This window comes from Lutjanus erythropterus, chromosome 8, assembly GCF_056507025.1.
Source record: "Lutjanus erythropterus isolate fLutEry1 chromosome 8, fLutEry1.hap2, whole genome shotgun sequence".
Classification (NCBI taxonomy): domain Eukaryota; kingdom Metazoa; phylum Chordata; class Actinopteri; order Lutjaniformes; family Lutjanidae; genus Lutjanus; species Lutjanus erythropterus.
The window spans coordinates 9,978,424-10,252,540 of NC_139324.1; the positions used below are offsets into that span (position 1 = coordinate 9,978,424).

Consider the following 274,117-nt stretch of genomic DNA (forward strand, 5'->3'; position numbering starts at 1 on the left):
TCTATACGAACACCAGAATTAATGTGTTTCATCACAGTACACTAATACAGTTTAGTTTACAGTTCAAAAAACATGTTTACATGTGCAGTACCTCTTAAATGCTAAACGTTAGCATGCTAACAGACTAAACTATGATGGCAAACACGTGGATGTATTAGCAGACTGTTTAATACAGTCTCTAAATACATCCACGCATTAAGAGACAGTTAAATATGTGAGTGAACACATCTGCTAAATATCAGTACGTTAGCATTGTCATTGTGAGCATGTTAGCATGGTGACATTTGTATGAAACTCAAAGCACCTCTGTGCCTCAGGGCAGCCTCAAAGAGAGGCTAGCATGGCTCCAGACCGTTTGGCTTTGTCTCCTTTGTTCAGATTCTTATTATTCTGTATATAATGGACACTATATTATCACTATATTGAGACTTCAGACATTTACTCACGGCGCACCTCTATTCACTTGTGGGAATGTTAGCTGATTTTTTTTTTTTTCATTCATTCATTCATTTTCTGTAACCGCTTATTCCGTGAGGGTCGTGGGCTGCTGGAGCCTATCCCAGCTGACATTGGGTGAGAGGTGGGGTTCACCCTGGACAAGTCGCCAGTTCATCGCAGGGCTGACACATAGACAGACAACCACTCACACTCACACCTACGGGCAATTTAGAGTCACCAATTAACCTAGCATGCATGTCTTTGGACTGTGGGAGGAAGCCGGAGAACCCGGAGAGAACCCATGCAGACACGGGGAGAACATGCAAACTTCGCACAGTAAGGCCCTACCCAAGCAAGCTGGCGATCGAACTCAGGACCTTCTTGCTGTGAGGCAGCAGTGCTAACCACTGCACCACTGTGCCGCCCTTTTTTTTCAGTTGTGGAATTTTTAGAGCATTACATAGTGGACAAATGTACACATTAAGAATTTGGACCCTTAACTAAAATGTTGGATGCAAACACCCCGTTTACACCTGGCATTAAAATGCGATTTGTATCCAGATGTTTATGCAAGGTGTAAACTCTATGTGATCTGATCTGCTAGACCACATCTGAAGACAGTCTGGCTTGTATTGTGGGGTGTTAATGTTGTGCATTCTGTTGTAAATTGGGAGTGATTTTGGACACAGCACTAGTTTTTCCTATAAGGTTCATTTATTTATCATTTTACAACAAAGGGTTGTAAAGGATGAGGTTGGTTTTGTGAAGCTTTGTTAAGAAATACAGCCGTTTCTGAGCCCTCTATATCAGGATGGAGATGTGGTCTCTGTTATGTTGATTCCCAGGAACGTAAAACTGTGCACCTGCTCCACCTCAGCTCCACAGCTGTAGACAGGAGTGTGCATCTTTGCCCCCTTTTTATGAAAATCAATAGCTGATGATGGTGTCATCAAAGAACTTCAAAGTAGAGTTTTCTCCATGCCGGATACTGCAGTCGTAGGTGTATGGCGTGAACAGGAGGGGGCGGAGCACATAGCCCTGGGGGGCTCCTGTACTGAGCACCAGAAAAGGGTGGTTTTCTTCTTGAAATGGTTGTTTTCAAATTTCAAATTATTTTTCTTCATGATAAGACAAATTATATTTGATTATAGTTGTCTATCAAAGTCAGAAAAGATAAGAAAAGTTCACTATGAAAAGCATAAACATAGAGAAGGGCTTGCAACGGTATTCAATTACAGGTTGTGCTGAAAGAATTCACACACATTCATGTCTTCAGGGCCATTCATCTTCTGTTTGCCAGAGAATATTCTCTTTTATATTGTTGTATGAAAACATTACTCAGTTTGCTAAAGACAGCTTTCATATTCCTTTCACTGTATAGTGCTGTGTGATGGTTATGAAATCAGATAATGGAAGCAAAAAAAGAGGCTGAATGCCTGCTGAGAGTGCATGGCCTGTTGCAACCATGTACATCAACTTCAACACAGACTAGTTGCCAAAATGTTGAGTAAAATCTACTCTTACAGAAAGCAGTAGACACTTTACGTCCTGTAGAGTGTGGAATATAATTTCCCTGAGGCAATTCAAGTCAAACTAGTGTTTCCCTTTTCATCTTTTCAATGTCAAGTGGAGACTCAAGTGAATTAGTCTTTTTTTACTTTCATTTCCTCCATTTTTTATACTGTACACTCTTACAAAGAAAGGTGCTATCTAGAACCATAAAGGGTTCTTTGGCTTTTCCCCATAGAACTCTTTTGGTTCCTGGTGGAACCATTTTATATAAGTTCTACTTGGAACCCTTTCAGAGAGGTCTACCTAGAACCCATAAAGGGTTATATCTAACGCCATCTAAAGCCCTACAAGATGTTCTACAGAGAACCTTTCTACCCAAAACTCTTGCCAAGGGGTTCTATTGAAAACCTTTCCACCGTCTAAGGGTACAAACAAGAACTCACCCACAAACTTTTTTATATTCTAGGGGGTCCAACCAAAACCCTCATTGGGGCTTCTGCCAAGAACCTTTATATTTTCCAAGGTTGTTCTGCCATGAACTTTTTCATATTCCATGGGTTTTATCTAGAATCCATCAAGGTGGTTCTATCGTGAACCCTTTTATAATATGGGACAAAGAACCTTTGAGAAACGCTTGATGAAACAGGTTCTTAAAGGATTTCAGCAGTCCTTGAAGAATTCTTTCTTCTAAAAAGGATTCTTTGAATGAAAAGGGTTCTTACTTGAACCAGTACACTTTCAACAAACCCTTGACAAACCATTCAAACCCTTCAAAAAGGGTTCTTCAGAGGGCAAGTGGTTCCAGGTGGAACCTTTTGGAACTCTTATTTCTAAGAGTGTAGCAGACTAAAAGTCGTCCTTATCGGTCCGATGCCTGACTGAGTTTGTAATGTAAATAATTAGCCTTTGTTAAGCTTCTCATGTTTGTCAACCATTTTATGTTGGCTCATTTCCTTTAACATCTAACAGCTGTCAGTGATTTCTTGCATGCAGCACAATACTGCACATGATATGTTTATCTCAAAGTCACAAAGACAATTTCATGCAATCTCTTACACATGAGCATGTCATTTATTGAGGTGTAAGAAATGTATCGTCAAGCTGTGTGCTATCACACACTGACGTGTGAACGCGTGATTCAAATGAGATCTGAGACACAAATTAAGAGGCTTTGGTGTCACACTGAGCAATCAACCTTGATTTTACTTTCTGCACTTTTTGACAGTTAACATCTGGCTGACAGTGTGATGCCATGCAGAGCATGATGGTTTAATTGACACTACCTGACAATAGTCAATCACAGCGAGTGGGCACTCAAAGCTTTTATCTAATCAGGTTCAAGCCGTAGACATCATTTCAGCTTTGTCTGAACAGAGATGCAGAAGCAGCTCAGTGCCTGGAGAAGTCTTGTTTTGTAAGAATGACAAACTGATGGTTTTAAGGCACAGTTCACTCAAAAGTCAAAATGGCATATTTTTCCTCTGTAGTGCTCGGGCTGTGGTGCTCCAAGCATAAAAAAGAAAAAAAAAATGCTTTTGAAAAACTCAACACAAATGTCTGTTTCCAGAAATCGTTACCCGGTTACTCAAGATAATCAACAGACCTTGTTGTGAGCAGTTTCATGTAGGAACTATTTTGTTCACCTGCTGTCCGTATCACCAGAAAGACCAGAAAGAAGTGTGCATCTAGTCATGAAAGAAGGGCTTGTCCTTGTGACAATGAAAGATGTACACATTAACAGAGTGTCTATTTGCACCCAGGGGAGAATAGTCATGTGGCAGCTGTACAGCTATTCACACCTGACCCCCCTTAGTTTAGCTATAAAGAGCAACAAATTACCTGTAATTTCAGGACTGGAGATCGAGTCCTGCCCTGGGAGCCTAGAATAAGAGTCTACAGCAAAATCAGTAGTTAGTATTAACTTAATTTTTGGGCTTGTTGATTTAGTTTTTTTTTTTTTTTTTTTTTTTTTAACATTTTTTATTATTATTTTCACTTTTAGTCGCAGTGTGGTTAGATTAGCCAACAAAAGTATTTGGTTAGTTTTTAGACAAGTTCATGGTTTGTCTCTGCCATGCAGGTGTAAATAGCAAATGCGGCTATTTACACCTAGGTGCAAAGAGCATCGTTGGTTCAGCACACCTCTGCCATGCTAGGCTATTTTCACCCAGGTGTAAAAAGCCACACTGGCTATTCCAGCCCAGGTGCAAATACCATCAGCCAAACATGAATGGCATCCTCCCTGGCTGAGCTGTGACCTCTCATCCATGAGTAGATCCATGGTGCATTGCGTGGTGATGCAGTTGGAAGAAGAAAGTAGTTCCTATATAAAACTGCTCACAACAAAGTCTGTGGATTATCTTGAGTCCAACCAAGTCATGATTTGTGGAAAGAGACATCTTTTTTTTTAGTCCCATTATATTGGAAAGAAGGACGATATTTTCAAAACTCTGCAACTCACACCAAAACTATCTAGGTAGATAACAGCACTACAGGTGACAGAAAAAAAATATGTGTTTTGATTTTTGGAAACTGCCCCTAAAATGCAGCCAATGTTCTTTTCTGTGTTTTAAGGAAAAAATACCCTAACAACCATTCAATTCTATCAAACATGCAAATCTTATTATGTCTGGATCGAAATTCTGTTTCTGTAGGACTTGCATACATGCAGCATGCAGCATTTTAATATTTTAATACTTAATATGACCGCTATCTCTGTCAGGCCTTGTTGATGTGAACTAAGAGTAAAATATGTTCACCCCAGCTACGCATGCCTGGATTTTTTCAGCCTGGTTCCTGTTTGAACTTTTCAACTTCCCTGTAAATCCAGTTTTGACTTCTCTGTCTTCTTAAATGGTTCTTCTCTTTTGTCTTCATTCTCATCCAAAAAATCATTACTGCCTTTCAGAGGCTGTAGTGGGCTCAGTTTTAAACCTGGAGTGAAGATACTGGTATCATATAAAACCAGATGAACTGAGGCATCCACTGGCACCGACCATACAGCAGGGGGGGGTAAATAACCCTTAAAAGTTAAAGCCTAAATGTGACAGGGAAAAACTGGCGTGGACATTTTCAAAGGGTCCCTTGACCTTTCTTGAATGAAAATGAAAAGGGGATTAAAGGGATAGTTCACCCAAAAATGAAAATTCAGTCATTTTCTACTCATCCTCATGCCAGTTGAAGGTCGGATTTACTTTTTTAGTCCACAAAACACTGCTGGAGTTTTGTAGGAAAACAGTGTTGCAGAATCAAAAAACAAACAAAAAAACATTAAAATGCCTTCATATTGCTCGCCTGGTGTAACCCAAGTCTCTTCAAGCACTGACATGCCATTCAATTGCATGTGCACCTTGTCATACCACTCATTCCCAGTTCAGACAGTGTGCATGTGCACATGAACTTGGTTCCAAGCTGAGGATGACCAGTGAAGATTTCCGCTTAAAACATGGTGGAAATGATCTTTCAAGTCAACTTGGCTTGATGGGACTTTGGGAGAAACTCCAGCGGTGTTTTGTAGACTAAAAAACCTAAACCTGACCTTCAGTCAGCATGAGGGTGAGTAGATAATGACTGAATTGTCCTTTTTAGTTGAACTATTCCTTTGAGGGGGTTTGCAAGCAATCCCTACAACTCACATTCCCTCATCCACTAGTTGAAAAAATGCAGTTCTTACAGAAATCTCCAAATATCAAAGGTTTAAATCACAGCATAAATATTCTATGATGTTCTTTGAGGTCTTCTTGCTTTAATGTAGTTTTCTGGGGGGATTTTTGGCCATTTTCAATCAATTCTCAAGTGGCCTAAAGTGTTTAAACTGTGCTCTAAATCTGTGTATATAAATTCTATCAACCAGAAAACTGCCACAACAACTTATTAGACATAATAAAGCATGAAAATGGCCATCAAATACTTCCATCATGTTCCAAAACCCTTGTAATCTCAGATAATGAGAAAAGGTGCTGAAAGAAAACATGTTTATTACAGTTTTAAGGCTCGAAAAACCATTCCACATTCCTAAAATATTTTTCAAGCTCCAGCTTTACCTCCAAACCAAACTACTGGATTGTTAGTCTCAACCCATTTTATTCATCTGGTCAAAGTCAGACATGTTTTTCTCACCTGTTTTTTTTTTATCAGTTGCGAAGTTGCAGCCCTTTTAATGTGTACTTACCTACATGTCTAATCTCAACTATAACTTGGAGTAAAACAAAGTGTGTCTGTGAAAGGGAGGCACATTATGATAAGAAATGAAACCAAAGCACTGCCTGTTGTGCTGTTTAATGTTTAACTGCCCTGCCCTCGTAGGTGGGAGGAGGAAATTTGTGAGTTGAGTGTTGTGTTGGCCAACACTTTGCTCAGACTGAGGTGAAACCACCCGACTGTGTACTGGGACCTACGAGCACTCTTGGGGATCTGAGATGATCATGAAGAATGGGAGGAGATGGGCCACACGACGTAAGACTTGGATAAGACAGTGAATATTTAGAACCAAGTAGAAAGTACTGAAGAGTCCTCATATTTTCTAAGCTGCTGTGTCCTGAAATGATACACCTCTTGTGATCTGCAGTTTCCCACTGGAATACTCGAAGAATCAGAAATTATTCCAGACGAAGACAAAAGTCCTCAGTGTAAGTTCATATCTTGGAAAACTTCTCACCTCTGCTCTGATCACAGGGACTGCGCCCAGGAGAGCTGATAAGCTAAAAGGAGAAAATCAATACCTGAAAAATCTGAGCTTGCCACTCTGCAACCATGAGTGAGGAAATTGAGATAGCAGACAAGAAAGACTGGACTGAGCTTGAGCCCAACTATCCCATCAAAATCTTCCTGACAGTCCTTTACAGCCTCATCCTGGTGACAGGTATCGTGGGTAATTCAGTCACTATCAGAGTGACACAGGTGCTCAAGCGTAATGGCTACCTGCAGAAGAATGTGACCGACCACATGGTCAGCCTGGCATGCTCCGACTTGCTGGTGCTGCTGATCGGCATGCCGGTGGAGCTCTATAGTGCAATCTGGTTCCCGTTCACGTCTGCATCGGGCGACGCCTCCTGTAAGATCTATAACTTTCTGTTTGAGGCTTGCAGCTATGCCACCATCCTCAACGTAGCCACGCTTAGCTTTGAGCGCTACGTGGCTATCTGCCACCCGTTTCGCTTCAAAGCCCTGGGTGGGAAACGAACTTCTGGCCTCATCACCTTCGCCTGGTTGGTGTCCGTGCTCGTGGCCCTGCCGTTGCTGATCGCCACGGGAACACAGGGACACATTCCATTCCTCCAAGATACGCCCGTCCAGAATCTGACTTTCTGTACAAATCTGAGGGAGCACTGGGTGATGTACAGGAGCAGCATCTTTGTGTCTTTTGTCATCTACATTATCATTCTGATCTGCGTGGCCTTCATGTGCCGGGCCATGATCCTCGTCCTTCGGAAGCCTCTGGGATCTGTGGATGGCGGCATCAACGGAAGTCAAAGAGACCCCAAGCATGAAAGTCCAAAGGTCAAGGCAGCCAGGAAGCAGACCATCATTTTTCTTGGTAAGTTGTTGGTTTAACACACTTTGTTCCATCAACTGTGCCTGATCAATGATTTTAGAGCTCCTCTGTATTTGTATTGTGTGTATACCACCAGTGTTTTAGTACCTGTTGGGATCTATGTGTCCACATGAAGGTGGAAATCTCTGAAAAGTGTTCAGAGACATGCTACCAAGTGTTATTTTTGGCCTACCGTGTTTGCTGGTGTGTGTGTTTGTGTGATGTTGTTATATTACCACTGCTGCCCAGGATGTTGAGACGTGACAGACAGCCTCTTCATCTGTTTACAGCAGCAGTTAAGACACCACTTTGACTCTGTGCCACATGTGGAAGTAAGAAAGACAAGTCCAAGCTCGTTTCCGATGTTATGACCATTCAAATGATTGATTTTACACACAGACGTACATGCTGCTTTTGTTTAGGGCGTGCTCTTAAACTGAAAGAAACAGTGCACTTAAAGCAGCTTGTGATAGTAACTATTGCTTGTTTAAGTTTGCTTATGTGATGATACAACCTTAAAGACTGCTGTGTACACAGAGACATGTATGGTCCTCCAATGCTGTCCAGTCATAATGTGTTGATTCAGGACTGAAGTTACAGAAAATACGACAGTATGGGTGACACAAGTTTGTTAAGGGATAGTTTGGATTATTTGAAGCGGGGTTGTGTGGCAGTAGATGGTGGTTGGCACATCCCCAGTTTGGAGAAGCAGCAGAAGCACCAGTGTAGGAAGCTAAAAATGTACTGCTGTGGACAGGGTCAGCAGCTGAACATATTTTAGCCACTGAAAAATAAATATCAATTTACTGTGTGCTATATTTAGAATATTTTTGTTTACCTTGCTGACAGACAGAGAATCCAAAGTAACCAGACTCCCTTGAAAAATACGTAATTTTACCTCACAGAACACAGGATTTGCTGGTTTAAATCTAACTCAATCAGTTACTGTGTATGTGTCTAACATTTTATTACACCCAGTCACACAATTTAGTCAGTTTTACAAGTCACCTAGCATGGTGTTTTAACCATCTTAAAAAGCTAACTAGCTGACTAATTTTCATCATGTTAGCTAGTGAGTTTGTTCACATTTTTCTTCTCTGTAGCAAAATGCTGGCTAACTCGCAAGCTAATCATCACTGGCTAGTTGTTAGCTAGCTAGTTAGCTAGCCTTAGATAACTTAAGATGTAATAATACCACTTTTACAGGTCTCCCAGTTTTTTCATCTTCAAAATTGTGTTTTCTTTTCTATATAAATGAATTATAGCATATAATAAACTTTTTGCCAATGGAGTCAGGTTGTGTTGGGGACAACATTATTTAGCTTATGTCATGGCAGTTTCTTGTCAGAAAAGGCTGTCTGACTGCAAGGTTAAGTGGTGAAAATATTCTAAATATAATGTGCATTTAAACTGATTTTTTCTAGGTGGCTGAAATATGTTTTGCTGCTGACTCTGTCCATAGCAGTACATTGCTTAGCTTCCTACCCCGGTACTGGTGCTGCTTCTCAAAACTGGGAGTTTTTTCATCGCCATCTACTGTAGGTAATACAATGACTATTGATAAGTACCTCAAACAACCCCACTTAAAATAACCTGAACTATCCTTTTAAGGTTGCCACATTTACGTCAAAGGGCTCCATGTTTTAACTCAGAAAACTCCCACAAATTATAGTCTCAAATAGAACAGCAACGACTGCCTTAAAAAGACAAAAAGGAGAGAAACCTCAAATGGCCTCTCAGAAAATGACTCTTCTCAGTCACTCAGGTGTGCAGCAGATGCCAAAACTGCCAATAGTTGGCCAAGCCAGATAAAATTTTTAATAACAGAATTTTCAGAGTAAACAGAAGGTGAGCACGTCCTGAGGACATCACCACCGTCTTGGTCCAGTGGACGTCAGCTAGCACTGGACAGGAGAAGGTTTTAACAGATGTGGACGTGCCATGCTACAGACAGACTGAAATGAAAAGAGATAGGAGACACATACAGCAGACAAACTCCCCATATCCCTTAGTCATACAGCAGAGCGGTCACAGAGAGAGACCACATGAATAAACACAAGACTGACAAGAAGCAGGACACACAGGAACTCAATTCCAGACGCTGGAGGAGGACGCTGTTACACATAAACTCACTGTTATTCCCTGTATAATGTAAAAAAACGTCTGAGTCAAAACAGTTCCTTACTAAAGGATTTATTTTCCTGTTTACAACAAAATATACAACCTTCAGTGCAGATCCTGGTAAGGTGGGGTCATCCTCCTTAACATCTGAAAAACATGAAGTTATTATTTCTAAACAAATTATGTAATTGGAAATATATATTTAATATAAGATGACTCCACTTTTGAAATAATTCACACATAAATTAGAACCACTGCATATAACTGAAAGTGAAAATATGTCATCCTGATATCTTGATATCTTTGAGGGTAATTCCAATATTTTTAAACCATGGCCTTATATTTGCTTTCTCAATGACTAATCAGTACAAAAGGGTTTGGAATCGACCTTTCCTAAGTCCCGCCCATTTTTGATATGTGCTCTAATAACAGTTAAGAATTCACTCACCCCACTGAGTGTCTGTGGAGTCCTAGATGAGTGCACAGTTGATTACATCATTGCTGTTGTTTCTCATTCAGTGCAATGCATGATGATATAAAGCTCTCGGTTATTGACCATCGGTGTACACTGCTTTTAACAATGCATTGTGGGATACTTTGAGTTCACTATATAGGGTATAATAGTTCTCACTACACATTATGTAATGGACTACAATGAGTAATGAGTCGTTTTGCGTGCGGGCATGATACCTGGCAGAACCTTTTCTGTTTCCTGTAGGCCTAACAGATTTATCTATGTTGAAAAGAAAAAGAAACATTTTGAAGATGGTTAAAGGATGTTGGTGGGACCTCTAAAAGTGACATATACAGTACAGTTACATTGTAAACTTAACTAATGTTAAAAAAAAACAAAAAACAACTCTATCCAGCCAGCTAATTTTCTTTATTGTTAGCTGGCTAGTTTGCTAGCAAGCATTTTCCTCTGTAGCAAAATTCTGGTTAACTTGTGAGCTAATCTATATCAATTATTAGCTAGTCAGTCAGCTAACATTTGCTAACAAAAGATGTGATTATGTATGTATTGCTTTTACAGACCCCCCAGCAACATCTTTTAACCATCTTCAAAAGCTAGCTATTAGCTTCTGTTTTTTTATATTTATCCACAAATAGTTGTTCAATCAGGCTCCTCAAAGCCACCAAACTTCACTTAAAAGAAACAGTAATTTTAGTTGTTGGTCTGCTGCTGTTGTGATTGCTAGTTTGTTTGTGTTACTGTGAGACTTTGGTGTTTTAAAGTAGTCATTCTAAAAGACTGGATCATGACCCACAGCTGGGTCACAGGAGATTTTATTTGGGTCGCCAAATAAATAAAAGACTATGAAAGACATTCATAAAATTAAGATTAAAATTTAAGATTTATATCTGCAGTACATCTTTTATAAAGCATTTAAAATATGTATATTGCTTTACTAATGAGGAAAAACTGAGAGCCTTTAATTTTGCCTAAATGCACTTATTTAGTCTCATTTATCAAGTAGGCTAAAATGTCCTACATTGTTTTCCTGATGAAAGGAAATGTAAATGATGAGATGGCCTGTCAACACAGCCTAAATATATTTATTTTTCATTTATTATGTATTGTGTATCTATGTACAACAGAGATGCTAATCAACCAGAATGCTCTATGTTCGGCACAGCAGTGTAAAATGGACAGACAGTTTAATAGCATTTGAAAATCTGTCTCTGTAACTCCAAATGGGAAACTTTTAAAGAAATGGAGCTTGCTGAGAAAAGCCGCTGCTGCCTGCAGCTCTGTGATACCTGTCATCTACATCCCAGCTGCTGCCTGCAGCTGATGACCAGCCACCATTTTTCAAATTGGGGGCACATGGCAGCAAGCATGATGCACAGAGGTCTGCTAAATAGGGGGGCACAAGCGAAAAGGATGTGGCATGAATTACAAGCATGCATAGTGAGAGCTGCATATAATAGTCAAATTTTCCAGTTTTGGTACAAAAGTACTGACCTCCCTGAACACACGACTCTGATTTTGATTTTGAACATGCTCTCAGGGTGATTATCAAATATTCTCACAGAACGAAAACAGTGTTTTCATGTTGGAAACAGATGTTGTCTGTTGTAACATTTCTGCTACTTATCTGCATCCCAGAGCCGTCATCATCACCCCACATCCTGAGTGTTTTCTGACACACACACACAACCGCTTTTTGTCTGAAATACAGTCACCCATGATGTCATGTTGGATCAGTCTGATATTAAACAGACACCGATTACAAATACAACTTTGATCACCTGGAAGTGAATCACAGCTTTGGCATTCATTGTGTACTTTTACAGCTCAATCCCACACTTTCCACCTATTGATTTTGTAATCTGGTTGGTTGCTGACAGAGCTGCAAGGTCAATGAAACACTTACTGTTTGTTCATAATACGTCCATTTTGCCTTGTACGTAGAATTTCTATCTGCAAATACTCAAGGTTTTCATGGCTGAGTGATCAGTGGAGCGCAAATTATGTACTTAATTATGTTTAATTGAAACACAATGTATCTTGACAATAAGCTCTAAAATACACTACTAAAAGCCTTTTCTTTAATTAACACATTTCACAACCAGTAAAATGTGTCCCTGTTTACCAGAAAGTGTCATTAAAGCCTTTGTTTTCATCTACACATTTCACAGGCAGAGGCAGAGCATTTCTGCCTGCTATTTTTCATTTTGTAAAACATCTTAATTAACGTTACGTCCCATCAGTGTGATGTTTCCAGCTTTGCAGATATGGCTCATAGGATCTGCAATTATTACAAATGACAGAAATCCACCGATCAACGTTTGTTAGTGTTTTCTGTGAAGACACCTGAAATTTGACGGAGGCGGCCGCCTCATTATTCCCTATATAGGAGAACTGTGGATCCTGCATGAGGTGCAGAGACGTGTGTAGGCTGGTGTTTCAGTTTTTGTAGTTAACGCTTAGCGACTGGTTTCCACAATTTGCATCAAAAATCCACTCACACTCCTGCTTTGAGTCACAACTCAATGGCTGTCCATACCTGGTATGGGATGAAATTTTCTCATATTCTGAATGTTCTTTCAGAAACAAACACAATTTCAAAGTGGTCCCGACCTGTCGTAGAGTCATGTACAGTCAGTCTGCTGTTATCCAAATCAAAATGTTTTCACTAATGACGGTATATTTCATTAGTTTGAAGACATTTTAAGTTTGAAAAATAAATGACACTTCATAATTATGTTGACATTATCCTGTTTGATTACATTTCAAATTATAATATAATTGTAAATTTACATATAAAGCCCATCATCCTTTGTTCAATGATCTATTATAACCTGCTGTCAGGTGTATTGGTTGTATAGTCTCTGTCCAGGTGAACGTCCTCACTTATTCTGTCCTCTGACTCCGTGATGAAAGCTTCCTCTTAACCCTCTCCTATCACTGCTGTCATCAATCACCCCTTGCTGTGGCTGTGGCAAGTCGTTTTTTTTCTTCTCCAAAGTCATTTTCATATCGAGACGTTTTCTTCTCTATTTCAGTAAACTGCTGATGCTGTTAAAATGACAGACTTTCCTTCACAGATCCCTGAAAGCAGGACGTCAAACTCCAAACTTGTCAAGTTCGTCTTTTGTCTCTGATGCTATTTTCATGAATGAACACATCAAGCGCAGCCATATATGGTGTTATTGGGGTATTAATTATGCTAATTTACAAGTCTTGTACACATGCACTCAAATACGCACAGGTGGATAATTTAATGGTTTTTTGAAGTTACCAGTGTTTATTGAATCTGACGTGGTGTGTTTATATGAGCCCTTCATACGAAAAAAAGGAGAAATTTAAGACAAGAATACAAAATGATTTTATCTGAGGGAGGCCCACAGTGTCAAACTCTGAAAACCCTGTCTTCACTAAAAGTATTGTGAATACCAAGTCTCTGCAATTAGAGCACACTGGGGGCAATTTGGGGGTCAGTATTTTGCCCAATCACAGTCCAAAGTCCTGACCCACAGCCGCCCTTTTCAGTGGCTAAAATACATTTTGTTGCTCACGCTGTCCACAGCAGTACATTGTTTAGCCTCCTACACCAGTACTCCTGCTGCATCTCCAAACCGAAATCGTGCTGACCGCCATACCTCATATAACCCCATTTAAAATAATCTGTACTATCCCTTTAACACAAAATGTTTCTTCATTTAAAAATCAACTTTATATTGTGTCTTCATCAGAGTACAGGACTATGGCTCCAGTTGTGCTCTGATTCAATTATCAGTCTGCCATACGTCCTCCTCAGTCCAATTATGCATTAAGTATTGGACAGTGTGTGAATCAAAATTAGTTTCTGTGCTTTGATGACCTCAGATAGATGGGGAAGGAGGGGTCAGCTGCATTTACAACCAATCCATAAAATGGTATTTTATCGCATTAGTCACGATCCCTGCGCAGCTTAATTGCCTGATAGGACATAATTGTTTCTGTAATGCTGTGTGTATGTATACATATTCACATCGACTGGTGTCAACTGGTGAGGACGGTGACGTGATGATTAAAATGATAATGATGATGGTCATGATGAGAATGAGGAGGAGGGTGACAGTGATGTGATGATTAGCAGGAGGAGGGAAGGAAAAGAAAGGATGACAGTGATAATAATGATGATGAAGATTGGCAAAGTCAGATGAAGAACTAGTGGCAGAAAATACATGCAACGACAGCGAGTGCAGGTTTTTATTTATAGCTATAACTATATGGAAGCTTTCAGCCCTATCCCTTGCTATTATTGTAATTATGAGTCTAATGAGAGATGAGGACAGGAAGGGAGACATCTGCCACTCTCTATTCCATTTGTGGCGCCGCAGTGTGAAAAGTCAACTTGACAAGCGAGTGAGCGTATCCAGCAATTGTGTGCACATGGGGCGCGTCAAGCCTGTGCTCGTCATAGCCCCGTGCTGGCAGGTCTGCATTTGTTCACGCTGAGCGCACGTGCCCCCATACGAGGATGTTTTTCCGCTCTCAGACATAGGTGGCAAAAGTGCACACATTCTTTACTCAAGCGGAGGTACAGACACTTTAAATAAAAGACTCCATTGAAAGTAGAAGCAGGCACAGCGCCAGGATTTCAATCTTGGATGAGCCACAATAACTTTGGCTGGGGACGTCTAACTACAAAAGTTAACACTGTTTCCAACTGGTAGTCTCACTTTATGACTGATATAATGCTGTGAAGGGCGACTAGCACGTCTAGTTGATTATGACACTTTTAAAACCTTTTAAAAAAAAACAGTTTCAATGCCAACATGGCTTTCACCATGGCAGGTTGTATTTATTACAGTTGGCACACACGGGTATCTCATTATCTATATTTTCGCTATGGATAAAGTAGATCAATACATCAGTTAAGAAAACTGACATTTTAATTCCTTTTAATGCATTTTCATTGATCTGGCTGGATTATTCTTGAAATTGATTGCAGGGAGAAACGGAGCGATCAGAATACTGGATGAGCTACAATGACTTTTAACAGGAGAGAGCGAGCTGCACTGCGCTGTTCATTCATAAACTTAACTATCTGTGCTGTGAAGGTAATCTGAAGACAATCAAGTCAGGCAGGAATATTCAGCTCTACCTCCTGTATTGTCTACATTTTCTACAAGTTCTAGTTTCAATAAGAAATGCATTTGCCGCCTTAGTGTGATGTGAGTGCACGAGCGTAACGACGAATTATGGCCCATTGTGATTGGTCCAGACCTCACATGTGATAATAGCCGCATAAATGTTGTCTTTTTTCAAACTGAAACTTTTTTTTGTCTATATTTTTGTGTATTAAACTGCTGATTTTAATATTAAAAATAAAAGTTAAAACAATATATGTTCTCCCAGCCATTTCAGGTGGGCCAGTTGTACAAGTGGGTGGGCACAGGCCCGTAAGGCTCACCCATAACACCGCGTGAGTAGAACTACTGATTCAATGTCTATACTCAAGTAAAAGTGATCTAAAATGGACTCAGAGTATAAAAGTAAAAAGTTGCTCTGCCTCTCTGTGCAGCTAACTGAACAACACCATTTCTCTGCAGACGAGTCTCCCTCTCTTGTCTGTTTTTTCTTGTTCCATCTTTTACGGTTTTTTTTTTTTGTCTTGTTACATCTTTTTCATCTTGTTACATATTTTTTTGTTTTTTTTCACCATTTTTGTCTTGTTACATAATTTTTGTCTCGTTAGATTATTTTGCATCTTGTTACATCTTTTTCTTCTCGTCACATCGTCTACATTGTTTTTCTTCATATTCAGTCTTTTTCGTGTTGTTCCATAATTTTTCCATCTTGTTGAAACAAAAGTAACAAGCCAGTTTTGAAAATGTAAGGAGTAGAAAATACACATCTTTGTGTTAAAATATAGGGAATGAAATTAAAAAGGTGTTAGAAAAATAAATACTCAAGTAAAGTACAGCTACCTGAAAATTCTGCTTAAGTACAGTAAGTAAGTATTTGTAATTCATTACATTTTGCATTTTTCTCTTAAAAACTAAAAAACAAACAAACAAAAAAAACCCAAGCAAAGCATATTTTAAAACAACAGCATATAATAAAACAAAATGAAGCACTGATTTGGAGATCAAAAACAGAGCTAAAATAAGAGTGAATATTTGACTTACATTAATCAGCTGGAGAGAAATAATGCAGTGCACATATAGTGGTAAAATATGCCACACCGATAAAAAAAAAAAAGAAACAGACAAAAATGGTAATAAAATACCTTATAGTGCCTATTTACACCCACGTCTTGAGTGATACAATCACAACTGACATCTCGAAGCATACCAGGCATTATAATGCGTCTCCAGATGTGTCTCGAGTGACCACTTGTGATCAGATCTCAATTCCCCCGCTCTATATGCAAATAAACACATAGCCACATCATTTCCATCTGCAAAGACCAAAGACAGAATTTACAAGGCCCAAACAATTAAGAATCTGTCATAGACAGTCGTTCCCGAAGTTTAGAAAGTTTCTCCTTTCTCAACAACTCTCAAAACTGGACATTTTTTTAAGAGAGTCTGGGAATTTTGTGGTTTCTATCTCAGTTAAAACACACGGTTTGTTCACAAACATCTGCTGCTTATCTTAGCAGGTAAGAGGCCCAAACACGTAATTTGCATCACAGTGGACCAAATGTAAATCAGACAGCTGTTTAATGTGGACTTATAGGATGATAGTTGAGTGGGTGGTCCATCAGTGTTGCCCAGGACACAGTGCACATATACTGCTAGAAGAAATTGGCCATATGTGGCCCAGACCACCTCCAAATGTGGTCTGAGCAATTAGATCTCACTGCATCCCTGATGCATCTTGGGTGCATTCACACTTGAACTTGGAGTTGTCCACTTGACCCAAGACGCATGTTAATGCCAGGTGTAAACAGGGCCATTAATAAAACATACATGTAGCACCTTTTCATTAACAAAGTAGAAATATTTTCATCCTGTTATGTTTCTTTCACTGTATTAAAAAGCAAGACCAGACGTCATACAACTTAATAAAAACTTTTAATCCTTGCGATTAAAGATTCTAGAAGCCATTAATTTTTAGAGACACTATTGACTTGCATCATGGGAAGAGTAGGATAAAGCTTTTTTTTTTTTTTTATCTGTATCTCCTAAGTCCTCCAACTTTTTGGTGATGCAGTACTAAATCTCTGGAGTATCCCTTTAACATGCTGGTGAAATACATAACTTTCAAGTTGCCAAAAGGCACTGAATATACTTCCAAACTTGGGGGAAGATTTGGACACTTTGCATGCCAGCTAGTTCTATTTTATTTTGGAATTATCTCTGGTGAATGTAGTTGGAATGCAAATTTGCTCCAAGACATTTAGAGCAAACACAGCATTTGCCAAATGAATGTTTACAGTGATTAATTCTAATGTGAGTTGTATTTTAGTCTGAGAATTCAGTAATCACAGTTATGAGGAAGAACAAACACCCCATTCCCCAAACAGAAAGCTGACAGTGCTGTAATGAAGCTGTGAATTGATGAAGATGTTCATGCAGGTGGTTTGATTGAAACGGGTAGATTCCCTCAGTAACAGAAGGTAATGTGTTTCTGAATTACACGTTGAACAGCACAAGCTGAGCTGAGCAAAACGCGACATCGTGGGGAATCTTCTGCGTGTGTCATCTGTGAGAAACAATCATTCAGATACTGGAAAAAAAATGACAGCAAAAATTGCTGTTTTGAATCCAAAATAGGCCATTTGTGGGATTTCCTTTAAAACTGTGGCACTGAATCTGCAAGGACAGAGTCATGGAGAATCAGATGAGTTGGCAAAAAAGTCACTGGCTTCTGTGCTTGGCAGCACACATGATACATACCTGAGTAAAGACTGAAGAGTGCAGTGTTTGACTGCCTGCATGCCACCTACAGTAGGTGATGTCAGGTACCCAGTTAGGAGAAGCAGAAAAGGCCACCAGTACAGATGGTAAGCAATGAACTGCTTTGGACAGGGTAAGCAACAAAACACACATCAGCCACCTAAAAAATTAAATATCAGTTTAAGTGTACACTGTATTTAGAATATTTTCACTGCTGTACTTAACCATCAGCCAGCCTTTTCTGATGGGAAGCTGCTGTTCTATGACCTGACTGACCTCTCTAAACCAACCAAACTCCATAGGCAAAATCAATATTTTTACCATGTACAACAGGGGAGTTCTGCTGGTCCACTGCTGAACTTGAATTGTTAGTTCGTCTGTGTTATTGTGTGACTTGTGAATCCAAACTATCATTTTAAAACACTGAAGTCACAAAATAACACAAACAAGCTAACCAGCTGAGGCAGCAACTCCCATGTTCGATGAGGTAAAATAACAGAGTTTGCCTATGGAGTTTGGTTGGTTTGGAAAGAGATATTTGGCTTATATAATGGTGACTTCCTGTCAGAACAGTCTGTAGGAATAATGTTCGGTCGTCACTGCTAGGGCTAGTAGCTGAAGTTAGATTTTGGTGGACAACTTGGGGGGGTAATGTGGAAGTAAGATGATAAAGCCACCATGGAAAAATTAGGGTTGAAGCGAAAACAACATTTAAGGAGAAATAGATCAACTCTTATTTTGCCAGATGTCAAGGGACACATAAAGCGATCTGTTTTATCCGCAACAAGGTGAATTTACTGCTCAAGTATTTAATGTTAAATGCCATTATGAGACCAATCATAACTTCTATGACATGTTCATGGGTTTTCCTGTGTGGCCCTGAATCATATGCTGGCATGATAGGCACTCATTCATCAACACTGGCGTAGAAATTTAGCTAAAACCAACCTAATGTCACTTATGATCTAGTTTAATGGAACACTTTTTACATTAGCTTTAATAGCTCATTGAAAATGTCAGAGGCTGAATTTTAATTGCCTTGTGACAGTTTCTCATTTAGTTGTAGTGGTTATGAAATCCATGTATAAGCATCGTATGTAAGCCCTGTCTTTTAATCAACATAATAGCAGCTACAATAGCTGTTAAAAGCACCTCTGGGACTGTCCTGCAGTTCAGCCTAAGCTGCTTGTTCATTTTTTTAAACGGGCACTTCTCAGCAAAGCCTTTAAGATTCTTTCTAATTTTTTATGAGATAATTCATGTGGCCTCAAATCATCATTGCAGATAGATGCTAGCTGAAGACGTGTACCAAATTTTAACAGCCTATTGTGGAAATACTGTGGAATAAAGCAGTTGTTACATGGTCCTCTGAGAGACACACGTCGGAGAGACACGCACCAGGCTTTTGACGTAGAATAAAGAGGGACATGTCCACGGATGGTGGAAGTGGGCTGGATAAGATGACATGCATCATGTGATTTTTGTCTGGCAACTCGTTTCAATGATTTTGTGTGACATATATAATAACGATAGCCACATATTGAAAAGGCATTCTTGCAGTATTTCATGCAGCCGCTTAAGGGTAAATTGTACATCAGTACAATTCTGGAGGACGACGACAAAGATCTTCAAAAAAGATCTCTGCACACCTGAAAATATGACAGGTGCGTCAGAAGAAGATTGAACTTGAAGAAAACTAGACAGACGTGTCATCGAAGTGAGGTTGCAAGAGAAAGAAAGTCTGTATGGGGGAGGTGGGGTGGACAGATGGGTCAAACACAGGACTTATAAAAGGACACCTAGACTCATTTAGGTACCCTGTGAAACCAATAGTTTCAAAAGTTGTGTCAACATATGTTGTAATGTAAAGTTACTTATTTTAACCCAAACCACGATCTTTTACTAAACTTACCCAAGTAATATAAATAATAGCATTATATATACTAATAATCTAACCAATTATTTTTCTTGCCTTTATTTTGAAAGTTTAGATGCATATGTATTATAGCCAACTTGATCACAAAGCCCTGAATGTGTAAAAGTGACACTAGAGGGGTACCTACAACTAAAAAAGCGCTGAATTTTCCCCTTTAACAGACCCCCTGCTTGAAATTTTGGAAGTCTTCAACTCAATGATGATAGCGAGAGAGAACGGAAAAAAATTCTAATCAGAAAAGCACAATTATATTTTATTATACTGTTTGAAGATCACTTTCTCATCCTCATGTTTTTTCCAGTCACACTCTCTGTAACGTGCATCAGTTCGACCTTGAATAATACTGAAAATAAATAAGCCTTTACAGCCTTTCCAAGTCATATATTCAGAAATACTGTAGTGATATTGCAGCATCAGAGAGAAGTAAAAAATATTAATATTTTTCAGGGCACAGAAGGAATTGACTGGATCTACCATCCTATATGCAATATTAATATGTATTAAAGCTTTTGGCTGTGATGTTTATTTTAAATTCCACAGTGCATAGATGAGATGTTGGAAAAGTAGAAAGTGGAAGTGTGAAAGTAAAAGCTCACAGCCTTGACTGGTTTTTAATCAGGCGACATGTAATGTCACCCCTCAGTGTGTGACAGTCATTTATGCAAACAGCTAGCTCGTACTTTCTCTCAGTAGGAATTGTGTGGGATGCTCGTAGTACACACTCCATCTCGACAGCACTTCACCCAGAGTTTATTGCTCTACTTCTAACCAACAGACCAGAATATTGATGTCAGTATAAATATTGATGAGGACAGGTACAGAGGACTGTGTTTCTATATATGAGTCAGGATGTTATGATATTTATACCTCTATTGCACAGTCCCCCAATTGTAAAATAATTTAGACATTTTTAGCATAACAGAGCTGCTATGTCACCAAGCAAATTAAAATAGCTAATTATAATTTTCAGTGGTGGAAGTACATTTATTCAAGTACTGTACTTAAGTACAAATTCAAGGTACTTAACTTGGCTATTTCCATGTTTTGAAACTTTATACTTCTACTCCACTGCATCTCAGAGGCAAATATTGCACTTTATACTCCACTAAATATGTCTGTCTGCTTTAGTTACCTGTCACTTTTTGGATTACATCTTTTCATTTTCAGATGTGTTGATTTTGAATGTTTGTGAGGGATGGAGTCTTCCCTGAGAGCTGAGCTGAGAAAATTCTCCTACTTTTTCAGCTAAATTAACTTTTTGGAAAAGAGGGCCATGATTTTTTAGAGATATGTGGCTCTTACAGGTCAGCCACGCTACAAAATATGATGATCTTATAGTACGTTGCATTGCTGTAGATCAAGGCTTCCCAATTTTTTTCAGCAAGTCCCAAACATACAAAAATACATCATGAGTTGTACTGTATAAATAAACTTTGTTCAAGGGCTGCCTTAAAATTTTAATTTGACAGAATTTCAAAAGACAAGTCAAGCCTCTGAACGGACTTGATTTTAATTCAGTTGTACTTGAGAAAACATGTTCAATAAGTCCATCATTTCAAACACTGACATATACGCTGTAGAAATGGACAACATGACATTCATTAGACATTACACTTATGTTTATTTTATGCTTAATCAGTGTTCCTGCCTTTCTTTAAACCAGGAAGTGAGACAGGGGTTCTTAGGGTATAGCTAATATTTTTTTTATGCCTGATTAAATCACGTATTTGTAAAAGTCTGATGAAGTTAACGGAAATCTGGGAGACAGCTTCCAAGAATCAACATTTTTCATTGAAAAATTTAAAAGAAATATGGTTATAATAGCACATTTTTATAACTCTATTATAACGAGGTGTTGTTACTTTTAGGTTTCAAAGGCTTTTTAGACATTTTTAATTTGTTTGAAGTTGTGAATTCTCGCCTGGGACTAGGATGTTTTGTGGCACAGAACGAGTTTAGAAATTGAAACAAAACAAAGCAGACTTTGAGAGAATACATTTTCACACAAAAAATGGAATTAGATTTAGTTTTTTTTGGTAAGACATGATTTGCCCCATTTTTCTAGAATGAGAGTTAAAGTAAAGAATCTGAATACTTGTTCCACCGCAGCTTGTTAGCCAGGTCATATTGTAATCACCTCACAACCACATTATCATGTCTATCATAACTACTCCTTATAAATTCATAACAGCTCAGTCCTCATAAACAACAACTCAAGCAGCAATACACTGGACTTCATCGCCCTCATAATGGAATATTAAATTTGACTGAATATTACCAGGAGGGTCATGACACAGTCTGCTGGCATCAACAGTATTCACTCTCCTCCTTATTGACTGCTGGCCTCCTCTGCTGCAAGAATGATGGGAGTTTGAATTTGAATATGAATTGTTATTGCAGTCGGCAGACAGAGAGGACCTGCTGCACATTGCATTGAGTTCCACTCCGATGCACACTCGAAAACAGTCGTTCCTGTTGTGAGCACCGATGTCAGTTATCTCTCAAGTGGCCGCGTTCCTGTCACCGCTCCACTTTACCTTGAAATAACTTTTAATCCTGGTTGGGCTCGGCGACTTTGGAGAGTAATTAAAAGCAGAGAACATCCTTGTTAAGTTGCCCACACATCACGTCCAGGACAAGAGGTTAATTGCTTTAGATAGGTTTTTTTTTCCATCACGGGGAGCCAGCATTTGGGAGATGAATATTAATTCTGTTTTTCTGCCTTCAGCCTTTGGACTGTGACCTTTGACTTTTGCAAGCCATTTGTGATGGGAGAACTCGGTGAGGCTGAATATATGTGATACGTGGAGACTTGAGAAAAATAAGAGCAGGGAGTGCTATTGTTATTCTTCCACGCTTGTTATTCAAGATGTGTGCAGTGATAATCCTGTGTCTTCACCTGCGTTATCACTGCTGGGTATCAAACAATACACAAAACGATCTAGTGAGCCGAAAATTGCTATACCCTTTGAAATAAAAGTCACATACATACCAATACATCACCTGAACCTTTGTAGTATGTGTGAGAATGTGACATTTACCTTCAGGCTAGAGCGAAATGCAGAACAACAGGTCTTTATCCTGCATGATCTCAAACAAACAAAAAGGCATTTAAATAATAGAAATGTTCAGGTCGCTGACATGAAAGATGTTGAGAATGGTCACCTCAGAGTGCAAAATATGAATGTACACAATAACCAAAACACTGCAGACAATTTCACTACAATTAAGAATCAATCAAGGAATCAGTCAAGGTCATTTATCCTCATTGCACGACACAGGGTTGTCCAACAAGAGCTGTAGTTCACTCATGCTACACACAAAAAATACAAAATATGTTCAAATATTTAATTAAATTCACAATAGAATAGGATAAAATGTTAAACTAAATTAAATAAAACAGTTATTTACATATACATGTGCACATCCAGGAAATTATTCTGTAGTGCATTTTTTTTTGTTACGTCAGGTTGAATGTAGAATCTTGAATGCAGCAACAAGATGTTGATGATAATATTCTCAGTCTCATAAAAAGTTTAATATCTAGGAAACACTGTCCATCAACTTTGACTGTATTTGTGCACTGAAGCATCATTGATGTCCTCTTCCTCTCGTCCTGCCCAGAGTCCTGTGAAGGGTTGGGTTCCCAAACCAATCGGTGCCAAATTTCGATACCTGAAACCAATACTTGTGAATATCACCATGGAAATATTAAACAGGAGGAAGCACTGCAGTGGGCATGACAACAGCAACATGTGCTTCCTCTGCAACATAACAAACAGCGTTGCCTGGGTGACAGGCTGCAGGTTGTAGGGACACATCTGGGAGGCGGAGATTTTGTTTGTTGTGGTGTTTAAAATGTTCTAAATAAATAAGAAAATATTCTAAATAAATAATATTACATACCATCCGTGACCGCTTGTCCTTGATGGGTTGCGGCGGGCTTTATAAGCCTTTTATTCAGCGTTTATTTACCGTTTACAAAGTTCTACAAACATCAGCTGCAACAATAACATAATATTTATAGAAACATGTTCTCATTCCCACCTTGTCAATACAATAGCTGCTTTGATGCTACAGGTAACCCTTTAGTGTCAGCTTTGTGTTATCCAGAGCTCTGCCCTGAAGTTACACTAATGATAAACTAAATGTTAACCAATAAAAAAAGTGGAAGTGTTAACAAATATCTGGCTCAAGGCTCTTTCTTTCTCTAGCAGGAGTGTTTCTAGAAAGGGGCAGGATGGGGACACTGGCCACCACAAAATCTGATTGGCCACCCCAACTGCCACCCCATTGTTCTCAAGCAGCTTAATGTTGGTAATCAAATGGGAAATGAATGCTGTCCTGACGTATGTATGTCTATGCATGCTTACACACATACTTCATGCCACCCCTGCACTGATAATCATTAACAAATGCTTAAAATGTTATGTGTTACTGTACTAATTTAATCTGATTGTAATTGTGATCTCTCATTCATTATCTATAAACAAATCATTTTATATTACATAAACTAATGATAAGATAAATTATAACATTACTAATAATTATTAAACATAATTATCAGTTCATTATTTGTCATCAGTGAAATATAACTATCGACTAAATGTAACCCAATCTCAGGGTGGAATATTCCTTGAAGAAGATTTGTAACTTTCTTGGCCTTGTATTGTCTCACCTGTTCCCATCAGCCACTTCCCACCGGCCTGCCAGAGCAGGGCCATAGCTCACGAACTGCAGCGACAGGCCAATTGCCTCCCATGAACCCCTCTTCTCCGGATCGATGGGACTTATTTATTGCGTTTGAACACAGATCCTGACTCCCCGTCGACCTGTTTGTGGTGCTTGGGTGGCCTCTATCAAACCCTTTTACTATCAAATATAAAATGAAGCTCGGGGAGGATTTGTTGAGCCTCTGTGGGCAGGTCGATGAATGCGCTTTACCATTCCTCCACCCCAACCCTCCCTCGTCTCCTGGCATCTGCTCTGTGCTGAGTGACAGCTACACAGTTTCGTAATAAGCTCCAGAGCCCTGTGGCCCCTCAGCAGCCAGCATAGCTAAAGGCAAAGCTCCCCGCGAGTGACAGCCTGCACTCACCAAACCGCCTGGGACACAATCCTGCATATGGCTGAGAGGGCGACTGTGTGGCTTCGTCTCCTGTCAGCACTCTGAGGGGAAATCACAGGTTACACTGCGTGGGTATCTGTTTTACAACATCATGCTGCACAGTACCACACACACTGAGATGCTGTAGCCTGCCAGCACTTGGCACTGACTCCTGGGATTGAGTGATGTTTGGGTGATGTGAGGTGATCAGTTTAAAATCATATGCTGGTACTTTTCTCTCCCAGTTTCCAACATTTTGGCTCAACATAAAGTAGTTGACATTTTAAAAAGTTAGTTTTGCAAAATGGCAACATTGACACATTTTGTAACAGGGAAAGCAGAAACATTTCTGTTCTTTTTATACAAAAATTCACTCTTGCTCTGTGTTTTTTTGGGGGAATAGTTGCTGACACAAATGCTTATTGTTTTCTTTCTATTTGGCTCTGTCTTGGTCTCCATCAACCCCTGAAGGAACTGGTACTTAATCACACTTTATTATCTTCTGGTATACATTTTGTTCAATTTTAAAGGTATAATCTACAAAATTTTCCTAATTTTCCTGATCTTGTTACATCTTTTTGTCCTGCTACATCTTTTCTATTCCTTTTCATCTTGTTTTATCTTGTTTTGTCTTGTTTCATCTTTTTTGCCTTCTTATGTAATTTTTAGTCTTGTTTTGTCTTTTTTGTCATCTTATACCATTTTTCATCCTATGTCTTTTTTGTCTGTTGACATCTTTCTTTGTCTTATGTTATTTCAATCTTGTTATGTCTCTTGTGTGTGATATACACTGATTGATACATTAAAAAAAAATTGTCTTTTTTATGGGTTATTGTCCCCTCACAAAGTCAATAAGGTCCAATTAGGTCAATAATTCCACTCAAATGCATTACAACTAAAGTAAGCCTGTTTTGAAAATGTAAGGAATAGCAAGAACAGCTATTTGTGTTGAAATGTAATGAATGAAAGTAAAAAAGAAAAAAAAACTTAAGTAAATAAAAAGTTGTCAGAAAAATAAATATGCAAGTACAGTACAGATACCCGAAAAATCTATTTAACGAAAGTAGTAGTAGTAGTATTTGTACTTACTTACTTTAATTCACTTCCATTCAGTTATTAAATTAGTGCACAGTGAAACCAGGATGTGATCTAAAAGGCATTTTTCATTTCATCTCAACTTTAAGTTATGGGATAAAAAAAATCATGCTAAGTCAGCTTTTTTACTGAAAACAGCTGCCTGCTGCTGCTGGAAATGAGACTGAAAAGTGGACAACAGAACAGTGAGGATAAAGAGGCTAAAATGCTTCATTGAGCTAAAGTAAACTAGTGATATTTCTCCTATGGCTATATGTGAGCCCTTTTACATTAAACATTATTTTACATGAACAACATTACATACAATACAAATAAGTGCCAAAAATTGCAGTTCCTTGAGTGGCCACTAGAGGCTCCAAAAGTGAGTCAATCCCTATAGACTCCCATTTTAAAATGCTCAACTTTACAGCAGAAATAAACATGTTTACAGCCAACAAAAAGGGTTTTGGTCTCTATAGCTAACTCATGACGACTGTACAGTGGCTAAATGTTTTTACAACTCAGCTGATAAAATTATATTAAGGCTTGCAAGTTGTGCATAATTAAGGGTGCTGCTCCTCTGAGTGACAGGTGGGTGCTGTAACAGGTGGTAAGCCGCTTCATTCAGCCTGGCTCACCTTCACACATGCCCATTTTTGGAGTTAGCTGAGTCAGGAACAACCAAAACAGCCAAAACCGCCACATGGAGCTTCACAGCGGCTCTTCAGAAACCTACGATTGACATCACAGAGACTACATGCATGTTTTATGTAGTCTATGCATTTGATCCATTGTTAAAATGAAGGTATTAAATGATGTGGTGCATTTTACAACAACTGAATAACCTTCAGATAATCACGGCTTCATTTGTTAAATAAACAGTTAATCCTGATATTCATGTGGTATCCTCCTCATTAAAACATTCACTCAGATATTAGGACATATTTTAAGTTGGTGTGATGAAGTCGAGACTGCAGCAACGCTCCCAGCCTCAACACAGCATGCAAACCTTGAAGAGAGATTAGATGGGTGACTTACTGTGTACTTGAACTCGCTTGCAGCGTATAACTCACACTGTGGGAGACTCGTCAGGCTTGTACTTTCTTCTGAGCTCTGTGATTAATATTTCACGATATACTGAAGCGCGTTATGACACATTCATAATATCCTTGTAACAGCCCTGTTCACGGAAATTACAGTCAAAGCAGTCACTTAATAAATAAATCAACAATTAATTCTCACATCAGCTGATGTAAAATTTATTCCAGCGCATGAGAGCAGCCATACGTCACACCGCTGTCTTGAGAATGACCCCGCCCCCTTTTCAGCGGAAACGTTCTGTATAAGTGCCCAGTCAGAATGTGTATCTGTGTCAAACACTTCATCAGAGGCGAATTAATGATGTTACTGAGTAAATGACATGTGTGCTGATTGTGTCTGTAGAAAGAAGCGAATCAGAAAAGAGTCTTAGTGATGGTGTAATTAAAATTTTTACTTTAAACAAATATGGCCCTGCCATAAAACAGCTGCTTTTAGAATGTAGTTTGGTTCAACAGATTGTCCACTTGACAACTTTAATTGTTTAGTGTTAATAATTCAATCACCAATCGTTGATCACCTAATGCATAACATAATTATTCACCTGACTGGCCGCAGGATTTGGGCTCCTCACAGCTAAAAAGTAGTCTGGTTTTCTTGTTTCATGTTTAAACTGACAAAGACCTCAGAATTTGAATTTACTGCCAGGCAAATTAGAGTGGTTGTTTTCATGGGCGGGGACATGACACAGGAGCGATGTACTCAGATGGACTGCTCTCACCCATTGGTATGAAATATGTAATACTAACCATCTTTACACCTGGTTGAATTTGAATGAAAATTGCCACAATTAATGACTGGGACCAAAGCAAAGTGAGTTTTCTATGTGGAGAAAAAAACAGGTTTTCAGCATCAGTACAGCTGTTTTATTATCTGATCTGAACACAGTAAAGAAACAGGAGAAAAAAAGGCCCGGCTGTGAATCAGGTGTGCAAAAGCTCCTCTGTTTAACCTCGGTTTAATTTTGAACCAGTTTTCAATTCCCATCTTTCTATCTAAAATGGATTAAGATGGCAGAATATTTGTCCAGCATTTGTTTTTTATTTAGGTTTTCTTAGTAAAAGAAAAAAAAAATCTGCTCAGCCTGCTTGCATGGTGCTAATGTTATTATAGAGCATAACTGATGTGCTGCTCAGTGGGGAGGCAGTGATATTTGTGTGTAGAGTGTCAAGTACATGGCATTCCTGGACATTAAAGCTACCTCAAGAAGCTTTTAACTGGTTATGAAACAGTCTCAATTTCTTACTGATGCTTCTTCACGACCTACATAAGTTAACAAGACCATCAGAGAGACGACTGGTTATTTCTGTGTAGCCTCTCCTTGAAATCAGATGAAACAAACATGTGTTTACATTTTCCCAGGCAAAGTTACAGTGTGTTGTACGTTAGCCAGTTAAAAAGAAGGAGGAGATTTTTATTAAGATAATTAGATTTTTGACATTTTATTTTGTTATCATTACAGAGGAAACAATAGCACTGATGTCCACGGGAGCCTCCAAAATCAAATATTAAAGTAGATTAAAGCTCACGGTGCATAGAAAGATGTTCCAATATATTGCTGGTGTTTACAACTAGAAATGATCATTTTACAGGCGTTACAACTAATGCTATCGTTGGCTTTTTACATGACTTTGACAACATTGTTTTGCTCTGTGCAACTGTCAGAAAAACATGTCGGTCTTAGTAAAAAGAATAAACAAGCTTGGAGGTATACAATCCTGGTGGATCGGACAATTTGGAACCGCTTCTCAACTGGAACTGGTTCTCAATTCCCATCCCTACTTTCCATGGGCCAAGCAGATGCTGGTCACTGCAGAAACACTTAGGCTACATCCACACTACTATGTTAATAATACTAAATTCAGGAATAATCTCCATCCACACTAATATCCCTGATAACCCACATTCATATTCAAGTACACTAAGCATGTGCAGGCTGGTGTAACCAGGTAGTAGTTAGATACAAGGGCCAAAAATGATGAGTCAAGGAAATGTGGCTGTTCTTCACATAATACTCTGTGCATAATGCTATTTTTTTCATCACAATACTATCAATGACATTGTGTTCTTTGCCTTTCTTTCCCATCAATGTATTCACAATGTCTGTTTGTGCCTAAAGACAGCAAGCTACCCAAAGCTAGCAGCTAATGTATAGTAGCAAACTTTCAAACTTTTAATGCATCAAATGGATCCATTATTTACACACACACACACACACACACACACACACACACACACACACACACACACACACACACACACACACACACACATGATGCTCACTAGCTGCCGTGGCGGTCGACTCGGCTGACAGCAAAGTCCAGTGTGGAGTGATCCAGGCACAGATTGAAAGGCAGATGAAGATCAGTTATGAAGGAAAAAGAGCAATAAAATGCATAAAACTGAAGCGATCAAGCCTTCCTCACAGCGTCTGTAAGCTCGTGGCCTGATGACTCAGGAAGTGAAACGTAGTGAATAGACCCAAACAGGAAGTGCAGTTGGGTGTCTGTGTCATTTCAAGGTTTTGTGCCTGTCCAGACTAAAATGCAATCAAACTGCAGTTGTCCTAAAATGCTGGGGTAGTGTGGATACTAGGTGGAAATGTAGCAAAACTTTTTCGTTTTAACATGAAAACGCAGCAGTGTGGATGAAGCCTCAGTGCACCACTAACAGCATTCATTCAATTAACAATGAAAACTCAAAGTGAGAAATGAAGAACTGATAAAGAGACGAGTTTTCAAGTCTTCAGGTCCACAGATCTGAAAACTGCAGGGCTGCCTCTCTTCAGGAATCTATCACAGCGCTACTAAGGTTGGAAAATTGCTTTCTTCCCTAATGAGGGGCCTTTGTCATGTTGGATGTTGCTGAGGGTGAGGCTGCAGGCACAAGAGTGAGCAGGTGGGGTTGGAGGAGCTCTTTAATGTCCTGTGGGACACAGTGCTTCAAGGAGCTTTACCTCAATCAAAGCAAACTGGCATGTTTTATCACGCTCACTCCTAAAAGCAATTAAAACGCAGAGGATGTGCCCTGTAGGGTGAATGATGAATCACAGTAACATGCTTTTATTGCTAAAGGACTGTTTTCCCCTATTTGTTGTAATGTGTCTTCTGTTGCATTAATATCTGCATGATGAATTAGTGTGCTGGTACCCCACAATTATGCATACAGTTAATACATTTATTTTTATCAGTGAAGATTAATTATTTCTAGGCATTCATTTTAATATAAAACAGAAACTTCTTCAATGACTTATTTCATAGTAGATAAGATGAGATACAATGTAATAATACAAGATAACAAGATTTTACAAGGCCATAAAGTGAATATTGGACTTGGATTCATCAGATAGCACAAAACAACACTTCAAATAAATGCTAATTTGTCTGTAGGTGTAAGTAAGCAAATGTTGGCTAACTTTTGTTTTTATATTTTGTGAACTTAACATTATCCTAAGAGACATCTCTAATTTTCTTCACGAGCTCCTACTTTCTATAACTTCCAGGAAAACCAAGGACATCTTAGTCAGGGAGTGAGGAAGAAAGTCAGTGAACTAAATAAAACGTAGGTGATTTCTGCTTGAGTCATGATTTTGGGTATTTAACAGCGAAGACAACAACTCCCATGATCCTACGGTAATTCACGATGCCATCAAATGATGTCTTTTGTCATGTTTTTGATTTGAGAGATCCATAGCCATAAACTTGAATGTCGTTTTTACATTTCTGATCCTAATACCTAACAGGTTTACAGCTGATGTTGCTGAGAGTAAGTTGATGCTTGTGAAATTCATCAGTACTTTCCTACTTCTCATCTGTTCAAGATCAAAATTTGAGTCAGTTCAATCAGAAAGTCACACCGAAGTCAAATAATAACACAAACTAACAAACTCAAACTCCTATAACTTCTGAGTCGTGTGAGATAAATGCTTCCTGACGACAAAGTAAAGCGGTGAACATGTTGCCTGCGTCTACCGTGATCCACAGCAGGACATTACTTAGCTTCTGTGTTGGGACTTCTGAGGCAGCTGTCAATCAAACGTGAGCTGACGAGCCCACACAGTCTTGAAAAATAGTCTACACATCAAAATAAGCTGTTTTTGAAACATTTTAACTATTTCAGTTCAAGTTTTCAGTGGCTTTAATTATTTGCACCCAACTTTTACTTGCTATTTGCTTAACTGCCAGTATCCTAATCCTCCATCAGTAGTCCATGTACGTTTTGGAAAAGGCTTCCCAAATCCTTTTTATTCTGTGAATATAAATTACAGCAGTAATCTTTTGTCATGATTACAGTGTTTGCAGCATAGAGAGATCTGTTACTTTCCTGTTGTGTGATGCCCTGATAGAACCAAAAGGCTGAAACATGTTGATTATTACTCCAAATCTGCCTCTTTACCATGAGCCTTGTTGCAATAGACATGTCAGATATAAACTCTACTCTTGATTGTTTCTTCATGTTGTCCTGCACCATAACATCGCTCTCATCAGAAACTGAACAACAATTCATTCCTTGTTTTTTTCCCCCACAACCAAATAGCCATAAAACTGAATCCATGAAGAGGATGTGACTGGTTGAAATTAACGGCTCAAAGCTGCTTGGATGGATTACTTCTACTTTTGATAACGCTAAAAGCTGTGAGAAGAAAAATGAGACCTTCAAAAGGAGGTTAAAAGGCACCATAACATTATTACTGCATAGAGATAACAGATGGCTGGCTGCACTTGTGCAGGAACAAACCCAACCTTTGTAAACCTCTGATGCACTTCATCATTAAATAGACTGGGGTATAATCAGTACCTGTGATTGTCCTTGTACTGTTAGCATGATAATTTGTTTCAGTGCATAAGGATGAACATGAATTTATTCAGATGAATGGACCACACTTACAGAAACTTCTCAGATGGGATTAATGCTCACGCTAAATGTAAACTACATTCTCAGTGTCATATGGAACTAATAAAACACACTTTCTTTTTCATACTGATCCTGTCAAGAGTCATGTAGTAGAAATTAACTCACTTTAGTGTTAAAGCTACTACAAGGAACTTGTGACCCTTGTGAACACAGGTGGTAGTGTTTCAACTGCAATAACCACAAAATCTAACATCCTAACTGGCTAAATAAAAAATTCTAAGGTGCTACAGTTCCTGACTGTCCAGACTGTTCAAACCACATCTGGAGGAGGTTTGAGATGCATTGTTGAAATGCATGTAAATGTTGAAAAGGTGTCTCTCCAAGACACACACGTAATCTGTACTCCTCCCATAGTGTAACCATGTCAGTAACCTGTCTGTGAACATGTTCACTCATTGTCTGATTTTCAGTATTGTTCTCTCATTCAGTAAGAAGTAGTTCCCAAACTCTGACATGCGCCCCTTCAGAATAATAAAAAAATTATAATTCAGGCCCCCATCCCACAATTACAGTGCCTATAATAAAAAATATTCACCTCTATAGGTGTTTTCGCTAATAATAATTTGGCTTTCCTGATACAAAAAAACAAAAACAAAACTCTTTAATGTCAAAGTAAAAACAGATTTCTACAAAGGAATATCATTGAAAATAAAATATGAAGTGACTGCATAAATATTCACCCCCTTTTAAGTGACTGACCTAATTCAACGCAATTCTGCGAAATGGAGATCACCTGAGTGCAGTGAATGTGTCCCAAGTGAAAGACACCTGTGTCTGGAAGGTCCAATCACTGATTCATCAGTATTCCTGGCTACAATTACACCATGAAGACAAAAGACCTCTTCAAGCAGCTCTGAGAAAAGGTTATTGAAAAGCTTAAGTCAGGGGATGGATCCGAAAAAATTTCCAAGTCACTGAACACCCCCTGGAGTTCAGTTAAATCCATCATTAAGAAATGGAAGGAATATGGCAAATGTGTAAATGTACCTAGAGCAGGCTGTCATCACAAACTGAGTGGCTGTGCAAGAAGGAGACTAGTGAGGGAGGACACCGAGACACCTATGATGACTGTTGCCCTGTTTCTTCACCAGTCAAAGCTTTATGTGAGAGTGGCAAAGAGGAAGCCAATGTTGAAGAAAGCTCATTAAATCTCGACTAGAGTTCACTCAAAGTCATGTGGGAGACTCTGTGGACAAGTGGAAGAAGGTTCTTTGGTCTGATGAGACCAAAATGGAGCTTTTGGGACATCAGAATAATACACCATCCCCACTGTGAAGCCTGGTGGTGGCAGCATCATGCTGTGGGGATGCTTCTCATCAGCAGGCCCTGGAAGGAGGGTAAAATGAATGCAGCAAAATATAGGGAAATCCTAGAGGACAATCTGATTCAGTTTGCAAGAGAACTACAATTTGGGAGAAGATTTGTTTTCCATTAAGACAATGACCCAAAGCACTCAGCAAAAACTACACAGAAATGGTTTAAAGACAACAAGGTGAATGTTCTGGAGAGGCTGAGTCAAAGCCCAGATCTCAATCCTAAAGAGAATTTGTGTCTGGACTTCAAAAGGACGGTTCACACCCGATCTCTAACAGAGCTTAAGCAGTTTCCGGATGTGCAAGCCTGATTGAGACCTATCCACAAAGACTCAGTGCTGTGATTGCAGTTCTGAGTTTCAAAGCTGTGAAATGCTGACTTGAAAGGGGTGAATATTTATGCAATCACTTATTCTACATTATATATTTTTATTTAATTGACATTACTTTGTAGAAATGTTTTCACTTTGACATTAAAGAGTTTTTTTTTTTTGTAAATTTGATTGTCAAAAAAGCCAAATTATATTGACCATGATTCTATTTATTAAAGCATTAATACATCCAAGGGGGTGAATACTTTTTATAGGTACTATATTTTCAATCATTAACAATAATTGGTGAAGCCATTGAAAAAAAAAAGAATCTTTTGTGTAGGTGCAAAGGACTACAAAGGACTAGCTAGGCGGCTAACACTAGCCAAACTGATACTGTTGTAAGCAAGTGCAGAAGTTATGCTTTTTTGGCATTCCTGGTAGTTACAAACATCTTCAGGTGCACAGAAATGCCGAGTTTGATTGTTTTTTTGCCTCTGATATGCACACATCTGTCCGTTCAAACTACATGTTGTTGACATGTCCAACATTCCACATTCCAGAACGTTCGCCTCACAGAACTCAATTTAATGTGATAAAAGGATGATAATAGAAACAGGCACAAATATAATGTGCATGTGTTCTCCACCTGCTGGTTTTAATCTGCCACTGGGCTGGGAGACCTGGCAACCCTGGGCTGTGGTCCAGTTTCAGCTGCTGAACCAAGCAGTGAAACTCATCAAGTTCTCCTCTCTCTCTCAAAATCGGGTGAACCCAGGAATGTCGTTCTTTCTTCTTTTAATTAAGGAACCCCAGGTCATGTTCACCTGATGTTGATTATATTGGTTTTTGCCATAGTGCAGTTTATTTTTTAGAAGCTTAAGAATTTATTCGCAAAATAAACAATCAGGCACGTTGAAATTTCACCTCCAAAATAGTTGGAGTTTTGTGCCGTTTAAGTCATATCAGCTAATTGAAAGCTCTGACTAATAAGTGGTGTCAGAAATATAGTGAATAACAAAGCACACATCTTGTTAATCTGGGTGCCTTGGTTATTCAGGGGGTACTGTAGTGATTTAGTATTTCACTGTAGTACAGTTAGGGGATTTAACAAGAGGCAAATTAAATAAAGAACTGTCAAAGTGTCTCATATGGAACACTGACTAATAATAAAAGTGGAGTTAAGGAGATGCATGTGATTCTCCGTTTTTCTTCTCACTTCTTCATCCCTGTAGGTCTAACACCTGATAAAAATGGCTTCATTCCCACACCAATTGTTTCTGTGCTGTAAAAAAACAACAAAAAAAACACAGGGAAGTAACACCAGTCTGAGCTGTAATGATGAACAGAGAATCACAGATTCTTCCATGAAGTCAGCTGGTGTTGGTTTTTTTTTCCACACTGGGTTGATGAATGGAAAGACACTGGGTCCAGCTTGCTCTTTGTAACTCTTCTCACACAATAAATTACGTATTGTTCTTATTCCTTCATTTAATCAGGGTAAAACCAACATCTGCTTCAGTCTGGAATCCTCTCCAGTATTAGTGTGATTGATGCAGGCTTGTGCGAGGTGTGGTGAATGGGGATGTGGTGTTAATGAGTACACTTGCTGCTGCACTCTTTTAATTGAATTCACTGAATGTAATCAAATTCAGTGAAGTACTATTCAGAGCTCAAGCGCTTCCTGCTGGTCCCGGTCTCGAATCTGGTCTCGAGAACACTTAGCTTAGTAGCCTTGGGTTTGTCTCAGCATCCAGCCTGTGGTATTTTCAGTCAGAAAATCTGCATTGTTGCACCAAACACAGTTTTATAAATCTCTAATGACCAACATATAAATGTGGAATAAAACTAAGGGTTAAATTTTTTTTGTCACAGCACAGAATGTCATATAGTTCTCAAAGACGGGAACAGAGGTGGCAAAAGTGCACACCTTTTCATCTACAAAACTGAGACCAACACGTCCCAGATACGAACGCTGCCGTCTTGCGCTGGTGTCATTTGGAGTCAGAGTCTGTGCAGTAGTGACCAGGGCTGTGCTTTCAAGTTTTGCCCACACAGCCAGCTGACTAATTGCAAACAGAGCTCAGCTGTCAATCAAGGCATGAAACCTTGTTTTTAACCTGTTAAACTGATTAGAAAAGTTAACACTTGAACAAACATTAGCATGATAAGGTGATGAATAAATGACAGAAGCCATCTTTGGGAAAAATTTGACATGTACTTTAGTACATAGTTAGGACCATGTCCTACCTATTAAGACTGGGGAGGCAGGATTTATGACCTATACTGCAGCCAGCCACCAGGGGGTGATTGAGATGCCTTGGCTTGTCTTTCGGTGCTCTCATGTTGTTCATGTCTATATACATCTGTGCAGTCTGCGCTTATTTGTCAGAAGAAGTAAATAAATCAACTGCACAGAAGACAGCTGTAATCGATGTAGCAACCAGCCATGTAGACTCACCATCTTCATGTCCTCTCATTTATGAACTAAAGCTTGATTTGTAAGGTCCCTTGATAGGTACTTTTTTCCCTCACATAGAAACATGTTTAACTTTTCTCACACAATTGGCTTCATGTTTTGTCTGAGCACACCTTGACAGCTCAGCCTGACTGATCTCAACTTTCACCTGAAATACGGTTCTCTCTCTTATTTCTCAGTCCATCTGCTACTCTCAATTTACTGTTTAATTTTATTTACACTTTCTGACACTACATTTATGCTGAAGAACTTACAATCAGCAGGACTATAATACCTGACACAAGTTCAGCACATTGGAGAGAACAAGTGCAAAGTGCAAGTGTATTACTATTACCATATCATTTATGACGTGGTTGATAAGATATTTGACCTCACTGCTCACTTGAAAAGGACCTCTACTTAAGTACACCTCTTGAAATACAGATCTTCTGTCCTCTTTACAGCTAATTATCATTGCATCACTTTGTTCAGCATTTAATGTAATGTCAGCTAGAGCCAGCACCATATTGAGAGCAGAGACACAACAGATGTTGCGGACCAGCTCTGCAGGCAGAAAATATAACCACATCATCTGCATACATAAAAAGATTAATTAGGAGATTATGAAACCGCCAACCACCAGATGTTTTGTAAGTATTTAGCTGCCCCAACAAACTGCAACATGACAGAACATAACATCACACTCTTCCTAAACCCATTAATGATATGAACAAGTTGTCTAACCTGCTAGGTCTGAAAGTCAAACAAAAACTGATTTAAATTTATATTTAGGGACTCCTACAGCACACATTTTGGCACAACTTTTGCATAGTTTGATCAAAAGCCTTTAAATGAACCCACAATAATGGGAAACTATTGCCAATAATGTAGTTTTGAGTAAATATGCACATATCTACAATATGCTTTCTGGTCACACTGATGGCTCATCCTGCACTCAAGGCTGTATGCTAAATTTATGCATAATGAAACACTTTTTTTCTTATGATAATTCCACAGCATGGGAGGAGACAACATCCATTTGATGATCCATGGAGTGTTTTAAAGGCCAGGCCTCACTCATAGTACAAATAGTCATTTTTTGCAAGTATTGTTTTACTGGAGAAGTTTCAATACTACTTGGTACTTGGTTATTTCAGTTGTCACCTTTATGGTATCAAGTATCAATATCAAGCCCTAGCACTGGTAGCTCTGTTGTATAGAGGAGAGCCAGTCAGAGCCACAGTTCTGGCTGACTGGAGGGTGGCTGCTTTGCACAGGTGTCCCCCAAACTGAGACTGCTGTAGATGTAACGCCAGTAGCTTCAGTCTCTAGCAGAGCAGCTGTCCTCCTCTCTCTCTTCCGAGGGTGCCAGATTCAACCTGTCAGCTCACCACAGGTCTTTTATAATGAAGCAATGTTGATGTCCTTTGGTAATGTGAATGTGTGGTGTGGTGTGTAGAGCTTGTATAGCACACACACAAAACACCTCTTAGTCACATCAAACAAGATTAAGGTTTTGTTGGACTGCATACAGTTACAGTAGTTAAACTAACCAGCTATGTATCATTCAAACATATTGGCCATTTAGCTGTATTACTATCTATAAATGTACAAACACTACTGTGAACCATCAATGATCATTTTTTAACTTTGTGAGCAAGAGACTCTGAAAAACCCACAAACATTGGTGACAGTGCAGAAGGTGAGGCTAACACTGCTAACATTAGCCATGCTGCTGATTTGGCAGCTACAGGTAAGTGCAAATGAGAGAAGATCTGAAAATGTTCTGTAGTATATGTAGTGGGGGGTCCCTGTTCCATCTCACTTATCAGCCAAATTGTTCCTGGCCTGAAAAAGGTTGAAGACCATTTGATTAAAGAATTACAATACTGATACCAGTAGAGTAGTATCTGATAGTTTTTTTCTCCACCATCATGTGAACTGAAGCACTACTGAAATAATCCTCCTGCACACCACAGGCGTGAAATATACTTTTGAATTGGCATTGGTGGCTTGTCAGCATGCTGAACTGCCAGCTCCATCAAATCAATAACCAGCCCTAGTCCACATCGATATGATATTTTCATTTTTCGTCTGCTTGGTGGGACAGAAGCTTTAACAGACATTTATTTATCATTGTCATGATTTATTCTGTAAGTCTGTTTCCATTGAACTTTCCGTGTTTTGCTTTTACTGAAAATGACTGTTCTGCCTCAACCAAACTTTTCTGCGATGTTTTGCAAGTTTTTTTTTCTGTTTTCATATACAAATTGACAACCCAACCCAACCCAACCCAACCTAACCCAAACCAAACCATAACCCCCCTCACTCCCTGATTGTCGCCAGAGAGCAGTGTTGTTTAATATTGTTTAAAAAATTACAGTTCTTAAAACTTTAATACACGTTTTAGTTTTGCAAGATTTTTTTCTTCAAATCAGCATTTTAATCCATCTTAAAAATGAATAAAAATAGGTAAAGGGAAACACACCTTACCCACCCACTACCACAGCTCAACCCAACCCAACCCAACCCAACCCATAAACCCCTCCCTCACTGACTGCTGCCAACAGTGTAGAGACGGTTAGGGCTGGGTGTTGTTTAAAAGATTATGATACCACTATCAATACTCATACCAATGGAGCGGTTTTTATATGGAAATTTACAGTGGACATACAAAATGGTGACAGGTAATGCAACTGACACACCCACCACTCCAACGCAACCCAACCCATAAACCACTTCCTCATTGATAGAGCAGCAGCTGATTAGGCCAAGGTATTGTTTCAAAAATTACAATAAAACTTTGTCATTTTGCAAGTTTCTTTTAAAATTAGCATTTCCACCTAACTGTTTTTATAGGCAGAATGAAAATGTGCATAAAAATAGTTGAACACAAATGTGCCTTGAACCACCCATCACCCCAACCCAACCCAACCCAACCTAACCCATAAATCCCCCCTACCCTGATTGGTTTCTGCAGAGCAGAGAGGGATAGGGCTGGGTATCATTTTAAAAAATTCAATACCACTACCAATACCAGTGGCAACAGAGCACATAAAAACAGGTGAATGAAAATGCACCGTCACTGAAGAAAATTATCTACTTAAGAATCAGACCACACCTTGACAAGAACATATGAGCATATTCTACAGCATCCTTTTTTTTAAGTTTACAAAATAACAAGCATGATTCTCCAGAGCTTGATTATCTATCAGCAGGCGTTCATGTCTCCATGAGAAAATCTCTTCTAAAATGAAACCATTATGAATAATACTCCTCTGTGACTAACTCAAGTTGTTCAAGTACTTTAATGACTGAGGACCTTATGTTAGCCTTCAAATTAATTTGTTCACACTCTTCCTGGATCTCAGCCCAACATTACAAACAGTCACTTGTTTCTCCATTTGCAGTGGGGGGAGGAAATCGCTCTATTTGTGCCTGACAGACTCATGAATGACTTTAGATTTTCTCAGTCTGAAAGGCTTTCTTGGATAAGATGTAATGAATCCAATGCAGTTGTTAGAGAGCAGGAAGAAACCTTAATTGACCTTTTGTCAAAAAAAAACAACCAATTTGCAATCACTCTTCATGCTTTAATTTAACCGTCTAGGTATCAGATTTGTATTTGCCAAGTGGGATCACACAAATCATGCCAGAAAATTAAAAGAATTATCAGACGAGGTTTGACTGTTTGAAATTAAGAAGATTGATGTCTACCTGGCACCCTCGGAGTTGGCCTACTAGTTAAACCCACCCATCTGGCAACTCAAAATCTCATTATTATGCAATTGATATGCCAAAATTCCAATCTACAAAAAGCTCCTTTATACTCTCTGTGGGTGTAAATCATCCACGGTGCTTCTGTCTACTCTGTTCTGACAGTGTGTGTGGGTTCAAGGGATATTTGTACTCGCTGTCATAGGCTTTGATAATGTTTGCCTTCACCACAGGTTGCTTATTATCCACAGGACAGACTTTTAGTAAAACTTCATCTAATGTCTGATGAGAAAATCTAATAGATCAATAAGGCGGCTGCTAAATTATTCTCTCATGCCAGTGGTCTGCATGGCATTGATTTCCTGTTTTATTTTAATTTCTTTCACCAGTACAGAGGTGATTTAAGTGATTAAACACACAGTTTATTGTGTAGTAGCCTGTGTGAGCCCAGAAACTTACAAAACATGTTGTAAAAGGTTAGTAGACAAGTCAAAAACACAACTGAATACCTCAATAAGTAATTAAAATGGAGTGTAAAAAGAAACACACTACAATCTTATATAATAAAATAAATTAAAACTTAATTTATTTTCTCTCCTTTTTATCTCTCACTGGTTCATTTTATCTTTTAACTTGTTGTTTATTAGTCTTGGAACACATTTAATCACTTGCATATTTACCTTAAGCAACATTTCCCATTATCTTCCTCCCTTTCCCAAATTTCCCAATATTTATATGATGATACCAGGGCGGCTATGGCTCAGGAGGTAGAGCAAAAGTTCAACCCCCACCTTCTGCTGTCAGCATTGCGCCAAAATCACTAAATCCATGCATGGTGGAATCCATGTTTTTGTGTGTTCCAGTGTAACTGAAACACTAATAGCTGGTAAGCTAATAGGAACAAACTTAGCTAACTATCACCAGTTTTTAGGAAGGACATTAAATCACACAAATGTACAGGATAACCAACACTTTTTCATGTTCCTTGAATACAGAGACATGCACTTAAAGAAAGAAGCATGGTGTCTGTCACATGGCGTTATAGCTAACTTTTTCAGCCTTAGCCAGTTACAGCAGACATGCTATAGCAGTATGATACAGTAAATGGATGATTCCAGCTGCCAACTCTCACTCATTGGCTGTGAGACTCACACATTTGGTTGGCTCCACCAAATCTCACTCTGAGGTTTTTTTTTTAAAAGTTGGCAGTGTAAGAGACACTGTAGTCAGTGGTAAGAGACAAATCATTTTTTGGTTTTGTTTCTGCTCTACTGCAAATTATACAAATGACGTTTGTCAATTTTTCAATACAAGATGGAGGCAGTTTGTTGTAGCTTTGTTGTAACTACATCCCACTACGAAAAACACACTGGTATCCTTGCTTCAGTTGCTAATGTTAGCTTGTGGAGAAGGAACCCAGGACTTGACGTATGACTCCTGGATGTGTAGTCATATCTTAACAGCAGTGGTGGACAGTAGTGAAGTACATTTACTTGAGTACTGTACTTAAGTACATTTTTTGAGTATCTGTACTTTACTTGATTATTTGTTTTTTTTGGAAACTTATTACTTTCACTCCACTACATTTCAAAGACAAATATTGTACTTTTGACTTCACTACAAAACTACGAAGGTTGTTGTTACTTTTCGACTGAGCTTTGAAGTCAGCTGTTGGTGTTTTTTCTTTTCTAAAATGAAATTGGTCACATGCTGTGTTCCTCACAAAAGGAAACCAATCACAGTAGCTCCTCTCAAATGAAACTGATGTAAAAGCAGAAATACGTCCAGGCGCTCTGTAACAAGAACAAGCAAGCTCTCCCTCTTTCATTCAAACAAAAAGCGGTAATGGTGACGGCAGGAGAAAGACACATTTAAATCTCAAGATGTTATTATAATTATTCATTATTCCAGGTAGCTTTTAAAGTTGGATTGTTTTATTAGGGTGAAAAATACAGCATAATTCATGTATATATACTGCCTCTGAGGACAGAAAGAAATCTCAGTTATTTAACAGACTTGGAGAACTCCTCGCAGTTATCTTCAATCTAATTTTATGATGTGATTTTAATACAGTTACATCAGAAAATGACAATAACTGTCCTTTTTGTTTTTGATTGTATTTCTATGCTGAAGTTTTTATAGGTGTTTCTATAAGCTTTGTGTAGCAGAGTGGTTCTACAAGCATCAGTGCATCACCAGGTGGTTTCAGAGAGTTACAAGGTTCTGTAAATACTTTGTGAAAACAATACAGCATGTATTGATATTAGAAAATGTACTTTTTAATTTGTACTTCTGAATACTTAAGTATTTATAAAAGCAAGAACTCTAGTACTTTAACTCAAGTAAAATTTTGACTGAGCAACTTTCACTTGTAGTTGAGTAATATTTGACCAGGAGTATCTATGCTTTGACTCAAGTACTGGGGTTGAGTACTTTGTCCACCACTGGTTAACTTAACAGTATGATACCTCAATAGCTCAACAGACAAACTGCGAATTTGTGCAAAGATAATGTTACAGCAATGTTGGTGTTGGTGATGCGTGTTGTGCGAGTTGAGAGACAATCACAGAGACCACAACAAATCGACCACAAATTGCAACATTCTTGACCTGTTACATTATGGTTTAAACTGACAAAAACAGTATATATGTGATTCGTGACACAATTTAAAAGGGAAAAAATTTTAAAGCAAAAAAAAAGCAAAAAATAATTTGTCTTGCGTCATAGACTACTGTTCTTTATTTGTTATTGCACACCAGCAAGAGCGCAACTTTGGCTCTTTATAAGAAGACATTACAGAATAAACAGCTGGAGGTTATTTACTGATGTATTCAAGGTATGAGGGTATGAAAAGTTAAATATTTGGGAAACATATAATATTAATTTGTCTAACAACTTCTCTAATTAAAGTCTGTGAAAAGGAAAATTTAGGTTTTCTTCTAAACACATTATACATGTTAGAAAATAGTTGCTGAAAACATGGCTCGGTGATGTGTCAGAGCCATGGTCCCCCCACTCGATATAAGCCCTACAAACTGACACACGAACGACACCGCCACCGCCACTGTGACTCTCTCAGTCCAGATCAGTTCAGTTCACTAAAGTTCCAACAACCCAAAACAGAAGAAACTGAAAATACCTTCCTGTCAACGTCTCTGGCTGTGGTGGATCAAACTTGCCTGGACATGTCCAATAAAGCTGTTTTTCATGTTGTTCATGTTTCAGGTCGTTTTCAGGTCATAGTGGTGTTTGACACTGAGGCAGCAGAGCAGACACACCCCTGGTGTTTCAGAGCAGAGAAAACTGCTCTTTTTTCATAATTGTATGGTTAATAACACGTTTCTGTGGTGTGACAAACTCAGAACACACATTTATTGTTAAATTATCATTACAGTGATCTTTTCAGGTAGCATCTTCCATTCAGTGATGGAAATTACACATAAACATATTTTGCTTTGTACCAAGAGAGACAACAAGACTATTTTGTTGCCTCATAGTGCAGTAAATCCAGTACTGATGCAGATGGAAATGAACAGCTTGAGATGGAAATCTGTTGTCTAATCATGCAGTAAAAATTCCTTGACTTTCTCCTCAACATACAAATCTGAATGATTTGATCACATGCTCATTTTCTCCTTCATTAACACTTTTCCTTTTGCTAATTGTATAGATTTGACATATCATATACTGTAAATCAATATGCAATCAAGGAAGCTATACATCAGTTTTGGCTACAGATGAGATTCAGTCTTCAGTCAAGCGGGATCCATAAATACTGGGGGAAATATTTCACTTCTCCTGATTATTCAGTTTGAATCTACGGAGCCGTTTCCAATCATGGAAATGAAGGGCATCAATGATGTGGTGATGCCCTCTATTTGAAGTTCCTCCCTGAGTTATGAAAGAAACTTTGCATTCACAAAAGCCCCCGCTGAACATTCATGTGCAGGTTTATGCAGCCTATAGCACTGCAGGTGTGTCGTATTTCTGGAGCCGACAGCCTGCTTCTATAAGAGTCAAGCAAGGGAGTCAAATCAGCTGCAACAGCTGCAAAGTTTTCAGAGGGATCATTGTGGAGTCTCTTCTTGTGCTGATGAATATTCATTCCATTACAGGGTACTTAGTGTCATAATCAGGTTTGGACCCAGACTCCTCAGTGGGAGACATTTACCTGTGGTCAACCAGACTCTCTGTCTGGACTCCATGTGGATTATACAGAAACAACATATTTTAGAAGAGTTTATAATTTATTAAAGGCAGTAAATGCAGGATTTCTCAGTTGCTGATTTTAAATGCACCAAAAACATAGTTGATTGTTGAATTTCATTCTAAGGATGTCAAATACAGATGTTTTAGGTTGGTGAAATGTTTTTTGTGCTTATATAGATGAATCCAACAAAGTAGAAAAAGTTAACAGGCTGCCATTGCTGTGGTTGTGTCTCCCTACAGTTTGAGCACAAATTAATGTAAGCCATCATACGAAGTTTACCATTTTCAACTTTTACACTTACTTTTTATGTGATAGTACTTTTGTTTACTATGTCCAGGAAGTCAGGAAAACTGTAGTTCAGCTGCTCAAATTTCAACTTTGGACAAAATACACAAACTTCTAAGAGTGCTGCTGTCTGAGACCAGAGACTTTAACCTACAGAGATTCACTGAGTGTACAGAGGACCATGATGTGTCATAGTAGATCAATAATAGTAACAAAAAGGAACTTAGCTAAAGGAAATAGCTAATGAAAAAGATTAATTCAAATATATTTTTTAATATGACACAGTACTGTCCATGTATTCTCTTCTCTATTATTTGTCTCTGGCTGTTGTCACAACCAATGTCTAACTACTGTGTAAAATTTTCAGTTCACAGATACACAAGATCTTGCAAGAGTGAAAATTTTGACCAAAACCATGAAAATTCTCATGAGAGTCTCACAAATTTGGGGTTCCCTTCTAGATCCAACCAGCAGATGCCAAGAGTGATGGACACAACGTGCCACCACAGCAGTGGCAGCACCACTATGTATGCTATATGCTAGGCTTGTCTAAGTTTAAAAGAAAACAAATTTTGAAGATGGTTATAAGATGTTGACCTGTATATTCCCATCTCAAATCATCTAATGTTAGCAACTAGCCAGTTAGCTAGCTAATCTACATCAACCATTACCTAACTAGTTAGCTAGAGTTTTGAAAAGACCCTATATGTTGGTTTTACTATCTGAATATTCTTTTCAGAGAAAATGTATATATCGAGATATATAATGTATTATTTTCAAGCCGTATCACCCAGCCCTCCCTGGATGTTGTCTTTGATGTGTCATAAGAGTCATTAGTCTAATTAAACAGTGACTTCTGTTGTAGTGCAGTGTTGAACAATGCAAAGACACAAAGAAACTTGTACATTTGTTTAAGGAGCTCCTGGAGCAATTACAGTCACTATGTAAGCCAACTGCTAACCTCAGGGACAAATACGTCTTGTGAAGAAGTTACTATCACAGGTTTAATACTTTTGCTATAAAGCTCAGTCTTATAAACCTCAATTTATTATTGAGATAATAAATGTTCAATTTGCATTAGCAGCGGCTTAATACAGCACATTCACACATACCAAAGAGTGGTGTGAACACACACACTTTCATAACTTCTGCTGCATACTTGCCTCTTTGCGAGGATGTTACTGATCTGTGCTGAGTCAGTGGCAATTTTCCAGATGAACGCCTAGATTGTGATCAATGAGCTGATGTGACAGGTAGAACCAAACAACAAAAAAAAAATCCATCTTAAAGAAAGATACAGCCTTTTCATACACAATCTGTTGCCTTGATCAGAGTAAAACCACAAATAATGAAGACAGCCTTGTTGGCTAATCAGTAACAAGCTGCACCATTGCGCTAAGTGACATTTAGTGGCCTGATAAAATATTTGCACCTTTTTCAGTGCCAGAATTAACTGCCAAAATGCATCATTCCTCCAAGTTTTATTGAAGCTGGATCAGTGGTGTGTGTAATATTGATAATATCTTCATTTGGACAGTTTATCAATGTATAGGGATGGCAGGATAAAGGATGACAACTTTTAGCCTAAAGCTCATACAGTGCAGAAAACTGGACTTTTTAAAAGCCCTTTAGAACCAAAGTGACCAGCTAGAGCGGGTCTGGACCAAAAATAAACCACAGGGCTGATTGTTGTGCATATAACCGACCATATTTTCAATTATTCAAATTAATCAATCAGCAGATAATGAATCTGCAACATTTTTGATAATCAGTTAGCTTTTAAATCACCTGTCAAGTAAAAATTCCTTTCTGAAGCACAAATTCACATTTAGATAAATTGCAGTAATTATATACATTTATATGTACTTTGTTGAGTGGCTATTCACACTTCAATCTTGTCCTGGTCACCAGCATCACCACTAGACAACAACAGTAGTAGCTTTAGTATTGACAGGTTAGCTTGGTAACTGGATTTCTGTGTAGGTAATGTTAGCGGTTGTTCAGCTAATGTTTGTGGTTGTTCTGTGTACCTAACATTAGCAGTTGGTGTTTGTAGCTAAAGTTAGTGCTTGGTTCTTGTAAAAAGTTTCTTTAAATTTGATGTTGAGTTCTTGGATGATGACAGTATTTTCACAGCTGAAGGCAGAACTGTCACTGTTCTGTGATGTTGTTCCTCTTTTCTGTTTTAAAGTTAAAATAATGATGAAATCATCACCCAGTGAAGCATTTTTTCACTAGCAGCCACGGTAACGAATTGGCAACTGTAACTACAACTGTGCATTGTATATATATCCTTGTTTATTTTAAAATGTATAAAATTGTAATCCTGCTAATAATCACCATTTTTACATTTTTATCAAATATATCTGAAATCTGATTACATCTTTTTTTCCTGTAACTTAAATGGAATAGTGTTGCCAATTTTTGTATTGTAATCACATAATCCTGTTAAATGTAATCCATTACTCCCCATGCCTGTCTACATGTCATTACAAATCCAATATCTTGGGTTTTAGCGTTTGGAGGAAACCATGTTGCGGTCTAGGAAATTCAAATTAGCACAAAATAATTGCCACACAGTGAACCCTGAGGCCTTTGTGGCCCCGAAAGGTTTGTGGTCCTGGGGCAATTACAGCACCTGCTTGGTTGGTAATTCAGCTTTGCTAGAGGGCAGAAAGTCTCCAAAACAAACCCAGGCGACACACTGTCAGCTAATCAAGATATTACAGCAAAAATTACACCCAGCAGACACAGAGCAAAACTGGAGTTGTGTCTCTGGCTGCCTGACACATACGACTCAAACACTGACTCTCCATTTAGGTCTGGTTTGGTCTCCTCTAACTTCTGTGAAAAACATTTGAAAAATTACATTTTACTATGGCAGCTCTTCTGGTTGAATGGTCAGTTGGTTGGTCAATAAGCTCTTTTTCGACCAAATTTTCACTGGTCAGACAGTTGCTGGTGTTACTTTAATAAGGATAATTATAACCGTGAGAGGGACATATGCAGACCTGATGTGTTTTATTTTTGAGTGAGTGGCTATTTACCGAACATTTACTCTGTCCAAACTAATTGACACCACATCAGAAAAGCAGCACAAATCGCTCCATCAGCAACCAGCCTCAGAGGACAGAAGAGCTGAGTGGATAAAAAGTTTACTTTTGATGACAACGTGTGTGTGGATTTTATCTGCCTGGCTGCTTTTCAACTAGAAGAGGCCGCTCAGTAGAGTGCAGATCTCCACCAGGCAAAAGAATATTTGAATGTAGCCCCTTTGTAATCACCAACATTTTGAACTTTAACTTTATTACATTACATTTGTGTGACATTTTGTCTTCATTAGCATATGAATTCTTGAGTTATGGCCAAAAACATGTCTTGTGAGGTCACAGTGACCTTTGACCTTTGACAACAAAAATCTAATCAGTTCATCCTTGAACGTTTGCACCAAATTTGAAGAAACTCACCTGTAGCATTAGATAGCGTGAGATACCATGTTCAGAAGAATGGGATGGACGTGAGGTCATAGTGACCTTTTCAAGGTTTTGCAAAAATCACAGCAGTCCTTCAGCATACAGTCATGAATGTGCACAAAAAGACTGATCAGTTCAGTAGTATGTGAGATTAGCTGCAGAAAAGCTCCAGGACCACTGGTCATGCATCCATGCATGCACACTCCAGGCTAATGCCTAGCGTGGATAATGAGAATTGGTAACAAGATTGATCAATACTGGCTGCCTGTGACCCAACTTCAAACTTCAAACGGTAAGTTTTGCCATTTTATTATGTTGCTTTAGTGGAGTGTAGAATTTGGTGTTAGCATTTTGTTGCTAGTGTGGCTATAACGACAGGCTTGGGCAATGTTGCAATACTGAGGGACAGTCAGGAGAAACAGTGTGAACGTTAAACCTCATTTCAAGCCAATTACATAACGAGAGCAAAACATCAACGTCAAAACATGACGCTAGAAATGAGGCTATGGTTGCACCAGCAGCGTCATGTTTGAAGCACAGGATGCTGATCTAGCTGCCGTAATTGACACGTTGGAATGAGAACAGGCTTTTATGGGATGAATCCAATAGGACTTGATGTCTTTGACTGCGCATTCTTGAATTTTCATAAAATATTCAATTAAAAACTTTATATTGATTTTCCATTGCTGCAGGCTTTTTTTTTTTTTTTTAGATGTAAATGTCCTTTAAACACGGTGAAAACAGAGAGCACTTTTGATGAAAAGCATCACAAAGTTTAATATCAAACAGCCTGTCATTCTCCATTAAATTCTCAACAGAACACAGTGGCATTGTGGTTCTTGGCAGAGTGTTTTTGTCCAAACTGCAGGATTTGTTTACATTGTATGCTATACTGAGCATAACCTCATTCACTTACCATTGTGCCTTAAATGACCTATCAAATCTTACAGAAAAAAATGAATCATGGCAACATTGATTACAGTAGTTTTTCATCTTGAACACAGCCAGTGTTTGTCTCTGCTCATTCAACTGTCTCTCTTCACGTCTTATATACTGCATTTGTATTCCTGGCTCATTCAGTTTCCCATTTTTCTCCTCCTCATAACTCGTTTTCATCTCAATTCTCACACTCTTTCTGTCATCTCTGTACTTTCACTCTAAATATCTCTTTCTCCCTCTTTATTGAACTCGTAAACTTTGATTTGACTGTCATTAACAGTGATGAATATCCTTCAACTCTAAACTGCCGTAATCATCATGACATTTTATTTTATCCATTTGGAGTCGGCATGGAGAGTATCGCTTTTTTTCTTCTGTTAGACTTATATTAATTATGTGCTTAGTAGGTTTAATGACACATTTTCTGAAGAGACTGTGGTATATTGTCAATGAGTAAACTGATGTGACAGGTTTCTTTCTATAAATTGTATGTAATCTGCAGTCTGTTTTGGGAGTAAGCTATAAAGAACAGTTCGCCTCAAAATCAAAAATATATATTTTTCCTCTGGCCTGTAGTGCTGTTTATCAATCCAGATAGTTTTGCTGTGAGTTGCAGAGTTTTGGAGATATCAGCTGTAGAGATGTCTGTCTTCTCTCCAGTATAATGGGACAAAATAGCTCTCAGCTTGTGGTGCTCCAAGTGCCAAAAAAAATACATCTGAAAAATTACTCAAGATAATCCACAGACCTTTTTGTGAGCAGTTACATGGAGGAATTACTTTTTGCAGTCGAAACTACTAATTTCTATTCTACTCGAAAGAAAGTAGGTCTGTGGACTGTCTTGAGTATCCAGGTCATAGTTTTTAGAAAGAGACACTGCTTTTGAATTTTTCGGATGTTTTTTTTTGTTTGCTTTGAGCACCACAAACGAAGTGCCATTTAGTCCCATTATATTAGAGGGAAGACACACATCTGTACAGCTGATATCTCCAAAACTCTGCACCTCACACCAAAATCATTTAGATGGATAACAAGCACTGCAGGCCAGGGGGAAAATATGCATTTTTGATTTAGGGGTGAGCTATCCCAATAAGGTCTATACCTGGGCTTGCATACAATTCATTAGCCCTATATTTGGCTGATTTTCACACTTGTCACATACTTTATAATGAAGCCTGTCACATCAGTCAGTAGAACAACTCTGTATATGCTTCTTGACCTTCAGCAGGAGACGTTACTGAATGTCAATGCCAGAGGTACTAGTGCAGTGTTTATGGGATCATATTAGTAATTACTGAAAAGTGGAAATAAAGGCAATGTTGCAACAACTGCATATACTCAATTGATAATTAATAATTAGTTGTTGTTTTATTGTCAAAGAACAGAAAGGTCAAGGTTTATTTTTGTCAGAACAATAATACGTTGGAGCAAAGCAGATGATCTTGCTGTCCTTACCCCTTGTTTCCATTGTTAAAATGTGCCAGAAACCAAATGTGTAATGGTGAGGCGTGTGACCCTGCTAAGCAACAACATGCATCGCTCTGGTAACGACTGATCTTTCCTAACAAGCTATAGCAGGCTTACGTCACACTGGCAGGCTGATGGACTGGCCTCTGGCTCCACTCTGCAGCTGTGTTTATGTTGTCATGTGGCCACATCGCAGTGTGAAAAATATATGGCAAGTCCCTTTTACATTTCATCATTTGGACTGAATAGGAGCAGTTTAGTATTCACTAGTGGAAATGACCTGAAAAACCATTTCAGATATGTCGTCCTATAGCATATTTTATATACACTGAATATATTTACAATAACATTTTAATTAGTGGAAATTCCTTTTTAATACTTAAAATTCAGTCCTGACTAATCATAAAAGGAACTATAGACATCTCAAATATAATTATTACTTGTCTGATTATAGTTACAATGCTATTATAGAAATCTCTCCACAGATATCTGAATTACATTCTTACTAGTTACAATTTAAAGCCGACATCAATAATTTAATTTTGATTAGTCAGACTTGAACTTTAGATATCTCGAACTCAGAAATAATAGCATCGTTGATATGAACAATTAATATTTTGGCTAGTGAGAATTGAACTCTGTCATTAATTAGAATAGCCACTAGTCAGTATTACATTATGGATATGTCAATTTAGAATTGTATCACATCAAAAGTGAATTGTAGATATCTCTAAATTCACCCTTTGCAAAGCCCCTCCTGCAACTGTCCAATCATAGATTAGCAACTGTAACCAGGGTCTGTCAAGCTTTTCTTTTATCTACACGTTGAAGCGACGTGTATGGGGCTCTAAGAAGAGCCTTTATCAGTGTTTCATGAGTCTGGACGATGGCGTCTTTTATGTAGTCTTTGAAAATGTAAAACACAAGAGCAGACTTCTGAATCAACTCAATGAGTTTAACCATTGGCATTATCTTAGATTAGCCAGTTATAGTTATGAAATCTGAAAGCAAGAGTCATCTTTTTAGAGAAAATCCACAGTCATCAGCTACAATATGAATAAAGGCTTTTATTTGCTTCTCTGTGGAATCAAAGACCTCATGTTCTAACAGTTACTCCCAAATTTGATGTTAAATCTGCAACTGTTGTCACCGTGAATGGCATGTATGCACTGAGAATGAAACAGTAACTAAAGAGGGCGGGGCTTAGCAATGGGGTGATCGCCTGTCAGCGAGAGCTGAATCACTGGTTGTACTTTTTGGGCTTATTTGTTATTTTATTTTGCTAATGTAGTGGTCTGCAGAGCGACAGGCGCCGCTCTGCAACACGCTCTCATCCAGCAGCACAGCACACCCACACATCAAGAGCCGAGAGCTCTGAGCTGAGTGAGGAATGAGACAAAAACAGCCTGTAGAGCCAGGCTTTAAACTTAGATCACTATTACTTTGATACTGAAGAAAACTTTAAAATGTGATCCTTCTCAGGCAAGTTTTGGAGTTATAGTTTTATGGATGTATATTGACAATGGACACATAAGATAATGATATCAAGGAACACTGAATCTAAAAATATGAGTATTGAGCGTGTGTTGACACCAAAGTACCAATTTTGGCACAAATTGGGTCAGTGAGATTTTAAAGTACCACAATTGCCTCCATGAGCTGTGTGTCACAGCCACTGCTGCAGCTCCAAGAGCAGACGGTGTTGATAAATTGGCCAGTTGGTTTTAGAAGGGCAGCATGCGCCTTGCAGTCTTCACCTCACGTCTGCTGAAAACCTCTGCTGTAGTGGAAAAGTCACGAGTCACTGGGAGACGTCCTCTACAGATCACGAATGTCTCCACAAACCTTTACAGCAATCCATCAAATAAGTGACGAGATATTTCAGTCTGGACCAAAGGAGAGGACTGATTGATCAGGAGCACTGATCAGGAGGACTGACTTCACTGCGTGAAGTGGCAAACAGAGTGTCTGAAATTGCCATGGCGACATGACAGATTGTAACTAGGTAGCTGTCATTTTGGCTGTCTGTAGCTCAATCCATGATCTTTCTCTAATTCTAAACAAGTGTTTTTTATGACAGATCTTAAAGAAAGTGTTATCATATTACAAAACATAATTAGTTTGTACAATGCGTGTAGTAAACAAACAACGTGTAGAAATTCTGCGAGAGTTTAAAAATTGACATGACTGTTTGCAATGGGGAATCCTGAAACTCAGATCAGACGGTCAACCAGGCCGTGTTGATCAGAAATGGCTCAGTTACTGCATCACCTATTTCTTCCCCAAATTGTTGTCAGAGACATGAATTAGTAACCGTTTAGCAGTAATATGATAAAGTTACTCACCAGGCTGCCATCTTGAAAACGCAGGAAACAGGGAGGACGAAGAGGCACTTGCACATGTGCACAAACATGCACACGAACATGCATGGATGTTCATGCATTTGCACACATTTTGAATCCTTCTTTTTAATCATCTGCTTCTCCAATTACTGTTAATAATTTGGAGAGGTGGCAAAAGTATGCACATTCTTTACTCAAGTAGTAGTACAGATACTTGCTTTTAGAAAGGTAAAAATAGAAGCACTGATTCAACTTCTTTACTCAGGTAAAGCTTATATTTTTTTGTCATTTTCATTTTAAATGATCGTTTTTGTCTTGTTATGTCTTGCACCTTTTATGTTATTTTTGTTTTGTTGCAGCTTTTACATTGTGTGAAGGTGTCGTTATACCTTCTTGTGTCATTTTTGTCTTTTTATGTTGTTTTCGTCTTGCATTAAAACTAAAGTAACAAGCCTGTTTTGAAAGTGTAAGTAGAAAGTAGAGATATTTGTGTTAAAATGTAGGAAGTAAAAGTAAAAAGTTGTCAGAAAAAGAAATAAGCTAGTAAATCACAGATACATGAAAACTCTGTGTGGTGGAGGGTGTGAACTTTTTTTGGCTTCTGAAGGGAGGTATGCCAAAAAAAAAAAAAAAAAAAAGACTGAGAACCACTACACTAAACAAACATTAAAAGGGATTTTACATCTGCATTTGTCTCTTTGTGCAGTGTTTTTCCACAAGCAACACTGGGATAAATCATCCCCTCAGTGTTCTTGGACGGCGTAGTCTAAATAAATGCGTTGGTATCTGTGTTCCACAGCAGGAAATGATGTCTCAAGCCAGATAATTTTGTGAATTTGAAAGGCTGTTTGGTCACTGCGCAATTCCCATTAAAAACACTGCAGGGCAATTGGATAAACAGCAGATTAGAGAATGAGGATATGTTAGTCCTCCCAAAGAGTAAGCACATGACTCAGACATGACAGATGAGATAAATCAGCGGGCTGGATTAGTAGTCAGAGACAACGCCCGGTGTCCTGAGGGTCAGTGCACCGGGATTCACATTTGTGAATCAGTGGAAAATCATGTACTCAAAAGTGCACATGCAGGCAGGCACTGTGGGTCGTTTTGGGAGCACTTACACACTTAGAGATAGGAACAGATTGGGAAGAATAAAACATCAGCAGGTATGATGAGCCTGATTTCAATCATGTCTGTTTAAATCAGCCCGTCTTCTTCCCTCCAAAGGGGAAGAGGGATGCTGTCTGCAGCGCCGGGCTGTGACAGTTTGGTGATAGAAGACGACAGTCTGGAGGAAACTGATGTCAGGACTTCAAGAACAGACGGGCGTCATTGTGCAGAGGGTTCAGAATTGCAGGGAGTTAATACAGCACCTTATCACAGATGACATTTGAGAGGAGAAAAAAACTCTGGTAAACTGATGCCTGGTGTAAGAAGTGATAATTAATTAAGTTCAGTGATAGAAGGAGAAGAGCCAAACAGACCTTGGCAGCCAACCTGATGCCAACAATCACTGAAAAATTGCACTGATTGTGCCGCTGTTCAGCCCTCAACTTCAGCTCTACTCCCACAAGTTGAGTTCACACTGACTCACAAAACACTAAACAGACTGCAGATGGGGCAGAAAACTGGACTTTCATTGATAAGTGCTGTATGCAGAGGCCAGTGTGACCATTATGGGTCATGACTTCTAGTGCTTGCTCATTATACAAACTAACTGCAGCACAACTGTAACCCTCCCTTGGTGTTCTTGTATTATTTCCCTACAGGAATAGCTTGACATTTCAAGAAATACAGCTCTATTCTGTTACTTGCTGACACGGACACTTAATATGAGACAACAGCCAGAAGACTTTAGCTTAGCTGAGCATAAAGACTAGACACAGAGAGAAACAGCTATGCTGGCTGTTTCTCAAACTCACTAATTGACATGTTTGCTTAATCTATACAAAAAACAAATCATGTTTTATGGCTAGCATGCATTTTATCCTAGCTCTGTTCAAAACTGCAGGAAGTCACTGCCCCCAGCTAAGAAACAGTCTCACACATATGTGCATTTACATATTAATCAAATGGGATATCCATTTGTTAATTAGCCAGCTAAGCTAGTTGTTTTCTCTTGTTTCTGGTCTTTAGACTAAGCTAAGCTAACCCCATCTCGTGCTCTAGCTTATATGGATCAAAAAGTTTGGGACAGAATCATTCCTATACAAGTGCTGTAATTTTAAAACAGTAATTCTTCTTCTTCAGCTTTGTTTTTTTTTTTTTCAACTTTACTCCCATGAGACTGTTGATAACCCATGATAACCCACCTGCTTCCAGCTGGTGCAGCATGCCAGTTGAAATCATGACGCAAAAAAGAAAGTCATCAAGGCAGAAACTGCTATAAATCACTGCAGGGTTGATTTAGCATTTTAGATGTTGAAAATGGATTTAATAATCAAACCGAGACATGGCATTAACACTCAGCCTTACTGCCAGTTTTTCTAACAGCTTCTCATGGCATTGCAGCAAAAAACAGAACATCCTTCCTTCCAAATCATTTTCCCTGCAGATATACTAAAAGGAACTAGATGTTTGCAAGGAGCTCACTGAGACCTGCTCATCTGGCACATAAGCCAAAACAGGTTTCTAGCTTCCAGGTTTATTTCCTGGTTATACAGCTCACTGAATATGCGCAGTTGTGTTTCCTGCTTAGCACAAAGACTTTACATTGTGATGACATCACAGATTTTAAATGGGGTTTTTTTTTGGCCCGAGAAAAGTTTTACAAATATAAACACTCCATAGATCAAAAATCCATAACAGAAAGAGTCACAACTGACCATGTTTACAGTTTGAGGTGTCAAGGCAACAGTTTTACACACGTCTCTTTTATAATGGTGTCCTGTGGGGGAAAATGCATTTGGGTCGATGGGGAAGTTTTTAATGCAGTACCGCAAGAAATTGATGGAAAGGTGGAGCGGCAAAGCCCTATTGAGTCTATGATTTTTCTTACATAAGCCACCATTATTAAAGAGACGTATGTAAAACTGTTGACAGGACGCCTCAAACTGCAAACAAGTTCAGTTATGATTCTTCTATTTATTTTTGATCCAAGGAGGTTTTGTATTTGTAAAACTTATCTGGAGCTGAAAAAAAGCAATTAAAAAATTTGTGATGTCATCACAGTGGGATACTAAATCACACAACTGGCAAGGAGCTTAAATGTCTTTTTTAGGGGGTTCATTTTTAGTGCCCCCCATCGTTCAGAGCACAGAAGCTTTTCATCAGGTTTTACTGCCACCCACTGGACTGGAGGAGCAGAGAGATATACTGTGTAGGAAATTTTAAAAAAGAGAGAAAAATTGGTTATATTAATCATCTGCTTATACTGATTAATTCGACCCAGACAGATGTGATCAGTATAAGTGGTTTCTGCTGTATTTAGTATACAAATGTAAGAGTAGTAGCGGTCTTCTCTGAAAGAAAGCAGTAAGAGGATTTCTACAAAATATCAATCTCTTCCTGTAATAACGTATTTTCTCTCAGCTGTCCCTCTCTCTAAGTGTTCCCTTCTCTCTTTTCATCTTTTGTGTTTCTGATTTTTCCTCAGGTCTCATTGTGGGATCCTTGATGGTGTGCTGGCTTCCCAACCAGATTCGTCGTCTCATGATGGCCGCCGTGCCCAAGTCCCGCTGGACGACTTCCTACTTCCGGAGCTACGTCACCCTCCACCCTGTGGCAGACACCTTCTTTTACCTCAGCTCCGTCATCAACCCGTTCCTCTACAATCTCTCCTCCAGACAGTTCCGGGAGGTTTTCATCCAGGTGCTGCGGTGCCACCTCACCATCGAGCACGTTAACAAACGCAACGTGCGGAGCTCACGCGCTGTTTCTGCACGCTCCCTCCAGCCTCTGCTTATAAAGTCTTTCCGTCGAAACAAGGCCAGCCGCTCCACCCTTGCACAAGAGAAAACCCCTCCAACCTTTACAACATTTCAGCAGCAAAGTGACTCGGGAGTGGCCTCAGATAATCTAACGTCCCTCAGCCTGACTGAACAGTCTGACTCAATTCACACAACAAAGACAACTGTAGCATCAGAGACTGAAGTATAATGTGCTGTACAATTTAATGCAACACAGTGAACAGTAAAAACAAACCAAGGATACTTGTGCTGTGCCATCAGAAACAAATATATCCCTTATACACAGTAAACACAGTACAAAGTGTTAAGTCAGGACAGATCAAGCTCAGCTGACAATTTGGCACAATAGCAAGTTGATAAGACTCCCCAAAGAGACATTTAATTTAAAGTTTCTGAAAATTGTTCAGAAAATTATCATACAAAGCTCAAATATTCAGTTAAGCATGAAGACCCCACAGCTCAAGTTAAAGTTAAAGGTACCCAGTGGAGTTTCTGACCACTAGTGGAGCACTGTTTTAATGTGCACCTCATGCTTTAGGACATATGTGTACAGTCATAAGGACACGAATGACACGTTATAGACTGCAAAGAGAAGAGCTGCAAATGTGTATTGCATACAGTAAGCACCCAGGAACAGCACTGAGCTGCAAGGCGATTTTGGCAGGGTGGCCACAGTTGGAATAGCATGTCAGCTGATGTGCACTGGCCCGAAAAGACTTTTCCCCCCAATACACACTCATTACAAAAGGGATGACTGCAAAATTATGAATAACATTTCAAGTATCACAAACTGAAATGACTCTTTGTATGTTCAGAATTTGACCCTTTCGGTCCATCAAATTTGTAAGCAAGCCTATCACACTGTTACAGTGTGTGTACCCAGTAAGAAACTTTCATGAACTGTGGCCTTCAGTGAATAACCAGATGTCCTGATGATGGCTGACATGTTAACTGACCTTACATGTTGTTGTTAAAGAAAGTTCATTTATTGCACACTTAAGGATGACAGTAAGTGCCTTCCAAAACTGTTCCAAGTCATTTTTAAAACTGTTCCAAGTCATTTTTAAAAAATAAATCCATTTAATGGTGTCAGTGTGTCATTGGTCAACAAAGACAGAAAAGATGACTTTTATAGTGATAATAAGTACTTACTAAAGAGACAAGATGGTTCGGTGTCGCTAACGTTAGTGAGCTGTCTTCATCATGGTTATAGTTATAAACATGTAGTTAAGGTTGGGAAATGATCATGGTCTTGGTATAAACTGGGAAACAAACAGCGATCTCATGTGTTAAAGTCAACTAGGGCTGTCCCCTAATAGTCAATGCAGTGTCTTTCGGCATTTTCACACCTACCTTGTTCAAAATGAACAATGGTTCGGTTTGTTTCTAGTGTGAAAAAATTTTGTGGTTTTATGGTTCAGACCGTCGGACAAAGGTATGAAGGTTGAAGGTATGACATTTAAAGTTCTTTAGTCCACTTGGATAATTGCAATGCAATGCAATTATTTAAATAATTAAATTAATATAATAAATGTGTGACGACTGGTCGACTGTTGGCTTGAATTAACGACTACTAGTCATTGTGGAAAACCATTAGTCAGGGGCAGCCCTAATAACAACATCACCTGACTTTCTTGTTCACTAGCGTCATAATAACTACGGCTGCTGTCGTAATATGAACATGGGGCCATGTTAGAATAATTAGGTATTCAGTTTCCTTAATGCTTTTGTGACATGCAAGCTATGTGGTGTGGGTTCATGGTGTTCCAGAGTATATCAAAATGTAAGTTCTTTTTCAATATTTTTTTTTTATTAAAAATGGTCCAGTATTAGAATTTCCCAACATTCTGCACTCAACGTTCTTTTTGTGGGTCAATATTAGTGTGAAAACGAAGTGAATTTTCACCAAGTGTGTCTGTTCAGTTCAGCCTCTGACTGACCTGTGCACTCAAGAGACTCTGCTTTTTCTATTATTCCCTCCCCCTTGCTGTCTCTACATTTGTGTATTCATGAAATAAAGTACATTGGATCAGAGCAGAATCTGATATGACTCTGGGTGGTTTTGTCTTTGCCCCTGGCTCTCTCCTCCGAAGCTCCCCAGTGCTCAGCAGCTGTCTGTTGGTGAGCAGCGGCTCTGTTCATCTGCTCAGCCCAATCCGAACCCTGCAATACACGCAAATACTTTTCTAAGTTCTAAGAAGTTTAATATTTTTAACTTGCACTTCATAAATATCACCGGTGACAACTTAAGCTACAGTTGTTTTGGGGTCTCGTTTTGGTGCCTTTAAAAATAGCTAAATAGCCGAGTGCTAATAGCACTTGCCATGTGTCACTTGTAAACAGTAACATGTAAACTCCGTGGGTCTCCTTGTTTTGCAGCATCACATCCAGGGTTAATGTACCTAGTGAAAGTTCTATTTCTGATCTGTTAGGTATTGAGTATCAAACAAGTATTGTTCCAGTCTCAAGTATCGTTTTGGTATTGATGTCAAAGTCAAAATTTTGGTATTGTGACAACACTAATTCCACTGCAGGTGGCACTAAATCCACAAAATTCATAGAGAAGAGGACCGCTTGCTAGAGTAAACATGGATAAGGGAAAGCATTCGCCACATTAAACATCAAGGACAAACAAACTAAATGTAAACATTATTGTGTTTGCTCACAAGAAAACTCCACAGGGCACCTTTAAGTTTCAGGTCACCTCAAAACCAACCACAGCAAAAGCAGCAGAATGTTACATTTTGATGGACACCAACTTCTCGCAAGTTTACCACCTCACATTATCTCATGTCATAATTGATTTGACAAGAAAATAATCTCTGTCAATGTATGCATACTGATGTCTTACCATACAGTGATCGCTAACAACTGGATACTAGCATTACAAAAATAACTTCAATTTAAAAAAAACAAAACTTTAGCAGTACTTTCAGCTCCATAAAGTCTCTTTCTAAAGTAACTGAGAGGCAAAACCCACAAAAAGTTGGCATAGTCCAGTAGAGGTGTCACAATTTCAACATCAACTCAAAAATCGATTAAAATAAGCTTTCAATTTTGATAATGGAACTGAAAAGGTAGAATCAGTGATTATCCTTGTGTGTTTTTTCTCTCCACCCCCACCTGCTTGCAGCTTAACGGCCATAATATCACACTTCATACCATATAGATCTTTTTAAAGAACAAATATGAAGAATTTGAAAATGTAAATGATGCTTGTGAAGGCTTCAAACCAATGATCTGTTGATCTTAACAAATCAAATATAGATAGCCAATCAACAGCACAGCCATCTGCACGAAAATCAGTCTGTGGTAATGCTTCAATATCCAGCTCCCATAATTTCATGGTAAATAGGTGGCAATTACCAAGTAATATATTTGAAATTTCTTAGAAATTACCCACAAATTACCTCCAAATTACCTCCAAATTGCACGGTAAATATGTTATAATTATGTCATAATTAGCAAGTATCCCAACTGAAATTTATCAGAAACACCAATGAGCCAATTATCACGTTCTTACCATGAAATCTGGGGATAATTTGTGGGTAAATTCAGAGAAATTTCAAGTATGTTGCTTTGTAATAACCACCAACTATATGAAAATGGTACTTACTAATTATCACATACTTAACCATGAAATCTGTGGGTAATTTCCAAGAAATTTCAACTACGTTACTTGGTAATTACCACCCACTACATGAAAAAGGTATTTGGTTATTATCACATAATTAACCATGAAATTTGTCGGTAATTTGGGGGCAATCTGGGGGTAATTTTTAAGAAAAATTAAATTTATTACTTGGTAATTACCACCTATTTACCATGAAATTATGGGACCTGGAAAGTGAAGCTTTACCGAATCTTTTTAAAATAGAAAAATCGAATTGTGACCTTGAAATTGAAAGTCAAATTGAAACGTGACACCCCTATAGTCCAGCATCCTGGACAGTCAGCAACATTAAACCACTCTAGATGCCCCTCATTGCACCACATGATTCTCCATCTCAATGCAAACGGTTCTCATTTCAGTCAGCAGGGATGCAATGAAGATGGGGTAAGTACTTTGAAACAGGTTTGTGTATTTCAACATGCTCTTGTAGCTCAATGTACAATATTTGTGAGCACACAGCGATGGTTTTTACAGAAGTAGTGGAGGAACACAAACTGAACTTTTTTATGTCTTTCACTGTGTATTACTGGCTGTAGCAGAGAGCTGTCACTGTGATGCCTGTAGGTGGCTTTAATCTTATCACTGGCAGATGTTTTTTCTTTTATACCTTTTTCCCTGACAGCACTTTTCTATCCAGAATCATTTAACAGTATCATTGTCACACACCACACATTGTCCATTTCTGTGTATAAATACAGCAAAACAATAATTTCAGATTGATTGAGACTAATTTTCATTATTGAGCGCTCTTCCTAACGCTCAGAAAATTAACGATGGATCTGGATTTACTATATTTCCTGCAACGCGCCTCATTTGACCTTGTAGTGTGAGTAAATAAAGACAGATGAGAATGTGCCGACTGGTGCCTGCTGCCCAACAAAATAGCCAGAAGCTGTTTTGTCCACGGCACTGTCCTCCACCTGACCTTACCCAGCTCCCCTTGTAGCTGCACCGTGTTCATGTTTGTGACACATGTGATGATAAAATCTTCCCAGCGGTGTGTATGCTTTTTTTTGGAGGCAAGCTGCGACACAAAGCCGAGGAGTAAAGAGAACAAATACTGTACAAAGCTTCCGCACTCCTCAAAGGATATACATTTAAGTCTTTGTCACTGTCTCGGTTAATAACAGTTCCAGTTCCTGTTGTTGTCCCCACTGTCAGTAGTAGAACATTTTCAATACTCAGTGTGTGAAGGTCTGTCAGCACAGAGAGGGGAACAGCAGGAGGATGGAGAGAGAAAACACAGGGAGCTGCGTTGTGGCCAGGGTAACGGCAGCCGACGGTTGGGGTCGTTTCTTCTGGCGGGGTCCATTACACAGCGGCGTGTTACAGCAGGTGATGCACACTGAGTTGAGCTTGCCGGTGCAGAACTGCTGGTAACCAGAAGAAGCGATGAGACAGGCTCCTGACGAGGCGCAGGATTTGCGGTAGTGTATCCCTGAAAGAAGGATAGAAATGAATGCATTAGGCTCGTAATGAGAGGATTAGAGGGTGTGAGTGTGTGTGAGAGAGAACAAAGACAGAAACAGTAAGATGAAGGCATGTAATTAAGGATAAAGAGGATCTATTCTTCTTTCTTTTTCTGTTCTCTGAAGGGAAACCCAACTTAAAGGGATAGTTTGCATTCTTGAGGTGGAGTTGTACAAGATATTTATCCATAGTCAGTGTATTACCTACAATAGATAATGGCTAACACGGCCAGGTGGAGGATTCTGCCAGATGTAATGGAATTTCATCAAGGGATATTGCATTCATGAGAACGTGATAGACGTGAGGTTCACAGTGACCTTGATGTCTGATGTCTGACTACCAAATTCTAATCAGTTCATCACAGAGTCCAAGAGCGGAGTTTGAAGAAATTCCGTCAAGGTGTTTTATATATAGATACTGTGTTGCCAAGAATGAGATAGACATATGGATGGACATGAGATCGCAGTTACGTTTGACCACCAAAACCCAAACGTTCATCCTTGAGTCAAAGTGGTAATTTGGGCCAAGATTGATGAACTTTCATCATGGTGTTCTTGAGATATCACGTTCACGAGAATGGGCCAGATGGACAACCCCAAAAAACCATGTCCAAGGCCATGTCTGTCACCAGCATGGAGGCATAAAAAGAGCATGTCGAAAAATATCTATATCAGTTTGTGTACACTATATTTAGCATATTTTCACTGCTTTACCTTGTCATCAGACAAACTTTTTCCAATGGGAAACCTCAAAATATTGCTCTCTTCAAAGCAACCAGATTCCTTTTGGCAAAAACAGAAATTTCACCTGGCAGAACTCTTGAGTTGCTGGTCCCCTGCTACCTTGATCGGTTAGTTTGTTTGTATTATTGTGTGACTTTGGTGTCCTTAATGGCTAGTTTAGATTGTGTTTTGACCGCCGTGCTACCATAAAAGTCGGCAATGGCAAACAAATTAAGCGACCAATGCGGCAGTAGATTACATTTTGCCTTTGGCTGGTTTGTCTGGTTGCTTTGAAGAGAGTTATATTTGACTTATGTAATGGCAGTTATCCATCACAAAAGGCAGCCTGATACCAAGGTTAAGTAGTGAGAATAATCTAAATATAGTGCACTTCAACAATCGATTTTGTTTCAGTGGTTAAAATATATTTTCCTGCTGACCCTGTCCACAGCAGCACATTGCTCAGCTTCATTTTCCGGTACGCTGCTTCTCCAAACTGGAGGGGTGTCAACCGCCATCTACAGTTGGTAACACACTGACTATGGATAAGTACCTCATACAACACCACTTAAAAAAATCTTAACATCTCAACATCTGTGTATAATTGGGCTAATGCTTACTTTGCTGCCAGAACACTTCTTGCTGTCCTAACAAGCAGCACAGTGAGTTTCATTACAGTTAGTTTTAGCTTGAACCTCAGTGTTCTGAATGGGAGTGAGAGTGGCACTTCAAAGACAGGCTGAAGGAGAACATACATTAGGTGGTCACTCATACAAATTAAGGAGCAGCAGGGAAACGCTGAGGTAGCATTGTGAGAGAAACCAGCAGTCAATCAACTAGCAGCAGAAGTGCTAAACTAAAACAGCCAGCTGTCAGCTGCACAGGTAGCAGGGTTTCTTTCCCTTTGAGCCACTGAAACATTACTCTTACACTTTAAAAATAACATGTAAAGAAATTAAGGTTATAAGATTAAAGGGTGACTTTTGTATTTTTGACCCGGATCATGTTTGTCCATGTTTTTGTGTCTAAGTGACTAATAGACAACAGATTTTGAAACTGGTTGAGTATTGAAAGAGGCTGCAGCCAGCAGAACCAAAACTGAGCTGGAATGTAATCCCTCTGGGCAACTCCACACCGTCAAAGTGCATCCACTAAAAGTGCTTTTGGCACTGACAGGCTCAGTTTGTTATTTTAAGTGTCTGACAAAATTCCAGAAAGGATCACAACAGAGATAAATCTTTTTTTTTTTTTTTAAAGAGAAGAAGCATTTTGTTTAATCAGAAACAGATGGTATAGTGTTCAAAGTGACTGGACTCCATTGACAAAAGTAATCATTTTATCTCTCTGGACTACTGCTGTCTCGATCAGTTTTTAAAACTCTTTAAAAAAAACAAAAGTCAGACAATAACACAAGGCAGAGGTAACATTACTGTTTTTGTCAGAGTCTGGTATATAGAGTCTGTTTCTTCAAAAAGTCTATCTTTGGACTACAATCCCCACAATGCACCAGGCACCTACAAAGACGGCTGCTCAACAAATTTAAGAAAAGAAGCATTTTTCAAAGCTGGCATTTTGACATGTTACTTCATATAGAGCAGGTGAAATAACATCCATGATGGCGGTTGGTCCATGAATTTTTTGGAAATTGGAACAGAAATGTTCAGAAACGGATATTAAAAAACAAAAAATGAGTGGTTATTTCATTTTCATTTTAAAATACAAAAATTGAAATTGAAATACAAGCGTTTTTTTTCCTTTTCATGGTCAAAAAGGGATAAGCGAAATATTAAAAATGCTTTGATTTTCATTTTCTATTTCGAATAACAAAAAATAAAGTCAGTAAGAGACAGAAACGACAAAAGGTCAGTTTTTTCATTTCCTAAGACTGGATGTGGTCATCAGCAAGAGCACCAGATATGTGTGTCGGTGTTGTATCCCTTCTGGTTTTCTGGTTTTATCTGGCTACCGTCAGTGAGTGTGTGTGTATGTTTTGTGTTCAGCAGCTTTGTGTGCTCCTGTCACCAGATTTGTCACACATTCACAAACATATATACTGGTGATTTTTTTTTTGCATCTCATATCTACTGTGGCAAAAATTATTGTATAAGCAGCACTACAAGACAGACACCTATGAGAACACCAATTTATGAGAATATAATATTTGCAAGATCACACTGAACTGGGCTCGATCTCACCAGAATAACAGGAATACTGGTTACAGATGCAGCTCTCTGCATCAAGAACCACTGGAGCACGACATTATTTAGTGGTAAACTTGTACTGATTAACTACACCAACATCCAGGTAACATTTTGTTTTAGCTCATCTAAAACAACTGGTTCTGCGCAATTTATCAACAAAATAACCAGAACATGTTAATTGATGGCGTTTTAAGCTCACTTAACAATTTAGATACTACTTTGCAGTGATGGAGTTTGATTTCAAAGCTTTGTATGACTTGAGTGCAGCTTGACCTTCACTGAGCCTGCATGCGAGCAGAAACGACAAGTTCAGCGTGTGATCTGTCGTTGTCTGACTGATTGTGACAGTGAACTGAATATATGAAGACGGCAGGACGTCTCCAAAGCAGCTTCATGTGGAAATTTATTTTACATGAATGCCTGCAGAAAGTAACACAATACATGAACCGCAAACGGTAGCTAGTTAAAAACCAGAAAACCAGAAGGGATACAACACTGGCACATGTTTGGCGCTCTTGCTGATGACCACATCCGGTCTTAGGCAAAGAAAAAACGGGACTTTTTTCGTTTCTGTCTCTTACTGATTTTATTTTTTTGTTATTCAAAATAGAAAATGAAAATCAAAGCATTTTTCCTTTTTGATCATGACAAAGAAAAATGCCCTGTATTTCAATTTCAATTTTTGTATTTTAAAACAAAAATCAAATAACCACTCGTTTTTTGTTTTTTAATATCCGTTTCTGAACGGAAAATCCAATTACTAAAAGATACACGGACCGCGGTTGTACTGTCTGATAAGGTTACCGTCATCAAATTTTATTTTGAAGGGTCATCCTCATGTTCAGATGAGCACTAATATGTCAATATGGCTGCAGTGAAAAAGGTCTATTATGTCATGTCAACATGCACTAAAATCAGATTAAAATCACAGAAAGGATAAGGATAGTGTTATTTATCATCACCTACATGTGTAAGTTATGTAAATAATACAGCTGCAGAGTATAAAGACGCAACTATGCTGAGACTCTGATAGTAATCCAATAATGTGATTCTCACAGAAGCAGGTGTCTTTATCCCACAGCAATGCCAGTTCCTAACATTGTACAGTTGCTGGTAATTAGCTAATGCGTTTGATGACTGGAGATACAGAAGTTTGGCCTCAGGTGTTTATACTATGGACAGAATGTCTCTTTTAGCTAGAATCATTTGCATTCCCTTCAGACACTGTATTAACTCAGCATCTAGCAGCCTGTTCTCAAGTAACCTATCATGATCTTTTGTATTGTCCTTGATTCAGAGCTATTCAGCTCCTGCTTATTAATTATCCATCAGTTTCTTACACATTCATTTGAACCTTTTGTCAGATCATTTGTTGTGCACCCATCTGTGCCCATCAAGAGCTCCAAAACCTCCAGGCTTAGTTTTTGTGAATAAAAAATTTATGATTGAAAGTTTTCCCCGCTGACACCAACCGAGCTCTGTCCTATTTACAGTCAGTCTGTGCACAAATGAATGTGAGGGTTCTGTGTAGTTTTGTGAAAGAAAAATCCCCAAACGCTCTAGATATTTAGAGCCATTTCCAATGCATCTCCACTGCATTGAATTTTTAAAGCCCCTGCGAGAAGCATCCGTCTCAGAAGAATGTACTTATCTGCACAACAATGAAGTTCGGCAAATAAGACCCTCAGCTCTATATATCTATATCCACATCCATCCATCGGCCTATCTATCCATCTATTCATTTATCTATCTATATCTGACAACAATGCTACAGCTGCAGTATCCTCCTTTGATTTTTTAATTTCACAATTAAGGCAATAATAAAATTAACTTGTGTTCTTGTTTGCATGTGTCACGTCATAGTTAAAATTAGGCAGGCAGTGAGGCAGGCAGTCACTGAACTCAAACTCCAGTGTGTGTATATTCAGCAGTGTTGCCAGATCGGTTTGATGTTTTCAAGCCCAATAATTGCTCAAAATCTGCCGAAATTAATAAAAAACAAACACCCAATATTATCTATGACAGACAATACGAATGAATGTATATACAATAGCAATAGCATTGTGGTTCAAAACAATTTTTCAGTATGACATACTATTAAAAAAAAGTGTTTACAAGTGGGCCAGAGTGTAGATGGGAGGTTTCATTGTACAATGCAGCTATAAAATATTTCTGCCCTCTGCCTTAAAAATAAAGAAACGATAATGGGACAGCTCAAATAACAAAAATAATAGCTTTGATTTAACTTGGTCAACTGCAACAGGCCCTGACAGTTTGGCAAGAAAAATGATCAAATTTAAGTAAAATGATGCCTATAAAAATGAATAAATAGATAAATAAAAACAATCTGCAGTATATACATGGCTATTGATACAGACCAACATACTGTAGCTTTGATGGGTGGATAATGGATAATCGTCCACAAAAATATTTGTGTGGTTCTACTTGGAACTTGCTAAAGTTGTTTGTGAGATTAGTGGAGGGAGGCTTTAACACTTGGCTGACATTTTACTTCAAATAAATTTAGAAATGAACGCATGAACTTCCAGTAACCCTTGTAATGTGTGACTCCCCTCTCCACCCGAGTGCAACAGAAACAGCCGAACAACTGCATGTTCATTTAAATTGTGCATCCTCCCATGTCTTACAGTACATACTGCAAATACCAGTGGAGGTCCCAGAAGGTGTTGAGTAATCCAGTGGAAACACAGTGTGAAATGTTGCAAAGCTCTGGAGAGAAATGTCCCGTTTCCTCACAAAGCCTTGAGATTAAAAGCTGACTCACACTGTGTTTATATCTCTAATTCTAGCTGTCAGACTCTTGAAGGATGGCACACACTTCTGAGCATCTCTGTCATCCAACCTTAAAGATGCCGTTGATATTATGGCGAAAAGAAATTTGTGTGACAAATATGTGAAATCACTCAAGGTAACAAAATCCTTTGGTCGTAAATGGCTATATAATCTGTTGGTTTTTATCTCGAGCAGTAATTGGAAAATAGCGAGAGCCGATAACACGCGCAGTCAGTAGAAAATGAGGTGTAGTAAAAGTGGGAAGTGTCACTGTCAGAGAATACAGATTTGATGGCTTTTCTCACCTCAAACAATCACTTACCAATCACATGGGCTATTTATTAGTGTGCTCACCCTCAGCCGTGCACACACACTTTTTCAACTCCTCCTCAGCTTCTTCATGCTAATTAAAGGATCAGTGAATGAGATTTAGAAGGATCTATTCAGTCCCTCTGGGAAGCTGCCATGTTGCCATCACAACAAGTTTTCTGCAAATTTGACCAATCATTATAGCTTCCAGTGAGTTTCACCAGTCAAACCAGTTCCCCTTTTAAATGTCATCCATGTGTGCCTCAATTAACCTACTCAATGTTTTATTTTTTATCATGCTTTTTTGTCGTTTGACATTTATCAGTGCTCTGTGTTCTTTTAAACTTGCTAATTTTGTGCCTTTGATTTTTAACAGACAAATAAATATTTTATGATATTTTGTTGTATTCAGTTTACCATCTTTTTATCTCACTGTTACAGTCTCTTTTTTCATAAAAGTCCTTCTAGGGATTCACTGTGGACACAATGACACTTGCATCGAATGGCTGTTTTCAGATTGTCTATGTATACTACATCTATTCCTATCAAATAAATCATAAATAGATAAATAAATAAACCAGAACATGTCACTCAGAACCCTGCCAGGCAACATATGGTTAAACACCTCCTGCAATGTCACCACAACTTCCAGGCGCTACCAGCGGATATTTGTAAAGTTCGCCAAGATTAACATGACCTCCCACATTCACTGTCCCTGGATGAAACAAGATTTCAAACTGAAGCAGTTGTTGATCACTTGAGAGGTGAGAAGTCAGCTGTCAATGGTCGTGTAAAACAGAGCAGTCAAAAAAAAACATGGAATTACTGTCAAGTCAACCAGTCAAGTTACACCTTACATCCATGTCTGTCCAGACTCAGAGGGAATCTAATAACTTACCACTATATTGACCTTTGACTCTGAAGGAATTGTGAGAAACATGCTGTCTTCATTTGGAGACAATTTTTACAGAAGAGGACAGAGGACTGACAGAGAGCTTTTGGATATAAAATGTCATCCCCTCATCTTTTGATCCTACTAGATATTTGAGTGTAACTTTGTCATAATTAGCATGTGAATTCTTGAATTATGGCCAAAAACCTTTAACTACCTTTAACTGCTAAAATCAGTTCATCCTTGAAGTGGACGTTTGAACCAAGTTTAAAGAAATTCCCTCCAAACATTCCTGAGATATCGACTTCAAGAGAATGGGACGGACATGAGGTCGTGGTGACGTTGACCTTTGAATCCCCAAATTTAATCAGCTCATCTTTGAGTCCAAGTGGATATTTTTTTTTCCAAGTTTGAAGAAATCCCCTCAAGGCGTTTCTGAGATATTGCATTCACAAGGGATGGCATGGGATGACCTAAAAACATAATGCCTGTGGCCACAGCTGTCACCAGCATGGAGCCATAGAAAAAGATTTTTTTTTTTTTCAAAACTCAAATTATGAATCACAGAGGTCCTTGAGCATACAGACATGAATGTGCACAAAAAAGGCTACTCAGTCTAGTAGTATGACATTAGCTTCGGAGAAGATACAGGTCTGTTGATCACTCACACACACATCAGTGATCATATGATCCCCTGGTGGGGATAATAACTAAATAAACCCTTTTTGATATGATGGGCTGCTTCCTTAGGTGTAAAATGTTTTAAAATATAATTTTCACCCTCCTCCAAATGTTGTACACTAGAAATAAGAATATATGACCAAAGTGAAATGTTACTTTCACAGCACATCCACAAATAGACTGTAGTTTGTCCCGGCAGATTAATGTGTCAAGACAGTGCAGCACTTTAAATACAATGTTAAAACTGAGAAAGGGAGCTCAGGCGCCGTCTCAGCCCCGCTGCTGTTCAAGCAGGAGAACACCTCAGCGGAGCTCCCTCTGTGCTCTGTCACAACATATTTATTTTGGTTATCACAGGTTTTTCTGACATGATAATTAATTGAAAAGTTGAAGAGATAAAGCCCATTATGGATCACTGAAGGTTCTTTTTCAACTGTAAAACATCTTAATTAGATTATGATGTTAATTGTCTAATATTTGATTCATTACCTTGAGATTATGCACTGCCAGGAGAAGTGTGCTAATTGAAATTCAGGACAAACACACACAAACAAGCACACGCTCTGATACATGGTGATTATATTCCATATGTTCCTATTATGAGCATAGAGAATATGCACAGCGCTTATTGAACAAGTATCACCAAAATGAATCTCAGACAGCAAAACAGGGAAACACTCACTTTATAATGTGTGAAGCGCTTCAGGGGGATTTAATTTCACTTGTGTGTGGGAATTCTGAGATTCAGCACTTCAATCTAAATTATGCTGTTGAGTTAATTTATGGGGACAAGGGCAAAAATTTCTTATCAACTTCCCAGCGCTGAACTCGCTCACTTTAGTGTAATGAGAATCATCACGGTCGGCTGCACAGAATAGACTGAGCAGTCCAATATGTCCAAGTGTCTGAAGAACCTCTGATTGCTCTTCTAAATTAGATTTTAACCAAATAAATCAAGCGGTCATTGACACTGGTAGTGCCTCTGTGGTTCAGAAACCACAGAGTGGTGTTGGCACAAGAATTTTGGTCCTAAAAGTTCAAAATAGTTTGTTCATGCCAGTTCAAACATAAACGACAGTAGCAAACATAATTTGTTTAACACACAGTTCCTTTATATCTTGCTTTTAAAGGGACAGCTCTCCCGAAAATCAAAAGTACATGTTTTCCCCTGGCCTGTAGTGGTATTTATCCATTTGGATAGTTTTGATGTGAATTGCAGAGTTTTAGAGATTTGGAGATATCGGTCTGCCTTCACTCCAATATAATGAAGATCTAAAGATACATTTGGAAAATTCAAAACCAACTTCTCTTTCCACAAATCATGACCTGGTTACTCAAGATAATCCACACAACTTGTTCTGAGCGGTTTCATATAGGAACTACTTCCGCAGTAGAATCTAAAAGAACTACTTTAGAATCTACAGGAACTACTTTCTTACTTCTAGAAACACAACATGGTCTGTGAATTATCTCGAGTAATCTGGTCAAAAGACACTGGTTTGGAATTTTTCAAATGTATTATTTGGGTGCTTTGAGCACCACAGGATTAGTGCCATTTATTTTGATTATGTTATTATATGGAGAGAAGGCTAGTCTGACTCATGGGATGCACACTGCTGGTATAAGTCCTGCCACTGGTTGTTTGCTCCAAGCAGCATTGTGGCGTCTGTGTCTTTACTTTCAAAGTCCCTGGGAAGCAACAAAAAACCACTGAGCTGCAACCTACATGCTGAAAATGACAAATTAGCGCCTGGGATACTAATGGTATGAATGTAAACAAGCTAACAGCTGTTACTGGTGGTGTAGTCATTTTATTGCCAGAATTCACTTCCTGATGTGCAAAAGTTCCACCTAAACAAGTATAGTACTATTTTGCAGCAGCACCACAGCAGCAGCTACATCCTGGGCTTAGAGCTAGCCAAGATGTTTGTGATTGGTTTTAAAAAATGCAAATGATTCAGGGTGCTTTTTTCCCTTATAGCAGAATGTGTATGTGTGGAGCCAGACCTTTCTCCAGTGCTGAGTGCTGTGGAGAGAGGTCTGGCTATGTGAGGCTAAGAGAAGGCAGACATCTCTACAGCTGATACCTCCAAAACTGCATCTTTCAAAAAAAAAATTCTAGATGGATAACTAGCACTACATGCCAGGAGAAAAATACTGTATGTATATTTGATTTAAGGGTGAACTGTCCCTTTAAGGTTATATGACATTGTTCATAGCACGACTGTCCTTGACACAAGAAAAAAATCAGCTGTTTCTTGGATGGATTGGTGTATCACTTATAGTATGTTAGACATGTAGCTCTGTGATCCGCAGGGTTCATTCATCTAAATCAAACCTGACTACGCAATGAAATTAGATGGCAGTTGGTTTATGAGCTGACATAAAGATGTCATCCAGATAAATGATCAGCGGGGACACTAAAATTGAGAGGTATTTTTGGTGATAAAAGCCTGAATTTCATCAAGAAATAGAAGTTAGCAAATTCTAATCACTTGTGAATGCACTAGTTCTACAGCCCAAAAGGGAAATTAAAACTTAGGAAGGAAATTAGTGCATCAAATTCTGCAAAATTAGATTTTGACTGGTTCAGCCTCTTCTTGCAGGAAATTCCTCAACTTATCTGGAATTAGAATTTTCAGTCTCTATTTAAGTTAAGGTACTGAAAAAAGTATTATCAGCAACATTTACTTACAGTATGAAAGATAAAAGTACTCACTGTGAAGTAAAATGGTCCCTGTCAGTGTTTTACTATTATATCTGATCTTTATGGATTCATATTACTGCTGCATTAATGTGCTCATATTGTAATTTACTGCTGTAGATGTTTAAGGTTGCGCTCATTGTAATTACTTAAGCAATTTACTGGTTTAATCCACAGCAATGCATCATATCATCAGCTTTTCATGGTGCAGCCCTGTTGTCAGTTTTGTGAAATTTTCCAGCTGGTCCAAAAGGGTATTTAAAGAGTTTGTTTAGCTTTAGAAATTCTGTCAACCCATAAGTTGACAAAATCATAAACATTCAAAATCGCCAAACCTGGGGATACATGGTTTTCACTCTCACAGGGAGGGTATGAAAAGTTGTAATTTGACAAGTAAATAGTAACTTAAACTGTCAGACAAATGTAGTGGAGTAAACATTCAAACCCTGGAAGTTACCTTAAGACAATGAAACAGAACAGAAATGCAAAAAGTTTAAATGAAACAGTAATAACGTATTTAGTTTTGGATTTTCCAAACCTCTGCTTTCAAAAGTCAACACCGTTGAAATTGGTGACCACAGTGATTCCATTAAAAGAAGGATTATCGCTGCAAAATTTCACCATTTTAAATGATGCATTGACTGCAGCTTTATTATAAATAAAGGCCTAACTCTACTGGCTGTTGTTGGATATCATGGGGGCGGGAGGAAAAAGTCAAAAACTTCTCTACTAAAAATAGCAATTAGCTAAGCATGTTAATTAGAATTTAAGTAGAAGAATATATAACATAACAGAAATTTCAGCAAATAAAGAAGTTATCTGTCATATATTGATTAATGATCTTGTGTAAATGTGTAGGCTATGTATATCGAGTGTAGTGGTTGTATAGTAACAAGACTAAGAGTTTGCAGTCATGCTAGTAGCAGTAGTAATAGCAGTGCTACAGGCACAAGACAGAGGCTAAAGCTAGCTTACATCTCAAGAAACATTAATGCAGCAGACCCTGAGACAGTCACCCAGCCAGACCAGCTGGGCTGCCATCACCTCAGGGAGAGAGCCTGGATAAGAACTAAGCCAACCCGGCTTAAGACAGCGAGCCAGAGAGAGATGCCTCGTCGTCGGCCCACGTTGATCCTTCATCAGCCTACATTCTCCTCTTCAAACCCCCCACATAACAAGTGCAAATCCAGTGGTATCTAAGAAGTTTGGCTGGAGGTAAAGGCACTACAGCTATTAAACTTGCATTAGTAAACCAGACATGCTAATGTGTGGAGATTATGCTGCAGACATAAAGACAGAGTTTAATCCATTCCCCACACGTGTGGTCTTGGGTCACATTTTTGAGAGATTATGTGGTGTGTAAGATTTAAGGGGATCTGTTGACAAAATGTGGCAAAAATGGAATATAATATTCATAAGTATGTTTTCATTAACATGTAATCAGTTTTGTACCTAGAAAGAGGCCTTAATGTCTAGGGAGGGTGCAGGTCTTCCATGGAGGCCACCATGTTGCACTTCTATGTTTCTACAGTAGCTCAGAATTGACAGACCAAATCAGGGCTATAGATACGTTTTTTTTTTTTTTTGTTTTTTTGTTTTTTTGTGGCCATCATAGTTTCTCAAGCACGCTTGGAAGGAGAGAGTGAGGTGAGGTATTGCAATCTGCACACTCACTGCTAGATGCCACTAAATTCTTCACACTGGTACATTAACTTTAGCTGAAAATCGTGTCTAACCTCCAGTGGTTGGTGGTTGGTACACTGTGACTTCAAACTTGTCAACAAGTGCAATACACTTGTCAGTGACACAAATCCTTTAAGCTTGGAATTAACTACACACTGTAATAAAGACAACTATGATTAAAAAAAAAACAGTTAAGCATCTAAAAGTCCATGACACACTCCTTTACATAAACGCAGCAATCACAATCACACAATCAGACAAACTTGAGTGGCCACGCTCAGTCCCTACCATATTTAATCAAATGAATTTAAACTACTGTGACTAAACACATTCTCATTTCCCCTTTACCTGACACAGTAAATTAATTTTTGTGAATTGAAAAAGCTAATATAGATAAGCCATGAAGTCAGGAAGAGATGATTCCAGCTGCCACCTGTCACCATCCTCTTCGACCGTTTAACGTGAGGAGCAGAGAGAGCAGCACAGTCAGTCTCGGGACAAAGTCACTTGTTGCCATCGCATCATCAGAACTGTGCATCCGTCTGCTATTACCATCTATGTAAGCGCCACTAAAAGGACGACTCCATTTCTGTTCTTTTCCAGGTTTTTCAGATGGAAACTCCCACTCAGCTATCAGTCAAAAGCGGTGACATTCTGTAGGTCAGAGAGGAAGGTAGTTGACTTTTGGTTAAGTCTCATTCCCAGGTTATCAAATACTGATGCTTTGGGTAGTAGTAATAGTTAGTGTATATTTGGAATGGTGATGTATACTAAGGTTATGTTTCTATTTACTATTATTCTGGTTTGAAGTGCTAGAATATAAGTGATAATGATGTAATGCAGTTTTTAGAGCGTTCAACTTTAATGGGTATTTTTTCATCTGCCCGGCTGAGCAAGTAGGTCAGAAATCATCTTGTCTGCAGTCAATTTTTGTTTGCCCCTTTACAAAGGGTATTAGCAGTTATTAAATAACAACAAAGAGTAGAGTTAGTTGTCATGTTTAAGCTTGGGCTGCAGGCCTGCAACATCTATAAAATGTCAGAAAATTGTGAAAAGTCTCCATCCCAGGTGATGTCTTTAAATGTTTAATATAATAAATGAAACAGGAAAACTCCATATTTGAAAGGCTGGTTTTCTGCAACTTTGCATGAAAATTTACTTGAACAATTAATCGATTATCATGGTAGTTTAATAGTTTAATTCTTTTTAGTCATTTGCCCAGCCAGGCAAGACAGTTGCCAGATTCACTTGCCCCACATGGTGTTTGACTTGCCCTGGGCAAGTGGTCAAGTCCTTATTGTGAAGCCCTGTTCTGTGCATGAATACAAAAAGGTTTGGCAACATGTTGCTAATAAGAAGCAGGGAAACCTGTGGAGGTTTGGATTAATAGGTTATGAGGAGAGTATGTAAGTTTGTAGTGAATCTGGCTGAAAAGCAAGTTTGGACAAGAATCACCTGCCGTCATGTTGTAATGAATATTCAAATAAACCCTACAAGTTTCCCTGCCTCTTTGAATTCTGAGTTTACTGGGTTTTCACAAAAAAGATTGCAGACAAAGTTGTCACTACAGTCCAGAAGATTTCTGATTTCTTTCTTGACATTAGACAGTGAATCAGTGTCCTCAGCACAGATGCCTAAACAACCTATGTGGAGATGAGATGCAGCAGTTTCAGGTGGTGCATTAAGCTTCAGGCCCACTCACCTTCATATGTGTATTAAACTATCTTAAGAGGAGACTTCACAACGAAAAACAATGTCATTTTCTGCTCAGTTAGTAAGATGCTATTTATCATCTTTGATGTATATCACTGGCAAAACGTGCTGCGCTGTGACACATCAGTCGCTGCTTGATTTTCAGATGACTGCCTTTCAGAGGAATCTGATGGGAATCATTACGCTTATTTGTCTTATCATCACTGCTCCACTTAGTGCGCTGCCTCTGTGGATGCTGTGATGATGATTTCACATTTTCAGACAAACTGTGGGAGAGACTAAGGCACAGCGCAGTGACAGACAACTGTGATATCCTCATCTATATGACATAAAACATTTATTTTAAGGCACTTTTTGTTGCGCAGATAGTTGGTTCTTTACAGGATCATGAAGATAGCAGTTGCCATTGCTCTTGCTGCTCGAGGAGGTCGAGTACTCTTGAATTCTTTGTCAACCTCACAAACTGCATGTTTTCATTTTTTTCCTAATGATGAAATTATGGGATACTGCTTGTTATGATGTAGCTGCTGTCACAGAATAAAAACTACCGAACCTGACATAACGTTTTTTGGTATCTTTACTCTACCTCATCAAGCTGCTGATGTAATTAGTACTAAACAGATATTACAGATTTAAACATTTCTAGCTTAGCTTAAAGCTGATCTAATCAATATATTTTTTATTTATGAATGATCAATCATGTGGCTCTGTAGCCTAATTTGAAAGGTCTATACTGTCGACTCTTTTAGTTCATTGTTCCAGCACAAACTTCACTATTAGCATTTTTGTGACTAGCTAGAAAAGCAAAACATGACTCCAACATGACAACATGAGCAAAACCCAAGTTCCACCCCTTTTGGTCAGTGCTCCAGTAACACTGTTATCTAGTTAATCTACATTAGTTGTTAGCTAACTAGGTAGCTAATCTAAATCCACCATTAGCTAACTAGTTACAGATTATTTAGGACTTAAGAGGGGCAGGCGACATTACCATTCATTCGGAGTCATGCATTTAGCCACCTGACAAATTTAAGTCCAATACTGATGCTCCTTTTATTTCTTTTTTGGGTTCAACCACCTGAGGAAAATATCACTCTCTTTAGCTGCCAAATGCTCCACTATTTTCACCAGCTAGTTGCTAACTGAAGCCGAAAACACCTGCATGAAAACGGTTGAGGACAGCTGTGACAAAAACCAAAAGAATGAGCTGAAAGACACTGGAACTGTGGCATTATATTTTTATTATCCCCAGTGACTGGGGCTGGAGGAGTAGCTATCTACCTCCATTTCACAGCTAATCTCACACAGTACTGGACTCATCAGCTCAGTATTTTTTGTGCTCTTTTATGACTGCCTGTACAAAGACTGCTTGTGGTGATCCACAATTTTTGAGACGCTTTGATTGACTGCTCTGTTTTATACAGATTGCTGACTTCTCACTCCTCTTAACTGGCTGGTAGGAGGTGCAAGTCGTAAACAACTGCTAGGCTAAAAGCAAGGTTTACCTAGTCTGTTGCAGGGCATATTTTGGCCTTTGTTGTGGCTCAAAAACTGACTTCCAAGTGTTTAGTTGCATTTTAAACTGGGGCATCTGCTGATTAACTCCATACCCAATATGTTATCATCCACTAAAGTTATGTCACTGCAATCGAGTATTCAAGGTCTGCCAGTATCAAATGAGCGACCCAGACTTCACTATAAAATCAGCTGTATCTCGCTTAAGTCTGAACCAATTGTCATGAAATTAGATTTTTTAGAAACATGAAAAATTTAAACATGATTGGTTACTTGTTGGAATGAAATTCAATTAAGGAGGCAATCTAGTCAGCCGTACGCCAAAACATTAACCTAAATCTGAATAGCTACAACTTCCAATAGGACATGCTCAAAGCTATGACCAATGAATAGGCAACATCAAGTGTAAATTATTTAGAATAATTTATTTGTAAATTATTTAGAATTTCAGCTTTTGTGAGTTTCTTAAAACATGTTGATTTTTATATCTATTATATTGTTATAAATAAATTGAAATTAAGAAGTTTGGACATATTGTAATGTTTCTTGTTTTCTTATTAAAGTCGGTGTAAGGCAACAATAAACATGTTCTGAGATTGTTACACCACAGAAACCAGTATTATAAACCACCAAACCAAATTTAGATGATTAAAAAATAAGTATATAAAACTAGGTCTTAAAATCTTGAAAAAATGAGGCATTTTCTCTGCTCTGAAATGCTGGGGGCGTGTCAGGTTGCTGGAACTGAAATGAGCTGAAGTGAACTGCTGGGCAGATTAGGACCGAAAGAGTCGCTGAAAGTATGTTTGTAACTGACTGGTGAAAAGGTTGGGGGATGGTGCTGTTCACATGTTGGATCATGGGGCTTATATAGTGTTGGGGGATAATGGCTCCACTGCATCATGTTTCAGATCCGCCCAAAAAATCGTGAACACAGAAAATGTGAACAACAGCTTAACAGACTAACTCCACAATTCAGTACAACGCAGTTCTCAGTGTTTTCACATGTTTACAGCGACTATTTTCTAACATGCATCACGTGTTTAGAAGAAAAACTCTAAAAACTAAATTTTCTTTACACAGACTTTAAGTTTACACAGTTAGGTGAACCCAGGAAGCTTGGGTATAATATCATTACACTAGCCTATGAATCCTAAAGAAAGCTGACACTATAATATGCAAAAATGACTTACTAAAAACTTTGCATACATCTAGATAAGAAAGCGTACACTGTACTATACAAAAACCTTTATTCAAACCTTTGCAGATTTCACCAGTTGCATCTGGCAGTTGTAGTGGCACTGCAGTAGATAACCATCTGTTGTATTCCGTCTTTGTTACACAAATCATTTATCCATTATAAACTGCAAAAGTATTCCGGCAAACTCTGCCATGCTTTGTTCGTGTCTGTTTGTGTGTGTTATTACTGTAATTTAGTCACTGTTCCTTGAAAATTGCCTCTGAGAAATTGAATGGCGGCCAATTTCATATCCCTCATCACAGTACATCTTACTCCCCCTCTTTTGAGAAGGGGGGGGGGGGGGGGGGGGGGGGGGGGTTGGGGGGCAGGAGGACATTGAAATGAAAGGTGGCCTGCTAGAGTGTGGCAATCATCCCCCCCCTTTAAAGACAGTGGGAGAGGAACGGTCCTCAGCAAGGCAAAAGCACACTCTTTTATCATTTCTCCAGACGTAATCAGAGGGGAATGATGATGATAGTAATAGAAGATGGGCTGGGATAAGATGCTATGCTTGTCTCCCGCTACCCAGCAGAAAAAATAGCCATCATCTGCGTAGAGGTTGTGCATGTGTGTCTTTCCACTTTTGGTGGTTTGACGGAGGAATTTCACTGTTGAGCGATACCTCAGAATTCTGCCTCTTTCTCAGCTGGAGAGCTCGGTTGTAGCTGATGGACTGTGTTACGCCCTATAGCTAAAGAAAGACTAATCTTTGGTCCAGGAGACAGAAAATAGACCAATTGAGGACGTATGTTAGTGCCTCTGTGTCCTTTACATCAAATTCATAGGCTTATAGAGCCAATCACAGGGCAAGTATACTTAGGAAGGCTCAAACAGCCCCACTGATTTTTATTCTTATCACTTAAGCACACTGCACAGAGGTGGCAGTGCAATTGTGAACATATCCGTTGCATTTCAAACAGCGATAAGGTGCGGTCAGTTGAATTTCTAAGCCCTCCTTTTCATGCAGAGCAGCAATAATGATAACACTGGGAGATAAAGGCTGGGATGTACAGGAGCATTCATGCAGAAATTTTCTTATTAAAGAACTGTCGTCTCTATAGTGCCGTGTGCCTGCCCTTTGTATCGGAAACCACATTTCCAAAGACAGGAGCTTATTGCTTTTGCTCATCAGCAGTAGAGAGAGGGGAAAAAATGGCTCCTAATTTTCGCTGGGTGTGAAAACAAAGCAGACCCGGGGCGTAACAGTGACCTTTAGTGTCTGGGTTCTAACCACCTGCAGCAAATAAACACAGCAGAGGCACATTATTTAACACTAAAAAGGCAGCAATGTGCTGCCACGCCGGCAGAGGCTCAATAACCTCTTCTTAAAAGTACTTAACATAAAGTTTCAGATGTGCACCGAATTGTTTTGGAAATATATACCAACCTGCAGGCACACAGGTTAGAACTGTTTTCTGAATTAAAGTACAAGAGAGGAGCTACAGAACATGTAAATCAAGCCTGAGAAAATCCAAGCAGACAGATGTTTACACATCCCTCAATACCACATCAGCTCAATAATACAGTAGGTGTTATACAGTAGGATCACATTTTTCAAATGCAGAATGTTTTTCATGGTTCTGAAAGCTGATTATTTCTCTATAGCAAAGCAATTACTATACCATACTGTATGTGTGCTAAGTTACCTTCTTTATACTTTGCATTAAAATGTGTTTCTGGGTGATCAGATTGCATTTGGATGGTGTTTGATCAAATAAGTAGAAGCATATGAGTGATCTGATCGGCCAAACCACAGCTGGAGGTGGTCAGGGAGGCATTGTAACCACAAGTGTAAACACAGTTGCGTTTTCAATCCAAATGTAACATCTATGTGGGCAGAAACTTTGTTTGCAGCAAAGTTGTTGCTACATTTAGCGACTTTTCCTACCCTCTAAGTGACTTTATTTCTAAAGGGCTACTAACAAAAAAAAAATTATGACTTATTTGCTAAATGTGGCGAGGAGTTGCTGCTCACTGCAGGAGAGGGAGTTCAGTGAGTTTCGATGGTCACATTGATGCTCTTGCTCTGAGACTTTCTCCTGGATTGGAACTTTTCAAGGTGCAAGTGAGATTTGTTCATTTATCTCTAGATTAGGACGTTTCTATAGCTTATACATATACACAAGGAAGAAAAGAAAGAATAGAAATTTACTTCAAATAGTGTGCTTTTGATTATTTGGCCAAAAATGTCTCCATCTACCTCTTGTATAGCTGGTGATCTCTCCCTCATTAGAACCAACACAACCACTGAGCTGAATGTATGATGATGTCATCATCATGCAAATTAGTGTATGACGTCATTTGCTGACTTTTGGAGCCAGTGCTTACTACTGTCATTGTAAAAGAGATGGCAACACTGATCCTGATTTTCTTTCAGTGTGTATACTGGAAACATATTAATTCCAGGCATAGCAGATACAATCTGGATAAACTACCCCTCTGCACTATACTGGAGAGAAAGCAAACATCTCTGTGGCCAATATCTCTAAAACTCACACCGTAACTATCTAGATGAGTAAATGGTGAATCATCCTTTGCAACTGAAGTTCAAAGACAATGAAACACAAGTCTTTCACTAAAAGATGCTAAATTGCACCACGGAGCTGATGGGAGATGTGGAGTTGAGGGGTAATTATCTGTTGGTTCATTGCTACTGTCATGGTTTGGGTTTTTTGCAGCCACTTCCTGTTTCCTGTTTTCCTTCCTGTATTTTGGTATGTCTTCCCTTGTGTGTTTCTGTTGTCTTGACTTCCTGCCATTTTTCTTTTTCCCTCCTTTTTTGGATCACCGATTATGTTCACCTGCTCTTGATTGCCCTCAGCGGTGTCTTGTTATCCTGCCCTCCTCCCTGGTGTATTTAGCTTCGTGTCTGTTCCTTCTTCAGTTGCTAGTTTGTCCTCGTCTGATCGTGAAGGTAACTCATGTTATCTTGTGGCTTTTACCCTTGTGTTTGTTACTGTCTGTGTTTTTTTTGGGGGGTGGGATTTTTGCTTTTTTTTTTTTTAACTTTAATTTCCTTCCTCACATTTTGTTTTTGTTGTTTGGTTACTTTTCTCTGGTTGTGGACTCTCCCTACCTACATTTACATAAGACTTTGTCTTGTAATTTTGAGTTTATTAATTCTTTCCCCACCATTAATGAGATGTCATTTAAGACACAACACATCCCCGCCAAAGATTTTCTGTCAATTGCAGCTGAATCATATGACAAAAACTTGTCACTTGAAGAAGAAGAAGAGAACTACTGGAATTCAGCAGCAGCAGCAGCAGAAGATGATGATGTTATGCAGCATGAAACACATCAGTGGTCAGCTGCAGATCTGTGGGGCAGAGAGCACTGCGACCTGGGCACAGAGCGAGGCTGCTCGTGCTGCAGACCGGGCCACAGGCCAGCCAGCCATGGCAGAGACCGCTCCAGCCCCCAGGCTTCTCAGACAGCGTGTTTTGGCTGGGGTTAATGTTAGCCATGCTGGTGACAGTGATGTCACACATGTAATATGAAGTGACAAAAAAGCAAAAACGTGAAGTCGATATTTTGCTTAAAAATGCATTTCACACAAATGCAGCTGTCTCAGTTTTGTTCTGTCCTCTGACATTTTCATAGAACTGAATATTCTGTGAGTATTGAAAGTGAGAGTGTTGGATGAAAAAAAAAAAAGACATTGGTGGGTAAGTGGGTGAGTTAAATAACTAAATAACTGCAGCAGTCTCCCTCCACTGTCTGGGTCCAAACGTGTGTTTTTTCATAAGTTCTCACGACGTTGGTTGATTCCTGTCACATAACATAGTCAAGGGATCCATTGAATATAACAATATTGATTTGTGTATATCATGAATCAGCAAGTGCAAGAGTTTAGATGTAATATTCTCCCCTCAGGTTATTAAAATCCCAGCATTCCCTGGAAAAATGCCAGGAACACGACCTTGCTGCAACCTTGATAATGATGACAGTTCGACAAATCTTTGACATTACTCAATTGTAATTTCTTGTTACTTATTGATCAATATATTCACTGGTGCTGATACATCTGCATCAAGCTGATATCAGCTGGAAACATACCTGCCGCTGAACAAACAACATGAGACGATCCATTTCCCCCTCAGACGGAAAGGAAACAGTTTATATCCATGACTACTGTTTCAAATACTGACCCGCAGCTAAAACTTTCATCCTCTAATAGAGAGCACTGAAGGGGCATGTCCCTGCTGACTTCAGATCAGCTCACAGCAGAGAGCTTGGCTTCTGGCTGAGTACGCAGGAGAGCTCTCCTTCTTTGTGTTAAAAGATACTTCAAACATGGCAGCAATGTAAACAGTTTCCTTGCTGACTTTTTGAGAAACATGAAGCCATTTCCATTGATTCAGAAAAATATAACTGCACACCCTGGCGCTCACAAACAACAAGATGGCACAAGGGGAACACGACACTGCACAGTTTTCCACTCCTATTACTTCAGTTTGAAGCTATATTGACTTCATGCCTATCCTTCAGATTCAGATTTGAAATTTCATATCACCACCAAAATCTAATTCGATTTTGTTGGATTGAGGCCAGCGCGTCTGTTCTGCTGTGAGACGTCCTGACAGAAAAAAATGAGCGGAGATGAAAACATATCTGTGACAGCAGAGAGGTGGAACAAGCCCTCCTTCCTTACCGTCATCCTTCACCAGAACCTCCTTCTGGCACATGTCCTGCACGTTCACGGTGCAGTTGACGATGAACTCTGGCGTGGAGCAGTCGTGTGTCATCTCCTCGCACTGGTAGCACTGAATCTGCAGAGCCAGCCCTGCAACACACACACACACACACACACACACACACACACACACACACACACACACACACACACACACACACACACGCAGTTTATTAAATCTACTTTCATTAGATCATTTTCAGCAGGTTACATGGCCTCCACCATCAGCTCATTTTTCATTTACATACTCCATTTATTTTTCTATCGTGAATAAAAAAAACATGAGTTTCATCTCAAGTTTCATTTTGGTGAAAATTCTGACTTCTGGTATCTTGTACTCTGACCGTTTCAAATTGATGTGACAGACACGCTCAATTATTTATTTGCATTTCAGTTGCTGGTGGTACATTTATTTTAGCAGCACGTTGTTGCAACATTTCATCACGTCTTGCCTCGATAGTGGACGTTTCGCTATTTCTGCTTTAAAACTGACTTTTGACCTTTAAAATATTAATTTCCTCAGGGAGGGAAATAGTTACCTAGTTACCTACCTACCTTGTTAAAATGGCTTACATATAGTTCTACACCTTATCTTCATTTAGTGTCCAAGGATTTCTGGATATGCAATTAGTCACCACCCTCTCTGCACACCCTACACCCCCCAACCCCCACCCCTACTCCTAAGTAGCTGTACCTGGCTTCTGTTTTGCTAGCTAATCACAGTAATCAGCTATATCCAGTTTCTCCTGTGAGATGGGCATCCCCGCTAATGATATGTATAGATTCTAGATTGGTTCATTAGGTTATGACATCATATACCCAGCCTGACTGAGTCAGTTTTTTAAGACTACCCTTGCTCACTGTAGTTTCAAAGTAAGAAATGCTCAGACCTGCTGTTTACTGCTTATTTTGCTCCTGATATGTATTGTAACACATGAAAAATACCATGTGGACATGTTAGCAAGGTTAAAATGGGATTTTTACTGGAGGGAGTCTTTAAAGCTATGATATGTAACATTTCCATATTAAAATGTCTAAAAATATTACATATTTTATTGAGTTGTGCACATTATCCCCAAAATTTCCAGCAATGGTCAGTAAAATCTGTAATTTATTCAAGATTAGCAAGCTGTTGCTAGCTAGTCGCTAGTTGCTAACATCCAGGAAAACACAGGATACATCATTTACGACAGAGAGTGAGGAAGGAAAGCATGACAACTATGGTGGGGGGTTTTTTTAACAGTGATGAAAACAACTCCCATGATCCCATGCTACTTCACAATGTCATCAAACTACATCTTTTGTTGTTTTAATGTTAGAGACACATAGGTCCATATCTGTATAAAATCATTAAAATATGACCACATAGAAATAATCTCGTGTTGAGATCAACCCATTGATCTATTCACATATCTATGGATCAGCACTGTCACACGCAAGTAAGGATGCCTCAGCCTCTGATTGGTAGACAGAATCAATACAAGGCATCTTTTGGGTGGCTAACAACACACTAACAACAACAACAACAACAACAACAACAACAACAACAACAACAACAACAACAACAACAACAACAACTGTTTTCAAAACAGAACAATGGATAAATAACTACAGAAGACATTTGGTGTCACATTCATCATTAATGATTTATTTTACCACATCTCCAAAAAAGATGCTGCAGTTCAAGGCTGGATCACAGAGCTAAAGAGGTACAATGCTAGCATTAGCATTAGCTTAACATTAGCCTGTCCTTCTCAGCTTACTTCAGTGCTAACTGCCTTCACTCTTCCAGCAGATGAGACTTTTCTTGCTCCTCAGAAGCTGCAGCATTTATTAACTAACAGACTGTAACCTGAACTGTACATTTACTGCCAGACTGACAGCTTTCTGCTAATGGCAATTAAGGCTAATAAAACATAAATATTAAGGCAGCAGTAGAAAACTGCCATCCCAAATGTTGCTGGAAAATGTTGCTTTGTCACCACAGTAAAAAAAAATCTTTCACAGCCTTAGTCTGTTACAAGTCAATAATATAGTAAATCCATGGTCTTTTTAATGTAGCAGTTAAAAGCTGCTACATTGAAAATATAAATATATCCATGAGCCACATTCATAATGAATGATTAAAACATAATTCAAAAAAGTTAAAATGTCACATGTTTACTAAAGGGTTAAAATGTTAAGAGTATTTATTTCATATAATGTCCTCATTGTTAAATAACCATCACAGATGAAAATCTATCTGGTGTGAGTCACGCAGGAATCGTGTTCACAGACGAGGTAATCTATTAAAGTTTTATTTACATGACACTTAGTCACGTTCACTGACTTCATTCTTGGACATATTTGACGTGTCACACACTCATACCTTGAATAAATTACCCATCTCTTTGGGTTTGACCATTGTTGGAAACATTTGGGATATAACATATGTCTTGCATTTTTAGACATTTTAATGAAGAAATGTCACATATTACAGCTTTTAGCTTTGTCGAGAGTAACAACACAACCCCCGTAGCTTCCCAGAGTGCAGCTGCCATCTTGTGTCAAAATATGCACATTCTGTAATATATTTTGCACTGTTATCTGTATAATACATTTCATGCACTTTAGTGAATTTTGTGAGACTTTTCTGAGTTTAAACTGCTGTGAGAGTGAGAGTTATCTCACATAAATACTGTTGATATTGTGGTAGCTTGAATAGGATGTGTACTCTACTCTCCTGTAAATTATGTATTTGTAAATTGTTGTATTTCCTTGAAAAATTGTTAAAGCTCTCACCGAGGAAACATCAACATACCACTCTTGTGAATGTAGTAACCCTAACCCATTTCTCCCTGTTTTTCAGGGACCAAACAGTTACGCTTGTCCATCTTGGGAGGTTGAGCAAGACTCTAAATGGATCATTAGATGTAAACTGAAGCTTTCTGATTTTTGCTTTACTGTAACTGCACCACAAGTGGGCTGTATAGAATGGAGCTCAGAAAGCTCTACAAAGGGCTGTTTTAACATCATCTGTACACATATGAAATGTGTATATCAGCATATTGGCTTATGCATACAGTTCACAACACTGGCACTGCACATCATCATCATCACATAGATCATCCCTGATGATGTGACCCACTATCTCACTTTGTTCACCACATATAGGGCTTGCTCTGCCATTAAACAATGAACAAAAGGTTTTAGAATCATGACAGCACTCTGTTTAAGGTTAAATTTAATGTCGTACTGCACTTCACAGCTTGAGCAGCCTCTGAGCAGTTGGTGTAAGCCAGCACTATGAGACAGGACGACCAAATCATCAGCGTACATCAGATGGTTAATGAGACTATCCACCACCATATATCCAGCCTTATACTCTTTTCAGTTTTCTGAGCGATCAACCATGCGGAGACTGAAGAGAACAGGAACAGAACAATGTAGCCTGACCTCATTACAGTACAGTTACTGTTTGTGTTCCCAATGACCATGCATCTTTCAATATTTTCAAAACTGACAGAGAAATAAGACTTAAGACGTCTAAGGGGGTCAGATGTCCCAAGTGTGAATTAATTATTGCTGCAACAAACACTAATTTTCATTGTCAATTATTTTCTCAATGAATTGAGTAGGTGTTTGGTCTATAAAATGTCAGAAAATGCTGAAAATGTCAATCAGTGTCTCCCAAAGCCTGAAGTGACGTCCTCTAATGTCTTGCTTTGCCCACAATCCAAATATATTCAGCATACTGTCATAGGAGAGTAAAGAGACCAGAAAATATTCACATTTAAGAAGCTGGAAACAGAATATTTTGCCTCTTTTTAAAATTACTTAAATTGATTAATGATCAGTTCACAACTGATTAATCAGCTCTGGAGGTCATGTTGTATTTGTTCCAGAATTAAACATGTTACAGATTAAAAACGGGCAGGAGGATGAGATTTTATGCACAAATGATCAAACATCATATTTTACTATTGGGCAACATTAGTAGAGAAAAAAACAGATATATCAGTCTGACGATTATTTCTGGCCAGTAATTGCCTGATACAGCTATACTGGTGTGTATTAATGTCGGTGCATTTATTGTCTGGTATGCATCGATATGAAAACTTTTTTTTTTCACAGAACATAATTACATTAAAAAAAATAAATATTCTTTAATTTTTTTCAGCATTTCATATGTGATCATTTTTCTTACATAGTTTATACATACATACAGTACATACATACAGAATATTGCTCTGTATATCAATGTCTTTTTTAAGCCCCTATCTGTATCAGCTCAAAAAATCCGGTACTGGTCTGTGTCTTAGTAAAACTTTGCGTTCGGATGTAGGCTACAGTGATGTATTTAACAGCAGCCAGTAAACATATAGACTTAATAGACTTGATAGTGGAAGTTATGGTAAATATTCTTTGTATGATGTACTCCATGACTTATATTTGTAATGGAGTATTTTTACACAGTTGAATTACTTTTGCTCGTCTCACATCTCTGCCCAGATTGATCGAATAAATGCCATCGGCAGCAGACTTGAAAAGCGCTCCTCTTCACTGTGACACTGCGATTACTGCGGTAGATTAGAGGAGATCCAGAGGAGGTCAAACTGCGGGAGACATCGCACAGTTGAAAGAGGAGTCAGACTGGGTTCTACAGTGCTGATCGGCAGTCTTTATCCAAACTTACCTGCAGGCGCACAGCCGGAGCGCAGTGCCACAGCGAGCTACGACGAGTCTCTTATGGATATCAAAATCCGGTACTTTAATCTACATCCAAACACACTGATCCTTCCATCATCATAATGACGAGCCAAAATCAGACACCTGCTAAACTTTACAGAAACACAAGGCTGGATCATCGCTGGTCGCTCCAAGCTGTGCGCGCTGCGTCTCCCAGTTTACCATTTAACCAAAATGACACCTTCAGTCACTGCGCTCCTTCTGCCCCAAAAACACAAGCCTGGTTGGAAGTTTTGGTGTAAAACGACAGCGTAAAAGTGGCGTTCCGTCCCGTCAAGTGTTGATAGAGAGAGAGAGAGAGAGAGAAACTGTGTGTCCATACCTGAGCTGCAGAAGAACAGGAGCAAAGTTGAGACGGTGAACAGCCGCATGGTCCGCTTACTGACGCTCTGAGCACACACATGAGAGACGGCTGTTCGCCGTGGCTGAGGCGCGGAGACAGAGCAGCTGGCAGCCGGGCATGGTGAGCCTGAGCCTGACACCTCCTGCGAAGCTTCACCTCTCTTCTTAACCGCCTCTGACGCACCCACACATGTGCGCACACACACACACACACACACACCTGCACGACTGGATCGTGCGGGCTGTCACGTGATCAGAAAGTCACTGTATTGACAGAGATGCTGAGGAGCCCTCAACCTGGGTGCTGTTCTACAGGATAATAATGATAAAAAAAAATGGGTATTTTGTGTTATATTTGTGCATTTCATGTTGAATCTCATTTTATTAGCTGCTTCTGCAACTAACATCTAATTTTGCTGTTGGGATCCATAAAGTTGCATTATGAATCAAAAAGAGTCAGGGAAAATTATAGTAACAACTTTGTTTATATACTCTGGAGGACATAGAGGGGGGAAAGGGAGGTGACCGCCTCCTCTGGTGCCCCCAAGTTTGAAGAAACACAGCAAAGTGCACCCCCTGAATGCCCCTGTGGTAGATAAAACATGAAAAATGGCAGTGGCCCAGTGTCTAAGACAATGTGATAAAGGGCCGTCTGCTGTGCCCTTCCAGTTCACAAAATGGACAAAAATGTGTGTTATGACTTTTTGTGCGCCGGTGCCCCGCTGTATACAGCTGGTGCCCTTTTTACTTTTTTGGCCCCTGCCCCTCGGACATCCTGAGTCCGCCACTGTTTATACAGAATCTTTCAAAACAATTTTACATGGTGCTTTGCAGTAAAAACAAATAGAATATGCAGTCAAAATCATAAGATGTAAAACAAGATGAGTGAATTTAAACTAGAAGAGGTAGACAGCAGATGGTGAAGCACCTACTGCAATGCCACCTCTGCTGCCAGATACAACCAGCAGATGTTTGCAAAATTTTGTATACTACAGTCTCAGTTTTCTGTAAAATGCATAGAACAGTGTGATGAGACTGTAACTATGGATCATGAATTCATCCTTAGTTTAATTATTTTTATTTCAGACATTCTGTTATTTATTAGGAAGGAAGCAACCAGATAATTTGACAATATCACAGATATAGAAATCTAAATTTTTGGATAAAAAAATCTTTAAATTATTTAAATTCTAAATAATTTATACTTGATGTTGCCTGTTCATAGGTCAGAAGTTGCATGTCCCAGTGGAAGTTGTGGATATTCAGAAGGTTAATGTTTTGGCATATAGCTGATTAGATTGACCTCAGTAACTGAATTTAATGCCAATTAGAAGAGGTCACTCAGCAGAGTGCAGATCCCCACCAGGCAACAAATCATGAAGCACCTAGTACACTGCCACCACAACTGCTGGTCACAACCAGCAGAGATTTGCACAGCTCTGCCAACATTAACATGACTGTATAAAACAGAGCAGTTAAAAAAAAGATAGAATTACTGCCTCACAGTTGTATGTGTCCACCAACCAGTTTATATCCATGTCTTTCGGTCATGTCCTGTCTTTCATGTCTTTCATAAAATGTATGTAGTGAAGACTCTGAAGGGCTTTAATAGGGAACTCACCACCAAATTCACCTGTAACTTTGAGGGAATTTTAAAAAGAGGTATCAAGAGTTTTTTTTTCTTTTGGCAAAATAGAAGTTCTCACTGCAATGAAATGAAGCATGTTGTCCTCACTTAGAGACTATAGAGACATAGGACTGATAGAGAGCTGAACATCATGATGTCACAGTGAAGCTGACCTTTGACCTTTTGGATATAAAGTGTCATCACCCTATCATTTTATCCTATTAGAGATTTGTGTCAATTTTGTCATAATTAGCGTATGAATTCTTGAGTTGTGTTTAGGGAGGTCACTGTGACCTCCAAAATACGATCAGAAAAAGTGTGAAGAATTTCCTTCAAGGTGTTCTTGTGATTCACAGGAAGGATGATGTGAAAACATAATGCCTCTGGTCACAGCTGTCACTGGCGTGGAGCCATGAAGAAAACATGTTTCCCAAGATTTTTCAAAAACTGTGAATCACAGAGGTCCTTCAGCACACAGTCAGGAACGTACCCCCCCCCCCCCCCAAAAAAAAAAACCCCAGATTTTTAGTATGCAAGATTAATTCCTGATAAGATGCAGGTCCATTGATCAAGCACACACTCACTGACGCACACAGGGGAGTGATCGCTTATGCCTGCAAGGGATATTAAGAAACCACTATCGTGTTCAATCTTTTAAAAAACGGCTTCACTACAATGAAATGGCTACTATGGGAACTAATATCATTACACATAAATACAGTTGAGCTCAATGAATCCACAAGTCTCAGCTTTCCAGTCAGACTCAATTTATGCAATTCAAATAGTGTTTAGGGACCACAGTATTAGGGATGCACCCGAATCCGAATAGATTACACTGAAAAGCACAAATAATGTGATGGAAAAAGATCTTTCCCTCATCCAAAGTTGTTGATAATAATTCAGAAAAAGTCAGCCCTATGATTACCTTGGCTGAGTTAAAAAAGGTTGCACCTACATCAATCACTGATTTAATGCATCAAGATTATTCTCTTCAACTGAAGGATATTTTATGTACTTGTATATCTTTACTCGGGGATTTCTGTTTCCGATGCAAAACAGAATCCTTTGATTTGTAAAACACTTTTTTCAGTTTCTGATTTTTCAATATCCCCCAGTTAAAGGGGAGGTGGTGGTGGGCTTCAGACAGTTAATAAAATTTAATTTAGTTAAGAAGAGTGAGAGAGACAGATGTAAAGTACAGTACGAGGATGTGGAAATATCAAATGACATGCTTGTATTGATATTTTGTTGGCAAAGCAATTGCATTGCCAATGAATATTAGGTTAGAAAATAAAACATTTCATTTTACATGACATTTGGTAGTAAAACACACCCACTTCTGGTCTTCTGTCCAAATACAGACAAAGGTAACATTGCTGTTTGAACAGATAAAGATTATGACATTTCTGTGCACCAGAACAGGCAAAAATGACACATTTATGCTGCATATAAAAAAACTCAGTTTGCTTGCCTGTAAAGAGGGGACTCTTGAGTCCCCTTAGAAACCATTTTGGTGAGACATCAAGGGACCTTTTTGAAAATGCCATGCCAGTGTTTCTCTCAACAAAATTTAGCCTAACTTTGGAGCTTTATTTGCCCCCCCACCCTACCCACACAAGCTGGCATGACTTTGGTTGGCATCCAGTGGTCCCAATGAATATGTGACAACAGTGTCTTCACCCTAACTGTAAAACTGAACCCACGAGCCTCTGAAAGATGAACAGATGCAAGTCACACACACGCAACCAAACTCATGATCCATACTAATACCTTTAGTCTGATGTCCAAGAGGTTTGTCAGAAGCATTAGTTTTCACTCTTCTGACCGCCCTAAATTTTTCTTATATAGCCAAATAACTCCAGAATCGTAATTCGCTTTATTTATAGTTCATAGTTGCGCAGAAATTAGACTATAAACTGACAGTACAGATTTAGTGCTTTGGCCTCCAAAGACTCCAATCAGAGTTATAATCTCAGTGCTGAAAATGACTTTATTACTATGCTTCAGTTTTATCTCTGTTCTCCCCTTTGACTCAATATATGAAGTCTATTAAAGATAACAGCATCTACCCACTTTAGTTTTGTTAAGAAAGTATATTTTAGATTGATTTTGTGAATCAGTAGTTAAGAGCAAAAAAACTTTGAGATGCTCCCAAGCATAGATATCAGAGCTCGTGTAACAATACGTTTTTGTTTTTTTTTAAGTAAAAGTAGTAGTAAGTACTATCGCACTGTAAAAATACCTTTTTAAGAGTATAAGTCCTGCATTGAAAATGTTACTTAAATATTAAAGTATAATAAGGGAAATATACTTTGTGTATTTAAAGTAAAAGTACCTGATACTGTAAAAAATTCCCCTCTGACTGTAATATCATTATATCTATCATTAGCTGATTCTGATTCATGAATTGATGTAAAAAACATGATTCTATTGTTGTTGTTGTGGCTTATTTTGAACTGTGTTGCATAGAACTACAACTAATCTGCTCATTACTTTCTCAATTATTTGATCGATTGTTTAGTTTGTAAAGATTCTGAAAATAGTGAGAAATGGCCTCTAGGTGACACCTTCACAGTGTTTGTTTAGTTCATCAGCCCAAACCTCAATATTAAATAAACAACATTAAATAATTAAAAGGAAAAGCAGCAAATCTGAGAAAAAATGTTTTGTATTTTGACAGAAATATGACTTGAAATCTAGAATGAAAGAAAAGACAATCAAATTTGACTGTGTTTGAGCACCAAGCACCAAGTTCTCCTCGCCTCCTGTTTCGTGTGTGTCATTTTCCTGATGGGACGTCATCCAGGAGCAGCCGTGAGTCCCAGCTGTGGCATGGTTCATGTCTGCTCTCCTCGCTGGCGCTGCATCCACTTGATCAGACTGCGTTTGTTGATCATCACAGGGTCCACTGCTCTTTAATCCAAACCCCGTGCTCCTTTTTTCAGTGCCTACAAGTTTATTTCTGTCACAGATAATGTGTTCCAGCCATAAAGTTGAAAAACATGACTGAATTAAAAAAGAAAAGTAGTGAAGTTTGAAGGAGCTACCACATCTACATACACAGCCATTGCCATAGCATTTAACACATATATTATATATTACTCCAATGTTTTATATTTAGGATTAAGTAACATGTAATAACTAGTAACTAAAGCAGTTACACAAAGGTAGTTAAGCAAAAAGTACAATATTTAAAAAGTAAAAGTATAAAGCAGCGTGAAATGGAAATATTAAAGTGAAGGAAAGATGATGATGAACCTGATTTGTAAATCAGAAGATGAATGGCAGAATGTGGAAGAAATTTAACATAATATTCATATGTTTTCATAATCATCTGAAAATAGAATCATTGTGTTTTTGTTCAACATAAAGACCTTTATTTCTACAGAGGAGTCCTCTTCCATGATCACAATTTTCTTTTACTTCTTTCTTTTTTGCTTTTGTGAAACCACAGCTAATCTTACAGTCATTTCACTATCATTTTTCCCCTGGTGAAAAATGCCTCAGTGGGTGGAAATGTCATCATTATTTTATCTTTAAATCAGAAAAGAGGAACAACATCATAGTATGGTGACAGTTCTGCCTTCAGCTGTGAAAATACTGTCATCATCCAAAGACTCAACATCTAATTTGAAGGAGCATTTATAGGTAAGACCAGCACTGTGGGTGGTGGTGACCAGGATGGTGTGTGGGTAAAAGCCCCAGATCCCTGAACATAAGTCATAGTTCAGAATCAGGAGTTTGTCTTTTCTCCAGTTAGGAGCCCACCAACCCAACGTTAAAGGATAAGGCTGGTGTGATTCTACTGTGTGAGTCTGACCTCTATTACTTGTCCACACCCTGTCTGCGACTCGGTGTCGGTTCAGACTGAAGATGAAAATCTTTAATAACACCTGAACAATATATAGTTTCATTTTTAATAGGCTAAATCTTTAAAAGAAAAAAACAAAAAAAAGAAAAACAGCAGGCCTTTGTTGTTTTTTATCCAAGTTTACTCAGACAGGAAGAAACAGTGCATTTGCTGGGGAATATTAGCAGCTGTGGATTAAGGCACATTGGGAGTTCCAGTGAGTTTTTACAGCAGGAGGATGGAGTATGTGGGATTAAGTAAAAATAAACTACAGAGTGAGTGTTCATGGTAATGAAGGAAAATGTCATCCGGTGCAACAGTGTGACTCATTGATGTGTTTTTAATTAGTTTTTGGAGCTCTGTGCCACAGCAGAATAAGATATATTAGGCTTTGAATGCACAGACAATACTTGTTGGGAAAACATTTTCATCGGTTTGGGTGTCAACATGGGATTTGTTGACAGTAAGATATTAAGATACATAATGTCATCAGCATCATCCAGTCCAGTCCCCTTTCTTTCTTTATGTAGCAGGGAGGAAAGTAAGGGTGTAGAGGTGGTGTATGGGCATGTAGTGAGATAGAGCCTGTTTACACCTGGTAATAAAATGAGTCTTGGGTGATCCAATCACTAGTTGATAGCTTTAAGTACTTCAGTTGATACCAGGCATTACAATGCATCTGGAGATGCAACCTCAAGTGACCACTTGTGATCGGATCTCATTTCCCTGCTCTATATGCAAATAAACACTTGGGCTATTTTGTCAGTTGTATATCCATTACTATCCACCTGACCAATGAATAATGTAATGGACATTTGGTTTAGGTGTCATAATGGGATTTGTTGACATAAGAAATACAGATACAAACTATATCTGGACACAAAGATCTGTCCATTCTCTTCTCTCAGCGCCGCATTAAACTCTATATCCGCTGTCATGAGGTTCACGTTTTACCTGCGGTCTCAGCAGCCTGGCAAGAGAGATGCTCCATCATGCGCTGGGATTTTATAACTAACTTATGAGCAGGATTCACACTTGTACTTTGTCTGACTGTGTGGAAATCTGATGTTTCCAAATCACAAGTGATCACAGATGAGAAAGAAATGCATTGCCACAAATTAAAAATTAGAAATTAAAAAGTGTGCATCCCAGCGCACCACAGAGCATCTCTCCTGTCTGAACTTCACAGCAATGCAATGCTTTTTTTGTAAGGAAAGGAACAACTAAATGGGATGCATTTAATGTCAAATTTATAAGAAGGCACAAATAATACAAAAAATGGCATAGTTGTTTCACAAAGTTTATTGAGTTTTTTTCTCACTCACGTCACATGTGATTTTATTCAGGGAGTCTTGGAGTCTTGCTGTTCTTATTGTTTTATTAATTTTGAAATCAATTGAAACAGACAGTATGTACACAAACATCTGCTGCTTATATTAGCAGGTAAGAGGGCCCAGACACATAATTTACATTACAGTGAATCAAATGGAAATCAAACAGCTGTCTCATGTACACACTCCTGAAAGAATATGCTCACATGTTGCCAAGACCACCGCAGAATGTGGTCTGAGCAATCAGATCTCAATGTGTCCTCAGTGTGTCTTAGATGCATTCACACCTATAGTCAGATCTGCCCACTTGTGATTGGATCATTCAAGACACATGTTAATACCAGGTGTAAACAGACTTTTAGATTTCAATGCATATCACTGTCCCGTCACCGACTTGCAATCAACCTTTACCCGTTACTCAACAGTAACCACAATCTTTCTTCAAATTTAACCAAGTGTTTTATTGCCTAACCTTAATGTAATTGCCATATCACTATCTTTAAGTAATTAAAACCATACCGTAGGCCAGGAGTTCCCAAACTTTTACAGTCTGAGGAGAAAACATGACCTCTTTCACTACAGTTTCAATGTCCATATCTGTCAAGTATGTCACACCTGAAAAAATGAAGTGATTGAGTGGCAGTATTTTGCCGGTGCGCTCTCTTTTTCATTCTCTTTTTTCTCTTTCTTCCTCTCTCTGTATCTCTCTCTGTCTCCTTCTTTTGGACACTTAAGAATTGATAATAATGGTGCCTTCAAATGCCTTCAAAATACCACCTGAAGAGACCAAGACCTTGAGGAGCACCATAAAAAATATAGAGCCCCTAAAGGAAAATGGGAAAATTCTGAAGTTTCTGGTGTGTGCAGGATAGTTTTTGGTGCGCATCAAAAACTATCCAGAGTGCATCAGAATCTACCCTGTACATGCAAGAGGGTTTTCCATGCTCACAAGACAGTTTTTCAGGTAGATTAATACAATATACCCTTTATTTAAAGCTACTGGATCACATGACATGGAATAGTGATGTGTGGGCACAGCGATTACTCTGCAGGTCAAAAAAATTAACATTTTGAAAGTGGATGAGTCGCAGGTGGGAAATAGGGTGCATCTCCCGAGAGAGAAAGAGAGGATGTATGTGAAAGCAGCCTCTCTAATCATTCAAAAACTGTTTAAGAAAACACTGATACATCAATACAACACACAATGAAGAAATCACCTGAAAAGTTCACACTGCTCAACATCACTTAAAAGGTAATATAGCCTACAGGGAGCCTAAATCATAGAGGCATCATCATCTGCCTTCATCAAAAAAGTTGAGCAGCTCTCCCTTATGTCTAAATGTTATTCAATGTCATCTGATCTAGTAACTCCAAATTGTATTAAGCTACCTGAAATACTTTTCTCGTGAGTACAGGAAGCTTCCTGGTGCACACAGGATAGTTTCTGGTGTCCCCTCTGGGGCTCCATTGAATTGGATGGCGAGCACTTCTGTCCTAGAGATTGCTGAGAAACTCCCATATTGTCAATACACTGAGGAAAGCCATCCATCCTCTGAATGCCCCAGGTCTCTAGTTTGCGGTTGTGAAGTTTCATTAGGCTGTGATTATTCTAGAGGTCACTATAGGTCATTTTATACAGTGTGGTCAAGTTTCAAAAAATGCTCTCACTACTGTGGGGACAAACATCATCACACCAAATGCAATTTGGCTCATTGAATTCACAAGAGTCTCAACTTTCCAGTCAGACCCAATTTATCACCGCTGTCAGGCACAAACCTTGCACCTCCATATTTTGACTTTTTTTTTTTTTCTTCCATAAATCAACACTTTTGGTCACCCTTTATGTCAGGATGTGGGTTTTACAACTGTTGAAAAGTACTGTAAAGAGTTACAAACTTTACTTAGCAGCATACAATTAGTTTAAAAATTCATTAATTTTCTCAAAAGTAATAGTTGGACATGCAGTGTTGATGATGTTATGCTTGCCAAAAACTGCATGGGATTAGCCTAATCCTGGAGAGTATTTTCATTCGGATATCTTGAGGTCAAGTTTTTCCCCTCACCAACATTTAGCCTAATTTTTTAGCATAATTTGGCCAACATATTTATTTTTTAGCTTATCAGGCAAGCTGGCATGACAAGGTTGGTACCAATGGATTCTTAAGGTCTTCTAGTTTCACATGATACTAGTATCTTCACTACCTTTTAAATTGATTCCACTACAGCCTCTGAAAGACATGTCAGCTGTAATGTCCCTGCGCAGTTTACTACTGCAGTAGGTAGAGCTTTGAGTGGTGAGAGTTTTCATGTCCTGTCTGGCATTTGGTGATCCACACACAGCACATAATATGTGGCGGTGCTGGCACACTAATTGTCATTTTTGCACTGGTTTACAGTTTTAGTAAAGTGGCTGTTACATTTCACAATCCCAGCAGTAATTTTTGCCCCAGTTTCTGTCCCCTGTACTGAATTCCATTGAATAGAGCTGCTCTCCGTTTCTTATTCTGTGCTGCCTGTCAGTAGTTGAGGAAATGTAGTACGCATCTTACTCTTCCAATAAGCCCAATAAAAATGGGTGTGCCACCCTGTGTTCAATCATGCTGAACTGTGTGATATGTGTGTGTGTGCAGATGTTTGAAATGACTGGGCAAAAGTTGACTCTTTGAAACTGCATTTTTTTTTTTTTTTTTTGTTCTTTACGTTTCATAGGTTTTATTGTGCTGAGCTCTTAATGGAAAGAAACACTGGATGATTTAACCAAAGTTTCACCGTGGGACCTCTAACAGCTACTTCTCATGAACAAAATCATAAAAACAAGACTTAAAACAACATGAGCCTGAGGAAAATATTGCAGGCAGTGAAACGGATCATAAGGTAAAGGTAAACAGAGAGGCACACTGCTGTCCAGTGCAGCATGTGGCAGCACGGCGCAACAATCCGCCACCAAAGGCTCGATGATAAGGCTCTGTGAAGTGAGGCACCTTTCAAAGGCTTTTCAAAAACTAATAACACTGTCTGCAACACTTGGAGGGTGAAAACCGGTTGGATACTCCTTCACAAATTCAAAAGATGGATTAGTCCCCTTGCTGCTAATATTTCATGTAAAGCTGGAACTTGGCTGAACAATTTTAGCTTCATAACTAGTGCTGATCCCTACACCATGTCAACCTGCTCTTCAAACTAATTTATACTGTACATGCCTCACTACGCCTACCGGCACTGTGCTGCATAGAGAGTACAAGGATTTCAGTGCAGAACAAACACAGCTGAGGGCAAACTGCTGATCTGCAGCAAAGGAGGCTCACGTTATGCTTTGTCATTGTTTACCGGCCTCAAGAGGAGCAGATCTGAGTCCATCTCAATCCTCTGTCCAAACTCCGATAGCTTCACTCCGAGTCGTCATGATCAACCTGTTTTAATTAGCAGATGAAGCACTGTGTCAGCGCTGCGTCAAGGGGCTGCGGAGAACTTGTTTGTGATTTACTGTGCTAATCAGCTTAATTGGAAGTTGGATAATTACACATTAAGACACACTTAAATGTTATGAATCCCTGCTTTGGTCGAACTTTAAATGAGCTAACGGTCATTTACATTAGGTTTTAGGCAATGAGAAGATTTACAATAAGCTTTTTACTCAGAAATGAGATGTTCAGAAAGATCATTAAAGTGAAACCTTGCTGGTATGAAAGTAAAAGACATAATGGGCAGCTATTGAAGCTGTCGCATGATTAAAAGATGGTTCAGTATATTAGGAGAAAAATGTTCTGACTAGTTAAAATTCATAATTTGAGAGTTTTACTTTATTTTTCTTATGCATTAGAATGAAATACAGTCACAGTCAGACATCAGCACTGAGAGTAGAGAGTTTAAATGTGCACCAGCTGTAGTTTTTCTCTATGGCAGCTTCGGAGTAAGAGTGTCATAACATGACTGATGGCACACTGGGAGGCATTATGCACAGAGCTTTTAAAAACAGCAACACTAATCAAGGATGACTGACCATCAGATCAGAAAAAAAGGACTCCTGCATACATAATGTGCCCTGCATCTTAAAGGAGGAACTAAAGCTTTTTGAACAAAATGTCCAAAATGAACTCGATTTATGAGTGAAATATGAAACCATTCTGTCTATGGGAAAGGATCATAATGCATGCCTTGTTATTAAATTAGTACCTATAAATCAAAGGGGAGTCATTATGTCAAAGACAGTAAGACTCTAGGACTTAAAGCATTTACTCTGACAGCTCAAACTGCGCAAGGTTATAGGAACCTTCGTACTTCCTGAGGGGCTGTTTGCTTTACTGATTTGCACTAGGACAATATTGAAAAGTTTCTCTGTTTTCATCAAGGACAAGGGCCTAATTTCCACTGGGGATTACTGTTCTGCTTGATGTTTGCTATTAAAACATTTCTGAACATTGTTGTCTGACTGTTCAGCCGCCATTGTCCAAATGAGAGAAGATCTGAGTTGATAAAAATGTTGCATCAGGGGCCATAATTAATAATAAGCAGGAAAGTCATAAGCAATCGTTTCTGGCCTTTTTTTGCCCACGCTTTTACCTTACAGGCCAACCCTGTCTCCTAGAAATGACATTATATAGTATAGTGTAATTATAAAATATAGTGTAATTGGTGCCTGGATTATGTTCATGTACAACGATTCTTTTAATCAATACACTGGATTCACAGTGAGGTGGGTGTACAGAGTGCAGGACTGGAACACCACAATGTTCATGTCCAGATTTCAGAGGCTGAAAAAAATTCTTGTCCACCAACCCCATCTTCCTGCATAAATCATATTTATTCAACGCAGTTTCCACCATATTGTTCCTCTGGTCATCTATGCCCCACCTGCTGTGGCTCAATGCCCCCCACAGTTTGAGAACCACTGGGTTAAGGTGAGGAAATATTGTGATTTGTTTTTGTAGGTTTGGAAAATAAACCACTTTGGTTAAGGTTGTGATTTCAGTGAAATTTTAATAAACAAAAAGAGGTAACTCAGTACAATGCAGATCCCCGCCAGGCAACAGATGGTGAAGCACCTGCTGCAATGCTACCACAACTACCAGGCACTACCAGCGGATATTTGTAAAGTTTGCCAAGATTAACATGACCTCCCACATTCACTGTCCCTGGATGAGACAAGATTTCAAACTGAAGCAGTTGTTGATCACTTGAGAAGTGAGAAGGCAGCTGTCAATGTTCGTATAAAGCAGAGCAGTCAAAAAATATTGCAGTTTACATCCATGTCTGTCCAGACTTATATAAAATATGTATTGAAGACTTTGAGGGATTTTAATATGGAACTTACCAATATATTGACTGTAATTTTGAAGGAAAAGGTATTATGTGGGTTTTTTTGTAAAGAGGAAGGAAGAAGACAATGGTACAACTACAACAGCATGGACAATGTTGTCTTCTGGGCTTAATCCAGTCCGTTTGTTGAGGCCTTTATTTAGCCCAAAAAAAGACGTTGAAATTTGGAAAGTCTTTAGTCTATCCAGATTGGTCTAAATGTAGCCTAAAATTAGTTGTTGAAATTTGGTTCCTCTTTGGTCTGTCCAGTTTGAATGAAGTGTAGCCAAAAATTAGGTGTTGAAATTTGGACCATGTTGAGTCCACATGTCCAACATTTCAGCTTTCACCTAAAACCGGACATAGATGGACATCCTTAAATAGCTGTCTAGTGAACTACATGAAACAGAAATCTTTTCATCTTTCACTTTCTACCAAACGTCAAGTCAAATTTTTAAATGATTTTCAACCAAATTTTCTTCTTCTTCTTCCACAGTTGGAAGGAGTTGGCCTGTTTTCTGTTGGACAGATTGGTAATGGTGATCAGCTTAGTTAACTTACTAAAGGGCACTTTTGAAGACTTTGAATATTGTTTACAGCCAATAAATCCTACTCATTCTGCCTTCAAATGTAACTGTAACTAAACATAGGCCTGGTAGATGATTTTTGTAACATATATGTAATATTTGATTTCTCTCCCAAAAGCAACAAATTGATATACAGCGTCATCCTCTGAATTTTTGCTTGCACACTACAATACCTTTGAGCAACACATATACCTGTTCACCTGTTCTGTTCTGTAAGTTGCTGTGGAAAAAATATCTTATTTGTCTAAAGTGTCAACACTGTCTGGCTTCCCATGTGTGACAAAGATCCAAACTGAGTATGATGCAGTACTGTGCTGGTCTGTACTGTAGTTACCACTGCGTTTGTCACAGAGTTCAAGGAGGTTTTGTATTCAGAGATTAGACCAGACCAGATGGCCCGAGACCTTGAATATTTCCCAGAGCAAGAGAGAAATGCTCCCTTGGCTGCAGAACTGGAGTTTTATCTGAGCTTGTTTCCTGCCTGTTTTCTGCCAAAATTATTTAACATAAATTATGTTTATTTGCATCTATTCTATGTCGACAAAAGCATTTATGAGGAAATATAGTTATCCAGACTTTTTTTTTTTTTTTTTTTTTTAAAAACTATGTTTTTGATTGGGGTATTTCTTCATCTGCACATGGCAAACAAATAAAGAGGATAAACTAGAACCACTAGAAACACTTAGCCTAGTTAAAGGAATGATTTGACATTTTAGGGTAAATGCACAGTCACCCTTCTTGCTGACAGTTAGATGAAAAAATTGACACTCTTCTCATATCTGTCATTTTCTACAGGTGTCTCTGCCTCTAGAGCTGTAAAGTATGAACCTATGACTGCAACACACCTACTCTGTCACTATTACTATTATTTATTACTACTATTATTAACATTATTACCACTACAGTTACCATTACTATCACTTTATACTTACCACACTCCAAAAGGAAAAGGAATCTGGATTTGTGTGATGTTTTTGTTAAAAGCAAGTATTCTGGCAGCCTAAAGGTTGAAAATAATCTGCCTATGAGCTCACAGGCTAAAGGGATAGTTCAGATTATTTGAAGTGGGGTTGTATGAGCAAACAATGTACTGCTGTGGACAGGGACTGAAGTCACATAATAACACAAACTATCTAACCATTCGAGGCAGCAGTAGACCAGCAACTCTCATGGTCTGCAATGTAAAATGACTGATTTCTGCAATGTAATCTGTTTTTTTTTTTTGTTTTTTTTTAAGCGAGTGACATTTGGCTTGTCAGAAAAGGATGTCTGACAGTAAGGTTAAGCTGTGAAAATATTGTAAATATAGTCCCTACTTGAACTGATACTGATTTTTTAAGTGGCTAAAATATGTTTTGCTGCTGACTCTGTCCACAGCAGTACATTGCTTAGCTTCCTACACAGTAACTCATTAACACTGGCTCCTGCTTCATATTTAACAGACAGAGGAGTACCGATTTTGTCATCTAATTCTCAGCAAAAAATTAATAAGGGTATTTCTCAAAATGTCAGACTATTCCTTTTAGGTTAGGGGAAGCTTATGGTCAGCGTTATGGACTGATGATAAAAATGTCAGCGCTAAGAAGAAGATCCTCACACCAATTCCTGCAATACATGGATGTCAATTATACAAATACTCATTCTTCATCCATGTTTGTTTTGTCATTTTAGTTTTATCTGACAACACTGTTTGGCAGCCCAGCAGGAGTTTGCTTCCAGTTTGTCAAACCCTGGCCCAGTGCCCGTGACATGTTGGTTGGTATTCTGCAAATTGTTTACTTTGAAGTTAATGACAAAAACAACACTTGTTGTCATCACAGAGTTGGAAAAGTGAGCTGGACCCAGTTGCTCTATAGTGCTTCCATCTCTCATATTGGCAGGCACAGAGATTGGACTCCAGTCTGAAGTGGACACTCGAGCTGGGAGGAAACTGTCTCCCCTGTTAGCATAAAATCACATCTGGAGCTTCTTTTTTGTTTTTTTCCCAGCCACATTAATTCAGTCAAACACAACAAACCACACAGCAACATCCACAATGTTGTATAAGTATTGAAATAGTTTATTTTTTCTGTCTTCTTTTACATAAAACAAAGAATATCAGTAATATACAATTCTCAATCCATACTGCTAAGGTGACTGTCACACAAGAACATCACTGTTATTATTGGGTTCTGAAAAAAAAAGACATTTAGAGGGGGAATTACTGTAATCGTGAGTAAGAATATGTGCAATAAATGGTAAATTACACTCATCAGTGCTGAGTACAAATACAGGGCATTAGAGTAAATGTTAAAAAAATACAATACTCTTGTGAGAGTGACGCTCTTCATTATGTGAGTCATTTTTAAAAACACAGACGCCATGCTCCATCTACCCGTATCAGTACAGCCAATCTGTTCCCTGATCCATTAACGCCTCGCCTCACCCGTGTACGCTACATATTTCATTTATTAAACCTGTGTGCTGCTATTGGCAGCAACACCACTTGAATTCATCAGATATTACCTTCAAAATATACATGTAGCAAAGTGAGTAAAGATTTAAAGAGGAGGTAAATACAGTTAAGATGACATGACTAATGATATTGTGCAACATGACAGTGCTCCGTAGTTCTACATCACGTTAAACTGCCTCTAGTGTTTCAAAAGAATATGGCTATAGTCACCATGACAAGTTTGATATGTAGATTTAGTTGCATTCATCTTCTGTGTAATATGTGATTAGCTCAGAGCTGCTGTGTTTGGCAATATGCATTTTGGCAAAATATCTACACATGAAAGGTGAGCGAAGGGAGCTGACAGAGGTGTGGGGGAGTGTGGGGGAGGACATCGCAAAGCAGCTAAAACTGTCAAATATGTCGGGATGCATTCAAGACACCAAAAACATTACTATAAAGGACACGGCATACGTAATAGAGAGAGAAACCGAGCAACCATGGTGAGATATCTTACAGTTAAATGTACAGACAGAAACTGACAAGAGGAAAATATTGACTTCAGGTAATATCTTAAACTGTTACAGTGAAATCTGGTGTGTTCAGTAGTTGTACATTTTAAAGGGACAGTTCACCCCAAACTCAGAAATACATTTTTCTATTTATCCATCTAGACTTTTTTGATGTGAGTTGCAGGGTTTTGGAGATTTCAGTCTATCTTCAGGGCTCAGCTTGTGGTCCTCAAAGCGCCAAAAATACATTTGAAAAATTAAAAAAAAAAGAGTGTCTCTTTCCAAAAATCTCAACTCAATCACTGAAGATAATCCACAGACCTTGTTGTGAACAGTTTCCAGTGGGAACTACTTTCTTTCTAGGAGAACAGAAAGTAGTTCCAGTAGATTCTACTGCAAAAAGAAAACAATTCCTACATGAAACTGCTCACACCAGTCAGTGGATTATCTTGGTTAATCTTTTTTTTTTTTTTTTTGGTGATTTTTTGGTTTTTAATTTCTTTTCTTTTTTTTTCTCACTTTGAGCAACACAAACCGAGTGCATTTAATTCCATCATCTCTGTACAGCCGATATCTCTAAAACTCTGCAACTAACACTAAAACAAACAAACCAAAAAAAAAAATAAAATAGACTGATAAATATCACTGCAGGCCAGGAGAAAATATGCATTTTTGATTTGGGGATGAATTGTCCCTTTAAAGTTGAGGTTTACTTATTAAATCCACAGCATCTATCAGAGACAATAAACGGTATTTTCCCTGAGCTAGCACAACAATGTCCACAATGTGCCTACTACTGCAGGTGCTTTATAACTAAGGTTAGGCTACATGCAAAACTCGCTGTTTTGTCTTGATGTCATAACTGTGGAATCGTGTATAAAATGCAGACTGCAGTTCACATATGAAGAGTTTCATTATAAGATGAGACACGCACAGTTTTAAAAATTGAAAGCCAGGCTCGTTATGGATGATATATTCAAAAGAGTTTTGCATATGAAATGACAGAATATGTGTTTTATGTCTACAACACTGAGCATTGCACATCAATATTTTTCATCCCTTGTGACGAAACTCTTCATACGATGGATATCAGGTTCATAATAAGCCAGAGGGTGGTTGCATGCAAGTTGATATTAACATTTTGACAATAAAAGAATCACATTACTCAGTCAGGTATATAGCTCATGAATGGCAATCAGTAGTTCGTGCTGTACATAAGGATGGAAGTTTGTAATCTTGAGCTTACGAGGTTCCATCTGATGATGTGCTCAAAAATATATATTATTGAGATTAGTATTTTGATAATAAGTTGTAGTAGACTGAAAGCAGAATTACATCTTCACACAAACATTCACTGAAATGTCTGTAGATGCAAATGAATGTGGCAGAATGATTTTTGTTCCGCAGGATGCTAGTGGAGGTCGTCCAGTCTCTAAAAGTGACCACAGCTGGTGCCATTATGGAGGTCTGGTGGTGAACTGGTTGTGCTTTTGCAACATTATTTAAATGTTAAAACCTGCAATAATAAATATTTTTGATGGTAAAATGGAAGTGATGACTTTTAGTGTGTTATGGCTCATCGTTTGGTTGTACAGCTGCGCAGTAAGATTTAACTAAGTGCCTGGTTTATGCAGTCTAACAGCTAGCAAACTCAAAAACAAACAAACACTTTTTTGAGTTGGTGGAGACCAAAAAAGAGGCAAAAATAAAGATGTTGTATTTGTAATATTGCTCTGTGTCTTCTGGATATGAAAGTACATCATTGTTTTCAAACATGTTAGCTGCAACAGCTTTATAAGGCGAAATTATGTTGGCTAGGTCTGGTGCCATATTTTTAATTAAATATCAGAGCTTTGGCCGCAATGGGGGGGTTCACAGCTGTGCACGAGACGCCCAAATATTCAAAATATTATACTATAAAGTTATTATATTATTTTATAAAGTTCATGTGTTTCTGTGTGTATTAGGCCTACTAGTTGTAAGAAGCTTAGCTAGGTAACAGATATGGTTATGTAAAAGTAAAAAAGCAGCTGTTGGCCATTTAACATTAGCTTAATATTAATATTAATATTAATATTAATATTAATATTAATATTAATATTAATATTAATGTTGATTAAAAACATGCATTAGCTTGTGTCAGACGTGTTTATGGTGGTGATTACAGGTAGCCATGACAGTGCTACAGTAGCTAACCTGTACTAGCAAAACAAAACAAAACAACTGCCTATGTACTGTGTATGTTTAACTCCAGTCCTGTGAGACAGTGGAGTTATACATTTAGAAATTCAATCAGCAGCTCACAGCTGATGCCAATGAGCTGCAGACCTCCAAAATGGCTGCCAGGAGGTTCATTCCTACACCTGAAAGGCTACTCAGTATCTCAGCGCTGCACTGAGCACAGGTGGGAACCCACAGTGCCAAGCTCACTTGTTTTCCAGTTTCGAGTGTTTCATCCTGATACACAGCTTCAGCCTGCAAACTGTGGGATTTAGGGATCATCCATGCGTGTGTCGGAGTGATAAATCCAACTGATTGCCTGATTCCTTGCTTCAGGTTGATTCATTCGGCTTCACAAACTCTGAAATGGAAGATGCAGAGCAGAGTGAGCTCCTGAGGTACGGTGCCATGCACTGTCCAAAGTAAAATTGTCATTCATATAATGTAATATTTTGGAAGTGATGATGAAGGTAATTAACAATCATACAGATGGGGGTTCTTGATTAAAGGGACAGTTCTACACAAAATCAAAAATACTACATTACATTTTTCCCCTGTAGTCTGTAGTGCTGTTGATCAATTTGTTTTTTTTTGTGAGAGTTTTTGAGTTATCAGAGATGTCTGCCTCCTCCCCAGTATAATGAAACTAGATTGCACTCAGCTTGCGGCGCTGAAAGCACAAAAAAATACATTTGAAAAATTCAACAGCAGTGTCTCCCTCCAAAGAACACAACCTGGTTACTCAAGATAATCAACAAAACCTTGTTGTGAGCAATTTCATCTAAGATTCTGGATGTCCAGTAGATTCTACTGCAGAAAGAAAATTCCTACATGAAATGGCTCACAAATACAAGTTGTGTGGATCACTTTGAGGAACTGGTCATTATTTTTGCAAAGAGATGCTGGTTTTGAATTTTTCAAATGTTTTCACTTTTAGCACCACAAGCCAAGGGCCATTTAGTTCCATTCTATTGGAGAGAAGGCAGACATCTCTACAGCTGATAACTCCAAAACTCTCTAACTCACACCAAACAATCTAGATGGATGAATACAAGGGAAAAAACGAGTATTTTTGATTTAAGTGCCCTTTTAAGAGATGCTCAATAGTGAACTTCAGTATGATCATGTGTGTTTATTTCACCAAAAATGGTCAAAATCACATTTACAACACATCCCTTTACATTATTCAATTTTCAAGAACCCAACCAAGTCCAGTTGCCTACGGTTACCCTTTCTATGAATGGCATGACCCGGATGACTGAGAATCTTAAAGATACAGTCCTCAATATGTGTGTGAAGAACCTGCATATATGTGAGGAACTTTATTCAGAGGAAAGTCAGCAGTTCTTTCTGCTGACTGCTGAGCACCTTCAATTATAGTTTATGGTGATTTATAATATTAAAGAGTTGTTGGAGGTTAATTTAACATGCATCAGTTTCAGTCGTACTGCATGAGCAACTGTGGTTTAAATGCAAATAGAAACAGACAACTTGTGATTTGATTGCGCTGGGCAAGGACGATATTTGAAGAAATCTGCCGCTCTGCATGTTGATGTGAAGGTGCATCACTTTCTCATATAGGTCAGCTGCAGGGACAACATATTTTTCCTCTTACCTGTAGTGCTACTTATCCGTCTGGGTAGATTTGGTGTGAGTTGCAGTTGTAGTTTGGGAGATGTCAGCTGTAGAGATGTCTGCTTTCTCCCAGAATATAATGGAATTTGATGGCACTCGACTTGTGTTGCTCAAAGTGCCAAAAAATACATTTTAAAAACTCAACAGCAATGTCTCTTTCCAGAAGTCATGGACTTGTAACTTCATATAATCCACAGACCTTCTGTGCAACTCCACAGGTAAGACGAAAAATATGTATTTTTGATTTGGGGTGAACTGTCCCTTTTAACAGTTTAACTGACACTAGGTCTGATTCATAGTATATAGATTGTGACTGTGAGTACAAATGTATTAAACATTTATATGAGTGCATTTATGAGAACAAAATAAGTTATTAATTACTAGAATCACAGATATTTTGTGTGTGTCATGCTCATGAACAGACTCAAACACACACACACACACACACACACACACACACACACACACACACACACACACACACACACACACACACACACACACAAACTTTGTAAATGCCAGCGTTAATGTACTGTAGTGAGATGCAAATGATGTTTGGGAATCTTGTGTTAGTCATGTGTTTAGTTGCCACCATTAAGCTTACTTTCTGCTCAGTGGGGACGGAAATGAGTTTATAGAGAAAGTGCGACATTGTGTGTGTGTGTGAAAAAATTTAAATTGGAGTTAGAGTTTTCTTCATCTTTGTAGCTACCTGCAACAGTGACTGTCTTAAAGGCAAAGTTTGAAAAAGCTTGACAAGGCTACTGGGAACAGGCTTTACGTTTGTCTACAGCTGAACTGCTGAAGAACTTTCGACTTTCATCGCACTTGCCGATATAACCCTACAACGGTGGAAAGAAAAAATGAAACAAACTGTGACCCTGTTGCCAAATGTCTTCTGACCTCAGCATGTGGACAGTTTTTAAGCTGTAATGTGAATTTGATTGCAGTATTCTTTTCTATTCTCCAAGGCTGGCGCTTCAAGGTAATTATACAGGACATCGTCTTTTCAAATGGTGCAATAGCACTTTTGTGGATTCATTTGGTCTGGAATTATGAAATTCCTGCTATTCAGTTGGGTCACTTTGACATTCAGAGGCATTTTTTTCAGCATTCTAGCAAGAAGAAACTCCTCTGAAAATGTGAGAAACACATAACACAACATGACTTTCAGCGTAACGTTTTCCTAAATGTGTCACTTATATAAATCCGTTCCTTTGTGTCTTACAGTTTGCAAGCTGAAGTCTCGTCTGTTCTTTCTGTTGGCTCGGAGTGGTTCGTGTTTTCGATTTGATATAGGTCATCTTCTTTGGTTCCAATCCACCTGGAAAAAAAACACAGAAGGAAACTCATTTCAGGGGTTTTCTCAGCAGTCAGACTTAACTCTCACTCCTGTCGAGCACAGGAGTCAGATGTGGAGTTAGGTGGACAGAGAGACGCTGACAGATTGACATCTTACATCTTCAAAGAGAGCAAGATGATCATTCTGAATTCAAAGTGGCAGGAGATCTGAGTGACACTAAAGGAGCAGCGACTGACATCTTGAAAGAAGACAAATTTATAATTCTGACTTAAAAGTGACAACCACCTGAACTGAACTCAAGTGAAACACGATGACTTTAGTTTGCCAGATACGGAGTGACAGTTTAGGCTGCTTAAATCAAACAGCCAAAAGTATTCAGTGTTTGTCAGAAGAAACAAGCCTCTGGAGATAAACATTTAAATATGCATTGCAGCAAAAAAAGCATTCAATCTGATGCAATCTTTGCAATCTGCACTGTTTCTGGATCCACAAGGGCTTCACTGTCAGATACTCTTTAGCTTTGCCTAGCAACCATAACCTGGCACTGCAGGCCTGGGGCTTTCTCTGCATGCCGAACTGGTAGTTTTCAAATGCTGACGCTGCTTTATGACCTGGCTTGACTTGCTCAGAATTTGTTGATTTTGTCATTCTTCCTTGATACTGCGCTTGCACCATGGATAAGTCAGCTACAAAGTTAAGCACACAATCTGCTCTGTGCAGGCTGACGTGGCATCCATCAAAAATAGAATGCGTATTTGTGGTGCAGAAGAGAGCCGCTTCTGTGACACGTTGCAGCATGTCTGGTGGAATCATGAGCATTATCTGGAATGGCTGCAATCAGGTCTGGTGCCATAACATGATGTGGCCGTGCCCAGCGGAAACAAGCCTTTAGTGTCTGTATGAGACGCTGCCAGAAAGCCTTTTTAACACAAGGTTAATGTGAGAAACGGTTTACGTTACGTTAAGTCAAGTCGCTTTCATGTGACACGTGCTGTTATGTCACTTAAAACTACAGATAACATGTTACTTGACACGTAACGTTATTATGTTACATAATGTTACAAACAATCATCACTTCATACTTTACTTAATGTTGACTTTTGGTTTTACACAGGACATGAACTCTTGCCTCCTTGGAGAAAGTCTGGTGTAGGTACCTTGTGCATATGTTCAAAACGCTGATGGGCATGACATCCTCCTTTGATGACCTGAGTGTGAGAACAGGCTGGATACTGGAGGTTCGTGACTTTTAGTTAGCCTTTCTCCATTCAGAGGCAGAGCGTCTGCTCCTAAGTAAAGTTTAGAGTCGTTTTGCCTTTCTGCATGTGTATTAGAAAGTATTAGCGCACATTTACAGCTAACCTCGACATCACTCATTTTAAATTACAATATAGCCGATCTCACATCACAGCTGTTGACTGCAGTGTTGACTGCACCCCAAATTACCGAGACGTCAGCTCAAAGAGGACTAATATTATCAAAGGACATCTGTGTTTGGTGAAATATAATGATTTGCAGTGGAATTTCTATTACAGCAGATTAAAATCACAGATGACACAGACGCAATTATTACAAATTACGAGAGAGCTCCTGGTGACGCTAGTCTCGTGGGTGTGGCTCTTTAACCCCATGTCTAGACAGCGTTGACTCTGACATTTCCATCGTGCCAACACATGAGAGCGTCAGCAGCAAATGAGCAGCCAAACTTTCTGCGCAGTTTTACATTATTATGTGTTAATATTCCTGATCTATTTTTCCATCAACATGATATGTATGGTTGTGGGATAAGCACGGCAGTGTGTTTTCGCAAAATAAGTGTGGCAGAGCAGCAAAGAGAAAGGAAAAAAAGAGTGCCAGTGGCTGTAATCAGAGGAGACAGGTGTTGGCCATCTGAGCAGAGGACAGAACAGTAAAGTTGTCTAGTGGCAGTAAATTTACAGTGAAGGTTACTGTTCGCTCATAAATAAACACTGAGGAAGAAGTTCAAGAAGTTCCAGTGTCTTGCTTCCCAGCTGCTAGGTGAAGTGAAGTGAGAGTCTGAGGGATTACAAACCAGAGCAGACTGAGCTGCTCACTCTGCTCCACCTGGGTTGCAAAATCTAGGCAAATATATTTATTCAGATTTATTTTGTTCAATGTTATTGGGCATCAGTCTCATGTTTATGCATGTGTTCTTAAAAAATACAGACTTGAAGCATAAATAAATGCTTCAGGTAACCTGAAGCGTAAATAAATGCTTCAGGTTGCAGGATTCCCGTTGGATGTGACTCAGTTTCACTATTTATCATGGGACTGGGACAGGAAAAGAAAAAAAAGTCGAGCGGGAGCAGGAATCATAATAGCAATAGGTCAGTTTATATATATATATAATATTAAAATATACAGTTCAAATATCAATAAAGGCTATTTTCTTTATTTTAAAGAGTTTTTTTGTGGTAGTGGGACAGAAGTGAAAATCCCATCTTTTGTCACCCTCTCATTCAGACAGTGGCATAAATTAGTGTTTTTGTTGACAGAAAGCACATCTGAAGCGTTTGTGGTCGAGACAAGGGTAAGACACTTTATACAAGGTTATTATTTCTAAACTAGTCATGGAATTTTTAATGGAACCATTAAAAAGTCTGCTGGTATTTAACTCTTGCTAATATTACTTTAATTAGATAGCCAGTTACAGCTAATAAAATCTACCAGCCTGCAAAATTGATGGTTGTTGGCTAAAAATGAGACGTCCGCTTTGTCCACCATTCTGAAATCAAGAACCCACTGTTTATAAAAACGACTACAAATTGCAAGTGGTAAATCGACCACCATTATTATTCTAACAGGCTGTGAAATTTGGAACGCCATTTTTTTCTGTTTCAGCCACAAAATGACTCATGTGATGAACTATGCTGTGGCCATATGCACTTCTAAATTAATGCTCCTCTCACAGTCTTTAAACTGTGCAGGTGGAAATACATATTATTTTCCAGGTGGAGAACCCTTGGGGCTTCACTCTGAAAAAGTCACGCATTAAATACCACCATCGCCCGAAATTCATCTCTCCTCTAGACAGTGAAAATGAGTGTTTTCTTTGGCACATTCTGTTTGATTAGCATGCTGAGCAGGCCACAGTGTGTCCTCCTGCATGAAAGTTATCAGTGTAGCGATGACACACCGCCATCACTGCTGCTTTCAGTAGCATATTGTATGCAGGTATTTATTCCTTCAATTTCGCTGGCACTCATCTGAATCTAAAGCAGAGAAAAAGAAAGCCAGAACATGATGGCACTTCGTGAAGTGCATTTCCTCATGTGAGAATGTAGCTTTAACATCTCCTTGAACAATCTCCGTAGAATAAAAAATGAATAATGAATTACCCAAGTGGATCCTCCTTTTGGAAATCGTCCTTATTTTATGCATGCTGACAGATGGCACCAAGTTTTACAGCCTATTCTATAGCATACACAGAACAATTTGTCATATTAAAAAGCCAATTCATATGTAAACAGTAATTTTCTTATCCTGATTTTAATTTAGAGCAGCACAGAAGCCATGGTTCAAGCAAGCAGTTCGGTTCAGTTCAGTTTGTTACACATTAGAAAACACTATTTTCACAAAAATTATACTTGATACCAAAAGAACCACTCAATACCCTCTGTTTTGTCATTACACCTCTGTTGAGGTTTCAAGTGAAATTAAAACACGGCCAATCACTGATTGGTCCAAGGGTATCAGAGCAGCCAGAGTCGCCTGTCAGCAGTCTTTAGTCTTGCTGCCTGCATCACTGTCCTTACTGTAACAAACGGCCACATGAAACGTGTGCATGTAGCAAGTGAGAGAGAGTGAGTGACAGACAAGTGACAGTGAATGCCAGCCTAGCAGAGGAGAAGGTTAGCAGTATGTTGTCAAGCTGGCAGTAAATATACAGTACAGGTTATAGTGTGTCAGGTAATAAATCCTGCAGCTCAACGCAAAGAAAAGTCTTGTCTGTTGTTTCTGAACTGTTGGCAAATTGAAAAGTACTGTCTGTGGCGGAAACAAAACACATCCAGGGTTTACACCAAAAATGAGTGGAAACGTGGCTATATGCCTGCAGCAAAACCCTACCTTAAAGCATTGAGCAGTTTGTTGTTATCATACTGATTTCAGCTCATAAATATCAGTTCTTGTCTATGATTTAGGTTCATTGTCAATCACAGCCACTCAAAACAAATATATTGACAATATCAATGCAACTTTATAGACTGGAAACATATTTTAAAAAATCTAATACTGTGGCAAGTATCTTGCACTTCAAAATGCCCTTCCTTGTCTTATGAGAAATAAATGAAATTCTTATTTTGAAGTCATTGAAGTCTCATGTGTTTCTCCTCAAACCCTCTTAGGAAAAAAAATGAGCAAAATGAAAGAAAAGCAGGAAATCTTTTGCTGAGCTCATTGGTGTCTCAGAGGTTTCTCCTTAATGTCCATATGGAGAGACAAGACTTAAATTTGACCCCTGAGACAAATTTAAGATCTCATTTCAATCTTACTGTTATCTCAAAAAATTATTATTTCAGACTAATTTAAGATCGCTGAAGTGAGACCAATAAAAAAGATATTTTAGGATCTTCAATTGGGCTGAAAGGCTGTTTCCCAGGAGCCTAATTTAAGAAATATGAATAAATGGTCAAAGTCTCAAATTGGTCTTAAATTGAGATCATTTGTGTTTAGGAGACACAAGCTAGACAAAGATCTTTTCAACTTTTCCTTTCCTTTGGAAGGCTTCATACAAGAACAATTCACATGAACAGATTTATTTTTTAACGGTACATGTGTGAATGCCTCTCTTTCTGTGAACAAAATTCACGAGTGGTCATGACAGTCATGTACAGACAGTCTGGCTTTCTCCACAATTAGAGTTACAATTCCTTAATCTCAACAAATTGGGAATGTATATATGTTAGAGAAATCACCAAAAAAATTAATAAATAAGAATTTTGTAATGAAGTCTTATACAATACAGCTGCCTAAGGGTTAGCCACATTTGTGATGCACTTCATACATTCATTCATGATTCTGTTCTCTATGCAATCTTTTGAGGGAAATTCAAAATGTTATATTTTTGCCTAATTTCCAGTAGTGTTTTGTATTCAGAAGATATTTTAGTGATCTCACCAGCCTGTTCTCATTCCCAGGTCATCAAATACTGACACGTTGTCACTCACAGCCTCTCACATAGACGGACATGGTAAACTTTAGTGTCTGTATGAGACACACTGGGCTTTCAAGTAACTTCAATGTAAAGCCACCCATATCAGTTGATGTAGAGTGACCATGTATAGAGGAGGCTGGTGGATGGATGGTCAAACAAACACAAGACTATCAACATTATCTAAAGTTTTATGTTACATAACATTACATGCGTACTAACTTCACTAATATCATTCGACCTATGTAGCATAAATCCATGATCTTTTCCTAAACGAAACCAAGCAGTTTTAGTGCTTCACAACACTAAACACGTGTAAAAAGAAGCTTTCTGTCAGCGTCTTACACAGGTGCTAAAGGGTACTTTGCGCATCAGTATGAGACTCAAGGGGGCGTGACAAATATGTCAGTCTTTGACGAGCTAGGATGACAGGTTGATCTCACAGACGTCTACTGTCTGCGTTGGATGATTAAATTTTTGCTGAGGGCAAAACCAATGTTAAAATCCAATATTTTCACAGACTGTGCCGCTCTGCTGTGCTCTTCTTCTTCACTGGAAGGTATATGAAGTCCACTGCACAGGTGGCGACAGAGGTTAGTGCAGTCTGAAGGGATTTTCTATTTAAATGTTGGTTTTAATTATAAAATCATATCTTTCAAAGCATACATTGGACATCCTCTGGATTGAGTCTCACAGCTTGATTTCACTGGGCACGGCTGTGTCGCGTTATGGCTATGTTATGTCCTGATTGCAGCCATTCTACGCAATTCTTGTGATTCCACCAGCAGCGCACACAGCACAGCACAGAGCAGATCAAGCAGGCAAGAAGTCAGACACAGAAATACCAGAGAGAATCTGGGCAATTTTCAAAATAAAAGATTCATGCAGACTTGTGTTCATTAACAGAGATAAAAAAATAAGCTAACTAAACTAACTAACAACATAGCCTACTTAGCCATGGTAAAAGCACAAAAAGCAAGGAAAGAAGACCAAATCGACAAAATCTGAGCAAGTCAACATAATCAGGCAGGCAAAACGCTACACTGATGAAATGCTTCTGAAACGCTGCTGATATGACATGTAGCCGCGTGGAGGATGGACCAAACCACAGCACAGATGTGCCTTGCCAAGTGGAATCAATGTGATATGATACAATATACTTTATTGTTCCTGTAGGGAAATTTGTCTTGGACTCGAGTGCTGTGCACAAACATGCCTCCACAGTTGCGGTAAAATAAACTACATAATAAATTGCACATAATCCACATTGCACATTACAAGATTTTGCACATACAATGGGTCTTTCCCAGGTTGTCAAATTACCAACATTTTGGATTGATGGCTTAAAGATGGTTGATTGTTGAGTCTCAACAAAGCCAGCTTTAACAAGTAGAAAAAAAAAATATTTGACTTTTCCCCCAAGGTTTGCTGCCTCAGTGTCTTTATAATCTATAACAGAAGGCTTCAGTGGCCCATCTCTGTGACGGTCACATCCTTTGACTGCCTCCCATCTAAGTAATGGACCACTTTACTCTAGCAAGACATTTTTTGGCATCTAACTTCATGCCAAATCATTCCTTCTTTATTCCTGTCACAATACGGACTGCTGCATTGACAACTAATACTTCTGACACGGCTAAATTGTTAAAGGCTTTGTTCTGCTACTTTCAAACTGCAGAACTTGAAGCTCTACAGTGTGAATGATTTGTATTACTCTTCCTTTTTGGTGAATGCAACGTGCTTACAAATGAAACAAAAGTAGCCTTACTGTATATGGTACACTTTTATGGCACTGATTATTTCTACTCATGAACAGTAATTCATTCGAAAAGCTAATTTAATTATTTTGTTATTACAGTTATTGTGGTGTTCTATGCTGAGAAAATGTCATCTAATATTTGATTCTATGTTATATTAGTAGCATATTGTGTGTTTTAGTTGTGGTCACTGTTAAATAGCTGTTTAGGCAGCTAGTGATACAAAAGAGGAACACAGATAACAGATGCAGATCCTCTCCTGTGTGGGTTGATTATTCATGGATCTGTTGGTAATGCCTCGGGGCTCCTGTAGGGGGATTGCGCTCCTCTCCCTCGCTCAATACAGACAGGCAAGAGCTGCATGTGGTTGTCTTCCTTCGTCCATCTCCCCTACCGCCCCCCCTTAAAATTATAATACACCAAACACTTTGAACTTATTAACACTTGTTTGTAAGAGTTTCTGCTGTGTCACTGTGTTTTTGTCTGGAGGAAAAATTGTGTTTGTATACTGTTTTTGAACTGTTGTTGAAAGAGTTTCTGCCTGGCTCAAACCGGAGACCCTGTGCTTGTGCTGTTGTTTACATTTAAGCCACATGCTGTTGTATTCATACCGTTTGTGCTGTAAGGTTTAAGCGGTTCTTTAAAAACCTAGATGTTCATTCAGCACTACAAATAAATGAAAACAGCTAAAAAGTTAAAGGGTTAAAAATGTATTTCATAATTTAATGCCATGTGATTGTTTAATTGACAGTGATGTGATAGTAAAAGATCATTAAAATAATTTAAGTAAAAATATAAGTTAAATAATTTTCAAGGTGTTAAAAAAGCACATTATGGTAACTGTGGTCCTGAGTGTCTTCATACTTTGAAAAAATGCGTTTTATATTTTGTTAGTGTGACTCAATACAGACAAGTGAAGGCAAGCGCTGTCTGTGGTTGTCTCCCTTCATCCTCCTCCCTGACCACTCCCCTTTATTTAAAGGCACAACACACACGTCACGCTTCTTTCTGATTTGTGCAGCGTTACTGTACCTTGTGGCGGTCTGGGTAGCCTGCTCTGGGTATCACACACACTGGCAGAGGTCACAATGGGTTGAGACTGGGGTTGGATGGGCTGGAGGAAGGCCACAGTGGGGAAAGGCACTGACTGGATATGGGTCATGGAGGAGTCGGACAGGGAGTTTGGCACCCCCGCATGGCTGCTGTCCTTAAAGCTGGAGGGTATCCTCCACCGGGGTAACGGGGAAGGAGACACGTCCTCGCTGGAGGAACCGGGGACACTGGGTGGACTGAGGGACTGTTCTGGGGTTGATGAGGATTTGGGGAGGAGGTGCAGGATGGAGGAGAAGAAGGAACAGGATTCAGGAAGGGGGATGGTCCCGATTCCACTGTCCAATGTTCGCATCTTGCAGCCGAAGCCTGCGGCACAGGGAGAACAGTTGAAGTGGCTCAGGAGAGTGGGAAAGAGAGGAAACACAACAGGAATGAAACAACAGGGTAACCATGGTTGAAGTGGCGCTAAAGAAACCTTTAAAATATACTGAATGTCTATTAGAGAAATCTGTGTGAAGCTGTTCCATCTGGAGATAGGGCTGGGCGATACGACTTAAAAATAACATCTCAATGTTTTTAGCCTCCTCTGTGATGAATGATGTATGTCTTGATATACACATTTTCTGTAAAATAACATACTGTAAATTCTCAAATAGTGCAAATGATGCATTATATACAAACAGCATATAAAGTAGCTCAACCATAAACATCTACAGCAGTAAAATGCAGCATACACATTAATGCAGCAATAATATTCATCCAAAAACATAAGAAGTAACAGTAAAACACTGACAGGGACCATTATTGTGCACAATGAGTAATGCTACATTTACCTTTGACACTTTGGTAAATTTTGCTATAATACTTTACAGTTTTTCCTTAGTAAAGTTTAGAATACAGAAGTTTTACTTGTAGTGGATTATTTTCAACTTCAACTGTGTTACTGGCCGAGACGTCCCCTTTAAGGAAGGTGGGCTTGTGGGTAACCTGTGTGATGGAGGTCGAGAGGTGTTTTGTTGTAAAAGTAAGCTGGCTAGTTAGCTGCTATAAGCCTAAAATAGCCTAAATCTGGAGATGTTTCAGATATTTTTAAGAGCTGGAAGCCGCTGGTGGAGCAGCAAACACGATCAGTTGATCAGGCCATGGCAAAAAAAACCCCATCAACTTAGTTTGGGGTTGCCAGTCAATATGGGACGCAATTTGCCCCATATTTTCACGCACATCCTGCTCTAATGCACGCACTAGATTTTGACATTATTTCACACGAGGAATAATAAAACCAAAAGAGTTTCCTGAGACAGAGCTGAGAAGTATTAAATCAGAATGACAGGCAGGCGGTCTGTCACTCCATGCCATTGATGCTCTGGTTACAGACACGTCTAGAAGGGAAGTCCTGATATGCAAAACTGTTACAAGATTTGTAGGTGTTGTTTCTTCATTGTAAAAAGATCATGGTTTGGGTTAAAATGATAACTCTCCTGAGATCTTTTGCAGGTCTGGGGTTGTTCCTCCCAAACATGACAATTGCAGGCGAAAACGTTCGGCTCAAGCACTCATCAGATTGTGGCAGACAGACCACGTGGACCAGTTTAAGACAAACTGTACAGTATTTTCTGTCACTCATGGTTTATATTCATGTTGAGAATAACAGAGAGGACTCAGTGTATAGAAATTAAGAAGAATGCAGGAAATGAAGTATCTAACACTCAAAATTTGATACCCCTAAAACCACCTGCTTGATTTCTGTCCTACATGTTCACAAAGTGTCCCTTAAATGAAGGTGGCAACCCTACTCACTAAGCCAGCTTGTCATGGACCAGCTCTGCTGTGAAGAGTGCAGGAAGACTCTGTAGTTTGACCATCCTATATGAATATTCAACGACTCTTTTTTTTTACGGTGCATCACACTCAGTCTTTATACGAGCCTACATGAACGTGTTTTACCAGTTAGACTCATGTTTTAATGTCTTTCTTTGTCATCTGTGATGTGAAAATATAAGACTTTCACACAGTCAGAGAAAGCTGTCCAGAATCACCTGTTCTGAACACTCTGTGCTACTTTCGGCAGTGAATTAAGGATATATTTTGACCAAACCGGAGTTGGTGATTGTTGAGACAGTGGAAAGACGAACCAAGACATTGCTGGAGAGTTTTATTTCGTTTCTATAAAGTTTGAATGAAGGTGACGAGTCTGTTGAGTTTGGTGAGAACAATTAAACAGCTGTTTCTGCTGAAACAAAATGGATCTTACTCTTTAAAGTAAGATCTCTCACCATTGTGATCCTTTCCACAATGTTGTCAGACAAACAATCTGAGCCTGTCAGGGGCAAAAGTAAACAAGCAAGCATCACCTCCTCTGCGCGCTCTGCGGGCGCGCCTGGGTGAGGTGGCCGACAGCGTGCCATGCTCCACTCTGTTCCTGTGACTGTTCTCTTCTCCTGTCACAGTTAGTTTTATGGTTTGTGGTGATTTTGAGTCACCATTTGTAAAGCTTACAGCCTGTCGTACTGTTGTATTGCAAGAGCTAAACTTGTTTACCGACTACTCCTTTCACCCTTTTTCATCAGTCAACCAACAGCACATGTGGTCCCAGGGATATTTTTGATAAGCACACCAGCTAATATAAAAATATGATTATGACCTTATTACCTTTAATTCCTCACAGAAATGTTCTCCCTGTGTATTTTTGTCATAATTTATCAGTTCAGTTCAACTGAAATACACACTGACTGGCAAAGCAAAAAACAAACTTTCTTCACACAAACTGACCAGCAGAAACACTGAAAACTCAAATATGAAGATACTGTCATCTGCTATATTGCATATTAATTCATACTAAAATATAACAAATATAATCTATATATCGCCCAGCCCTACTTGGAGAATAAACTGTCTCTCATTCTGTGAATATGTGAATTGGTGAAAGTGCTTTCCCTATTAAATGAGGGCAGCTTTGCTGATCAATAATTGATTGTTTCCCTCATGCCGCCTTGTTATTTCCTGACACATTATCCTATTTGTTTGAGCTCTAAGCAGCTGATCCTTAAGTTGTGTTGGTAATTTCAAAGAGGACATGCAACAGATGGCTAGTCTGTTCTTTTTTTTTATTACCCACTAACACTTGGCAATGGTTTCCTCCTAAAAGCCAAGCAGAAAAATGGAGGTTTGCTACAACGTAATTACACATAAGTGTGAGGCAGGGTAATGATTTGCTTAGCTAATTACAGCATACATGTAGCCCTGCCACAGAGAATGACTCAGCTAATGCAAATCAAGCCCACTTGAACCACTGCTTTGTAATACAGATGCTGTTTAATGGGTGTGTGACGACTGGCATGCACTGATCACACTGTGAATATGAAATGTGCAGAATGGCATATGAAATGAAATTTAAATACACTCAGATTGCGTGTATTTGCATTATACCAAACATAACTGTCAAACACACGCAGTTATGTTGTATGTGCTGCTTCTCAACTTGAAGATTAAAGATGCAGAATTTTGCATTGTCAATCAAAACTCTGACATTGTGCTTCCAGACATTATATCACATCTGTTAAACCCACGCCGAAGCTTTTTACATTTCAAACATGTAGAGTCTGTATCATTTACATTTGGATCATAGACTCAACTATCTTTCAAAACAAATCCTCCAGTACTCTATCTAAAAAACAAGATGTATCACAGCAGACATCCATTCAGCGAGCACAAAATCAAAATAAGAAAAGATATCCTCAAGCTGTTGCCATGGAGGCTCGCGGTTTAATATGTACCCTGTAGCAGGAACCTGTAGGCAATCACTCGCTGGAGCAAAAGCAACAGCTGCTCCCCCTTTATTAATTAAGGCATGCACACATGAGACTTCACGCTCCTCTTCTGGGTTTATACAAGCTCATTTTTCTTCACTTTTTTTCTTATTTCATTTTCAAGCCAGAGTGTTCAAATTAATTGAGTTTCTCAGATTTGTCACATTACGAGTCATGTTATTCTAACAAATCTGAACATGTGGATAGGGTAAGAGCAAATATGTACAAATAAAGTTGAAGTTGTTGCCATGTAAAAATGCAGTCATAGGATACGAAAACGGAGACAGCACTCAGCATTACAGAAACTGTTTTGTGTGTGATAGCCTTCTTCTCTTGACAAGATACTAACTACTCACAAATGTAAGTGTACACAGCATCGAAAACATCTCACTAACTCGGAGTAGCTTTACTTAAAGCGTTCATGGACACATGAATCACTGACATCCTTTACAGTTCTTTTAATGCTATTATTGTACTAATTCAAAACTGTCTGGCTGTCATGTTCTACTCTCTACTCTGTACACCTGTTCTCACACTAACTTTGATGGCTGGATGTCAACAAGCTTCGCGGCACTTAAAACCTTTTTACACTGGACAAAAAAACTAACATCTGGCCTTTGCTCTCAGTAGTAAAGGGTACAATCAGCGTTCTCTCCTGGGTTGAATACCGGCCAAAATCACTGGATTGGATATCGGAAAAAAAGACAAGATATAATCGAATGTAACCCATCAGCTTAAACTATTACATAAACTATCACATAAACACTTAGGCCAAACTAAATATTGAGCAACATGCAGTAGAGAGAGAAGTGTCACAGGTAAAACTTATGAAATTTATTTTAATCTAAAATGTTTGAGCTAAATCATGTTCTGTGTGTTTCTTCCTTCACTGGAGTAGAACACTTGTGTGAGAAGAATGTTTTTAGATGGCTTTAGGTCAAGCAAAGGGCATCCATACATTGTATTATTAACAGCTTGGTTAAGAGAGGGAAAAAGACGGTATTGGAGTGGTATCGTATTTTATTGGCAGATACTCAAGTTTACAGTATCTGTGTCAGACGTAAAAAGTAGTATCGAGCCATCCCTAATTGAGTCTAGCTCTGACTGGCAGTGATGACCAAGTAAGTGAGGAACCGGCTTGTTTGCTATGTCTTGTGTTGTTGCACTTTCTTAATGTTAGCCTGTTATTAGCAAAGTTATCAACCAGTTTTTGCTTTTGATTTGCAGTGTAATCATAACAAATGCATGTGTAAAGTGGTGTATAAATAAATAAAACTCTAAAATGGGGAGCAACTAAATGCAAAAAATACCAAATCTTTCATGAAGTGTCAATGGGCTCTATCTTATGCCTGGCGCAAAGCAGCACACAGCGCAGCGCAATTGTTGTTGCTATTTTTGTTGTGTGGGTATCAAATACATTTGCACCCAGCTGTGCACCTGTGGTCTTAAAATGAGGTGTGGTTAGGCGCATTGTTGTCGCACAACACATGAACACTCTGTTTCCAGGGCTCTGGTGTCATAAAAATTAATTAATGGTGTATGATTGCAGATGGGTGAAACAGGTTTGTTTGTCTGCCCATAAAGAGAGAAATGCTGTGCCCATTTATGCACAGCAGCTGTAACTTCATTGATTGTTGATTAATTAAGAGACTAAATACTACCCCTTTGTACCTTACCAGATTATGTGCTGTTTAAATATCAAAGTCGTGTTAGACATGCCTTAAATGCCCTTGTGCCTGCACTTTGGACCATGTGTTACTGACCGTCAAAATAGGGCCCAATGTCTGTTACTTGGGATGAAACTGCTTGTTTTTATCCTGTTGTAAACAAGAACAAATAATTGAATTGAGAAGACACAGAGCAGAGGCATTATTGATTAGTTTGGTCTTTAGTTAGAAGTTAACAAGAACTGCTGTGACACAGTCTTCCCTGGAAAGGCAAAATCACAAAGGCTGACAATTGATTGGTTTCACCAAGGCTCTAACATGGGCGGTGAGGTTTTTGTCCTGTTCATCTGTACAATCTGTACCAAGCTCAGTCAATAACTGCTCGGTATCAAAAGACAGTACTGCAGTCATGATCTTCCGATTTTAATATTTCATAAAATAGGATAAGATAGGATGTTGTAATTGTTGCAGGAAATTGTTGATGTTATTTGAGCTTTAGAATAATAAGTCTAATTTAATAAGACATAACTAAATAACAAAGGTGAAGATTGATGACTTCTCAGTACAATACAACACAATATCAGTAAAACTTTGAATCTTTGTTGAACTGTGCATACGTTAGTTTGGCTCATGTTATTTTAAAGTTGAAAACTGCTCTGTCGACTCTACATGAGGCCCCAACAAGTTGATGCCAGGTCTGGATGGTATAATTCAGCTCACTGCTGAAGGCAAAGTTAATTGACTCAGTTGTGGCTTGGATGAACGTGCTTAGCTGGTGCACTGCTGAAATTTTAATGAGGTGATTAACCCCTGAGGGCAACCGTCCGTCCGTATCAAACATGCTTGATATTTGAGGTGCCTCGCCGATGGTGTCACTCTGGTCAATGAAATTTCAGCCGGGTCTGTCACCTGTCCTCTACCTGAGAGATGTGGAAAGTTTTATCTGCTGCTATTTAATTAATTAATTTAATGTAGTAAGTGACTGCAACAAAGTAAGGGCCAAATAAAGTTTTACTTCCTGTCCAGTTTTACCCTCTGTCTCTCTCTGTTTTTTGAATAGTTTGCCACCTCTAGTTTCAACTAGGTAGTAAGTGTAAAACTTCTAATGTGTGTGGGTTGGAGCGAGCGAGAAAGATTACATTAACACTAAAGTGGCAAGTGAACAAAAGCCAAAGGGAGCTTGAGTGTTTTGACAAATTCTGGATAGTTCCTAAACCAAAGTATTGGACCAAACCTAAAATGGACAGGTAGAAAACCTATGTCATAAATCTCAAAGGGAACCAAGGACAGTCAATGCCAACCAGACCCAAACAGGGCTAAAACACCATAACTGGCAGCAGAGTGATGCATCAACAATTAATCAGCAGCATTGGTCAAAAAGCAGCAATATTTGTCATTTCTATATGAAAGTTATTATTCACACTCTTCAGAAAACACATATTTCTCCTGCGATGATTGATTATCTGTGTGGTCATTCAGTCGGGGTTTCACAGACTAGTCGACTATCAAAACCACGAGTCAACACCGAATCATTAAAGACTAATCATTCACGTTCTGTGGTTTTAACATGGTGCAGTAATAAAGCAGTGGCAATGCAACCTGTTGACATTTGTGTTTATTGGCCAGAGCACATAATCGTAATGCATCATAGACTATTCAGGGCTTTTGAGATGGCCTTCTAATGACTTAAGACTAAGAAAGCAATCGCGGTATCCAGTCAGACAGCATCTCTAGCTCAGACAAGCTTGCCGGGTGTTTGGTCTAAACAGATCGTGGCTCATTTGTAAGCAGCCAGTTAAGGACTCTGCTTATAAAGCGAGCTCCGGGCGGCAGGCTGGCCTACATTACTTAAATGAACTGGCTGTTTTTGAGACCTTTTTGTGAGAACTGATCATCATAGCTAACTAAAGTTGTGCTAACATTAACTAACCTTAGATAACACTTAATATGTTTACAGATCCCCCAGCAACATCATTTATCCATCTTGTCATCAGTCATCAGTAGTAGGACTTAGGAAATATGGTTCATTAAAATGACTGAAGGTAACATGAAGCATCAGTCTCGTAGCTCCTTTGGCTTGATGCAAATAATAACAATAATAATAATGATAATAGTAATAATTATAATAAACTTTAATTCATATAGCTCCTTTCAATACCATATTTCCACGATGCTTCAGAAATAATTCTAAAAAAAATGCTTGTAAAACCCAACATCTGTAACAGCAGCACTGTGCAGTCGACCTCAATGTCATGATCGCATTCAGTACAGGAACAATCCAGTTGATCTTCCCACAGTGGTGTGGGTAAGACTGCAGGAGGGAGTTCGGGCCCCCATATGGATGAATAGGTTCATTCTGATTGGATGAGCCTGTGCATGCAAATATTTCAGTGCATGGATCTGTGAGGATGAGCAGTCAAGGCTACAATATCCCCATTAAAGGGCAAACTTCTGCGTGAGATACAACCATGGTGAAATGGTTCCTACTTGTCCTGATTCAAACTGCCACCCAAAACAAAACAATAGATAAATGCAGAAGTAGAACAAATAAAATGAACATATAAATATGGAATAAAAAGCACACACTGACAAAATTCTGCATTTTGCATGTTTGTTTGACTGCTTAAAGCATATTCATCATGTTTATGACTTACACATATCTGTCATATTTGGTCTTCACTTCTGTCTGCAAACTGTAAAATGGTAAGCACAGATAAAACCTTAAGACTAGCATGCGTGAACTGACACGGCTAACATTGCTATTAGGTTAGCTTAGCTTTGTTTTTCAGGTACCAAGATGTTCAAGGGGGATCGATTAGTGGCGGAGAACAGAAAAATCTGACCTATTACAGCATCCTGGTTTGGGCTCTTCACTGTGGATCCATTTTCACCGTCAGCTCTTAGGTTCACCATCTGCATCTTTGTGTTTTTATGGAACAAAAAAAAAAGTTACACACGTGTTCTCTCATACTTATACATGCACAGTATCATTTTGTGGGTCTTGCTTTTATTTATAGTGTTATCATCCAGTAGGTACTAATCCCATTGTGGCTCCAGCTGACAATGAACACCTACCCTTGACAGTGTCAGAGTCATAATGTGACTAATTAAAGAATCTACTCCATTGTACTTTTGCCTCCACCCTCCATGGTCTCTCTCTATTGACGTCACACCACCAATATTATTTCTTTTGTCTGATGCATGGCACTGTATATGCTCAGAGTGTTCTTGAGAGGTTGGGAAGTAGGAGGAGAGATGTCAGGTCTCCTACGAACAGTCCAGGTTCTGAACACTACAACATATTGTTGTACTTTTGAAAACTTAATGTGATCATTTGTTGAATAATTGATACCTTCTTTGGAGGAATAAATTGGCTCCAATGATAAAATTATGGACACAGTGATAAATTTAAAGGTCTTAAAAAAAAGGGTTTTGTAATAAAGGCCAGAATGATGAAACTGTGTGTAAGAGGGTTTGAGGGACAGCTGGTGGAATTAGCTTGAAATACATTTCACTTGTTAAAGGGATAGTTTGGATTATTTTAAGTGGGGTTGTATGAGGTACTTATTCATTGTCAGTGTATTAGTTAGAGTAGAGTTCAGTTCAGCATGCCCCAGTTTGGAGAGGCAGAGAGGAGCACCAGCACGGAAGCTAAGTAACAAACTGCTGCGGACAGGATACTTTTAAGTGTACACTATATTTACAATAGTTTCACTGCGTTATTTTGCCATCAGACAGCCTTTTCCATCAGGGAGCCACCATTATATAAGCCAAATTCTGCTCTCTTTGAAGCAACCAAACTCAATTAGCGACATCAGTAATTTTACCTTGCAGAACACAGGAGCTGCTGGTCTACTGCTGGCTCAATCTGTTAGTTTATTTGTATTATTGTGTGACTTTCGTGTTTTAAAAGGATAGTTCAGATTCAAAGATCCAAAGTCACACAGTAACACAAATTAACAGATCAACCAACAACTCTTGTGTTCTATGAGGTAAAATTACTGATTTCCTCTATGACATTTGGTTACTTTGAAGAGAGTAATATTTTGATCTGATTGCAAAGTAAAGTGGTGAAAATATTTACACTTAAACTGATAATAATTTTTTTTTCAGGTAGACCTATTTTAAGTGGCTAAAATACCTTTTGTCTCTGACCTTGTCCACAGCAGTACAGTTTATTTTCTGTACTGGTACTCCACTCTGCTTTTCCAAACTGGGGGTTTGCCAACCGCCATCTACTGTAGTTAATACAGTGACAACCTCACATCGAATAATTTGAACTAACCCTTTAAGATGGTCATATAACTGTGTTTTCTGTTCCATTTGATTCCACTGTATTTTTTAATCATTTACTATACAGTTCCAATCACTATCTACTTTTTCTTCACTCTTATTTTTGTTTTTAATGTCTTTCAGGTGCAAATAAAGTAATGTCAAATTACTGTAACAATCACACTGTACATAAAACAAGCTTGGATTACACATCTTTGTATGAACACAGAACTAAACCTAGCTGTATACTGATAATATCCCATTGTGTATTGGGTAATGATTTAATTTACCTTTGGGTCCCCGATGATGTCAGTATGTCCTTGTATCTCATTCAAGGACATTCCTGGGCAGGGCATTGAGATGCATGCCCGCACTGCATCATGAGACTCTCTTCTCCCCACAGAGCTGAAAGAAAGCAGTTTGTCAACAAACCACTACATACTGAGATCGCCTGATATTGACTCAACATGCCCAGGGTGATTTAGCTGATAAATTACCCTATATTTCTTGAAACCTGGCTGCGATCCTCTGCATGAAATGTGTCTCAGCTGCTCTCAGGGCTTAGGACACTGACAGAATGTGTCTAAGGCCACTTATTGTCTAAGACAATAAATTACTTCATTTTTACTTCAATATGAGGAAATCTGCTGCTGCACCGAAGGCTTAATGTTTAGATGAAATTTCAATGAAAGTGAAGATTTTAAAAGCACAGTCAAAAGATTTCTTACCAGTCTTTTCCATCACTTTTTCTCCGGTCCCTCTTTTTGTCAGACTTTGTCTGCTTTCCACCCAGGAGTGATGTAATCTTTTGCTCCCGCTTGTCCTCCTTTGCTTTCGATGAATCAGACTTTTTGCTGCTTGGAGCAGGAAGCTTACTCTTCCGAAAACCAAACCAATTAGCCAAAGTTGAGCCAGATTTTTGCTTCACTTCATTGCTTCGCTCCTGTTCCTGAGTCTTGTGCAAATTCTCCTCTATGCCGAGCATCACCTTCTCTTCGATTGTGGTTATGGTACTTTGTCTCTCTGGTTCTTCAGAAACTGGCTCACCAAAGGCGCTTGAAAACTGTTGCTCAATCTGAAGGCGCCTAGCCTGCTCTCGTTGTTGTTTAAGACTTTGAAGTCTTTCACTGGATGACCCCAAATGTGAGGGAACTGTCAGGCCCTCTTCGATCAAGAAGTTGTTCAAAAGGGATCGATTCATTGGACAATGGTAGCTACTGGAGCAACTCATACTTCCTGGAAGGACATCACTAAGAGAGTTCAAAGAGCTCCCTGAATGTGTTTTGATCTGGGTACGGACCTTTCCAGATCTGTTGAAGCTTGGTCTGTCCATGTAGCGTGCCCCAAAACTCTGGCTACGAGCCTTGGCCCCATTCATGCCCATTACTGGCTTAAGGGGAGGTCTGGTTGACACAGACACAGAGCGTTTAAACAGCCAGCCTTCCTCATCAAATCCCCAATCTAACATCACACCGCTGTCCGATGCAACGGGTTGAACTGGGGGCTCAGAATCCAGCGAGTTACAACGTGTCTCAATCTTTCTGCGGGCTTTGTCATGAGCACCACATTCTTGAACCATCTGGGGATCACATGTAAAAGTCTGAAAGGTCTGGACACTTTTTGTAGTAGGGTTTGCATCATCCTTGTTTTGTCTTCCAAAAACTAGGAAGGTACTGGTGTCCTGTCCAGAGATTGCCTCGTGAGATTTAGCATTCACAGGAAGAGACATTTTTACAGCTCTTGAGGTGGAACTCTGAAGATTATTGGCCATCCCGTGGTAGTAAACATTAGAATATGTCTGTGGCAAGACTTCTGAAAGTTTTGGCTCACTAATGCTCTGTTGGGATCTTTGTAAGACACTCTGACTTGGCAATATAATGGGAGCACCATTTTCATCATGGCATGTGCCAACTCTGTCCACAGATAACTGGACTGACTCTGACGCTTGTGACTCTTGAACTGGGACAGGGAGTATCTTGGATGAGTGGGTATGGTACACTTTGGCAGGGGTATCTTTCAGTGGCTTAACTTCCGCACCCATTTGAGCAGGTTCATTGTCTTTTGATGTGTTGGATTGTTGAGGTTGTAAAATAGAAGAAAGCTGATTTGATTGTGGTTTGGTGGTGCTCGAGGTGATCTTCCCAGTGGTTGAGCTTTGAACCTGCCCAGCAGATTTATGTGCTTTGGGTGAGCTGTCATAATTGGGTCTAAGAAGAAGAGAAGTAGTTCGTCCTGGAGGTGGTGGTGGGGATGGGGACCTAGGTTCTGAACGGGAAACATCACAGTGCTGGTCTTGGCGTCGTTGTTTTCGTGGAGAGCAGGGTAAGTTGTCATAGATGCTCTCCTCCATGGAGTCATTGCTTGATTGATGTCTAGTGATTTGAAAAGATGATTTTGTTGGGCTCTTTGAGCAGTCATTGATTCCTGGAGGTTTAAATGTCTTTGAATGCTTCACAGGGGAAGCAAGGGGGGAGCGCTGTTGCACACTCTTGAGAGACTTGGAACTTGTTGATACTGTGATGTCCTCATCTTTCTCAACTTTAGATAATGCTCCCTTGCTTGAACCAGGTGCTTTACTGAGGTTTGTCCTTTTGTTGGGAATACTTTGGCCAGTGGGGTTTGGCTGTCCTTTGGACCTATGACCCTTAATTAGCTTTTGGTGGAGAGGAGAATGTGTGTGCTTTTGTTGCTCTTGTCCTCCATCTGCACTCTTGCTCCGCAGAATGAAAGCCTTTCTTGCTGAGTCACAAGGCTGAGGTTTCGGTTTCCTCTGTGAATATTCTGAGATGGTGTAGTTCTGGCTTTCACTGCCAGCTTGACTTGCCTGGTCTCGGCAGTGAGGAACTTCCATTGAGGAGCTGCGCTGTCTGGCTACGCTCTCACAGCTTAGAGCTCTTGTTGCAGAATGCTGAATTGAAAAGTTCGCATCACTTGTCCCAGCTTCAACTTGCTTGAGTCTACCCTGTTGTCTTTTGACATGATCAAGTCTGGATTTACGGTCAGTTGACCTTTCCTGGTTATTGTTTCTGTCACTTAACTTCATCCCTGAAGGCTTATGTTTTTCTAGCGAGTCTTTGTTTTTTTCTTCCAGACGCGTAAGGCTATCTGTGGGGCTCACACCAGGTTTTACTGTGGGGCCCTCCAAAAATAAGAAGTTGTCTGTGACAGGTGAGGGGAAATGACCAGAGGTCCCGTCAAGTTTAATAGGGTTTTCTTGAAAATTGTTGTCGTCATCCCTTGTGACATCCAGTTTCTCCAGGCAAAGAAGGTCTTTTGTTGGTTGATCACTGGATTCCTGACTTTTTAATTTAGGTGAATCATCTTCTGCATCATCAGAGTCTAGGGCAGCAATTCCTGCACCAGCTTTGAATGGTTTACTAACAGGGGCTACTTGCTTGGCTGTACTCCCTTGTACGCCACACTTGACTCCCAGTGAGTATATGCCCTCATTGGAGGTCATACAATCTTTGCAGTGCAGTACAGATGCGAGTGAGGATGCCTCCTTGGAGCTGCACATTTGGAGACGCTTCAGGCCTTTCAGAATGTGGCCTTCCTTCCATCCCAGGTCCGTCTGCTCGATGGCTGCAGAATGATTGCTGGACACTGACCCCGCACTCATCCTTTTGTCCCGGCTTGTAGCACACTGTGCATTGCAAGAAATATTTACAATTGTTTAAATGCCATTCATAGATGGATCACTTGTTTAACCCAAAATACCACAAACGTGCTAACACGTACTTTACTTTGACAACTATATAACATATTATACTTAACACTGAAACTGAACCTCACCTGCTTGGAGGATCCACGTCCCTCTGCCCAAGTATGGGAGCCACTGGAGTACTCACTGCAAGCACTGGATAGTGACAGTTCACTGCCACTGCCACTACCACTGCTGCGTGGGCATGTTAGACTCAGCAGGCTGGGCCACCTTCCTGCAGGAATACCTGCTTTTCCATTCCTTTGGGCCTCCTGGAAAATAATTAATAATGTAATCAATCATCAGAAATTAAGCAAATACTATAAAGAAACAAATGCAGGAATTAGCCCAGTCCAATTATTGCAGGCTAATATTTACACAATATTGACAACAAGACACATACTTCTAGGATACACAGTTTAATTTATCAGAACTGACAACTGTTGTAATCATGGCTCATATTCGCACCAATGAACTTCATCCACCTAATCTCTGACATTATGTTCAATAGATTCTCTTTGCAGTCTGAATGATGTATACAACCTATGAGAATGCCCCATGGCTCTGCATTTGTCTTTGCCACAGCTCTTAAAGAATCAATATGCTGGATACATAGATGTCTCTTTCCCACCAACGGCTGAGGAATGGAAAAACATTTTCCATTCCACTAATTGGATGGGTCCTGTTGTAAAATACAATGTGTTTTAAAGTTTCTCTGGTCTTGCAGGTGTACCACGACTACTTTTTGGGAGCTGGTCAATGAGACATTTAAAAATGACGTGAAGGCGGACTGTTCACTGAGCATAGAGCCTCTTGGCATGCTTGCTGTTCATTCATAATTCAAATGCACCTGCGCAATGATGAAAGATTGTTAGATGATGCTCTCGTGTTGGTCAGTCTTCAAAATTAATCAAAATCAACATGCATATAGTGTTCCAGTGACTCAGATGATTTTTAATAACATCTTTCACTGGCTGGAGTCTTTTGAAAGCGCGCTGAAAAGAACAGCTTTCTGTCAATGCTAGAGCAGCCATCTGCCCACACTATGCCTGTTTCTCATGAGTGACAGAGCTAAGAAAAGTGCATTGTAAGCCTTCAGTGTAATAACATACAAAAGTGAAACTCATAGAATCTTGTAGAGACTTGATATCAAAGAACTTTTTTAAGCTTTGAGAGGAATGCTGAAAGCCTTCAAAGGACAAGTTGTGATCTGATAGTTTGATAGTAACAGTGAATCAGATTCAGATTACTCCAGGAACAGTGACGTTGTTCAGTCACTAGTACTGCCAAACCAACTGAAAATCAATCAGTCACCCAGCTGTACAGCTCTACACAGTTTGTAGCTCTTTGTTTTTTGTCTTCAGGCTTACATAAAACACACCCTCTTTACACTTTTCATTAAATCGCATTTTGGGTGACCGTATTGCAGTCAGATCGTGCTTGACCACATAAAAGTGGAGGTGTAAATGCACCCACGACACTTTGAGGATGGATTGAGATCCGATCCACTAAACCACCTCTGGAGGCAGTCACGGACACATTGTGTCCACCTTAACCACAAGTGTAAATGCACCTGTGTTTCCAATCCACAAACTATGTGGCCAGAAAACTTGCAGATTTTGCGACTTTTCAGATCCTCTTAGCGGCTTTATTTCTAAGGATTAGGAAAGGAACTAGTGACAGCGCCGGCTATTAAGGTATTAGCAGAGCAAAAAAAAAACTGAGCACCTGTGACAGTGGGGTTTGTAGATGTAGAAGATACACACATCAATAAAATGTATGTCACAGAAAAAAATGCTTCAGGAGTTGTAAAATTCTTGTAGAATTCTTTTCTCTCTCACAACCACAACAGTTTCACCTTCTCAAATGCTTAATTTTGTGTACACAAATACTATGCTACAAATCACAAATTAAGAAACTATCTTATATTGTTTTCCTAACCCAGTTTAGAATAAGCCACACCCACTTCCTTATGACCAAAGCCTCAATGGCATACAGCTGCAGTAACTTGGAAAGTAGCTACATGGGGCAGTAAATTTAATGAATTTACTGTTTATCAGAATGTCAAATCACTGGAAATGTTCATTCTGAAGGAAAAGGGATCATTCCAATTTTTTGAAGTGTGGTTGTACGAGATTCTTATTGATAGTAAATAATAAAGTATATTACCTCACCCACATACTTATTTCCAGACATGCAAATTTTGTCTATGACTTTTTGAGACCATATTCACAGCAGCAACTGCTGCAAAAAATGTGATTTCTTTATCTGTGATTCGTAGCACAGGAGCACAGGACTTGTACACCTGCATTCAAGAATTTGAGAAAGTGAAACCCTTATGTTGTGTTTTTTCAAGACTTCAAGACTTTCAACTCCTAAAGCATTTTTCTCAGTGACTTCAAATTTATTTAAACGCATGTGACTATTTTCGACAACTAAAAATTCAACTGTCACAGGTGCTCAGTTGTTTTGCTCCAATAAAACCTTTATAGTCAGAGTCTCCTTCTCCTGTTGAGATTGGAACTTTTCTAAGAGTGAGCTCTCTGGATTGGGATGATCCTACCTACAGCTTGTGAATATCTAAATAATTTGTTTATGAGTGCCATAAAAATGAAAAATTAATGTGTAAAAGAAAGTGTTTAAATGTTTTGTTTGATCCACTCCTCTCCCTTTGTAAAATAAAAAAAAAACTTTTCTACTTTAAATATGCAGTGTCAGTGTAGTGGCTTTGTAATTATTTGGTTACATTTGAATGTACCTCTTGTATGGCTGTGATCTCTCCCTCACTGCAACCAACACAAACATGCAAATGAATGAGCAATTATTTAATCAACATTCAAATGACATCATCTGGCGAGTATTAGCAACTTTTGCTAGCACCTTTCATGGTAAAGGAGTTGACAACACTGCTCCTGATCTGATGTCAATGTGGACACTGGAGACACATATTAATACCAGCTGTAAATGTAATCAGGTTAAATCATATCCAGATACAATCTGGATGTGAGACTCATGTTAATGGATTGTGTAAAGGAGGTGATAGGTTACAGAGTCTCACAGCTGTCATCAGTCCTGATGGGATGTGTGTGCAGTGTGGCACGAAATAACAAAGAGACAAAATAAAGAGTGGCAGGGTAGCAACTAGCTGGCTAAAGGGACAGACATTGTTCTCATATCCTGTGGTTGAATTATTCAGAAGAACTGATGTTTTTGTGTGTTTCTAAGTGGAGGTTATTCCTGTCTTTGTTGTAAACCAGATACTTTAATACAACACATCATTAAACTAAAAAAAAGAATATAAGTGCTGAAATTACTGTTTAGCCTGTCATTTCACGTTAAATTTTAGCACTGCTCACAGGAACTAGTGTGATCAGTTCCTTATCAAGAAAACTGATTTACTTTTCAGAGTACCAATTTATACAAAATGAGGGATGATGTAATAACTGTATAATATGCGTCACACAGAACCCATATAAGTTTTATATTTCACTTTTTGAAACTAGTTAAAGGTATCTTTGGTATTGTTCAGCCTGGACCCTATTGTCCCATGTCTTTGTGTCAAAGTGGCTCATGTGGACAACAATTTTAGTAATTGATCCGGTATTGCAGCCATCTGAAGCAAGACTGAGCTGCAAAGTAATCCATCTGGGCAACTGTGCACCACATACTATTCAGTAAAAGTGCCTGTTTTGCTGCCGACAGGCTCAGATTGTTATTGTGTCTGACAACATTATGGAAAAGATCCCCACAGTGATGAACATCTTTGTTAAAGAGCCAGGTAAGTGTAACCAGAAACAGTTTTTATTTTTCTTGCCAAATTCATCTAAACTCCCTTTACAGAAACAGTACTTTAATCACAGTGAAACACAGTGCATTTAAACTCAGTAGAAGCAAAATAAAACTCAAAATAAATGTCTTGTCTTTCCACTGTTCCAACAATCACCACTTCTAGTTTGGTTGAAATAAACCCTTACTGCACCACGTTGGTTATGAAAATATTCTTGTTGTACACAGCTGTTTCTCCCTGTAAGTTATTTTCTCATTGAATGCGCTGAATTTGTGGTTGCAATTTTCTTAAATTTTGTACTTATTCCACATATCTGTCAATCATGTCTGCAGAGAGGGCCAGAGATGAGCAGAGCAGACAGGCAGGAGGGAAACCCTATCATTATACAAGGCAACGGTCCACTTTTTATCCAGGACTGTATAAAAAGCATGAGGTTATTATAAAGACAAGCTCTCTATGTGTGATTAGAAACAAGCAGAGGAGCAGAATTGCTTGTTGACCGGCACAGAGAGAGGCTTGGCAGGTAACACCTGTGAGTTACAGACCAAGCCTTCCTTTAAGCATCACTGTATGTGATAATTCGCATTTTCTCTCGAGATTTATTTTAAAAAAAATCACACTGACTTGCACTAGCTAGCTTTTAGAGCAGACAGCGCTAAACAGTCATAATCATGACTTCAGCAATAAATGTAATGTTATGCAACGGAAATACTGGCCAGTTTTAGGTGGCTGGAGGAACACTGTAATCCAAAAACAAGATGGCCGCTCATTATTCCCCTGCCCAGTGCAGTTGGGATCAGAGCTGCCACACAGTTGGAAACATGGAAAAATAGATAATGATAATGAATGATAATGGCGTGAGGCATTCCACTTTGAGTCTATTTTCCTCAGCCAGGCTTATATGCAGTAATGTCAAGTTCTGCTTAGAATAACGAAAAAACAAGTGGTCGACATGGACTTTTTTTGATGGTGCCCAGTTGGATTACATTGTAGTATCTTAGCTGCACTTCTGCCCGCTGTGGTGCTCTCCCTCCATACTTGAACAATTTAAAAAAATTGTTGTCCCCATTCTTTTAGGCACAAAACCACAGGGGAAAAAGGTTGAAAAATACCCTTTAAATGGCCCAATTAGAAGGATGTGAGAGAATAAATGCATCTGTTCTCTCTAAGTTTGAATAGTCAGCGCTCACAAAGCCTTAAGTGTTACAAAATGTAAATGTCATCTTTGATTATAATAGAGGGTAAAGGAGACACTCTACTTCTATATTCAAAAGTTGCAAGGTATGAAAATGCACTGAAAAATGTGCTTAAGGTAAAATTTTCTAGTTGAAAATACCAGTGTTTGATCATATGCCCACTTATCTGTGAAGGATTTTAGGCTCTTACCAGGCGCTGCTGCCACTGTGCTGTTTGCATCGGTGCCATTTCCAATCAGAGGGACCCAAAGGTGTCAAGTGTTGTGACCCCATTTAAAATAGCATTGATCGTTTGCATGGCTGCCATGGCCAGCTTCCTCTCAAAGTCATTAGTGTCATCTGTTAGCAATAATTAATGTGAAAAGGAAATAATTGCATAAGGGAGCTTGGGACTAAAGTGATTCGGTCCATTCATTGATATTCACCTATTATTTGATTATCCGTGCTCGCCTTTATTTCACGAGCACTGCGGGAGAAGGCCACATTTGACCGTGCTTGTGTGGATTAATCTTGGAACTAATTACAGTGAGAATGTTGAGGGGGTATCTGAGATTTGACACAAGTGATACAGTTTAACAAAACCCTCAATCTGAGTGGCGCTGCACTTAAAGTCAAGGGCAAATTCTAGGGCTGTGGAGATGGATTTTCCACTTCACATATTTCAATGTTTTTCCACTTTGTGAAATGACTTTTCTTAATTTTTCTTTTCTGTTCCATAAAATTCAGATATGTCATTTAGGGTGAAAGAAGATTATGTTCCTATGATAGCAATGGACCTAAAGCCACATCCAAATACTATATAAAAAAATAACAAGATAAACACGATATTGCATTGGCTTGGCAGAAATAAGTAGTTTTCTGGATGTATAGGCCCATGTCTGTTACATTTGTGTTCTGCAAGTTACTTTTGTCACAGTAGGTCATGAGTCACACTGGAGGCATTTAGCATCAAACCAAATATCAAACATGTAGCACTGCAGCATGTAGTCATCTATTTTTAAAGACAATATCAACATTAAAGATTCTGTAAATAGAAAGATCACAAGATCATTATTCACAAAATATTTAAAAGCTCAGTGCCAGGCTTTTTCTACTTAAAAGTACATCCATGTTGTGGATAAAAGGAAAAGCGAGTGAATAAATAAATGAGTGATACATCTAAAAATGAAAATGCTAAAATGGCTTGGTTTGGTGGAATGTGTCCTGTCTGGCTGTGGAAGATCTGAGACATTTGATCGCTTTGTGGAGCTCTTTATATTGCATTCACTTGTAGGAAAAGTGCTGTGGGAGTGAAGTTTTTTCTCCTTTTTCATAATAGTATTACTATCATTATTATTTATTAACAGCAGCAGTCATGTGAATAGACTTTTAAAGGGATCTACCCATTTTTAACAGGAAGTCTGCATTGGGTCTGGAGAGTATTAAGGGACTAGGGGTGAGCTTGCAGATTGCAAATATGTTGTCTCACTCTCCCCTTTCAAGCATGTAGGACAACCAACAGTGGCTGAATCACGATAGGCTGTATCTAGAGCCAGTGTTTGGTTTGTCCATTTTGTGCTACTGTAGAAACACGGCAGTGCGACACGGCTGCCTCCGTGGATGAGGACCCGTGCCCAGTGAATTAAAGGTTTATTTCAACTAAACCAGTGTTGGTCACTGTTGGAACAGTGGAGAGACTCTTAAACTCTTTATCTCTGCAGGGATCCTTCCCATGACAACTAGAATAACAATCTCAGTCTGTCAGTGGCATAAACAAGCCCTTGACAGTGTGGAGGATTACATTGCAGCCCATTTCAAGGTTGCAGTGGTCTCCCTCAAAACTGGACAAACTTCAAAAAAACTTGTTCCCATCAGTCAGTTACAAAAACATGGGTAAGTAGTGGTAGTAAGTTGAAAAATGCCAAAGTCATCCTTTAGAAATTACAAAATAACTTCACAGGAGGGATTGTACCTATTTATTATCACTGTATATATTTCATAGCTTTAGATACACCCTCACATGAAGACAAGCCCTGAGACTTGTGTAAATAAATCATACTATCCCTGAATCCACCCAGCCCTCTCAGTCAGATTAATGCAGTAGCATGTCAACAGGTGGGTCTACAGCATATGAGGGGTTCCCCACAGAGCATACGCTATTACGCTGATGCTTTTATCCCAGGCACTATGACCTCATACATTTTTATTTTAGAATCAGTAATGGGAATCTAACAGCTAACCCCAGCAGCTCTGGAGATTTCTCTACCAACTAAATTATACTGGTCTGTAGGATATCAGCACGTCACTGTATAAGTCCCATCTTACATGAACATCACAACGTGGGATTTTAAAGGGATAAAGGATACTTGTTAACGTGGACAGGAGGGCTCCACTCTCCTATGTTATGTGGGTATTCTGTGTTGACATGGTGCAATTATTTTTAATACACATGTAACATCTTTCTAACTAATTTCTCATGTGTTCTCTTTCACATGGCTGAGTAGAAGTGTAAAAAAAGAAAAAGACATTAAAAAAGGCAATGTCAAATTATTTCAAGGTTATCTTTCCTATTTTTCTATTTTATAAGGAGTCCTTGGCTGAGAAAAAGTTGAGAACTTCAGATAGAGAGGTCATGTTCATGCACTGAAACAAACTGGGTAGATTTGTCAGGAAAGCTAAACAGATGTTTTTTGGAAAGCATCCTGTGTTTTTTCATGTAAACACTCCTCAGCTCACTTTACCGTCAATTGACAGCTAGGTCTCAGTATGAAGTACATTTCCTTGCTTATATTAAATAATGTCACACAACTATGTAAGTAGCATGAATGCATGGATGGGAAGGCTGGATTTGTTCTAGTAGTTTTTTATTTTTTGAAAAAAAAACGTCAGTAATTCCTAAAACAGCTGGTCACTGTAGTTTTTAGTGAATGATGCTCAAAGAGGAGTAAAAAGTGCGTTTGTTAGGGTCTATTTACTGCGGTGGATTAACACACATTTGATGCACCTGTGAGTCTTTCCAGCAGCAGGATGGCGTTAGTCAAGGGCCAAACACACTCAAAGCATCTGACACGCGTGTTTGGAAGTACAGCTATCGTTTTAAATGGCAGAATGCACACTAGCAGCATTAAGAGGTGCATCTACCCCAACATTGTTTTGATTTCGGATCATCAAATACAGCCACAGTACCTGGTCTGACAAAGTCAAAAAGGAAATGAACCTAAAAGAAATAAAAACGGCATGGATGTGAGACTTATGGGGCTGCGCAAAAAAAAAAAAGAAGTTAACAAGTGGAGCGAGAGAGAGGTAGCATGTGAAAAATAGACAGATGTCATACCTCGATGTGATTATAAAGACTTGTAATCCTTTTTAACCCAAAGGTAACAGTGCAGTTCTGTGGTTTATCAGTAAAGTCTGAACTAAACTTTCAGACTGGAGTCTCTGTTACAGTAACAAATAGATCTGTTCTCCTCTATGACACGTCTGTCACTGCACTACGTTATTATAAACTATGATAAACTTTCCAGATGCTCTTTCACTCTCTTCATCTCCTTGGTGTATGTTGGTGTTCAAGTTTGCTGACTGCTGTAAAGTAAAACGTCTTCAAACTGTTGTAAATTGTCCTATCCTGTAAAAAGTTTACCACTTAGTCATTATGTTGACTTTTTCATTCTAGAGTACAATATTTTATTGAAGAAATAAATTATCAATAATAAAAACACTAAACAAATAAAGAAATACATATAACTAGTGACTTTTTCTGATGATGAGGAGGATTATTTGACATGTGTCAGTGGCTTTCAGTGCATTTGGGACTTCAAAATGAACTAGAATATGTGTTCACGGTAGTAAAGGAACATGTCAGCCAGTGCAACAGTGTACCTCACAGATGTGTTTTTAAAAGTTTTTGAACACAACAATGGAGCTCTGTGGCACAGAGGAAGAATATGTCAGACTGTTTTTTCAATTCATTGTTGCTGTGGGCTTTTAATGGGCTTTGGAAAACCTTTTTTCCTGGTTAGTATTCAGTCGAAACCTGGGAAAAGAGTGTGAAATCATGGTTTGTTCATGATATTGACGCGGTATTTTGCTATTAAGCCAATTTCAGATTCACTGCTGCTGAGCCAGGCTGCTGATCAGCACACCATTCAGACACAAGGACAATGTACTTAAGTTTCCATGGACTTTGGAGTTCACTTTAAATTTCACAATCTCATCAAAATTCGTCCATGCGTCCCCCTGAGCCGCCTAAAGCAAGGTTACACTCACTCAACCGCTCTTCAGACCACAGTTTTCTCCACAGTTACCATCTTCACTGCTCTCACCTCATTCACTATCACACGCACCGACTACCACCTCCTCCTTGTCTTTGGGCCCCTGGTCATTAATTCTTCTTGCTCATCTACACCTTGCTGTCTTTCTTTTTCATGTCACATTCACCTCCTCTGCCCTCTTTCTTCCTCGCTGCTGCTCAGTGTTTTGCCTGCTGGGCTGGGCGCTGTCTGGATGCTCTGCTGTTCAGTTTGGTGTTAGCATACAGAGAGAGGAGGGCAGCAGGAGCGATATGGTGGAAAATAAGCAGACCACATTGGTAGTTATGCATGTTGAGGTGCGCTAATGGACTGTGGTGGTGGTCAGACACAACTGAATGTGACCACAGAGAGAGATTTGAGAATAATAATAATAATAATATTTGACAATATGTTGACCTAAATGAATACAATCTATATGTATGTCAGGGCATCTTCAAATAAGTATGTCTGTTTAGCTCTGTGGAAACTGAAAACAGCAGACATACAGTACCAGACAAGTTTGGACACACTTCTGATTCAGTGTTTTTACTTTATTTTTTTAATACCAGATGGTTCAGATTTTACCAACACTGTGCAAAGATGCCATCAAAGCAAAAGGTGGCTACTTTGAAGAATCTAAAATATCAAAGAGCAAAAAAGTTTTGCACACTGTCTTCTACACCTGCAATCAAAGATTTAATTTCAATTATGTTTTTAAATCTTTGATTTCAAATGCAAGTGTGGGAGTCTTTTATAGTTTAGATTCTTAAAAAGTAAATTTTTTTTTATTGTTCTCAAGTATTAATCTAGAATGTCAAAAAAAATATAAATAATAATAATAATAATAATAATAATAATAATAATAATAATAATAATAATAATAATAAAAAACACTGAATGAGAAGATGTGTCCAAACTTTTCACTGGTACTTATATATTTTTATATATTGTTATACTTATATACTTATATATTGTTATCTCGAGATGACAAAGCTTATTTTCTCTTGATAAAAGGTTAAATTATCTCATTATCTCAAGAAAATTAAAGGCGATTTTTCAGAGATAATATAATTTATAATTTATCACATGAAAACAGTCACTGTAGTGCACTCCGCACTCACTCATGAGGTTGCAGCTGGGTGAGAGGAATGATCTGAATGTTATCTCTACCAGAAACACACAATGCAGTTTCTGCCAGTGTAAGACCTTCACTGAAGTACAGTCTTACTGATGCACGGACAGCCTCTGAGTTCATCTGAATACACATAGACCTACACCTGCATGTCTACCTCTCCCTGTCAGCTACATTACCTTTTAAATTATGCCAAACAGTGCAAGCTTTCAAGGTGATTTCTTTACTGTGTATAAAAGGCTGCTTTCAGCAATTTTAAATGCCTCTGTGCATGCAGTAATATCACTGCAGCAAATATTGAGGGACGTTTAAGCAGCAAAACTAAAAACTGTATTTACAAACTCAACAAAGATTTTCCCCTCCAGAGGAAAATCGATGAAGTTGCCCTGCTGTGACTCGTGCATAAATGCGCACTCAGCATGTCTCTTATTGGGAAGATCCACCCTGTTTCCCGCCTGCGACCCATCTGCTATTTATCACAATGTTAATTTTTATGACCCAGCCTGCCAGATTAATTGCTGTTCCTGTGGTTGTAACTGTGGCTCCCTCATCATTAATGGGCACGCTTGACATTTTCAGCATAAATCAGTTGCTACAGTTGTCAAGATGCCATCTATTCATGCTGCTGTGGTAGAGTTTCAGATTCCACATGCCATTATTTTACTATTTTACTTTTGTCTTTATTCTGTACTATTTGATAACATTCAGATCAGTCCTCATCGTTTAAAGAGAAGACTAGTCTGGCTGCAGCTGAACAATAACAGAGTCTTGTTGTACCTGCTCGACCCTGCAGTTAAACGCTGTGTGACAGTTAGTAATGGGAAGAGCCATGACTGTGAGTCTCTGTCTGGGTTTTATGCAGCATGAATGAATGAATACAGAATTGTGACATACTACTACACTAATATGCCACTGTCTTCATTCACACAACACTCTTTGATCTGACATGTTCCCTTTAAATCAGCTGTTACATGCCATCTATGCATGCTGGCATGGTACTTCTATTAGTCAACTAATGTCACCATCCTCGCTAGTTGGCACCAGAAATACTAGTTGTGTAAAGTATTTATCTATATTTCATTCATGCACAATGCTAGTTAATTTTTGCCTCTATGCTGTTATGCAGCCACCCGCCACTAGTCAGGGCTGGGGCCCCATCAGATGGCAGCCCCTCACACCGTACGTCGTAAGCGCCTGTGCCCCGATGGTCCAGGCAACCCTGGATGTTTTTATCAGCGAAGTCTGCGCAGTTTGGCAGTGTTTTAACCTAGGAAATTGATACAATGTTGAACGTAGACTGTGTCAGAATAAACTGGTAAATAACCTCTCAACTGGAGCAACATGCGACCACATTAAGCACAGACATGGACATTAACCTGCAAGCAGAGCCGCTGCAGTTGCTAGCACTGCTAATGTTAGCTACATGGGGACTTTGTGGGAGAAATAATGTGTGATCAAAGCTGCTGACAGAAAGTTTGTGAGACTGAGAGCTTAACAAATAACCTTTTGAAAGTAAAAGTTTAGGGACAGTCTCTCTTTCCTCATAGCTCCTCATAGGAGGAGCTTCAGAAGGTGTATAAGCAGACATCTTGCAGACTTTGGAGTCAATTGCTTTTCCATGGACAAGCCGTTCTGTTTACTAGTATTTCTGCACTAATATGCAGTAAATCTATAATGCGTCCAACCCTATTGACTACAGTGTCTTATTTTGTCAACTTTGGTTTTGACTTTTGACGACAGTGAAGGGACCTAGCTTGCCCTGGCTCAGCTGGGGTAACTTTCGGCACGTCAAGAGGATGTAAGCAAAAACTGTATATCTGAACCTTATGTTAGGGGACTGAGAAAAGCTGTTTGTGTTGTACTTAGTATCTGAGTTGTAAATCTTCCTGTGAGGCAAAGCAAAGACACTTCAAAAAGGGTAAATAAATTTGACTTTGTTATACGAGTTCACACAGCAACAAAATCAGATGCTGTTTAAAGCACTTCAAAGGGGCAAATAAATTCGACTTTATTATATATTTGCCTTTATCTTCCACCGCAGGCCTCCAAGGAAGTTTATCTGAGCAAAGAGTCACCTGCCGCTGTTTAAAAACCTTGCAGGCCTGGGTCTCTCGAGTGTTGCTGTGCCGCTGAATTCCAATAACATTGTGACAAACGACCCTGTCACAGAGCCACCACACTTTAAACAGCCAGGGCTCTCTGGCCCAGAGACACAGGGGGGACGATGTCGCTGTGGTAAACGGTCCAACCAGCCCAAACATACAGAGAAAAGAGGAGAGACGGAACTGGAGTTCCTGCTCAGGCCAGTTGGGTGGCTGAGTCGAACACAAGCACTCCCCAGATTAGGGCAAGGGCTAAAAGCCTGCTCTCATTTGACACACCAGGCTTTCAAATTGCTTCAATGTAAAACAATACGTGTCAGCTAACATAGCAGAGAGAGTGAGAAACAGTGGATGGGATGAGGTGGGGTGGATAGATCAAACAACCGCACGCCTTTCACCCAGGAGTCTGGGGTTTGTTTCCTGTGAGAAACAAAAAGTCAACATTCCTCAAAGTTTTAAGTTACATAATGTTAGGTATGTCACACGACTTACAACCTATATTATATTAACATTAACTACATGTTAAAAAGGCTTTCTGGAAACATCTCATAAAGACATTAAAGGGTACCATGTGCATCATTAAATGCCAAGTTTTTTTTGTTTTGTTTTTTTGACCTGGGATTAAAACAAGTTGTCCCTTTTTCCTGAGAGAGACCCTGTTTTTAGAGGCCTGTCCCCTGTTGGAGGCTGTTCATAGAACCGTCCCCATAGTTCTAATTGTCAACTAGAAAAAGACCATGAAGTTAAATAACATTGCATGTGGCAAGAAAGACCAGGCAGCAGAGTTTATTGCTTGACAATAAACATGTTGTGCTTCTTTTGGCCAACAGAGGGGGCCGCTCACTACAGCGGCATCATATCACTCTTCTACAAACTTCTACAAAACAAGACTTTTGAGGACGTCATCTTGACATTTTTGGTGACATTTTTCACCATTTTCTGACATTTCATGGACCAAGCAACAAATTGTTTGATTGAGAAAATAATCAACTGATGAAATTCAATCAATGATGAAAATAATCGCTAGTTGCAGCCCTAAAAACACTATAATAGGCTAAACAGTTTCACCATTTTTGATATTGAGAGAGTCCAAAAGTAACAGAAAGTAATCAAGTTACATTACTTTAATATTGTGATAGTTGGATTAGGTTACTGACTACAGTTTTTAACAGGTTGTAGTAGCAGTTGTATCCAATACATTTTTAAATTAACCCACTCAATCCTGTATATTTTTATGATATGTTGTTATATAGATGTATATTATTTGATATATCTGTTTTCATTTTAGAAATCTGTTCACTTTAGGTTGGGATCAACCAATGTGTTTTGTGGTTAATGTCATGTAAACTTCCCAAATGCAATAAAAAGCAAGACAGAGTCACTAACAGTAACTCTGATAGCATCAAGTCCCACACTTTGATGAAATACTACACAGAAGATCAATCTAATGTGACCTAATTAGTGAATGATGTTCTCCTCGGCCTTGAAAGTAACATTAACAGCATGTTATTACCGTGGATAGTAAGCTAGTTACATGCTGACTTTTGCAGAGCAGATAGACCCACCGTTGAGTACATTTTTATACCTTTGCTCTTGTGGTTTTAGAAAGACAAAAAAAACCTTGAGGCGCTGTAAATGGAGAGTATCAGTCTTACTTACTGTACACCCCTGAATATAATATCAACATGAGGAGGAATCTCAAGCCTGACAGGGCTGCTGTGCCTCGTTATCACTGATATGATTAGGGTTTTAGTAGAGGGCCTTTTGGTTTTGGAATTTAGTTTTTCTTTTTTTCACATTTGATAACCAACAGTTCAGGCTTTGGTAACAGGTGGCTGTGAACATGAATATTTTTCTCTTCTCCATGTACCCTCTATTTGTCCTCGCTTGCTTCTAATGTTTTACACGTTCCCTCAGTAAAACACACAGACTGGAAACACCTAGAAAAACAGAGTTGTCTCCCCTCTCTCTCTCTCTCTGTCTCTTTATCTTTTGTGAGTTGTGTAATGAAATGCACGACACCTAGCTGTAACCTCACTTGGAGTCAGTCAACGTGACTGGGAACAGGTGTGCTGTCACAGTGATTAAGGAACCTAACAAGCATAACTCACAGTGAAAAACAAATTTTCCATTTCAATAATTTGTACATAATCACCTCTGTGTTATCTGGCAAATTGATACACAGCCAGAGAGGTATGTCTCCAATCTCTAAACCGTCCATCACTGATCAGTGATGGGGACAATGAAATAGCCTGTGTTTCATTTTTTTCAAGTACTCTCAGCAGCCCTAACAAGAGCGTAGAGCTTAATGGATTTTGGCCTCTTTGCTCCCACTTTGCAGAAGTGTAGAGGCCATGATCTCTTGTTGCGGTAATCACGCTGCTCATCTGATCTGGGAGGCCAGCAGGCTCATATAAGACAGTGGGAAGCCCAGGATGGGCTCATGAAGAACAATGACCTGAAGTCATACCACATCCGGCACAGTGAATGTGTTCCACACAGAAAGATGTTTCAGTTAGAACCAGCCCCAGAAAACGTGCAATTTGGTCAAAAGTGCAAGCAGCTTTCTTCTGACTGATATGTCCATTTATATATTAGGCGGCGCGTCCCGTAATACGTCTAACAGCAGAAGCAAATGGGGGGGGTGGGGGGGTGGGGGGGGGGGGGTGTCCAGTGTGAAAAGAAGAGTAAACTTAGAGTTATTTAAAGTAGTGAGTGACTTAAAATTTTTGTTATGTCTGTCATGTCACTTCTGTCACGTGAAATACGTAACATCATTATTTTAACCCAAACCACAATGTTTTCCTAAAGCTAACCAAGTAGTTATGTGCCGAAACCTAACCAAACTGCGAGAATACAAACCATGTGTGTAATGTCACAGACTTGAGGTCAGACTGTCGACCCACATGCTCTCCATTGGTAATACATATATATATATTATATATATATTGTTTTAGGAGTAATTGATGATCGAATGATCATTTAGGTCTGAGGACATCTTGGTCAGGACACTATAAGCATGTTTAAAAGCTAGTACATAACAGTTCTATGCTTTTTTTGCTTGTTTTATATACATAGTTTATAGCAATGTTCTACCTGGCTGTTGTGGATGAAGGTTCAATGAAGATCATCCAACATATCATTCCTACAAAACATATTAAAAGGGATTAAAATAGTATGCTATGAAAGAACATTAAATGCCCCATAGGATTTGAAAATGTCTTTCGCCACCATTTGGTGAAAAAACAGACAGCATTACATGCTAATATGCTTCTCCCCTCACACCCATAAGATCTGACAGACAAATAGTTGCTTTAAATCTGCACTCAGAGACTGTATATACAAGTGGACAACATGACAGCTCCCCAAAAGTGAAGCCAAAGCATTTCCATCGTCCCCTGCTGGCTGGCTGCAGTACATGTCATAAATTCTGCCTTGCCAATGTTAATGAGTAGGACATGAGCCAAACTAAAACATCAAAGTACCCATCAAATAAATTATTTAACAGTAAATGATTAACATTTACTGCTTGTGATTTTAGCACCGTTCAACTCATTTTGCTTTTATTTAAAGAATAAAAACTCTGATAAATCTCTTGTTATATTACCTGCCCATCAGAACAGCAGATAGACAAAGTTAGTAATAAGCTGGTGAAGACTGTGGAGCATTTAGCCGCTAAAGAGACGGATATTTCCCTCAGGAGTTTGTGGAGACCAAAACAGAGCCCAAAGGAAAAGGTATATTTAACAGGTGGACAAAAACACATGGCCAAGTGAATGCTGGATAAGTAAACTCTCTTTGAATCTCTTGTGTTAGCATGTTTATAATGAGGAGAAAAAAAAAATCTAAAAGTAAAGTTGCATTTACAGCAGCCAAAGAAATCAAGTAAGACTGCTTTAATTAAATAATTAAACATTTTTGTGCTTTCTTATGAATGAATCATCATCTTATCCTTAAATCCCCAAACCTCCTGAAAAACTCTTCAGCCTTCAGTGAATTCATCCATAACTACAAACAAAATGTTGTTTAGCTGCACAGCAGGTGGTCACTGCAGGAAATCATGTTTAGAACTTTTCTCAGGAAGACAACAATTAAAATACCCCAAACTTTGAAATCAGTCATTTAAATGCAAGGCTTGTTCCCAAAACTTTTGTTTGTGACTTTACTGGAGACAAAATATAACAACTGAAGTTAATATTCAAGCTTTAGGCATGAGATAATTATCTTACACTAGTAATGTAGCCTCCTGGATAACTGGGAATGCTGCATTAGTGAATCAAAGGCAGCATTTGGTACATAAAAGGCTTTCTGTTTTTTGTCTCTTGCTGCCAGCGATGTTGAGTTATTAACATTTTTTTTTCTGCTCCATCATGCCCGGTGAAACACTGAAATTATTTAGTAAGAATTCAGTCGCCACAGTAACAAACAGATTACAATAAAGTCTATTTTCTTGCCTGAAAATAATCTAATAACTACTTTACCAAGAGTTTAATCAGAGGAAACGTTTGGATGAAATGTTTGGCAGAGGAGTGGAGAATCACACTGCAGGTCAGACAGTCTCTCCTTTGATTAAAGGGATAGTTCTGTTTTTTTGAACTGGGGTTGTATGAGGTACTTATTCAGAGTTAGTGCATAACCCCCAGTAGATGGTCAATGATGTCGCTGTTAGTAGGAGAGAATTTTCACTTCAACTTTTACTTCACCGCCACTAGACAGCCTTTTGTTTTGGCAGTATGTTTTCTCAGCCATAGTCCTTCCATATTCTTATATCTTGCATGTCTCCTGGTCACCATATTGTCAACACAACACACAAAACTGTAGTTGTCTAAAAGCCATTTTGCAATAAAATGAAGTAATAAACTGAAAACTTACTATGAAGACAAATTGTCATTAGGCCCTTCTGGTCTAGGACGGAGATTAAATTTTAAACCTGATTAAATCAAGGCTTAACTTTAAATTATGTTGACCAACCAAAGTTTGCCACCAGTCTTTTCAGTCTTTGTCCATGTTGCTCCATTAATTCAGCCAACATTTTATTATCAAAGGAGGAGACATTAGAGCTTCTCATTTAAGTTACCATTAGTAGGCTAACTAGAATAAATAACCTTTTAGCTAGCTAGCAAACAATGTAACATTTTGGTAACTTTTCAGCTGCCTAGCAAACAAAGCACTGTTTTGTTAACTTTTTAGTTAACTGTCAAACAATGTAGTATTTAACTTTTTAGCTTGCTATCAAACAATGTAGTGTTTTATTAACTTTTTAGCTATCTATCAAGCAATGTAATGTTTTGTTAAGTAATACAGAGCAGACCCCACACCCATTGTACTTAGCAGGTCCTGACAACAAGCAAATGTATTTATTTATTTATGTATTTTTTTATTTTATTTTAATGTGGGTAAGCAACACATCGTCATACCAATTATACTCTATTTGATTTCAGTTTACATCAGCCAACTTGGATTTACTAGACCAAGATTACTTTTAAATTGCACAGCAGAGCTCTGCTTAATTTTGATGTGGAGTCTTGGAAGATTAGCCAATGGCTAAAAGAGATCCAAATAAAATCAAAATCAAATCAGTCATGTCACGTGTCTTGGTTCATTTCACTCCCTGTCTTTGTTCTTTTCCCTCTTTCTTAGAAAACTGAACCTGATTAGCCTCCCTGTGTCTTGTGTCTTTGTCTCCTTTCTTTGCCAGTTTGTATTTAGTCTTCATATCAAGCGTCCAACCCCCGTTTTCCCCCTGTGCTTTTTAGAATTATTCTTTGTTTCTTGGACTTCACCAGTTGTTTTTTATTTGAATTATCAGTCTGCCTTTTTGGCTTTCTTTTGCTTTAGACTGTTTATACTCATGTCTGCCTGAACCTCTGTAAAATTGTTTTTTTTTTTTTACTTTGTCATGCTGTTTGCTTTCACATTAAATCACCTTAAACTGCACCAGTCTGCTGCCTCTCTGCATTATGGGTCCGTCCTTCTGCTAATGCTTGACAAAAAATGTGTTGTTGTTGGTGCAACCCAGTCTGGGACTGTCTCAAGCAGTTTGGCCAATGATACACAACTTTACAAAACAACAACAATGACAACAACAGTAAATTAACAATAAGACCTTGTTTAATGAGGCTCTAAGGAAAAATGTCAGCATGTGCAATACTTTTCTCCTGCAGAGGCAGCTGAACATCTCTGCTGTGATATATACAGTTCTTCTACAAAGACAGAATCCCTCTTTTAGCAGAGTCTGCAAGTCTGACCTTTTACAGAAAAGGTTAAAGATGAAGGACAGCGTCTCCTGCTCTGTTAGGCTTGCAGCATACTTAACGACCTGGTATGGGAATTCCTAGACTTTCCACGACAATTTGTATGAAGCTGGACAAAGGGGATTTCTGCAGTGTTCATACAGTTTATTTAGTGTGTTTGTTAATTACCAATTCTATCTATGATATCAAACTGGTCCTGTGAATACAGATAGCCTTAGTTTGTCAGAGGAGAAGAATCATGCTGAGAACTCCAACAATCCAAAGAGACCTTTAGAAACAAAGCAACTTGAAATTTCTTGCCTGCCTTCTGCATAATGATTATGACTCTGAAGAGACAGAAAGGGTCACTTCATTAGAATTTGACAAGTTTCGAAAAGTTTTGGCTGAAATTTTACAAGCACTCTGGTCAAGACCAATTATGGAAGTTTAAGTTGTGGCCGAGATGAAGAAGCAAAGTCAATACAAATCTAACTTTAATAAGTGAAAGTCAAACATTTTAGCCACCAGGTACACTACATTTTGCATTCAAGCTATTACTAAACTATGTCTCAGCTGTCAGTCTAACTTCACAATGAATTGTGAAATGCACCCATGGGTACTCAAAAAGTTTTATACAACTCATTTTAAAGTAACTTCACGTACTTCACGCAGAAGTTTCGTCAGACTGCTAAAGTCTCTCAAAAAGTTGCTGCAGCACCCGTTCAGTGACATGGGAATGACATTAATCTGCCCCTTAAACACTCTGTCTTTGTGGCGATTGTGGCGACAAGAGAGGGGCAAAACTCAACCTACATAAGGGTGTTTGAGATTGTTGGATCAGTGGTTCCCAGATGGTGTGCTGTGAGGGAAGTCCAGGTGTGTCTTGGGATTTTGTGACGACCATACATTATTATTGCAATATACAATTATACAAAAAGTAATGAATGATTTTTTCCTTTACTATATTGGTACTTTCTGCACATTCATTTCCCAGTATAGAGGTAAATTTTATATCAGAAAACAGTGGCTCTCAACCTTCTCGGGTCACGAACCCCTAGAAAAGTCAGGTTGGTGTTCGTCAAAGTCCTTGTAATCTCAAGAAAACATTAAATCAAAGGCAACTGGACTTGTTTATATGTCTTTGAAGATGTTCATGCATGTCAGACTAGTCTGAGCTCAGACTAGTCTGACATGCATGAACTGATGAAGCTTCTTGGATGAGAGGTGAAACGTCTTCAAAGACATATAAATAAGTCCAGTTGCCTTCGATTTAATCTTTTCTTGAGACTTCTATCAAAACGAACCCACTTTTTCACTGTTTGAGCAGTTGCCAGGTGGTAGGAATTATTGTGTTTAGTGTTTCACATCAACCCTGATTGACTGACATCTACTTTTGTAACCCACCTACTCTCTGATTGGCTGGAATGCTGCTCATTGCTTCTGTTGGTTAGGTTGGTTATAGTAGTTTATATAACTTTTCATCTAGGAATGGCTTTGTTGCTTCCTCTTTTTTGGCATAACGTTTGTTTGGTCAGTGTTAAAGTTTGATACCATGCCTCACAGGAGGTGTATAATGCCAAAGGCATTGAGGTTGGCAACCCTGAATTTATTCAGAAAAATATTTGAACGCACAGCTGGTCTGTAAGCTGCCAGCTGGACACTGTCGCTGAATAGCTGATCTGGCTATAATTGTATATCATAATAATGTTGAAATATGGCTTGGGCAGTTACATGGTAGCCTTGGGAGAAGATGTCTTTGTTTCACAGGCAACAACACACAGGCTTTGGTAGGATAACAGGCACACATGCTAAAAATGCTGGGTTCCCACAGGTATTTTTCTGGGGAAACTGGATTTTGGCAAGAATTACAGGGTAATACCGGGATCTCAATTCCCAGCATTGAACCTTGTACAGAATGTGAAGGTGAAGAACGCTGCATTGTAAGAGAGTCAGTCAATCAAGAATCAAGGGATATGTGAACCAGCGATGCTGCTACATACATGCGCATCACGTGCTGTGCCTAGGGCAGGTTCCTCCTACTGCATTAATAAACTCCACGAGGACACCCTCGTCCTCGGCCGACATCACTGTCTTTCAGAGGCTGTAGTGGGCACATTTTAAAGGTGACTGGGGACTAGAAGATCTCGGAAAGGGGCTACCACTCCAAAGTTAAGATCATTTTCTGAATGACAATGCATGGGCTCTATGGGTACCCAAGAGTCTCCCCTTTACAGATATGCCCATTTAATGCCAATACTGACCAGTTTTGGGCAAACAACATGCAGTTTTCTGCATGCTCAGGTCCCTAAATAGTACTGGGATATCATAAATTCAGTGTGACTGGAAAGTTGAGACTCTTGTGGATTTAATGAACCAGATTGTATGTTGTTTGATGTTATCTATGTTTTCAAAGTCCCCGGGAAACAACCTCTGAACTGCAACCTGCACGCTGAAAACAACAAATTAGTACTTTGGATGCAAATGGTATGAACATAAACAAGCTTTCAGCTGTTATCTTTTCTTCTGCAGTAATCATTTTAATGTCTGAGCTCGCATCCCCACATGCAAAAGTTCCCCCAAAACAAGTTCCCCCTCAACACTATTTTGCAGCAGCACCATTGCTGGATCCTGGGGCTTATAGTTGACCAAGACGATTGTGATTGGTTTAAAGAAATGCAAACAAGACAAGATGAGATTATGCCCACAATAACCATTTCATTGTAGCTAGCCCATTTTTTGCAGCTCTATCTCACTGCATAAAATGACATAGGATGTATGGCTTTCCTAGGTGTATGACAATACATCAGTTGTTGAAAAATGCAGTTCTTACAGAAATCTCCAAATGTTGGTTGTGCCACAAACAACTATGCTCTGGGTACCAAAATGGCTGACAGCTGCCCTGATGTGCACCTTACTGAAATTACTGCACTGTCATCATTGGAAAAAATAGCTACGACTCAACCAATAAGTTTCCATCAGCATGTAGCACAAATTTTAACTGAATTTTCCACAAAGCTGGGAACAGAAAACACAAATTCATGTGTTTCCATTGACAACTGCAATATTTAGGGGTAAGAAACAAACAGCTGGTGGCACTAATTCTACAGTCGGATCCCATTAAAGAAGAGCAGGAATTCCAGTCAAACCTCAAGTGATAAGATCATGTGGAAAATATCATGAAAATACACCATTTATGTTTGTTTCATGTATCATTTTGAGGCAGCTTATGGTCTCCTCATTGCTCCACACACATCTGACTTTTGAAGTTTTCTTGAAAAAGCATTTCTATTCAGGTTTTTTTTTTCAGCTCATATTAAAAATGATCATGTCCAACTCACTGTAAAGGTTGATGCATGGAACTTATTGAGGCAGTGTTTGCCTCAAAGTTAGATACAGAGTCATACTGTTTCATACTCAAAAAGTTTATGTTAGAATATGAAAAAATATGATCAGTCATATTGCAGAATTGTCTGATATCCATTTCTGGAGATTAAGAAAAGTGCTTCTGAACCTGACTTGTATCCAGCAGGAATTTTATCCGTCTTCTTTTTGGATTATTGCAGCTTTGTTGTATTGATGAAAAAATTACACTGCCAAAAGTAACACCCAGCCAAAACACAATTTCAGTGTGGAATTTGCACCCCAGTCAAACTGAGTAAAGACAGATGTATGAAAACATTGCTCCTTGATATAACTTGGTGGTTGACTTTCCTAATCTGTCTGTCTTTCTACGTGCCCTGTATCTAATACATAAAAACAACAAAGCCAGGAGGACTGAAGGCCTGCTTGACAAAACAAGAAACTACACAGAGACTGGACTCACATCCCTGCAGCCTACCAGAAGTAATACAGGCTTGTGTAGAACACGGTTTAACTGTGTCGTGCGTTTGTAATTGGCTTCATCAAGCATGTGTATCCCTGCTGGCACAATGACAGTGAGAGACCCTCATTGCAGTTCAATATCCCAAACTTACTGTCAATTACAGCTTACACTTTTTTGAAAATGAAGGGCTAACAAGCTGGACCCAACCATCCATTTCAGGGCTTTTCTTTAAATATTCAGCTCAGAAAGCAAAAAGAATCATCTGTCCATCAAAAGTATCATCCATCATCAATTATTCATGCTAGAGCTGGACAGTTGACTTTAGATTTGTGCAGTAAGTTTCACTTTGGGAGACTTGTTTCTGTCCATTGCAACACTTCTCTGTTGTAGGGATCTGCAGGACAAGTGATTTATTATTTGTTTGTCACCGTTGGCTGTCTAAGTTCTATACTTTATAATAAATCCTCAGAGAAATCAAACCAAAATAAATTAATATTTTCAGAGATTCTTGCTTGCAAAACCCTCAATATTTTGCAGATAGTAAGTGATGAAATATTCAAAGATATTAGGGCTGTAATGGTATGTGTATTCATGCTGAACCTTCATTTTACAAGAGGAACAGTCCGGTGCACACAGCTGCACAGACTATGTAGACTGATGCACATGCAGCCCGTCCTCACCAGAAAAATATGCCTGTTGGTCAAATGTGCAATGTCCAACTTATATGTCTATTTATTGTTAGGCTGTGTCCCCTAGTGGATGTACTAAATATAACAGGGACAGTCAAACATGACTATGACCTGAGTCCAAACTTTTAGCACTTCCAAATTTCTGAACCGTGACCTGTAAAGCAGGGTATGAGCCAAACTGCACTTCTGTGTACTGTTACTCCCCTAACGGACATGCATCAATTTTGTAAATTTAGTCCTCTACACCAAAACAAATCTGTGAGCATTATTTTATAAATGACCCAGTTCAGCATTCACACTTTGAACACAGATCAGATGTAAATGGTCTTGATCAGTTTAAAATGTGTCTGTCCAGCCAGCGCTGTGCAGAATGAGAGCAGTGTTGCCTCATTATTGTTAGACGCTGATCAAAGCAGCCGAATCAAGCCTGTCAGCAAGGTTACATAAACAAACCTATGCATCAAAGGATGGCTGGAGGAAAAGGTTAAAAGAAAATTAATCTTTACAAGGTGCTGTCATACTGAATATCACTGTTGCAAAGGAAAAAAGAGTGTGTGTGTGTGTGTGTGTGTGTGTGTGTGTGTGTGTGTGTGTGTGTGTGTGTGTGTGTGCTGGGGGGGCACTTTGTTAGTCTACTGGGCCCCATTGAAAGGTGGAACAAGAACATTGTAAAAGATAAATGAGCATGAAATGGTAAACATTTCACCTGACAACAGTGACAGGAGCATTTGACAAATAAAGAAAGTCATCTTTTACTGTTGATATAATTTCCCTGAATACTAATTAGTCTTACTTCTGCTGAACTGAACAAATTCTAATAAATGTCATCAGTATTTAATCAACTTTTTTGCGATGCCTACTCCTCTCTGGAGAAATATCTGGCGATCAAAACACCTGTCTAAGGCTTTTGTTGTCCTGAGGACTCACTGCCCTTAAAATATTATCGCAAGTTTTGTACAAGTTTTAAGAAAACAAGATTTAAGACTGACTGTGTAGTGGAGACAACAGCCTAAACTTTTTTAGCTACTGGAAGCAGTAGAACCAGCTAAAAACGAAACATGAACATTATCACCTTGTAAGGTTTTTATGGCTAAAGTGTTAGCAAACAACTGACCCTTCCAAAGCCCTTCCTGTTTTTGCTCTGTGCTCCAATAGCAGTTGAGTTGTTGCTTCAGGTCACCCAGCAACATCTTTTAAAGACCCCTTTCAGTGAAAATGCCATTTTTAACCTTGTTAACATGTCCATGTGGTGTTTTCCATGTGTCACAAGACAGACCAGGAGTGAAATAAGCAGTGGACACCATGTCTGAGCATTTCTTGTTTTAAAAACTGCAGCGGGCAAGGGCAGTCTCAAAAAACGGACTCAGTCAGGCTGGGTATATGATGTCATAAACCTGAGGAACCAATCCCATTAATCAAGGGGGGTGGCGGTATACATACAGTTACCGTAATTTGCAAGCATAACAGAGGAAATGCCAGGCGCAGCTACTTAGGGGCAGGGGTAGTGGTTGGGGGGTGTGGGGTGGGTGGAGAGAGAGGGGACTATTATGAAGGCACGGTGTAGAGCTTTATGTAAGCCATTTGAACAAGGTAATTGAACTTATTTTGTGAAAAAAACACAAACATATCAGACAGTTTTATTATTTCCTGCAGAGCATTTTATATTATCTAAAACATGACTTAAGGTGAACTTCAACTATCTTGGTTTTCTTTACAACATAGATAAGCTTAAGTTGATCATTCCACTGGGAACCTTGCTCACCTGTTATTGGAGCACAGAGCAAAAAGGGGCAGGACTTAGGAAGAGTTAATGGTCGAGTTGTGGTCACTTGATAAATTGAGTACAATATTTATGACACTTTACTACACTTTCCTGCAGGGAAATAACAGTGCTGGGCAGTAGCATACTAAACTCCGTAGAGGGTCTTTTGTTGTTGTAAGTTGCTAATAAGAGTGAAGTTTGCGTGGCAGAAAACCAAACAATGAGCTAAAAGATGCTGAAATACCATGTAGAGCTGAGTAGAACTGCATAGTCATGTGATATTTCTTTTTGGGTGTGTTAGAGTACATGTATTCATGTAATAATTTTTGTACAGTAAGAATGGTTAGTGCATCTTTAGACAGTGCAGTTACTGATGGAACTGAAAGTGAACATTCATGATGGCTAACAATAGTACAAGAAGGCCCAGGTTTGAACCAATTATCCTGAACGCTCTCTGGTTGAGAGCATTCCAATTAGAGAAGCATGTGCAGCTCCGGCTCCAATTTCTGTACTGTCACTTTCCAGCTCTGGTTGGATTAGAGGCCTGGACCACTATTAGCCCAAATTCTGACATGATAAGCATAAAGGAAGAGAGCGGTAAGGGTTGGTAATACTTCTCTGATGACCTGCAGTGCACTCAAGCATGCTACTTTGACACTAACTACGACACTAAGAATGGAAGAATACAAGGCTCATATTAATCCATTTCCAGGTCTAAATCTGACAGCAAAACTGCATCCTAACAATTTCAATTAAATTGTATCCTGGCTAGATTTTTCTGTCTCTGTGGTCCCTTTCAAAGTTAGTAACCTTTAGAAGTGGAGCACCGCTCATGTAAAATTCAAACAGCCTCGAAGCAGAGTAGGTCTGTCAGTGTCTGTTTGTATCCAATGCGCCATGTGGTCCTACCTGGGAGACAGGAATCGTGGACATTTTGACACGTTGTTGAAACAGCACGCTCAGTATGCGGTTTTGCTGCTCCAAGTCAAACACACGGGTCCGCAGCTTCACACATTCCTCTTTCAGGTCCTAGAAACCCCCCCCAAAGAGGAAACAGATGGACAGATAACTGTGGCTGATGGGGATTTTTCAGAAAACTACACATGTATCAGATGCTAATTTAACAGGAACAGGACACAATGCTGTATTCATGCAAGATGTACATGACAGAGCTCAGAGCTCAAAAGGAGCCATTCCTCATGGTCACTTCTTTTATATTGATACACACATACCTTTTGTAAAATGTGTGTATACTTTTCAGTAAACTCTTCATTCCATATTGAAGGTTACTCCCACATTCATTATTCCACTGCAGTGGTACAAACAGTACATTTACTTCAAGTACTTGAATGACAGTACTGAACTTAAAATATAGTAAATATACACTGCTATCAAAATTAGTAATATAAGATTTCCAGGGTGCCTCTACTTGTGTTGCCTCAACAATCATGTAATCATGATTAGCACTTAAAACATCAACTCTACTTTGTGGTAGAAGGTTTACAAGCACATTCTGTGTGGATTTCAAATCAATGATTCATGATTAAAATGGCATAGATATATGAGTAGATAATACCAATAACCTAGTAAAGTAAAGTATTATAGTAAATTTACATAAATAATACCTGTTTTCTTTATTAATATTTATTCATTTACAGTTTACTTAAGGATTCCTCAAAGCAAACTGGTCAGAAACGTCTTATGCCGCGTTCAGACTACATGATATTTTTATGTGTTAAGGCTGTTAGTGTGTCAGATCAGGCAGAGTGCCCAGAGCTAAAAGCTTTGACTTTAGCCTTGAGCAGGGGGCTGCAACCTCCAGGTCCAGAGCCGCAGGCTGCTCTTTTGCCCTCTTCTAGTGGCTCCCTGTGGCTTTGACAAAACATTTCATGGAAATTAAGTGTTAGTGTTAGTTAATTTTTGTAGGTCTAATGTGATCCTTACATTCTACAACTATAAAAATGTGTAGCCAATACATGCAATACAAAAATATATTTGAATATTTTGTCAACTAAAATGTGTGTATACTTTTCAGTTTACTCTTCATTCCATAATGAATGTTACTCTCACATTCACAAAACCTTTTCCTGCTATGGATGCTAAATTAAAAAAAAGAAAGGTCTCAAAGGAAAATACAGAATTTAATAGTTGTCGCTCAGACATTTGTTTTTTCTTCGCAACTTTTTGGCCAAAGTGGCTCTTTTGAGCAGTTGCTGACCCCTTACCTGACAGTATTTTTCACAGTATTATTTATTTATTTATTTATTTCATTATTGTCAGGTCTTACATTATAACATCCATAGCATCCATGTGTGTCCAAGTACAAACTGGAGACTATGTTTGGAGCAAAATACTCGTATCAAAGAGTAGCGATTGATGGGATTATAATTAATGGATGCTAAAATGTTGCACTTTTCCTTCCTCCTGCAATTTCCTTCTTATCTCATCTCTTCTTATCTTATGTTTTATAGTAGCGACATTAACAGTAACATCTTTGCACCAACAAAAGAACCCAAAATGATTGTAGATTTTCTTTTGCTTTCAAGGATTGTGAGGTTAATCAATATTCGTGTCAGTGACATGCAGTTACTCATCATTGTGACAGTCATCATTTCTAATGGCTGATTGAATTAATGATGCTTCAATGCTGCAGAGACAAAGACAAACCTTCTGTGTGAGGAGGGCCTGGACCACCTGGTTAGCCACCTTGTAGAGACAAGAAAGTAAAAGAAGAAGAGAAAGAAAACATGTTAAAAAAGTAACATTAGAATGATCATTATTTTAAAGTGGACTGCAGAACTTCTATGCAACTTTGTGATGCAGAGAGACAGTAAACGAAAATGACCAAGTACAAACACCATCAGAGAGAATCTAAAGGCATGTAAGATGTGCTGTGAGGACAAATTGACAGTGTGTTGCATCACAGACTCAGATTTAGTGAAATCATGCGGCTGCTGTCTGCAGTTAGTATATCTATCTTTATTCTCAGCACATAAATAAACCAAAACATAGTCTATCCATTATCTATACCCGCTTACCAAAGACATAAAATCATAAAATCTCTTTTAGAGAATGTTTTCTTGTCCTTACATATTTTATTTGCTTGCCTTAAAGGTATAGTTCAAATTGTTTGAAGTGGGGTTGTATGAGGTACTTATCAATAGTCAGTTTATTACAGGAGTTTCTAGTGCAGGAAGTTAACAGCAACAGCAAAACTTATTTTAGCCACCTAAAAAAATCAATATCAGCTTGACTGTACACTATAATTAAGATATTTTCACCACTTCACCTTTCTGTCTGCTGTCACATAAGCCAGATACCGCTCATTCGACAGCAACGACACATATTAGTCTAATATGGAATTATGTATAGATTGTATTGTTGTTGTTGTCGTTGTTGTTGTTGTTGTCTTTGTTGTGTGTGGAGTGTGTTCTACCTATATGCTAGTGCCAAAGACAAATTTCCAGACAAAATTCCCCCTAACAGCGCGGCAGTACATCCCAGAAGCAGCTCTCCATTCTGCCCCGCTTCAAATATATATGTAAATCAACTCAGCTGCAGATTGAGCGCACAGGAAGTCAGTGGTGCAGAGAATCTGGTCAGTTTTCAAAATAAAACAACTTGACACATCAACTTATTCAACTGAGTTAACATAATCAGGCGGGCAAAATGCTCTGAAATACATTTTGCTGCTGATCCTGTCCACACCAGTGCATTTGTTAACTTCTACACACTGGAGGTGTGTCAAACATCAACAAGAAGGTAATATGAAAGTAATTCACTGACTAGGGATAAGTACCTCATACAAGCTTCCTTCAAAAAGTCTAACTATTCCTTTAATGTAACTAGGTTCAGACTGAACATTTCTATTCTGAATGATTTTTTACTGAAAGAAGAAGAAAAAGTTGAATTTTATTAAGTTTTTATTGTGAATATAAAATAGCATCATCTGAAATGCCTTCTATTTTGATTTCTGAAGCGGAAGCATACATTATACCTTGACACTGGAATAATAACTATGTTTCCACTTGTGTGTGCCGCAAAATGATTTCCCTCCACCTCTTTCATCTTTCTATCAAAACGACTCGCCTCAGCTCATTCAGACCATGACAGGAAGCCTTCTGAATGCCCCCCCCCCCCCCCCCCCACACACACACACACACACACAAAGATTAATGTGCATAATAAGACTGAAAAGTGGGAGAGGATGAATGAATCCCGCAGCAGAAACTCTGAAATTTTTGTCCTCAACCAGAATATGTTAAATTCTCATGGGCAGCAATCTCCATGGTAACAAGACCATTAGTGAAGCCTGCTAAAAAAAATAAAATGGAGCAGTCTAGCTGGCTGGAGAGAAATGAAGGAAAGATGAAGAAAGAGATGGAGAGACAATCAGCGTGTTGTCAGCGAGAAAAGACGAGGGAAGGAGTGCAGGCGGACGAGCCGCAAGCAGAAACCGGGAGTCGGTCACTCCTCCAGCTCTCATCCCCATATCTCCCACAACTCTGATGTCTGTCCACTTCAATTAGAGACGTTCCCTTGTCTTGGCTTTCCTCTATGGACGTCACTATCAATAGTAGTCTAAATGTATATATTTATATCTGATAGTCAACTCCAATTGTCTGCGTTCTGACCACCAGATAACTTTGTCTAAAGTTAAAAGTTAAAAGGGTCAGTTCACCACAAAATCAAATATATTCATATTTTTCCTCTGATCTGTAGTGCTTTTTATTAATCTAGATAGTTTTGGTGCAAGTTATTAGCCATACAGATCTCTGCCTTCTTGTGAATATAATGTGACTAAATGGCACTCAGCATGTGGTGCTCAAAGCCCCAAAAATACTATTGAAATATTCATTATTAAATATTCATATTGTCTCTTTCAGGAAATTGTGACCTGGTTACTCAAGATAATCCACAGAACTTGTGGTAAGGAGTTTAATGTTCTTTCTTTCTAGTAGAAATAAAGTAGTTCTGGAAGATTCTACTGCAGAAAAAAAAGTAGCTTCTATATGAAACTTCTCACAACAATGGTCATAATTTCTGGAAAGAGACATTGCTGTTCAGTTTTTCATATATATTTTTTGGCGCTGTGAGCACCAGAAGCCAAGAGTTGCATTGTATTTCTAACCCACAGTAAAATTATAATATTTAGATGTATAGACAGCACTAAAGATAAGCCAGAAAAAAAACACTCTGTGTGTGTCAGGGGTCTGGATGCTGCAGCATTTCCCTCCTCCTCCTCCCTTGTCATGTGTTTAAACAAATTTGTTATGTGTCAGATTAAACTAGTGTGTACACAGTGGTGTAGTGCCAGTGTGTTGTTTGAGTGCACACAACAACACAACAAACAGCAGTGAAGAAGCAGCAAGATGTGTTCACAACAACAGGACACTGTTTGCACAGACACCTTTACTCTTTGACAAAACAAATGGGTTCAACACAGAACAGAGGAACAGAGATGGATCCCTCCATGTTGATCTGACTGACACTAGCATCGTTCTTTAAAACAAGTACGTACTGTCTGTAGTATCCATATTTTGGTATCTGCTGACCCCGGCTAACCAGAAGTTAGGTGTGGTACAGTGTGCATTCTGAGTTTTTTTTTTTTTTTTAAGTTCCCATGAAGCCAAAATACATGTTTAAGTGTTTTTATCACATGTTGATCTACACATCACCATCACTCATCAGCCTCCCACCCATCTGTTCACCAAGACTAACCAGATGCGGCTTTGTGACCTTGTGTGTGCGCTGCGATTCTGTTCTGTCCTCCACATGGCTGCAGTTCCCACCAGCAGCATTTCAGTAGCGTTTCAGCAGTGGAGCATTTTGCCCGTCTGATTATGTTTACTTGCTCTGATTTTGTTGATTAGGTCCTCTTTCCTTGCTCTTTGTGCTTCTACCATGGATAAGCAGGCTATGCAGTTAAATATTTTTTCTGTCTTTATGATCGTGAGTCTCCACAAGGTCTTTAATTTTGAAAATTAACCACATTCTCCCTGCCTTTTCCGTGTCTGACTTCCTGCCCGATCGATCTGCTCTGTGCAAATTGATGTGGCATCCGTCAAAAATAGACTCAGTGTGTATTCTCTGCACTGAGCCGCTTCTGGGAAGCATCTGAAAAACACTGCGGTGCTTCTGGTGGAATCACAAGCACTATCTAGAATGGCCGCAAACTGCTCCGACTGCCGCAGCGTGGCCATAACCCGGCACAGCAGTCAGAGCAATTTCCACCAAGCTGTGCCAAGCTGTGCTTGGTGGAAATTGCGGTTAAGAGCGTCAGAGACAGCAGGAAATACAACTCCTACTAAAACAAAAAAAAAAATTAAAAATGATTAATACCAATACCAGTCTAATTCCATTTTTTGGTGAAAATGTATTACTTACTCTTTTATATACACATGAAATATATGCCATTTATTAATATAATATAATAACATTAATTAAATACCCTTGTCCCTGACAAGAATGAATGATGTCTAACAATTTAAAAATGTGTTAAAAGCTTTCAAAATCAAAAACTAAATATTTCTGCTGATAACATAGATGTAAAAATGTGCTATTATAATCATATTGGTTTTAAAATAATTTTCTTTTTGAAAATTTTAGTTCCTTTAAAGTTGTATCCCAGATTTCTGACAACTCCGTCAAATTTTTTACAAACATGTGATTTAATCAGGCATGATCAAGGTTAGCTATACCCTAAGGACCCCCGTCTCACTTCAAAGAGTTTGATCGTTAAAATACATTTTTCCCAGCATAATTGAAAAGCAAACATCAAAATCCCTTCAAAATATGGTTTTGTCCCAATTTCAAGAATGAGTTTACAAACTACTCAGCCCAGCATGAGGCATGATGGGAAATGAGGGCTGTATTTTAGGACCGGAGAATATTTTTTACATGATTTCACCTGTACCACTGATAGAATGTGAATTTCATGTGTTTTAGTGATTACTGAGCAGTAACAGGGGGTCAACACCAACCTGCTTTTTCTGGGGGGGGGGTCGAGAACCACTGCTTTACACGCCCCGGGGCATGTTTGATCTAGAAAGCGCCGTGAGAACAGCAACACTCACCTCATCCAGACAGCGTTCATACTGCTTCCTCTGATTGTCGTTTTCCATCGACAGAGCCGAGTTCTCCGCCTGAGCAGACAAAACACAGACAGATAAACCGCATGAATTACAGTCATTACCTTGGAGATGGAGAGAGAGCTCAAAGGGGCTCTCTCCCCGCAGCGCTGTAGGGTTTGCAGGTTCACTGGAGAACGATGGTTCTAAATGAATGATGACCTAAATTTCAGGCATCCAGAACACCATCCTGCAGACCTGCAAGGTGTCTGGAAGGCTCACTTGAGGTATCCCAGGTATAATTCAATTACTGACAGAGGATTTTGGGAGGCAGGCAACACAAACCTTTCTGGGAACTCAGGAGGTGACTTTCCACTGAAATGATTAATCCAGTAAATCTTAAAGGCTTCCTGAGGTGGCTCGTTTTCACTCGAGCGCTGTGGGCAACTCCTCTTAACAACAGGTTCACAGCAAATCACAGAAGTGGCTGATAATTACAGGGGGTTCAAAGAGGTACTCACCTCCCACAGCTCAACAGTATCTTCAAACTAACCCAAGGTTATGGCCAGAGATAATAAGATAGTATTTTAACCTTTTTCAGTGACCGGCTGCTGAAATGACACCATTAATATCCTGAGACCGAGACAATAAAACACACATCGGATTGAATGGATTGTTCTGACTCAGGCGGGAATCTGAGGACTTGGTATTTAAAAGGCCACGGATCAGCCTGAAGGCTTGCCGCCTGTGTGTGTAAAAGGTCAGGAAAATCCTAGTTATGACTTTGAACTTCAAGTGTTTAAGCCTTAACAGTAGGTGTTATGTGAGCTCACATGTGCTATTGATGTGACAGTGCACCACATTTTCAAATAAGCTAAATTGATTTTTTTACATTGATTACACTGAGTCTTCACTTTTTCTGAACAGGACAGAAAAATATCCTCTCAAGTACAGCCTGAATAATTATTCCATAAAACCAATGGTAACACTTAATAATAACTATAATCAGTAAATGGTAAATTGAGTCAATTAAATTTGAATTAACAGGTATTTTAATAAAATATCCCTTAGTCGCAGGCATTTTTTTTTCACCCGCCACTTTCTCCTCTGTGTTGCAAATATGAAACCGAAATACGTGCCTTGATTATAAATTACAGAGGTATTGGTCTGAAGTAAGATGTAAAATGGAAACAATGAGTTTTTTGTTTGCTTGATTGATTTTTGGTTGTTTGCATTAATATTCCTGACATGTTTATTTGCTTTTAGTATTGTTCTTATAGAACCCCATACATATATTGTGTTTAAAAACAATAAAACAATCCAAATCTAAATAATAAATTGTTTACAAAGTAATTATTGACCATAAACAAAGTGCTGTAAATATCTAGTCCATCTCTTTATGTAAAGATTTCTTTAAGGTCTACATCAAATGCTTAATGTATTGTATAAAATGTTTTCTGCATAACAATAAACTATTACTAATTTACTAATTTAATCAGAAATGTAATTGTAATTGTCTCTTATCTGCTATGATACAATGTATATATAGACACATGTATATATATATATATATATATATATATATATATATATATATATATATATATATATATATATGTACATATGTATTACACAAACTAATAATAAAGTAACAAATTGTAGCTTACCTGATACTAATAAACATATTAATTATTATTTTCTTAACAGTAAAATAGACATTAACTAAAGCACACTTTTTATTTGCTCTTTTAGAAAAAATTGGTTTATTTCAGTGTATGTATTTTTATTTATCTATTTCACAGATTTGTGTGTCTGTGTTGGGTAGGGGTGGTCATGCAGAGTTTTAGTCAGGTGAAGAATGTTTAATTTGTCATCCTCTGTAGGACTGATGTGTATATTGGAAAATAAAAATTGTCAGTGATAATAAAAACAATATTTCATGTAAATAAGTATTATATTCAGGCTTCAAATCTTGATTTAGAAAAATGAAAGCAGTGTTTTTGCCTCTGCATAATTTATTGGATCTGCAGAAATGGTCCTGAAGGTAAAAATAAATCACTTGCAAAGATGTAAATGTTTCGCTGTGCTCCCTCATCCTTGTTTTTGCACAGTTAATACGGTTGATCTGCAGTGAGCATTGCATCAATCAGTGTGGTGGGCTTAACTATTAAATTCCACTGGATATGACTTTTTGGTTGAGGAGCTGAGAGGAGTCAGTGACTTCTCCTCAGTTTATTTTTATTATTTATCTTGTGACTCTTATTTGCACTTCTTAGAGCAAATTTTTCATTTTTCATGCTAGGTTGTATGGAAGGTACCCAAGTGTGCCATAATGACTGGAAAGCAGTTTCCAGCTAAATGGAAAACCTTGTAATGTTTCTCCAGTTCAGCGTTAAAGTTTAATTACAAATGTGGATAAAATAAAAGCAGCCACCATGAAGAGGCAACGGCATGGAAACCACAAAACACACTCAGATTTATTCATTAGGGTCAACAAACTAGACAAGAAAATTGATGTAATTTAAGGCGGCACTTTATTCTAAAAGACCATCACTAATGACAGTGGTTATGTAGTCTTTCTGAAGTACTCGGCTGTAGTATTACCACAGAAAATTAAAAATCACTGAAATATCACTGAAATGATGTTCAATAATTCCCAATAATTCAATGAGCATCCATGCTCATAATTACTTGTACCAGCAGTTGATAAACATACGGGGTAGATGATTATATTGCATACATCATTTCTATAATATATCAATCTAAATTATTGAAATTCTCCTGGTATATTTGCTATTTGGTCAGTTTAATGTGAATCCCCTGCTCAGTTTTCTCCCTCTTTATTTACAGTCTTCTACACTGTAAAAACAAAAAGTTGCAAAAACTCAAAGTTTCAAGGCAACTTACTTCAATATATCTTTGAGTTTTGAGCACAACTCAAACTCTTAAGTTTTATGAGATAATTCAAAAGTATTTCAAAAGTTGTTGAGTAAACTCATTGAAGTCAAGGTGAATTAGCATGCCTTTGAAACAGTTGATAATTTAATAGTTAATAATTTAATATTTATGATTGCAACAATTTAATTTTTAAGTTTTAAAACCGTGAACAACTTTTGAAATACACATGCAGTGGTGGTGGGGGTGGTGGGGGTGAAGGCAGTTGCCTTAAAATTATCAGCTTTCAATCAGTTTTCTCAATTTTTTTTTCTTTTTTATTAATAAGCTGATAAGAAATGTGATCAATTTGCATTTAATATATATAATATACTGTATGCATGCAATTTAACTTATATTTGTTTGACTATTTTGCTCCTGTCAGCTCAAATTCTCAACGCAGTATATATGAATGGATGGAGGACCAGAGGATAGACAGGACAGGGGGAAACCACTGTAGGGGGCATGATGCGTACATAGTGTGTGACACAGGAAATAATGAGACACTGGCTCAGTGTGGCAGGAACAGCCATGTAGAGCTGGTAGTTCGAGCTAACCAGCTATGAGCAGCTGCTGTCAAGAGAAGTGCTGAACACACAGAAAGTCTACTGGAGCTTTGACAGTTTAAAAGTTTCTCTGTGGTAGGTTATCTGTGTTGTTTCTGCTGAGCTAACGCTGGCAGCTCAGAGAGGCTAAGGGGATCTCCGGTGTGTGTCTCTGCAGTGGAGTGTCAGTATATAGCCACAGCCCTGGTTATCATGGGAATATCATCAAGGGAGAGAATGCAGTTTGGTGGTTCTTCTATTGATGTCAAAAGACCAAGTCCAAACCATTGCACCAAAATTGAAAAATACTAAGAGGGTTTGAAAAAATAGCATAAAAACCTGTGAACCATGAGGCTCAATCAGGGTACATTTGAAACGAGCGCTGGTTCACAAACTCCCACTCAGGAGCGGGGGCAGAGGGTGGTGGGATGCCAACTCTGATTAGAGTGCATTAACCATTCTGCATTCTTGGAGGGGAGTGAATGAGACAGATATTAGGCGGACGGGAAATGGGGGAAAGGAAAACGAGGAAGATACGCAGCTGAGGGATCAAATCAAACCCATGGCTGTTGCTGAGGGACTTTTAGCTTCTGTGTATGGGGAGTGTTGTCTACCAACTGAGCGAGCTCAGCTCCCAACCTGCTTTTTTAAATGTCTATCATTCGATCTCAGCACTGGCCACGCAAGTTTCAGGATGATTTAAAAGAGCAGATGTTGTTTTGAGTCATTTTCAAGGCAGGAAATGCTGATTTTTTTTTACAGATTTCTGGAAAATACGATCAATATTAACACCAGTTTGACGCGTTGCATCACAGTACAGTAATATAATTTAGTTTTCAGCTCAAAAAGGATGTTTCAGTGTGCAGTGCCTCTTTTATATAAGTTTTGTTGCTTTTGTTTTTAGTCTTCGTCTTACTTCTGTTTGGGAAATAATCATGGTGGAACAGCAGTTTTTATTATATTTGTGGGATGTAAACAGGAAGTGTAATGTTGTCATGGATTCAGTGATTTACACTGTGAGTTTCAATTTGAGCCAAGTTTTTCAGCCTCTATTTACATTTACATTTTGGCAGACTGACACAATTAAAAGTATACCGACTTGCTTTTAGCAGTTCAGGTTCATGTTCACAATGCACCCATAGATGAAGAGACAAATGCAACTGGATTACTTTGAAGAAAAATGGAAAATGCGATGATTCTCAGGCAAATTCTGGGTTCATAAGGAGAATTTTCCCATGATTTGTAAGCAGATTTATAGATGTTTATTTACTATTGACATCAGACCTAATGTTATTCTTGGAAAGTTCAAATCACACTCCATCTATAAATGTAAAGTGTATTATGTCTGAGATATGACTCAAATAAATAATAGTGTTTTTGTGCAGGGCTTCATTAAATCTCCATACCCCTGTTTCATTTAGGTGTCCAGGATTTACTGACTTCTAGTCACTGAGCTACACTTCAACTGTTACATCGCTGCAGGACATTCATAATTGAATAATAAGAAAAAAGAAAGTGTTTTATTAATCAACAAACTGAAGGCATATTTGACTGCATATTAACTCACTAGGAAGCAGCAGTGAATTTCTTACTGTAATGAGTCACTGTAGGAGTTCAGTATTTAACTTCACACATTCACCTCATGTTTCAGCCACAGCAGCCCCCGATCTCCAGTGACCAACAGTAAGCTGTGACATCCAGTAACCATACCTGCTCACATCTGCTCTCACCGAACACCACCTACATGGCACGGAGTTTAACAAGTTCACTCCTCATGAACCAAGCATGAACTTTTTAGAGCAAATGGTATTAGGTAGAATTAGAATGTGGTAAAATTATTCTTATAAAATAATCAAACCACAAATTTCTGCTCCTCAGATTTAAAGGGATAGTTTGACGTGAAACCTCTGTTATACAAGCCAAATATCACTATGTCCAAGTCAACCAAACTTCATAGGTGAAATCAGTCAATTTACCTTGCAGAAAACAGGAGTTGCTGGTCTACTGCTGTCTCGGTTAGTTTATTTGCATTATTGTGTGACTGGTGTTTCAAAAGCTCAATTCAGATTCACCAAAGTCACACAATAAGACAAACAAACTAATACATTGAGGCAGCAGTAGACTGGTTGTGTATGGTAGAATTGCAGATTTCACCTATGGAGTTTGGTTGGTTTGGAGAGAATGAAATCTGCCCTTTGCCCACAGCAACACATTGCTGTGTTTTTGTGCTGGTACTCCTGCTGCTTCTCCAAACTGAGAGCTCCAAAGTGGGTATATACTGAATGGCATCTACTCTGAATAACACTGACTATCAATAAGAACCTCATACAACCCACATTAAATAATCTGAACTATCACTTCAAATTAAGCATTTTTAAATTATGACAGTGGTAGATGAACAGGCCTACAACCCTCACAAAACCACATCCAGCAAAACAAAACACACAAAGCTGACTTAGCAAAGTGAATTCTGTTTTTAGGTGGACTTTATCCTCAGGCTGCACTTTGCTTTATAGCAGTGTGATCAGTAATGGCTGCCTGAGACCTCTCAACAGATGGGAAGTCATATTACCTGTTCAGCAGAGAAGGTGTGACAGAGAGGCGTACTGTACCTTCACTGGAACACTGACTACAAATGTTAACTACCCTGTCAGCATTTTAATTATCACTTCCTGGATGTGAAAAACTCTCCTTTGTCTTCTGCTGATTTTGTTCTTGCTCTTCAGCATAATGGGGTCTCATTTTCTGAAATGCTCAAAGATGGATGGAGGCACGAAGAAACACTCATTGTACTTGTTTGTCTCACTGGCAGACTCAGGTGCTGTGAATGACACATGAGAATGGTTTAATTTACTTTTGTTAATGTTTTCAATTTTGTATGCGGATATGAATGAGTTACACGCTCTCTGTAACTGACAGGCTTCGTGTTCCAGTGTTCTTGATGAATTCATTATGTACTTAGGGAGCTTTTGATTTATTTTCATGCATCTTAGATTTCCCTAATGATTTAAAATAGCCTACCCTTCAGCTAGCAATTTCCACCACATAACCCAGACTGATACCACAAAAATAGCAATTTGAAGCAAAAGCACAGGGGTCTGTAACAGATTTCTGCAACACGCCTCAAGGTTTTGATGGGGGCCAGAAAGAAAACAAAATAAGATTTTAATGAGCGAGCCAAATACTTTTATTGGAGGGGCAGATTTGGACCACAATTTGCCGGATTGTGCTACCAGAGGTGAGGAAAAAAGTGATAATTAGTTTATTGATTGCTTCAGTCAAAGTGTTAAGAGTGACCTAATCTCTATAGACAGATATCTGCATATGAATGTAGAATTTAGTAACAAGATTTTGGTATCAGAAGCATTTTGGGTTCCATTTGTTGTTCAAGTTGTATTGACCAAAGCTTTGGTTGCATGCAGTTAAACAGTCCAGGTGGAGAGCAAAAAAGACAGGACACATTAGCTTAAATGCAATCTCTGAACCCATCGGCTATTGTCTGAGGACAGTTTAGCTTTTCATTAGCTTTTTAAAAACTGATCTGCATTCATTTGCAGGTATCTGTTTATAGAGATTAGCCTCAGAATTATCGCCTCTGAATTTGCCTATCAGACTGTAAACAACATACCTGTCAACATCGAAATGGTTTTACAAAATTAATGTTATTTTTATTTGTCTATATCAGTGAGAACAGACTCTATGACTTCACTGCTTCACTAGGAAATGCTCTCAGAGCTCCTCCAAGGAGGCAGTTCACTGAGAAGTAATGGTCACAATCTGTAGGAACAAATGGTAATCAACCTAAACCGGTTTTGATGCATGTGATATCTGTAGTTACAGTGGTACCAGCAGATGTGGTTTAATATCACAGGTCACAGAATTCTGCAGCAGCAAAACAACAGCCAGGCAATAATTGCCCTTTTTCCATCACTCTGTGAACAACTGTGATGTGATTTTATGCTGCACATGGTATGAGTCTGTCAACAGTGAGACACAGTGACAGGATTTGGTTACCTAGCAAATGAGTTGCTTGCAGGTCTGCTCTGTGTGTGTTTTCATCTAACAGCTCACTGTGGCCGCCCCTTCTCGTTCCACTACTCCCTCAAACTGATCCACTGACAAAAACATGCCTAAAACAACCTTTGTCTTGTTTTGTAGATGGACCATAACAGCAAAGCTAAGCTTATTGACAAACTGTGACAAGCATTGTATTCCATGTGATTACTTCAAAATAAAAGAAAGACTTAAATATTTTTAATGTGGAGCTGCAGTAGAAGGAAATGTTCGATTTGCATCAGTTGTAACATAACACAACAGTATGCCAACTTTTTTTGAGAAAGGTTGAAAATACGGGAAATGGATAGAAGGAAAAAACATCCTGGAAAAAAATGGGGTTGACAGTTATGGTAAGGTTTGGTAAGCCAGAGTAAGTCAAAAGCCTCGAAACATCAGCTGTTGCCCCCAGAGGCTTTAATCATCATTTGGGGGGGCACTGACATATAAATAAATGGACAACATGGCAGCTCCCCAGAAAGGAAGCCAGAACATCTCTCTCTAAGTCTCAGTCTAATGTTACAAAAGCACAAAGATTCTTATTTTCAGATTATATTTCATTTGTGCCATATTCTGCGAATAAATGCCCCTAAATCTGACTGAAGCATGTGACCAGTACAATAATGTTCAGTCCTTGGATAAACAGCCTTGTGTGTTGTCCTTGAGCTGCTCACTTACACTCAAATCTCTACAGATATCGAGTGAAATACATTTAATTTAAAAAACATGTGGTAGTCCCAAATCTATTGATCAATCTTGCATGTTAGGGATGAAGGAAAGGGACAGGGGGAAGAGCGGTGGGGAAATGGGGAGCAGTTGGGGAGAAGGGTAAGAAGTGGACCATGCAATCCACTTTACCTCCAGGGCTCTGAGTCGCTCTAGCAGGGGATTGCTGTCCTTAGAATTTTCCTCCGACCCTCCGCCGGCCTCAGGCGAGGCAGGCATCTCTGCCGCCGTGGCCGTGGGACCCTCCAGACTGTCCTGCTGCTTCCACATTTCCTCCAGGAGTTTGTCCTGAAATGCAGAGAGAGCAGATCAAAGATGCATGCCTCAAAGTCACAAAGAAATGAGAAAGAAATTCCCCTAATCACAGTGATAGTGATAAACAACACACTGAATGCTGCGAGTACTGCATAAATAAAACTTCCACTTTCTTTTTCTCTTCGAAGTTTCATTAACCCTTACTTTTATGATCAACACTGAATCAAAAGACCCCCTGTTTGTGTGTTTATTACCTCTGCCAAGGAAGGTTATGTTTTCAGTGCACTTTGTCTGTCTGTCTGTCCACAAGATTACAGAAAAACTACTGGGTTGATTTTCATGAAACGTGCTTCAAGGGTGTAGCAGGGGCCAAGGAAGAACTTGTTCAATTTGGAATCCAAAACACAAATTATTTTTCACTTTTGTTAACATTACAAGACATTACTACAAACCAACTGATTATACTTTTGCTCACATCCAAATGTGAACTGTCTCCAGTAACACCCCGTTCTCATCCCAACTCATCACATACTGATGTTTTGTCAGGTTGTGTGGAGAAGAGAAGAGTGGGGATAAGAGCTTCTCTCCAGCTTGGACATTTAAGCTGCACCTGGATAATGTCTAATCAGGAAAATGAAATTGATAGACTCACGCAGGCCAAGCAACAAGAAATCAGAGACTGTAGTGGCCACAGCTTGCGTGAACCTGCTCCACCATGGTGTACTGGATTGGGCACATTGGCCGACAGTGTTTGAGGGTGATTACACCTCTGTGTTTACATAAATGCAGTCATATTTGATGGACAAAGTTTCCCAGATATCACACCAGATAGCATACATCGAGGTAGAGACCTCATTTACAATGTAGCCGAGTAAAACAATAAAAAATAAAAGCACTTAGACACAGAAAAAAACAAAGAGAAACTTAAATAAAAGTGGCAACAAGAAGTAAAAGGCAGTAAAACCACAATTCAAAATGTAAAAAAAAAAAAAAACAAAGTCAATAACGAATAAAAACTGTTCAAATATAGAACACATTAATCAGGTAAAACAGGAACAACTACAAGTAAAATGTGATACAATTAAAGATCTGAATTGCCCTGTGGATAAAAATGAGAAAAGCTTTAAATTGTTCTGCATGTTGTTCCACGTTGCAGGCGCACAATATGAAAAACTGGATATTCCAAGTTCAGTAAAAAAAAAAGCCGGCACCTGCAGCGTAATCCAATCACTAGACCAAGTTTGGTAAGAGCCCACATAAGAAGAAAGCATTGAACTGATATAAGACGGTAAATGACAGATAAGAGCTTTATAAATAAATAAAACCGTTCACGTCTTTCACATATCACACCGAGAGAGGGCAACCCAACCTTAGTATAGAAGTCACAGTGATGGGTGTCATAACTATCTCCAGGCAGAGTGATACACAGAGTCTAGGGGCTTCACCATAGTCTAAGACTGATAAAAAAAAAAAGTTGCCTCAACAAGTATCTTTCTACAGCAGAAAGGAGAGTCTATTTCTATAAAAGAAACCAATTTTCAGTCATAGAGAAGTCACCAGCTTGGAAACTGATATTTAAAGGTTAATTTATCATCTATCCAAATACCAAAGTACTTAGACTCTGTGGGCCTTTCACAAATAACTGTATATATTGTTTTAAGTTATTTTAATACTTTATCATATTCTAATCTAGATTTAATTATCTGTGTGTGCTGTGTGTGTTTAGTATGACGGGTTTATAACTTCAATTTTTTTTGTGCAACCTTTTGTTATATAATGATAAATAAAAAAACCTTGATAGTGTGAAAGCTACAGGATTTATTTCTATTATGTTTCGTATTGTAGTTAGGTGTCACGGAGGCGTGTGTGTGTGTGTGTGTGTTGTGTGCAGACTTACACATGAAGATAATGAAGTTAGGAATGAGTGGCATATAAAAGCAGAAAAACATCAATACACAGAAAATATTCACATTGGGGATTAACGAGCATTACTCTGACAACAGGCTGAAGTACATCCTTCCTATTACACTAAAACACTCCATTAAGTGGCTTAATTGGCTTTAATGTGTCTGGTTTTGTTGCAGTCTGTTTCATGTTGTTAGAAGTTATTCCAATCCTGGGCGCACAAGTATCTGAGGGAAGATTTACCCATCTGTCCACTGACTCTCACCGATGTCAGATTTGCTACACTGGACCTGGTGTTGTGCCTGTGAGCCTCTCTGACCTGCAAAAAAAGTAAACTGGGGCTACACCATTTACAATTTAGTAAAGCTGACAGAGTTTTAACTGTGTCACCCTGGACTCCACAGGGAACCAGTCTGGCTGTGTCAACTGGTTCCTGCCTATATGTGCTCTCATGGACCGAGACCACTCCAGCCAATTTACTTTATCTTCTGAAGCTTGGGATGACAACGAGTGTGACTTTTTAAAGTAGTGTGACTTTTGCATTTTGTAGCCCTGTTTTTTTTTTTTGTTTTTTTTTTTGCCTTGTTACTTTGGTTCACTGATCTGGATTTAATGATGTGAAGCAAACGTTTTTCATGAAGCAGCTGTGGATAACAAAAACTTAAAGAATCACATTCATTTGTAGCTGAATAGAGATCCCTTTACTGGTGTTCCTGCTTTTAACCATATTAGAGATACGGCACAATGGTCTCTGATCAGACATCAGCTTTAGGTCCTGGCTGGGTTAGCATGGCTCTTGTCCCTGCTCTCCTCCTGTCCTCCCAGGGTGGACGCACAACCCGTTGCGGTGTTTGGTCCAGCTGATCTGACTGAGTGGTCAAAAGATGTCATGTGCATTGTTGATTGTCTCAAGATCTGATTCTCTTTAATCCAAAACATGCACTGGTGGTATTTGTTTCAGCAATAAAGCCAAAAAAATCCATTAAGACAGATTAAAATAAGACTGTAGTGAAGTTTGAAGGGTACTAGCTGCAGTATTTGCTTGCACTGCCATTGCCATGGAGAGGGTCTTGAGAGATGTTTAGACATCTATCCTCAGTGCAAAGTTACAATTTTAAGCTTTTCCACTGAAATACCAACAATTTGCTTTGAACTGCCTCATCTGAACTTGAGTTTGTACCTCTTATGCCACCCAAAAATGGCACCAAACTGCCACACAGTGGGGCAAAGTGAATTTCAAGGTAAACCCAAACAGTCTGAGCACAACTTGAGTCATCTGTTGCGCCACCTGAAAGTCTCAGAGCTTTTTCGTTTTAAGTTGACCTCTAATGTGAAAAAAAATCAGGAAATGTCAACAAATGAGTTTTGTTGATGCTAGCTTAACAGAGTGATTAGGAGTACAGGAAAGAAGAAACAACTGGATTTCACTGGATTTAAGACCTTTTTTTTAACCTTATTTCTGTTAAACAAAGAGAACAGCAGAGTATACATGGCATGTCTTCGTTGTTGCACTGATGGAATATCACTGTTAATATCCGCTTTTATAGGAGAATTTACAGGAAGAGGTTTGTTAGTGCCTTCTAGTGTCATGACCAATATGACAATTTCATCCAAAAGCTGTATTAGCATTCTTGATCTGCCTCTTTATAATTACATTCTGTCAACTTTATGCAACTAAAATGAGACAGGTTGTTAGGAGAAGTACACAACCTGCTATGTCCAGATTCAGTGCTTTGTATAGTAACTACAACTTCCTACTACTTCCTACTACTACTGTGTTTGCTGGTAAGAGAGGACAGTCTTATTTTCACAGCCGCAGGGCATCACTTGTAAGGAAAAAGGTATTCATAGGCAAAATATGGTGAAATGTCTGAACAAAAAGGCCACTGTTGATGTTTTACTGGTGACAACAGCCGTCCCAGCGCACAAGCTAAGAAAAATCAGGGTGCTGCCCAGTGTGCAGTGGCAGAGAGACAAAGTTAACAAGTGGCTTGTGAAGAGAGTGAAACATTAGGCAAGACAAGCACAGACAAATATTTGCCTCAGAATCTGGTGGACCAAGTGAAGACTGAATCACAAGGTTATGCTGGACATTTGTTCAACAGGTGACCAATATATATATATATATATATATATATATATATATATATATATATATATATACTTGTGCTGCTCTGTGTCTGCTCAGTTCAAGTCTGAACCCATAAAGGGAAACTTTAGACCTGCCGTCAACCTATTCAACTGCATTTTCCCAAGTGTTTGTGTCAAAGCGACTAATAGAGACAACAACCTTTAAAATCCACCAGTATTGAGGGAGAGCACCGCAGCTGACAGAGGCAAAATTGAGCTACAGCATAATACATATGGGTAATCGTGCACCATTTAAAGACATCCATTTAAAAGTGCTTTTTGCTACTGACAGACTCAGATTAGTATTCTAAGTGTGTGACAACATTATGGAAAGCATCCCTAGAGACATACACCTTTTTGTTTAAGAGTAAGGTCCTTTTTGTTAACCAGAAACAGCTGTTTTATTGCTCTTGCCAAACGAACAAGACTCCCTTTGCAAAACTGTAATCTTCATTCAAATTCAACAGCAAGAAAATAAAACTGAAAAAAAACCAAAACATCTTGGCTCATCTGTTCCAATAATCAGAAAGTGGTTTGACTGAAATAAACTCTTTATTTACCGTGTTATGTAAAAATATCAGGAAAGGAGTGAAAGGGAGGTCGGACTAAGAGAATATTTTCCACATCTACCTCGGTGAATAAAGGGTTTATTTTGACCAAACCAGAGCTGATGATTGTTGGAGCAGCGGAAAGCCAAGCCAAGTGAGTTTTACTTTGTTTGTGTGTTGTGGTTAGTTTGGCAAGGTTGGTTCACACGATCTGGTTCAAAAAAACATGTCTTAGCTTTTGTCCTCTAACCCCAAATGTAATGTCAGCATCACACTTGCGTGACAACTTCATTCATGCCACACTGACCCTATACAGGGTCCATCCTATTGTGCATTTCAAAGAGTAAGAACAAATGAGCAGCCAAACTTTCTGTGCAGTCTGCAGTTTTCTGTCGATTTGTGCAAATATTCCGGATCAATTTTTCCATCAAGCAGTGAGTTGACTAGTGGCAGTAAATGTACAGTTTGCCCATGAAAACACTGCAGAAAAAGTTCAAGAAGTTCCCATGTCTTGTTTTCTAGCTGCTGGGTGGAGTGAAGGGAGAGTCCGTGGGATTAAACCGGAGCAGAGTGAGCTGGTCTCTGGCTGTGGAGCACACACTGATCTGCCTTGGTTACAAAATATGGATAAAATATTTTTCATTGCCTTTTTATTGGGCACCAGCAATGCGTTTGCACACAGATTGTGAAAAAAAAGTATAAATGAATAAATGTTCCCCATTTACACACCCATCAGATGCAGCTGGGACATGAGATATGCAGAGCTGGAGCAAACAGCTGCATGGATTAAAAATGAAAGCGTTTCTCATGCATGAGTCGAGTCATGGGAGTGAAAAACGTGCCCGAATGGCTTGCCATCAAAACTGGGGTGGGGGTTCTTTAAGAAAAGGTCTTTCACTGTAGTGATAATTTCCATAATGTTGTCAGAATAATAATGTGAGCCTGTCAGTGGCAAAAACAAGCACTTTTAGTGGACATACTTGTTGTCCAGAGAGGATTATGTTGCAGCTTAGTTTTGCTTTTGTTGGCTGCAGCGCTCTCCCTCAGTACTGGACAAATTTCAATAGGTTCAATACGGTCAGGTTGAAAAAATGCAGAAATTACCCCTTAAGTGCAGTGGTATGAAAGGGATTTATTCAAAAAAAAAATTTAGAGCTGAATTACTTAAGGGACAGAGAGCAGCAACACTGAAGTAAAAACAGGAGGTGGCATTGACCCCAGTGGGAGGGTGTCAGATGTGATATTTGTATGTCCTTGTGATTTTACATTTGTAAGAAAGTGATTCTTAAAGCCCTGAACCTCCTCCCAGTGGTTCATGGGCCCATGAAGATCATTTATTTTTACAGTTTTATGTGTGTATTTCTTCTTAGATTTCTGGTTTTGACACGTTACACTGCAGCAAGTCTCCATGAGCGCCAGCACATCTTTAAACATTCTTGAAAGTGGCAGAATGGTATTAAACGACATTTCATATTTAAGAACTTCCTATAAAATTACATGGTTTTAAATAGGCCAGGTTTTATCCTAACTGGCTGGATGTCAAAAAACATACTAAAATAAATGGACTCTCTAGTGCACCACTGTTTTCACTGAATCCTGTATTCAGCATTACCAGCATGTATTGTTTCGATGCATAAAGCTCAGTGGAACATGGTGGGTAAGAGGCTTTCAGGTTCACTCCTTAACCAGGCAGATAATCACAGTCAGCGACATGCAGGTTCTCAAATGCTTTGTCTGATACTGTAGATTGCACTTTAATAAAAAGCATAATGTAATGTAAAACTTGAGCTTATTGTGCTTTTATACTGTGGAACATGATTCCCTTCTATTCATTATTCTGGGTTTGACTCACTGTCTTTTTTTCTAAATATCATAGTATTGCTCGTCTAACATCTTCCTTTCAGTTCAGTGTTTTACATTCTGTGCTCTAATATTTTCTTTTGTCTGACTGGAGCTTCATACTTGTTTGCATGAGATTAGCTGCAGAGATGTTTGTTCTGTGTTTACTGGCCTGTAATGTAATGCTGCATTATTTAACAGTATGCATTAATGATTAGCGAAGAACTGCCGAAACCAAATATTAAAAAGCCTTGATTTAGAAAAAGAGGAAGATGGGTAGTAGTATAACAAAGGAAAGGAGAATGATAAGATTGACTTACAAATTACAGCTGTAGCATTATGAGCCTTATTTGCATTTGCTGTATGGATCATTGGTTCTTTTTACACATCCATCACCACAAACACAAATAACTGCTAATGTGTGGCTTATATGTGGTGCTGACAGAAATCTGTCCTCAAAGTCACATTGTAGAGGCTAATCTCCATACACTGTAAAAAAAAAAAATCTGTGATTTTTTCTTGTTAATTTTACAGATTTTTCTTGTATTTTAATAATACAAAATATCAATAAAATTACAAAACTTTACAAAACTGACTATGAATTCACATGTCTAATGTAAAATAACATGAAAAACCTGTAACTGAATAATCAGAAATTTCAAAATTTTTAAAAGCAAAAAAGACAGTCACAAATTCATCATAATTTCACAATTGTGATTTTTTTTTTTTAATAGATGAAACCTTTAAAGTCAAGTTAAATACTGTAAATACCTCAAATTAGATCAAATAGGTGATAATTAACAGTAAAATAAATAACAGTTCTGTAATCCAAATACATGTGATTTTTTACATTGCCTCAAGCCTGATTATTTGTATTTTACAACTCTTTGACAGTTGTTCTAAGCTATTTCATTGTGTTTAAACAAAAAAATCCTTCATTAAACATTAAAAAAATCTGCAAGATTGCATGTAAAATTTAAGGTATAAACTATATTTTAATTATGGAAAATTACTGTATTTTGATGTGATAGTTATTTCTCATTATTTTACAATATTTATGTTACCCCAGCTGCCAAAATAGTACCCTTTTTTAATTAATTATTTTTATTTATTTATTTTTGTGGGGACACAAAGCAGCTCCCCACAAGGTAGATTCCTAAATTTTAGGATTAAAAATTTTTGGGGAAGGTTGTATTGTAAAAATGAACGTTAGTAAAGGAATATTTCAGATTATCTGAAGTGATTGGACCGTTGACACACCCCCAGTTTGGTGAAGCAGAGAGGTGTATGAGCATGGAAGCTATGGGTCGACAGTAAAACTAATTTCAGCCATTTAAAAAAATCATTATCAGTTCTACACTATATATTTAGAGTATTTTCCCCATCCAACATCTTTTCTGACAGAAATATAATACAATATCCACGGTGTGAGATCGAGGCAGCTGTAGCCGACTAACTCCTGTGTTCTGTGATGTAAAATTGATTCTAGTGGCGTTGGAGAGATAATTATTTGGCTCAGATAACTGCAGTTTAGGTGGCTAAAAACATGTTTTGCTGCTGACTCTGTCCACAGCAGTACATCGCTCAATACTCCTGGTATTTCTCCAAACTGGGTGCATGTTGACCACCATCTGCTGTAGGTAATAACCTCATACAAGCCCACTTCAAATAATCCATACTATCCCTTTAATAGTTTGCTCCAAATTAACTTTATATACATAGCTCTTAAAAAAAAATACTTTCTTCTAGCATGAAAAAGCTAAATCAAAAGTCAAAAAAGTTTTTTTTTTCTTTCTTCCTCTTTCTTTCTTTGATACAAATTCAAACAATGTGAACAATGATGGGAGTAAGTATCCATTTCATTCCCTACCCTAAACACTTTCATGGATGAAGTCTCCAGAGAATCTCTCTTTCATAATATTTTAGAGAAACAGTACAACCTGCACAAGAAAAAACGTAATCCTGCCACTTGCATCATAATCTTGACAGAGCATATTATAAACCTGACTAGAAACATGAAGCCATTAAAGGAAAAAGACCTTAAAATCCATTCCAGTGTCAGATCAATAGTAAATGTAATGGTAAATCACCCCCAGGGAGTTCTGAGGTGTTATATCTGTAATTTGGATGATGGAAGGTGAAAAAAAATCAATTGTTCACATATTTTCTTACGAATGTTTCATTAGTGTAGAAAATTGTGGTCAAACTACTTTCACTTTTTCATATAACTTTTGTACAAATTAATTCAGAATATTTGCCAAAGTTTTCAATCAAGATATTTGTTGATTCAACTCAAAATGGGGAGAACAACATGAACACAACATTGTATCTAGTGTGAACAAATCTAGTTGAGGTCCCTCTTGTACCTTGTATGCTTTCATGAGGTCCAGTGGGTCGACCTTGGGCCCTTCCAGTGAGTCCTGGTTCTGTAGTAGTGTTCGCACCGTCTCCTCCATGCTGCGTTCAAGAAGAAAACAGGAAAACCGGTCAGAGAAGTGCTACAAAATCAGAGACTTCATAGAGCGCAATAGATATGACTGATAAAACTTAGAGGGATAATTCACCCCAGATTTAAAAATACATATTTTCCTCTTACCTGCAGTGCTTTTTATCCATCTAGATTATTTTAGCGTGAGTTGCAAAGTTTTGGAGATATCAGTCGCAGCTGTCTGCCTTCTCTCCAATATAATGGAACTGGATGGCACTCAGCTTCTGGTGCTCAAATCACCAAAAAATACATTAGAAAAGTTGAGTACCAGTGTCTCTTTCCAGAAATCATGACCTGATTACTCAAGATAATTCACAGACCTTGTTGGAGCTAATAGAAAGAAAATAGTTCTGGTAGATTCTACTGCAGAATGAAAGTAGTTCCAACATCAACTGCTCAGAACAAGGCCTGTGGATTACCTTGAGTAATCATAATTAAGTCATAATTTTTGGAAAGAGACATTGCTGTTGAGTTTTTCAAATATATTGTTTTGGTGCTTTGAGGACCACAGGCCAAGTGTCATTTAGTCCCATCATGCTGGAGAGAAGGCAGACATCTCTACAGCTGATATCTCCAAAACTGCAGCTCACACAAAAACTATCTAGACGGATAAATAGCACTGCAGGTAAGAGAAAAAATATGTATTGTTGATTTTGCAGTGAACTGTCCCTTTAATATTTAATCTTCAGCAGTGATAAAACAAGTGATGAGGTTAACATCTGAAAACCATTTAACCAGTAATTTGACACACATATTCACATACAAAGTGTTTCTCTGCTGATCAAAATTGAAAGTATTCACCTGTTTAGTTGTTGCTGTTAGTCATCATATTAAAAGACATGTCAGTCACTTTGGAAGTGAGAGTCTAATCCTCAGTTTTGAATTTAGATGGTGGCGATATGCCTTTGTTTACATTTGGATCACTGACCAAATTTACCTTAATGTAATTGTTTATGACAAGGCAGACACTGAATGGTGAAATTAACAATGTCTGCAGTACGATGTAATTTTTCCAGCCCAGTGGGTACAGTAATGAAGTCGCTAATTAGATGTGAAGATAAAGAACTGAGTAAACTTGAAGCTGATAAACCTGTTGATGGAGGTTCTCCTGTTAAAGGGACATTTCACTTTAATAGAACATCTTCACACTGGACATCTTCGGCGGATCAGCTGTCCCAGAGGTGATCTGACCTATTCCACATCCATACACAATTACACAACGTTGACTGACAACACAAAGCAATTTAAGAATGGTAATGATTTGTGAATCTATTATTAGAGCCAATAAATCATGAAAAACAGAACACCTCTTATATTTTGCTCGACACCAGAACAGAGTCAGTCACTTGGTTACATGTTCTTGAACCTTTTTAAATGTTTATCTCTTTCTTATACATTACAGTATTAATTTAAGGATGAATGTGCCAAAATATCCCCACTGAAACAAAGACATAAAAGCTTTACTGGAACTGTGCTGAACTGTATTTCAAATGTAACACAAGGAAAAACAGAGCTCAGCTGCTTAATGTTTTCACTGATTCCCTGAAGTCGCCATGTTTCTGGAAACTGTCCTCAGAAGGAATACATAAAACATGAAGCTTTCAGTTAGGAAGTAAGATTCTTAAACAAATCACTCTTTTTGAACAACTCTTAAAGAGTTGACTCTTATTACTAAAAAGCTGAGAGAAGAACATAGCAACCCCTCTGCCTGTACACACACACTTGTATAAATGTTTGCTGACACAGCAGCAGTGTTTCAAGGTTTTTCAAAAATTCATCATAACCAGAGGTCTTTGAGCATACAGTCATAAATGTGCAAAAAAAAAAAAATAGGTGATGGATTAGGTGTGGACACATGTACATGCTCTAGCCATGTTGACCACGTACACATGCAGACACACAACCTGCATGATCACATAATCCTGCATGACACACATACGGTTTAGAGATACTGGAAATAGACTCCTACACTGTAGGCTACAGTATGTCACAGTAAAGTACATCATAGCCATCAAAGCTCTGTTTTCAACATAGTTTCCTTATTTTTTTTATTGCTCTGAGCTGTTGTGTGCAAAGTCACATCGTCCTTAGACACATAACACTTCTTAATAAGGCTTCAAAACACCCACAATACTGCAGCTGACATCTGTTCTGACGGCTTCCACTGTATCAGCGTAGTCTTGCCATGTGATTTAGTAATTGTTTTCCCTCTGGGCTGTGTGTGCTTGATGGACACTGACCATGTTCTCTATAATGCTGTACGCAGTGACATTTTGCCCTGTCACTTCCAGAGCAGCTTCCTCCCCCTGTTTGATGCATGTGGCACCGCCATTAGCACTAGCTGCTGACTGTGAGCACACCATTGGTATTCCTGCCCCAAGTCACTGCCACCGACCTGAAACAAACCCGAGTGAAATGAAAACAGTGAGTGAGATGGTGGTGGCGGTGTGTGTGGGGCGTGAGTAGATAGTCGGATACTGATCTGGTTTGTCCAGATTCATATATGTGCAATGAACATTTTGAAGGAATTAAGTGTATTTTTTGGCAACAATATAGAGGACTGATCAAGAGCTGAACATCATGATGTCACAGTGAACCTGACCTTTGACCTTTTGGAAATAAAATGTCAGCACTTCATCATTTTATGCTATTAGATATTTGTGTGAAATGTAGTCATAATTAGCTTATGCATTCTTGATGTATGGCCAAAAACATGTTTTGTGACGTCCTAGTGACCTTGACCTTTGACCTCTAAATCAGTTCATCAGCCGTAAAGATGTTTGCCTTCTCTCCAACATAATGGGACTAAATGAAGTCCTGTGTCGCTCAAAGCACCAAAAATACATCTGAAAAATTCAAAACCAGTGTCTCTTTCCAAAAAATCTTGACCCGGTTACTGAGGATAATCCACAGGACAATGTTGTGAGCAGTTTTAAGTAGGAACTATCTTCTTTCTGCAGTTGAATCTACCGGAACTGCTTTCTATTAAATAGAAAGAAAGCAGAGATCTCTGCAGCAGATATCTCCAAAACTCTGCAACTCACACCAAAAAAATCTAGATGGATAAACAGCACTGCAAGCCAGGGGATAGTATGTCTTTTTGATCTGGGGGTGAACTGTCCCTTTAACAGTCTTAGAGGATGGGGGCCCCTGGGGTAAACAGGTCCTCATATGATCTTTTTGTGGCGAAACTGCCCTCAGAGTCATTGCTATGCATGCTAGCTGAAAGTGTCTGCTGTGATAGTGATGATCAGTATCACTCTGTCTCTGTCTCCTGTCAAACTGAATATGTTTGATGCCTCCTTTTACTACCAATAATCACTAAAGTTTCATTTTTCATCTGAAAAAGCCAACCTTTTCTTCTCACCACTGAAGTTACGCCTGCTGCGAACCCGCAAGTAACAGATCGTGAGGAGTGCAGAGGCCAGATCTACAGTATTTTCTCAGCTGATAAGAGCGTATGAGTTAAGATGTCTCCCTGTGTGCCCTGGAAGAAAAAGCACGATGCTGAGCTTCAACATCGCTGAGTGCAACTGTAGCAATCCAACATGGATAATTTTTCGCAAAACACCAGAGCTGTTCCTCCTCAAAGTTTTGGCTCATCACGCTTGCTCCTCATGGAGTCACACAAGTCCACTGGATTCCTATCAAAATTCATGTTATTCTCAGCAATATTTCATTTATTGCCTGCACTTTTCCCCACTCAGTCATCACTCACCCCACGCTGCTTTCCTACTGACTCTCACTGGTGCTGGCCATCTGAAATGAGGCGAACCACACGGGTCCTCTGCATCCACAGCTCAGAGTTAGTCACCGCTCTGTGTTTGTCATTGGCCACTGAAGGGAAAGTGGGTCTCTCTGTGGACCATGTGGGAAATAATGTGCAGCTGAGTGCTCTCAGAAATGAGGAAAAAACAAGCTCCCACCCCGTCTGGCTTCACCCTAACAAGGCCTTGTACTCTCCTCGACATCCCAGTCTCATGACTGCAGTCTGGCATGAGAGATGTCTGCTGTCTGACTGTTCCTGTCTGTGTTCAACTTCTTTTCAGACATGCTGCTAGATGAATGTGCTTTCTCTAAACCGGTCAGAAACAAGATTTGGCAAAACGTTGCATAGTGGTGCTGGCCACATATTAAAACTCACAAGAGACAAATTAAAACTGCTAACACAAGCTCAGATGAACTCCCAGTGATTAATAAACTCATCTGTAGATTTAAAAAATGATGGCTTTTTCCTTTATAGCATATATGACTGCAGCATTTCCAAATGAAGTTTATCTTGTAGATTATTGCATTAAAATGAAAAGGCAGTTCTATGTCACACAAGCTCCGTACATACGTATTTGCCACTAGTTATGCACAGAACCAGGACTGTAGCCAGGATTTTAGAAATACTGAGGTCATGGCCATGCTAGTGGGGTTAATATAAATCTATGCAATCTTGCACAGACATGGCCAAGTTGGAAATCCCCCTTTTTCAGTTCAGTTTTTCAATGCAATGAAATCACTTTCACTGTCAAACAAACTGAGCAGAGGAGCTAAACTAGGTAGGTTTTGCCCTAAATTACTTGTCGTATTCTAACACACATTACCAAAGTTTTTCCAAACTGTGAGCCTAAAAGTATAAATCTAAAAGTTACATGTGGCATGAGAGAAAAAATAGTGTAAAGGGTCTTGTTGAAAAGTTTCTTTAAATTAAACACCATTGCAAAATATAATGCAAACGTACTGTGATGAGTTGTGGACGGAGATGATGTGTGCCAGCCTTAGGTCACAACACACCGTACAAGTAATTTTAGTAATTCATCTTTAATTTAACATTTTATGAAATATACATATTAAAAAACTGAAGAAGCCACAAAAAAAAAAAAAAATACAGAGGACATGACCTCGGTGTCCTCAGTGGTCAGGCCTGCACAGAATGTAGTTATGACCGCAGATCAGGCGGGTGGGTCATAAAAATTAACATTCTGATTAACAGCGGATGGGACGCGGGTTGGAAATAGGGTGACGTGTTCCGTGGAAATCTGCGAAATAAGTGATTTCAAAGAAGCAGCTCCTTCAGAGTTTTATTATCAGTCTCATCTGCAGATGATTCCCCAGCTTGCCGGCTGACAGAATCCTGTAATAAAGTTTTGCAGCTGTATTTATACATGCACTCTCATATGTTGCAGTTGATATGCAGTTATTTAACAAAGCAGAAGCTTTCCTTGCGATTTCTGACAGACCGCCTGTTGTTATGCACATGGTACGATCCCTTCAGTTACATTTATGACTCCCTGGTAAGGTTCACTAGAGTAGAGGTCACATTCACCTGCTATTGAACACCTTTACACTAAGTATCCCCGTGTGCTCAGCTAAAGGACAGTCAGTACCCATAATGAGCAAAACACGACAGTGCACAGAATTAGAGAAATGATAATGGTATAAAAATCCATCACGTCGTTCTCCCCATTTAAGAGGGACACTGTGGTGGTCTGGTGGCTCAGCTGGTGGAGTTTTTGCTCCATGTACTGATGCAGTGGGTCCTCTGCAGCAGCCGTGAGTTCCACTCCTGCCTACAACAGTTTGCTGCACGTCATTCTCCAGCTCTCTCTCCCCCTTTCCTGTCATATTGTCAGCTCTTGTGCAGATTAAAGGCTTAAAAAACCCAAAAGATATTTTCAAAAATAAGAGACACTATACACATTTATGCACGAGGCACGGCAGCACACCTCGATTATTTAAATCTCCTGACACTAAGACAGGGGTCTGCAACCTGAGGCTCCAGAGCCACATGTGGCTCTTTAGCTCCTCTCCAGTGGCTCCCTGTGACTTTGGTAAAAAATGATATGGAAATGAATAACATTGTATTTTTGAAAATATTTTTAATGTTTCATTGTTGTACGTCTATGAAAAAGTTGAGACAGATCAAAATTTCAAAGTCAAATTCTTCAGTTTTGAAAAAAATTTACCACCTACTGATCTTTTGTTGAGATAATTTACTTTTCTTCTTTAGATACATTTAAATATTTGAATTTTAGAAACCCCAAAATGTTGTATTTAAAAAATTATAGTGTAAACCATTTCATTTTTAGGCAACAAAATAGTAACAAATCAGGTTCACAGTTAACTGTGACCAAAGTTTGAAAAACAATTTTTTTGAGTTTCTCTAACTTTAGTTGAGATAATTTATTATTCTTCCTTTGATACATTTATAGTAAAAGTTAAAGGTCAGCAGAACGTTTGTAAAAGTTTGAGTTGGGCACAAAACTCAAAAATCTAAAAATAAAAAATCTAGTATTTTGTCCACCAAATTTCAAAAAAATGTGTAAATATTTCATCAACTAGAATATCAAAAACTATGTCTATGGCTCGGTGTCTTTTCCTCTAAATTGTGATGGTGGCTGGTCATCTTGAGGAGAGCATAGTTAATAGTTGCGGCTCCAGACAGATTTTTTCCCCTTTTTTTGGGCAAAAATGTCTCTTTTGATTGTAAAGGTTGCAGACCCCTGCACTAAGATCACCAGGATCATCCTGTTCTGTGTTCTTCTGTATATCTAAAAGATCACACACATAATAGAGCTGTCTTAAAACATATTTCAGAAACTAAAAGTTTAATTCTGGTCCCTCTGGAGTTTCCTCTGTCCTGTCAAGTTTATAACTACAGTTTTTAGTTTTGCTGCTTAAATATTAACAATGTTTGCTGCAGTGACATTAGTGCACAAATTGGAGATGTTTAAATTACTGAAAGCAGCCTCCCGAATAAGATTTTTAAATAATGTTTTTTTGCAGGTAAATGTTAAATACAATCCTCTTTGGTGTGTAAAAGCAATCTTAATTTTCCATTTTCTTTCCAGAAGAACATTATAGTGGCATCAAAAGGCTTAATTACAATAATTTGATGGATTCTACACACATCACTGGGTGAAGTAGATAAAAAGCAAGACTCATGTTAGAAAACAAGAGAGAAAAACAAGAAAAGAGAAAAAAGTATCAAACAAATAAACAAACACATTCACAGCTTCCACCTTTACATGATTAATAATGTTGATCATTCATCCCACACCAACGCCCTCTCCAAAGACCCCCTGAATGTCTCAACATTGGTCCCCATGTCTTATTAAACAACTCTTCTCCTTCCTGCAGTCTTCAGTCTTCAGTCAGGAGTCAGAGAGCTCTCTGACAGCCTCAGTCTTCCATAACTGCAAAATACATTTTTAACCATCATAGTACCCACACGCACTGGCCATTCAGAAAAAATACAAATGGTAGTCAATGGTGAGAGACAAATTATTTTTTGATTCCTTGATTCAAACAGGATCAAAAACTAATTTGTCTCTCGCCATAGACTACAAGTCATAATTTTTCCAAAGTTAGGTCCTATGGTGGTCCACTGGAGGGGGCGTGACTTCAGCTCTCTATAGAGAGGGCCAGAGTGAGTGGAGGTTGGGGAACGTCCAGAAGTGATGCGAAATGGTGCCATCTTGATTCTTACATGTGATACAGAATGTCAATGTTGATGAATTGGCAGACATATTGTTTGATTTCACCTTTGTGTTGTGCAACTTATGTAGTCCCTTGAGGGTAGCGTCACTAGGATTTGTCACAAATCTTGGGTTGGTGAAACGTCCTGGGCACAGTAAGAAAAATGTTGCAGATTCTACCTTAAAATTATGTCAGTATCTCCAATTCCAAAGTAAATGAACTGACAAGTATTTATTGACTTTGCCAGCTGCAACTATTAATAAACGGTTTATTGTGCAGTGAATGCATTGCTATGATTAAAGAATACAGTGTGAAGATGCACTACTACTTTTTGAACTTTTCCTTTAAGTATGGAGGACCTATCTACTGACCTATCTAACATATATTACGAAACCCTGTATTGTGCTCAACATACACAGTTTATATGACCTATACAGAAACATGTATAGATACTTGTGCACTCATGCATGTGTTTACATTATGAATATGACATTGCTTCAGTGACTGCATACAGATATTTATCTTAAATGGACATGACCCCTTCTTTCTCACCAGGAGGCTTTCTGCTGACATTTTTCTGCATTTTGCTGCAGGCTACACTTTTCAAAGCAGGACCCTCAGCTTATTGTGCACAACAATGCATGAATGAATGGCTTAGTTCCCCCCTTGATTGACCCCTTTCCCTACTTCAGTGAAAACTGAACCAAGCACAAGCTCTAAGGAGAAGAACCCTGCTACTGTCCTCCTCAAGGTTTTTCATTCCTGTTTATTACAGCACACTAACATATAAAACATATAAACATATAAATTACGAGAGTCATATATTCAGTAGTTCCATTGAAACCAGTGTTCCAGTGTTTACCGTTCTAAATTAATGCAATTCAATGAGTAACCATAGCAACAGGGATGCAGTCAAAGCCTCTGTTTAGCCTACAATATATCACAGCACATTAACAGGACAACATCTACTTACAACACAACATTTCTTTGAACTTGTCACTCTTAATCTACACAAATGTCCCTGCTTGGTTTGATTCTGCATGTCAGCTAAGCCTGGTAGGGATTTAAATCTTCATTACAACAGGGCTGCCCGCATAAAGGTGTGTCTTTTAATTGGTGGCGAGCTAATTAGCTCAAGTCAAGCAGTTGTAAAACAGTGATAAACATTTAATTACCTAGAAATTCTTCAGAATAAAAGTCCCCTGATATCTTGCTATTTTCAAGCTTTTAATATGAAGCTGCAAAATCAGGAAATGTGACATTTTCATCAGCAGTAACTTAACATGTCTCCAGTCCATCAGAAAGAGAACATGAAACTGTAAATAACACTGACACTGACTGAACGTTCAAACAGTGATGCAGGAACGCAGAAACTAAACTTAGAGATAACAGAGATTCAGTTAGAAGCTACACAAATACTGAGAGTTGAACACAATAAGACTTAAAAATGTCTCTCTGGGGTCTTTACATAGTTATGTCTCAAACACACGTTGACACCGCATCACACTTGGATGCTCTTGGCTCCACGCCAGAGAAGGTCCATCTCGGCACAGCTTGCTGCATTACATGTGCTCATATAAATGCAAATGAGCATGGCACTGTTTGACTTGGAGCAGCCAGAAGCGCCACTGAAAAAGCACCTCTGATGACTGGGATGCAACTGAAGAAATACAAATTGAAAACAAAAGCAACAGCTCATCGTCTGAACACCACAGGATGGTGAATGTAACACACAAGCTGACAGAGTCACACTGCACCTCTAAACCACCTGATAGTCTGCATCACAAAAGCTATTTGTTTGCTGTTCAACTCACTACTTCAGGCCGTGGTTGTCAAGACACATGACAGTGACATGGCCGGATAGCTAGCTAGTCTTGTAGTGGAACTGCTAGTGTAATGTTAGCTTTCTGGCTCATAGCTATTTTCTTGCCACAGTTGCCTCAGTGCTTGCTCTTGGTGGGAAAATTGTCCTGCTCTATTTGAAAAGTGCCCTGAGAAACTCTGCTATGATCCGGCGCTATACATTTAAAAAAAAAAAAAAAAAGAAGTAGCTCAAATAAAATAACTCTTTTTTTTTATACTTATAATAATAATTAAATTTACAATAAATCTGTTTTATCTTATATGGGTGATGATTCAGTGAGTTTAAAAAGGAGTGATTGATCCATGTAGTTCAAACTGAAACTATCCAGATCTTTTCATGTGTGAAATATCAAGAAACATGGAAGTTGTTGCCAAGTTTTTTGAGATGAAGTCATTGCGTAAATGAAATATAGAGCTTCACCAGCACCACTCAAGGAGGTCAGTTTTGAAGGCATTTCACCAGCAAATTAGCATTTCATCAGAACACTGATGCTGTTTGCCTAAAAAAAATGGTGCTTTGAATGAGACAGTGCATGTAACAAGATTAAATGACCCATAAATGTAGAATGAGTGAATGCAGTGGTTTAAACAAAAGTCAAAAGCACTTTTTACCAGTTCTATGAAAGCATAGTTATGTTTTTGGATATTTTTTAATCATAGCTTGTACTCCTACAGCTGACTGACACTTCACCCTGCGCTGTTTAACAAACCCAAAGTGTAATTTCTCTAAATATTGGGCAGCTTTTCAGATATCGTCTGCGTGGCAGGGGTGAATTATCTTCCAGTCACAAATCATCTTTGGCCCAATCTCACACCTCACTGAGCATATGCAGATGGGATTGAACTCGAGGGACCATCAACAGTTGGCTGGACACAATTTTGTGGTTATTATTTTCATTTATCGCACGCTGGGAGGAAAGATCGATAAGTGGGGACGCAGTGGAAGCCACTCACTGCAGAGGGCTGACACTTCATATCAAGCTCTTAGTGCCGGGTCCTTCAGTAAATGAGGAGAGTTTTTCTTTCAAAGACCGTCTCGACACGCAGTGGGCTCTCAAGTTAATGAAAATATTGGATGTCATCACAAAAGCTCAGCAGTTCATCACATTTGGGGTTTGGCCTTTGATGGATGTGTGCTATGCATTATGTTCGACGCTTGTTTGGACAGTTTGTCAGTGAGTTGTGGCCACTGGCTTTTAATCTACCAAGATATACACTACTGTGATAGAGGGCTAGCTTTTTGAAAAATTGTACCTTGGAGTCTCATAAATTCAATTAAAGCAATGAACTAATGATATTTTATTTCAAAATGTTATAATACCAGTGTTTCCCCTAGCTTTTTTGCTTTGGGGTGCCTCGACTGGAATGAGATAAGACTCAAAGATAGTGTGACAATCAGAGCTGAGGGAAACAGAGTTTAGATAATAGCTGCTTTATTCATCAGATTTTGTCGTTATGGAGATATTTATGTACTTTTGTGTTGGCTATGTGGTTTGGTTTACTGCTACACACACACGTGTACACACACATACACACACACACACGCGCGCGCACATACGCACACACACACATACGCACACACACACGCACACACACACGTGCACACACGCGCACACACACGCACACACACACACATGCACACACACACATGCACACATGTGACATCCATCTAAATGGCAATGAAGGATACATCTATTATGCCTATAGGCATTACACTTGGACATCGTTTTGAAGTAGAGGCTTACCTCGGACAGGGCGGCTTTGGTTTTGTATCCCAATGTCGTGACACTCAAACTGGCGAGAGGGTGGCCATCAAGGTGAACAAAAGTACCCCCAATGTTGTTCGTACCGCCAGAACAGAAATTGCCATGCTAAGGCGGCTTCGCTGTTTGGATCCCGACACTTGTAATATAATCAAGTGGAACAGATTTTTCTTTGACAAGGAGCAAATATGTCTTAACTTCGAACTCCTTGATCAAAGCCTGAGTGATTACTTACATGAGCGTAATTACAGGGGACTTCCTATGATAGAGCTGAAACCAATTGTTCATCAGCTGACAACAGCCCTTTACCACCTGCACTCAATGGGAATTGCTCATGCGGACCTCAAACCAGACAATATTATGATTGTGGACCGTCAAGAGCAGCCATTGAGGGTCAAGCTGATTGACTTTGGCCTGGCGCTGCCATCATCAGACTTCCAGCCTGGTCTCAATATGGGGACCACCTGGTACAAGGCGCCAGAATTAATGCTACATGCTCCTTTTTGGGAGGCTATAGACATGTGATCTCTGGGCGTAACAATTGCAGAACTGGCAACAGGAAGTCCTCTCTACCCCGGGTACAAAGACTATGATGTTCTAAAGAGTGTTGGCGTGGGTTTTCTCCGGGTGCTCCGGTTTTCTCCCATAACAAAAAACAAAAAAAAAATCAAGCAAAAACTAACTCTAACTTTTTCACTTCATATGGCAGACATCAACCCCTTTTTCACTGTGCCACCCTTCTTCACATCATGAGCAACTGCCATGATTAAATGACCATCTATGCCTATCTCCCCCCGACTTCTTTTAACATCTTGAGAGACATCCAGCCACATGGAAGCTCAGTGTTTTATCACTGTGGCCTCACACAGCAGTGGTCAGGGTTGTACTCCCAGCCTCAATCTATATGAGTTTCTATACTCCACCGTGTTGGCGTGGGTTTTCTCCGGGTGCTCCGGTTTTCTCCAATAACAAAAAAAATTCAAATAAAAAAAATAAATAAATAAAATTCAACAATTTTTTAAAAAACTTAAAAAATGTTTCTTGTATGTTGTGTTATAAAAAGTGATAAATACTAAGCTCAAGTTGACTCTAAAAAGAAATGTTGGCATGTGTGCATTAAAGCTGACAAACCCCTGGCCTGAGCATGCTGCTCATTAGCTGAATTCTTTTTAAGATTCTTTGTCTGATAATTCCATTTTATGGCAACTTTTTTCCACACGAGTTTCCAACACTGAGTCAGGGTCTCACCAACAGAACATGCACGTGCAGGTGCACTAGTACACTAGTAGGACAGCCAATAGGAACACCTGTTTGAGAAGACCTGTGATTGGTTTAAATCTACCGTCACGGGCCAGATTCTCTAAAGGCTGAAACCGGAGCCAGGAGGAGGTGCAGAAGTGTAGTTCTGTCTCAGACCACTTTATTTACAATATGTCGAATGGTTATTATGCCAGTGTTTCCCCTAGCTTTTTTGCTTTTTGGGGGGGGGGTGCCTGGGCTGGAATGAGCGTGGTTCATCGTCAAAGGACCCCATTACCATGACTACAGAGCATTTGGGCCTGAATAAACAGTTAACACTGATTTGTGTTCATTTTTTTTATTTTAGCAGTGGAAGACTGTTTTTATTTAATTATTCATTCATTTATTTATTTATGCATCTATCCATCCATCCATCAGGCACGGCGTTTGGGCCTAATGGGCCCCACTTATACAACTGGCCCACCTTAAATGACTGGGAGAACATACATTTTCTTAACTTTTATTTTTAATGATTAAAATCAGAATTTTAATACACCCTTAAGACAAAAAAAGTTTCCATTTGACAAAAAGACAACATTTATTCGGCTAGTATCACATGTGAGGTCTGGACCAATCACAGTGGGCCATAATTCGTGGCACCAGATATGTTATGCTTGCGCACGCACGTCACACTGTGGCGGTTGTTCATCAGACGTGATGACCGGTGTACTGAGGAAAGCTTATCATTGTTTTATTTTAAACCTGCAAATGCATTTTTCATCAAAACTAGAACATCTATAAAATGTAAACAATATAGGAGGTAGAGCTGAATATTGCTGCTTGACTTGATTGTCTTCAGATTACCTGCGCAGCACAGATAGTTAAGGTTATGAATGACTAGCGCATCACAGCGTGCTCTCTCTCCTGTTAAAAGTCATTGTAGCTCACCCATCATTCTGATCGCTTTGTTTCTCTCTCTCCATACAGTCAGTATAAAGAGTAAAGAAGAGATCAAATGAAAATGCATTAAAAGGAATAAAATGACAGTTTTCTTAATGAACTGATATACTGATCTACTTGATCCATAGTGAAAACATAGATAATATGTTTGATGAATAAAGCAGCTATTATCTAAACTCTGTTTCCCTCAGCTCTGATTGTCACACTATCTTTCAGTCTTATAAATATAAACTGCAGATTGAAACAGTTAAAAAGATTTTAAAAGTGTCATAATCAACTGGAAGTGCTAGTCACCATCCACAGTATGATACCAGTGATTTTTGTTAAAGTGAGACTACCAGTTGGAAACAGTGTTAACTTTTCAAATTAAAAGGCCCATCCAAAGTTACTGTGGCCCAACCAAAATTAAAATCCTGGCGCTGTGCCTGCCATCCATCCATCCATCCATCCATCCATCCATCCATCTTCATTAATCAAGTCACTCACCAAGTTCGCTCTTGTACAGCCATGTGGAGTATCTATAGTCTGACAGCCATGCTGGATCAAAGCCAGACTGACGGTGGTGACCTGTCTGCAGCTTTTTACTGTGTGCTTCGGTGGGACGGCTGAACAGGTGTGTTTGGGTCTAGTCGGCTTTAGGAGACTTGGATTACACCAGACCAGCAGTATAAAGGCATTTTATGTTTTTGTCGGTTGTTTTTTTAACGTTTGAAAACTGGTCACCATTCACTTAAATTGCTTGTGAGATTCTGCAACATGTGTTTGATGGACAAAAAACTAAACCTGACCTTCAGTTGGCATGAGGGTGAGTAGATAATGTAGATAATGGGTGAACTACCCCTTTAAATAAAATGTATCAAACTTTGCACAGCTCCCACTGGAGCCCCAATTTTTTTTCACATATTCAGATATACTTCCAAATAAGTGTAAACAGACTTTGATGTGTTCAATCGATTGAGTTCCCCTTTAAGCCCTATTAGTGTTTGCCTAAAACTGCACTGCTGCGAGGCTCCAGTAGAGTATTAACAGTATTTGAGTGGAGCAGGCAGGGTGTTGGTGTGGTGAAGGTGCTACCTGGAGAAGTGCTGCTGCAGTGTCACCATCTGCCGCCCGCCCTGCTGAGACTTCGCCCTCTCCCTTCTCTCCACGCCCAGATGTTGTTTGTTTTCCAGCTGGGGATTATTATTATGGATCAGTCTTGATGGCGTAGCTGCAGGGGGAGAGGAGTAAACACAGTTAGTTTGTTGTTAATCTTGCATGTTATAATCCCACTGAAGATTTCAAAGATACAGTGCATCTGTTCACTTTCCCGTCTTCCACTTCTCTAAAAGGACAGTTCATCGGCAAGTTTACTTGTTTGGAAAAGAGCAGGACCAGCGTGTGGCTGCTCTCCTCTCCTCACCTCTCCTCTCTCCACCTCACACGCTGTAGTTTTGAATTAGCGTCGACGTCCGTGTTTTCCCCACAGCTGACAGGTTGCGAGTTACACAAACTTCCTACTCCTGACATTTAAGCGAGGCCTTGGGGTAAACTGTCATTTTGGAACCAAATAGCTGTATATCTAAAAAAAAAAAAAAAATCAAGGATGCCCTAATACTGTTATGGTAGCAAATATCATGTGTTATTTATATTATAATGACTATATTACCTAATGGCTTGTCCTTTGGGGGTTTAGCTGTCTGAATATTACTCAAGTGAAAAAAGCTGTGCAGAGAAAGACAGTTATTGTTGCAGCAGTCTGTTCATGTTCTGTTGTTGACAGTCAATGTGAACTGACTACATAATTTTTGCCAGAACAGTCAGCTGCATTCAACGACCTGATAAACCTTCCTGATATTAATAAAGAATCAGAATTAGAATCAGCTTCATAGACTTTTTTCTCAGCAGCTATATTGATATAGTATGCACAGGTGCTACCAGTGATGCCAGTTCAAGTCCTGTTCCATTCAGTGTAGCTTCCTGACTCGGTTTGACTGGAATGGAACAGAACTTTAATTAGTATCACTGCGTATGTATATGTATAGTGTTTCTAAAAAGAGGATACTAGTTAGGTACTTTGTAGTGTAGGGTGTGTGTGAGATTTTTTTCTAAATACTAATTTTAAAAAAAGTCATACACAGTTCCTAAAATAATTATACTTTAGTGAGTTCAATAAATATGTAAATGTGCGTTTTGATTAAACCACATTCAGCGTTCCTGTTTTTGATGCAATCATTAAAGTCCACCTCCAGTCATAATTCAAACAATATAAAATGCTCAGCAAGAACTAATAAATTGTGTCTGATATATTTCATTTATTTATTTATTTTGCAAAATAATACCTTGTTAAAATGGTTTACATATAGCTCTGTTTTGCTAGCTAATAATGGTAACTAGCTATATCCAGCTTCTCCTGTGGTCTGGGCATTGCCACTAATAATAATGACAACACCACCCCCTCTACTAACAGGATTGGTTCCTTAGGTTTATGACATCATACGCCCAGCATAACTGAATCTGCTTTTTGAGATTGCCCTTGCTCACTGCAGTTTCACAGCAAGACACGCTCAGACCACTTATTTCACTCTTGATATGTCTTGAAAACCACCATATGGACATGTTAACAAAATGTGATTTTCATTGGAGGGGGTCTTTAATTAGTATATTTGCTAAAGCCCCTGTGTTTACTCTACCATTTCGAGTCAAAATGACTTAACACAGACTTATGATTACAATTAATTATACTACAATAAGTTCAATAAAAATGTAAATGCAAGTTTGATTAAACCACAAACAATATTCCTATTTTCAAAGCAAACATTAACTGCTGAAAACTGTCAACCACTATAATAGTTCACAGAGGAAGAAAACAACAACAACGCAATCATGTTCACTGTGAGTGGGCCAGTTCTGGTACTGGATGAAAATACTGTCAGTATCAGGAGGAGTATGTTTTAATGCCATTTATCTCAAGGAGCTGACAATGATGATGCATCACTGTGTTGTACCTCTTTGTACAGGATTTTTGTTCCTACACAAAATGTTTTGCACTGCTCAGGCGATACTTGGCTGAAACAATTTCAAAGAAGGTATATGATTAAAAGAAAAGGAGAACCACTGGTCTGTAGGGTACACATGATACTGGCAGAGGACTTTTATTTTGATAAACAGCTTGACTCAGAGTCCTACTGCAATATATTCCATTATATTTTGATCTGTCAGCCATTGCCTGAATTGTATGTTTTCCCACAATAAATTGATGCTGAAAAGGCAGAAATTGCATAAAAAATGAGATGACGTGTTTGGTGCTCATAAAGTCCAGAGGGAGGACCGCAGCGCAGCTTAATATGTGTCTCACTCCAATGTTGAAACGAAACCTCTGCCCTTGGTCTATGGTAAAAAGTTTTCAACTTATCTCTTTTAATTACTCTGTGCTTGAATCCTTGCTGTGCATCATCTTAATGGGAATTTCCATAAAGAAAAGCCGACTTCTTCTTTAGTCTCAGTGTTTGGAGCGATATGATGAGGTCAGCAGAAGTGCCAATCAAAATGATAATGGTTCCTGTTCTAATTAGTCTTCCTTATAGCCTGCTCTGCTACTAGCCTCTGGCCACAGGTCTGACTCACTTTACACTCCATCACTTCTACTCCACCATGCAGGGTTGCAGCACAGGAACAAAGGCTGTTAAATTACATGAAGGCCTATAACCAACTCCATGTTTTATAATGGCTGGATTGTGCTTGAATAGGCTTTTTTTTTTCTCTGTGACACTTCCTACACCAATGGTTTTTGTTCAAAACAATGTGCATGAACAGGTTCAATTTCACACAAGCTCCAACTTTTAAAACAATTAAAATGCCTTTATTGTCATGGCATTGTCTTGGGTCCAGACCTTTGAATCTGCCCACTCCACTAAGTTGATTGATTCTCTGGAAATGGAGTGTAATGAGTTTACAAGTCAGTCTGTTATCAGGCTAGGCACAGTTATATTTGGTCTTAAAACAAACCCTGATGCCTTTGTCCGGGAGTCAAGCAGATCTCATGGAACAAAAGGCCCTTTTATAGTGGTATTCCACCAATAGGAAGCTTCCACTTGGACATGGAGCTGTGGCCAGAGTGTAGACTTATTAATACTAGAAAGGGCTAAAAGGCTTGATGCTGACAAAAAGGTCCTGGAGTTTGTGTCATTTTGTATACACTTGCCTCCTTATCCAAAGACCACCTCGAAACAAACTCAATTTGAGACTGGGAACACAACAACCAAAAACAACCAAACAACCAAAAAAACATAAAATGTCTCCATACTGCTCATCTGGTGTAATCCAAGTCTCCTAAAGGCTCAACATGTCAAGTTGACTTCATAGACATGATTTACACCATGTTTTTAGCCCAAATCTTCAGTGTACATCCTTAGATTGAAGCCACGTTCACATGCGTATGAACACTGTCAGGACTGGGTGTTGTATGACGGTGTGTGCTTGCAAGTAAACGGCATGTCGGTGCTTTAGGAGGCTTGGATTACACTAGACAAGCACTATGGAGGTATGTTGTATGGTTGTTTTTTCACTGAAATTGTTTGGGAGATTCTGCAGTATTGTTTTCCTGTGTAACTCCAGCAGTGTTTCATGGACTACAAAACTAAACCTTCAATGGGCATGAGGGTGAGTGGATAATGACTTTCTGAATTTTCAGTTTTGGGTGAACTATCCCTTTAAATCTCCTGACTCTTTATAAACCTTCATCAGCTAGTACTACTGCAACTGTCACTACTGCTAATATTGCAGACTTGTATCACAGAGGACATTTTGACATGGCACAGCAGGTCCAGGAGTCCTGGAAATACTCAATTTTTTGTATGTAAACATAATGAAGCCACGATCAAGGTTATTGATTACCAGCGTTGGGCAGTAATATATTACTCCTTCCAGTAATGAGTAGTGTAAGGAATTAGAATTCCCCACATAGTAATTACATTACAGTTACAATTTTAAGTAACTCTATCTGGTGATGTAATCTAACTTGAAGGCCACACTTATGACTTTATTTTCAGCACAGCTGACATCTTCACAGCCATCATCAAAAGCTCACAGTTCACTGGATCAGAGGTTTAACTTTTGGGTGCAAACGACCACTAAACAATGGATAAAAGCAGTAGCAGTAAACTAACGAATAATGTAACAAATTACTTTGGATATAAAGTAATCAGTAGGGTCATATTATTACTTTTTAAAGGAGTCAAAAGTAACTTATTACACTTCCTGACCAACTTGCCCAACACTGTTTGGTCTGATACCTGATAGCGTTATTGCTGCCCCACCTGTAAGAGACTACACAGAGTGTTGTAACCAGAATACTTTCCACAAGACTTTTTTTTTGAATGAAGTATTACATACTGATAATGAAATAGCACTTATAAGTACAAGTACAGTACAGTAGAGAGAAACTCTCAAAGTGCAAGTTACAATTTGAGGTACTTGCCTTTTGCATAATTCTTTTGTTGTCTTGCCATTTTCTACTTCTGCACCACTACATTAAGGTTTTTGCACACAAAATATATAAAGAGCTAATAAAATATAATCTTTTATTAGACATTAAATTACCCAATGCTATATAAAAGTAAAAGTGAAATAAATTATTTTAAGTTACTTCTAATAAGTTTGATGTTTGGACTTCAGGCTGGACAAAAACACTATAAAGGTGTTACTTTGGTAATTGTGGCGGCATTTCTCACTACCTTCAGAATTTGTACAGACCAATCAATCAATCAATTAATTATATAATTATTAAAATAATAAATAATTAACAATTAATTAAGAAAATACTGAAAATAATCATTAGTTAGAGTACTAGTTCCACCTCAAGCCACCACAACAGTAAATCCTGCTTTTACATTAAAGCACAAGTCATAAAAATCTGATAATATAATATATAAGTAACAGTTACACAGGACATTTTTCTTCATTGAGTACTTTTACTTTAATACTTTCAATACATTTTCCTGATCATTCTTACAAAGTTTTACTTCAGTAACACTTTTAATGCAGAACTTTTTTTTGTTGTAACAAGGTATTTTTCTTTTATAAGTAAAAGATCTGAATACATCCTCCTCCACTGGAGATCAGTCAAGAGTTTCAGAATGGCGAGTCATTATAAATATTTCTCTGTACTAAACTTGGTCAAAACATGGATTTGTTTTGCTATTTTTCAGATAAAACAGATGCATAGTCAAACTAAGTCCAGAAGGTCACACCTACACATTCCCAATTAATGTTCTCCAGTTAATGGAGTAAACTGAAATCTTTTCATCATTTTTCAATCAAGTAGCACAGAGCACAAAACACTGAAACTTGGCAATAACTCCCTCTGATTTGTATACACAAGCCGAGATGTCTGATTCATTAGAAATGTTCTATTATTTGGCTGTATTTCAATAATCATTCCAGATCTATAAGAACTAATCTGAAGATGAAGATGCCAAAATGACTGCTGTTGAAAAATTATCATTTTTTAAAATTAAGACAAACGTCGTTATCAGTCATCAACAAAAAGATCACCTTCTATCATCCTTCATGACAGGAACAAAATAAACAAATATTAACGTTCTGAATGTATTATATCTGATTTTGATTATTGTTTGTCCTTCAACCCAGCAGGGCATGTAAACAGTGAATAACAGCAGATCTGTCCTTACACTGACAAAACTAAGCTGAATATTTTTATTCTGAGGATGCAAAGTCAAACACAGAAACATTAAGTCATAAAAAGAGAAACTGTAGTCTGTGTTGCCTCTGAAATTGCAGGTGTTTGTGGTACAGATGCTCAAACTGTGAATTTGCAGGAGGTGAGGATGTTAACTTCGAATCAGCACTGCCATCTAGTGGTGTTTGCAGATCACTACCAGAGACAGGATGTAGGATCAGTGCACCGTTTCAACATAAACCAGAGAGCGAAAAGTTCACTTTTGACCTGGGAAACAGCAGTTGGCAAAACAAAATCACCACAGAGGTCTGAGAAGGTCTGAAGACCAAAGCTTCAAACTCAAGACGGTGGAGAAAAACTGACATTTGAACATAAATAATTCTGTGACAGCTGGATGAACTTTATATACTAAGTTTGCATGTGTGACACTTTGTCTGCTTTTCCTTCTTGTTTCTTATGTACTGTTTTCTATCAGTCTTCTGGTTTATGAGTACTGGAGTAAATCTGAATGATCATCAAATCGTTGTCTTTTCCAGCTTTGAGTCCTGATGATCTAAAAGGGTTGAAACCATTTTTTTTTCTCTTTTTGCATCATATCAAATTATTATTACATTATCACAATATACCTGAAAAAGGTCTCTAACAGTGATAACAGTCCAAAGCTATACCAGAGAGGACAAAATAGGGGGGAAAAGAAAATCTGGATACATCTTACAAGGCTGCCCTAAATCCATAAAGCTGTTGTTGGTGAAGGAAAGAGTACTGAAAATCTATACTAAAGTAGAAGCACTAATACATTACTGAAGTATTACCAAACTACAAGTCAAAATACTGGTGTTAAAAAATACTTAAGTATAATTAAAAACTACTTAGAGTATTAGCTACTTTTTAAGGGTTGATATTTATTTATCAAAAGCAGGCATTCAAGGGGTTTCTGTTTCTCCAAATGTTCAGTCTACATGACTCACTACTCCTGCACTGTTCTGGTCAGTGGTCACAGTCAGTTCTCCAAGACAAACCTGTCCCTCAGTGACAAAGTAACTCAGGCTTGGATATTTATTCAAACTGTAGGCCTACTCAGTGTAGTCAGTGTAGTCGATCTGTGGTTTGGCTCTGGGGAAACTGCAAAAGTAATGGATCAAGGTTTTATGTGATCCCTAGAGACATCCAAATAACATATTAAAAGTGTAACATCATATAATTAGTGGATCAAGGTAAATTCAAGGGTCAAAATTTTGGGCTTTCACATCACAACATCACGCTAAGAAGCTTCTGAACATGCTGTTGTCACATATAGTAGTGAATTATGATCTAGGTTTGACAAGGTTTTCAAAGTGGGAGGTGGGCCTCCCCAGGGAGGCTCCAAGAAGTTTCAGGAGAGGTTCAGTGAATGGAAAGGAGAAAATGTTGTATTATTACATAAGTTATCAAAAGGAGGTCACATAGAAAAGCCTAAATGTGTGCAGTTTGGTTAGTAGTGGTTCATTTCACCAGCATTTACAAAGTAAGCATGAGGAAAAGTAAGGCAAGTTTAGGTGATGCTACCACAGTTAGCTGGCTAAGTTATGTTTTGCTTGTGATAAACAATGACAAGGCAGGTCATATAAAGCTATGAAACCATGTTAAGAAGGAACAGTTATGAAGCTGAAGTAATGGCACATCAATGTTAGCTAATGTCAACTATGACATAAACGCTGCATGCCTAAGTACTAGTCTCTCTCTGGGTAGACGAACTTATCGTGGTCATAAACTGGTCATGCTGTAGATTAGCGTTTCTTAATGGGGGTTTACAAAGATTCACAACCAGATGAGTTGAAATTTGTAACTAGTCCTACCAGCAAAATAATGTGGTGTGAAACTTTATAAAACCTGCTGGTTTACAACAGTAACTTTACAGTTTTTAACCATCGTTTGACAGTTTCTTATAGACCCCTTGCTGCCTTCAGGAGATTGGGACATCAGAGTATCATCTATAAAGTTTCATTAATTCTGTGTTAACTCTTCCTTGGCGTTGCCCATGGAAAGCATTCATTTGTCCTGAAGATATACTGTGAATGTGTGTTATTGCCATGGCTACAAATTTAAAAGAGGGATTTTCCTCTGTCGGACCTCCTGTAAAGGCACCTTAGCATCTAGCATCCTGACACACACACACACACACAGCTGAGTGTTCCACGCCCAGTTTGGCCTAAAGTCAGTCAGTCAGAGAACAGTGCTGACAAGTGAGTGGCAGAGAGGAGTAAGTGTGTCTGTTGTGTTAATTACGATAAGTTTAATCATACACACAGTTCATACAGAGGCTACATCACACTGAAAAACTGCTACTTCTTCTTCACACTCATGTGGAGCCTGATGAAGAGGGGCAAAGAGCAGAGACCAAATTATGAACACGAAAAAAATAAACAACTTATATTTCATGTAGACAAGACTGACATAATGTTTCAACCACAGATTGTCGTTTTCAGATCAAAGTGAAAATGTTAACATACCTGTAACCTTAACCCTCACATCAGCACAGGGGTGAGTAGATATTGAGTGAATTTTCATTTTTTGGTGAACTATCGCTTTATTACGCAATTAATGATGAAACATCACAGCATTATAAGGTCTAAATGAGACGTTTTTAGAAAGATAAGGGACTGATTTGGCCATTTTTTTTTCATAATAATCTAATCTAATCTAATCTAATCTAATCTAATCTAATCTAATCTAATCTAATCCAATCTAATCTAATCTAATATAATATAATATAATATAATATAATATAATATAACATAATAGAATAGAATAGAATAGAATAGAATAGAATAGAATAGAATATAGGAGACAACAGGCTAAGAATGGAATTTTTAAAAACTATTTAGCCTACATAGTGGAGCACTGTACTTACCTTGTATAATAATAAAGTAATATTTTTTGATCACATTTAGTAAATACTTTCAAATAGTTGTTTTGATCAGTAAATTTTACTTCTACTTGAGTGCTTAATTTAGCAAAACAGTGTTTTTACTTGTGTACAGTTTTTGTCTACTCTACCCACCTCTGAATATAAGATAACCTGCATATCCTAAATGCTTTTTTCCAGTAGCCTCATAACTTTTCCTTGGTAGGCTTTTCTTGTTGAAGTAATTAATAAAAATGCTTCTTGTTTGGCATTTCTGATTGGCTGCTCTTTGTGATCAATAATGAGTTCTATTTGAAGTCTTAATATCAAAGTTCTAACTTTCATTTGTTTAATCTTTGCTTTACACAGCGGTTCAACATAGCAGACTTCCTTGAAGAGGACTTACACCCTCTGTAAATGACAAAGGGCTCATTCTAATGTCACGAAAACAATAATTCTTATTTTCAGGTGATTATAATGAAAACCTACTTATGAGTATTACTGGCATATTCAAATGGGGTCATGTTTACCATGTTTTTGAGAAGAGTCCACACAAACACCACCCTCATGAAGTTTCCTGAAAGTTCACAACATCATGTACACAACATCCCATGTTGTAATGATGAGTGCACGAGTTCCGGTTGAACGCAGCGTCTTTATTCCATCTCTGTCATATTCTGCCAATAGATTCCTTTAAATCTTACACACTGGACATTTAAGCAACAGTACAGTAGCAGACTTGGAAAAAATATGCACCCAAAAAACAAATACCAAATGTTATTTGTTACTTCAATTCCTGGCTGTTCCTTTGGGGAAAATTCTGAAAAAAATCTCGATACCACTGCATCAAAGGAAGGGGTTTTTCATAGGTGCAAATAGTCAAATAGTTTACATTTTATTCCTGACAAAAGCAGTCTGGTGCACTGGACTTTTTTAAAAAATTGTCTCAGTGTGTAACACTACTCGAGCCTATTTATCCATTAATTCCACATCGCCCCTATTTAAACAACTGCACAATTGCAATTGTCACAGCAGGAAATGCACAGGTGGTATTAGTAATAATGGTAAGGATGGCTGCATTCCAATATGGTACTGCAGTTCCAGGGTCTGTCACACTTGACAGTGTTATTAGTTACACCCATGTTTTCCTGTTATGCAAGTGACATTGCTCCAGCAGACTGTTAATCAAGACCTGTTTCACCTTTTCTGACACAAACAGCCTCAACACACACTGAATAGTTTCCAAATTAAACTCAGGATGGTGATTTGCTCCTGAACAAAATCCTCAAAATGAAAATGTGGTTCTACAAGGTTCACATTTGATGCCCTTATGTGACAAAATACAGTTATTTCTGCTGAATGCTCCCTTTAAAATTTCTAATTTTTTTTTTACATCAGAAAAAGTGCATTTCAAGCATGAACGTGTTTCTCAGTATTTGACCAGTAGATGGAGTTCTTCATTCATTTTCCTGAGTAGTGTTGCATCATCTGAATTTATCACCTGCCTCATATGTGTGAGTCTGTTCATTTGGGCTCTTCTCCTTAAAGGGACAGTTCACCCCGAGATCAAAAACATCTATTTTTCCTACTTATCCAGGTTGTCTTGGTGTGTGTTGCTGAGTTTTACAAATATTGGTTGCAGAGATGTAGGTCTTCTCTCCATTAAAAATTAACTAGATGGCACTTGGCTTTTGGTGCTTAACTGATCAAAAAAAGGAAAAAAAGAATTAAATATAAGTAATAATAATAACTAAACAGCAATGTCTCTTTCCAGAAATCATGACCCAGTTGCTCAAGATCATCCACGTGTTTGTGAGCTGTTTCGTGTACTGTCTACTTTCTTCCAGAAATTGATTTTGGAAAAGATTTCTGGACTGAGACATGGGTTTTGAGATTTTGTCATTTTATACACTATGAGACAAGTGTCATCTAGTTCCATTATATTGGAGAGATGGCAGACATCTCTATGCTGATATCACCAAAACTTTAGCAACTCACACCATAGGCATGAAGATGGATAAATGGCACAACAGCTAAGGAGCAAAATATGCATTTAAGATTTTGGGTTGAAGTTTCCCACACTGTGGAAGAGAAAAACAGTGGAAGATGCACCCGTCTGCGAGCCAGATTACAGCCCAGAGCTATTGGTTTAGTCAGATGAGTCACATGGTACCTTTAAATAAGTTATGTGACACTGTCTTCACAAACAATACATTTATTTTGGAGGGAGAAATAGGTCAGTGATCATACATGTTAAACAAAAATGATCCACTCTGAAAAAACTAGTAAACAATTCTTAGTTGAAGACTATACAGGTTTAACATGAAATGAAAATGTCTACTCACTGCTGTATTTATGTATATGTTGCATTCATCTGTGAGCATGAAATCCTGAATGAGGACATCATTTAGTAATAAAACAATCTCTCATTTTGTATTATAAATTACTAGTAGGTGTCTCATTTCTCAAATAGCAGGTATCTCATTTTGAAATGAGATAACCATGAAGTGATTGTTTGGATCAACGTCTTCTCTGTGTCCGTGAGGATGTACGAGAATGTTAGGTTTACATTTACACTGTTCATGAAGCACTTCACTGCACTAAGCCACTGTAAATGCACAGCATTATGTGGCCATGAGGCTGAAGGGTCTCCATTCTTAGACTTGATCCTCCTATTAATACACACAGTGACGAGCGGTTCTTTGGACAAGATCTCTCCAGTGTACTGATTAAACAACAGAGGTCCGTTTTGTTTTCGCTGAATGCAAACAGTAGTAGGTTTCAGTCATTCATGCATCTCAACTAAGGAGTGAACTAAAGGGCTGACTCACAACAGAGACATAAATATAATGGATTTAGGCAGTGACACATGGAGTGCACAAATAATAAAACCAGTCTAAAAACACTCAGTTACATACAAAAGTTAATTTCACTATTACAAGCACAATATATGGAATAATGTTCATGTATGCATATATGCAGTATAGGCTATATTAATATCTAATAATGCATGTTAGCTGTCGAACAGATGTAGTGTAAAAAGTAAAGTTGGTAGCTGATAGCTAATGGTACAAACACGAAGAAGGTAGTGGCTGTTACTTTTTCTTTTGCAGAGATTTGAGCATTTGAATGCTAGGACTATTGTTGATGCAAACCAAACCTTTCCTACTACTGCAGCTTCACATTCAAAGCATTTAACCAGCAAAACATGAGTCTTTTATTTTGAAGTCCTAGATATGCAATGTGTTTGTCAGTAAACTTCGCATTTACTGCTATTTTCTATAAAAAAAAAATGCATCAACAAAACAGACAACAGTCATTTTTCGACAGTTTGAAATATTGCAGGGGGCAACAATAAGAAGCAGCCACGGTGAGCTGTTAGATGAAAAGCTGCAGGCAACCGGCCGCACGCCTGCAACTTCTCAGCCAGGTAACCAACAGCTTTCACTGTGCCCTGCTGTCCACAGACTCATGCCATGTGCAGCATAAAATCAGACCACAGTTGCTCACAGAATGATGGAAAAAGGGCCTGACTTCTGTTATAAAGTGACAATAACTTGTTTTGCTGCTCCCAGAATTCTGTGACATGTTGTATTAAACCACATCAGCTGTTACCACCTGCAACTACAGGTGTCACATGCACAATAACGGTGCGACTGCACAACAGTCTCAAAACTGGTTAAAGCTGATCAATAACTCCAGCCAATCAGGACTGCATTCCCACAGATTTGAACCATCTCTCCTCAGTGCCTGCCTCCTACCTCCTTGATGGAGCTCTGAGAGCATTTTCTGGTCAAGTAAGGAATCTATTCACACTGATATAGATGAATAAGAAATAACATTAATTTTGTAAGATATTGAAACAATAGTAAGTTTAATTGGGTGTGAATAAATGCAGTTCCTTTATGTGAAACTCCAACATCCACAGTGTCTGCTTCCAAAAAGTATGGCCCTTTGACAGATGTAGTTGAAGAGCCCAGCTGTACAAAGTTCAGCCATAAACAAAGTTTTGACATTGTCTTCAAACGACAAAACTGCTATGATCCCGACAACGCATGTAAAACAACTTGAGACAGCATAAGCAGACAGAAGAAAACATCTTCACCGCTTTGATCACATATACATGACAACTGTTTTAACAAAAAGCAAACACAGAAACATATTCACCAGTTTGACTATGCATAGGGAGCTTAAAGAGAAATGCTGCAAACGCATAAAACCGCAAGCAAACTGAAAAATCCCATCACAAGGTTCCAGGGGACACCAACAACTGATTAGCTCTTGTAATAAATCTTATTTACAGCAGACATTTGACTTGTCATAGCAGGAAAAAGCATGTGTTACTAAAAGAATTAGTGATGACTCTGTTCTGTCAAATCAATCAGCGGCAGTGGTCTGAGGGGCAGGGGCAAATAAAATTAAAAGGGCACCAGCTGTATTGCGTTGTGCACCAGTACGCTAAAGGTTGTGATGCATTTATGGTGAGACAGTTCAAATGCATAGTTTAGATTAAAACTGTTATGTGACCTAGTTAAGCCCAACAATGACTACACATCAATAATAAAAACAAACAGGGAACTATTAACTATTTAATCATAGAGGCACACAGAGGCCAACTAATTTTCTAGCATGAAGGACAGCCTGTATGGCACTGCATCATGTTTTCTGCACCCAAAGGCACCCTATGGACTGCTTCATCATGTTTTCTCCACTGGAAGGGCACCCCAGAGGGCACATTATCACATTGTCTTGGACACTGGACGTTTTGTCATGTTTAATCTACCATACCCTCCCCAAGAAACCTCCAGGATGACCATACAATTCAGCATCCTGAGGGGGCTGCCCTGTAGGCACAGGATACATGAGGACAGACCCCAACCAGTTGATACAGTCCTACCAGCCAGGAAAGCTTAAGTTACAAAGGTGCACATAAGAATCATGGCCAGACTAAATACAGTCAACCCCTGGGCTTGACTTCCGCAGCTCAGTGACAAAATATCATCACAAAGCCTGCTTATGGATGTGAACACAGCCTTATGCAATACCATGGCTGCCACCATGACAGAGACCAATGAGCTTGTATATACCACTGCCGCAGTAATCCTGGAGATGCTTGGGTACAAGATTAAGAACACAGGTCACCAACAGTGGAAGAGCAGGCTGGGAGCCAAGATTGAAGCAACACAGAGGGATGTTAGCCAGTTAAAAGGGGTGCAGAAAGGCCCTGCTGACAAACAAAAGGCTTACAGGTCTGGCCACCACACTGAAGAGAAGCAGAAGCCAGAAGAGAAATTGCCTGTTCCTCAAAACTGCCAAAAGTGTAATCCCAGCTGCAAAGTATCGAGGGAATTACATCAGACCCACCCAGAGCAGAGATAGAGCGATACTAGAAGGATATGTGGGAGACGGAGTTGTGATCGATGTGGCAATCCTGAGCAACAGCAACATCAGGGCATTAGATGGTAGAGAAAAACCAAGTGGTGAAGGAAGATCTAGATCAGATGTGGAATAACACAAGTTTGACTCTTTGGTGAATCTTTACATATAATAACAATGACACGCTGTCGGCATACCCTGACAATCTGCTAACGGATGAACTTGTAAAGGTTTGCCAGGAACTTAAAGATGAGCACAAGGTGCACAAGATGATACTCATCAATATATTATTCAAGCATGACCATCACATGCAGCAGATCTTGAGAAGATGAGCAGTGCTCCTACATTAAATCTTTGGATCAATGATTGATGTAATGTGAATAAGGCTACGTTCACACTGCAGGCAAAAGTGGCCCAAACCGTTTTTTTTTTCTTTGTTCATATGTGACTCTGATCTGGTTTTCATGATGGTGTGAACAACACAAGTCACATGGGATCTGATCTTTTCAACTCTGATTCAGGCCACTTTCACATGTAGTCATAAATCAGACACAGATCTGATTTATTTGAAATTTTACTTCAGTGTCATACCAGAGACTTTTACGTCACTCATTAGTCTGAAGTGTCTTTCCGCGAAACTCTTCTGGAGAGGCACTGACAGATGTTAAAAGTAGCAAATGACGTCTTGAAATGTTGGATGAGATCTGTTTCTGTGAAGCCATGTACGTCAAGATCCCACCACTCCTGGCTCCTAATCAGAAAGGAGGCAGCAGCTGTAGCACCACAAAAAGCCATAATTAAATATCTCTCTCTCTCTTTCTCTTCGTCCTCATCACCGTCATCATATTTACTCTCCTACAACAGCGTTTGATGTCCTTGATGTTATACCACATTACGTGTGGATCAGTTAACTGGAATCTGATATTGGCCACATTATATTGGCCAGCAATAAATCAGAATTGAGAGCCAAGGTTTGCAGTGTGAAGGTAGCCTAAGCTCCCACATGTGACAGGTTATCATGTAGAAATATCATATAGAGATGTCAGCTCTTTCAAAAATACCAAACTAGAATTTATCAGTTGGTGGAAATTCTGGCCTGAGCCCATGAAAAATGTTGAACCATTCACTATGCATCTGAATTTGCTCTTGTTTTATATATTTTCTCTAAATGTGATATATGTATTGTCAAAGTTGTAAAGATTTTGTCTTAACCGGCTTGTGTTTTCTTCCTGTGTGTGGCTGTGCTTTGAGCTCTCTCAGGCACCATTTAAAACCTTTGAAGACTTCTTCTATATTTAGACATCCTGAATTATTAGGTCATAAGGAGTGGGAGAAATTGCAATGAATCACAGGTTAAAATATCACCTTTAAAATAGCAATATTATCTACGTAACAAATTTAAATTTAGCTTTTAGCTTTATTGCTATTTTTTTTTATTATTGTTCACAGTCTAACCGTATTGATCTATGTCATCTGTACTACATTTTACAGTTGCAGCTGTAATCTTATTGTGATGTAACAATTGAAGTTACACTAATCATTACCCTACCATTAGATGACATTATTCAGTCTACATCAAAGTATTTATTATAGGTCTCACATATCCTAATGCACCATGAGAGCTGTCAGTTTTTTCCCTACATCAGTGTCACAGAAGCAAATAGTTTGGCATTTATTGTACCTCTTAATCACAATGACTCCAGTGCAGAAGAAAAACAAAGCGAGCGTGTGTTTACTCATGGAGCTTTCAGAGAGGAAAGCGCTCCAGTGTAAATAGTGTAATTACATGTCTTCCTTTTGGGTGGGTGGGAGGGTAAATTGGTATAATCAAGGCAGCAGCTCAGCCTCTGGCATTGATGTTGGAGTGAATTAGGACAGGAGCTCGCCGAGTCTCTGCCCCCTGGGTATTTAATGAATACATACTTCTACCCCAAATCACATCCTGCTGATATAGCGGCGAGCCAGTCTTGTTACTGTACTGTACAACTCGCACTGGGAAACTTAAAGGGAACTATGGGTACTTTTACACTTTAATTTTACCCAGACAGCAGCTTATATTGAGTACACCAAGAGAATGAACAACTCTGTGCATTAAATTCACTTCAGTTGACCATGAAACCTATTTTCTTTCTTGCATTTCTATCTTTTAAGTCTGCTTCTAATGTTCTGTACTTCTTGATGGCTACAGATAGATTTACTTTGGAAATTGTCCCTTTTCTATGGTCATGGACTGTTTTTGGACTAATACAGTGGTGTTCAATTGGAGGTTGGGCAGTGCTTGAGTGTTCTTACAGGCAATTTTGGGAGGTAGGAGGGCTTTATGTAACTTGCAGGTCCTTATTCAAGAAATTTATTCCTTATGTTCCTGGAAAACATAGTCTGTAAATGTGTATTTATCTTAAAAAAAAAAAAAAAAAATCAGCTCAATGACGAAAAATGAAAATTATTTGCATAAAAACAAGCAAAAATCTGTAAGGTCTTCCCCAGCCTCTCGTTACCAGAAAAATAGCAAAAAACCATCTGGTTTCCAGCCTTAGGTGGCCACCTATGATGGATGTATTAATTATGAGTGCAGACATATAAAGAGTGAGAAAGGCCATGTATGAATGAGTGGAGTGCTGAACTGATTGTCGCTCATTTGTGTAACTGTTGTGATTAACATACAAACATACAGAAAAACATAACAGCTGCTTCAAGTATCACTGTAGAAACAAAGGGAGCAAGTAGGTAAGAAATAATCAATGTCATGGCATGAGGTCACAGTGACCTTGACCTTTTGCAACCAAAATCTAATCAGTTTATCATTGAATCTAAATGGATATTTGCGCCGAATTTGAAGAAGTTCTCTCAAGGCGTTCTTGAGATACAGAATGAACTGACTTGAAAGCGTAATGCCAGTGAACATGACTGTCGCTGGTGTAAAGCCATTAAAAAGGGTTCTTCAAGGTTTTTCAAATATTGTGAATCACAGAGGTCCTTCAGCCTACAGTCATGACTGTGCACAAAAACAATTAAGCTGATCAGTCTGGTAGTACACAAGACCGACTCCGGACAAGATGCAGGGCTGTTGATCACTCACTCACTCACTCACTCACTCACTCACTCACTCATGCTGGGTTGGGATAATAAGCCTATTTAAATATATCCAGACATATATAGTGGTTGCTCTCTTTGTGTAATCCTGTTGACAGGCAGATAAACAGGCAAACAAAGCAAAAACATGACCTCTTTGGCAGAGGTAACAATACCATCAAGGAAATCATTCACATCATGAGCAACCAGTAAGGGGATAAATTGGTCAAAGTCAGAATTCCTTAAAAAAGTACCTTACACCACTGGAGTGCTTATAGTTGACAAATAAAATACTAAAAGTCCAGAAATAAATAAATAACAGTAAAAATACTGTCAATAATAATGACTAAGTAATAAATCAATTGATTGTACCTCTCATGTACCCATCTGCTTCAAGCCAGTATTTTAATTTATGTGGCAAACATGGAAATTTTATGCATCTCTCTCTCCTTTCATTCCATAAATAGTCCTTGGTTGAGATATTTTTGGCACAAAGCTATTTTTCATGCGTCCTTGATGTTGCAAACTCACTGTAATGCCGTTACCATTCTGTCGTTCCCAGTCTCTAATCTGGTTCTGCAGCAAATTTTTATGGAACAGTCAAATCCAATCTTTGATGAAGAGCTATTATTACAGATAGTTTTTTTTATTATTATTATTCTAGCATTTATTTATTCAGGGAATTATTCAGCTAAGAAACACATGCTCTTTCTCAGCTCAGCCCTGCTGAACACTCTTAGACTCAAACCCATGATAGAGGAGGTCATTACTAATATTGATAATTAGTATATTCATCAGCATCAGCACCAAATGCAACTTTCTTAATGTCATAGAATAGCAACATTTTATATTTCACCCAGAATTTTTCTCTTGTATTTTAGAAAAGCCCATTTGGCCATCAACTAACCCATAATTCTGAATAATGGATTTACACAAATGCACAAAGTGAATATGCAAAGGATATTTAAAGTAGCACTAATAAAAATGTTAATACAAACAACTAATCAGAGGACAAAATTATGTGAAAGTGATCCATCACATTGACAACATATAATAATCAACCATCTCTGCAGCTCTACCGAGGCTTTAAGCCCTCTTTAGCTCATTGTTTTGGTTTTATAGCTACAAATATACTGAATGGTTGAGTTGGAGTTATTCATATCAAACAGGCAGCCATTTACAGCCAACAACGCTCTTACAGTATAAACCCACTGTACAGTTCCCAGCACCAACTGGCAGAGCTAGAGACTAGCTGGTGAACACAGAGGAGCATTTAGTAGCTAAAGAGCCAGATATATTTGTCAGCGGCTGGAAAGCTAAAACCAAAGGAGAGTTTGAGAACAGCTCCAGTTGATCCATTCCACTAATGTTTCAGAAAATCCTTATGTAAAGACTTTAAAGCCTGGAACAAAACCAACCAACTATGTGATGAATTGAGTGATGAATTTGATTCAGTGTGAACGACACCATTTCTTCTGAAATTTAACTGAGAAGTCAGAAGTCATAGTATTATTATTATAGTGTTTATATTGAGTTGTAGTGTTGTGTTGTGTGTGTATATAAATTGTATACACTGCTCCACAACAACATGATTAGCTAATGTTAGTGACCTAGCTAGCCGACCATCTAGCAAAAATACCCTTTTGTCGGTGTGTTAATTTTTTCCATGGTAACAGCAATCTCCACCAATCAGAGATGTCACTGTTACACTTAAGTACTTCTACGTATTTCTCCAGGACATCGCATATGAAACATATTTTTCTTAAAATAATGTTGATACCATTCAGACTTGTGGCTTTTGCAATCTCATAGCTCGTGTCTAATACTCTAAATCCTCTATTCAGAATGTGAATGGGATTTTCACTTCCAGAACCTCACTGTAGAGCTCTATACTGGACACATACATTTATCTATCCAACTCCATTTTTTTTCCATGTGTGCTAAATGTGTAAATAGGCAGCTTTTTACATGTTAGCAATAACAACACATACTGGCATGTCTGGCCAGTGTCTATCAGACAACAGGCAGTTTTCTAGCAAACATTTTAACTTGTCATAGCACATTTGCTATTAATGACTTAAACTTAAAATAAACAATGACTCAGCGAACCAGCATGCTTGGTCCCAGGACCATGAAACTGAAGCAGCTAAATGGTATTCAGCCATCATTCAATTTATCATTTACACCTGTGATTTTTGCTACTGTGATGTGACAAAATGTCCTCAGTGAAAAGCACACTGGTGGAAAAAATGCTGCAAGTGCCATCTTGGATACCCCTATGACAGATAAAACATGATAAAAGTCCCCTCTACAGTGGCCCAATGTGCAAGAAACTCTTCTAGGGGGCTCTTTCAGTGCAGAAAACAATACATAGCCATATAGACTGCCCTACTTGCTAGAAAAGGGTTTGGAACTGTTTCACAATACATGCATCACGACTTTCTCTAGGCTACGCTGAGCTTTCTATTTTTTTCAGCCCTGCCCCACAGACATCCTGCATTCTGCCACTGTGACAGCATCACAACCCTCTGCAAATGTGCTGTTTTAGTGTTTCAACACTTGCAACCGTGTATAAGATTTTTTGCCATTTTTTTGCAGAAAAACATCCAAATCAGCAGATACACAGCCAAACTTTATCCCCATCCTCACCTGAAAAACGGATGGATAGGTGGTGTGTACAAGCAGCTTATTAGGAGCCATATTTACATTTATTCTTAGGCGGTGACCTCTTGTGACTGCAGTAATAATGGTTGGAGATGTATAATCAGGTAGTACGTCTGCAAAGGGAAGAGGTTAGGATTTGTGTCCCTTGTGAAAAGATTTTAAGTTTCATGTGTTTCACTATTTACATGACTTTTGTCACATCACTTTCACCACAGTCTGACTCACAAATTGAAGACTGTTGGTATAATGTGCCACTTTTTCAAGCGGCATCCACTATCTGTGTTTTTAAAGTCCCTTTCGCTATGGGAAACAACAACCTCAGAGTTACGCAGTGAAAAGTTAGCACCTCATTGCTAATGTTAAACACCTAATGTTAAACAACCTAGCAGCTGTTAACTTGTCTTTTGTGGGGATTTAGCCATTTTGATGCCAGGGCTCATTCCCCACATACAAATGTACGGTGTCACCCAGATGGTATAGCAGAATGGTAATGTGTGGAGCTAGACCTTTCTCCAGCACTGACGCAGCACCAGAGTCTGCACAGTACTGATCAGAGTTGGACCCATGATATCAGGGTCCATCCCACCCATACAATTTTCCACCTCAATCGCAAGCAGGGTTTAGCTGTCAATCATGACGTGAAACCCCCTTTTTACGGTATCAAATCAGAAAAATGAACACTTGAACAAACATCAGTGTGATAAGAACTACCTAAAATGACAGAAAGAAATATCCACCAGGGGGTAATCAAGATGTTTTGGCTTCACTTTTGGGGAGCTGTCATGTTGTCATTTTCAATGCATGTTAATGGGGTATACATGTAAGCTCTGTGCAGACATCTGTGTACCTCCAGTTTGCTGTGACCAAGCAGACAAGCTGCAGACAAGTTCACTACATTACAACAAGCTATGGAATAACATCTACACACATGTGGACTGTGTCTTACTACTTACTTACTTGTTTTCAAGCATAGCCCGACATAAAAGTGTGAACCCGGTAGGTAGCGAAATGCTAAAAAGATTATGAGCTACATAGGCCACTGTATATAAAGCAAGCTTATCTTCAGCAGCTTTACACTTCACCGTAGTAAATGTATATATTCAACCTTTATTTGGTTAAATAAACCCACTGCAATTCAAACTGTCTCTCTCAAGCTACTAAATCAGCATCCAAAGAAGCACGATGGAAATGCAAGTCATCAGCCTACATCCTCATGAGACGTGTAATTACCTTTCAGTGCCATTTGTATTTCAGCAGGATTATGGAAAAATCAAGCAGACACAGCAAAAATTAGATTTCATTTGGAATGGTGTTGTGAGCATGTAGTAGTACAAAAGCAATCCTTTTGACTCTGGTTTGGTCTAAGAAAAAAAAACTTGGCGTTTATCTTGATAGATGCTCAACTTCCCTCATCAGCCAGTTTGTCTGCCATGTGGTGTTTGACAGCTAGCCTATCTGAACTTTTTATGTTGAAACTGCTGACCAAGCAGGTTGATAAGAGGGGCTCAGACCTTACTGTAAATGGGTAAACTTTAACACTAAGCCAATGAGCTAAAAGAGGCTAAAAAATCAATAATAATTCTTAGGAACCACAAGTGACCCTGTTGATATCATGTACAATAATGTGATTCTGTGCTCATTTCAAAAATATTGATTACTGCAGGCTGCAGTGGCTTCCAACAGGGCTTTGCTCACTTCTTACCCATGATTCCCTGACCAGTACAGAGGCTCCAGTAATAGCCTTCCCAGTCCAAGCCTTTCTTTAACCTTTAGGCTACCACTGACCCCTTTTATGCGGCTGCACAATGCCATCATCCAGTCTCCCAATCGAATGCATTAGACTATCTGCTTCAATGCACCAAACATGGAATAGATGCAGCAACAGACAATGGTTATCCCCTTGCCCAGAGCTATCATACATCCACTGCTGTTTAAAGGCATTTTCTACATTGAGGTCAGGTCAGCCATGTTGCTGCAATAATACTTTTCAGATGTCTTCTCAAATTGAGTCAGGCAGTTTACCCCTAAGTGTCACAGTATGTTGAGGAGGTAAGTGAGGTTGGATGGAGTAGAATAGCTCTCACAGTGGTATCAGAGGTGGGAATATGAGATTTAACAAACCCATATTTTTCAAACTGACTGTCACATCATTGCTATAATGTGACAGGTCAGATTCTGTTTGGCAATTTTTTTGCCATGAGGGACAAGGCCTAGTTGTTCACTTGTCTTTATTCACTGTAATTCACAGCTGTCACATGTGCCTCAGCTCACTGCTGAGCCACTTTTCCTGTTAACCCTTCCTGTCCAGCGTAGTCCAAATATGTTCATGATATACTGGAGGACGAAGTGTTCCTTTCTCCTACTTCTGAAGCTAAATTAACTCTTTAAAACCCTACTTGATTAGCTGGAAAACGTGTCATAACAAGGCTGAAAACAGTTTTCAGTGATCATCTACAACATCTGCAGCAGTGAAATGCAGCATACACATTAATATAGCAGTAATATGAATCCAAAATCATATAATCATCAGATATAGATAATCACATATTAGTAAAACACAGGGACAGGGAGCGTTTTACTAAACTTGCTAATAATACTTTTACTTAAGTAAGGTTTTGAATGCAGGACTCTAACTTGTAGTGGAGTATTTCCACAATGCCATACTAGTTCTTTCACTTGAGTAAAAGATCTGAATACTTACTATCTGACTAGCGCCATTCATTTTGGTAACCTGTCAATTACAATGGTGACCACTGGAACCATTGCATTACTACCACTGTCATTAGCACTACACCAGCACAACCAAATGGTAAGTCAATTATCCACCCAAATGTTTAACTTCAGAAATTTTTGGAACTGCAGGACGACTCCTTAAAAGGTCTGTCGACCACCGCTTGAGATGCATCATTATTATGTTGAGCTATATGTGACATAACATGACATGACATACAGAAGGCAAATTCAGATGCACAATGGACACATCTGGTCCAGATTTCGATTCAAGTGTTTGCTGGCAGTTAAGGGCTGCAATAAGACATACATGCAAATTACATACAATGTAATATAAATGTATGAAGCTGCCAGTTTCTTCAGAGTTTCTTCAGAAGTGCTTGAATACATGCACACCCACAAATCTATCATCGACAGCCACTCAAGGCAAGTATGACTGTCCTGTTTGTTGGGTCATCCACTTGTGGGTCTTCAGATGGCTTTAGTAACCGAGCCATGATGCATATTTAGTGTAGTGTGGGCAGGGGAGAGTGGTATTTGTTGACCCTTTTCTTTTCCTCTTGGTACTGTCACTTTGTCTCTGCAGCACAATGGCCTTCCAGCCCATTTCCTGCACAGATTTTTTCCAGCTGTCCATTGCAATATGCTCCCAGTAACTCAACCCATCCATCCATCCATTTTCTGTAACCGCTTATTCCCGAAGGGTTGCGGGGGGCTGGAGCCTATCCCAGCTGACATTGGGCGAGAGGCGGGGTTCACCCTGGACAAGTCGCCAGTTCACTGCAGTGCTGACACATAGAGACAACCACTCACACTCACATTCACACCTACGGGCAATTTAGAGTCACCAATTAACCTAGCATGCATGTCTTTGGACTGTGGGAGGAAGCTGGAGAACCTGGAGAGAACCCATGCAGACACGGGGAGAACATGCAAACTCCACACAGAAAGGCCCTGCCCCAGCCAGCTGGGGGATTTGAACTCAGGACCTTCTTGCTGTGAGGCGGCAGTGCTAACCACTGTGCCGCCCCCAGTAACAGATTTGGAATTTCTTCAGACTGTTCTTGATATTGTCTTTGAAATGTTTCTTTCACCCATTGGGGCTCACTGACCTTCCATCAGCTTGAAGTGTGAGATCTGTGTGGGGAGACATGTTGGACATGCAGGTGACATGGCCTGTGATGTGATGATACTCATGTTGGCTTCCTTCAGAACACTGATGTCGGGGCATCTGTCCTCCCAGCTGATCCTCAGGATCTTTTGTAGGGATCTTTGGTGGTGTCATTTGTAGGTGGTCCATGAGTCTGGTCCATTGGGCGGGTTGGGGAGGACAATGTTTTCGTAAACCAGGAGTTTTTAGGTCTCAGTCTTCAAAGACTCTTTTCCTGAGTCTGGCTTAGTCCCCACTGTCACAGCACAAGTAGACAACATTTTCACAAGTGGTGTTGTCCACTTTTATGATGGACTGGGTAGATGTCTGGTTGAATGGAGGCTGATGTTGGACCTGGGTCATCTTGATGATCAGGGCAAGCTTGAGCAGTGCTGTGTATTCCTTGACAAAGGCATTCATGATGCCTTGGAGGTCTTCAGCAGAGAGCGCTGTGATGGCGTTGTCGTTCGTATAAGCTACATGATGGTGACTTTCTTCTTGGCAAGGTTGAAGAACTGGCTTGCCGCCAGTTCTGTACAGGATTGAGATCCTCTGTGGCAGCTCAGACTCAGAGCTGCTGTTGCTGAGCACTTTGAGGGACATACCGTCATGAAGATGCCTCAATATTTTGATCTACTTATCATGGCAGCTGCACCATGATTGTATGTTCCACAGAGCCTGATGGCCTACCATGTCAAAGGCTTTTGTCAAGAAGACAATGTACAAAGGCAGCATTTGTTCATGGCAACGTTCTTGGAGTTGGAGTACTATGAATATCATGTCTGCTGTACCTCTGGATGGACCAAAGCTACACAGTGATTCTGGGTATATTTCCACAAACAGCAGCTGTCAGTTTACAGGGACATGAGCAAGGACTTTGCCTGTTGCCTTGTTGCCACTGGAGGTGGTACAGGACCTCTGTTCCAACTTCCTCCAGATCTAAGCTGAGATCCCATCCTGATGGCTCCTGTTGGCGTCTTGGGACTATCCTGGCTAACATATTACATGTAGTCTGTGATAATCCAACATTACTCATCAGTTCTGCTAATTTTACTCAACAATGACTAGAATTTAATGTAAAAGAGGTTTGACAGGAAATTCCAAAGAGAAATGTAAAACCTCTTGAAATGAAGTTAGCTAAAAAGATGTAACACAGAACTGGATGATAATTTATATATATTTGAATATAAACATTCAAACCAATTTTGACTCGGGAGGACAACAGGTTGAAAGCAGTATCTTGACTAAACTTTGCCATATATCAGTGATAATCCATCAACATTTGTTTCTTTGATCATAAGTACTTTAAAAATAATTCATAATTCCTACTTTATTAACTCAAAAATTAGGTTTAATCTTATGGAAATTAGGTTTATTGACCATAATTTATATTAAAAAAAAAAAAAACTTAAAAAAAAACTTGCAGCAATGAGTTGGAATGAAGTTGGCTGACTGATAACTTGTGCTTTATGCTTTGCAAACAGTTAAAAAAAAAGAAAAGAAGAGTAAAACCTGTGGTAAATTGGAATTAAGTCGACTACAAAGGTAAAACAGAATTGAGTGATAACTGGGTCTTAACTGGATGCTTTGTAATCGGACTGCACAATTAGTCGCAACATTCACAATATCACAATATGGCCAAGTGCAATATATAAGTTGCAAACCCTGCAATTTTTTGATAAAGGAAAAAAGTGGTGGTAAAAGTGTATTGTGGTACTGCAGACATGTCCTGGCTTAAAAATCTTGCTGTTTGTTTGATAAAGACCCCATCAAATATCACATCATCGTGACTTTAATAGGCTTTTTTAAAGTGATGCAAATAGTGATCATTTCCAGTTATCATATCACATATGGCAAACGCAATATCTGTCAGAATAATCACAATATGACTTTTTTACCATTTGGTGCATCTTCTTTATAATTTTGACTCAGGAGGACTAAAGCTGCGCGGCTGACAGGAAGACTGTAGGAGGGTTAACTGAAGTACTGGAAGTACAGAGGCTATACCTTAAAAAAAAATCTAAGTGCTTATTCAAGACCTCAGTTCAACTCGGTCTTTATCGTCCTACCTGAAATTTGGCTTGCAGCAAAACCAGTGTTCAGTGACTTTTGAAAAAAACAAAAAAGAAATTACCCTATTTTGTGTCCCTAGGATTTCTTTACCCCCTTTTCACCATGGTGTTGAAAGAGCTATCAAGTATCTTTTCAAATTCTGGTATTTTGACAACTCTAGGTCAAAGTGTCCGACCTCTGGTCAATTGACACCCACTCCTTTGCCTTGTGTTAGAAGACATGCTGATCTGTGCATTATTGATTTTCTCAAGGACGCTGAGTTAAATAAACCGACCTGAACTGGCCTGCGCTGATTGACTAGGTTGAATTTGTCTTGATTAGACTGGTTTAGATGGGATTCATCTAAAGAAAATAGCTTTATCTCTCCCATAGCCATGTTTTCCTCCAAGCAGAATGAAGCCAAATGCTTTCACAAACCAAAAGGACATTCATACATTTTTTATTCAGGTCTTCTCTGTCTGTGCCATGCTAGCCTACTTTCCTTCGCACTTTAGGGGAAACACGGTTACTTGTTGCTCACCATGATCTCTCCCAGGTCATACATTATACATGGAGCTATTCTGCATAGTGCATGCGTACACAGTTCAGCATCACAGCCACACTATGCTACTGTTTGTTACCTCTGGAAGGACATCCAAATACATGTCTCTTCATGTGTTGAAGAGTGAGCCAGCACATGTGCGAGGAACAGAAAAGAGATCTATGTACATGGCCGTAGTGGTCAGTGATTTATCAATACAACACACAGGCACGTGCACACACAAAACCCATCAGCGTGACATTTGAGCGTGCAGGTCAGAGCATCCTTACCCTGCCGGTTGCTGTGTGTATCCACGGAGACAGATGTCAGCAGAGGCAGCAGGCTGAGCGGTCTCCGCCGAGGTGTAGAGCATGCCTCGTCCGCATCACATTCACAGACCACCCGAGGGGCAGTGCACGGCCAAGAGCCAGGACTCCACAATCTGGGTCAGTGCCGCCAGAGCCATCCTGATGGTGGAGAAGATGAAGAAGAAGAAGGAGGAGAAGGTAACCACGGAGGGGAATACAGACGTCACAGGCCCACATGGATCCCAGCATCCAGCCACAGTCGCATCCTCTGTCTGCAGCTGTTTCGGATCCAGATGCGGCGAATCCCACTGAGAAATCCACGAGGTCCTCACATCCACGCACGACGGGAGCTCTCTGCTACGAGAAAATAACAATGTCTGCATGAAGCGTCACCCCCTCAGTGAAGGATTGTGTGTTTCTCCTCCTCCTCCTCTCTGCCTCTGCCTAATTCACTGCTTTATCGCTCTATTTCTGTCTTTCTCTGATGCTCACCCATATTTCCACTTCACTGCGCTCTCTCTCTCCCTCTAATTCTCAGCTGTGTCTCAGTGCTCCGCTCAGCCCGTGCCCAGAGGATGTTGAACATGTGTTCAGGGTGGGGGTTGGGGACTGCTGACTTCATAGGTGGCACGCTTACTTCCCACACTGATAGGTTAGGGAGGATGGCACTGTGCGCTCACATTTTGTGCACAGCGGCGTCTAACTGGCAGTTGCTTTAGATAAAATCTGCCTGGCCTCTTTTTTTTTTCTTCTAAACGTTCCTATTTTTGAGTCAGAGCAGCCATAGATGAGATTAACAGCTGTGATTAACTGTCACACTGTACTCGAATGGTGGAAATCTGTGTGGTTGTGTAGTAAGGAAGTGAAGGAGGAGGTGATTTGATGAAAATCACTGTCAGCTTATTAAATAGCCCTGCAGGACTGTCAGAGGGCTCAGAAATGAGTCTTTTCTAGACAGGCAAGATACACATATCTGTACATTATACGTCAGGAGCAGAGGGAAAAAGGAAGATGTGGGAGGCAGAGAATGTGTAGAGGGAAAAAAAATGGACAAACAGAGCGAGGGGGGAGAAAGGGAGGGGGAGAACAGAGAAAGCAGCAAGAAAAAGAGAGGAAGAGAGAACAGAGAGCTTTGGAATATTTATAGAAGGCTGGAGACTGATGTAAAGAAATAAGCTCCTCTATTTCTGTGCTGTGACACACGGTCGCATCTCGGATGGTTCGCTGTCAGGCGAAGTCATATCAAAGAGGATCCTATGGTGCTTCTGCAGCAGCAGCACACAGGAACATCCATGTCTATTTGAGCAGAACGCACACACCAAAAACAGAGATTTCGTTCAGGCTTCAGTGGGAATGTGTTTCCTAAATGGATGTTGATTCAGCGATTGGCTGCAGAAAGATCCCAAAGTGCACTTAATCAAGGAAATGATGGCCTTGTGACGATCATAAGAGCCATCAGATTGAGTCACATAAGCAATTAGGTTATTCGGGAGGGAGAGGAAGGAGATGAAAATGGGGAGGGGATTTTTTGGGAAAATATGAAACGGTTTTATTCATAGTCTTATTTTTCCTGGGAAGTGAGGTGCGTCTGTTTTCAAAATTAAAATCAAATGCTTTTCACTGTTAGCTGAGGGAAAATTAGTCGAGTCAAAATAGATTTTAATATGCAAAAAAACATGCATGCATAAGTGTGTGTGTGAGTGTGTGTGGAGACCAGGATACCTCTGGGCTTATGCTGTGACCTAGATTAGGCCTTGATGCTCCCAAGCCTGGCAGGCTGAGTATACGTGTGTGTGTTTGTGTGTGTGTGAGTGTGTGTGAGTGTGTGTGCCATCCATAGAGTAAATGCGTGCGTGTCTAGATGCAGAGGAGAGAGAGGAAGACAGCGGGGAGGAGAGAGAAAGGATTTGTGCGTGTGTGCGTGAGCGTATATGAAAGGGAGGGAGAGAGTTGTGTATGTACGCATGAAATGAAGCTGCATGGATGCGTTGCTTGTGTGACTAAGAGCCTCAGCTGGATGACACACAAAGAGGTGAATGTTCACGCAGTCAGAGAGCTTATCCAAAGAAGCGCGGGCACACATTGATGAAAATTGCACAGCTTTTGCCTCAGAGGGCAAACTTACGTAAGTTCAAATGCAGACAAATGAAAAATTACACAACATAATGAGAGAAGAGTAAATGTATCTATCACACTGGATCATACTAACTCAATGTGTACGTAAAGCACCAACTCTCTGTAAGTAGATTAGTGCTTCACGATAATTTTGGAACATCATCAGCTCATAAAAATTATATATCGTATTGGCCTGAAATGAACATTCATACGGCATGATGGGATGATAAAATGGCGCTTTAATCATGCTTGTGTGAATGCTGTGTGGAGGTTTTTTGAAGTGTCAGAAACGTATAACAATGTTGCTATTTGTAATGATTGCTCAGTGTCGGTCATGCGAGGAGGAGGTGAATCATATTCCTTCAAAACTGCGCATTTAAAGGGATAGTTCAGATTATTAGAAGTGGGTTCGTATAAAGTACCTGTAAATAGTCGGTGTATTACCTATGACCTATGACTTTAGTTTACTATCAGACAGCCTGTTCTGATGGGAAACTGCTGTTATACCAAATATTTCTCTCTCCAAACCAACCAAACGCCATATCTGAAATCATTCATTTTACCATTCAGAAGACAAGAACTGGTCTACTGCTGCCTTGATCTGTTTATTTGTTTGTATTGTTGTGTGACCTCTGTGTTTTAAAAGGACACAGTAATTCACTTTCACCGCCTATAGAGTTTGGTTGGTTTGGCGAGAGCGATAGTTGGCTCATATACTGTAAATGACAACATTTACAAGAGCATGCACACCAAAATGTGATAAATAATGGGTTCTGGCCAGAAGCATGTGTCAAAAAAGGAAAAAGTCATTAAACAATGTTCCCATTAACATGTATCAAAGGCGCAATGTACAATATTTGGCTTCACTAGATGTCAACAACTATTTGCTCTCTAAAGATATAATGGAGTTATGGCATCCTGAGCAGATAATAGCTTCAAAAAAGCTTCAAAGGTTGAAACTCTAATCTAATAAATCTATTAAAAATGTTTTACAAGATTGAAACCAGGTTTTGAAGCTTGTACAATGTTTTGCTAGGCTGAAAGGAAACAAATCTCTGCAAACACTTTGTATTTGAGTTTCTCTTCTTCATAACTGCAGCACTCTTTTTACAGTGTTTCTCCGACAGTTTGTTTCAAATTTGTCACTGTTCTCCCAGTGTATTTGTTTTCCAGGTTTGACACCTTGTAAATGCTGATCTGGAAACTAGTGCACATATATTAGGGAAACAAGTTTAGAAACTTCTGCTGACATACATTTCCATTCATATTACAGACTGTTCAACATAAACTTCTCTGAGATCTTGCACGCACAAGTGCGAGCTTGGGAATCACTGTACTTTCTGTAAATTCAAATTCTCCAGCTTCCTGTTGGGTTGAGGCTATTGCTCCAAGGGACTTTTTTGTACGTCTGGACATGATACATGTGTCTACCAATTTTTTAACATTTTGGTGAAACAGAGTGGCGGGGCTACTTCTTTGAAATTTTGTAGGGGGGCGCTATTTAGCCATTTTTCCCAGCCAATCTGTGAAACCCATAAAATATGTCATTTTGACCACAACTAACACATTTCATATGTCGCTGAGTATGTTTAGCTCTCAACAATGTGATTCATTTGGACACAGAAAGAAAAAATAAATCCTTCAGATACAACTGGGTCCTGGCACCGGTTGGTGCTAATAAGCCCTCTGATTGTTTTGTTTTATAGATGTACAAATGTAAATACCTCACTGGCCGCTGCTGAATGCTGCCCCCATGCACCTGTACGTCTGCCATATTCAGGCAGATCCACCTAAACAGTGTTGGAAAATATATCCAGGCTATAGGGCCCTAACCAATCAGAGAGCTTGTTACATGCCATGACTAATATGCACTGTTCTACCTTGTTTCACCAGCATAAGATGTCAGAAAGAGGAAACAAGGAGATGCTAGATGACTCAGCAAATTGAATAGCTAATAGGAAAAGGAAGAGCAGAAGGAAACAGAAATGCAAATGGAAAAGGAAACTGCCCCTTTACAGCTATAATTAGCTTTAATAGCTAGAATAAAATTTCTGCATTAAAAGGACTAAAAACTCTAGAAATATGTTCTATATTTTGTTTAGTTGTGTACTTACATTATCCCAAATGTATCCAACAATGTTCAAACTTGGTGAAATCCCTAATTTATTCTAAGAACCTGTGTTTTCCCTGCTTGATATATTTTTTTTAGCTTTTTACTTGTTGCTATAACCTCAGAGAAAAGACAGGACATGTCAGATATGTCAGAAAGTGTGGAAGGAAATCAGCTAACATGACTAAATGTGATTTCTGCCTGAGTCATCAAACTATGTCTTTTGTTCATGTTTTCGTGTGAGAGACCCCTAGTGGCAGAACTTAGATATTGTGATTTAAATACCTGATTAAAAACAGCATTTTTAATTTAATTTGTGAATCCAGTTATTTATTTCATATATTTAAATTCCATTAGTTATGTAGTCATCACTATACTTTTGCCTTGTTTTTGACAAACTCTTTAATTTGAATCATTTATTGCTGGACTTATATTTTATGTGTAAATAATTTATTTAAACATGTTAATGCAGTTTTTGGCTTTTAAAAGGTACTCTGACCCTGCCTTTGTGCCATATCCATATAGCTCAAGCTATTATTACCTAATGACTCAAATCTATACCTTCTTACTCCATGAATGTGCTGCTATTCAATGCATTATACAGGCCTTATGTAAGAAATGAGTGGAATCATTTCGCCCCAGTTAATTCCTGACCTGTCCTTGGGCCAAATTGGTCTGCATGTTTTTAAATGGTTAATCCTGTGCATCACGAGCTTACGCTGTGTGTAGAATTGACAAGAAAATACACTTCAGTAAACGGTAAACAACTCTTAACTGGGTTGTAGCATGTTCATGGAAACGCTGCCAAAACGCTGGATGTTTCTAGAAGATTCAGTCCATGACTTGTGATAAAAATAGCTGTTTCACACACACAGATGGTGACGCTCCCACAGCGTCATGGATGGTAAGGCTGATGGTGGAAAATGATGGGAAAAGTCTCATCAGCGGAGACTCATCAGTAAACACAAGTGTCCCGTTCGCTCCAAACAGGAAATGACACACAAGCACAAGAAAATGCAAATTCCACCCTAGAGGACGACGTGCTGGGGTTTATGGTTGAGGTCCTGGCTGGATAGAGGATAACTTCAGAAATTAAAACCCAAATCTCTTTCACGTGTCAGATTAGTAAAGCACTGAGCAGACAGGTTTGCAATAGAGGATGTGGAAATATGATCTTCAGTTTAACTTGATCTCCCCTCATGAAAATAATACCAGGATAAAAATATACAATTATTTTTTTAATGTAACCTTTCTAGTTAAAGGTTATCACATACAATTAGTCATCAAAAAATTCAATCAACTGCCTTTAAATACAGTTAACTGTGATCGTAAGCAACAGTAGTGAGAGATCATATGCCAGGTAATGTGAATTTATGAGTAAATCAAGTGAAATGCACTGAACAATAAACAAGTTAATGGTCCCAGTTTGCTGGCATCAAGTTGTGAGCTTGCAGATAGCAAACACCTCGTATCACCCTCTCCTTCCAAGCGTGTAAGAGGACTTACGGCGGCCTCAGTGCTCACGGGAAACACCAAAGGCTGTATCTAGAGCTAGCGTTTGGTTTGCCTGTGGTATGGCGACCTCCATGGACCAGCCGAACGTATCTACAGCATTACATCTGCTAAACACACAGGTTTATCTCCTCTACTAAAAGTTAAACATGCTGTTTGAATACAGCTGAATGTTTCAAAGCTTCTACTGTCTCTACTTTGCTTCTACCAAAATCAAGCTATAAATATTCACAGGTAATACCAAAAATTGTATTTTGGACAGCCCTCCAATCACTAAAACATGACTGTAAAATATCAGTTTTAATTACATAATAACCCTGGCTTTACCTTATAATAGAAGAATACTGCCTCTGATTTCCATTCTTCCACCTGGTTCATTTACCAGTGAGTCAATTTTGTGTGAGATGTATAACTTCAGCCTCAGTTTTATATCATTAGAGATTATATGACATTTAGCCAAACAAATATCATTTGGATTTTAACAGTTATGATTCTGCTGATTCTTTGAATGCATTCTTCACAGCAGAGTTGGAAGAAACTCCTATTATCACAGATAAATGTTACCAGCAGGAACACTGAGCCAAGCTAACACTACCTAGATAACCATAGTTAAGAGACCAAGAGGCAGTGGTCTCTTTTCTTGTTTCTTGAATATTTTGGGTTTATTTAGTCTACCTTTCTGTAAAGACAGAGGAATATCCCATACTTGTAAAGTGTTTTGTAGTATAACATTAAGCTACATTGATTTGATTGTTACAAGACATGCAATTTGTGCTATTCACCTGCTAGTCAAGCAACTTAGCAATGGCTGAGTAACTGAGAATAATCCTAGACTCATGATGTAATTAGACAAATGTATTAGGAGACAGGAAGATATGCATATATTCAACACGCACGTCTGTGGGCACAGATGGATAGACAGGTCAATATATGGTTTAATTTATTCATCTTTTTTATTTATTAATCAAAATGAAAAATTCTTAATGATTCCTTTGGAATTGTAATATTGAATTGTTATTTTTGTTGTCAATGCCCAACCCTACAAACAAGACAGTGAAGACATTTTTCAACCAACATGGCAGTTACTGTTAGTTAATTAGCCGAGTCTAGCTAATCTCAGCTAATATAATCAGCTAGAATCGGTTGGCTACAAACATTTCAGAACATTTTCATCCATGTGAGTCTGATTGATTAAAAAAATACCAGGGATTTTGAGTGGTGCTGTTATTCTGACTTGCATAAATGCAGCAGTAAAATAGAAAGCATGGCAGGGTTAGCAGCACTGGTAACTAAAGGTCAGTTCTCATATTTATTTAAGTGACATCAAACAAAGATGATGTAATTGAGGTTTCACTGGTTTCGGCGAAGGTTCGTTTTCACATCCGGATCCTACGTTGCTCTTTCCAGAACTCAGGAATCCCTTGAGTCAGTGCTAGCTCTGCCAGACCCCTGCATTCACGCGGGGTAAACCCCACCAGTGCGGTGCCCTTTGTGCTGACCCCCTGCCTCCCTGCCAGCTCTGAGACCCTCGCCGTGATGAGGGAAGCTGGAGCGTGACAGTACGGCTGGTCGCCGATGCTGAAACATGGCCATGGATCACTTGCAGTCAAGTGACCAGGTGGGCTGCCCTGCACGCTTTCCACATTACAGGCGATCTCCACGGCGCCCTCATGTGGCAAAGCCAGCACCTGCACCCCAGGCAGGCCCCCAGGGGTCGACTCCCTGATGGCTGCGGCAATGCTGCGCCCCATAGCGATATCCTGGGTGTCGATAGTGACGTTGCAGTTCATGACATACGGACTGGCCCCAACACCTGCAGGAAATCAGCCAAATCAGAACTAAAAGAGCACTTTCACACAATTAGGGGACATTTCACCCTAAATCTGAAAAGACATATTTTTCCTCTGGCCTGTAGTGCTATTTATCCAGTTGCCAAGTTTTGGGGATATCATCCATAGAGATGTCTGGCTTCTCTTGTATATAATGGGACTAACTGGCACTCGGCTTCTGATGCTAAAGGTGGAAAAAAATAAAGTTAAATAATTCAACACCAGTGTCTCTTTCCAGAAACCATGACCTGGTTACTCAAGATAATCCATGGACCTTGTTGTGGGAGGTTTCATGGAGAAACTACTTTCTTCCTGGTGGAAAGAAAGTAGTTCTGCTAGATTTTTAACACAGAAAAAAAAAACAAATCAATATCACTTTCATATCGCTCTCTCCAAAGCAGCCGAACGTCATAGGCCTATGGAATTTGGTTGTTTTGGAAAGAGTGATACTTGGCTTATATAATGGTGGTTTCCCATCGAAAAAGGCTTTCTGATAGAAGTAAATATGTTTTAAATGTAATGGAAACTTAAAGTGACATAAATATTTTTTAGGTGGACCTTTTTAAATGGCTAAAACACGTTTTGCCTCTACTACTGTGGAGACTGCAGGTATCACTTTAAATGATTCAGGGTGGCTGTTTTCTTTAAAGGTCAAAGAACAGGAGAGAGATGGCCTGTGGTTGAGCTGTAACAAGCAGTTTTGTAAATATAGAGACAAAGTCACCTGCATTGTATAATCCTGGTAAAGAGACAGTCTGACCTTCCTTTCAGGTTTTCAAACATGGACCTACAGAGTCATGTCTGGCACATAAATTCTAACTTATACTTGCCACTTCCTGTCAGCTCTGGCTCACCTGTGAGGCCGAATCGTTTCTGTGGCTGTGGCCCCATGTCGGGCCTGATCGCCTGCAAGTCTGGCGTCTTCTTGAACCAGCCCATCTCCTTCCTCCTCTGCGCCAACCCCCGCTGGAGGGGGGAGTCGGCCCAGCCAAACAGGAAGGCACTGGTGCCCCGGACCCGCTCTGTAAGTCCCCGAGCCACAGCTGAGCCCCGGCAACAACACAGACACGTTAGCTAAGAGGGACATGGAGGAGCGCGGCGTCATCACATGCGCGCAGTTTGAGAAACACGAGAGCACCGAGAGCGTGACAGACAAAACACACCTGAGGGGGTGTCATTCAGACAGACGGAAAAACATGGACACATGGAGCTCTTATTACACGCATGCATAAATACAGTTCTTGTTAGTGAGTTTGCCAATTATTATTCTGCAATCACACCACACAGATTAGCATACGGAGCGCACACAGGCCGCATGCTGAGTTACTGCTCATTATCAGCAACACACATGGCTGCTAAGTCATCAGATACACTGTGGAACTAATCAACAGCACAGGAAGCTGAAGCCGTCACATCATCAGCCACCAGACACATTCCTATAGACACCATGGAGCAGTTCATTACAGTATATTTACACAGTATGTAAGGCCGTACTGAACAGCTGAAGCTTCTTTCATGACGTTGACATTTGAATTCTACATCAAAATTCAAATGCTGCGCAGCTTTGCACGTCTGTTCATTCTCTATAAACCATTTCTACTAGAGCCCGACCACTTTATCAGCCTGATGTGATCACATACACCTCAGAGTTGCCATATATGTTTATCGATAAGAGAAAATTTGGGGAAACATTTATGAGGACAAGGGGAGCTCCCTGGCCGTAAATGCTGAGCAGCCCCTAAGTGAATGAGTTTTAAAATATTCAGTAATTCGCTGATAGTGAACTGTACTGATGTTTATTCCGCTATTTAATTTATTTCTATTCTCCATTTTTTCTGTGTTCATTTCTACAATTGATTGGCAATGTATATGTTTAATCACTAAACATGTTAAATGAAAATATGGTTTATATATAAAAATATTTCTTAATAAAATTATCTGTTTAAGAAAGCACCCCTTCTGAGTACCTTTCTATGGTAATATCGATGCAAATTTGGCGCATAATCCACATAAAAAAAAGGGCTTTTTTCATTCCAGTTCAAAAATTCACTGTCTGTAGATTTTGGGGGATGGGACTGTAGCTTTGGGGGCACGGCGTTGTTGTTGACCCTGTGTTTCACCTGTGGGCATGTTTGCATTTGCTGGTTAAATTAGGGTGCGGTAAACTAGGATACAGGGTGGTGCTCCTGACTCTGCTGCAGGAGGTTAATGTGATATGATGTACAGTGTAGACTCATGCAGTGTGAGCTGCATTTTTATGAATGCATGTGCTGATTTGATGTGTGTATTGTTATTTTATCAGTAGTAGTTTTGTGATGTTTTTATGTGTATGTGGAGGCGATGCATGAAAAAAAGTGCATATTGTATTTTTAGGACATTTCTATATGGTGAGTTTTCGTATTTGTATCAGCAACCACATTGGTAATCAGTGATTTTTTCCCCTCTCCATAATTGTTATCAGTCTCTAGATCAGACCACATTAACATTATTACAGTGAGCAACTGTGTATATGGATCAAAAAGCGTGGGAAAGCTGTCACAGCACTTGGCTCCGCAGTTCTCCAATCCTCAAAGTCTTGGTCTTGTCTCTGTCGTGATACACTCTGGTCTCAGTAATGACTTGGTCTCCTTTTAGGTGGTCTGGACTACAACCAGTGTTAAGGAGTAAAAGATTACATATAACGGAGTTACATAATAAGATAAGATAAACTGGGGAAATTCTCATGTTACAGCAGCTCAAAAAGTACAGGGAGAAAAAGGGGGTGAGCGATAATAGAATACTTATAAAATAGAGATAAAATAGACAAATATAAAAGAATTAAACTATACACTCCAACTATATACTAATCTGGATACACAGAAGAAAACTGTGCTCCATTACAGTTACAGATAAAAAAATATGGAATTGGATTACAGTTAAATTGCACACAAATGGGGATTATGAGTAGGATTACAATTTTAAAATAAAAAGTGATATACTAGTATGCACAGTACACACACTGTCACCTATTCATTATCATGACCTCCTGTGATAAAATGCTTCAGTGGGTGGAAATTTCCCCATTTTAAAAAAATGCTTGAATCAATCAATAAATAAAATGCACACAACAAAAAAAGAACATCTGGACAAACTAATAAACATAACAATGAATGTAAAACCCTTAAAGATTAATCTATTATTAATTGACTATTAAATTAATTTTGATATCGACTTATCCTTTGAGTCAATTGACAGCTTAAAAAAAGTCAAAATTCTCTGAAATTAGCTTGTTAAATGTGAATATTTTCTGGTTTCTTTACTCCTCACTGACAGTAAACTGAATATTTTTGAGTTCAGGACAAAACAAGACATTTTAAGATGTCATCTGGGGCTTTTTTCATCATTTTCTGACATTCTGTCATTATTATTTTATTATCGGAATACATTTTTTTAGCCTATCCCTCCCGACACTGACTACAACACTACCACACTGACATGTTCTATTCATTAAAGAGAGTTGATTTAATCACAAAAGTCTCACTCATTTAATTCAACAAAGCACTTTATTCAAACTGGAGATTTTGTTCCAGGATTTAAAAATGTTTTTTTAAAGGTGACGATGTCATAAAATATGACGAAAATCTCAACAGACTCGCTGAATGTTTAAAAAAAATGATATTCAGCACAACCTTCGCAGTGTGTCAGAGGAGATGAAGGCAGTTTTGGATACTTTGTAAATTGCTGTGCTATGATTTACTAAAAATGGGAGCTACACACTATACAGGGTTAGACGTAAATTACAAATTCTACAGACTTAAATGCAAATTACAGCTCCCTACTGAAAGGGAAAAATTGCATTTTCAAGTCACATCTCGTGCATGTGCCATCCTCCATCCCTGTGTGCACGCTGGATGTTAATTTTGTTTGAGCTGCTGAGTTGAGTCAAAACATGCTCGTCTCTGTCCTGAGCAGGTGCTGCACAGAATACAAAACCAGAGACACAGTAATGACTGCGCCCTGAAAGCTAATCAACAGATACTGTGAGGATAAACTCCACTGACAGGGACATGTTTCTATATGTGCACACACACACACACACACACTCACACACACACACGGTATCTCACCCCGAGCCTCTTTAGCACAGTCCTCCACTCTCACCTCCTCCCCCAGAGGGTAGATGGGTATGAGGTCGACGGCTCCCATACATGGGTGGACCCCCATGTGAGCTCGCATGTCGATCAGCCCGCAGGCTTTCTCGCAGGCAGACAGAACGGCCTCCCCTGGAACACAACAAAAAAGTAGAAAGTCTTATTTTTTGCGTATCCTTCAGCAGAATTTGGACCCACATCTGCAGAAAACTACATCGCTAATATTCAATTGAATAGTGCAAAGACAAGGTGTTTGTGTTTTGCAAATATATATTCACTCTGAATTTAATGCCGACACCATGTTCCAAAACAGTTGGGACAGGGACATGTTTACCACTGTGTTACATCACCTTTTCTTTTAACAACAAACATTTTTGTCAGAACTGAGGACACTGAGGAGTTTCAAAAGGGTTTCTTTCTGGCGACACTGTTGTAACACATGCAGAATGTGTCTTGGCATTGTCTTGCTGAAATAAGCATGTTGCTCCAAAACCTTTCAGCGTTAATGGGACCTTCACAGATGCGACAGTTACCCATGATGCCATGGGCACTAACATACCCCCATTCTATCAAAGGACGCCGGCTTTTGAAGTCAGCAGTGGTAACAATCTGGATGATCCTTTTTCTCCTTAGCCCCGACGACACAAGGTCCATGATTGTGAAAACAATCTGATATAAGGAACATTAAGTGTCTTGTGTTAGTACTGTATTCAATTGAATACAAGTTAAAAAGTATTTACAAATCACTGCCTTCTGGTTCATTTATGTTTTACACAATGTCCCAAATTTTTTGGAATTGGGTGTGAAACTTTAACATGATAAAAAAGTAAAGAACCTCAACAGTTTTGTCTGCATTGTCAGAAGGTTGTGTTCAGGATAAGCGCTCAATGAGATAAACTTTTCACTAGGATCTTTGCCAGAAAAATGTTCATCCTGATTTTTTTTTTGTGTTTAAATCCCTGACAAAGCTTATTAAAGGATTTTTTTTTCCCTTTCAGAGGATTGGCGAGCAGGGGACAGTACAGACTGAATCCCTGCTGTATATCTGGCTCCGCACTTTCCCTCAGGAAAGAAGAGAAAATAAATGTGAAAAAAATATTTCAACACAAATGTAAAGGTTCAGTACTTACTGATAGAGTCAATACTCGCCACAATGGTGATGACTGAGCGGTTGTAGTCATGGTCATTAAAGATGTTCAGCACGGCGGTCCCCTCTCGTCTGACCCCTGATGCATAATCATTATGAAGAGGAATAAAAAAATGTTTGAGACAAAGCGTCTTCTCAGAAACCATGTGTAGAGGACAGGAAGAGAAGTGGTTGTGGGCAAATAAAGTATTGTGGCGGTGTGACAGAAAATTCAATCAAAAATTCAAAAGAGGAAGATTTGCAGAGGTGGAATGTAACTAGGCACATTTACTCAAGTGCTGTCCCAAACTACTAATTCAAGGTACTTCTTGCAACTTTATACATCTACTCGCTCTGTCTTAGAGGCATATATTTGACTTTTTACTCCACTACATTTATCTGGCAGCTTTAGTTATCAGTTACTTTTCAGATTATTAAATTTTTACAATCTCCAGATTTTGGTGAGATTGAATGTTTGTGATAAACCAAAGGATTAAAGGGATATTTAGGATTATTTGAAGTGGGGTTGTCTGCGGTACTAATCCATAGTCAGTGTATTACCTACAGTAGATGGCGGTCAACACGCCCCCAGTTTGAAGAAGCAGCAGGAGTACTGGTGTAGGAAGCTAAGCAATGTGGCTCATACAACCCCACTTCAATTAATCCAAAATATCCATTTAAAGCTAGAACAGGTAATGTATTTCACAGGCATTTTAGTTCTATTTGTTGAAATTCTCTTTACATCCTGACAGAAATCTATAAATCAAATGCTGACAAAAAAATTATATCAAGCTTATCCAATTCATCCTGAATGAAGAGGTTCTATTTCAAATTATCATTATTATTCTTAGGATTTTTTTAAGCAGAAGTAACAAATGTAAAATAGTTCATTTCTGGAAGTGTGAATGGAGTTCAAAATTCAAAACTGTTAACTATGAACATGAACTAGTTCATTTTAATCTGTGTGAACTGAACTCACTCTTTTTCAACAACACCGCTACACGAGCGCAAGACAAGTGCAACATTATACTTTGACAATTAGAGTTGGGCTGATGGACAGGGACATTGTCCACTGCCGAAGTCTGACCGTCATTGACCCCATGAGCCCTCTACCATTGTAACGTCATGATTTAAAACTTATCTGTGTTTGAGGTAGCGTGTCCCCTCAGAGTTGCCATAAGATAGGAGTTTTGTTGAGTTTTTGACATGTGGGAGAGACAATACAGACAAGTTTCAGACATGTGGTGTGGAGACCCTTTTAAACCCGGCATGCAAATGTATGTTTGACACTCGCTTGGCAGGGAAGTCAGTTTTTTTCTGCCTGCTCCCTTCCGCTGACAGCTGGAGGCTGCTGTCACAGCGAAGCAGCGGTGACAACAGCGGTGAGCCAGTAAGCTAATCGGCTTTTCTGAAATTGGATAGTCCCCTTCACTCCCCTCGAAAAATCAAAAACCTACAATGTCATCGTCCATCGCGATGCTTCACTGTGGACATCGTCTATGCCAATTTGGTAGATGTTGCCCGACCCGAATGACAATGACATGAGACGACAAGCCCTTCGTTTTAGTTCTTCGTTCAGACCTTCGTCTGTTGATGTAAAACTTATAGCCCATTAGCCCAAAAACAAAAGCCCGCTGCTCCAAAAATACAAACTTTGAGTTGAGTTCAGTGACTGCCTGCCAGACTCCATTAACATGTTGTTCAATTTAACCAAAATTATTCACGATTTCTTACAACTCATTAACAGACACAAAAGTATTTGGCGAGTTTTTGGTATTAATTTTCATTCAGCATGGGCTGTAAATTTCAAATGAGACCATGTTGTCAGAAAAGCCAATAATTTAACTTAGCGTGATGACATATCATGGTGATTTTAGGATTTAGTACAGTACAAATATATTACAGATTTCTACTGTAAGTAAGGGTTTACATTTGTGACTTTTACTTGTAATGGAGTATTCTCACAGTGCACTATTAAAGATCTGAATACTTCCTCCACCACTTAAGATTTGCCTCTAAACTGAGATTATTGTGACACCCTCATCTGTCTTATCATTGGTTTTCACCTCTGCTTTGGGTTGTAAAGTAGTTTGATAATAAAGCGTTGAGCTTTTCTTTCTTAGCAAGACAGATTTAATTAAATAAGTGTTTTTGGCAATAATTATCTCCAGACTAATTGAAGGTGTGAAGCAGAATAAAATTAGACTTGCCTTCAGTGTTGTATAAGGCTGCCTTGGCCACAGTCTCCACCAGGTCTTTCCTGTGAGCCTCGGAAACATTAAGAAGACAAGCCACCAGTCTTCTACCCAAACCACTTGTGGCCATGTTTCTGCAACAGCGATAATCTTTGTCAGTCTGCTGTGCAGTGATCAGCTGAACAACAGTCAATCATGTCAAATATTACACTCACAATAAGGAAATACAGGCAGAAGGCAGAGTCTTTGCAGATACAGACACTACCACACACTTCTAGTGGGTCATAAGTGATGACTGAATGGGATTATGTTTATATGTATACTTATTCTTGAGAAGTGGAACAGAACTGGATTTTTAGGGCTGTTGAGGCTGTTTCCTGGTACAGAGCAAATTTACGAATTAAAGAAATTAAAACAAACTACAACATTTCTGACAATCATTTATATTTTTATAAGTCCAATAATGTGCAGATATCCCATCAAAGTCTTTAGACCAGTTATCCAAGTTTCTTCAGCTGCTCCAGCTTCTTTCAGCAGCTTCTACCTTTGAAGTGAGTAACTGTACCATCATGTGAAATGTTATTTTATTTTTGATAAAATGGATTTTTGTAAAATTGGTATTGAAAAACTATCGCTCAGGAACTGGTATCAAAGCCAAGGTGTCAGCACAATTTTTGATACCTACTCACCTTTAAATATAAATAATTGTTGTCTTTCCCTTTTTGTTTTTGATGCACATTCACCTTTGAATTAGTCATTAGAAACATTTGTGTTGCTGCCATGCATGCTGAATGTCAACTGATGCCATCTACAGACAATTTGTGGAGCTGCCCTTTATCACAGCAAAGTGAGAGAATATTTGTTTTTGTCTTTTGGAATACTACTACCACTACTACTACTACTACTACTACTACTAACAATAATAACAACAATGATAATGATACTAATAATAATGATAATGATACTACTACTACTACTACTAATAATAATAATAATAATAATAATAATAATAATAATGAGAAGAAGAAGAAGAAGAAGAAGAAGAAGAAGAAGAAGAAGAGGAGAAGAAGAAGAAGAAGAAGAAGAACATTAAGTATTGGTCATATCTGCAAAGTTTACCAACATGACAAAAGCAGCTCTACAAAATAACCGAAAGACATGACAATGACAACATCCACACAGTGAAATATGTTTTAGAGTGAGTGCAGAGAACTTGGATGAAGAGGGGTTCTCGTATCTAGACTGCATCTGACAAATGAATCATTAACCTTTTAATAGTTTATAGTCGTCCAGTTCAGCTTATGGGAATGATTAAAGTGAGTAGTGTGGCTCCATAACCGTGCTGAGCCTCTGCAGAACCTGGTCAAAGTCCAAACTAGAGTACATTTTCCCTGCATTCATCTGTGCAACATGCAAGTCAAAAACACGTGATAGTACCTAAAATATCGGTCCGTAAAGTGTGACATACTTGCGTTATATTGAATGTTCTTTCAGTACTAACATTCTCTGGTGTTGCAGCGCGGGGTAAAGGACGCAATTCACTGATTTCTGCACGTAAACACCAATAGACCACTGACCACTAATGTTCACAGGTAGACTTTAGCATGTGTAGCTAAAGATGAGAGTTCAGTGCAAGATGCTTCATTCCTGTTCCAAGCTACTGGAAGCTGTTTTCTTGAAAACGCTAAATTTACCTTTTAGCCTGTAACGTATTTTTCACAACGTAACTTTTCCTTACTGTGTGTGTTTCGTTTTTTCTGTATCTTTGTTTTTTGATTTTTTGAATAATATATATAGGCATGTACGCATGTATGCGTGCAAGGAGGCCTATGGCATTAATATGTTTTATGGATGTGTTTTTTATCGATGTATTTCCTAAGGGAACTTCAGAGGGCAAAATTCCCATGTCAGGTTTTTGTTAAAACGTCACAAACTGGCATGATGTGCACAGACATGAGACAGAAGTATCCGCCACAGCGCACCACCACTGAGAAGCTTCTTCTCCTCAGGCTGAGGATCTTTAATTCATCCTCATCACAACCCCATTATAGAACCTTGTTGAATTATACACCTTTGTTGTGTAATGATGAATACGTGTTTGTTTCATAAGGAATCATATTCTCTGATCTTTATTCAAGAATGTAGCTGTGTCTGAACTGCCCTTGCTCTCAACTGACTGAACGGCAGGGCGGACCGACTAGTCAAAACAGGAAGTACATAGCAGTTTTATCATCTCGCCACTATCCACGCTCGAGTGTCTCTGGAGTCAGAAACAAGACATGCGCAGAAGGGTTCAAGGTTTGTACCGCAGGGACCAGAGACGGTCGTGCTCAGAGGGGAACCCTTTACTTGCGTAATTCTCGCGAGATTTGTACGGGTTGTTTCTTCATACATGTTGTACACATTAAATATGTCCTATGCTGTGAAAACATTTTGGTTAATATCTAGGTAGATTTAGGGACAAACAGAACTTGGTTAAGGATATGGAAAGATCATAGTTTGGGGTTAAAATGATCACTCTCGCGAGATCTTTCGCGGGTCTACGGTTCCTTGCTAGACACGGCCACCAGGAGTCTGCTAGCAGTTAACAGGTGGGTGTGTTTTTAATAAACAGCGCCTCTACGTGGTCAAAAGGCCCCCAAACTGTCAGAATTAAATATATAGTAGAAGAGTTTCCTCTCAGACTGACAGGGGAGATAGACAACGGATATAACACAGTGTGCAATGATAAATATTTCGGTTATAGCCACATAAAGGCTCTTTGTTTAACGTTAGCTGTAGATAATGTGATGCTGCGTTGCTAGCAGAGACAGCTAACGCTAGTTGGCTAGCTGGCTGACAGCAGTAGCATGGACTGACTGCGTGGAGAAAGAGAAACGCCAAATCATTTTCTTATTTTAGAGTTCATGTTCGCCGTCCGAGCTGTTACGGTAGGCTTCACTCTAATAACCGTGGCCAAAACGATGACCTCTGTGGCAGCGACGACATCCTCTGAGGCTCGGGGGCTGCATGCGTCAGCCAGCCTGGATGCAGGCTCCGGGAGCCCGCTGCGGAGGCTCCAGAAGCTGCTGGCGGTGCCTGGATGCGACCCGAACCGAGTGAACGACCTGCTGCTCCTCCGGCCTGACACGGACGATCAGACTACTGTAGAGGCAAAGGAGAAGAGCGGTAACAAGCATGTGGTGTTTTTCCACGGGGATATTCAGGTGAGTGTGATGGAGTTTGTGAAGGTGTGTTGATCAGGGAGGGGTCAGGTTATCCTCAGGTCAACAGAGAAAAGATGACTGGGTCGCACTTTATTTTACAGTATACTGATATGACTAAAACAAGCTGCACTTTCTGTTAAATAAGGCAAAAATGAGACATAATATGAGACATAATATGTTTTTTATTAGACAGTGGTTATGCCCTATTTAGACACTATACACCTAATGGCACGATTTCAAGAAGGTACAAGACGTACTTTGTATCAAATTGAACAAAAACTAGAAAATATATTCTTTAATATACATTATTATACCATTTATTAGGCTTTATTAGAGTGTAATTAGGGACACACTACAAGAAAGCTGCACAGTAAACTAATGTATATTATTTGTAATTGCCAAACCCTTATTAGATTTTATTAGAGGTTAATTATGGACACATTACTACAGAACTTTACTGTAAACTAAGGTGCATTATTTCTCCCCATTAGACCCTAATTAGACTTTACTAGAGGATAATTAGAGACACTTTACAACAGAACTGCACTGCAAACTAAGTGAATTATTTTTCACTGTTCGACCTTTAATTGACTTTCTTAGAGGGTAATTGTGGATACATTACAACAGAACTGTGCTGTAAACTGAAATGAAATCACATATCTGCTACTTGAGACTCCCCTTCCTTGGCTCTAGCTAAGACTGATGCCTACTACTCTGATCAAATCATATTGTCTGTATTACAATAAGTCTGTGCAGTCACCCATAGACAAAATATTCCTTTGCATCTATAATTTTGGCCATTATTTGGTTGATCTAGTTTACTAATTGTTTTTAAACCCTCTGATAAAGTCAAACAAGGGTCTAAAAAAGTCAAATACTATGTTCTATTTGATACAGGCTAGGTACGGCTTGTTAGTTCTTATTAGTGTATTGTAATTGGCCTAATTGGATGATTTTAATCACTGAAAGTTGTTATGGAGACAGGCTTGTAATAATATTTCCATTTTATCAGACCTTCTTTAGAAGTTTAGTAAACTTCTGTCAGGGTTCAGAGCCACACAGTAGACTACACTGAGATAGTAGCTTGTGGGAATTTTGATTTTCCATTTTGTTGAGTTGATGCTTGTGGTTTTAAATAAATTTATGGGGCTATCAGTGGTGGAAGATGTATTTACTTTACGTAAGTAAACGTAGCAATACTACAGTATGAAAGCACTCTGTCACAGGTAAAAGTCCTGGATTCAAAATGAGATGTAAGTGAAAGTACAAAAGTATGAGACTCAAAATATACTTGATGTACTATATAAGCAGAATGCAGAATGGCCCATTTCACAATCACATACATTATAAGAGTATAATTGTTGATTCATTAATGTGTTGATCACTTTAATGTTGCAACTGGAGAGGATGAGGCTCATTTTAAATTATTCTTCTTCTTATTGTTATGTACTACTGGGTATCTAATCAAGGTTTCTCCCTGTGGATTGCAGGCACAGTGGCCCACCGCACTGGGAAAATTTATTTTCAGGGCATGTATTTCTAAGACGTTTTTTTAAATAGTTACAGGCAGCTCAGCTGGAAACAGATTTCAGTTGAAAAGCTCACCAGCAACATCTGTTGCTTGAAACACGAAAGCACTATTGAGAGGCAAAGTCTCTTCCCTTTCAATGTCCCCATGGAACCTTGTTTCAGAAAAATATGTATGTAATCAATGATGAGAGACAAATAATTTTCTAATTTTTGTTGTTGTTTTTTCAAAAAGATTAGTTTACAATTTAAGAAAAGTCACAATATAATTTCCTTTTTTATTTGAAAACACAGCATTCTAAGACTGTACATTGTCAGATCTGTTTGTAAAACTTTTCTAGAGTTGATCTTTTTTTTTTAATCTGTGTTGAATAAATCTGTATTCTAACCACAAATTACATAGTAATATTTTCAAATCTCCAGTCAGCTTTTAGCCCCAACTCAATGTAGGACCCTTAAATTCTGCAGTTCTGGCTGTCATCAGATTATCATGGAAACAGTAGGGCCCTACCTGCTGCCGTCTGTCTGTTGCTGATCCACGCTGGGGCCCCTGTCAAAAAAGACACCTGCCCGCCAGCCCCCGTCAAAAGATTCCTGCCAAAAGACTTAACAACTTTGCTGAGGGAAACCCTGTCAGTGGGTTGGGGTGTCCCAGCGGCTTGTCTATATATTTATTTATGTAGTTCAGCAAATAATATCTTAAATTTAAAATCTAAAATAATTCACAGATTACAAACTCATGTATGTCACCCTCTCTCTACATGGGCACTCTGTGTTGGAGGTGCCACTTATATTTTCTATCACATAAAGGGTACTTGGCTGAGAAAAAATTAGAACCTCTGGTTTTATCTATGATAATATATGATCATTTATTAGCTGATTTATATTTTATATTAATATATATCTCTAAAGTAACTACTACCAATACTAGTAGTAGTAGTAGTACTAGTACTAGTACTGCTAACTAAAGCTTTAAAATACATGTAGTTAAAAAATAATGCATTTGCCTCTAAAATATAGTGCAGTAGAAGTAGAAACTTGCATAACAATGAATACTTCACTAAATGAATAAATGGTTTGTGGTTGGAGGCTGCACTGCAGATATATGAAGCACCTCCTGTTTGTTTTGTAAACATCCCAATCATTCAGTATTTTTCTCCTGTCCTGACCATATAGTAGTCTTGAAATTGAAGTTGGCATAACCAGTCGTCTTACCTTTTATTATCTTAGATAATAGTTAGTTAGAAACTAGGTAGAACTTAAGAGGAGACTAAAAAAACAAGCTGTTAAATATGCTTTACTGTTCAGTAACAACTGCTGTTTAAGGTGTTTTGAAAAGCAGACTGGAACTGTTACTTTGAACATCAACTATTTTGCTAATCATTATTTTTTTTAAAGAAAAATTGTCCAATTTCTCAAATGTGAATATTTTCTGGTTAATTTAGTCCTCTATGACAGTAAACGGAATATCTTTGAGTTGTTGACAAAACAAGGCATTTGAAGACGTCATCCAGGGCTTTGGGAAACACTGATCAGCATTTTTCACCATTCTCTGACATTTTATGGAGCAAATAACAAATCAATTAATTGAGAAATTAATTAATAATGAAAAAAGATAGATAGTTGCAACCCTAGAGCAGACCACCTAAAACAAGCTTCTTGTTTTTTGCTGGATGGGGGCAGGAGTGCACATTTGACTTTCTACATGAGACGTGTGTGTGTGTGTGTGTGTGTGTGTGTGTGTGTGTGTGTGTGTGTGTGTGTGTGTGTGTGTGTGTGTGTTGACACTGCAGCACTGACCAGCAGGTCAGGGTGTTTCCAAACATGTGTGCAGCTCTGAGTAAAGTTCTTTTAAGACTAGATATGGTGGAGTCTGAGCCAAACCTCTTAATTGCTGCAGTTGCCAGATTATGCTGTCTGTTTCTTTTTTTAGTAAGTGGAAGGGGCACTTACTAATTAAGTGTAAAAAAAATATGGAGGAGTAAAAGTAGCTTAAACATCACCCATTTGTTTTCTTTTCTAGTTGCCTTTAAGAATTCAAGAAACTGCCCTCATTTATTAGAGCTCCTCTAGTGCCCAATCCGTCCATTCGCTGTCCTCATTTGCAATTCATTAGGCAACTTTCCAAGCAAGTGTTAATATTCCCACAGTGTGCTGGTATTTGTCAGGAGACGTTCGTATGCACAGGATGCTGTCACAGTGATGTTTCCATGTAAATAAAATGAATGAGGTCATTGTGTTGAGGACCACACAGTCTGACAGCACACTGAGAAGATGCTGCTGATGGAACTAATTAAGTGTGTCAAAGATGGACTGATGTGTGTGAGCTTTTCAGTCAGACTCTCACCATGGCTGTTATCAGGACAGGATATAGAAGGGAACAGCTTTTATTTAGCTCACACATCGAAGCCAATTTTTTGCTCTTTTTTTTTTTTCAAAAACATCTTTGACTTTTGGGGGGATTTTTTTCCCCTCTAAAATTTTAAGCTTTTAAAGGCCCAATAACACCGCCAGTGCAACCTCCTCTCCTCTCCAGTTTGACATGTTTATGCTACAACACTTCATCTGGCAAAGCTGAAAATAGCATGACCACACTAAATACAAAGCTAATTTTCTATATCAAATGTCCGTTGTTGCTCCAATGTGTAAAATATGTATCCTGCACTTTTGAAAAAAATCTCTTTCTGTTCTGTTCTGCAGAACTTCCAGGAGGAGATGGCTCTGCAGCCCGAGGGAGCTCAGTGGCTCTGTTGGAGCCTGGAGCAGGTCGCCCTCACCCTGGGCCGCCGTTTCCCTGACCGACATGTTTGGGTGGTCAGAGCCTCCCGCATGTATCTCCACAAGTTCAGCTGCTACCACAACTTTGTGGAGAGCAACATGTTTGGGGCACCGGAACACTCGCCGTACTCACCTGACTTTGGAGCGTTTCACCACCTCAGGTTTGGTTTTCTGAATATTAAACAAAATTCACTGTAATTGCTTTTAAACATAAAGATGTCTTTGTAACATGTCTAGAGACTGTCAAAATCTTCTTGTTCCATCTGTCAGAACATGTTTGTTCCAAAAAGCCAGTCAGATTTGATTTTTTAGCTCTCTTTTGGTCTCTAGTTTCTCCTGAAGGAAATATCTGTCTCTTTAGCTGCTAAAAGCTCCACTGTTCACCTGCAAGTTGTTAATTTTTGGCCTCATTGACTCATTCATTCAAAATATTTTCTATTGTGTTTTCTTCAATTCCACAGTTGCATAATGTTATAGGATTTAAATGACAAAAACAATATTATCATTTATACTTTTTAATAATTATTTTACAGTTTGATCATTTATAGCTTTTTTCAATGAATCTCATGAAAGGATATCGCTTTCTAAAAAAATCAAATCAGCTTCAGCTTCCAATCTTGTTTTTTTTTGTTTTTTTTGTTTTTTTTAAATATATATTAATTTCTTGTATTTGTGAATGTGTGGGAGATCGTGGCCAGTGTTGAGGCTTTCAGTGTAAAAGTATCTCAAGTAGGCTAACACTTTTCCAATACATGGAGATGTTGACAAAGGCAACCCTTCGGTCGCCTGCTTTTTGGTTGTGCTCTCTGGTGTTTAAATGTTTAATTTTTTAGAGCGCTTACAGAAAATGTTATGTCAAATCATATATTCTGATTCTGAGTAAGGAGATGGCTAAGGTGATGAAACCCCTGACACTACTCCACCGTCTTTAGATTTTTATTTGGGAGTTCTTAACTTGTCTCTTAAGTTTTCTGTGTGATTTCTATGCGTGCACGCGGCCCTGCAGCCTCATGCCCTTATATGAAGATTGTTGGGATGTTTACTTATGCTAATTAGGATCAACTGACACTTCCGAGGACATTGGGATTCATCATTTAAATACACATGCACAAACAGTTCTGCAGGTTAAGAACATATTCATGAATCTGAGCTAGACTTTTCTTAGAACATTTCCAAGATGTTGGTAAATGAGGCTCGTTGTCTGTCTGCTGAGCAGATCGTGTCCTGTGTTTATTAGAGCTTTGTGCTGAAAATGGCTGCCTGCTGCATCTGGAAATGGTGCTATGAGAGCAGTGAGAGTAAGCTAAAGAGCTGAAGGATGCTGAAGAACTGAAGGAGGACTGCAGAGTCAAGTGGCAATTGTCACAAAGAGCGAAACATATCACATATAAATAGTCAAGTGACCAATTGTTAATATAAAGTTAATGTATATTATATCAGCCTTGAGTCTATATAACTTATAATGGAGGCCTTCCTAGGTTGCTTCAAAAGTCAGAAAAATGGTTATAGTCTCATCTTTTACTAAAACTGACATTTATATATATATTTATCTGTATGCTCTATTTTTTAACTCAATCATGTCACTGTATACAACTGTTACTTACAGTAGTTGCTGTCTGAATTCTTTGTGCCTCAGCTGTAAAGACGGCAGCATTATGACGTTTGCTAAATCATGAAAACATATGTGAATCAACAAAGAACATAGGTCACAAATAGACTCTTAGCACCATCTGCTAAAATGACCACTGAGTAGAATCATCACCTCAGTATTGTGAGATTCACCTAATGACTATTTACTGCATGATGACTGTACTGTAAGGCTGGATTGCACCAACAAGGATTCATTTTTAAACCCAGTTAAATCATGGATTAAATTTAAATTATGTTGCAGCATACTTTAAAAAGATCTTAAACTTAAAAAAGATTAAATTTAAACCTCTCTGTAAACCTGTTTAGTTTTTATTCTAACCCAAGATTGAATTTAATTCTGCTGCATCAAAACTTTAAACTCCAATTTAAAGTGTGATTCTGTGTTAATTGTAAAGTTACACATAAGGAGGTTTAACTTTTAAAATAGCTGCTTTTTTGAGATTGATTAAGCAAAATAATCAAGTTCCTCAAAGAAAAAAGAAACAAGGGACAGATTTTTACAAACAGAGTTTTATAATGTGTTTCTTCTTTCTTTAACTTAAGTTAATAATTCAGTTCTACTCAAAGGAGAAATTGGAGCTTCTCTGCCAAGACATCATTAGTAGGCTAACTAACTTTTTAGCTAGTAGGCAAATGATAAATAATTTCTGAAATCATGCACTCACTCACTCACTCCTTCCTACCCACTATCCTGGGATTTTAATGCGAGAACAACACAGCTCACTATAAAGTGAAAAAGAAATACTTATACCATCATCACATGTATGTCATTTCCATTGGTTTTCTTTCAGCGCAGTGCATAATGGTATATAAAGCTTGGTTAGTGACCATTGGTTCTACACTACTTTTCCTGATGCATTCTGGGATACTTTGAGTCCACTATATAGGTTTAATAATTCTCACTATACATTTGGACAGCACTACAAAAAAAAACAAATTTACAAATAGTTTGATTGTATAGTTCAGGTCGTCCCACACAGACTCAACTGGGAGATATATGTGGGCAGTGAGTTTGCTATGTTCCACAAGCTCTCTTAGATTTTTAATGAACAAAATAAACTCGCAAAATGTCAATAAAGGAAATTAGTTAATGGTTTACAAAGTTAGCGGTTATGCTAGAGATATGCTGCCTCATATTTGTTTAGTGTATCAGTTTGACAGGTGGTCAGTTCTTGCAACTTTAATCTTTGTTGTTGAGTCCATGTGTTCCAGTCAGTGTGTTGCAGTCTGAACAGCGTTTGTGATCGCAGGGCCCTGCTGAGCCACGGCATGGAGCGAGCCAACCTGCCAAACCCCCTCCAGCCACAAGGAGGCGCTGACAGCATCCCCTCAGGGTTCTCACTGACGCTGGTGGGCTTCAGCAAAGGCTGCGTGGTCCTCAACCAGATGGTGTATGAGCTGTCCGGGGCCCGCGCTGACCCGCAGCTCTCTCACTTCATCAAACGCATCATGGACATGTACTGGCTGGACGGCGGTCACCCTGGAGGCAGTGAGACCTGGGTGACGGACAAGCAGGTGTTGAAGGAACTGGCATCCAGCGGCGTGTCCATCCACGCCCACGTGACCCCTTACGAAGTGTGTGACCCGATGCGGGCCTGGGTGGGCCGCGAGCACGGATACTTCATTAAGACCCTGGAGGAGTTCGGGGCCTGTCCGAGTAAGAAGCTGCACTTTGCGGATGAGCCCCCCTCCATCGAGAACCACTTCAGGGTCATCCAGGAGTTTTGAGTTTGGTTTAGGTTAGGCTGTGAGCTGATTATCTGAACGTCACTGAGCGCTTTAGATTATTTATTAAGAATACAGATTGAGTGTCTTATCCGCTGGTCTTACCTCATTTTTCTATGATTTAAGGGCTCAGAAATTAGAGCACGTGACAGATGCTGGTGAACATTTTACTGCTAAATGCACTTGATCCGAGTTTGAATGATCCAGAGGCCTCTCCTCTGCTCCCTGTGGCCCCAAGCAGGAATGTGCAGGTATGAAAATGGTCTTCCTTCTTCTTTACTCTTCAGGCTAAATGAGAGCTTTTCAGTTGATTCTGGCTCAGGCTTTAGTTTTATGAGACATAGGTGTGCCGTAAAAAAGAATAAGAAAATACATGTGGAAATATAAAGAGGAATAAATAAGTAATTTAAAAAATAAGGAAATATAAAGAAAAATAAGTAACAGAATAAATTCATGTGGAAATCTAAAGACAAATATAAAACAATAATTGTAAGGAATGTCATTTAATTTCACATTATTTTGTACATTTATTTCTGTATATATTTCTATATTTAAAAACATTAATTTTTTGCATATAAATTACTTTGTTGTATATATTTTTTAAACTATTTATTTTTATATAATGTCATTTATTATTTTTTTTATATGCTTCCTTATTTTTTTCCTTATTGCTTTGCTTGTGCTTCACTGGGCAGGAAGGCCCACCCAAAGCCTGACTGACAGTGTGAGTAAGTAAAAGAGGAAAAAATTCAAAAATTCAAAAATTCTGATTCTAGCTTCTTAAATGGGATTATTTTCTGCTTTCTTTGCTGCTCTAAACAGTACACACACACACACACACACACACACACACACACACACACACACACACACACACACACACACACACACACACATACACACATATCTATCTATCTATCTATATATATACAAATACATATGCATACATATACATATATATGTATATATATATATATATATATATATATATATATATATATATATACACATAAAATATAGAAATGTACAGAAATAAAAAACAATTAGTGTGAAAACAATTGAAAATGCTTCTATTTATTTTATATTTTACTTGTCTTTATCTTCACATTTCTTTTCTCCTGATAGAGTTATTCTTTTTTACGGCACTTATGACTTCATATTTAGTAGCTACAGAACTGTAGATTTAAATATGAGTGATTTCTGTTGCTTCAGTTGACTTTGCTTGTAAGGGAATATCTCTAATTTGAGGTGTAAAAGATTACGTGTATATTTTGACTTCTTTTAAATTTCTGCCATGATGTTAAACGTGACATATGTTTGGCTGAAGCAGAGCAGCTTCTTACATTCTCTTGATGCCTGCACTTGTGATGAGCTACTTTTAGACCTGTGAATGTCCGAAAGTTTGAATTTGACTTTACAGGTTCAGACTTGATCAGTTGGTCTCTCAGCAGTGATCATTGATTGTATTTAAAACGTGCGGCTAATTAATTAACAATTAACTTGGTCAGACTCAGAAAGTTAAAAAAAAAAAAAAGGTTCTGTTGTCATTCCTTTAGTTTGATCCCAGTAGTGGATTTTCCACCAATAGTCTCTCAGACTTCTTTCTGTTAAAATGTCATGTAGCTGCACACAGCAGTTGACAACTCAGTCTCACTTTAAGGTCCATTTAGTAACTGTTCTGGAGCTTTCAGTCATATCACATGATCTTTTTTGGCAAATGGAGTTGGGTTGATACAAAATCCACCTGCTAGTGAAGATGATGTGGACCTTGAAGTGAGATTTTCAGCTTCAACAGTGAACTGTTAAACTCATTACTAACTCATTTCACAGTAACAAACTGTTCCCGTTATTACATGTCACTTTTTAAATATTAACTGCTCATGTTAATGTTCTCTTGTTGATTGGATCTTTTTGTCGTGTTTTTATCATGTTGTACTGACATTTTGTTTTAAAAATGTACCAAATTACCTTTAAAAATGTTATATCTAGGAATGCATGAGGACATCAGGGCTGATCATTTATCAGCTGATATTGCCTATCACAGTTATATCGGTCTGAATTAGCTGGCTATTATAATATATATGATTTGACAGATTCTGTCAAAGCATTTCATTTGAATTCTTAGGCAAAATGCTCTATAAAAGCCAAAGTATATATCTGAATATTCAAAGAGTCAGAACTGTTCTTTGTTTTTGTTGTAATAGTGATGTCAGATTTGGTTCAGTCAGAGCTGTGGAATATTAAATCAGCCATCTTTGCTCACTACATCTTAGCTTTTCTTAACCTCAGGTGTGCGTAAACTGCAGGTTACATGAACTTATTTTTAAAATACAAATATCAGTTATCTTAATGGTATTGGACATGAGAAACAAGTAATTATCAGTCATTGTTATCGGCTGGAAAAATCCTTATTGTGCATCCCTAGTTATAACTTGACAAACTAATAATTTTGCCATAAGAAGGGTTTTTTTTTTTGTCGTTGTTAAAAATGAATTAAGTTGGGAGGATGTATTAACAGGAAGGTACATCTTAATTTTATATAAGTATATATATATATATATATACTGTTGGAATCTGTAAAAATCAGAGGTGGACTAAGTACACAACTCCATTACTTGAGTCAAGGTACTTCTGGTCAAATATTACTCCATTACAAGTGAAAGATGTTCAGACTTTTACTTTTAAGAACTTGCTTGTAAAAATACTTGAGTATTCAAAAGTACATTTTTTTTTTAACCTTAACGCATTGTCATATTGTTGCCACAGTACATTTACTGAACCTAATGGAAGCCTGCAGAGATCGCAGATTAAAATACTGCTTTCTAGATGTTTATGTTTGTTGAAAAGGTTTTATTGCACTCACAGCGTTGTTGTCGTTGTTGAGTTGTCTTCACTTCAGCCGGTCCACTTCACTGTCTCCACAGCGGCCTCTCTGTGCCACTGTTGGCTGATTTTGCTCCTCAGAGCCCAGCACAGAGAGCAGGGGAGAGGCTGCAGCGCGATAATCACCTACACCAAAACTTTCAAAAGTAGATAGAAGAAACAGTAAAATGTGAACTTATTCATACTGCAGTCTGTTTTAATTTAGCCTTAAGCCTGTTTAATATCCATTTCTACTAATAGTGCAGAATATCTGACCAGATTAAAACATATATTTATGATAGGACTTAAGTCAGTAATGCTAACTCAGTATTTTTGCCAGCTTATTCTTATGATTCACATAGGACCTGATCACAGTGCAACAACTTTGGTGCACAAATCAATAAAATCAACCAACCACAGCATAAAAACAACAAACACAGACAACTCTGTTCAAACAAAGGGTTTACGTACCTCAGCATAGTTTTTCAGGTTCAGTGGATTTTTGCAAACATCTGAAACGATATGAATCTTTGTCATTTCAAAAATCTCAAATACGCCCAGATATGGCCACAGAACTGTCATATTTATCTGTCATGGCCGTCATTACCACCACCAAACTGAAGTGTTCAAAACATGCAGTGAGCACGTGAGAACTTCAGTTCACTGGGATTGTGTTTCTGCTGTGATGAACAGTGAATGTTCTGTCACACTTTAGAACAGAAACAAAAACTTATCAGCTGAATTCACAACTATGCTTTAAAGGAGAGATCTGTAATATATTTATGTTACTAAATCATAAAATGACTATTATATGTCATCAGAGATTAAGCTGAAATACCAGCTTCTCTGACAACAAATATTTCTGTTCCAGTCCGTAACTTGTGTTATTGTTTGTGTTTCACGTTAGAGTTCAAATTAATGCTGAATTTTTACCAAATGAATTAGTGTCTGTTAATGAGTTCTAAGAAATTACTAGAAGGTGGAGATGTATGTAACAGTTAAATTGAGCGATATGTTAATGGAGTCTGGCAGGCAGTGACTGAACTCAAACTCCAGTGTGTATTGTCGGAGCAGTGGGCTCTTGTTTGTAGGATAGTGGGCTTAAACTTACATTAACAACTGAAACATATAAACGGCTGATCAACTTTAAGTGGAGGACTCGTTGTGGCTTGTTATTGTCAGATTACAATGTTGCACTCGTCTTGTGTTCCTGCAGCCAGCCTGAGCTTCTTCGAGTCTGGGGAGGAGGGGGCTGGGGGAACAACGTCAACCATAGATCTTCTGTTAAATAGGGTTAAACAGGGTATAAAGTCTCTGGCTCCCACTCGTTATTTGGACTGCTGTACTCATTTTTGGATGTGCAATTGTTAGGTATTGCTCCTTTTCATAAAATTGTAGTGGAGCCACAAGTACAATATTTGTCTTTCAAATGTAGTGGAGTAAAAATCACACGGTAAAAAAAAAAAAAAGAAAAAGAAAAACTCAAAATATAGGTACTCGAAAAATGTACTAAAGTGCAATACTCAAGTAAATGTACTTTCTAACTGTCCACCCCTGGTTAAAAAAATAAATAAATAAATAAAAGAAACACATATTGGGTAATTTTATGGGAATGTGGCAGCATGTTATTAATGTCTGTATGATGTATTCCAGTCTGTATGATCTCTATGTAAGCTTACTAGCATCTTTGCACTATGCTGATGGCTGTAACTCAATTTGCTGAATGTAACTTCAGATCATTCCATTATGTTTACAACTTAAACTGTATGTTATGAGTCTACAAGGAGAACAGATGACATGAACTGTTTTTTAAAAGGTGTTAAAGAAGGAAAGCCAAGATAATACGCACTATTTTAAACAATCTGCTTGCTAATATAATATGCATTGTCACCATGTTATTTTGTTGTGTCAGTGATTAGCCAGTGACGGAGAGGATGTAACAGAGAAATGTGTGTCACTAGTTAAGAGAGAAGTTTGTTTCAGCTCATTTGAATCAGCAGGTGGCAGCAGTGTAGAAAAAGTCAAAAGACTGACCTGCACCATAATGAGTCAAGACAACAAGAACAAAAAAAAAAAGACGTCAAATCCTCCATCAGATATTTTCTACAACCTTTAATGAGCTTTTTCAGTTTGCTTTGTGATGCTTACATATTAGCCTGCAGTTGATCAGAATACAATACGGATTATTTCATCTTTTTTTTTTTTAGTCATTTCAGATGCCATCAGAATGCTCATACATTTAAAAATATGTATAAAATGCAAAATAAACATACATTTCTTGCACATTTATTAGCTTGTGCTTGTGGCTGGTGTGACTCTAACCTACAGTATCCTTCAGTCTCACACAACAAACGGGAATGCTGGGTGACATCAGTCGCCTGATGTTACTGGTGCTCCACTTCTTGAGGACGACGGCCTGAACGCCAGCTAAGCACCTCCTGTTCAAACAATGAGCACTCACACACTCATCCACACATACAGAGGCCACAGAGTGACTAGCTGCTGAAAATAACAGCACAATAGCTGTACAAAATAACCGAATCAACAGCGCAGCATAAGTCATGTTCAAGTGACAGGCAGACAATGCCAGCAAACACGAGTTACTTTGTACAGTGCAGTTGAGCGTTTCGTCATCCTGCAAAGTGAGATCTCTGACATCACTGCGCTGCAAAACAAGTCCATCTTCTCTCCAGGTTAAAGGGATAGTCCAGATTATTTGAAATGGAGTTGTGTGAGGCACTTAGTGATACAAGATAAATATTATTACGATCATGAAATAACATTTGATTTGATAGATTATGTCAAAATGCCAAAGTAGGTTTTTGATGAACTTGAAAAAAACAAAACAAAAAAACCCCGAACATTTGAAGAGTCAGATCTGTTCTTGGTGTAACTGTAATGTCAGATTTGGAATATAAAATCATCAATCTATGCTCACTACATCTTAACCTTTCCTACTCTCAGGTATGCATAGACTACAGGTTATACGAACTTTTTAAGGTACAAAAATGTGAACTTATTGGTCATGAAAGGGGGAAATGATTGGTTATAGGCTGAAAAGAAAAACTGTATATCATACATTCCTACTCATCCATAGTTAATGTATTACCTTCAGTAGATGGTGGGCAGCAGAACTAAAGTTTGGAGAAGCAGCAGGAATACAGGCACAGAAGCTGAGCAATGTACTGCTGTGGACAGAGTCAGCAACATATTTTAGCCACCTAAGAAAAAAAAAATCAACATCAGTTTTAAGTGTATGCTATATTTAGAATATTTTCAACATTTAATCTTGCCACCAGACAGCCTTTTTGGACAGGAAACTGCTGTTACATAAGCCAAATATCAATCTCTCTAAAGCCACTAGTCAGCTTTGGCAAAAAACAATAGCTTCACCACTCAGAACACAGAAGTTGTTGGTCTACCACTGCCTCGATCTGTTAAGACAATACACCATAACACAAAACAAACTAACAGATGGAGGCAGTTGTAGACCAACAACTCCTGTGTTCTGTGAACTGAAACTACTATTTTTTGTCAAAGTAGTACAATTGCTGTAGCGAGAGCTGTATTTGTCTTGTATGATGGCAGTTTACTGTTGAGAAAGGCTGTCTGACTGCAAGGTGAAGCGGTGAAAATATTCTAAATATAGCGTACACTTAAACCAATATTAATTTTTTAAGGTGGCTTTAATACATGCTGACCCTGCCACAGCAGTACATTGCTTAGTTTCCTACACCAGTACTCCTGCTGCTCCAAACTAGGCGTCTCAGCCACCATCTACTGTAGATGCACTGACTATGGATGAGTATCTCATACAACCCCACTTAAAAAAGCCAAACTATCCCTTTAAAATCTTGTTTGTTTGTTTTTTACACATGCTGTTGCAACAGGAATAAGAAAGCATCACTTGTCTGTACAACTGAGCTTGAGAAACTTCCCACATCAAGTCACATCATTTCAGCACAGATAAAGATTATTTCAAGACTCTGTCACCTGGTTGGAGAAGTATTAGAAAAAGCAGAGAAGACTGACTATAACTCTTGAGATGAAGTAAGATTCAAGCTTATTTCTTTATCATACATCAAACAGATATGCTTCCCAGCTGTTTGGAATAAATTCTTACAACAAGCTCAAGTAGAATCTGCTGACTCATTGAGATGAAGCTCTTTTACAGTGTGGTGTTCCAGTTTTTACGGATGACAGCATACAGATGAGAGCATGGCCGTGGCTGGAGACGCCCAGCTCCCCGACACAAAGGCCATTGTACCAGCTGGTGACGACAACAAACAAATACACAATGTTGGTCTTATTCGGTTTGGCACCTCGGAACAAAAAGAGGAATGTTTTGCTGGAGGTGAAGAGCAATCAGAATTTGCACTTAAGGAGAGGTGAGGTGTTTTCATTCGAGTCTCGCTCGAATTAAAGATGGCAAATCCCGTGAATCAATAGCACCTCGTTTCACATTTTATACACTGGTTCTGTCAGCTTCTTGGGACAAACATCCAAGTCTTCCTGAAACTACACTGAAATCAACATTCCCACTTTCTCATCACCTAAAAAGCCTTTCATGCCTACATATCTTAACAATCGACACCAGAAATTAAAAGAAACAGTCTGACATTTTTGGAAATATTTTCCAGAATGTTTAACTATTCCTTTAAATGCTTCTTTCAAGACATTTCCAACTCCGTCAAAGTATTTAATCACCTTCCTCCTCCTGACTAAGACCATCTGACTCATCTCCACATTTGCTTTACTTCCCAGTTCCACCTACAAACTAATCCTCGCTTTCATCTTCCCAATTCGCTGCAGTCAAACATTTCCATATTTTATTCATTACACTGGAACCACAACAGCATCTTCTTGTTTTAAATAACACCTTAATCATCTTAAATCACCTGTCTGTCTCCCACCATAATCTCAACACTTCCCTATAAGACACGTGAGCACATTATTTACATAAAAAATATAAAGTATGAGTCCAGCACATAAATAAGAATAGGCCTATAAGAATAACATTAAGAATACACAACAAAGTGAGCAGAGAGTGAGCAGCATGCCCTGAGATGAAAACAACAGGAATATATATCACTTCAGGCACCCTGACCCAGGAGGAGTAGCTTTTAATGAAAGCACACTGAATGGCTTTGGTGAGGGACTGAAAGACACAGTGAACCTTTCAAATGTACGCACTTTCATTTATAGCCCGTTTTGCTTATCCATTGCTTATCAGTTCAATACGTGTGCTTATGAAGTAAGTGCTAAAGTCATGTTTCTCTGCTGCCAGCTAACAAAGAGGAACTTTACAGCTCAGTGAGGAAATCCTTTGAGTAAGTGTGGGTGTGTCATGTGAAAGACTGCATGAGTCACAAGTTTTTTTTTGAGCTGTTGCAGCTTTAAGTTTCTGTCTCACTATGGGAAGATAAACAAAAATGCCATGAATACCATGACTTGTTGTTCACTTGAAGCTTCTCTGTCAAAGCTGTTTTTTTTTTTTTTTTTTAGAAAATATTACAATAGTCCAAATACAAACACTGCCACTGAATGTGGAAGCTTCTCATTTCTTTGGAAGGGGACAATGCGATGGTTGGAGTTATTAAAGGAATAATTTAAATTATTTGAAGTGGGGTTGTGTGAAGTAGTCATCAATAGTCAGTGTATTAGTATAGATGATGTAGATGGTGACTGGCATGTACCCAGTTCACAGAAGCAGCAGGACTACCAGTGTAGGAAGTTAATGAATGTCCTGTTGTGGACAGGGTCAGCAGCAAAACATATTTTAACCACATGTAAAATAACCAACGTTATATAAGCCAAATATCATTTTCTCTCTCTCAGCCAGACTCTATTGGCGAAATAAGCAATTTTACCTCACAGAAATGCAGGAGTTGCTGGTCTACCAGTGTCTTGATTTGAGTTTGTTTGTGTAACTGTGTGACCCTAGTGAACCCAAACTAACAATTAAGACACCAAAGTCACACAACTGCACAAACAAACTAACAGATGGAGGCAGCGGTAGATCAGCAACTACTGTGATCTGCGAGGTAAAATTACTGATTTCACCAATGGAGTTTGGTTGAGCAAGTCAGAGGCATATTTGGCTTATGTAACAGCGGTTTCCCATTGGAAAAGGCAAGTTAAAGTGGAGAAGATATTCTTAATATAGCGTACACTAAAACTTAAATTTTGTTAGGTGGCTAAAAATATGTTTTGCTGCTGGATGCCATTTGCTCTAAGTAATCCACTGGTTATACCTCATACAACCCCACTTCAAATCATCTGAACCATCCCTTTAAAATGAGTTTCATCTAAAACCCTGAGCTAAATTTAAACACTTGTGCTGTTGCAGATACGGAGAAAAGAAAAAAATCAGACTTTTAGGGAAATTTACACACATAAGGAATGCAATCTGCTTGTGTGTGATTCTGCCCTCCTGCTGGTTGTGTTTAAAGTCCAAGCAGCTTGGACATGAAATACAGCAATATTGCAGCAGGCAGGGAGAGAGGGGAGCTATAACTTAACACAGCAGCTTATTAACTTTCAATTAAAAACAGTGACATGAAAAAAACACAGAACCCAAAATCTGATGCAATAGCCTGGTTTCCCATAAAGCTGCTGTCTCTTTAACATGCAAATAAGGACATTATCACTCTTCCTCATTGCAGAGGTGCTTATCTCTGCTGAAGCACAAGTGCAACTAAATAGGAACCAACACTGATGACTAAGAACACTTCACTTTTAAGGCAGAGCGCTAATAACTTCTGTTTCTTGAGAAAACAGAATTCAGACGCACAAGAGAAGTATTGCATAGATTTCCCTAGAGATACTCCACGCTAGCCTTCATCAGGATACTCAGCACAGAGCGGGCTTATTGAAAACACCAGAGATTTTTACAATGAAACATATTAAATACTTGAGGTTAATCACACTGAATTAATTGAAACAGACTGTACAATTTTCACACTTTTAAACAGCGATGAATCAGTGATCGATCTCAAAATTTAGCTGGTTATCTTTGGTCTGAGTGGTCGATCTTGGAATTTTGCAGATTAGTGGAATATAAATGCAACCAAAGTACTTTTGAGTGGTGGGCAGCAGACAGCTGGTTTTCTGGAGGCTTAAAAGAATTTAAAAGCTCAGAGGAAGGCACCCCTGCCTTACACTTCGATTCCTCCCCTTTTTTAATTCACTTTTTCAAAAGTCACCATCTCCAGCAGCAGACGTTTCCTCGTCGAAGCGAAACCTTTTTGCTTGAGTGTGCGGCGACTCCAGGAAGTTCTCCTTGTCCTCGGGGTCTTCAAGCGGGGCCGGCCACTTGGTGCCGCAGCTCCTGTCGCGGCCGGCGCGGGTGGTAGCGGGGTCGGGGCTCAGACAGAACTGGTGATGCCATAGCCAGGGGTGGGTCATACACTCTGCAGCACTGGGACGATCCCTGTGGTCAAACACAAACACTTAGAATCCAACAGAGCGGGCAGAAATAAAGGCTGCAGCTAACCATAATTTTCATGATCCATTAATATGCTGCTTAGATTTATTATTTATTATTCCTTGAATCATTTGGGCTATGAAATATCTGAAAATTGTAAGAAAAAATGTTGATCACAATATTTTAGAGATCAAGGCCATGTCTTTAAACTGACTGTTTTGTCTGACCAACAGTCCAAAACTGAAGGTTTCAACAAGTTAAATTTGAGACTTTTTAAGACTAATCTGAATGCAACTTAAGACCCATTTCATGTCCATACCGACAAAAAAAGTACAAAAGTTTTAGTTTTGTTAGAATCACGGAACATGGTTTGAAACAGCTAACCTACAATTTGTCTTCATTTATTTTATATGACTAATATTAGCTAATAAGTGTTAAGTCCAGTGCACCTGCAATTTTAATGTTTATGTTCATCTGAAAGCTGTCTGGAGGTCACTTACTGGAGTGGCAGGTATTAATGTTGTTTGTGGGTAAGTAGGCTATGTAGTTCAATAGTCTCTATTTTGCTTGTTTTATCATGATTGATCATGAGTCTGCATCGGGTCTTTTGTTTTGAAAAGGTTTTTGACCAGGTTCTCTTTGCTGTTTCTTGGTCTGACTTCCTGCCTGCTTGATCTGCTCTATGCAGAGCAGAGCGGAGTGATGCTTCTGGGATGTGCTGTGGTGCTTCTGGTGCAATCACAAGCACTGTGTAGAAAGGCTGTGTCACAGCCATAATGCGACGCAGCCATGCCCAGTGAAATCAAGCCATGATGGCTTCATATACAAAGTTCCTAATTTGAGTGTTATCTTGCACACGGTGCAGCAGGCTCCAGGAATTCTGACCAGGCTGCACAGTTTGCATTAATGCTCACTGGTTCCATGTTGATTTCATTTTGTAGGTGTTACAATGCTCTTTAATGATCAATGCAAATACTTCCCTAAAACACAATTAGTGAGTGTGAAGTTAATGGAGCTTTATAAAAGTAAAATTGTATTTAAGATATTTGAAGATTATTGGACTTAAGACTTTTTAAGAACCCACAGAAACCCTGTCAAATGTGAATGTAAAACTGAATTTTTAGTTAATTAATTAGTTAGTTAATTTAATTCCAAAATTACTTCAACACTTTAGCAATTAGTTAGATTAACTTTCTGTTGACCAACTAACAGATAATCATTCAATTTTTCATCTCTATCCAGATCCCAATTTGATCAAAATGTTAAGTAAAACTCTTTTTATTGATCAATGCACATTAAGAAAAACAACAAACCTGGAGAATATTTTTCCACCAGACTTATTCCTAAAAAGGTCACAATCTATAACCTAATTAAAAAGGGGAAAAACACAACATGATGATCATGTGGATAAAAAGTCATATTTGTGGTGAAGAATAAGAGCTGTATTCACCCTTGCCTGTGCAGTGTGTGTGCAGAATTGGTCTAAAATAAAATATTACGTGATGGTTGGTGGAAAATCATCTCTCATCCTTTGTTTACAGCTCCGTGCTAACATTCCAGTTTGATCTCATACAAAATAAATCATTTGACTGTGTTTGTCTTCTGGGGGAGTTTGAGGTGAGCTCACACAGTCTGTACTCACTCTGGCGCTTTGACCAGCAGCTTGCGGATGAAGTCCACAGCCAGCTCAGACACCTTGGAGAAGGCCTCCCTGCTGTAGTCCACGCTGACCTGGGACACATTCAGGAACGTCTCCTGCTTGTCGTCTCCAGCAAACGGAGACTCACCTGTTACCAGCATGTAGGCTATCACACCCACACTCCTGAGGAACACACACATGCATGAAGAGCACAGTCAGAGCATGTAGAGGAGTGCCTGTGAGCTGAATATCAAAGGGCACGCAGGGTGGCTGATTTAGTAAATTATTCTATTATAAACACAAGTCCTATTTTCATAATTTTGGCACCACAAAAGTGAGAACAAAGGTGACCATTAAAATAATTACACAAACTGTAAACAGCCATTAGCTCTGCTGAGCTACTCTGTGGTTTGTGGGTTTAAATTGAAATGGATCACATTCATTTTCATTTGCAAATCATTTGCTTTAGGAGTTAAAGGGTAACTTCAGTATTTTTCAACCTGGACCACTTAAAGTACTTCTTTTTGTCACTGACAGGCTCAGATTGTGTCTGAAAACATAGAAAGGATTCCTACAAAGATAGACCGCAGATTGTATAAAACATGCACATATTCTCCATGACATCACTCGCAGGTTTCTGAAGAGCCATTGTGAAGCTTGCATTGTGTTGTGTTTTACGTCTCCATTCTCGGCTAATCCAAAAATGGATTAATAGGTGGAGCGTGGGTGAAGCTGAGGCGGCTGAATGATGGGGCTATTTAGCGGCTAGCCGTCTGTCTCTGTACTCACATGTCACTCAAAGTAGGAATGCCTTTAATTGTACATAATTGTAACCCTAAATATTTTTACATTTACATTTACAGAAACAGTATTTTATCATCATAAAACACATCTAATGACATGCATTAAGGGTTTATTTTGACCAAACCAGCATTGGTGATTGTTGGAACAGTGGGGAAAAACAAGCTAAAAGTTTTATTTTAAAGTATGTTTTACAATGATAAAATTACCATTTCTGTAAATGGAGTCTGGTGAAATTAGCTAGAGCAAAAAGACAGACGGACGTTACTCTTCACTGCTCTTTAAAGATCATTTTGATCAAATAATTCAGACAGAATGATACTCTGAGACGCTTGATTTCTCTTTGCTGGAAAGACATCAAGAGACCTTCGGTAGGTCACTGGCTGAAAGAACTATCAGCATGCCTTGTCCTTGAAAAGTTAACATATACAATAAAAAAGAAATCAGCCAAATTCAAAGAGATCTGGAATCCCTTTCTTGCATTCTTAAGGAACTGTGAAGTTGAGGAAACTCTGGAAACTTGAAGGTGATATGTCCCTAACTGATGATACCTTAACCATGTGATACTAAGATGTGTATGATTATGCAATGTCGTTATCCAGTTTTGTGTTTTGTTATGTTTTTAGTCCCTTTGGGGTGGGGGGAGTGGATTATTTTATAGTTTGACTGTTATATGTTTTGTATTTAATGTTTTTGTAAATTGTTAAAACTCAATAAATACATGTTTATATAAAAAAGAATGATACTCTGAGTCTGTCAGTAACAAAACAATCACTTTTAGTGGATGCAGGCGATTGCAGAGCTCTCCTTCAAATACTGGACCAATTTTAAAAACTGTTGCCCCAATCAGACACAAAACAACATGGGAAAATATGGTTTTAATGTTGCTGCCCTGATTAGATTCCAAGTAGCTTCATCACGGTATCACTGACAGAAATGTTTTTTGGAATCATCCTGACAAATACTTTAACTTTTTAAATTGTTTTTACTACTTTTTATTAAGTCACTACAGGTTTTGCAATAATGGACTCACCACAGGTCAGTTGCTGTCGTGATTGGCTCATAATTAAGGATCTCTGGAGCTGAATGAAGACACGGAAGAAAAAGTCAGTTGCTTTTCAGTATTAATAGAATGTCTTCCTGTAATTTCCTGTATTGTTTCATATCTCACATTGTTTTAATTCACCAGTACTGACATTTGCGTTATGCATTTCTGCTGTATCTTTGAGTGTTTTTCTCTGCTTATATGTTTCATTATTGTACAAAATTATCAGATTAAACTCACCAAGGAGCTGGCAGATTTTTTGAGGTGTGTGTGACAGCAGGACACTGCCTCTGTCCATAAGCATAGTGAAATGCATGCTAACGATAACAGCCAAATGGCAAGGATTTCTCAATAACCATAAAGTACTGAGAATGGTGAGAGTTTTAACTCGATAGACCTACAAAAGCATTTCTATTAAGATAGGTTTCAGTCTTGAGGAGTTCCTGTGACTGTTCGTGACTTTAATGTGGCTCAGCTGGTGATATCCTGTCTTATGTCCTTGTGTAATAAAAGAGGGTTTTATGAACATCACCTTACCCACATATTCAGGTGTGCCAAGAATCTCTCTGAGCTCTCCAACCGCACCCAGTCTGCGTGCCAGGCCAAAGTCTACAATCTTGATGTCTCCTGGAGGAGACAGGCTGGTGAGGAGAATATTCTGCGGCTGAGAGAGAAACAAAGAGGGAACACGGGGTGAACATCGTGTAGAGAGTAGAAGCCCGGGAAAGATAAGACAGACTTTGAACTTGTGCTCAAAAGTTATTATATAAACCATGACTTGTTCTCAGGTTCTGTTTGAACCTGTTTTTGTCCTACATGGGAGAGTTGTTTACCTTTCTGCTGTATTTTAAACATGATTATTTGCTTAAGTGCTGAAAATATATTGACCATGACACTGTATAAACACTATCATTATGACATTATTGCATCATTCTCTACAGGAGAATGTACAGTATAGCATGTGCTTATTTTGCTTGGTCTGCTCAGTGTTTTTTATGTCAATTAGCCAGGGCTTGAGATTAATCACATCCTGGGGGAGATATAAATTCATTTGGGAACAGAGATCATCCCCAGATGCCTCCAGGACAAAAGGGATTTTTGTATTGTGTATGTATGTATAACTATCCTTTAGCAAATGACAAACTGAACCAAGCACTGACTACAATGGAGCACGTTTTCTCAAGCTGTTACTACTGCATTTACTATTATTGGGGTCTTTCTTATTAGTCAGTCTAATTGGATGAGACTGTGATAATTTGGTTGGGATGTTAAAATGAGAAATGACACAGTAAACTCAGTATTGACAGGGGGTGCACCTTATTTTTTTCCCTGATAACGCTACACTGTGAGCAACAAATCTATGTTGAAATCATCTAATGGCCAAAAAACACATTTACTCCAGTGCTGTATTGTAGTACAGTAGCTAAGGTAGCTAACTGTGTAATCAATAGCAACATACACTTTATGTAATCAAACAAAGTATAAAACAATAAGAAACAACAGTTAACTTTAAATAAAGAAAAATAATAATTATTAATATTATGCCACTAATGACTGTAGATGATAAGAAAGTAACAACATTTTGATACTGGGACAGTTTACATTCACTTCTGGACAGTTTAAGCTGACTTCAACTGTTCATGTAAAATTCCCAACCATAGTTTACAATGGTGTTACTGTAAAAATATTAAACTCTGGAAATCACCTGCAACTGTGACCAAATAGCAAAAGTTTCATTTCATGAAACTGAGTTGATGTTGTTGATCGCTTTGCACTGGATGAAGGCTTCTGTTAGCACCTATAATCCTAGTTCTGATCTTAACTGTGTCATGAAAATAGGAAATTTGGGTTTTGAGTGCACAGCTGCTCTAAAAAAGGAATACACAGGCAAGCACTTAAGGGGGGGAGTTTGTGGTGAAGCGAGTGAACATGTAAAAATAGATTCCGTCTGTTCCAGCAACACTCATGCATGCGATTTTGTGTGTGTTTGTATGTGTGTGTGTGTGTGTGTGTGTGTGTATACAGACCTTCAGGTCTAAGTGCACCAGGTTGCTCTGGTGGAGGTGGTGGACTCCCTCCAGTGTTTGCCTGATCAGACGAGTGATCTGGACCTCTGGCAGCAGCTCCTCTGACACACAGTGGTCAAATATCTCCCCGCCTGCCGCACTGGGCAAAGAGAAAACACATACTGTTAATACACACAGACTGTTCATGAAACTGCCATCTACTAAAGTGTCCAAGGACAGTAAAATACCAGGCAATTTAGTAAAATTTAATATAGTTTGTCAAGACTTTTTATTGTAATGAAGCTAAATGAATGGAAATACAACTAAAGGTATGAGGTGTGGAAGTCATTGGCACCAGTAATGTTCATGTAGATGTGTCTGGATTAGGAATGTCACAAGAACAGATGCATCAGTGCCAAGAAAATGGCAAAATTTTGAAAATGCAACTGTAGGTACCGGGAATGCAATTCAGACCAGACAGGGACAATATATACGCCTACTAGTATTCTAGTATGATATTAAATGCCAAAGAAGGAAGAAAAACGGTAAGAGGAACAACAACATGTTGAAAATGTCAACAGGTGAAGCTGCAGGGACAGCTCCACGTCAGCTAATAGAAAAGAAAAACGGTAAACGGAGTTGTATATGGAAATTCTTTGCATTCAAGGCAGATCATCAGGGATTAATAATAAATTTGAAAAAAACAATATGCAAACAGCGCCATCACACTTTTGTGTCATCCGTCTTCTGAAATACATGTTAGGATTTTTTTGTTGAGACAGCTGGCTTGGGTGTGTAGCCAACTATGTTCTACAAAATTTGCAATGCCTAAACTATAAAGGCTACCATGTCTAAGGTCATGTAATAGATAGTTGTCCTGACACCTTACCATTCAGTCTGTGTCATCTGTCATTAAAAAATATGCACAAGGTAAAGCTGAACAATATGCAAAAATATATATATAATTAGATTGCGATAATTTTGAAAGATAAGGCAATATGAGTCACCATTTTAGTCACAATAGTAATTTTTGCATTTCAATTTCACTGACAAAAATATAAGGACATATTTTTTGCTGGGCTCTGTATCAAACAAGCATCTTCTCTAATGTCTGTAGAACATGATTTTTGGACCGTGGCATCTCCATTCATCATTTATAATTGTGTGCTGTGACACATTTTACCTTTATCAAAAAAATTGCAGCTCTGCCATTTGGATATTGCACTTGGCCATCTTGAGATTAAATACTATTTATTTATAATAATATTTTGATTAATTGTTCTGTCCTAGTACATGGGTTTTTATTCTTTTGTTTTAACTATGGTTTGAAATTGAAATCATGGAATTTCACTGCTATTGGTTTTGTGTAGGATGAGCGAGCTGTGGAGTAAAAAATGTTATAAAACGCTAAGCTAAAAAAAAAAAAAAAAAAAAAAAAAAAAAAAGGCAGTGCTGGGAAGAGAGTGAGCCATGCTGAAAGCTGGGAGTGTGTTTTGTAGCTCTTTTGCATTTAGTAATTGGTCATGCAATTTGTTTTGTTTGGTCTTTAAGTCTGGTTGTTTGCTTGCTGCGTTATAGCTTAATTAAGTAGTAAAAATGGACATTTGAACTGAACCTATGTGGTGATTATGTTGTCTGGCTGTAGGTGTTTTCCTTCAGTTTACGTGCCTCACACGCACTTTCAGCAAGAGAAACAGAAATATGATGTATTCATGGATTACTGGGTGGCCTGGTGGTTTAAGTGGCCAACCCATAGCCAGAGGGTCACTGGTTTGATGCTACATGTTCTGGCAAAGTGTTATTGAGCAAGAAAACAAACCTCAAACCACCCTCCTGCTTACTCACTGTAAAGCACTGTAGGTAAGGGAGTCAGCCAAAGTTGACACAAAGCCCTAAAATGTGCGCCCAGAGTACAAAGTTCATCTTATTTTATTACATTTCAGGTTATTCAAGTTCCTAATGTGGCATTTCTCTTGGCACTTTTTGAGTTGTCCAGGCTTTCTTAGCTCAACAAAGTGAGTTGCTCTGTTGTTCAAGCTGTCTTTGCTTTCAGGAAGGGAATTAAGTGTCTCCAACAACAAGTATTAAAGGTGTGGTTAGAAAAGTAGACCAATTCACTTTAAGACAAATACTGTGTATTCGTATTTCCAATCTAGGTCTCACATCTAGTCTGTTTTGATGGTACAAAGAAACCAGATGAATGATATGCCAGACAAGGAAGGACAGTTCATCTGAAAACACCATTTAACATGAAAGGTCAAGACATCAGAATATGATAATATGATATGATCATCTAGATGTGGAGTTTCAGCTCAAACTATACAATAGCTGAGCTAACCTGGGACTTTAAGTCTCAAAACAAATCCTGATAAACCTGTTAGGAAGAATGAGGATTATATAAAAGCAGTGAGTGTGGCAACTCCTTAAGATTGGACAAAGAGGACTTTGCCCTTCAACAGGCATTTACAGGATCATACTGCTAGTGCTGTGCATGTTTTTTCTTGTTTGTGGTAGAAAAAAACATAGCCAGTGTTAGGCATGTTATGTAATGTTTCTTTTACAAAATCATACAAGAATATGTTCCTGTTTCTGTTGTGAACTCACTATTCCAGCACTAAGACAATGTCATGGTCTGTCTCGTAAGCAGCATGCAGGTTGACCACTCGGGGGTTGTTACGGGCCATCTCCAGGACGGCCATCTCGTGAGTGACTTCTGCCCGGCAGTCACGACCTCGCCTCCTCTTCCGTAGGAACTTGGCAGCAAAAACTTTACCTGTGGCCTTCTCCACACAGCGTTTCACCACAGCAAACTTCCCCCTGGGAAACAGAGAGCAGACATGTGGTTAAGGTGTACCACCCTTTAGGCAGACAGAGACCAACTTCATTAACAAAGTATCTAAAAAAAAATCTGGGATCCCTAAAAGAAACTATTCCAGATTTAATTAATTTCTCACATTAACATGATCTAACATCATCTACACAAAGGGTTGGCTGATAAGGAAAGTCCCATATTAGTATGTATCACAATAATAGCTTTAGACATGGAAAATCACAGGCTGAGTTGTCATGCTACTGTGACATTAGTGTATGGAAATGAGGAGAGGAGAAATGGTGTTGTGTATTCACCAGATTTAATTGCTTTATAGTGTTAACTTAGACCATAAAATGCGTCAACATGTTTCCACAATACTTTCAAAATAAAACACAATATATGACACTGATTAATATACTTCCAAGCCTTCAAGACACATGCTATACACATACTGGCATTAGATGTGTTATTTAGTCGCAGTGTATTCCTAATTTCTTTTGTATTAGTGCTGTTGCCATGTCTTGATCATTGGGGTAATTGTTCATGTTACACAAGACTGGGAGGATTGATAGTATCTGTTCTTTATTTTTCCTCTCTGCATTCAAATACCTGTTCTTTTTGCTCCTTACATTTTCAAAGCAGGCTTGTTACTTCAGTTTTAATGCATTTTGCGGGGAAGTACTTATTATTTCTACTTTGCATTATTCATTTAGTTAAAAGAAGTTGAATCAGCACTTCTGCTTTTACCCCTCTTTTTTTCATAAGTATCTGTACTTCTACTTGAATAAAGAATGTGTGGACTTTTGCCACCTCTGGTGACATGACACCTAATGTTAATTTCATTCTGTGGTTTTTCAAAATAGTTCTAGTTTATGAGAACTAAACCTACATTGCTCACACTGAAAAAAAAAAAAAAACTTTTGGCATACAGCTTGTATTTTTGCAATTCGTGGAAACACTTCTCCACAAGGCCTTACAATGACTGCGACAAAAGAAAACAATCCAAAAATAACAGCAATACAACCCCAAGAGCCCAGGAGCAATGGCTGGTTACAGACCCAGAAGGACTTCTCTTAAAGAATAGAACAATTGCACTCAACTAATATACTCCTTTGTAGCACCACCTATCATTTTCACAAGCCATATTTCCATGCAGTTTTAACTAAATGAGCAATTTAAGAGTATGGTGATGTGATGGCTATTTGTCATTATTCTTGTCTTTTAAATATACAGTTGTTAAACGAGCACTCCAGCAATTTACTATTGCATTTTAATTAAATCATGGGAAATACGGTCAAAATTTAAAGTACATATTCTGCCTAAAGTCCCTAATAGTAGTTTTCTTATTGTGTCTAGTGAATGCATACATTTTTGAAAAGCAATGTATTTTGTGTCTGCCTCTGCCAGTGGACATCTGAGCAAGGTTCTTGGTATGTGGATCTGTTGTTTTCAATTTCTTGATATGCTTTTTTCAAGTGGACTTTAGGATGTGCCTTTTTTTAAAACGTTTATTGCATCTGCCAGTGTGTCAACAAGATAAGAGCAGTATAATATGCACATTCCATCACCCAAGATTAGATGCTGTCCTCAATTAGGGGGTAAAAATATATATATGCATATATCTGCAAAGCAAAGGTAAGGGCTGTAAAACTGAAATAATGACCTAAAACAAGAGTTGAAGAGTTGGGTGTTATTTCTTTTTTATACTCTGACTTTTCTTTCACTATGCAGTAATTTCATTTAATGTTAATATAGGGGCAAGATACTGATTAATATTTAACCAATTCCATAAAAAAACTACTGATTAATTGATAATAAAGATGACTGTCAGTTGCAGCCTGACAAAGGAATAGGTGAACTGAAATTTTCTAATACCAGTGGTCACTGTTTATTAATTTAAGACTGATAATTAACACTGATTTCCTTAAAAGGTCAAAAGTAGAACTACAATTGTCCACATCATGTTCTTGAAAATATTGCACCTCTGAAGTTCCCATTTTAACAAATCACACTGAAATAAGTGAACAGGAGTGGCCTGTGCCATTTCTTCTTTCTAAAGTCTGCTTACCACATGTACCCGTTCCCTTCGTCTTCCTGTTTTGACACGAGAATTACACAGTACACCCTGCATGACACATTACTTCAAACACACCTCAAAGTTCTTAGGATATGATCATCAACCATCAGCTGTTGCCATGGCTCACACACAGTACCAAACACATGACAAAGGTCTACTGTAGCACAATCAAGTCAGGTCCCCTGGCACTGCGAGGCTCATGGTTTGACGTTGGTTAAAGCTTATCGTCCAGAGTCCAAACACAGTTAACATTAGTGTATTGAATTACTTGACATCTGTATCCAATAAGGCAAACACGGACAACATGGATAAAACACAAAACAGACTTTAATAGATATTATTAGAACTAGTTAGATATAGGTTTTTGCCAAAAGAGAATATTCTTCAGTTTTCCTCTAAATGTTTCTGTTGTCTATGTGATATGTGACAGTTGTTTTTTTTCATAATTTTATCTAAATCTAACTATCATTTTTAATTATAAAATTTGGAATACTTGGTGATATCATCAACTATTTTCAAGCTGAATGCAGGGGTGCATTCTAACATTTACTCAAGTGCTGTACTTAAGTACAAATTCGATGTTCTTGAACTTTCCTTAAATCTTTTCTTTCCATGCCACTTATTACTGCAACTCCACTACATCGTAGTTTTACGCCTCTACATTTATCTGACAGCTTTAGTTAGAATTTAACACTATAACTTTATAAATGAATACTTTTGCAAACAAAAAACAAAGACTTAAAAAAAAATGTTACTAAATACAGCTGAAACAATTAGCTCACTATTTTCAGAATCTTTACAATCAAACAATCAATTGATTAATGAAGAAAATAATCAGCAGGTAAATTCATAATGAAAATAATCATTAGTTGCAGTTCTATACAGAATAGTTCAAAATGAGCCCCATCTCAAGCAACAGCAACATCCTGCTTTTACATTAATGCACGAGTCATAATAATCTAGTTGTATCATATATAATAGAATAACAGTCAAAGGAGATTTGTCTGCATCGAGTAGTACTTTTACTTTTACACTTTAAGTACATGTTGCTAAGGATACTTACATCCTTTTACTTGTTGCTTTTCATTGCAGGACTTTTGCTTGTAACAAACTAAAGGGCTGAATACCTTGGGTGGGATTAATTAATTACAACTGCTCAAATTACTGTAATTAAGTCATTCTTCAGTATTTCTTGAAGTCTGTAATTTCACTCTTACTTAAGCATGCATTACTCTTTGTAATCTACTTAGTTACTTTTAAAATCATAATTCACTACTTAGAAGGCCTACAATTTGAATTGATACAGAAACTTTTTGTTTACATTTTTCCAGCCAATAATGGTAAGCAGGTCAATGAAAACCGTGACATACAGATGGAAAAAAAAACTACAGCAGGCACATGTTTGGTCTGGACCAGGAACTGCGACATTTTGACTATAAAAACATTAACACTTACAATGAAACTAATACTTTGTACTTTTACTTGTTTTGTTTTTTTGTTTGTTTTTTTAAACAGCAGTAGCTTTACTTGTAGTTGAACTACTGATAGTTTTACTTCTACTTGAGTACAACGTTTTAGTACTCTTTCCACCACTTATATTATTATAACTGGGTAAGTAAAGAACAGGTTAGTCTATTATTCAGTCTTCCTTATTCTGTTCTCCATTATGTGATAAGTGCAGTTTTTGTTTTATTCCTCTCATGTCTAATGTTGTCTAAATCTGAACAGACAATGTTATGTATACACTGGTGGTATGGTACAAGTATAGGTATGTTATATCTAACCATCAAAGACAGAATACTCTGTAGTCGTATCAACTACCATCGACATGATTGTGATAACAAGTGGAATGTATGACACACTCTGGGGCTCTCCTTGCTATCGCACTGATAAAGTTTTCCTAAGCATCTCAGTCAATAGTTTCCAAGCTTTGCGCAATTGTAAACTGTGGTCTGCACTGTGGTTTTTAACTTTCATGGCATACATCACTGTAATGCAGCTGTCTTTACTGTCCTGTTAGTTCTGTCATTACCATCTTAACTTCCTATTAACAATCCAGATTAATTTACAATACATTTTGTACCTCCTAGTCATATGAAATAAGTGCGTAACATAACTTGTAAGCTTCCTGCAGACAGCAGCCGGAGCCGACAGACCGTCTGAACCCTTCTCAGCGACCATGAGAGTCCCCGGGACGACAGTTCCGTCTATTTGACTCACCTTCCAATCTCTCCGGTGATTTCATACACACTTTCAAGAGGCTCCGTGCTGATATGGGTCTGAATTTCGCCGAGCAGCCCCGCAGAGAGTCCGCTGCGACTGTCCAGCCGCCGCCGAGACATCTTCCTCTCCCTCGGTTATCAGTCCTGCTGCTGCTGCCAGCCACCCAGCCGGCTGGATACCGCGCTGACCGCTAAGTAACTGAGAGACAAACGACCAAACTAACCTAAGTGGCTAGCTAACGCTTACACTACCCGCTTCTCTTTAGTTACATGTTAATGTTAGCTGAGTCGGTTCATGCTCCTGTTTACTTTAGCTAGTTTAACGATTCTCCAGTTAGCTCAACTGTCGCTAACTAAGTTAGCTCGACGGTCAATGTCGCGACTTGAAAAGTGAGTTAAAACGAATTTCCTCAACTCAACTGAAGAGGCGCAGTTAGTCTATAATATCTCTATCTACGTCTGGTTCCAGCGGGGAAACTATCCAAACTGCCGCTCCGGCCGACTAAATATCTTACTAAGTTTCTGAATAGAGTTTTCGGTCATTTTTACATCCTTTCTGTTTGACACTTTCTCGACACGTCATGGCCTAACGCATGCGCACTATTGTTCTATTTGAAAAAAGCGAGGTCGCGTTTATTTGAAACGTGAATACCGTTTTTACTGGTGCGTGTACCCTGTAACCATTTACTGAGTAACTACATAACATAGTGAAAATATATGGAGTTACAGCAGTGCCATAAAAAAGACTAAAAAGGAATGTAAAGACAAAGAATTACAAGAATAAATGTAAGGACAAATAAAATATAAAAGAATAAGCGAAAGGACAAAAGCAATATGGAAAAGAATAAGGAAAAATTAAGGGATAAAAATAAATAAAGGACATTATTATTAAAAGATGTGAAAAATGTATGGGGAAAATCAGTAATTTATGTGTAAAAATAAACGTAAAACAATAAAACGAAAACATATAAATAAATAAATAAATACATGTGAAAATAAATGAAAATACTTATAACTGTTCTTTTATATTTTGTTATTTGTACTAATATTTCAACATTTACTTCTTCTTTCAAATTACTGTATTTAGTTATTGTTTTATTTATTCTTCTTTATATGTCCACTTTTATTTTCTTATTCTTTTACAGATTTATTCTTTTGAATGTCACTCATATGATTCCATAAAAATAAGGACAAATAAATCTATGACACTCAATGTCTGACAAGAAAAGAAAAATAGATGAAAGGTGCAGGAATAACAAACAAAATATATGGGAGGTCATATGTCAAACTTAATCAGAATCTAGAATCAATATCTTAATTCTAACTATTTTGTCTCACAATTATGACTTAGCATCTTGACTTGGCCTGAAAACATTAAACATCAAATTTATGACTTGTAAGTCCAAATGATGAGTCACTAAATCATAACTATAAATCAGAATATTGAGATATCAAGTACAAATTACGAGATACAGCATCACATTTGTGAGAAAAAAAAAAGTCTGAATTGTAAGATGAGCCAAAAAATTGTCTTAATGTCTTACGGAGAGGCTGCTTCCTATACTTATATCTCATAATTCTGACATTATTTATCATATGTTTGATTAATCATTTATATGGTTTACTGTATTGTAATTATGGGTTAGAATGTTATAATTTTAACCATGATGACTTTTTATTTTTGTCATTTCATCTAGTTTTTCTTTTCCTGACAGAAATGAGCTTCCACATAAACGGTGCACAGGTACATTTATTATCATGTGGCAAAGCACCAAGAGAATGGAAGACTGTAACTGCCAAATCAAAAATAAAGACAGGAATGAATAAATGACTCAACAAGTAAATTAATGTTATTAAATGCATCAAAGAGAATATTGAAAATAAATGTAGCCATTAGTTAATTTATAAAATATTACATAACCACAGTGAGACTGTGGGAGCTACATATGTATAGTTGGATGTCAATCAATCAGTGTGCGAAAAGTTGACTCACTTTGAATGACAACCCCCTAATTTGCATAATGAAGCAGAAATGTATAAAGACATGTAAAAAGAAAATAAAGAAATAACTAAATTGGTGGAAAATGCAAAGGCAAATAATACAAAAGTGGTTAATTAATTAAAAAATATATAAATAAAATGTAAATTAAAGGGCAAAATAAATAAATATACAATATATATAGTAGCAAATTAAAACAGAAATATAATTTATATCACTGTGTAAATTAGTTAATGCCCACATTCATGCCTACATTTCTTTTGCACATTCAATGGTGAATTAATTTATTTATTGAGTCATTTAATCATTAATTTTTGATTTTGGCAGTTATAGCCTTCCATACTGGACAGCAGCAAAAGCTACACACTTAAATACAAATGCATGAAGTATGTAAAGGGATAGTTGATTATTTTGATACTTCAAAAACAAAATTATCTCCATATAAGAAAATTTGAAGAAAAAAACTTAAAGGCAGGTTTTGCATTTCTTCTATTTGTCTTTTCCTTTTTTGACATTTTTGGATGGAAACGTTTGGAGCTAAATAATTGTTTACGAGAGGTGGTGTTTACTTGATGCTGAAATGTTTCTTGATGAACTGAGTTTTATAATGCGCTATAAAGATAATACATTTCAGTATTTACTCATGGTACAAAACTCTTGTAAAAGATAAATAAGGGTCACGTATCATTAATCAAAATTTTCCATTTGTTCTCTTTTATTACAATCATTGGGGTGAAATGGAGACACACATACAGGAGCTTTGCATAGAGTGGAATTCTGAAAACCGGAGCTGGGTCCTGTCAGAAATGTACTAGGAAAGACGAGAGAGAGGTGCAACTGTCTTCATCTGGATGTGAAGCAAGTAATCAGTCTTACCAGTCTTCTGCAGCAGAAAAGCCTCATTATGGAAAACGTCAAACTGACCATGTGAATGTATATCCTAACGTGAAGCGTTGTCGATCATGCCACAAATCTGCCCCTCAAGCGAAAATGAGGTGATGCTCTGTAGGGATTCGGCAGAAGCCAGATGTGGGATGTGGTTGTTAGACTGAAATAGAGAGAGCAGGCCTAATGGTTGACTTTGCAAGCCCCAAACCTTTGGTACATTCGGTGCAAAATATATATTTATACACACAACAGGACAGACATACATATACATTTATATACAAAGAGACAAACAGGACCGCACACATGGTACACGTACATGTGCTCTCACATTTCACAAAATCAAAACAGCCCTATTGATTCACCACTGATTCATGAGCAATGAACCATAACCATCGACCTATTACTAAGATAGGCAGACACGCACATGTGAAAGTAACAACATTTTTGAAACATGCTGCCGAGATACTCGCCATTACACTGTCATAGAGAAAACAATCTGTTGCATTCACACATTGTCCATTCCCGGAGCTAAAACTAAGTGGCTGAAGCACCTATTTTCTACACCCTGTTCCCATGAGATGAACACTCCAGGTATGACAGTGCCAGGTAAGCATAAGGCCGCATGCCACAAGTGAGCGCCACAACCAAAGTGACACAACTTAACCAGCTCCCTCACCCCTTTTTCTGAATGGATAGCGATATCCTCATGCAAAAAAAGCTAGTAAGGACAGTGTGTTGCACTATTTCAGCATGCAATATCGAGCTATAACACAACGCCATCTAGGGGTTTCTGCCCCGCCACAGCTCACAGAGCTGACCGGGGAGATCCCGCATGCAGTATTGGACTGGGAGAGGGGAGGCTGGGATACGGAAGTCTGCCTCCACATCTTGCATCACACGTGGGGCTCTCTAACACTATTCCAGCCCCTGTGATCTAGCTCCAACAGGACTCTGTACAGTAGGTGTAATCTTGCATGCACCCCATAGAAAACGAGTATGTGTGTTTTTGTTAGTGTGTGTTTGTGTGTTTGTGTGCATGTAAGAAAGTGTGTGAGAGACTGAGTGAAAGGGTCCTCAGGGTTTGGGTCGTGCACCTAAAAGTTAGAGTTAGTTTTATCACATGCTTTCAAGACAAAACTATTGTCTGGCATGGATGTGTATGCCAAAAGTTCTAAAGTACGATATCCATATGGCCCCAAAGGCCGCTGCTTGTTCCTGACAGCATCATTGTCACATCTGGTCAGGTCATTTAAAGAGGAGAACATCACCAGCTCTTTACTCTGAAGTCATGATAGCACACTATACTGCCATCTTGTGTTGAAACCTGTTTTGGGAATTTAAACCACAGCTCCTTAAAAGAAAGTTCATATTATTATTTGATTATTATTATTTGAAGTGGGGTTATATGTGGTACTTATCTATACTCAGTGTTTTAACTACAGTAGATGGCGGTTGTCACGCTCCCAGTTAGGAGATGTAGAGAGAAGTACCGGGGACGGGGTCAGCAACAAAATGTATTTTGGCCACCCAAAAAAATCAATATCACTTCAAGGGTGGGTTCACATCTAGAGATTCCAGTTCCAGAATGGAACCAATGTGAGGATGATAAATTTTCCAAGGAGTTCAGTTTGCGTTCACAAAGGCAAATTCAAATAGAAGTGCAATTCAATTACTGGTCATCTGGTCGGCAGGTAAAAAGACAACAAACCGCCCAATTTCTACTTGAATATTTTTCATCATGGAGCGAGTACTGTTCATGTTGGTGCTGATCTGGAGTGAACATAAAGAGACTTTTGAATATCACACATACGAAGATCTCCTTAAAGGAGAGCTGCTTTTAAATAATTTAATAATGTAGTAATTTCTCACTTTGTTGTGAGAAGGTTTGTCCACTGCCAGTCCACATTTTGGTAACAAACACGCTCCTAATTCAATAAAACAGGAAGAGAAAATATAAACTTTTAACCAATCAAATGACATGTACAGTTGTATACTTCTGTGATTGGTTCACATAGTGTTCACACCAAAAGCGAACCACTCCTAAATTCACTTGATGGCAGTCCGAGACCAGCCTTTCAAGGTGGACCAGGGAGCAGCTGTTTGGTCTGCACCAGAGTTCCAGTC

The 274,117-nt window shown here is 38.7% G+C and overlaps 6 protein-coding genes and 1 pseudogene across 12 annotated transcripts; 3 read left to right on the forward strand and 4 right to left on the reverse strand.

The window, feature by feature from the left end:
* The first annotated feature begins 6,298 nt into the window (after window positions 1-6,298).
* On the forward strand, window positions 6,299-57,673 carry gpr39 (G protein-coupled receptor 39). Its single transcript, XM_084724469.1, has 2 exons — window positions 6,299-7,486; window positions 56,184-57,673. Exons 1-2 carry the CDS (start codon window positions 6,703-6,705, stop codon window positions 56,684-56,686), a joined length of 1,287 nt encoding a protein of 428 aa, XP_084580595.1. The 5' UTR covers window positions 6,299-6,702; the 3' UTR covers window positions 56,687-57,673.
* Window positions 57,674-58,654: 981 nt separating this feature from the next.
* On the reverse strand, window positions 58,655-87,970 carry LOC146322480 (ly6/PLAUR domain-containing protein 1-like). Its single transcript, XM_084724470.1, has 3 exons — window positions 87,839-87,970; window positions 82,747-82,878; window positions 58,655-61,607 (listed from the first exon to the last, which is right to left on the reverse strand). Exons 1-3 carry the CDS (start codon window positions 87,885-87,887, stop codon window positions 61,369-61,371), a joined length of 420 nt encoding a protein of 139 aa, XP_084580596.1. The 5' UTR covers window positions 87,888-87,970; the 3' UTR covers window positions 58,655-61,368.
* Window positions 87,971-105,621: 17,651 nt separating this feature from the next.
* On the reverse strand, window positions 105,622-220,904 carry LOC146322481 (nck-associated protein 5-like). Of its 7 annotated transcripts, XM_084724478.1 has the most exons (13): window positions 220,296-220,904; window positions 193,932-194,067; window positions 179,444-179,534; window positions 170,533-170,688; window positions 162,149-162,217; window positions 157,740-157,778; window positions 155,982-156,101; window positions 130,173-130,352; window positions 127,109-130,023; window positions 126,671-126,785; window positions 124,952-125,027; window positions 116,615-117,001; window positions 108,549-108,673 (listed from the first exon to the last, which is right to left on the reverse strand). In XM_084724478.1, exons 2-13 carry the CDS (start codon window positions 193,958-193,960, stop codon window positions 108,549-108,551), a joined length of 4,302 nt encoding a protein of 1,433 aa, XP_084580604.1. In that variant the 5' UTR covers window positions 193,961-194,067; window positions 220,296-220,904. The 7 variants fall into 7 exon arrangements, with proteins under 7 accessions (XP_084580599.1, XP_084580598.1, XP_084580601.1 ...); XM_084724473.1 differs by lacking the exons at window positions 170,533-170,688; window positions 179,444-179,534; window positions 193,932-194,067; window positions 220,296-220,904 and adding an exon at window positions 105,622-106,075 and having other exon boundaries at window positions 108,578-108,673; window positions 124,952-125,021; window positions 162,149-162,213; XM_084724472.1 differs by lacking the exons at window positions 170,533-170,688; window positions 179,444-179,534; window positions 193,932-194,067; window positions 220,296-220,904 and adding an exon at window positions 105,622-106,075 and having other exon boundaries at window positions 108,578-108,673; window positions 162,149-162,213.
* On the forward strand, window positions 190,593-192,900 carry LOC146322482 (homeodomain-interacting protein kinase 1 pseudogene; annotated as a pseudogene).
* Window positions 220,905-227,232: 6,328 nt separating the features above from the next.
* ftcdnl1 (formiminotransferase cyclodeaminase N-terminal like 1) lies at window positions 227,233-236,985 on the reverse strand. Its single transcript, XM_084724480.1, has 6 exons — window positions 236,768-236,985; window positions 235,346-235,464; window positions 233,140-233,235; window positions 231,986-232,141; window positions 228,734-228,922; window positions 227,233-227,863 (listed from the first exon to the last, which is right to left on the reverse strand). Exons 1-6 carry the CDS (start codon window positions 236,794-236,796, stop codon window positions 227,427-227,429), a joined length of 1,026 nt encoding a protein of 341 aa, XP_084580606.1. The 5' UTR covers window positions 236,797-236,985; the 3' UTR covers window positions 227,233-227,426.
* A 213-nt stretch (window positions 236,986-237,198) lies between these two features.
* Window positions 237,199-246,269, forward strand: c8h2orf69 (chromosome 8 C2orf69 homolog). The gene is made up of 3 exons (XM_084724479.1): window positions 237,199-238,536; window positions 242,764-243,002; window positions 245,742-246,269. The coding sequence occupies exons 1-3, from the start codon at window positions 238,237-238,239 to the stop codon at window positions 246,217-246,219; spliced, it is 1,017 nt and encodes a 338-aa protein (XP_084580605.1). The 5' UTR covers window positions 237,199-238,236; the 3' UTR covers window positions 246,220-246,269.
* Window positions 246,270-253,090: 6,821 nt separating this feature from the next.
* On the reverse strand, window positions 253,091-269,744 carry stk17b (serine/threonine kinase 17b (apoptosis-inducing)). Its single transcript, XM_084724481.1, has 7 exons — window positions 269,105-269,744; window positions 264,600-264,812; window positions 262,017-262,155; window positions 260,527-260,653; window positions 259,978-260,026; window positions 258,147-258,326; window positions 253,091-256,510 (listed from the first exon to the last, which is right to left on the reverse strand). The coding sequence occupies exons 1-7, from the start codon at window positions 269,224-269,226 to the stop codon at window positions 256,273-256,275; spliced, it is 1,068 nt and encodes a 355-aa protein (XP_084580607.1). The 5' UTR covers window positions 269,227-269,744; the 3' UTR covers window positions 253,091-256,272.
* Between the last annotated feature and the right edge of the window lie 4,373 nt (window positions 269,745-274,117).

Bases quoted from the DNA above. Each gene is read 5' to 3' on its own strand.
- gpr39 (XM_084724469.1), top strand. From the start codon at position 6,703: ATGAGTGAGGAAATTGAGATAGCAGACAAGAAAGACTGGACTGAGCTT. The intron at 7,487-56,183 runs GTAAGTTGTTGG...ATTTTTCCTCAG, and splicing joins GCAGACCATCATTTTTCTTG to GTCTCATTGTGGGATCCTTG.
- LOC146322480 (XM_084724470.1), bottom strand. From the start codon at position 87,887: ATGCGGCTGTTCACCGTCTCAACTTTGCTCCTGTTCTTCTGCAGCTCA. The intron at 82,879-87,838 runs GTATGGACACAC...TGTGTGTTGCAG, and splicing joins CCTGTTCTTCTGCAGCTCAG to GGCTGGCTCTGCAGATTCAG. The intron at 61,608-82,746 runs GTAAGGAAGGAG...TCCTTCTTTCAG, and splicing joins GGTTCTGGTGAAGGATGACG to GGATACACTACCGCAAATCC.
- LOC146322481 (XM_084724478.1), bottom strand. From the start codon at position 193,960: ATGGTGACACTGCAGCAGCACTTCTCCAG. The intron at 170,689-179,443 runs GTACAAGAGGGA...TCTGCATTTCAG, and splicing joins ACCTCATGAAAGCATACAAG to GACAAACTCCTGGAGGAAAT. The intron at 108,674-116,614 runs GTACAGTAACGC...TTTTTTTTCCAG, and splicing joins GCTACCCAGACCGCCACAAG to GTGGATTGGAACCAAAGAAG.
- ftcdnl1 (XM_084724480.1), bottom strand. From the start codon at position 236,796: ATGTCACACTTTACGGACCGATATTTTAG. The intron at 235,465-236,767 runs GTACTATCACGT...TCGCTGTTGCAG, and splicing joins TTTACGGACCGATATTTTAG to AAACATGGCCACAAGTGGTT. The intron at 228,923-231,985 runs GTGAGATACCGT...GCCGGGGCTCAG, and splicing joins CTGTGCTAAAGAGGCTCGGG to CTGTGGCTCGGGGACTTACA.
- c8h2orf69 (XM_084724479.1), top strand. From the start codon at position 238,237: ATGTTCGCCGTCCGAGCTGTTACGGTAGGCTTCACTCTAATAACCGTG. The intron at 238,537-242,763 runs GTGAGTGTGATG...TCTGTTCTGCAG, and splicing joins TTTTCCACGGGGATATTCAG to AACTTCCAGGAGGAGATGGC. The intron at 243,003-245,741 runs GTTTGGTTTTCT...TTGTGATCGCAG, and splicing joins GGAGCGTTTCACCACCTCAG to GGCCCTGCTGAGCCACGGCA.
- stk17b (XM_084724481.1), bottom strand. From the start codon at position 269,226: ATGTCTCGGCGGCGGCTGGACAGTCGCAGCGGACTCTCTGCGGGGCTG. The intron at 258,327-259,977 runs GTGAGTCCATTA...TGTGTTCCTCAG, and splicing joins ACGACAGCAACTGACCTGTG to GAGTGTGGGTGTGATAGCCT. The intron at 256,511-258,146 runs GTGAGTACAGAC...GTTTGACCACAG, and splicing joins CTGCTGGTCAAAGCGCCAGA to GGATCGTCCCAGTGCTGCAG.